A 288,358-nucleotide genomic window follows, 5' to 3' on the forward strand; every position below is an offset into this window, starting at 1 on the left:
TTTCATTATGGGGATTCTCATTGTATGGATCAGAATATTTGTTGTTCAGTTGTGTCTGATTCTTTATGAGCCTGTGGAATGGGTTTTTCTTTGCAGTGGTTTGCCATTTCCTTGTTCAGATCATTTGGCAGATGAGGAAACAGAGGCAAACTGGGGGAAGTGACTTGCCCAGGGTCAATCTATGTCTCTGGATCTCACAACCAGCACAATATTTATGCAAGTTGGTTATACCAGCGTCTTTTAGCTAGAGAAGCTAATGAATATCCATGAATGTAACCCATCATTCCAAAGGAATTCTACCAATCCCATGTCTGGCCTCATCTGACTTATTCATGACAAAGGATCAAAAATACCTGAAGTTGGTCATCTAAGAATGGTGCATTAGTAAAAGTTTTCAGCTGCCTGCATCTATATAAAAACCACACAAGCTCTAATAGCTATAGGCTATTCAGCATTTAGTCTATTGCTTGGATGGAGCCAAATGCCTCATCTAAAATTATAGCATCATTTATCAGGAACCTAGAACAAGCAATGAGGAACCTAGAACAAACCTAGAATGTATATCTGGTACCCATCTTCTATTCATGATATAGCAACTAAATTGATTTATAAATTATCAGGAAACTTCATAGCTAGATCTTAGGAGGAGTAGGAGACCTTATCTACCTTCCTTGAAATCCTGGACCTGACTTGTACAATTGTGATAGCTTGAAGCTGCTCTGTGGAACCTCTTAAAAGTATTCAGTAGGTTCAGGAGTTTAGTTGGTCACAGACAATTTTTGGCCAATAGAGCGAGATTTTCTTTTCTGTTATGAGTTTCACGATGTTATACAGTAAGATAAGAGAGGCTCCAGGATTTGGGTTCTTTTTTTTTTCCACCAAGGAGATACTTTAAACTTGAATCAGATACAGACTAGCTTTTGATATATAGCAAATAAAAAACACTGCAACCAATAAACATTGTCCTTCTGTCATCTTCTTTTCATAGAATCACTTACCTTCAAGTCACTGGCAGATAAGAACTTAACATAAATAACTTCTGAATTTATATTTTCAGACTGCGAAAGATATTGTCACTTAGAAGACAATACAGAATTTCTTAGTTCACTATTTTAAATTCATTCTTCCTTTGAACTCAAATTAAATTGAAGCAGTGCTATATTTTTAGAGTTCCAAGAAGTCACATCAAAGATTATCTAGAGAATCCAGTGATGATCCAGGTCATATCAAAAAGCAGACCTGACTTCAAATATCCCTCAGATTTACTAGCAAAGGAACCTGGGCAAACCACAACCTCTGCCTGTCTCAATTCTTCATCTATGAAACAGGGGATAATAATATCACCTATCTTCTACAGTTGTGAGGATAAAATGAGCTAATATTTGTAAAGTACTTCACAGACCTTAAAGCACACATAAAACAAATTGTCTTTATTTGTTCTTATTATTGTTGTTAGTCACTGTGCTACATTCTCAGGATACAAAGAAAGGAAAAAAAAAAAAAAGACAAATCAGTGCCTTATCTAAAACTGCTTACAATATAATGGGGGAAAGGAATTTAGAAATGTCATTTGCCTCTTTTTCAACCATCTCTAAACCCAGAAGTATTACAGGAAAATGGAAAAGTCATTTAATTAACATTCTTTTCCTTTCAGATTTTGTCTACCATTTACTATGTGACTTGGGTAAATAAATTCATCTTTCTGGAATTATGAAAGTGTTATGAAGAGTTTCCTCATCTCAACTATAAAGAGAAGAGATTGGATTATATTTTCTCTCAGAATCTTTTTAACCCTAATATTTTGTAATTCTACAACAATATGTAATGATTTTTTTGTCAAAAAAAAAAAAAGAGGGTAGCTACAAGCACTTGAGGAGTTCAGAGGAGAGGGAAAAAGAAGTGGTCTTGAGTAGTTGTTAAACAAATGAGAATTAAGCTCAGATTTGAAGGCTGGCATTTGGAAAAGGCAGGGAAATGCATTTCAAATTGGGGGAAATTATAGCATCAACAAAGGGGCCAGAAGGAATTTGAAATTGAGTGGATGCCCACCAATTGGGGAATGACTGAATAAGTTATGATAATTAATGTAATGGAATATTATTGCTCTACAAGCAAGAGATGAACAGGCTGATTTCAGGAAAGCCTAGAAAGATGCTAAAGGAAGCAAACAAAACTGGGAGAACACTGCACAGTAAAAGCAAGATTGTGATGATCAACTATGATAGGCTTAGCTCTTCTCATTAATGCAGTGAGCCAAGACAATTCTAATAAACTTGGAATGGAAAATGCTATCTGCATCCAGAGAGAAAATTATGAAAACTGAATGCAGATGGAAGCATACTATTTTCACTTTTTTTGGTTTGTTTTTTTCTTTCTCATGTTTTTTTTTTTCCTTTTTGCTCTGTTTTCTTAACTTCTTTTACAACATAGCTAATATAAAATATGTTTTAAATGAATGCATATGTATAAGCTACATCAGATTGTTACTGATAAAAAAATTGTAATTCAAAATCTTACAAAAATGAAACTCTTTACATGTAGTTGGAAAAATAAAATAATATCGAGAAAAAACCCACCTCAGAACCCTGAAAAACCACAAAAAATAAAAAGGTCAAATTGGGATACTCATATTGTGGTTAAAAGACAGGATATATGAAGTCAAGGTTTTGTGCTAAAGTGTACTGGGAAATAAAGGTGGAAAGACAGATTGGGAACAGATTGTAGTCAATGATAAGGCACAAGGGCCAGGAAATCCAGAAACCTTACCTTAATAGATGGAAAAACTCCCAATAAAGGAGGAAGAGAACAATACCTGGATTGTTTGATCCAGTTTTAACAACTCATATTTCTAAGACACGTTAAAGAACATAAAGTGCTTTCTGAACAGCTCTGCAAAGTAGAGTTGTATTATTGTCCTATTATTATCGACATCCAATAGAATATAGAAGGTTTTTTTCTTCTTTTAATTTAATATTAATTTAATTTTTTTCTTCTTTTAATTTCCTTTTCATAGACTAGTGGAGTCAGAAAAACTTGCGTTTATAAATCTTGTCTGACACTGGGGAAATTATTTACCCTTTAGGCAACTTTCTAGGTTTCATACATTTAGTCACAGATAGACTTCAGTTTGTGGGGGAGGGGGAGTCACCATGATCAAAATCACAGTTAACTTGCCTTTGTTGTATGAAAGTAGGAATGGGTTCTTTCTTTGCCCCGTGTCCCCGATGCTAGCACAGTGGGCGCTCACTAAATGTTTGTTGATTGACGAATTAAGGTTTGTTGAACTGGAACCCTCATTTTATGGATTTGGGATTGAACTCCAGGTCTGGTGCTCAGTCCAGGGTAACCATGACAAGATGTCACTGCCATTGAAGTCCTTCTTCCCAGCAGACAGCACACTTTTCTTTCTCCTTGACCTTGTTCTAGTAACGTTAGCCAGGACAGTCCCACCTGGGCACTCCAACGCGTTCCTTTTGGCCCCGCCCATCTGTTTGTACCTACCGATTTCTCCTCAAGGTCCCGCCCACTATGGCCCCGCCTATAGAGGGCTTCTGTGTCCCCTTCTCTTTTTGCTCATCCCCTTGCTCCGCCTCCTACTCTGTCCCTCTTCTCCTAGGCTGCGCCCTCATCCTGCTTCTGGTCCTTCACTCCGGGCTGATGAAATCGATTTGCAATCTGGGCTGTCCACAATACTGCCTGTTCTATGGTGTTTCAGGATCTTGTCTCCTTTCCCCTTTGGCCTTCTCCCCTTCAGATTCTTTGCCCCAGATATCAAGGTCTGTTAATACCATAAGCCACCGCTCTCAGGATACTTGTAGAACCAAAACAGAGCGGGAAGAACGAGAACGAATCAGGAGCTACTTCGGACGACCTCATCCCAAGAGGCAGGGTCCTTGCTCTCAGGACCGCGGAACCGGGCCGGCGAGGTCGAGCGCGCAGGCGCTGTGTACCCGGAGGAGCCATGCCGACAGTCAGTGTTAACCGGGATTTGCTCTTCCGAGCCTTGGGCCGAACTTACAGTGAGTGCGGCCGTGACATGGCAACAACTGGGGAGTCCACTCCAGGGGGGTAGTTTCTAAGCCCCCGCCCCCTCCTTGGGTTGGGGAGAGGAGTAATCTCTGAATGGACCCAGGGAGGGGGAGGAGCGGACGGGGGTCACGTGTATAATTTATGCCCTATAGTTTCCTAAAAATTCCCTTTGGAAGATGTAATGAATGCCCCGGAAAGATCTCTTCCTCATGTTCTTTCTGGGGAATGGGATGGCAACAAGGTACCATTTGACCTGTCCATTTCCCGTTATTCCTTCCTTCTGGGTCATTCATGCCTCTGATAACGTGTAATTGAATATTACCGGAGGACCTCCTGCTGCTTGCTGTCTGATGCCCCTGCCCCTCCTCATTCCTGTTTGGCTTCCGTGTGAATTTGATTCTGTTATGATAGTTCCATAATTCACAACCATATAGCGCCATTAGGAGAACATACTCATTATTCCAACGCATCTTCACGGAGAGAATATTGATATTAATGGTGGGCAATTTAGAATCCTTGAAAACCCTTACAAATATGCTCCAGTCTGATCTATTAAGTTTAAGACCCAGGCCATTATCCAACTTTAGGTCTTGATGTATCCATTTTGTGTTACTCATTTTCCCGAGTGAAATTTATAGATTTTTTTTAAAAAAAATTGTTTTAAAGCTTAATGCTATGAGAACGTTATCTGTAAATTGGAGTTTAACCTGGAAATCCTTTTTTTTTTTTTTTTTTTTTTTTGGTTTGGAGTTGATTTGCTAGACACCTTCCTTAACAAGTGATGGATATCCCATAAAAGAAAAAAAAAAAGTCATGAATGTTTTTGGTGGATATGTTTCTCCCACTTACCTGAAACATCTTTGACTAAAGCACTAAATGAATTGTTGAACAATAGGATTGTGATTAAGATTTTAGTAATAATTATAATAATTGTTATAATATCAGCACTTTGATGTTCTCAGAGTGCTTTGCAAACATCTGATTTTTATTCTCAGAACAGCCCTGTGAAGACAAGTGCTTATGACTATTCTTATTTTCCAAATGAGGAAACTGACCCATTGTACTAGCCTGAGGCCAATTCGAACTTAATAGTCTTCCTGACTCCCTGACCAGTGCCCTATCATTACCTGCTATTTGTGATAGGTATCTTGTCTGATTAATCTTACATTTTTCTCTACTGGCACAAACTTTCTTGAAGTCACTGAGCACAGTTTTGTTTTATATTTTATGATTTTGTCAGATGTGTTATAGATGTGATCCCCCCTCCCCTCCCCCCCCCCCCCGGAAAAAAAAATCTATTCCCTTTTGTGCTTCATGGAGGAGGTCCCCTCCATGATCGTTCTGGAAGATGTGTCCCCCCCACTACTTTCATGGTGATTTATAGAAATGAGAAATACAGCATTTGGATTAGTTGTTGCTGCTGTCTTCACAGGCATCTTTTCTTTTTCTTTTTCTTTTCTAAATCACTATCTGTGATATTTTCAATTTTGAGGTTAATTTTTTAAGAATCAACCCTGGATACTTTCAAAATTGGAGGGACTGAAGCACACATTTCACTAGATCCTACCACTTTTCCTGGCTTTCCACACTTGGTTTCCTCTATACGGCTCCTTGTGATGACTTGGTCTAGCTGCTCTCAGACCATAATCTCTCCCCAAGCTCTGTGAGGGCAAGGGGGGTCTGTGGGAAAGAACCCAGAACCCTGATTCAAATCCTGCCTTTTAATGCTTAAGACCTGTGTGACCCAGCCAAGTTATGGGGACTCTTTGAGCTTGTTTCTATGTCTGTAATGAAATGTTTTAGATGTTTCTTCAAGGTCCCTTCTAGTTCTAAGTCTTTGATCTCATGAGTCTTTTCTTCTGAGTTGCTTGGCAATTTCTGAGACATTTTAATTAAATATCTCGAGGACATAATAATAATCAATGTGTTCTTTTTCTCCATTTCCCATTTTGGGAAGAACGTTTTTATAGAACTGGTCGAAGCTGCCATAATCCTAAATTTGAATGCCCTCCTAGCTTTATCCTTTTGATTTGTGTTTTACCTTTTGGCTTTTGCTCTTAGCTGATGTTGTGACTACATTATAGACTGCTAGTTGGAAGTGATCATTTCATCTCTACCTGTTAAAAATGAAGTTTGTTGTTTGCTATGATCTTTTTTGTTGAGGCAGTAAAGGTTAAGTGACTTGCCCAGAGTCACTCAGCTAGTAAGTGTTATATTTCTGAGGTCACATTTGACCTCAAGTCTCCTGACTCCAGGACCAGCGCTCTGTCCACTAGGATACCTAGTTGTTGTTGAAATAGCACCTTAAAATGAACATTTATTTAAAATGATAAATAAAAAGTTTCATGAAAGGTTTCAATTTTTATTCAAAAAAGCACTTATTACAGCTAGTATAGTTTTCACCATATGGATTTATAAGCCTTTGGCTTTCTTCATTTATTGTCCAATATAATTTTTGCCATCCTTCCCTGAACCCACTTTCTCCCTAACACTAACGAATATCAAAAGCATTTATCAATTTAATTTGAAGGATTTTCTTATATAACTTGTATTTTTTTTTCACCCTCAAGACATGATGTAAGTTTTCTGCTGAACTTCCTGCTTATGCACCTTGGGATGTTATGATTAGATGACAACAAATCCCATGACATGCCTTTTATTGATGCTGGGAACATGCATGATACATCAACTCCTTTATTTTTCTGAGGAGAACCTATAAGTTCCCACTTGATTTGGCTGGTAATTTTGAAGAGTAAATGCATTGTTAAAAAAAATTTTTATTTTATTTGCATCACTCATTTCAAAAGGTGTGCATACATGCATTAAGTATGTATGTGTATATTGATATATACATAATGGTTTCATTGATTCAAGGCAATGAAAACATTTATTAATATTTTAATTTGTTTTAAACTGATCAAAATTGATCAATTCTCTTTCTTTTTAGCTGACGAAGAATTTGATGAACTATGCTTCGAATTTGGTCTGGAGCTTGATGAAATCGTATGTATTAGCAATTTAAAAAAATTTCCTATTTTGTGTCTTTAAAAAGACACTTATTTTGAGTGATATGTTGTAGTTCCTTTTTTATCACCTTAGGTTTAGATTATAGGCTTACCACTTTGACCCACTCAGATGATATATGTGTCCTCAGTAATGTTTTTTGGTCTCTTTACTGTCGTCAACTTGGATAATAAGTCCTAATTTGTATATGCTGTGGCCTTTTTGTAAAATGTGTCAGTTATAAGAAATCATGTTCTTTTGCCACACATATGCCTGCAGTAGGGCATATCTGTGTAATACACTAATGTTAGGAACAATATATTATGCTCACATAAGAGACGGTGTGGAGTGATAGAGAGAGGGCTAGGTTGGGCGATATTGGCTCCCCTCCTGTTCGACACCATCTCTGTGACCTCGGGCATTTGACCTCCACAAGCCTGGGTTGCCTCTTCCTGTTACCCAGAGAAATTGTGTAACAGAGTTATTAGAACCAAATGAGAAAACAGAAGAGAAGTTTTCTGAAAATCTAAAGTGTTACGTTATTAAAGATAGATCGTGATGATGGGGAGATGCTTTGTTTTCCAGAGCAAGCCTTTGTGCTCCCTTCTGGAGGATCTCAGCCACAACAGGATCCCAGAATTGTTTCATGTGATTATCTCTTCATTATCTCAGGTGGACCCCAGGTGGAATGGTCCCATCATTGCTGTTAGCTCACCTGTGCAGCCATCAGTCCAGGTCTCGAGATTTAGCCATACAAAAGTCATTTCTCTCTACCTTGAAACTAAACTTTGATTCCTGACTCTGGCCTGCTTGCTTAGGCTCTGGCCTAAGCCACATGTTTTCATCCAGTTGACAGATCAGGACTGGGATTATAGCAGAAGGCAAAAACACAGTCTCTGCATTCAAGGAGTTCACATACTAATGAAGAAGCCATCACATAGACAACTGGGCAGATGGAAGGGAATAGCCTCAGCAGCTGGGGAGACAGGGAGAGACTGCCTGGAGCAATGGGCTTTGCACTCTGTCTTCAAGTCAGAAAAAGCAAGAGGGAGAGGGGAAAGCCTTTGCGCTGTGGGGTACAGCTTGTGCACTGGCACAGTAGGGGAGGTGCTGCACGAAGGCCAAGATTGCAGGAATGTAAGAGTGGTTACAGGAGGGTAAAGTGGAGAAGACCAGCAAGGGGCCGGGCTTTGAAGAGCTTTAAATGCTAAGCAGAAGGGTTTATATTATCTTGAACTTTTCATGAAGCAAAATTGCTTTCTTGACATTTTTGACACTGTCTTTGGATACAAAGCTATGAAACTTCATTCATCACTTTTTCAAATTTAAAAGTTCAAATACACATCTTTCCCAGGGTGCCTATATAATTTATTTAGATACTATAATTGCCTTTGTAGGTATCTGGCACAGTCTACTGTACTATAAGTTCATGAGGCAGAGATCATTTTTAAAAAATTTTAACTTTGTATTCATCCCCCGTACCTACCAAGATCCACGCACAACATGTTGGCTGAAGTAAATTTGTTGACCTAGATAAGGGAGTGTGTATGTGTTGATTTAGCTGGGAATAATGTTTAATATTTGAGTACTCATGAAATATTTGGTGCTGTATAGAACAGAGACTGACATAATTCCTTTTTCTGGGAGACTTGCCATAGTGCTCTGTTAAGCATCTTAGGTATTTGTTCTGTCGCATTATAATTTTTGTGTTGTGTGCTTTTAGACTTCCGAAAAGGAAATTATAAGTAAAGAACAAGGAGGTGAACGAGCAGAAGGTGCCTCTGATGTCATTCTCTACAAAATTGATGTCCCTGCCAATAGATATGATCTCCTTTGCCTGGAAGGATTGGTTCGAGGGCTTCAGGTTTTTAAAGAGAGGTAAGGTATTTTTTCACTAAATGTTCTAAAATGTTTACCATCTTTGCTGGTGAAATCATCTTGCTTTGTCATTATTAGCTCTTGGATTTATGTTTTAGGAAAAATCACATAGAGATTTCAAAACCTTTATTTTTTGTATATTCAGAAGTCTTTGGTGAGTGGAATTGAGATTAATATACATATATATTTTCTCTGTTATAAAGACTTATAGCCCTTTGAGTATCTTTTTAAAATGATTATGCTTAATGAAAATGTAGTTTGAAAACATAATTTTTCTTTAAAAATACATGTGGTATACATTATAATCCAAATGGAATATTTCTTTTTTAAGAAAAATATTTTTAGTTTGGGGATTTTTGTGCTTAAATACATGGGATAGAGCATTATTTCTTATGAAGACATATATATTCCTTGCATATTTTTTTCTACTATGTAAATACATCTTTTTCATTCATCATTCTCAGGGTCTGGCCTATGTCTTGATTTAATCTGATCATATATATTCATTTATTATCTTCATGCAAATGATGACATAGCTGTATATTTCACCCTAATCTCCTGAATTCCCATTGCCAGTTGCCTGTGGATGCTCACTAAATGGTACAGAGTTGTATTGAATTGTTGGCTATCTCCATTTCAGTGTGCCAACATCTGAGATTCACCTTATTAAAGTGGCACTCTTTCCCTTCTCTCCCAACCTTGTTCTGCCCCCAAACTGCCTCTTCTATTGCGGGGATCACTATTCCTCTAGTCTAGAATTTTTTACCTAGAATTATATTTGACCCTTCTCTCCTTTCCCTCACGTGCCATAGCTAGCCATTGGCGACTCTCATCAAGACCCTCCCTCTGTCTCCTGACTCCATCCCCTTCCTTCCCTTCTTGGCTGTTGCATGACGGTGTATTGCAGGAGCTGCCTGATTGTGGGCTCTCTCTTTCCCAGCCTGTTGTCCATGTAGAGCCAAATTAATATTGCTAAGTCCCAGACAGAGATGACCTGGTCTGACTCTATTTTTTAAAAAATCAGAAAATGTCATTGGCTCCCTACGATCTCTGGGATGAAATATGAACTCCTCGACTTGTTATTCAGCCTCCCAATCTGGTTCTCACTTACAGGATTTATTTCCTAGTACTTTCTTTTACCTACTCTACTCCAGCCAAACTGGCCTGTTCTTTCTTGGCATCAGCTTCACATTTCTTGGCCCTGTGCTAAGAGGGTCTCTCGCATCTTCAGGGGGCAGTCTTTCCTTTGTCTTTTAGAGTCTTAGTTTTCTTCAAGTCTCAGCATAGGGACTGTCTTTTAATCAAAGTCTTTCCTATTCTGTCCACTTGATAGTGTTCTCTCATGTCAAATTAGCTTATATTTATGTCTATATACAGAACCTCCAGTACACTATGGGGTGTCCAAGGGCAAGGACATTTTTTATTGTCTTCTAGCCCTAATTTATCATCACAATACTGCAGTAAGACATGTCTTTGGGCAAACATTACCAGACTCAATTAATAGGAGACTTCCTTTAGCACATAGAGAAATTAAGACACGGAGATATGAAGAAGTTTGACAAAGTCAGATCCTAGGTGAGAACAGGTTCACACTGCAGTCTAAAACTATTTGATATCCATTTCTTTGGTAGGGTATAGTCTTTTAAAAAATGAGATAGATTTTATCTATAGCCTCGCTTAGTAGTAAGTTAGGGGGATTTTTAATAGGTTATTTAGATTATGTATATGTCTATGATATAATATAACCTCGTTTAATAATAAAAAAATTAAAACTTGGCTCTTTTATAGGATACTTAGATTATGTATGTGTGTGTATAAACAATAGCTAATGTAACATACCACATAAACACACAAGTTTAAGATTAAGAGAATAAGTAAAAGTGGTAAAAATAATCAGCTAAGGAAACTTAGAAATGTTGCTGAGATTCATGTTCATATCTAAAGTCACTTCTAATTCTAAAGTACTTCCATATTTGGTGTAATATATTCTGGTACTGACATGTTTGGATCTATTGTAAATGAGTTTGCTTCTTTTTTATTTTAGGATTAAAGCTCCAAGATACAAACGGATAAAACCTAATAATGGACAGATCCAGAGGTTGATTGTCACTGAAGAGGTATCAAGGGTGGCTTCCTGTGTCTCAGTACCTCAAGTTCCTTTCTTTCCTGTTTATTATACCAGGTGGAAAGAAGAAAGGAATAAGAACCTACCTTTCTTGCTCTATCAAATGTGGATGTTTCTAATTATTCACTATAATTGCTATACTTAAAAGTTAACATTTTGCCATAACCATGAACAAAGTATAAGTAATGAGACCTTCCTCCAAAACTGTAGAAATACAGTATTTCAGAAAAAAATTTGAGGTGCAGTGCCCCAGATGTGAACCCTACATTAAACTGAGAAGAACTGAAACATGAGTTTTTTCTGTTAACATTTGTTGTTTTTTTAAAACCATTAACCACTGGCAAAATGCCTTCTCTTTCCAGATCTTGGGTGATAAAAACACTTGTATTTTTAATCTAGAAAAATTTATTTTATTTCAGTATCATTTAATGGACATTTTTAGTTTAGTTGCTTGATTTGACTGAAATGTGACTTTTTAAGGCTTAAGAATACAATGAGAAGTCTAATAAGAATTTTTACCACAAAACATTCTGTATTATTCTCTTCTAATTTCATAAATTTCAGACTGCCCAAGTCCGTCCTTATGCTGTAGCAGCAGTTCTTCGAAACATAAAATTTTCCAAAGCTCGCTATGACAGCTTCATTGAACTTCAGGAGAAATTACATCAGAACATCTGCAGGTTTGTTTTCAAAAGCAAATTTTAGAATAGATGGTAATGATTACTTGAGTGCTCTAAGGATTTATGATTTTTTTCTGTCTTAGTTCTTGCTGTACAGATACAAATTTCAATCCCTCTTTCTCTTTGTTGCTGTCCTATTGAATTGTTGAAGCCGAAAGAAACCCCCTATTTAGTGGTCAGCCTTCTGCTAATGAACCTTTCCAATTTAGATGGGACAGTCATTGGATTACATAAACACAGGTGATTGCCAGGCTTGGCTACAATGTCTTTCCAGCTTTGTCAGATCTTCTAGAGCTCATTTATGCTTTGCTGGCAGGATCTTTTAGAAGCAGACTTAACTATACACTGAGCAGGAGGATGTGGCAATAACCAGGCTTTAACTTGTGTTGTGTCCACTGGGTACAAATACTGTTATGTATGGCACAGGCATGAAGATATTAAGAAAAGTGTCTTTAAACATTAGAGATTATTATTTTTAAAATTTTATTACTAACATTACTAACATCTGATACTTAGAATTTGTATATGAACCAATTTAGGATTGAGTTGTATATAGCAAAAGAAATTTAAGTTAGTCTATCTTTTTATTTTATAAAAAGTCGCAGATTCCCTTAAATCCAGTATCCGTACTAGTATTAAATATTGTGCTCCATGAGTCCCTTTCCAAGTTTACTCCCCTGCCTACACTGTAGCCACATTGGTCTTCTGTTCTTACACACACACACACACACACACACATATCATGAAATTTTAATTAATGATTTCACTTGGATAATTTTAATTATTTGGGGGAACTACTCTCAACAGTGACCTAGTGCCCCTAGGGTTACTTTCACTGTCATTCTCCCTAATTCATTTTGTCTTCAGGAATATATTTTTTATACCACCGAAGAATAATAGAATTTTATCTTTTGTGTGGTAAACACTTTTGAGATTCCAAATAATAACTTTACACAAAAACAGAATCTTTTAATTAATTTTCCAGAATGCATGTTAGGCAAGACAGTGAGAACTTAAAGTTAATTTTAAAGCATAAAAAGGAATGTAATCTCTTACCATGTACGTAATACACTACTTTGTATAGGTTAATCTCTGACACAGTTTTATTTTCTGATCATTTAATAGTAGTAATAGCTAGCATTTACACAGTACTTTTAGATGTTTTCATAATGCATTATAATTTTTATCCTCCAAAAGCCTGAGAGATACTGTTACAATTCCTGTTTTACAGTTGAGCAAACGGAGGTAGTGAAGTATTTGCTCCAGGTCCTATGTCTGGTAAACATCTGAGGCTGGATTTGGATTTGGATCTTTCTTTTGGCAGGCCAGTGTACTGACATTATGCCATCTTGCCATCCTCATTTATTAGGCATTCTTTGTGTCAATCAAAAAGCAATTATTAAGTGCATATTTATGTTCGAGATATTTGTATAAAAATGAAACAGTTTGCACTCTTAGGGAGCTTCATATTTGCATACATACATGGTCATTCATATATTTATATATACCGATATTTACTGATACATACACCACATTTTCATATGTACATTTAATATATACACACATTTAAATAAGTTTAAGGTGATTAGGAAAGAAGGGTGCTAGAGATTCTGTGGGGGCAGCGGCGAAGAGGAAGTACATTCCACGTTTGGGGGATGAGCAGTTTGGCAGCTGAGAAAAGAAGCTGAAGAGAGGAATGGGAAGAAAGCCTTGAGAAGAAATAGTATTGCTGATCTCCTCTCTTCTAGACTTGTTACTATGGAGGTGCCACCATCTTCCCAGGCCTCCAGGCTCCAGCCGAGAGGTTGCCCTCATCTACCATACCCAGGCCATTGCCAGGCCCTGTCGCTTCTCCCTTTGTATTGTTTTTGTGTTGTCTTTCCCTCCTCTGCCATCTCCCAACCACAGGTCCTGCATCAGCTTCTCCCTGGTCTGCCGCTTCCTCCACTCAGCTATCAGGTTAATCTTCCTAAAGCACATTTCTTCCTCTCTTTCATCTCCAGGATCAAATACAAAATCTGTTGTTTAGTATTCAAACCCCGTTATAGGCTGGCTCAGCCTATCTTTTCTGTCTTGTTTCACCTTATGCAATCTCCCCAAATCCCCTCCACATGCTCCTCAGTCCAGTCAGGGGCAATTTTGTTCCATGCCCAAGACATTGAATCCCTCAGCTCTGGGCATTCTCTTGAGTCTGGAAGGACACTCCTCCACATACTCCTCCCTCCCACCCCCCCATCTCTTTCTCTGGGCTTTCCTGGTTTTCTTCAAATCTTAACTTAATCTACAGGAAGCTTTTTGCAGTCACTCTTAATTCTAGTGCCTTTCCTCCATCAATTAATTCCTGTTTATTCCATATTTTTTTATTTGTACATATATGCTTATCTCCCCAACTAGATTGTAAGAATACATGGCTTCCCTGAGGGCAAGGGCTACCTTTTGCTTTTTTGTTTCCCTAGTCCTTAGTGTAGCCCCTGGCACATAATATGTGGTTAATAAATGCTTGCTCACTGACAGACTGACTAGTAGGGGAGATAAATTATTCAAGTGTATGGAAATGGAAAAACAGAATATGTCATATGTTAATGTTGCATTTTAGAAGTTATGATAGAAAAGTACCACAATTTCACAATAAGATAGAAAATCTGTAGTAATTGCCTTTGAGAGCAGATCTGTTATGTGTACCATTTGGAAACCTTGAGGTGTTAGGATTTATATTTTATCACAGCAACCAAAAAGTACCAGGTTATTACAGGCAGTTGTTTCTAGTATTGCCCTTTTTTTTTTGTTTTTGTATCCTTTTCCTAGATTTGAAATACTCTTTTGTGAACTGTAACTTTATTAGAAATACAACTACAGAATAATTTGAGTTAGAGTGATGCCATCTCTAATTATCTTATTTAATTTGTGATTTTTAGGAAAAGAGCCTTGGTCGCTATTGGTACTCATGATCTGGATACTGTCTCAGGACCATTTACTTACACAGCTAGGCCTCCTTCAGATATTAAATTCAAGGCACTAAATCAGACAAAGGAGCACACAGCTTGTGAACTGATGGATTTATATAAGGTAAGTGTCATCTTTCTGACTATTAGAACCTTCACTAAAAACATGATGAAATCCTGACCAAAGAAAATAGGTTTCAAGGAAAATAATGAAATACAATGTTTTTCATTCCTTAAAATACAAAACTAAACTAAACTGCACTACCTAATTTTGTTTTTCACTTGACAGATTTTATAAGCAGAAGACGGTACTTTGGATAGAGTGCTGGATTTGGAATCAAGAAAACTTGAGTTCCAATCCAGTTTCAGGCACATAGTAGCTGTGTGACCCTGGCAAAGCCTCTTAACCTGTTTGCCTTAATTTCCTCGACTATAAAATGGAGATAATAATAGTCTCCTATTGCTGTTGTAAGAACCAAATGAGATAATATTTGTAAAGTACCTGGCACATAATAAGCGCTGTGTAAATTCTTGCATCTTTCCTTCCTTTGTTCCTTCTCAAAATACACTCCTGCAAAATATACTCCCTGAAGAAGAATGGAAGAATGAACAAAGTCTCCTTTGATTCTGACATGATCCTATCATGCACTATTGTATTTGACCAGAATTTTGTTAGCGCCTCACTGAATCGATTTTGCCATCATTGTGGACATCATTCTCTTGGCTTGGTTTTCTTTACTTTCAACCATTCCTTTTGGGGCTTCTCATATTCCTTGTAATTCTTCATGCTTGTTATTTCAAATGATTATCTGCCATATATCATAATTTGATAAGCCATTCCCCCATATGTTTTTCAGCTTTTTGTTTTCACAAATAGTGCTATAAACATTTCTGCGTATTTGAATCTTTTCTTGATGTCATTAACCTCTTTAGCATACCCTCAATTAACAAGCATTTTTTAATCACTATGTGCAAGGTATTATGATAAGTATAATGCTAATAGTGGAATCTCTTTTATGCTACATTTATTCCACATTGTTTTTCAGAATGATTAAACCAATTTGTGTTTCTACCATGAGTTAATGTTTTTGCAGTACAGAGCTTTACTATATTTTAATGACTTTGCTGATCTGATGGATATGAGATCAAATCTCAAAGTTGTTTTAATTTGTATATTTTTGATTCTTACTTATTTTGAACATTAAAAAAAATTAGGTTTTTTTTTTTGTATTTATTTTAAAAGCTGTTAATTTCCTTTGACATTTATCTTTTCCAAAAAAAAAAGCTTTTCCTTTCTAAATTGTTTTAAATAAAATCTGTTTTATTAGTCCTCAGTTACTCTTCAGCACAATTACTATATTAACTGCTATTTAATTTTCAGAACCAGCCCCAAATAAATTTATATTATAACATTCACATTTGGATGTGATAAAGTTGGGCAGATATAGAGGCAGCTTTAGTTTGAAAATACCATTAGGAACACCCTTTTGGCTATTTATTGGTATCACAGAGTTCAGCATTGATTATAAATGGATAAAAAGCTATTTAGGTGGATGTAAAAGTTGTGATCTTTATTCTGCCAATCATATCAAAATTTATTAAGTATTTTTTATCATGCCATATATTGTACTAAGCACTTGGGATCCACAGAATGGTTAATACTAGCCTCTAGTCTTAAAGAGCACACATTCTTATGGATAGTCATTCTTGTGCATTTTCAACTTCATCATCTGTAAAATGAAAGATGTGAATTGATCGTTCCATTTTATCTGAAAAGAGCTTTCAACTGTTCATCATCCACATTCCTTGCTTCAAGTTTTAAGTGGGTAATTACCCTCTCCTTCCCCCAAAAGATTTCTTCAGTTCAATTAAAAATTCCTTAAATTTAGCAAATTAAATTTTTCAGATCAATTTTTTTTCCTTTGAAATGATCATTTCAAAAGTCTCAAGTTCATGTAAAATAATGTTTGACATTCATTACACTAAACTCCTTCCCTCACTCTCATCCCCCCTTAATTAGACCCCTGGTTTCTACCCAGTGTCCGTGCAAATCAGTATTGTGGTACTGTGACATTAAAACATTTGTCCCAAGTCACACAGTCAGTATTTGAAACCACTTCTTTTTGTCTTTTGGACCAGCCTCTATCCACCTTTCTCACCATTTCATTCGCTATGAGAGGAAGTGTGGCAACTGAAAGTTTCACAAATTTAAAAATCCACCTATGAACCATTGAGCCACCTCTGTCCAGTAGTGGCCATAGTAGTTTGAAAAACGTTGAGTGACATAAAAAAGTTTATATGATAATTCTCTTGATGTTAATTTTGGCTGATCAGCCTAGTTAGTTAAAATACAGGCAAATTAGGCTAAGGTCTGAAGTTAAATATTTTGATTATTTAGCATCATTCTGTTTTACTGCTGGAAAATCAAGAGCTAGGAGTCTAGTCCTGGTACCATCAGGAAATAGATCTCTGACCTTTGGCATAATACTAAATCTCTCTGAGCTTGCTCCTCATCTGCAAAATGAAGGAGTTGGGAGAAGTGGTTTCTGCCTCCTTTCTACTGGCACCTGTGTGGAAAATTCATGTTTGAATTATGAAAAAGATCAGGAAAAGAATATTGTTGAATTAATGCAAATTTATTTTTCCTACTGGAAAAGCATTCTCAAAACTTCTTGATGGAGGAACTATGTATAAAAAATATAACACATTTAGTCTGAGTTAAATATAAATTAGGATTTTCTGTAATTTATGACATTTATAATTGCTTTTTCTACTTCTTCTCTTCCAGATTCCCAAATAACTAGACTAGGGAACTTTTTAAAATAATGTAAATAATGGGTAAATGACATCGTACTTTTATTTCTTCAGACTGATAACCACCTGAAGCATTTCTTGCACATTATTGAAAATAAGCCCCTGTACCCAGTTATCTATGACAGCAATGGTGTGGTCCTTTCAATGCCTCCAATCATTAATGGTAAGCTTATTCTGTTTCTTTTCCTTTTCTCTCCTAGCTTCTCATCAGTGTTAGTTGATCATTTCAGCCTTCCTTTTCTTTAGTCACTTGGTTCCTTGGTGAGCCAAAGGCAGTTTGTTAACCTTTATTTTTCTTCCAAGATATCTGGACAATATTTTTCCTCTGTGGTAACTAGATGTTTACTTCCCTTTGTTCTGATATTTGATTATGTGATTATGACCTATTATCATGAAAAGTGCTTCTTGGCAGTACTGGGTTTAACAATATTATTCAGTCTAACTGGGCCATTTCAATTTATGGTAAATAAAACCGTAATTAAGGTAGGTATCACTGCAGTAACAGAAATTGTTGTAGTGATTAGATTATCATGGAGTGTGTCATTTGCTGTTATCTCAAAGGTTGTTCATTTTGTTATTTTCCAGAAAAGCCACATTCACTCTTATTTGACAAAATAATTTAATTTGAGCCAGCTAATTCTGGAGGCTTTTACTGATACAATGAATCCTCATTTATCCTGCTAATCCCTGATCAAAGTACATAACATGTGCCTGATTCTGGGAATTAACAGGAGTACTAGTGACACTACCAGAAAGCATCTAAACTGTATTGCCAGTTAACTGAAGTCTTGAGCAACAAACTCAAGACCAGAGGGGTAAAAGTTGTGTTTTCCTCACGATGCCCATTGGTGGCAAGGAATGCTGGAGAGGACAAATTAATTTGCAAATGGAACAATCACCTAAGAAGATGGTATCTGAGAAGAGGATTTGTATTTTTGGACAGTAGCTTAAAATAGATGGATGGCAGATTCCTGGCCAGAAATGGTGGAAAGATTAGTAAGACTATATTTGCAAATCTAATCAAAAGGGCTTTAAACTGAAAAGGAAAATGAGGGAGCAGACTGCTGATGTATATCTATCTTCTAAGTGAGAGCCAGTGGAGAGGATTAGGGTGTGGGAAGAGGAGGAGCACTTAGGACACCTAGAAATTTATAAGCAACAAAATCCAAGGAAGGAAGGAAGGAAATAGTAAAAGCCTGTGACCCAGAGTAGCCCAGATTTGGGCAACAAATGAGAACTGGAAGTTCTAGTTCAAGGACACAAACTTGGCTGCTTGGGGATCTCTGAGGCTTTGTGGGAGGAAGCTAGAACTGGATTATGGCTCTAGATGGATATATCTTAGAAGATTTCATGTTAGATGAAATCAGGGGTAGAATAGCATTGGATAGAATAGCACAGGAGATCAACAGACCAGAGCAGCAAAGCAGTGCAGGTGGAGACTATTTGGGAAGAGATAATAAGGATAGAATATGCCAAAGACCATTCCTCAAAAGGTAAAGGAAACAACAAGGGGAATTTCCATTCTGAATCTGATTCTCCCCAACAGGAAATGGTTTTGGAGGTAGAATCATCATCTTCATCTAAATTTGTGTAATGCTTTCAGATTTGCAAAGTGGTTTACAAATATTTTCTCATTTTATCCTCACAACAACCTTGGGAGGTAGGTGCTATTATTATTAATTCCCATTTTTCAGTTGAGGAAACTAAGTCAGACAGTGATTTAGTGACTTGGCCAGGATCACATAGCTGGTAAGTGTCTGAGGTCAAATTATAATTCACGTTTTCCTGATTCCAGGTCCAGTACTCTATGCAATGTGGGATGGGAATCTTGGGGAGAAGTGATCAATGTCTCCTCGTGTTTCTGATGGACATAGAAGAAATCTAGCTATGATCTTATATTCATCCTAGATTATGCAAAAACAGATTTTTAAAAGTTTAGAACAGAAAAATAATATCCATGGACTAAAACGTAACAGGAAGTAAGCTTGGGATAGATGGAAAATACTGGAGGATGAAATTCTGAAGATTCAAAGAGAAACCATTTCAGGGAGGAGGAAATGTGAGTTTGTCAAAAGAGACCAAGATGAACACATCAAAATTTCAGCATTCAGACCAAAGACATGTAAAAATGGAAATAAGATTAGGTAATAGAGGATAAACACAAGAGAGGAATTGTCCTATACAATTAGGGCTAAAGCTGGGAATGAGTTGAGACTAGCCAGGGAATCTTAGGACAACAAAAATGAGGTTTTAGAAATACTTGGGTTTTTGTTTTGTTTTTGCCACCTTGGGATAAAAAGGATGACTGAGGACTGAATGGCATTGTCTCCACTTTGGGTGGATGGTGCTGAGTGATAATAGAAAGTGGAACCTCTCAGTTCCAATTGTGCTTCTGTTTTCTCTGCCAAGGAGAATGACCTGTATACTGGAAATGACAGAACAGAAATGTCCAAGAGTTGTTACATCACCCAGTATACCTAAGAAGGTAGTGAGCACCTAACTGCCTTTGATGAATTCGAGATTTTTCCCACTTCCTCGGGCTCTGAAGAAACTTGAGATTGCTTAGCCCTTGACTGAAGTATTCGAGAGATCATGTGAAATGGGAGCAGTACCACCAAAATTCAGGAGCTAGTAGGTGAGGGGAATCCTGTGGACATAGTTTTCTTAGTGTGGAGTACATGGGGATGGTGAGGAGAAGTGCCCTAGATGGTGAGAAGGTCTGTCTGGATGGATTCAGAACGTGGGGCAGGGATCATCCTCAGCTTGTATGACAGAAGTGGGGCGGTCCAAGTGTCTGGGCTTGGCCAAATACTGCTTACTGTCATGGTCATTGCTTTGGATACTGTAGCTGGCAGGCTCGGCCACCTTGCAGATGGCACAGTCAGAGGGGAACCTACACACGGGGCTGAAGTACTAAGAGGAAGTTCCAAAGGGATTAAAAGTCTTTCCTTAAGGTACGATTTGGGTTCCCCAGGGGAAGCCCATATAGAGAACAGTTGTTGCTGAATACAAAGTTCTTTCCTGACCAACAATGCAATTGCTTAAGCTATATAAATCTTACTTAGTAGTACTACAGGTCCTTACTGACTGTTCTGCTTATTTAACTGTTGCCAATTATTTCATTTTTTCATTACTTAATTTGCTACAGTTGTTTTCACTAAAACTCTCTGGTACACCATCATAACAGGGGATAGACAAGGGGCAACAGAGTAAAGACTGGTGAGGTCGTTGAGAAAGTCTGCTAATAGCTGCCCATGGGCCATCCTAGCTGAATGTCATTGGTTAGCAGGTGGTCACGTTTTCAGCCCTGAGTTCTTTTATTTATTTATTTATTTTTAAATAATTATATCTTTTTATTGACAGAACCCATGCCTGGGCATTTTTTATAGCATTATCCTTTGCATTCACTTCTGTTCCAACTTTTCCCCTCCCTCCCTTCACCCCCTCCCCTAGATGGCAAGCAGTCCTTTACATTTTAAATAGGTTACAGTATATCCTAGGTACAATATATGTGTGCAGAACTGAACAGTTCTCTTGTTGCACAGGGAGAATTGGATTCAGAAGGTATAAATAACCCGGGAAGAAAAACAAAAATGCAAACTGTTTACATTCATTTCCCAGTGTTCTTTCTTTGAGTGTAGCTGCTTTTGTCCATCCTTGATCAATTGAAACCAAGTTAGATCTGATCTTTGTTGAAGAAATCCACTTCCATCAGAATACATCCTTATGCAGTATCGCTGTTGAAGCATATAATGATCTCCTGGTTCTGCTCATTTCACTTACCATCAGTTCATGTAAGTCTCTCGAAGCCTCTCTGTATTCATCCTGCTGGTCATTCCTTACAGAGCAATAATATTCCACAACGTTCATATACCACAATTTACCCAGCCATTCTCCAATTGATGGGCATCCATTCATTTTCCAGCTTCTAGCCACTACAAACAGGGCCGCCACAAACACTTTGGCACATACAGGTCCCTTTCCCTTCTTTAGTATCTCTTTGGGGTATAAGCCCAGTAGTAGCACTGCTGGATCAAAGGGTATGCACAGTTTGATAACTTTTTGCAGCTCTGAGTTCTTACGACAAGTGAAGGAATTGTGATCTTTATTGGCAGAGGGAATGTTTACAGTGAGAAAAGAATTCTATCAATGTACCGAGCTGCCATATTTGTCAGGCATCTAGATTGGAATTAGAAAAAGTCTTGGAGATCAGCCTGGTCAATGGTAAGAAACCTTTTTCAGTAGAAGATCAGAGGTCTCTTCAGGACCCTTTTGGATCACCGTCATGGATAGTGGAGAAAATATATGCACTAAAAAAGTGAATATACTTTTCCCCTAATGCATATAGACAGAAGCAAACCAAAATTTCTTTTTGCCATTTCTTTTTTAAAAGATGTAAACTGCAAGGAAATATAGTTTAATGATATTGAAAGGGAATTCTTTTATATTTATTATATATATAAATGAATATAAAATATATTAATTTAGTAAAAAGTTTTAAGAATTTAATTACTTAATGGAGTTTTCTAAACAACGAAAGTAAGAGTTCAGGTGTGAACTATTTTTACATATAATCTGAATTACTTGGCACTTGCTTAGAAAACCTCATTAAATAGTGGAATGGGTTTGCTGAGTTTTATGTAGTTTGTCTTCCTTGACTTAGTTTCTAATTCTTAGGCCTAGGAGAACTTATCCGTTGAATTCCCAGAACATCCAGTCTCTAGGCAGGGTAGTTCTGTTCCTCCTGTAGGCTAGGGAAGGGGTTACTTAACTCTGCCCAGGTCCCTTCCCCACCTTCACCTAACTCTTCCCTACCTCTGGCTGGCTTCATTTGATCCTCTTAGACTAAGGGAGATGGAGGAGGGGGATTATAGGGAGCCAGATATACCAGTTCCAGGATGCTAGAGCAGTGATGACAATAAAATAGCAGTGGGTTACAATGCCTGCAGTGTTTTCTGCCCTTTGAATTTGGGCAGTTTAACAGGAACAAAACATGGGGTAACTCATGGGATTCCTCCTGTTACACCAAGGGCCTCTCTACTTAGTTGTCACAGCAGTTTGGCAGACTTTGTGCCATGGATCACAATGATCATGTTGCCATTTTGCTACTTAGACCATCTTTTTGAAGAACAGTAGAAGGCGGCATGCAAAGCCCTCTTGAACTGGAAAACAGGTGGAAATTTTAGGATAGTCTTTCTTAAAATAAGTTTGTTATATTTGTATGCTCTTTTTTTTTTTATCCTTTTTTGCATTTTACCTAAGAAACCTTCAGTTCTGAAGAGAGCATGTATGCCGAGTATTCTGCAGTATGAATTAGGAAAGAATGTACTGTAGAGGTGACTCATTGGGCATAAATTGTTTAAAGGTGGAATGGATATCAGAAGCCACCAAGCTCAACATATTTATTTTACTCATGGGAAAACAGGCCCAGAGAGATGAAGGGATCCAAATACCTACCAAGGGAATGGTCAGGCTGGACCTGGCACAGACATCTAAGCCCCAGTGTTGAGTTTTTGTCAACAAACAAAATTTTTTTAAGAGTTCTTAATGCAAATCTTTGAACTGTGTTCTCATTGTATTTTGGAGTTTTTCTTTAGTTATGGGATGCTAGAAATAACAAAGGAGGCAAAGAAAAGGGGATGTTAGAATAAAGGAAATAATAGTTATCTCTATTTGCACCATGGGCTTCTACAAATATTAGTCAGTCTCAGCTTTGAAAAACAAGTCGATCAACTTCCAGGCATGTCGCTGGGTCTGCAGGAGAAAACTCTACACTTGCATTTTGGGCTCCACCTTCCTTTCTTCCTCTTCCTCTATTTTCTCTCCTCTTGTCTCTCATTTTCCTCCTGCTCTACTTTCTCCTTCCCTGTCCTTCCCTCCTTTCTATCCCTTCTCTTCTCCAGTTTATCCAGCCCCTCATTCATGCCCGGTAACCAGCGCTCACCCTCTCTCTCCATTCTAACTCTAAGCCCCTCTGACTTCTCTGGGAAGCCCTCCTCCCCACTCCCACCCCCCACCCCCATAGCTATTTCTTTTCCTGTGTGGCATCTTGAGGGCAGGGACCATCTTGCATATGTTTGTGTCCCCAGCATTAGCCCAGTGCCTGGCACACAATCTATACATAAAGGATGCTTTTCCTTCGTTCATTCCACTGGCCAGGGAAGCATCGGTGCAGGACCTCCGTGGAAGGATCCAGAGAATGGATCCACAAGACTCCTCCTTCCCTTGTGTCTTTTATGTTCCTGTCAGGATTATATAGTGCACTAGAACTGGGAGAAGTGTAAAAGCTCAGGGCTGAAAAATGGGCCTGACCACGTGTTCATGGTTGAAAATATTCTGGGGTGGAAAGGGAACTAACTTGGGCATGGAGGGCAGGCTTGAAAGCTATTGACAAATGTCCTCATTTCAGACTTAGCCCATTCTCGGAACGTGTGGCTTGGATCCGCAGGCCCCGCAGAGCTGGGCTTCTAAATAATGAAATGGTTGCTCTTTAAATGTGGAGAAAGAACTGTGTGAGGGAACGGCTTCCAAAATGACTTAAATTACTCATTCTTTTACTGTATTCTGGTATTATCTTCCCTTTTTGGTTGTTGGTTGTTTTTGTTTAAATCTTTCACAAATGTTATAAATTTATTTGATATTTTTGTTACTAAAGGTACTTGTAATCTTTTATTCTTTACTAAAGTTTTTCAGTTTAACAAGATTTGTCGGGTCAGTGGATGGGTGCTACGTGTCAGGTGTGGGCAAGACTGGGAAACCCAGTAATTAGGGTCAGGGGCCAGGGACAGTTCTAGCTCTGATGGAGGAGAAGCTGCCCTTTGGACATCTTATAAATGGGAATGGCTAGCTTGTGAGGCCTCTCACTGACTCAGTGAATTGTTAGGATATGGCTGTTAAGAATAGGGAGTCTTTAAAGCACATAGATGACCAGCTCTCCTCCAAGTGACGGTACCTGGGAGAGGGATCTGTTAGGATTACAATTTATCTGTAAGCATCCTCACTCACCATGAAAAGTAGTTTCTAGTAATACTAAAATGTGTGCTGTTAGACACACACTCACTCCCCCTGCCCCATAATGCATTAGGGCCTGGAGCTGCCATGTCTCTGATGTATAGGGAGCTCCTGGGTGAGGAAAGAGCCCCTACCCACTTGGTCCAGCACCTTTTCTGCAGAGACTTTGTGCCAGAGGTGGGACCTGAATCCGGGTCTTCCTGGCTTGGAGACAGCTCTCGTTGCTGCTAGGTGGCTAGGAGGAGAGGGGGAGAAGAGGGAGGGTAGTGCCAGGCTTGGAGTCAGGAGGTTCAATAGCTTCGGCATCCTAGGGCTGTAACCCTGAGCAAATTTAATCTCTCTTTACCCCAATTTCCTCACCATAAGGGATAATAAGAGTGCTTACCTCCCAGGGTTGCTGTGAGGACCAAATGACATAATAATTGCAAAGCAAGCTGCATGGTCAGCACCTGTCACATAGCAGGTGTTATCTATATCTTAGATGATGTTGTTCCTGCAATTATTGTTACTGAACTGCTTTGTTTTCTCCATTTCTAAAAATGTTTTATTGAAGTTTTTACATTGTTTTTACATCATTTTCAGATAGTATTTCCCATCATATATAATAAGCCCTTTTTTCTGTAGCAAAGCAAAACAGAATTTAAGTCAAACCAACTAACACAATGCATTTGACCATCTGGAAGTGTAGGCGCTGTTCCGTACCCGCAGTGCCCCACTTCTCCGGCTAAGAGAGGGAGATGCGTTTCTTCAATAGTAAAAAATTAACAGTTGCATTGCATAGTCATGAAATTTGAGCTTAGTTTGACTCACTAACACCGAGTGATCAGGCTCTGGCTCAGAGGAGATCGTAGTGTAATGTGAAATGACTGTGAGCTTGGCCGGGATTCTTCTTTTTCCTTCTTTCTAATTTTAAACAGCTGAACTGAATTTCACTAAGCATTCTATGTATTTTAATTTTCTTTCCTGATGTTCAGCACCTGTTCTAAATTTGAGGGTGATGTCAGTTGTTATCTCCTATTCTTCTGGTGATGTTCTCATTTCGGATTGTTCTTTCGGTAAATATTTGGTTCCTTTGCAGTTTGAATAGAATTCAAAAGTCTAAAAGGAAATTTCTTCTCCTTGACAAACTGAACCAGATTCTAAGTAGGATTAAACTTCACACAGTTCTTGAAGCAAACTCCCAACTCTCCCTTCCGAATGGATCCAGGAAAGATTTTTATCGTCTTGAATGTTATAGTATGATGTGTCTCACAATTGTGATTTATTCAGATCGAAGGCTGCTTTTTGCCTTGTTTTATGTATATTCCATCTTTTAATTTCAAATAGGAGGATTTGCACAGACTTAAAGAGAATGGTTAGAAAATTGCAGCAAAGCAGGTTTTGGGACAGAGGAAATGGAGATGCATCCTGCATGTCAGTTGCAAAAAAGGAGGTGCCAGACACCCCTGCCCTTGCTGGCTCTGGGTGGAAAGGGCATCATACCCCCTGGGCAGTGGGCAGCGTGAGGAGCAGCCCGAGTGAGTCTGGCTGGGGTCACTGTTCGTCTCCTCCATGCTCCCTCCCTGTGCCCTCTCTGTGTTCTCCAGAACGTACTCGGTGGTAGTGATTGGCCATCTCAGTCTGTTACATCTGGCTTCATGTCAAATGACTGATGCCTGCCTGTGGCAATAAATGTCCTTGATCCACATCCTTGGTATGGAATGTGAGCAATCAGGACAGCCATCATGCAAAGTCTCTTATGGCTCTGACATTCAGTGATGTTATAGCTGATGGCTTAATTCAGATTTTTCTTGTAGAGAGATAGCTTACCTACTTCTAGTGAGCCTTTCTCATATTTTAAATTAAATTAAATTTTAAATGAATCCACCTTTATAAGATTTGTTTAGAAAGCAATTCAGCCTAACTGTTATTTGCTGGTTCCCTTAAAAACTTTTTGTCTTGATTTATCCTATACTTTCTCTGTCCCATTTTCTCCCATTTTTAAATTCTTCTTCCTAGCTTAAGGCTTTTGAGGACCCAAATACCACAGTGGGTGAGGAAATTGAAATTTCTGAGTACCATCCCTTCCAATGAGCATATCCTAAGTACATCTTGTATTCCTTTTAAGGAGAAACTTTTTTCTTCATTGGCATAGCCTTGGGGAAGCCAGGGAGAGGTGGAGTCAGAGACCATGGCACCTGGTGGCTCTGGATCAAAAGAACAGGAGGTCCTATCACTGTGTTCTGAGAGCATTATGGCTCCCAGGGAATGAACTTCAGCACCAGCGGGCAGGTTAGGCAGAAAGCACCTACTGTGTGCATAGTGAGAAGCCTGAGAGGGTGGGTCTGGGTAGGGCTCCCCTACCTCCTCCTCCCCCCAAAAAATATCATCCTTTGGCAACTAAAAAGCACTGAGTGAGTGAGCCCTTCTCATTGTCTAGCATAAGGAGAAGCAGCCCCTGATGCTGGTGATTACTCTAAAGTGTCAGCTCTTAAATGCAAAAGGGAATAATCCTTAGCGCAAACTATATGACAGAAAGGAAAAACTGGAAGGAGAGGTCAGTAATAGGAGTGGCTATAGGGCTTGGAAGGCACTAATGGGTAAAGATCTATGAAGTCTTGGGAGGGATGGGAAAAATAATTTTGGTTAATTCCGCCCTTCCCGCTGACACAAATATGTCTACATGTTAAAAGACCTTAGATTTCTCCCCTAAAGAATGAAATAACTTCAAACTTCATGATCTGCAACATGCTTTTCACAACACTCCCTTTGGATATCAGGAGCTTTTTAGGGCCCCCCTTAATAGGGCACCTCAGCCACAGGATAGCTTTTTATTGCTAGGCTATTACAGAGTTACTGAAGGAAAAAAATTAGTGCCTGGAAATGTTTTCAGCATCTTCCCGTTTAACTCCATGATTTCAGCTTATGAAGTCATTCGTCTATCTGGGATATGACATTCACACAGAATAGATTTTTTTTTTTTAAACCTGTATATCAGGGATAGCTAGGTGGCTCAGTGGGTAGAGCACTAGCCCTGAAGTTAGGAGGACTGGCATTCAAATTCGGCTCAGACACTTAACCCTTCCTAGCTGGGTGATACTGAGCAAGTCACTTAATCCCAATTGTCTCACCAAAAAAAAAAAAAAAAAAGAAAAAAACCTCTATATCTCACAGGCCCCATCAGGCCTTTCAAGCTCATGAAAAACTAAAGGTACAATGTATGCTCCTCCTTATGTCTAGACTTCTGTTCATTGCTAGGTTAAAGAGAATGTGAAGACTACTATTGCCTGGTTACTAATAGATTGTAAATGTCTTGTATATAAATACGGATCCCTGTGCTGCCAGTTTGGTGCTTTTCCCACAGGCCCTTGCTGCGTCTCCTCTCACCCAGATGGAAGCACAAGCCTCTGAGGGTAGCATCCATCGGTTTGGTACCTTCAGCAACCATTGCACTTAGCACATGTAGCCACAGAAATGTCTTTTGAAGTGAATAAAATAAAGGCTTAGCAAATTCAGTTTTAGAAAGCAGGAAAGTGTATATGATATATTTTAGTAGGATTTTTCATTAAGAATGTTACAATTTTAATGACTATCACTTAAAGGATCACATCTCAACTAACTGGAAAACTGTTCAGGCATTCCAGTTAGCTGAAGTTTATTGTTTTTCAAAATATAAATCAGATAGGTTCTTTTTTTCTTTCCTCTGAAGCAATTGGGGTTAAGTGACTTGCTCAGGGTCACACAGCTAGGAAGTGTTCAGTGTCTGAGACCAGAGTTGAACTGAGGTCTCCTCTTAACTTCAGGCTGGTGCTCTTATCTACTGTGCCAACTAGCCGCCCCAGATAGCTTCTTTTATTAGGGATTAGTTGTTTCTGAAAGAAGTTGATCTCTCCCCTTAAAGACCTCTTTATTTTGCCACTAGCAAAGACCTTAGAATTTAATTGCAGGCTTTGTCTCTGAGCCAAAAGATTGATTGTAGGCTCAAATGAATTTTGATTTCTCTTTTGTTTGGCTATTCAGGCAATAAGAAGGCACTAGTGTTGTAATATGGTGAAAACCCTTTGTCTTTCTAAAATCAATCTTGTGGAATTTTGTTTTGTTTTTATTGTAGGTAATCATTCAAAAATCACATTAAAAACCAGGAATGTGTTTATTGAGTGCACAGGAACTGATCTTACTAAGGTAATGGAGCTTTAACTGTGTTTTATGTGCTATGAGACCTTTATGTTTTTACTTATATTCTTGGACCAAATATCTAAATTTTAATTAGCATTCAGGATAGGCACCATTTAGAATAGGGAAGGAAGTCTGTACTTAGGTTGTGATGTTTCTTTCATATGACCCATATCAAGTGCTTACTCAAAAAGAGGTGCCTTCTTAAGTATTATATAGTCTTATGTGCTTTTAATTATCATTATAGATGCAAAGATGATTTCTGTAGAAAAATCTGTACTGATATGTGATAGCCTCATTCTTGCCCGTGATCCCTATTTTATTTGCTTTCCATCTTTACAGTTCTTTAATTGGATTACTGTAGAGTCTTAATTACTGAATGGACTTTCCACCTTAGTTTTTGGGTTGTGTTTTTTTTTTTTTTTTAATTGTATTGAGTAAGGCATAAGAAGGAAGCTGTCAACTATAAACAAGTTGATCATGAACAGAGAGATAATTGGCATTTATAGAAAGTTCATTGTCCTAGAAGATACCCCCATTAAAATTCACATTTTTCATATTTACCTTTAGAAATATTATCAAAACAATGCAGCTTTTATTACATAAAATATTCTTAAGATTTGTTGTCTACATAGTAAAACCTTTATTGTCCCTTAAAGTTATATTGTCAGAAACACTGTTTATATAGCATATATTTTCTGAAGCTTTGTATGATTTGCTCTATGTCTGTTACTTGATTTTTAAAATCCTTTTTTAGCTCTTTCAGGAATTCTTTTTGGGCTTGAGACCAATTCATATTTTTCTTTGAGGCTTTGACTTTGTTGTTTTCTGAGTTTGATGATGAGGAATATCAAAATACAGAGTAACTTTCTGTGGTCTGGATTTTTTGTTGTGAGCTTATTAGCCTATTTCTTGACTTTTAACTTTATATTAAAGTATATTAAAGTTGGGCTCTATTCTTGGAGTGGAGGGGGCACTATGTTAAGCCTCCAGATTTTGGTGAAGCTAGTTTTGGGAGTTTATTAACTTTCAGTTCTCTTAAGGTGCTAGGATCTAAGGAGAGATATGTTTACTGCTCTCCTGACCTATGCTCTGGTCTGTGACTGATCATAAGCACTATGTGTCCAAGGTCCCCACTTGCCTGGGACTACAAGCTCTGGTATGCTTGTGCTTTTCCTCCCCTGGAACCATAGGCCCAGCTTGTGATTCTGATCCCAGTGTGGACAATGACCCCGGAGCCAGCAAAAGGGTCCTGTAATTTCTGTGGGCTGAGAAGTAACCTCTGTGACTATTGGTTTAATGGCTCCCAAGGCCTCCTGCTAGTGTCCTGAGCTAAGCCAGCACTCCACCCTCACCCTGGGGTGAGAGACCTTTCTTGGGAAAATTTCATCCCATTCTTTTGTGGGTTCTGTTGCTCTGTTTTTTTTTTTTTTTTTTTTTTTTTTTGAGGTGTTTTTTTTAAAGTTATTCAGAAGGAAATTGGGAGAGCTCAGGCGAGTGCCTGCCTTTTCTCCCCCAGCCTGGATCCTCACCCAGCTTTATAGGATTTGTAGCTTACCCAAGCAGTTTGGATTTTAAAAAAAAAGTCCTTGTGTTGTAATGATAAGGATAGCTGCAATTTTCTTAATGTTTTCAGTTGTCTTTGAAGGAAGACTCCAAATAGAGTATGGATTTGCATCTGCCACAGATGTAAAACCAATACTTTGCTGCCTACAGAATTAGAGAGCCCGAAAACTCTCCAAACTCTGAAGCAGGGACACTCTGGCCCCTGCTCTCATGTCTCATCTCCTTCCTTAGAAAGTTCATTGAGAATTCCCACTCTGTGAAGCTAAAGACACAGCTGCTGAATGCTGCTGAATCACTGTTCATTTTCCCTCTTAACTGTGCAGTATCGATGGTCACCATGGTGTTTTTCTTTCTCCAGGCAAAAATAGTCCTTGATATCATTGTCACAATGTTCAGTGAATATTGTGAGAAGCAGTTTACGTAAGTAGGACAAATTACTGTCAAATATGACCAGGCTTTTCTGTTATGAGTGACCAAGCTAAGAAGTTCATTTTTTTTTCTTTCAGGGCTGAAGCTGCTGAAGTAATTTATCCTGATGGAAAATCTTACATATATCCAGTAAGTATTAGCAATAATTATAATGATAGCTAACATTTTTATAGTGTTTTAAGGTTTGCCAAGGGCAGCATCTTTTATTTGATCCTCACAGTTATCCTGGGAGTTGGTGCTATTATGCTGTCCATTTTACATAAACTGAGTGAGAGATGAAGTGACTTACCTAGGATTTGTCTGAAGCCAGTTTGGAATTCAGGCCCTCCCACCTCCTGGGATTAGGAGCCCCAGTGTATTGGGCCTCTTGGACCCAGCTTTCTAACTGGGTAATTTGCAGTTACCTCTGGCCAGGGCACATACTTCACACTGTGGACTTAGTCTTGTTTGGGCTTCTGAAATCAGAAGTTGCTGAGGGCCTTCACTGTAACTAATGCATCACTTCATATTAATGTCAGGCCTAATCCACTGGTCGGTGCGGCTGTTGTAAGGGGCTAGAAATGCAATAAAAAATTAAAGCCTCTCAGCCCCTGGATCACTTAGAGGGACTAGAATAGCAGGTGACAGCATTGAGCCTGAGCAGGGACGTGGCCCTGTCATAGTGTGTTGGGTTTGCTTCCCGTGCCCTTAGGGGTCTTGAGTGAGGGGGGCCCTCTGAGCAGAAGCCTAGGGTCCTGCCTCCTGAGGGAAGTGAGCTTGGCTCTCAGCAGGGGGGCTACTCATAGCAGTCAGCAACTGCTCCGCCACAGTTTAGGAATTCTGGGGTGACTGGCCACCACCGAGTTAGCTTGCTTCAAGAGATGGAAGCTGCAAAGAAGTAAACGTTAGCTTTGTTTAAGTAAATTTTATATGGACTTAAAATAAGGAGCATCATCCCTTAGTCCTGCCATCACCGGAGGCCTCCCTTTGTGAGGAGGGTTGTAGAAAGGATTTTGTGAAGGTCGGGGTTGGGCTAGATGAGCTCAGAAAGCCTTTCCAGCTTTGAAATTCTTTGGAATCATATTTTGGTACAGAAGAATTGTCTTAAAATATATATTATATAACTTGATGTTTAATCTAAGAGATGGGTTTTTTTTAAAAGCTATGTAGTACTCAGATGTTAACACAAATGTAGTATTAAACATTCAGAAGGAAGTAGAAAAATACATTTTAAAATTTGGTTCATTTTTTTCTTAATATTGCTATTTATTTTGGAATAATTAACCTTTAAAAAGCCCTTAAATTTAACTTGTTACTTATATACAGGTGAAATAGCATGATTTTTCCAAATGATATATTTGCACTTTTTTTCCTCTGAGGCAATTGGGGTTAAGTGACTTGCCTAAGTCATACAGTCAGGAAGTCTTAAGTGTCTGAGGTCACATTTGAACTCAGGTCCTCCTGACTTCAGGACTGGTGCTCTATTCACGACGCCAGTGGTTCTCAAAGTCTGGTCCAGAGCATCCTGGGAATCTCTGAAATCCTTTCAGAGAATCTACAAATTCATAATTAGTTTTTATTTTTAATGTGATCAATATCTATAACTATAAACCTCATAAACAAAAATTCTTTGGACAGATCCTCAGTCATTTTTAATAGGATAAAGATATGAGTTGGATGCTCAGCCTGATCATAAAATTGAGTACACTGATAGTCCGGGTAGAGAAAGAACAAAGATGAGTCCTAGGTTAAGGTCTAGGAGTATATTGGATATGGGTAAAGGTGTTCAAATTGTGAGGGCGATGGAAAGGGCTAGAATATTGAGAAAAAAATTTGAGGACCACTGCACTATGCCACCTAGCTGCCCTTGCTTTTTTTTTTAAACAATTATTTTTAAATATATATTTGTGATGATAAGTATATATAGAGAGAAACCTTTTCTGTAGAAGAAGTAGAATCTTAGAAAGTCATTCAGTCCATTCTTCTACATTGAACCAAAATTTTGAAATGTAGTGTCCTAGCTTATGTTCATGTAGAGCTTTTATGTTTATGTTCAAATTAGAAATTTGAAAGGGATTCAGAAACTGCTCAAGGGTTTGCTCTCTTGCCTAAGGGAGAAGGGGAAACATAAGCTTTTAAATCTCCCCTTTTCCTTCCTTTCTTAGCAGAATGTGCCACTGAGTGTCTTGTCAGGTGTCTTCTTGACAGCTGTCCACTGGCAGCACCCATTGAGGGTAGACTGAATCATGGCCTCAGTGTGATGGGTTGCCCAGCCTCTCAGACAGCACCTGAGGAGTGTTTTGTGGTCTGGCAGACAGCTCTGATGGAGTGCCTGGTATTGAAGGAAAAGCATCCCTTTAGGACAGGAGTTCTTAATGTCTTTTGGGTAATGAAATGGTTTGGAATTCTGGGGAAAGGAAGGCTATCTATGGATCCCTTCTCATAAGAATGTTTCTAAATGCAAAAAATAAAATGCAGAATTACAGAGGTAGTCAGTTGTATTGAAGTAATTATCAGGCTGTTTTTGGTTTTTTAATTTTTTTCCCCCCAAAACATCACAGACCCCTGATCTGATTAGTAAGCCTTTCTTTAGGCAAAACAGAAGTGCTAGGAACAAGAACCTTTTAGCCCTTCAGTGCAGGACACCAGACTGGTCTTTTCCCATGGTACCACAGGAAGAGGCAGATGGAGGAGTGAGGGGAAAATATACTTAAATTTATACCTAGTCACCCAGAGAATATTTTGAAGGCACAAATAGTAATGATGGAGAAATAGGCCCATTCCACAACTGAAAACTTAAAACTAACATTTTTTAAAATTGTTTTAGGCAATGAGCTTACTAAGTAGTTGTTGTTATAAATAAGTAAGTGGTGACTGTGGTGACTTTAGACTATTAATGGACTTTTTAAAATTGGGTAGCAGTATAGCACGGGGAAGAAGAAGACAATAGACATTTATGAAATATCTACTATATGCCAGGCACTTTACCATGTTATCTCTTGTGATCCTCACAACAACTCAGCCAGGTGATTTGTATTCCATTTTATAGCAGAGAAGACTGAGACAGACAGAAATTAAGTGACTTATATAAGTTTCAATGGCAATTAAGTGCCTGAAGCCTGCTTTAAATTCTGCTCTTCCTGACTCCAGGCCCAGTGCTCTACCCACTGTTCTACTTACCCGCCTCATAAGTGAGAGCCCAACATATGGTCAGAGTGCTTGGTTTGAAATCTCCCTCAGAGAATTACCATCTGTGTGACCCTAGCAAGACATTTAGCTTCTCAGAGCTTCAATTTCTCCTCTTTGTAAAATGAAACAACATATAATATTTGTACAGTATTTCTCAAAGGATTATCAACAGAAAAGAACTTTGCAATCCTTAAAGAATTCTGTAAATGTGTGAATTTTTAATAACTAGTGCTTAGCACACTTTTGATATTCTGTCACTACATTTCATTCTTTGGTTTTTGAATTTCTTACATCTATGGTCATTGAGTAGTAGGCCACCTGAACTTGAGAAGAATTCTGGGAATAAAATAAAAATAATGTTATCTTTAGTGTGGTTTTCTTTTCACAGTAATTTGACTTGTCAGACGAGGCTTGCCAAAAATCTCAAATCTTAAAGACTCTCTCTCTCCCACTTTTCCTCCCCTCTTAGTGCCTTCTTTTTATTAGCATATTTCTTCTCACTCTAGCTAACTCTGATTAATCTGCTAAACTCCTCCATGGATTTAGGCTGCCAGTCAATAGCATACTTAGGCCTCATCACTTATTCCTTTAATGAATTCTTCCAAACTTTTCCTTGCTAACCTTATTGTACTCCCATGCCTTTCATATTTACCAATTCCTGGTGCCTATTTTACCTGTAAATTCTGTAACCTCTTTTCCTAAATAAACCTACCTTTTGGTTTAAAAAAAAACAAAAACACCCCAAATAGGAAAGACTAGTTAAGTCTTCAGAAAACATTGCTCATTGTTTTATTCTGTATTCAGAAGTTTGCTTAAGGGAATCTTTGTAATATTGCATGTGATTTTATTAGTAAATAATATATTCATAGATCTGTCAAGGAATCTTTTTAAATTATTTTTTTATATGAAGTATAATGTTCTGAAATTCTGATCTAATCCTAATTCATTTGCTTTAAAAAAAAATCCATCTAAGATGGTGATGAAATTTTTAAAAAAGGATTAGGAAGTTTTGAAATCTTCATTTTAATGTAGAATGATTTAATTTTCTTGTATGTTTTATAAAATCTTTCCTTTCTCCATAGGAATTAGCTTACCGAAAGGAGATGGTGAAAGCTGATTTAATTAACAAGCAAGTTGGAATCAGGTATGCTATGGAAAACTCATTCATATTCATTTAAAGGACATCCAAGAATGAAGAGCAAATTATATTTTACCTTATCTCAGGGAATCTTTAGGGAAAGGCCTTCCAATCCATCTGGAATATAATACAAATATTGTCTCTTATTTTAGAATAAATTCTTAAGGAAACTTGTCATGTCACCTTTTTTTCCCCCAAAATGTAATAAGGCTTTAAAAAAATATAATGAAATTTTCATTTTCTTATTTCAGTGAAACTCCAGCAAGTCTTGCAAAGCTTCTGACTAGGATGTATTTAAAGTCAGAAGTCATAGGGGATGGGAACCAGATAGAGATTGAAATCCCTCCAACCAGAGCTGACATTATCCATGCCTGTGATATTGTAGAAGATGCAGCTATTGCTTATGGTTATAACAACATTCAGATGACTATGCCGAAAACGTACACCATAGCTAATCAAGTAAGATTGCACCCTTAAATAAACACCCCTTATTGTTAGTAACTGACTATTGAATGCCAGGAGGGCTTTGGGAAAAACAGAGCATAAGAATTAAACTGTATTTTGACATGCTTTGCTATGAGAAGCATTTGCAGTGGATAGGATACAAAACAGATGCCCAACTGATTAGAGCAAGTTGGAGACCTATGATGGCGAGTTCTTTGAAAAAAGACAGGTTTCAGGCTTGGATCTCTTGCTGACTCCCTCACGGGGAAACTCATTTTCTCAAGTTGGGTCCAAAGACAGACACTGTGTGTTTGTATGTGAGTGGTCGTGTGCTGATCAGCAGAGGAAAAAGCTTTATTCCAATATGATATGCCCTTTCTGATATGTGCAAAAAAAAATTAAGAAAAATGGAAACTTTTTTGAGGTTAAATAGTAAGAATATGAATTTATCTTGTAGTTACCTTTGAATAAGCTTACTGAACTCCTGAGGTATGACTTGGCAGCGGCGGGATTCACTGAAGCTCTTACCTTTGCTCTGGTATGTCTCACTGGTTAGTGTTTTCTGATGGCTACCTTTTTGAAATTTTGAGCATTAAATATGTATTTCGATATTTTATCAGTGTCAAATGAATATAAGTTATGTACAACACTCTTGGCAAGTCAGCATCTGTGAATGTCACTGGAATAACTTACCTCTCTGTAGGAAATGGTGGAATGTAAATGGGATTTCTTGCTGATTCTCTGCTGTAAGCAGAAAAGGCTAAACTAGAACTACATCTCATATGTTAAGTTCTCGCACTCTCTAGTTCCACGAAAAGATCATGGGCTCATTATGGATTTCACAACTAAATTACCTTAGCATTTTCTAGTCTGGATTTCATCATGGCAATGCCCACTAGATGCCGCCCTAGTTAAGGACTTGACAACTGTTCTGCATTATTACCTACTTTTGGGGATTTGGATGCATCTTCAGACATTTGCTTTGAGTTCAGAAGTTAACATGAAAGACTTGAATGAGGAAGTAGATTATTTACAGAATTAGATGGAACAAAACAGGTTGACCATTTAAAAATATATCTGACTTCCCTCACTTTTCTGTAAAGCTTTCTGTGTTGCCTCCTTCTAGGCCATGGGTTTTCAGATAAATTACACCCTAACAGAAATTGTGGGGGAAGAGAGACCCACTCAGCTTCTCATATCTGAATCTCTAGCTTGTTTTTTTTAAATGATATATCATCAAATGAATCATTTACCTTATGGAATATGCTAAGGAAGCTTCATTTTTTCAGTCCTTAGATTTCATCAGCTTATCCTGATGTGGGAGAGGGTAGGCAGGTCCTACAGAGGTATTTCAGTCATACATTACAAATTTGGATCAACCCTCTTCCTAATGTATACAACTGTGACTTTTGAATAATCTGTGCATAGCAATAGGTTGTGAAGGAGCTTGGTTCCCAAGACTCTTCTCTGGTTCCATGGGTACAATTGCCTTTTATTTCACATTTGACTAAGGATGCAATGGCCAGAACAAATGGCAGATGGTTATTTAATCTCAATAAATAGATTTAATGAGAATATTTAAATTTCCCTATTAAATAAAATATAAACAGCATCCCACTCGGGGAACTTTGACAGTGCAGTGAGCAATATCTCCTACCTCTGTTTATTAGAGATGAATATATAAGAAGAATGCTACAGTCATTTCAAAATTAGGGCTAGATTCCTTCTGCTAGGAGGTTAGCATTTATATTTGCAGTAAATATTGCTTACTCCTACTGGTAAATAATTTGATGTCACTTTCAGTCTCAAATTGAAACCCTTTTTTGAATGGCATTGTACCTATCTCAACACTCTTCATTAAGATATCATATGGGATATATATACATACATATATATATATAGTACTTATCTCAATGCTCTTTACTGAGATATCATATGGATATATATATATATAATAGATATCTCAACACTCTTTCCTAAGAGATCATATGGAGATTTTATATATATATATTTATTTAGATTTATATGGAGATATATAAATACACTCAGAGGATTATGTATTTAGTGCTGGAAGGGATTGTAGACACCATCTTGTCCAAGCGCCCTAATTTTAAAGATGAAGAAACTGACATCCATAGAGTTTAAATGACTTTATCCAAAGTCACATAAGTCAGAAGTGGCAGATCCTGGATTGAAACTCAGATACTCTGAACCAAATCTAGCATAGTTTACACTGTGTCATGCTGCCTCTCTATGAGGGAGTCTGAGGCGTGACCTTAATAGTGCTCTGAGCACATTGCTATAGGAGGGAAGAAATGAGAATGGAAAAGTAGGGTAAAAGCTAGAGTATAGCACCTGGCAGCATCTCCATAACGTAAAGTGCTTGGTTTTGTATGTTGGCAAGAAAGTACAAGAACCATAACAAATAGCATCTGCCTCAAACTATTTTTATGGATACTGAGAGGCCATTTTTAGCACATTGACTTGAACATAGCATAAAAATGCCTTACTTAGAAGAGGATTGTAAGGTGACTTACAGAGATTATACCATCTTTATTTTAAGTTTAGCCATTTCTATGATAATCAGTTCCAAACGTGTTGTTTCTTAGTGCTCACAAGAGGATATTGCTGATAAACTTGGCATGGATATTTCTGCAACAAAAGCAGTTCACATAGCCAACCCCAAGACAGCAGAATTTCAGGTAAGAATTTTGATGGCTAAGCACTTTCCTGAATTCCATGAGGCTAGTGGTTCATGTGTACACTCATAAAAAGGGAGAGTGTAACCTGCCCTGTAGGATTTTCTGTATCTTGAAATGAAGTAGGATGCCATCCCAGTGCTTTTCTTAAAAGACCAAAACCTTCTTGTTGACTTCTTAGTTACCAAAGCTTAGTTTGTGTCTGCATATAAATCATCTGGTAAATACCATATACAGATAAAATAATACAGACAAACTCTTCCTAATGTATATAGGTGTGACTTTTGAATAATCTGTGCATAGCAATAGGTCGTGAAGGAGCTTGGTACCCAAGACTCTGTCTCTGCTTCCATGGGTATAATTGCCTTTTATTTCACATTTGACTAAGGATACAATGGCCAGAACAAATGCCTTCATTTTGAGCAGATGTTTAAGGTTATAAAGGATGCATTTTCTTAATGCAGATATGGACATATAGAGAGTTAACAAGTTAGTGAAGCCCAAATATACTCTTACAGATTTCACAATTCCTATTCTTGCTGATGAAGCCAGATGTGTTTGCTCTATTCTATTCAGAATGTGTTTTCCCAGTGAACCTATTATAAATAGTGGTTTATGTAATTAAAGTGCTAACTTTTATACTAATACTTACTTTTAAAAACAGTTGGCTAACATAGTAGTTGCAACTGATAGTATAGTTAGCTTTTAGTTCTAATATAATTTTCAATTCCTTAACAAAAAGGAAAGGATATTTTAATATCACTCCTTTGGAAATCTGACTGGCTACTGTATTTAATTTAAGTTCCTTTGTCTCCTTATAGGTTATTGTTTTAACTCTGCTTTCTTCGCTTTAAATTCATACAGATCTTCCCATGTTTCTCTGAATTTTTCATGTTTGTCTTATTCTTAGTGATATAGTAACATTCCAGGATATTCTCATACCACAATTTGTGTAGTCATTCCCCAGTTGATGGCCATCTATTTTGTTTCTAGTTCTTTGCTCTCACAAAAAGTGCTGCTGTGAATGTTTGTGTATGCATAGGACCTTTCTTTCTGTTCTTAGGACATTTATTAAGCTGTGGAATCAGATTGGTTTTTAATGTGCTTTTTTTTTTCCTCCTGAGGCAATTGGGGTTAAGTGACTTGCCCAGGGTCACACAGCTAGAAAGTGTTAAGTGTCTGAGGGCAGATTTGAACTCGAGTCAGGAGAACCTGACTTCAGGGCTGGTGTTCTATCCACTATGCCACCTCTGCCTTTTTTTTTTTTTTTTTTTTTTAACTTCTAGTAACAGTTGTTTTAAAACTATAGTGTTGCTAGAGAGACTTTATTGCACACTAAGAATTTGAACAGTAATAAATTAAAATGAAAAATAAAATTTAGCCAATCCAAAAATAGTGAGGGGAAGTGGTATTTTTTGAAGTCAATTTAAGTTTCACAGACACAAGTTTATACTTGACATTGCAGGTAGCTCGTACAACGCTTCTTCCGGGGCTCCTGAAGACAATTGCTGCTAATAGGAAGATGCCCTTACCTTTGAGACTGTTTGAAATTTCTGACATTGTATTAAAAGATCCCAGTAGAGGTAAGAACTTTTTTCAATACTGATTCTTTTTATTTAAAAGAACTTGCAAGGAAAAATAAGTAATGATACTAGAAAAATTGGCTTATTAAAATCTTACTCTAACAGTGTAATCTCTAGGGGGCAAGAATCCTTAATCTAGGGTCTGTGAATTTGCTTACTTAGTATTTTGAAAGCTCTATGTCAATATAATTGGGTTTCATTTGAATCCCACATATTTTATTTTATGCATCTAAAACCATTATTCTGAGAACGGATCCACAGGATTTATTAGACTGCCAGAAGGGTTCATAAAACCAAGAATCCCTGTTCTAGGCATTGAACATTTTCTTTTATATTCTATGGTTATATTCATATTCTTTTTACTTATAATGCTTGTCATTCTCACTCAGAAATGGCAACAATAATTGCATTCACAGTTAGAGTGTGTGCTATATCAGGTTTTGCTTATTTGTGCATGGTTTGGTAATTATGAGGGCAGGGATTGTCACTTGGTACTTTGTGTGACATTTGGCTCACAGTGGGTGCTTAATAAATATATAGCGTTTTTAGTAGGTACCTGTACCAAGTTGCTAGTGAAATCTGTTCCAGACAAATGCCCCGGGCACTCTTTGGTGATTGTTTCAAGCTGTATATCCCTCAGTATGCAGCGCCTCCAAATGATTAAGCCACTGCCAACGTTTCCTAGGATCCCTGGAACTAACAATTTAAATCCCAGTATTGTTTAATCAGCCATTCATCCTTTCAGACTCTGTGTGTGTGTGTGTGTGTGTGTGTATGTGTGTTAGAAAAGCTTGCAGAAAGAGATGTTTTATTTAATATCATCCATGTTTATTTGACATTACTTGTGTTCACTTAAAGAGAGCCAAACCTGAATGCTGTGCATCTCCAGGAAAAGGTGCCCATTATTATAATAATGTTATCTGTAGGTGGAATATACATAGCAGGTTTACCATATTGGACTAGCTTACTCTTATAATCCAAAATGCAGCCCAACAAACCAACATCTTGGATTTGTATAGTGCTTTCTATATTTCTAAATGCTTTCAAGTACATTTACTTTTTTAATCCTCTCAAAAACATTAGGAGAAAAGCAAAGGAAATATTCCTATCCTCAGCTGAAATTTTGCCCGAGACTTGGAGGTAAAGCCACTTTCTAAGGGCTGTTGAGTTACTCCTGCAATACCGGTTCCCCTTCCTAGCTGAGTGGATGCAAACTCGTATTTTATATTACCCATAGCAAAAGGTGCTATGTGGAGGAAATGAGCATGATGCTTTGATAGAATTCAGGGAAAACCTTGGGAATCTTGCTTCTCATTCTTAACTAATGCTTTGTGTGGTCATGGGCGGGTCATTCAATGTCTCTAAATTGAGGATAAAATTATTTATCTTATAACACAATTGTGAGGTTCAAATGAGTTACCTTGGAATGGTATGTACATATTTGGGTGGTGATGTAATATATTCCATAGCCAAATGTAAATGATTTTGAATTGTTTGTGGCACTGTGCTTCTCCATTAGGGCAGATCAGTCATCTTGAGACTTTTTTGATTGTGCCCTCCATTGTCAAAAAATATTTTGAGCACACACTTATAATCTTGTCCATTTGTTAATTTACAAGTTACATATTTGTACTACTCTATTGATAATTATGCATAGTATAAAACTTAAAAATAGGAATGAAAAAAGATTAGGTAAAGACTTCTATTTGATCCTGCAGTCAGTCGGGAGCACCTGACTAGACTTTGCGGAGGTAGAAGAATGCTTGTCAGCGATGCTCAGAGAAATCCCTCTGGCAGCTGTGTGGAGGAAGCATCCACCGGTTTGGAAGCTACTGCAGCAGTCCTATGGAGGTGTACTAGAGAGAAGGTGACATGCTGAGGATGGGGTAAAGTTAAAAACTGCAAATTGGTGTGTCTACAGAGTGAGGGGGTGAGCCAGAGACAGCCTGGAGGTTGTAGAACTTGGGTAACCAGAAGGATAGTTTGTCATCAGAAGTAATGGGAAGTTTGGAAAAGAGAAGGTTGGGGGAAAGGTAACATTACGAGTCATCTCATCGGTAAACTTGCCTCTTCTCCATTTGCTTTCCAAAATATGTTTTGTTGAGGGTGATACCAACAGTGAATCTGCATGCATTGAGCTAGGAGTAGAATTTAGGTTCCAGGCCTGACTAACTGTGGTCCCAGGGAAAATTGTCAGCCTCTTTAAGTTCAAGCTTTATATAAGATGAAGATAAGGATCTTCGCTCTACTTAGCTCAGTGTTATTGTGAGGAAAAAAATGAATGTATATGAATGCATTTAAAAATGGAGAAGACACCCTACAAATTCAAATTACTGTTACCTGATTTTAGTTAGATTGTGTGCTGAGTCATAAGAATAAGCCCGCTTAACAGAGACCTGCCATTTATATTCTACTTACAGATAATGTTATTGATAATAATAATGAGCAACTCATTCCTGGACCTCCTTACTCATTTTATGTGACTTATCCCTTGTCTCTCAATAGGAGAGGCAGGGCTTTTTGCCGTCTCTGCCCCAGAATAGAGAACTTGCTCTTGGAGGGAACTTTCAGTAGCCACTGAAAGTGATCTGGGTGAAGGAAGTAGGGGTGCTGGAAGAGGAAGGGAAAAGATGCCTGCTGCTTTGACTGCTTGGGTATTGTTAGGTTTTAACCTCCCCAAGGAAGTTTGGGCCTTGCATGGCAGAGGGGAAAGAGAGTGGGAAAATATTGGAGGATTAGGAAAAATACAATTGTGATGGAGACAAGCCCCATGATTGGCTCTTATGAGCACAAGGAAATGATTTTATACCTGCCTTAGAACCAAGTTATTGCTGACCAGAGGCCCTAAGCTCCCATTTTGAAGGTTACTGACATAGATTATTGAAAATTCACACTATGCCCAGTGCAGATTTTCCTATTAAGATTGATTTTATTCATTACTGAATATTTACATCAAAGTATTTTATTAGGATCATTCTCTAAGCTCTAGAAGTTGAAGTTTGGTATTTTTTTTGGTCTAGAAATACAAAAATATATCATAATTAAAGTCGATTCACATAAAAATTTCAGACCTAATGTTAAACTCTTCCCCATCCCCTTTTTTCCTTCAACTTTTTATTTCAGAAGAAAAATTCAAAGCACTTAAGTGACAAGTTGTTTAAGAAAATAGGTGGGGTGCTTTCTTGAGAGATTCCCTCCTTTTTTCCAAGTGAACTCAGCATGTTTATTTTTACTAACAAAGGTGCCAATTTCTCAGGCCAATGGTCATACTTATTTTTAGTTGCCTTTCGCTCTACCAATTGATGAGATATCTGTTAAAAATAAAACCCAGCTTAACAATAGACAAATGAGAAAGCATCTTGCTAGTCGAAATGGAAGCCTCTTTAAGAGAGAAATAAAAAATATTTTTATAAGAAGTCAAATATCCAGCCTATTAGTTTGAATTTCAAGTTTAGTGTTTGACTGGGGGTTTTTAATTTGTTCCTTTTCTAGCCTTTTTAATTGCAAACCCAATTCATTGACCTTCTCTTTCTCTATTTTATACAAATAGGCCTCTAGAGATATGAAATTTCCCCTTATTACCGCTTTGGCTGCATCCCATACATTTTGGTATGATGTCTCATTATTATCGTTTTCTTGGGTGAAGTTATTAATTATGTCTATGATTTGCTGTTTTACCCAATCATTCTTTAGTATGAGATTATTTAGTTTCCAATTATTTTTTGGTCTACTTCCCCCTGGTTTTTTGTTGAATGTAATTTTCATTGCATCGTGGTCTGAAAAGGATGCATTTACTATTTCTGCCTTACTGCATTTGATTTTGAGGTTTTTATGCCCTAATATATGGTCAATTTTTGTATAGGTTCCATGAACTGCTGAAAAGAAAGTGTATTCCTTTCTGTCTCCATTACATTTTCTCCAGAGATCTATCATATCTAGCTTTTCTAGTATTCTGTTTACCTCTTTGACTTCTTTCTTATTTATTTTCTGGTTTGATTTATCTAATTCTGAGAGTGCAAGGTTAAGATCTCCCACTATTATAGTTTTACTGTCTATTTCTTCTTGCAGCTCTCTTAGTTTCTCTTTTAAGAATTTAGATGCTACCCCACTTGGTGCATATATGTTTAATATAGATAGTGCTTCATTATCCATGCTACCCTTTAGCAAGATGTAGTGTCCTTCCTTATCTCTTTTAATTAGGTCAATTTTTGCTTTAGCTTGATCTGAGATCAGGATGGCTACCCCTGCTTTTTTGACTTCACCTGAAGCATAGTAAATTTTGCTCCAACCTTTTACCTTTAACCTGCATGTATCTCCCCGCTTCAGGTGTGTTTCCTGTAAACAACATATTGTAGGATTCTGGCTTTTAATCCATTCTGCTAACCGCTTCCTCTTTATGGGGGAGTTTACCCCGTTCACATTTATGGTTAGAATGACCAATTCTGTATTACTTGCCATCTTGTTAACCCCGATTTATGCTTTCCTCCCTTCTTTCCCCTTTCCCCCCTTCCAAGTATTAAGCTTGTGAGCACCCCTTGCTTCTCACAGCCCTCCCTTTTTAGTGTCCCTCCCCCCGCCTTAGAGTTCCTCCCCCTATCTTACCCCTTTCCCTCCCAGTTCCCGTATTCCCTTCCGCTTAGTTTATTCCTTCCCTTTCCACTTTTCCCTTCTCACTTTTCAATGAGATGGAGAAGTTTCACCATAGATTGAATATGTCTTAAGATTTTTCACTTAAAGCCAATTCTGAAGGCAGTAAGATACCCACTATATTCATCCCCCTCCATTCTTTCTCTCAGATATAATAGGTTTCCTATGCCTCTTCATGAGATGTACTACCCCCACTTTACCCTTTTTCTGGTACAATGTCCTTTCCACATCAATTTCTAGAACAAGGTATACATGTATTCTTTATACATCTATATAGTCAAAATATAGTTCCCAAGATTAATCTTTACCTTTTTAGATTTCTCTTGAGTTCTATATTTGTAGATCAAACTTTTTGTTAAGTTCTGGTTTTTTCATCAGAAATAGATGAAATTCGCTTACTTCGTTGAATGTCCATCTTCTTCCCTGGAAAAAGATGCTCATTCTCGCTGGGTAAGTTATTTTTGGTTGCATACCAAGTTCCTTAGCCTTTCGGAATATCATATTCCAGGCCCTTCGATCTTTTAATGTGGATGCTGCCAGATCCTGGGTGATCCTTATTGTGGCTCCTTGATACTTGAATTGGGTTTTTCTAGCCGCTTGCAATATTTTTTCTTTCATCTGAGGGTTCTGGCATTTGGCCACTATATTCCTTGGTGTTTTGATTTTAGGATCCCTTTCAGTGGGTGATCGATGAATCCTTTCAATGTTTATTTTTTCCTCTGTTCCTATGACTTCTGGGCAGTTCTCTTTGATAATTTCCTGGAAGACAATGTCCAGGCTCTTTTTTTCATCATGTTTTTCTGGGAGTCCAATGATTCTCAGATTGTCTCTCCTGGATCTGTTTTCCAGGTCTGTTGTCTTCCCCAGAAGGTATTTCACATTTTTCTCCATTGTTTGATTTTTTTGGATTTGCTTGACTGATTCTTCTTGTCTCCTCGAGTCATTCAATTCCACCTGTTCAATTCTGATTTTCAGTGAAGTATTCTCTTCACTCACTTTTTTAAAATCTTTCTCTAATTGTCCAATAGAGTTCTTTTGTTCTGTGGAATTTTTTTCCATTTCGCCAATTTTGTTTTTTAGAGAGCTGTTTTCTGTTTCCAGTTCACTAATCCTATTTTTCAAGGATTTTACTTCTTTATCCACTCTCTCTTTAACTGACTTCTCCAGGCTCTTTTCCCACTTTTCTTCTAGCTCCCTTGTGAGAGCCTTTTTAATCACTTCTATGAGGTTCATCTGTGCTGAGGAACAGACGCTCTCCTCCTTTGGGGAATCACCTGGGGACTGTCTGTTTTTAGTCTCCTCAGGATTTAGAGTCTGCTCTCTATCTGTATAGAAGCTGTCAAGGGTTAAAGTCCTCTTCAGCTTCTTGCTCATTCTGTCTATTAATCAGAGACAAACTAGCAAAGAAAAACAGAAAAAACTGGAGTCTTTCTTTGGGGGAGGGGCTGGGTGTGTTATCGAGCTTCCTCTACAGACTGCAGGGGGCAGCAGTGAGGCACTAGCAGGACTGTGCTGCGCCTGCGCTCTGAGATCCCAAAGCGTGCTGAGTCACTGGGGGGGGGGGGGGGGGGGGGGCGGCCAGGTCCTGAGAGACTCCAGCTGTTTGCGGTTGTGTTCTTCAGCCCCGGTGTTTTTAGCTTCTCTGCTGGGCTGTTGACTTGCTGCAGGTTCCAAACCTGTAGCGAAGCTCTCCCCGCAGAGACGGCTACGATCACTCCCCACCCCCTCTCCAGTCTGCTCCCGTGCTCTCACTGCCGCTGCCCGCCGCCTGCGCCCGATCTAAAACCGCCCCAGCCCTCCAGTAAAGACAGACCTTTCTTGGCGGATCTCAAGGATGGCTTCTCTTGGTAACTATTTGTGGGTTTTTTTCAGTCAAGCATTGATTCAGAGGCTTGTAATGAAGTGGATAGTGAGAGAAAGCGCGGAGCTTATGCAACTGTGAGCCTCCTCTCCGCCATCTTAACCAGAAGTCCCAGCCTATTAGTTTGATGTTTAAAGCAAGGGTTGTGGGTGTGGGGAGTGTCGGGAAGATTGAGGGATCATTTATTGATAAATTGGAGACTTTTTTATGGGAAGCAGAAAAATTTAGGTTTCTATTATAAATGCAACTTTCTAAAGAAAGTATATCTGAATTCCACAATTAATTTGGCAAGTATTAAAATTTGTTATGAGTGCATATGCTACTGCTTGTTTTCATGTAGCTAATGAAGTTCCTTGAGAGACTTTTTCAGAAGCTTAAGTAAATCTTTGTGCTTTCCTGTTTGACATGCCAGTTCAGTGATAAATAATTGAGTATGATCTAAGAGTAAACCACACACTTTATATCCCCTCACCTTACATTTGCTTCACCTTCATTCTATATTAGGGAGCTGCTTGAAGTCTGACACTTCATTTATAAAGAAAACTGACTAATTCCGTGTATGATTAGGCTCTAATTGATTTTAGTCCTTTACCATATGTAAAATTGTGCAAAAGAATAATAATAACTAATTTTTTTGTTATTAAATAAAATTCTACTTATTAACATTTTGAAAGTAATTTTTAGGTCATGGGGAGGAGAAGATCTTGAAGCATTGGAATCAATTCAGACCTTATTGATACTTCTCTTTGAGTCTTTAAGCCCTTTCTAATCTGATCCCTTCCTACCTTTTCAGTTTTCTTCTACTTTGCTCCCTTCCATATGTTCTATGGACCAGTGATGCTGGCCTTTTTTTCTTTCTAAAACATGTTACTCAATTTCCCAACTCTTGGGGTGTTTTCACTGGCCATCCCCTCACATGTAGAGTCTCTTCCTCCTCATCTCTCTATTTCCTTTAAGTCTTAGCTAAAATCCATCTTCTGCAAGAAACCTTTCCTGTCTCCCTTAATGCTGGTGTTTTGTTTGTACATAAATGTTTGCATGTAGTTTCCCCTGTTAGAGTGTACATTCCTTGGAAAGAGAGAATGTTTTTGCCTTTGTTTTTATCTCTAATGCTTAGCACAATGTCTGCCACATAGTAAATACTTAAATTCTTGTTGATGACTTGGGGAAAATGACTGAGAGAGCATTTACCATTACAGACCTATGTAACTACTTTCTCTACATAAAAATGTTAATGAATATCATCTCCTTAAGCATCAAGGGCATAAGATATATCCATAGTGGACCACATCTTTTGTCATAATAAAATTGACTGGGAAACACAGAGAATGCAAGATTACCAATATACTCATTTCTAAAATAACCACTCCTTTAAAGTTTTTTTCAACAAAGTGTTTTGTACTTATATATGAAAAATTTTCAAGATACTTTAAAGGACACAACAGAGAGAATCTTTAAAATCATTCTGTGATCATTAACATCAGGAGAGGAATAAATGAATGAGATGTCTGCTCTTCAGAGGTGTTTGCCACTCTCATGGAGAGCTCCAGCAAGAAGGATGCTCCTGTTTGGGGGAGGGTTTGCGTAGGGGGAATTTCAGGTTGCATCACGTTCCAGAACATTGCTGGGTCTTCTGGAAGAAAAAAGAAGTCAAGTTTCTCTTAACCATTCATATTAGGAAAACTAAGGGGAATATCTGTTGTTGAATTATGACACGGTTACCTGGCTCACCCTAAGAGCTTGTCCATTAGTGTATACATCTTGTGAAGACCGTGTGTAAACATCCAGTTGGACCCAGAATTAAAAAGGAGGAAATGAATCCAAACTTCTCCCAGAAAGACAATCCCATCTTTTTAATATTACTTATATTCCGCCAGTGTTACTGTTTTGCCAGAGATTTAAAAATGACTGGCACTGAGAGGACAGTGAAGAAGGTATAAGCAAGCTGCAGCATGTAACGGATAAGGAGCCTTGAAGGAAAACCAGATTTAACTATGTATACACGAAATGCATAGTCAGAAAAAATCCAGACTGTTCACATGACAAGAGTGAGGGATAATTAGTGAACAGCCCCTAGGAGCCACTGGTGTTCTCATGATGTCAGGGAGAAAGATTTCTGGCTTACTGAGGGGGACCGGACAACGGGAGGATACAGACATGGGTTGCCCAGGCATGAAGGGGCTGTTGTTGGAGAAAACGTGCATTGTTGAGAGCAAAAATCTATTTAACTGTGGAGCTTTAGCCTTATTTGAACAGGGTAAAAATGAACACAGCTAGTTTCTTATCATTGGTTTTGCTCTTAAACAGTGCTAGTAATTAAGCTAGCTTTTTAAAATTAAAAAGCAATATGCTTTTATTCACAGATATAGTTCTGAGTCATACTTGGGGATTAGTGTTAGGTTGATTCTCTAGCCATCTTATGATAAGCATCAGCAAATAAATTCCTTAAAATTTCCCTCATTCAACCCATTTGTTTTCCTGATTATTCGCTGACACTTCCAAGTGATTTTGTACCTTCACCTAGCCAGGGACCCCTCTGATGTCCTGTCGGGGTTAGTTTCTAGAGTGTGTTCCCCAAGGGGCCACCACTTTCATTTTGGATCTTGGAATGTGCAGTTATCAAGAATAATGCCCACATTGCTTTTGCTGAGGCTGTTGCCATAGCTTGGTTTTGACTCAGGGGCTAAGCTGTTTTTTTCCCCTCCTAATGGGCACTGTAAGATATATGGAAATTTTGTTCTTGGATCCAGAAGTTGAATGCAGGCTTTCACTCCAAGGCAAATTTGTCTCCCTTTATGAAATGGGAAAGCCAACATAGCTTTTACTCTAGTTGACCAAATAGGACTAAACTGTGAATTACTCATTGGTTTCACTCCTTAAATACATCTGTTTAACTTGTTGGGTATCTAAAATATTTAAAGCATAAACAAAGTGATAAGCAAGTTACTTAGAGGTTGGGATTTGTGAATTGCTAGATAATATACCCAGAAAACCAAGCCATTTTTGAAGTCAATCATGACAGCTCTTCATTAGATTAACGCAGACTGAGCTTGATGATCTCAGTTCTTTCCTTGATGGGCAGTAAGACTGCCAACATATCCAAAATCTGACATAAATGGTGAGAGAAAACACTTGACTGAGGTGAGGCTATTTAAGCTGAGAGGAAGGAAAACATTTTCTGGCTTTGTAACATATTGGTTACAGACATTAATTAGATTTCAAATCTAAATTGTTCAATGATTGTCCGGTTGTTGGGTTGGTTTCTCCCCTAACCCTCAAACCTTAATAATAGGAAACTTATAAGTCTCAGGAAATATACCATATACACCTCAGTTTATTATTTTTTTTATTGTAGCTTTTTATTTACAAGTTATATGCATGGGTAATTTTTCAGCATTGACAATTGCAAAACCTTTTCCAACTTTTCCCCTCCTTCTCCCCACTCCCTCCCCCAGATGGCAGGTTGACCAATACATGCTAAATATATTAAAGTCTAAATTAAATACAATATATGTATATATGTCCAAACAATTATTTTGCTGCACAAAAAGAATCAGACTTTGAAGTAGTATATAATTAGCCTGTGAAGGAAATAAAAAATGCAAGCGGACAAAAATAGAGGGATTGGGAATTCTATGTAGTGGTTCATAATCTTCTCCTAGAATTCTTTTGCTGGTACACCTCAGTCTTGAAATTTGGGTTTTAAATTATTTTTATTATGCTAAATACTCAGCAGAGCCCTAAATTGATTCCTTTTAAAATTTTTTGGTTATCCTTATTGTTCCTCTTAGACACAGCCACTCCGTACTCCTTTTCTCTACCCATACCATTCCTATGAGGCTTCTGGAAAGTAGTACCATGTTCATAGAACTTGATCCTTTTCCTCAGCCCTCAAACCCTCTTTTCATTTTTAGTTTTTGAGTCCTGTTCTCTTAAAACTTTTCATAAATGATGACAGGAATCATAGAATTTAGAGTAAATCTTCAGAGACCTTGCAACTGGAAGGATTGTTAGTGAAAACTCTTTGATGTAACATAGACTTCTTGTCTTTGGAAAGACAGTGAGAAAACTAGTTAAAAAACAGTCATCATGAAGACAAAATACTTGTCTTGAGCAGGACAGCACAAAGATTGGAATACCAAACAATGGGAAAAGATAATTTTTACTGAAGAAACTCACTTTTTCTTCCAAGGCTAGACCAAAACTGTTGTCTGAAGTCCAGGTGATCTTCTAAGATTTAGGCATTTTTATCAGATTATACACTTCCTGCCCAAAGAAGTTTAAAGGCTACTTCCTCCCTCCCTCCCTCCCTCCCTTCCTTCTTACTTAGCTATTTACCTGTCTCTGGCCTAGAATTCATGCTTTCATTGAAGTAATGTTGGATTCTAATAAATATATCCATATTCAGAGAAATAGAATTCTTCTACAATTTTAGAAATTCTCAAATAGAGATATAATTCCATCATGCCATATGTCACAAAAGGTTAAGAGAGTTACCTAAAAGGTGAAGATAAAAGTGCTTCAGCTCTTTTAAACATAATTGAAAAACCTCATAATGGCATAATGAAGGCTAGACTTGGAAAAGACTTTTCATCAAGATGCACTTAATATCGAGAGTGATAAAAATATAGTTGAATGTAGAAGAATCAAAAGAATATCTATAACATTTTAAGAACTTGGTGCCAAATCGTATATGCTAATTGATGACAGAAAAGAGAGGACTGACTGCAAAATAAGACTTTTTAAAGTTGTAAAAATGTATAAGGCTTATTGTTTAAGTCAGTAAATTTAGTTATTTTATTTTGCCCTGATTAATTTGCACACCAGTGTAAGTTTTTTTGGCTACCCCATTATTTTGCTAACTCATGTTGTCCATTTCATGGATGTGGAACTCCAGACCACTTTTCTGCTCTTTGCTCTAATTGTGTATTTATTAGTAACCCTGCCTTTATTATACCTTGTCAGAAATGCTCACCTGTGATATTCATAGAATATAAATAAATTAAATAGTCCTTTGCTTATGTGTTTTTAATGTGTGTAATCCATCTATTTGTGTGACTTCTTTAAGATTATAAATTCCTAGAGAGCAAGTACCAGATATATGGGTTGTTGTTTTTTAAATATAGTTTTTGAACAACAAGGGTATCAAATGCTCTCTGATGATACTAGTGATTTACTTTGGCTTTCTACTTCTAAGAATTATGCATCAATTCTTTAGACAATAAGCAACAAATGAAAGATTGTTCAGAGTTCACATGTGGAATGCAATTTTCTAAAGATGCCTTATATTGTCAGCCTGGCTTGATTTAATTTCACTATTTCTTTTTTTTTTTTTTTTTTTTTTTTTTTTTGGCATGCAGAATTTCCAATTAATAATATAAAAAAGATGGGTGTAAAGAACATTAACATTAACAGTATGTGGAGTAGCATCCTGCATTCGTTTGTCTGTGTGATGGCATCTTAACTGTATAGATACATCATTTTTATAAAGACAGTTATTTTTACTGTATTTGGTTCCACATTGTTAAGCTCTACTAACGTGACCAAAACATCCTCTGTCATGCATTGAATATTGTAATTTAAAAAACAGATTAAATTCATGCCAGGTTTACTTTAGCTAAATAAAAATGAACCCGTGAGAATATAATTTTCTCATTCATGTATTTAAAAGGTCATAGATTTTTTTTTTCATATCTGTTATTCCCCAACTTTTCATCTTTGTTCAATTATATTGCCTATAATTTTGAGGGTTATAGAGAGTTAAAAGCATCTTTAATTCCATTCTTAGTACAGATTTCCTTTGGTTTTATTAAAGTTTAAATTAATTGCAATTTCTTTTTAAGACTATTGGGCTATATTTTCCTTTTTAAAAAATTATTTTTATTTTTCTTCAGTTATATGTAAAAATATATTTTTTTGTTAATGTACATTCGTTTTTTACATGTTTCCATTATATATCATGTGAGGAAAAAAAAGTCAAAACAAAAGGAAAAAACCATGAGAAGAAAAAGATGAAAATAGTATGTGTTGATCTACATTTAGTCTCCATAGTTCTCTTTCTGGATGCAGATGGCATTTTCTATCCAAAGTTTATTGGGATTGCCTTGGATTACTGAACCACTGAGAAGAACTAAATCTTTCATAGTGATCATTGCACGATCCTGCTGTTGCTTGTGTACAGTGTTTTCCTGGTTCTGCTGGCTTCATTCAGCATCAGCTCTTATAAATCCCTCCAGGCCTTTCTAAAACCATCATTTTTTTGTAGAGGAATAATATCCCATTATTTTCATATAACCCTAACTTATTCAGCCATTCCCCAAATGATGGGCATCCACTCAGTTTCCAGTTCCTTGCCACCACATAATTTTGCACATGTGAGTCCTTTTCCCTCCTTTAAGATCTCTTTGGGATACAGATCCATTATGACACTACTGGATCAAAAATATATATACACAGTTTGATAGTTGGGCTATATTTTTAGAAAGTAGTTGCTACACAAGGCTCCTACAGTACTAATCAGTTTATCCCTTGATCGAACTCTGCCGAAGAATGATGAATATTGAAATACCATGTGTAACCCTTTTGATCAAGATATGTATCTTTGCTTCCCCAAATCAAATAAAATATATGATGAAATAGTTTCCAGAGTTTAAGTGATAAGTTGTGGATATTTCCTAAGCAGGAATAAGCTATTAAACTCCATTCTGTCCTCCTGGTATTCAAGGCTGAGACTAGCATACTAGCGTTTTGATTTCCTTTGAAGCATATAAAAGTCGAATGCAGGTAAAAAAAATTCCTTTGATCTCTGCTTTTCTAGCCTATGACGCCATGGCTTTTTTCTATTAGTGGATCTTTCCGGGGGGAGGTGGAAAAAGGGGGAAGCAGGGTAGATCTGGGATTCTATCAGCTAGAGAGTTCTTGTTCTGGATACTCTCTCCACTGACGCACATCACACCTTCAGCTCATTCGTAATTTACAGTCTTAAAAATTGTCCAAGGACACTGAGAGGTTCGTTGGGGGGGATCAGAAATAGGGCGTAAGCTGGAACACTTCGAATTTCGAGGACAGCCTGGGAGTCCCCGTGACAAGTTGCTTGCTCATCTAGTTGTCAGTTTGGGGTGAGATAGGATCTGCCTGAGCAGGTGCCCGTTTTCAATCTTGGAATTAGTCTACTTTCGGGGCAAAGCTTTCCCTGACTCCGTTACTTTATTTGGGCGGACTCTTTGCCAGCTGTCTGTCTTTGGGGTGTTCAGAGCTGCCTCCTCTCCAGGCAGTGCTTTGAAGTCTGTGAAATGCATGTGTAATTTAGGCTGCCATATTTGGCAGTCCTGTTTTAAAAGCAGAATTGTTTGATGGCGTGACACGAGGAAGAAGGGGCCTGCTAACTGAGCTAGAAAGAATGGAGACATTTCCATCTGATCCAAAAAGTCCAAACAGTTCTGAAGAGTTTCCTGTGATGTAATATGTTCTCAGTATCAAACACTAGAAAATAGGGGTTTTACCTCGCTGATTCTCAAGGGGGGAAGGATTTGTAGGAGATCTAAGGCCTCGGGGTCTTTTGGTTGGTTTGTTTTTAATTTCACTGACAATAAAAGAAACATGTAAAACTGGAATACAAATAAGTAATCTAGATGGAGATTCTTGCAGCACTGGAAGTCACTAAAACTGGGTGATTCGAGCCCCTTTTTACCCAAAGTTGGGATGATACCTCTTTGACAAGTGTCAATGTATTTTTACAATTAAATAGGTGGGAAATGTAGTTGATGAGAATGAAATGGTTCTTATTATGTATGGTTCCTTGAGATAGATGGCCTCCAAACTCAGTAAAAAACATTTCCAAATTCAGCCCATTTCTTTGATAATCTTTATGACTGTGTTGTACCTTATTCCAAGTTAAATGTTGTTTACTTTAACTGCAAAAAAAAAAAAAAATAGTCTTGAATTCAAAGTGTCATTGATTGTGTGTGAGGTATCATTTAGGTAATTTGGAGATCTTAGAGAGATTAGAAAAGCAAAGGTTACCAAAATAATGCTTCCTGTTTGTAATGCTAAGTCCTTTTAGTACTTGTTGTGATGCCCTCTCCTAGCAAAAATGGAACTACAAAGTGTTTTCAGTACATGTCTGTGTTAAAGTAGAAGCATGTGACCCCCCAAAATGGGTAACACATGGTGAAGATACCCAGAAGCAAGTCAGAAATATGAAAGAGAAAACTGAGTTCTGTTTTATTCTATTCTTTTAGTTTTAGCAATTAGACTCTTCATTTTGTAATACACATGTAGTTGCTTTCATGAACTTTTGTGCTCATAAACGTTTTAATATAAAACTCTAGTGAAAATCATAGACTTCATACTAGACTTGTTTCCATGGTAATAACAGCACCCTATTTACTTGTCCACATGGGGCATCTCTTGTGCTCATTAATAACATAAAAGAAGGGGGTAAATTCTTATACTGGTTCATTCTTTGTAATATCTATATGTGTTAAATTTGATGCTGATTTCAAAAAGAACTTAATCTCTTGACTTACAAAACAGGTTAGACAGTCATAGTTATTGACTTGAGTTTAAACTATGATCTAAGATTTAGGTTTAAAAAGAGTATATTGCCCTGGTCTTTTTTTTACCAGACACATCTTTTTACTTTTAAAATGCATTTACTTATGCATTTTGTCCTGAATCAGTTGTTTCTGGGAGGAAAAAAAAAAAAAAAACTTTCCCCCTAAATCAAACACTACCTTGTAACAAAGAGAAACTATTAAGTACTGTCATCTGCTCCATTGTATCTGATAGCATATATAGTTTCTCCCCTACCTTCTTGTCAGGAGAGTGGTTCAGATCATTTAAATGCAAATCTTGGTTGGGTATTAAGAATATAGCCTTTAAATAAACTAAGCATATCCACATTTATGCACATGTATTTATATGTCAATATTGGTCATATATATGTCAATGTGGTAATACTAGTTGCTTAATGCTTATGCTCAATTAAATGCTTAATATTCCTAAATAGATATTTACTGGTAGCTATCCAAGTTCTATAGTTTTTGCATTTTCTTTTATGGTATAGTATAGTATTTGCAAGGGAAGCTAGATAGCACAGTGGATAGAATGCTGTGCTGGAGTCAGGAAGACTCATCTTCACAAGTTCAAATCTGGAACTCTGGCTTCAAACATGTACTAGCTGGGTGACCCCAAGCAAGTCACTTAACCCTCTTTGTCTCAGTTTCCTCATCTGTAAAATGAGCTGGAGAAGGAAATGGCAGATCACTCCAGTATCTTTGCCCCCCAAACTGGGGGACATAAATTGAATGGGGAGACACAATTGAAATGACAGCATCATAGTAATTACAAAATCTTCAACTGTATCTAATACCTATTATTTATACTTGATGAATATAGGAGGTGAGTATATAGTAATAGAAAGTAGACTAAGAAAAAAAAGTATGAGTAAAGTTCAAAATAATTTCTAAAGTAAAGGTGCAGGTAACCTCTTGATAAAGAAGAAATGAAACAAACTTTCTTATTTCTTCTCCAGATGTAGGTGCAAGAAACCACCGGCATCTCTGTGCTGTTTATTACAACAAGAACCCTGGGTTTGAGATTATCCATGGCCTGCTGGATAGAATTATGCAGCTATTGAATGTGCCGTTTGGTGAAGACAAGGGCTATGTGATCAAAGCAGCTGAAGGTAAGCTACCACCTGATGCCATGATTCTTATAATAAAACAATGGAGAAATTAATTCATCTTGTGGGGAAGAGTTTTGCTTTCTTTCAGTTGCTAGAGTTTTTCAAAAGTAAGCTTTTCAAATATTTTAACAGAACTGTTTCCAGATTTCTCATGAGCATTGTGTGGTATTTATATCCTGGTTGAGATGACATAGGAGCATCCCTAATTTACATGTGCCCTGAACACACCAGCATCATCCAAGCTGGGAGCCTAGAAAAAGTTATGTACTCTAGAGTTGCCTGTCTGAATCTTTGGAAACAAGAGAAAAAGCCTCACCCGTTCAGAAAGACTTTTTATATGTTAATTTAGAGTTATCAGATAATCTAGATCTGGACGGGAAACCTATGATATGAAGCCAAAGTACAGCAAAATCTTAGTTATGGGGGCACAAGCTTAACCAAGGTAGCTGAGAACTATATGCTCAATCTGTTTGCCACTTTTTCTTTAAAAAGTTCTGAAATCTCTAGATTTTTAACCTTAGACTATGTTTAATCTACTTTTCTTCTGTCAACTGTGAGATCCGGAGGAAACCTAAAATAAATATTTTTGCCACTAGTTACTTTAATTAATGTTTTTCAAATAATTTCCAGTGACTTTTCTATTTTGGAATCATTTGTGCCTCCTTACATTTTTAATCAAATTTTATTATTGAAATATTTGCTGCTTTTCCCAGTATAAAATTTTTGGGAAAGATTCTGTTTCTCCTCAGGCTTACTGCTTTGTCCTTGAGGACAGCCATAATTTCCTTTGTTTATGAATCCTTATTTCAAGTGTGCCAAGAGTGAAGTTATGGGTCTGTATATTAGTGAAGATTTGTTTGACAAAGTACTGTATCTATAAAAATGGAAACTTAGAGAGCGATCCAGGCAGGTTAACTGAAGAAATTAGTTAACTAAAAACATGATATTCTTCAGGCGTGCCATTTAACTGAGATATAATTGTACATTTATTCTTATTTGAGATGGTAACTTCTATAATGACAGTATCTCTGTTATCTAAAAATGAGCTTCTTCATATTCAGACTGCTCTTTCAAAAGAAGCATCATTTAGATTGTTAAACATAGAAGAGCCATGTTTCTATAGAAGGGGCATTATAGATCTGATCCTTCTTGTGCTATAGATGAGGAAAAAAAATAAATTTAAAAACTAATAAGTAGTAAAATTTAAAAAATAGTAAATATTTAAATTTAAAATTATACCTTTGTCAGTATAAATATACCAGAAAAATGGGAGAGGAGGGGGCGGAGTTTCTTGTAATTTTGTAGCCACCAAATCTGAAATATAACTTGAGTCAGAACCTTCTGGGTAGTACAAATTAGCATTTTTATTTTAAAATTCAGGAAGCACCTGACACACTATCCCCTGCACCACCTAGCTGCTCACAATAAACATTATCTTGGATTGAATTTTTAATTTGTAAAGTTAATAGCAGAAATTTATATAAACTTGAATGTCCTTTTCATCCACCCTCATTTTTTATTAGAGCTATTTGAGGCCATGATAGAAAAATTAATCGATGTAAGGTTATGCTGAGGAGAAGATTGTGACTTGGGCCCAGGTACTCTGGCACCACATCCACTGTTCTTTCCATCATACTTCTTTGCTGCTCAAAGTTCTGTGGTATTTTTCATTTCATGAACCACTTTAGCAATCCTGTGGCATTTGATTTGTCCATTGACTCAAGACTGAAAAATGGATGCAAACTCAAACCTTTTAAATCCATCGTCTTTTCTCCTTACAATCACAAGTTGGAAAACACATAGAAGAACAAGTTGCTTGTGACAATTGTTGAATAACTTGTGTCACTAGATACATATACAAACACACACATATAATTTACCATGAATATTACTACACTGATTCTTTAGTTTTCTTTGACATGTTCTTTGGATCTCATTTTAAGAATAGTTTTATAATTTATATTTAATTTTCTCTCATATCTTACCAGATATTCTATCCAAATAGAAACTCTTAATATAATTACTTGGTCTGGGTCATCCGATGTTATGATTTACAAAAGGTTGCCAATTGAAAAAGGACTAGGTATTTTATTTCCTTCAGCAGGATTAGCATATTTAGGTGTATCCTTTTCCCTGAAAAACTAGACTTGTGTCTTATCCTGAGTGCTTTTTGTTAGGATGTGTTTGGAAAGAGGCCTCCAGTCAGAGTTAATGGCATTGAGTATTATACAACTTATTTCTCATCTGCTGGTGGGGAAGGGCACAAGGGCCCGGGGACGTAAGGCCTTCATTACGTCACATGTATTACCATTTATGATTTGTGAAGTTTAAGAATCCCACTTGGGGAGGCCATGTGTCCTTGGGCCGTCCTTTGGTCCAAATCTTCACCGAAAAGTGTTCGCCAGCCCCCCAGATCTATGGTGCTACATCTTGATTTGGAGAGTTGCTTCCTGATGTCACCTTGCCGCTGTTATTTGTTGTTCAGCTGTTTGCAGAGACCCCTTTCTTCTAAGAAGAGGTCTGCGCTATCTCAAAGTAGATTAGGAGCAAGTTTCCTGACATCCTGGATTATTAAGTTGTCTTCTCTTGCCCTGGCACTTGGCCTGCTTCTTAATAATTCAAGATCTCTGGTGGTTTTGCCGATCATAATAGAGTCAGAGCTGCTCGCCAGGGTGAGTCCCTGCTAACGGCAGCTCTAGGGCCGACTCATGGCAGGTATTTTTCTTCCCTGCCGTCTGTCAGATGAGCCTTGCCAGGTTGTGTGCATGGGGCTTTGTTGGGGCTCCCATTAAGTTCTCTGGGATTTGGGGTGTGGAAAGATTCTTTCCTTCCCATCTTAAGTGAAATCCAGAAATTCATTTTATCAATCACTTCATTGCTTCCAAACAGTGCCATTGACCTTGGAGTTTAACCTTGCTTCTGCCGCAGCCGACAGCACTCCCTACCATGCAGTCACTGCAGAAAGCTACTCACAAAGCCCTTGGCTACAGTAAAAGTTGGAAGTCATCACAGCTTATGCTTATTGTTTTATTTGCTGAGTCCTCTGCCAATTAAGAACATAAATGAGATAGGATGTCAAGCTGATGATAGACTAAGGTCAATTGATGGGTGAAAGAAATAGATCCTCTCCCATCTTAACAGACTGCAGAACATTTAAGGGTTTGAAGAGAGGTTCAGTTCTCTCAGTGTTGTAGTTGGTTTTGATCAGATTATTATAGCTCGTGTATTTGCTTTTCCTCCTTCATTTTTGTGGGTTTTTGAAAACTAAATTATGTATGTTGAAATGCACTTATCCTTTTCAAAAACCATTTCTGGGTAGGAAAAAATTCTTAACATTTTTGTGTTTAAAAGTTAGGTATGGTTGGCTAAATCAGTGAAAGGAAGTCAATTCTAGTATAATGGAATGGATTTTGTATGTAATCCCTTACACTGAATTAGATGTATTTTTTCTTTAGAAAAATTCTTATATAGTTAATTTTGAGCATAACATGTTTCATCTGAAAGTGCCAAGTTAAAGTTGAGATGATTTAAGCCAAGAAGGCCAGATTCAGGGTCTCTTTAGGTCTGATTACATCCCTTTCCATGCTTCTTTGAATCAGAATTCATCCTATGAAATAGAAACTGTGCTTAAATATTTTAGTCTGTTCACACATTGAACCCTTGCCATATGTACAAACCATGGTATTTAAGCACCTTCTGTTACTCTAACACCTAAATGGCCATTGACTTGACCTCCAGGTCATGGCCTTTTCCCCTCTCTAAGGACACCTGTGAAAGATTTCAAGATCCTAGAAAATATGGGTGAAATCGTGATGTTCCCCTGGCCTTCACACTGGTTTTTAGTGTAATCTGAGCTTGCAAGTGTATGGGAAAACATGCTTTGGGTGGCTTACAGCAGTGAAGGTGATGAGCTGATCAACAGCCTTGATGATTTCTTTTAAATAGAGGATAAAGACTAGAGGGGCAGGCTGTTCATGTTTTCTTTAGTGAGTACCATTGTTCCCATGTGTAGATAAAGGACACTGTGACCTACAACTATATTAAAGGGGGGAGACCTACAGCGGCATATTTAGTCATTTCAGAGAGGCCATTGACCCAGTTTGTTGGTTCCTGCTAACTAACTAATAACTAAGTTGTGCTCAGACTATTGTCTCTCAGTTTACTTTCATTTTCAAATGTAACAGCTGGAGAAAATAAGAGGGAGTTAGGTGGTCAATTCCCATTCAGGCAACTGTCTGGTTGCAAATTGATTAATTTTTTTCACATTTTATTTAGAAATATGTGAGATAGAAAATATCAAAATTGCTTATACCCTACAAATAGAACTTGTAAACATGGACACTATAGAAAAAAATAGTCAGCTAAAACTTTTCACTTAGTATTCAACTCTCAACAAATACTGTGTTAGCTGTTGAACTTAATTAAGAGGCAACTATGATTTTTTACAGGTGTGCCTCGTTAAAAAAAAAAAAAAAAACTTAAGTATACAAATCAATGACATATGGGATGATTGGATAAAGAGAATTTTCTCCTGGGTTCTGCTCTCCCTCCTCTATCATATTTAAAATAGTATTGACTTGTAGACAGTCTATCAGGAATATATATATTTTTTGCTGTGCCAGGGAATCAAATTCTGAAAAGAATTTTGCAGTTTGTACATCCCCCTTTTGCTTGCTTCTTTATAAACTAACATCTCTCTGACATTCTGGGGCAAGCTGAGGATTTTGCATTAGTGGTGACAACTCAAGTAGAAATGGGGGTCACTGTTGACTTATTTTCAAAATGTAATATGTATGTTTTACTATATTTTTATTTTGTTAAATATTTCCCAGTTACCTTTAGATTTGAATTGGCCTGTACCCAAAAATGTACATTTGACATGGCATATTTGACTCCTCTTAATTCTCAGAGGTCATTAGAGGTCATCCATTAAATCACCAATTTGTTTGTTTGTTTGTGGCTTTTTGTGAGGCAATTGGGGTTAACTGACTTGCCTAGAGTCACATAGTTAGGAAGTGTTATGTTTCTAAGGCCAGTTTTGAACTCAGGTCCTCTTGACTTCAGGACTGGTGCTCTCTCCATTGCTTCATTTAGTTGCCCCACTCACCAGTTTTTTCCCCATTTTTTTTTTAATAGAATTCTCTTTTATAAAAATTCACTGTTTGTACATGCTCTTATTTACTTCCTTGCTTTCTTTAACTAAATAAATTATATTGAACATATTTTGGGATGCATAAGGTCGTTATTATAATTAACTTTTGTACAGTGCTATAGATGATTTGTGACCTGAAGCTCTGGAACTTTCATTCTTAAATTAATCCGTTATGTGATCTTGGTAGCTTGTCATGGAGCTTTCCCCATAAAAGTGGAACAGAGAAGCTGCATCCTTTATCATCCCTCAGCCTCATGTGCAGTGTAATGTAGCTGCTCTTCCCTGCGATTAATTACTGTATCTGAGGCAGGAGCAACTATGTCCCCTTAGCTCGTTTATTTCCCCCAGTGAAATTAATATCTTCATTGACTTTATTACTGTCTTTGACTTGTTAACAAACTTTAAAACATTCTCTTATTTCAAGATGCCCCAGTAAACCTCAGCTCGTTATCCATTAACTTACTATTATTTTAAGATCTAATTTTCACAAGTATGAATGAGAGAAAAGTAATGGGTGCAACTTCTTGCTATAAGTTTACCAATGATCTTTGAACTGCTAGAGCCTGGCAGTTTTCTTAGACTGTATTGCTTCTAGGAAAAAATATCAACAACAGTGTATTTTTGATATTTAGTACTCTTTGGCTTCAATTGACTTTTTCCAGTTCATTTTACATTACTCCCCTTCTTTTACAAGAAATACCATTGAAACTAGACTACTTACTGTTATCCAAATCCATCATTCCATCTCCTGGTTCAGTGCCTCTCTGCAGGTAATATCCCCCATGCGGGGAATATATCCTTGCTTCCTCCATGCCTTTTAGAGTCCCTAGCTTCTTTCAGAGTTTCAAGTATGACCCATTCCAAGCCTACCTGATCTCCTCACTGCATATCCACACTACAAAACTCTATCCCTCCTGAATTATCTTGTATTTATTTTATTTTTTTTTGGTCAGATATATTTTTATGCAGAAAAAACTTCCTTATGTTTAGAAAAATACAACAGTGGAATAGTATTCTCAGAACATAATGGTTTCCCATTCAGCTAAAGTTCCCCCTAGCTTGAGATTTTCAAGTCAAGATTGATTGAGAACTTGTAATTGAATATTGGACAGGTAGGTCTTGTCAATCTTGAATCTTGGTCGGTTTTAGGTTTATGCCTCTGAAATCTCTTGCAGCCCTGAGATTCTGTAATTCTGTGTTATATCCCTCAGGAGAATGTAGTTTCATGAAGTCTTAGGCTGTTTACATTTCTGACTTTGTATGTACAGCATCTTGCACCTAATTAAGTGATGAATGTTCATTTTATTGAATTTTCATCTGAAGAACAATGTAGTTAAATTTTGGAGAGACTTATCATCTGAAAATTACCTCCCAGAAAATGAAATTCTTTCAGTCATTCATGAAAACTCTTATCTTTGGGTGTGGAAGGTTGTTCTTTGTTATCACTGGATACAGCTAGTGCAAGAGCAAAGGATTTGAATAATTCTATTCTTGCATATTTTAAAATTATTTTTATTGACAAGTATATTTTCAGTATATTTGTGTATTATTCCCATAAAAAAATCTGTTTTTGAATAGACCTATGTTAGTACAAGTCCACACCTGCTTTCTAATTTGAGTCTTTGTTCTTCTAGGACATTGATAGTATAAGTGACTTGCTCAGAATTACACAGCCAATATGTGTCAGAAGCAGAAATTGAACCCCACTCTGATTTTGAGAATGACTTAGGCATAATTAATACTCTCTTTAAATAATAAGGTCTGATTTTTTTTTTTTTTTTTACTGAGCACTTGGTAATATAGGAAACATTATATACACACAAACATAAAAATGATCATGATCAAATTAGATTTATATGAAGAATACATGAGTTGTTCAATACTAGAAAACAGCATAATAAATCATACTTGAAAGACAAACAGTAGAAAGCAAGGATTCTCAGTCTTGAAGGAGAACATTTTCACTATCTTCAGAGCCAGATTTGAATACCACAATGCATTTTTTGTGCAAGGCAAAGCACTGCAAGGGGAAGGTAGCTGAGGTCTGAGTATCCTGGGTTCTTAGGTAAAACATTTCAAAAGACTTATGGTTAAAAAAATCAATAACTCTTCCTTTAAACAAAAGGCATATTTGCAGGCAGTTCAGTTGAATAATTTCTAGAAGTAATAACATCATCAGAATTTTGTGTTAGTTTTAGAAGCTCTGAAAAGTTAGTGATTTTGTTTTCACGTGGACTATAACAAATCTGGCTCTCATTCTTTCAAAGTATGCAGTAATTTGATTGCTTTGCTTTCCTGATTCACTAACAAGAGTTTACTGGGGGAGAAAAAAAGCCAGTGTATTAAAAAATTGCATCTCTCATTAATCAGCTTGGCACAATTATGTGATTCTATTGCCTGTTAAAAGTTTAAGTGCCTTCTTCCTTCCCGTCTATTCCACTCCCTATTAAGTGAAAAGTGTGGCTTAAGATGTAAAAAAAAATTAATGCTATACCATCATTCAGCTAATAGTTTATCACCTATAAAGTGTCCATAAAATTAGTTATTTTCTTATGTCACTTTCTGTCATTTAATATTCCAAGAAGTTAGAGCTTAGGACATTTTAATATCAAAATATTAAGGAAATTATTTCTCTCCACAAAAGAACATTACTAGTTTTAAATCACAGTTTGCTTAGTTCAAATCATTTTTTTCTGCTCTCATTAGTTGTTATACTTTGAACGTTTTAAATAGGTAGCACTAGAATCGGTCTTAAAGTCAAGACAACTCACTTCAGATCCTGACTTTTGACACTCAGTAGCTCTGGCTATAGGCAGGTCACTTAATTAATTTGAGAATCATCTTTCTTATATGTAAAATTATAACACTAGCCCTACCTCCCTTACAGGATAGTGAGGAAACTTTAAATTGCTATATGGAGATGAGTTGTTATTGTGCCAGGAGTCTGGAAAGTTAAGATTTGTTTTTTTAATTCAGACCATTTTATAAGAGAGCAGAGCTTCAAATCTGGGATTTTGTGGATATGGAAGATTTTAGGGGATCTCTGAACTTGGATAAGCAGAAAATTAGGTATTTATTTAAACATAATTGGTTTCCTTTGTGATTATTTATTTTATTTTATTCATTTTAAAACATCATTCTGAACAGTCTGTAGTTTTTGCTTGATTGCCAAAGACACATACAAAAAGATTAAGAACCTCTGTACCCAAGGATAGTCTAAGATGATTAGCTTCGTTGAGGTCAGTACATGGTTTTGATTTGGTTCTGCATGTTGGAGAAAATTCCTCCTTGAAGTTCTGTTCTCTCTTGGCTTCCATAATATACTACTACTTTTTTATTCATAATTTGAGTGATCTGCACGGTTCTTTCCTTTAACCTTTTTTTTTGGACTCTCTTCAATCTTTTTTTGGGAAAACTCATCCATTTCCACAGAGTCCATTTTCATTCCTATAGAGTTGACCCTTTCATTTTTATCTTCAACCAGCCAGTGCTTCCAGCTCCTATTCTAGTACTTGTCTCCTTTGAATGTAGCAGTAGTTCCTTCAAACTCAACATGGCAGAAACCTGATTTTATTATTTCCCCCTCAAATTAACTTGCTTTTTTTTCCTATATAAATATCTCAAATGAGATTATATACATAAAAGGCTTTGCAAACCTGAAAGCATCACATAAATGTCAGTCCTTAATATTTCTGTCAAGATTCTTCTGAGTTCCTCACTTCATGCATTCAAAGTATTGTGGGTTTTTTTGCTATAAATTCTTCTCACATGTATCCGTTTCTTTCTGTTCCCTTTACCACCCCTCTACTACAGACCTTTATTACCACCCTTCTAGACTATTGCAACAGCCTACTTATGGACTCTGGTCTTTAATATCTCTGCTTCCTTCACAAAACTGCCAACTTTATCACATGCACAGAACTCCATTTTTTAAAATGAGTGGTTTTCATACATTTAAAGGCACATGAAATATTATTTAGTGGGACTCTTAGCCATCACACACTATACTGCATATGATGAAAATAAGCAAAAAGACCACTATAATGGTTATTGCAGTTTGTGTGCCAACTTCCGTAGCAAAGAATGAGAAGATAGACAAAGCCTGTTGAAGATCCGATTAAACCAGAGTAAGTTAACATTTGGTTTAGTACTTGGCTGTGTCAATTGAAAATTGGACACAGGGGAGGACAGTGAAAAATATCTTGGAAGATGACTCCAGTTTAGGAGATAGGAGCCAAAAGCTTAGGGATGATTGCAGAATCATGAATACTTTCTTCAAGAAGAGAATAAGGAGGCAATCATTGAATAGCAAGTTCTGAATAATATCCCCCACACTCAAAATGATGCTGACTTGACAAAGATTAAATGTAATAGAAAATAATCAAATACTTAGTTAACATTGTTGGACTCATTTCCAAATCGTCAGTTTTCTTAGTTCAGAAATCAAAGTCATCACTAACTTAGAATAAAGAATTTTTAAATGAATGTATATGCTAAGCATTTAAAACAATTTAAGCTTAAGTTATTTAAAGAAATCACTGATGCTAAAAATTAGAAATGGATAAAATAACAGATATCCACGTGACTGTCATCATTTCCAATGGAAGCTGAACCAATGTAGCACGAAATGGAAACAAGTTGAGTCTGTTGATTGGAGAACGGCTGATTGAATTTTGGTATGAACTAAATGGAACATATTCCTTAGAATGATGATTATGAAATATTTGGAGAAATTTGGGAATACTTGCCATATATTGATACATAGCCAACGAAGCAGAACGAAAAGAATAATGTTTATATTGGTCATGGTAATTTAAAGGAAAACAACACTAAATAGTAGCAGAATTCAGATCACTTCAGTGACCACCGTTGACTCCAAAAGTCTGATGATGAGCTCCCTCTTGGCAAAAAGTACCATCAGTACTGTGTGCTGACAGATATGATCAATATGTTGATACCAATTCTTTTTACAAGAAAGGATTCTTTGGGAATTTGTATTTGGAAGTGATAGCAATATAAAAAACAGTGTCACTGAAGCTTTTTTTTTTTCCTTTTTCTTTTTTCTTTCTTTCTTTCTTTTTTTTTTTTTTTAAATAACCAATGTAAAGCAATTGCCACTCAGAAGTCAAAGAACCTAGAAGCCTTCTCAGCCAGAAAATAATGTATGTCCTTACTAAGTGGAAAGATATAGCAAACAGAAGTAACATTATTTTAGAAAATGAACTTATTTGTTCATTCTTACTGAATAGGATGGGGAAAGATTATTATCAGTAAAGGAGTAAATGGGCTTATAGAAAACTTAATAAGAATATTAAACTTGATCATCTGGGAGTATTTAAAATTGAAATTCGAAGGATGATAACAAACTATAATAAACTTTTTTTCCTGTGGCACATTACACTTGAACTGTATCATCCCTTTCTCAGGGTACAGTATAAAACAATATATTTGACACAAAAGAAAGCAAAAGTTGGAAGATTACCTGGACCAGACTTAGTATACACAAAGGAGGTCTATATCTGGAGGGTTTTGAGTCTCAGCGAATAAAGAAAAGGGAGAAGATATCAAAAGATTGGGGAGGGGGGAAGATTACATTTGTTGTTATTAAGTCGTGTCTGACTCTTTGTGATCACGTGGTTACTTAGAATATGAGAGTTTGAAGATTACCTTGGTGGCCATCCTGTCCAACTCATACACCAAAGGAATCCCCATTATAACATTACCCAACAAGTGGTTATCCAGCCTGTGCTTGAAGTTCTCCAGAGAGGGGAACCCATCCCTTGAAGCAGCCAGTTCTGCTTTGGGGTAATTCTGATTGTTAGGACGTTTTTCTTCCTATCTGACTTAAATTTGCCTCTTTAAAATTCCCACATTGCTCTTGGTTCTTCCTTTTGGAACCAAACAGAACAAATTTAATGTATTCTCTATAAATAGCTTTTAAAGTACTTGAAGATAGCTATCATGTCCTTCTAGGGAATTTTTTTTTCCCTCTAGGCTATACATACCCAGTTCTTTCAAACAATTCTCATATGTCATGAACTGTTCACAGTTGTACTTGTCCTGCTATGGATGCTTTCTAGATTTTCAATATGTTTCTTAGACTAGGGTACCCAGAACTGAGCACAATACTCCACATGAGATCTGACAATGGCAGAGTACAGTGATATTATCACCTTCCAACTCTGGAAGCCATGACCCTCTTAATGGTAACATTACTATTTTTGGCTACCATATTTTACTATGGCTCATTGAGTTTGCAATACTCTAGAACTCTCGGATGCTTTGACCAATTGCCTTCTATCTGTGTTTCTCCTTCTAATATTTGTGGAGTTGATTTTTTTTTTGGGGGGGGTTCCCAAATACAAGACTTTCCTTTATTAATTTTTGAGTTTTATTATATTAGATACAGCCCAGTACTCTAGGTCCTTTTGGATTCTGACTCTGTCAGCTATTGGATTAGCATTCCTTCCCATCTTTGTGTCAACTGCAAGTTTTATGAGTTTACCATCTTTTGTCTTTATCCAAGTCACTAATAAAAATATTAAAACAATACAGGACCAAGTCAAAAGTCCTTTGTTATTTCACCGGAGATCTGTCATACCTGTTGACTCTGAATTATCAACAATTACTCTGAGTCTGACCATCCAATCAATTTGGACCCCTGCTGGTCTTTTAATCTCTTTCACCACTTTCTCTATAAGACTACTTGGTCAGAAGCTTTGCTAAAATTTAATTAAACTCTATCCCATAGAATTCTCTTCATCTGGTAGTTTCCTGGTACTGTCAAGAAATGTACTATCATGATCTCTCCTAATGAAACCTTCTTGACTCTTGATAATCATAGCTTCCTCTTCTAGATGTTCACCAAACTGTCTCTTTAATCATTAGTTCTAACATTTTCCCAAGAATCAAGTCTAGCTCACTGACCTGTATTGGACAGACTTTAATCTCCTGGGAAAACTGGGATAATTGTCTTTTTCTCATTTGTAGCTCATTTCCTAATTTCCATGAATGCTTTAGTATCACTGTGAGTGGTTTAGCATCACATTCAGTATTTCTTTTAGGACCCAAGGATGGGCTTCACCTGGGCCAGGTGACTTGAATTCATCATGGGCTCGCCTACTATCACACTTTTACTGAGAATTGATTTCCTATTAAAAATTTTTGTTCTTTCATTTCTCATAAATATCAAAATGAAATTCAGGCTATTTCTGAAAAAGAGCCAGCATTTTCCATTATATGTATCGTGCATCCTCATGTAGTTCTATGCTTTATTTAACATAAATTCATGTGTTTTGTTATCTTTATACTCTGTCACCAAAGTATAAGGCTCCTCTCTAGGAAAGAATTCCTTTTATAACCCCCCAAGAACCTGATATAGTTTGGGATTTTTTTTTTCCATGAGCAAAAGTTTCTTTGCAGATCTTACTAAAAATCTGAGGCATATATCCTCATGAATTGGGATTTATTTAAAAATGTATTTGCTGTTGATTGGGATTGAATTTCTAGCCATGTCTTCAAAGATATGATCAGCAAATCTTTAGGTGTTGTCACTAAAATTATTGCTAAAAAACTACTTCTTACTAACATTTTAAAATTTCATTTTCAAGAGAACAGAAATTGGTGCTATGTTCAGCCATTAAAGAAGTAGGAATATAATGGAAATCTTAATAATAATAATAGCTGTTATTTAGGCTATGAACAAACTCAAAAGATTCAAACCTCTAACAACCCATGTGAAAGAACGTTTTATATCATAACTAATAAGAGAAACATAAATCAAAACATTTCTGAGGCTAAGGATATTGGTGACAAAGTATGTAGAGCATCACTATATTAGGCCCATCAATTGGGGAATGGCCAAACAAATTGTGCTTCATGGTTAGAAATGTTACTATGCTATAAGGAAAAAATAAACAGGATAAATACATGTGAACTGATTAAAATGGAAGTAAACAGAATCAAGAAACTATCACAATGAAACATATACAACATCATACCTGATTTATGCAAAATTACGATAACCAACCATGGTCTTAGAGAAGAGGTATGAAAAAATACCTATACCTGCCTTACTGAAGAAATGGGGATCCATGGATATGGAAGATAATATTGGAATTTTTAATATGTTTATGAGTTCTGTGGAACTTTTTTATTTTTAAAAATGTATTTTAAGGGTATGTAAAATGTATTATAAGGGGTATGTGTATATATAAATATTGTATAGCTCTTTGGGAGAAAGTAACGGGAAAAATACAGTGATAAATGTAGATGATAAAAAGGTTTCAAAAATTTATTTAAAAGAAGAATAGCTGATATTTTTGTAGCACTTTAAAGGCAAGAAGCAGGGCGGTGTGGTATATAGAAAGCTTGGCCTGGAATTTGAAGACATGGGTTCACTGACTCCATGTCTGCTAATTTATTCAATTAGTAGACAATTGAATGAAACATTTTATTCTTTTGTTTTTAGTCTATAAGTTGTTCTTGAGAAAGGCCTGCATTGTATGAAAATACCAGTAGGATGATATTGCCCGCCCATTTGCCTTGTGCCTCAATCTCAAGTAATATATAGATTTAGCTGATATTGCAATTGTTGGGTTAGTGCTCTATTTTTTTAACATGTGGATTTTTAAAGTTAATTTATTTTTCATATCAGAAATGTTCCTGTCAACATTAGTGACACCTGAGAGCCTTATTCATCATTTTGCAGACCTTACAGTGGCTATCCCTATTTATAGACCAGCATTATAGGTTCAGCATCTGTTATCACCACTAGTTTTCATCAGTGGCCTTGGGTAAGAAGTCACCTAGGAAATCCATTTCGAATATATCCCCTTCACAATGGCCTGGTGAGGTTTATTGAATATTAATGCTGTCTTTTTATGATGATACCTTTTTTTCCTTCATACACTAATTTTCTTTTCTTTCTTTTTTTTAATTATAACTTTTTATTGACAAAATATATGCATGGGTAACTTTTCAACATTGACCCTCGCAATCACTTCTGTTCCAACTTTTCCCTTTCCTCCCTCCATCCCCTCCCCTAGATGGCAGGCAGTCTCATACATGTTAAACATGTTAAAGTGTATCTTAAATACAATATATGTGTACATATTTATATAATTCTCTTGTTGCACAAGAAAAATCGGATTTAGAAAGAAGGTAAAAATAACCTAGGAAGAAAAACAAAAATGCAAGCAGTCCACAGTCATTTCCTAGTGTTCTTTTTCTGGGCATATACTAATTTTCATATAGATCCTGTTCTCCAATTAAAAACATTTTATAAACTACTTGTTTGTAAAATTAAAATTCTGATGTAATAAGCAAAAAAAAATGCAATCTGTTATACTCATATTCTGAGTTTCTATCCTTTACCCAGTGTGCTGACTTGTTTATTTTATTTTTACTCATTACCATCACTTTAGAGGTCGAAATAGTAAATTGTTTTTGTTAATATAATTTCCAAAACTCAAATTCTGGGTGAAAGTAGGAAATATATCTATTGTCCTAGGAAAGGAGACTAGTCCTGTGACTTTTATTTTGAAATTTAAAAAACTTGACTTAGAAAGGAAGTATAATGAGGAGCAAGAGCTCTGGGCTGAGGTGCTGAAACTGCCTTGCCATGATCTCCCTTTTCTGTAGAGGGGTTGCATTGGTCACCTTTTTAGTCCTAACTTTATTTGCTTCCTTAGGAAGCAGGAAGCAAAGTCTGGTCGAGGTTAAAAGAAAGCAGATTTACAATGGCACATTCATGTATAATGGTTAAGTCCTTCTAGCAAACTTTGTTTTCCTTTTGAAGTTTGGAATATTGGGGGTAGAGTGAAGGCAACTCTGTGGTTGTGGGGTGTTGTCCTTCATAACCTATTGGCTCACTTTGAAAATCCAATTTTATATTTAATAATCTTGACAGTGACAGCTTGGGATGTCTGACTCTTGTATTTTTGTTTTTATTGTTTAGTATTTGCACTGTTAATTAACTAATTTTCTCTTTTAAGTAATGTGAAAAGTGACAGCCATGAAAGTCAATTACAGATTTCTTCACACATTTCAGGAAAAGAAATGCTGGAATGATTTTCCCCTGGCTGCAATGAGATGATTTGTTTCACAGCATGGAGTGTTGGGTATTTCAGTGTGCTTATATAAAGGTGGAAGTGTACTGAGTCAGAGCTCTTTATTTTGAGAGGAAGGTTTGCCAGATTACTGTATTTAATGGGAATTTTGCTGCAAACTGCCACATTATTAAATGTGACCACTAGCACAGTACTCCTATCCTAATTCAATGCCATGGGGTTTTCTCTGTTTCATTTGCCTTCGCTGTAAGAGTTAATGACATCTGCAGGTGTGTTCGGATTAGCACTGTAAAGTTTTGTAAAGGCTTTTTCTTTCTTTTGATGTTCAGAAAGGGATGAAAGATAGCCATTGAGCTCAAGGGATTAGGTCTACTATACTTTAAAGACTTCAGGGACCATAAATATTTCACTTCAGATGTAAGTCTGGGGAAAAAAAAATAGTGCTTTATATTGTTGGAATTCAGTCTCCACTTACAAATTTAAATAATCTGTACAGAAGCACTTTTCTCTCAGACAAAGTCGTTCTGAAATCTGAGCAAATTTAGTACACCCTATTTTGAGGATATATCTTTAATAGCCAGTTCTGCTTTTCCCTTACCATATTCCCAGGGTTTTACTCCCATATAAATATCTACTTTCCCTCTACTCCTGTTTCTCGTATTTTTTTTTTCTTCTTTTCCTTTTTTTTTTCTTTTTTTGCAATCTCAATTATTCCCAAATGACTCCATAAAACTCCTACTCTGAGAAAAATTGCTCCTAATAGATGCATATCATGTTCAGACTTAGGGTGAATAGGGTGATGGTCTGTTTGGTTTGATGAATTTTGTTATCTTTTTTCTGTTCCTCAGAGACATTATAGAAAAAGGATGTCCATTTTGGTGTGTTATTAGCATATGTGGATTCTGTTTCGAATTACTCTAGTTTTTTGTAAATATTAATACCTAGAAAAAAATGAGGGAAAAACAATAGAGAAGACCTCCCTATCTTGATATGTACATAGAAGAACTCAGCTTCTTCTTTGGGGTTGGTCAATAAGGATTTTTTCTTCTACGAGTCTTTCCCTTATACTGTGACAAGTTAAAAGGTAATTTAAGGCAAAGATTTGAAATACAGTCAATCTTCTTGCTTCTAAGATATGATGTTTATGCTACCATGAAACCCCACTTATGAATGTAGTTTATATTTTCTCTTTTTAAATACTGGTTTAGTTCATTTTCTTTTTCTTAAGATACTGAGTATCTTAATGAGAAGAAATGACTAAGTTAAACTGTATAACTGAGTAGTCCATTTGCTGAGATAAACTCAAAATTACCAAGGGAATTAATTTAATAGCCAATAGCATGGGATTTAAGATTCAGGAATTCATAACCTCATGCTTGATAATACTGCTCTGATGCTTTGAGAATTAGGGGCCTACTCAGTTACTTCCTAAAGCTTCAACTTCCGATGCTTCATGGAATTATAGGAATGAGCATGTGTAAAGCTTTATCCTAACTCAGGGCCTATAATATTACTTTAAAAGAAAGAAGAGTGCAAAAAGAAACTGTGAAAGGTGTTTGGCAACCAGCAGGATAGGGAGCTCACCAAGCTCTTTGAAGGTCAATTAGCCAGAAAATGTGCTAAAGACTAGGTACTGTGTTGGATTACTGGCCAAAGAATTACCCCCAAGGTCATCAAAGTGGTCCTACTGTCTGAGCAAAGAAAGACAATTATAGATGTTGAGGAGATGCTACAAAAGCTTTAATTAAGGGACTTATTTACACCCCACTAAGTCTTAGAAATTAAATTCTTATTTGGGCTAAGCTACATGCTTTGGTCTGGGATCCCATGTAGTATTTCAACAGAATACAGTCTTTCTGAAATCTGTTTTATGTGGTAAGCCATTTTACTTGTAATGGATACCAGGAAAGCTGACGATTAAATACAGCTCTGGAAACTGGAAGGAAAAGAAGGCTGTGAGCTAGCTCCTTTTTTTTTTTTTTCTTTTTTTTGGGGGGGTGGGTAGAGAGAAGGATTTTAGAGTTGTAGGGAAGATCTTTTTTTTTTTTTTTTTTAATATCTTCATTGTCCAGAAATTCTCAGGCTGCCATCTGATGGGTAACAAACAAAGCCTGAATACAAAGAAAATCAAAACTACTTTTATTCTGCTATTTGAAATTTTGAAGTCTTATCTACCAAATAATATCATTTCCCTTAGATCTTTAATTGACAATTTTATTATACCAACATGTTTTTGTTCTCCCTTGGGTTTTACAAGACATGTTTCTTGTGTTATGGTAGGAAAGCTTTCCCTAAACCTTCAGTTACCTCCCATCTACATTTCAAAAGCCTAATCCCATATTTAAAGTATTTCTAATAGTGATAGCATTCTTTTTTCCTCCTTTCTGTGTAAAGTTTTTAAGATAGGTGTCTAATTATATCGTTATTATAGTATCCATCAGGCTGTGAGTTGGCTCATGGCACCATGCTACCTGACTTCTTTCTGTTGACATTAATGAGTCGTGACTCTCACATCCCAGTTCTTCTTCTGGAAATGACTGCTACATATGCTCGCTTTTTGCTGATGAAGCAAGTCTCTTGCCTCTCCTTCTGTGAAGGAAATTTCCAGAAAGCTAAGCTTAGGTTTTATTTGTATTATTATAGTTTTTTTTTTTTTTTTTAACCAATAATGTGACTGTGGAGGTTGTTTTGACTTTGCTTCAGCTTCTAGCATTAACATTCTAATTTGAATGCTCTAAGCAAAAGATGCCCTGTTTATTAAGGCTTTTTTTCTTTCTGAGAATGGAGGCCAACTTCAAAAATAATACTTGTCTGCATTTCAATGTGTGTGTATGTGAGAGAGAGAGACAGACAGACAGACACAGACAGAGAGAGAGACGGAGAGAAGAGGGGAGGGAGAGAGCAGAGCATCAACTCAGTTATTTAATTACACACTAAAGTCAATCAGAAATCTGTGAGAAGTGTTCAGTCCTCAGGCCTGTCTGAAGGAACCAGGGAGATAGAAACTTGCAAGAGCCCTCCCAGCTCTGTAACACTATGATTGCACTGCCTAATGTGACTATACACAGACTTCATTTCCCAATTTAGTATGGGCATTTTTTGCTTTGTTGGAAGTTGTCTGTTTTTTAATTTGGCCTTTCATCGAAAGGAGTAACACACCATAATGCTTCATTCATTCATTTAAACAATTAAGTAACATTTGCGTTTTACAACAACCAGCAAGTTTCCCCATAATGAATTCCACGTTCCTAGTTATTTATTTCCTGGTAGAATAGCATTTGCTTTTTATTTCATTTTTCAGTGTGGATTAGTATGCATATATAAATAGGACCCTCTAAAGTGGAGTTTTTTAACAAATTTAATTTAAGATGAAGTTCATTGAAAGTACAAAAAAAGACCTGTTTAATAAACAGCAAAATTGTCTTATTCACTTTTAAAAAGTAAAAAAAAAAAATCCTTATTGCATTTCAGATTTCATTAGGAGTGTTTCAGAAATATATTCTACTGCTAAACATGAAATACCATTTACCTTTTGGTATAGTTTATATACCAAGTTTGGTTATACTTGGTTATAGTTTTCCTATTGGATTGTTTTGGTGAGATAAAAGGACCCAAGCTCTCATTTTTGTTCTGCCTCTGACTGGAGATCTTGGATAAAACTGTGTCCCTCTCTTAAGGTTCAGTTTGCCCATTTGTAAATGTGAATTTGACTAGATTATGTCAAAGCCCTTCTAAATGCTATTAGCAAGTTTTCTTGTAAACCTAATTTCCCAAATAGCTCTGATCTTAGGACTGTTATTTGAAAACAACCATTTTTATTTTGTAAATGAAGAAAACAGATATGTATTTAAGTGCCTACTGTATACCAGGCACTGCTAAACACTTTACAGATGTTATTGAATCATATTATCTCATTTGTATTTTATAAAGCACTCATTGAAGATATTATATTGACTATATGACAAATGGCTCTATATAGAGTAATGTCACAGAGCATATTAAATATTAAAATTTCATGCCAATAAAGGTTTCTGGTTAGTCATGAACTGTTGGCTCCTTTTTTTTCCTAAGGTAGGAGATGAGACAGCTGGAGGAAAATTTCTCCATTTCAATAGATAGCTAAAGAAAAGAATCAGTGATGATAAATCTCCCAAATCTGATTAATTATCTAGTGATTGTAGACTGTTCTGGTAAGTTAAAAAAAGAAACTACTATTAAAATGCCTAAGAACTATTAGTTTATTTAGCTGCAACTGTGAAAATCCAAAGGAAGAGACAACTTTCTTCTTTTTAATAACTTTTTAACAACTTTCCTCTTTAAATAAGAGAGGGAACTCAGACGACTCTCTGGGGCTGCTTTTCTGCAGTGGTCTCACAGTAGATGTCCCCTTTCTACTCCCCAAACTGCTCTGAAAGCTCTTTTCCAGACAAGGAATGTGGGTCACGTTCCCAGTAACATGGCATGTAATCAGACATGACAGTTCCCTTCAGTCCCAATGACAGTGTGATTTATCTCTGTAAATGTCTTAAGGTAGAAAACAGTTAAGTTTTAGATAGTAAAGACAATATAGAGAAACCTATTTCAAAATCTGACATTTTCAGAATAGGAATTCTTCAATTTCCTTTCCCCTTCTTTCCCCTGATATAGTTAGAACTAACCAAGAGAGAAAGCAGAATATTTGTACATAATTACACAACTGATTTCTTCCCTTTTTTGAGTAAGAAACAGCCACTATCTTCCTGTCAAACCTCACTGCTTTTAGATAAATCTGGGCATAGGTCTTTGAGGATATCTTTTAACTACAGTCCTCTGTCTATCCCCTCTTCTTCTTTCCAGGGTTCCATTGAATTGAAACATGGACTTTTGGTTTTCTTATTCCATTTTCTTTCTCACCATTCCTTATAGGGGCTGCTGGGTGAAATCAAAACTACTGAAAACTTTTTTTTTTTTAATACTAGAAAGTATCAAAGAAATGCCCTCTTCTTAAGGTCAATAGCTTGAAGAAAAATTGCTTTTTAAAAAAGCAAACTCATATTCTCAATATTAAATACATTCTCAGTGTTAAATGGCTAATGACATTTTTGCCTGGAGAAACATTGATTTTTCTTTCACTCTTTGTTTTTCAGGCTCTGCTTTCTTCCCTGGACGATGCGCCGAGGTCTTTGCAAAGGGTCAAAGTGTCGGGAAGCTTGGAGTCCTTCATCCTGATGTTATTACCAAATTTGAGCTGACCATGCCGTGCTCTGCTCTAGAAATCAATGTTGAACCCTTTTTGTGAAAATAGGTCTATGTGGCGTGAGCCTCCCCGAAAGGCTCCCCTTTCTCTTCCCCTGATGTCCTTTAGTCCTCCATAGGGAGCATCCATTTGTGCTTTAATGTTTAATAAAGTAGAACAATAGTGTCTGGCTCCATGAGTAAATATCTTCCTTCTACTGCAATTAGGGCAGCTTGTGCAATATAAGAATGTGGTATCCGGGGATAGCTCGGCCATCAATGTGTAAAGTTTCATTGTTGGGTAAAAGCCCAGCATGTTACTAGAGAAATGTAATAGCGGAGCGCATGATCAGTTCTGAAAATCAGAAATGTTCCGCAGACATCAGAGCCTCACACTGTAACTGATTACTTCTGCATAACAGGAATCTCGTTCTTTTCTTATTGCATGAAACAAGATAATTGATTAGAGCAAATGTTGAACGAATGTGAGCATAACTAAGAAGCTTAGTTTTCATTTTGTCCATTTGTCATGTGCTCATCATTGGAAAAAAAAAAATAAAGCACCCTCATTTCTTGAAGACTGACTATCAGATATTTAAGATTTGTATCTGGATTCTCTCCTCATTTGCCGTGGTAACTACTGCTTTTGAAGTAATTCTGAAGTGAAAGAAAAAAAAACTGAGAAATATTTGTTTTTGCATACAGTGACTTTCCTGAAATCATCAGGTTGGGTGATGCTCCCCTGCAGCACCACAGCCTGGTTTTGCTGGAAGGGTTCAACGTGGAGAAGTTAAATGAGTGGTCACAACTTATTTGGACATAAAACATTTGAAAATTGTTTTCTTGTCCTTCAAGGTAGACTTGGGGTTATAACCAGTTAAGATAGGAAGAAACACATTTACATGAAGTCAGATGGATTTTTCCTTCTTTCCAGGGCAGAAATTAATATTTTGCTCCTCTAACTAGGAAATAAGCATGCACTTTCCCCCCCATCCCTCTCTCCTTTCCTTATTCTTGAATGTGTTTTACTCTTGAAGTTCATATTGTGAACTCTACAATTTCTGAATTAAGAGAGTGACTCTTCTAGAGAATCACGCCTCACTTGGCTGACATAAAACTCATGGAAAACACAGAAGTCATAATTGACACCTGCAAACAGAGCATCCTGGAATGGTAGAGTCTATGTTGTGTTACTAAAGACTCCTCTGCACCTAGAGCTAAGAACAGAACCAGAGTTCGAGCCAAACTTAGCAAGAACCACTCGAAACTCTTAAGAATGCAGTGCTAAAACTCAACTCCTAGCCAGCCTACCAGATATTGATGGATTCGTTGAGCTATCCCACCTTGAAAAGAAAGTACCTAGGTTTTTGTAGCATAAAGTTGAGCAGACTGAGCCCTGTCTCCCCACTCCAATTCAATAAGCAATTTTTTACTTTAATACTATGTTTTCAGTATTAACTCAGTAATTAATTAAAGGATGGGCCAGCTAGTCACACAGTGGTTAGAGTTCAAATCCAGCCTCAGACACTCATTAGTTGTGTGAACCTGGGCAAGTCACTTTAACTCTGTTTACCTCAGTTTCCTCCTTTGTAAAATGAGGGAGAGGATCCCTTCTACCTCTGAATCTCATGATCTGTAAATATAAATATAAAAATGGCTGTGTGCTGTCTTGAAGTGGCTTACATGCTCACAGTAAGATACCATAAAGTTCTCTGGTATTCAGATTATTGTATTAGTTGCTGGTCATCATGTTTAGAAATCATGTATAAAATGAAGATCTTGCTAATTACAATGTCCATTATAGACATTTTTTTAGTCCTTCACGAAAGAAGTGGTTAGAGGAAAAACAGCAGCAATCAATACATCCCAATAAGAAACAAAGGGAATCTTGAGCTCTTGGGGCTCTATAGGGTGATCATCTTACCCCTATAGTTTTGGTGTGAAATTTCTGAATGGGAAGCAAGGCACTGCATCTTTATTATTGAAAGGCACTTTTTACAGAATAGGAAAGCAAAGAAACAAATCACATGCCCTTTGAGTGAATGGAAGTGCCCTCGAGGGAAATTAAAACCTCACATTTGAATCAGCCTGGTCCACTGGAAACAGCACCTGGGTGCAGATCCTAAACTTCTCAGTTACTGTGATAATAGTGACTTTGGGAAAGGCACTTGCCTTCTGAGACTTCATTTTTCTCATCTGTAATACAAAACTGGACAAGATGATTTCCATGTCACTTTCAACACTAAGACACTATGAACAGAACACTAAAACAATTACAAAAAATATTTTTTGTACAAGCTCTTGGTATACCTCAAATTATTAGTTGTTTAGCTCTTTAATGAGAATTGGAAAATAAGATAATTAGCAATTTTCTAACAACAAAGAGAGGAGAATTAGCATTTACTAAGCATTTATTATGTGTGCAAAATATTTAACAAATATTTCATTTGATCCTCAATAACTCTGGGAAGTAAGTACTAGTATGATCCCCATTTTGCACTTGAGGAAACTGAGGCAGACTGGCTAAATGACTGGCCCAATAACACACAGTGAAATGCTTTCTTTGATCTGGTGACAGCAAGAATTAAAGAAAGAGCTGCTTCCCTGGGCTATTTACCCAATGGGTCTTCTCAGAGCTCTGCAGGTACTTGTGTCTGGTCACCCATGTAAGTGGCACTAATCCCACTGCCTCTCTGTTTCCATCCAACCTGTTAGGACCTTGGTGCCCTCAGATGCAGTTGACCCATGCACATTAACTGAGCAAAAAGGCCCCAGATTACTAAAGCATTGGACAAATATGAAATCCTCAGTTTTACAATCACATACTAATCTATAAAGATCTCAAATCACTTCTTATGGATGAAAGTTCTCATGAGGAAGTAGGGTATCAGTCATTCCTTAATTGCTAAATGGTCAAAAGAGATGAACAGATAATATTCAAAGGAAGAAATTCAGGCTATCAACAGTCAAAAATACTCCAATAATTAGCAAGATTATTAGATATAATAATAATAAATATATTTAATATGATAATAAATAATTGGAATTTATATAGTGCTTTAAGATTTGCAGAGCACTTTAAAGATTTTTTTTCTTACAAGTTTGGTAGGTAGGGACTATTCTTCTCATTTTACAGTAGAGGAATCTAAGATATTCAGATTAAGTGACTTGCCCAGGGTCACACAACAACTATGTGTGAGACTGAATCTTAACTCATGTCTTCAGACTCCATGTACAGTGTTCTTCCAATTGCTTCACCTAGCAGCCTAATTGGAGAAGTGCAAATCAAAGCAACCCTGGGAAGAGAGGGGGCACATGGGAGAAAGAGAAAATAATTCCTAATTAATTGAGGGGGAAAAAAATAACTTGGAAAAACTAGTGGGTTACCTATAACTTACAGTCATGATAAGCCAGCTACAAGCTATTAAACACCAAAGCCAGCTGTACTAGAAAGCAGTTCCTTAACAGAACTCACTCATCTACGTTTGCACATGAAGCTCCTAAGTGACAAGTGGGTTGAATGCCAAGGCAGTTGGCATTCATATAAAAATTGAAGGGTGCTGAGCTCACTGCCACAACTACTTATGGGAACAACGCCCTGAGGCACATGATCACAATTAGGGCTGAGAATAGCTGCCCTCAATGAGAAAAGACAGAAGGAGAAAGCCAAGTGACTCTTATTGAATCAATAACTGGGAGCTAAAGGAAGATGGCACAGTAGCCTTGGAGTTTGTCTTGATTTGAGCTGAGGGTTGTGTTGTGTTTCAGAGTCACATTTTGCTTTCTAAGAGGCAGAAGTGATCATCTGAAAAACTTGATTGATGAATAGCCACTTTTTTTTTTTTTTAAAGAACCTACTTTTAATGCAGGAACTCCACTGGACAGTGGAGGCACAAAAGGCAAAAATTAAAAAAGTCCTTGCCCAAAATACTTAACATTCTATTGCTGGAAAAGGTGTCACAGAAGGGAAGCTTAGCAACATCATGTCTGCTCATAGAATCTACTTTTTTTCATTTATTTGCCTAAGCTGACACTGTATGAAACAAAATCCATATTTTTTTTCTCTCTAGCAGATGAACATTTAACTTTATTTTGCCTCTCATTAAGAAATTCAGCAACATAAGATTTTGCCTCTTTTTAAAAAAATCTGAAAAAAGCATCCTTCTCTTCTTAATCTTTCCCCCAAATCAGGCAGAATTGTCAGAAACCTAATGGAATATACCTTTCTCCTTCAAGAACATGGGTGAAGGGGAAAGAGTAAATAACAGAGAGTTTTCTATTCATTGTCACAAATTATAGCTAGATAGGAGTTCTTGTTTAATTTTTTTCTCACAAGCATTCAATATGAGCGTTTTTCCACTCAGAAATGGCTAATATGTAAAGGAGTGGAAGTATAACATATGACATCTGAGGCATTAAGATCTTAGAACTTGCCAAACCTGGATATATAACAGAATAAACAGAAAATGCTACCCTGTTCTTTGTCTGTTTGATGCAATTACTTTAATGTTGGGAAGCTTCTCCCATGGCAAGTATCATAATTCTGTTTCTTAAAGAATAAAAACGGGACTATAAATATAACATACAAATAAGCCATGGTTTGGGGACTAAGGGAAATCAATATGTGGAATCATCCAAATATTTTGGTTCTTACAGACAGACAACTTTAAAATGATCAGAATTGGAGAGGGTCAATTGTTCAAAGTTTTCTCAACAAGGGGACTTTTGTGTGGAGAGAATAAGTTTGTGGAATGACACTAGGAGGAAGAGTATTTTGAGAAATGAATGGATAAAGATTGGACCAGTAACAATTCAAAAAATATCAATCAAACAGTTGCCTTGCGCAAAGCTCTGTGAACGGTACTGGAGATAAAAAGGCCAAACCAAAATAATCTCTGCCATCAAGGAGTTTAGATTCTAATTGAAAAGTGGGCAGATTAGACAATCATGGGTCCATATAATAATGCAGACTGAGAAAGGATAGGGAGAAAGTAAAATGTGTTCTGGGTATATTTGAAATGGGAGAGATCACTGAGCTGAGAATGGAAGGGAATCAGAAAAGGCATGAACATTGAAGGAAGATAAAGATTGTGAAAGACAATGAGGAAGAAGAAAATTCTAAACATAAAAGGTGACATACAAGTGCATGGTTAAAGATGGACTGTCATATTCAGACAGCAGGTATTAAATAGATCAGCTTGGCTGGAATGCTGTGACATAAAGCTGGAAAGGTAGATTAGAGCCAAATTGTTTGCGTCTTTTCCAGAGACACTGTGAGGAGGAAACTTCTGTGTGGGGGAAGGACATGAACATTTATATGGCTGGAGATTTATCTTATGAGAAATAATATAAATGAAGAAGTTCATTAGTGAAATGTCTTGGAGGTCTCTTGAGTTTGAGCTCAGTGTTATATGAAAAAAAGCACTAAAAATATTTGAGTAAGGGATCAACTTTATGAAAGCAGTATAAGGAACTCAGTATAAGATGAATTGGAGAAGATAGCCATTGGACAAAATGAATTAAGTATAAGGTCATTCAGGTGGCATTTGTAGAAATGAGAAAAGAGGATCAGATTCAAGAGACATTCAAGAAAATAAGAGAATTGGAGTGAGGTGAAATATCAAACATTTGGGTTAGGAAGTTAAAAATTTTTTTAAAAAATTATTCCAAAGTTTTCCCTTTGTTCCTTTTCTTGGAGAAGGAACTGGGAGAGTAGTATTTCCATTGATGTCTATGGAGAAATTCAGAAAGTTTCTACAATAAATGGTTGTATTAATGCACATTTTCTATTTGCAAAATTGTTTGTAAAAGGAAAAAAAAAGCTTCACTTTTAAGGATGCTAAATTTTAGCTAAAGAGGTTCTACAAAAAAAATCAGAAGATCCCAATGGACTCAATGACAACGATTCATAATTAGCTAGTATTGGTTTCATTATTGGTTCACTTAGGCTTAAATAGAAGTTTGTGATATTTACACATGGTCTCCTTCAAACTATATTGATGTTCTTCTGTCTTAGAAGTAGATATACAAGTTTCTGCATATTGATCATAGCATAACTACTCATATTCTCTCTCCATCACAAAGAAATTTCTTCCTAAATACTTCAAGATGGATTTCCTAAAAACACAAAATGGAAGCACAGAGCCTAGTATGAAGGTCCTTCCCTAGTGGATTATTTTCAATGCTTGCATGGACACCAAAGTCCTGAGGAGATAAGTGAAAAAAAGAATATTAAAATAAAGTGGAAACTAATGCAAACAAGTACCATTTTCTAGTTTCTTTTTCCCTCAGCAGACCTGAAGATTTGCTAAAAATATTTGCATTTGACTCACTTGTTCTATAAATGAGTTTATAGAAGTATTGTATTCAATCAAAGACAGCTAGAAATCTAGTCCTTTCCTCTTATTCACTGAATTTTATAGTAGCTTGTCTGTCTTGTCATTTGTCACAGACAAAATTCCTCTAGCCAAAGGGTCTTAATTAGCTCATAGTTGTTTACCCCACTAGTGAGTATCCTAATTCTTTCACTCAGTCACCAAGTCATTAGACTCTTGCTATGGGAGATTGGAAGCTCGATTTCCAGAAGTGAGTAAAAAGTTGACTAGAAGTAAACTCCCAAATTCATAATTTTAGTGCTTGAAAGTGACCTTTCACACCCCTCTTCCACCTATTTTACAGAAATGAAACAGAAGCCCTCTTGAGCCTGAATGTACTTGTCTAAGTATACTGCTACCATAACAGGAGAGCAAGGGGGAGCCCAATGGATCTGTGATGTGTAATTCCAAAGCCCACACTATTGATTTTCTTGGCTGTTTTTTTGGCACATCAATTATAGAGAAGGGAATCAAAAACAAATGTAACAACAGAATAATTTATCTGGACACAATTTTTTTTCATATAACTGTAATATAAGGCAATAAGCAAACCTGATGGTCAAATCCTATTTGCTTTTTTTGTATGGCTCCTGAATTAAGAGAATATATAAAAAACTGTCAGTTTGCCAATCTTTCGTCTATATAATTGCTTTTAGGTTCACAGATTTAGAATTTAGGAAATTGGTCAAACAATATAGAGTTCTGGGCTTGGAATCAGGAAAGTGAATTAAATCTAGCCTCAGACACTATGTGAGCCTGTCTCAAATACTGTTTGCCTGTAAACTGTAAAATGGGGATAATAACAGCACCTTCCTCATACTTAGCACTGTACCTGGAACATAGTAGGTACTATCTAAGTACTCTCCCCTCCCCCTATTTAGAATTTAGAGGCAATTTAATGAAACTGAGACCTAATGATAATAAGTGAACCCAGATACGATGTGAACAAACTAGGATTCAAATCTCAGGGAACCGCTCTAAATCCAGCCTTCTTTCTACTATATCATGCTGTCTCTCTGCATATCATATCAATTTGATACCCTAATTCATTTCCCTTAAGGACTCATTTTATAAAACAGATCAGTGTGCTCTACTTTAAGGAAATCCATTACACACAAATATGGAATAGCTAAGTTAGCAGGGGGTTGCTCCCATTAAAAACAGCATTATTTGCATTGTTGGTGGAGTTGTGAATGGATCCAACCATTCTGCGGAGCAATTTGGAATTATGCTCAAAAAGTAATCAAACTGTGCATACCCTTTGATCCAGAAGTGTTTCTACTGGGCTTATACCCCAAAGAGATACTAAAGAAGGGAAAGGGACCTGTATGTGCCAAAATGTTTGTAGCAGCCCTGTTTGTAATGGCCAGAAACTGGAAAATGAATGGATGCCCATCAATTGGAGAATGGCTGGGTAAATTGTGGTATATGAATGTTATGGAATATTATTGCTCTGTAAGAAATGACCAGCAGGATGAGTCTTACACGAACTGATGCTAAGTGAAGTGAGCAGGACCAGGAGATCATTATATACTCCAACAACAATAGCATATGATGATCAATTTTGATGGACATGGCCATCTCCAGCAATGAGATGAACCAAATCAGTTCCAATAGAGCAGTAATGAACTAAACCAGCTACACCCAGCAAAAGAACTCTGGGAGATAACATGAACCACTACATAGAATTGCCAATCCCTCTATTTTTGTCTGCCTGCATTTTTGCTTTCCTTCACAGGTTAATTGTACACTATTTCAAAATCTGATTCTTTTTGTACAGCAAAGTAACTGTATGGACATGCATACATATATTGTATTTAACTTATACTTTAACATATTTAACATATATTGGTCTACCTGCCATCGGGGGGGAAGGGATGGGGGGAAGGAGGAGAAAAGTTGGAACAGAAGGTTTTGCAAGGGTCAATCCTGAAAAATTAGCTTTCCATATATCTTGTAAATAAAAAGCTATAATAAAAAAATAAAAAAAAAAGAAGAAAAAAAGCTAGGATACACAAAAAAGAAAATAAAAAGCATTAATAAAATAAATATATAAAATAGTGTGTTAGCCACCACTTATATGCTTATTTACTAAGCACTATGTGCCAAGCACTATACTAAATGCTAAGGATGCAAAGAAAGGCAAAATTCCCCAACTTCAAAGGCTTACATTCTAATAATGTCACTACTTAGGAAATATTCAAGACACAGAGAATGTAGCTGGATGGTGTTCTCAAAGAGCAGCTGCGGGCTTCCTACAGAAAGTAGGATTGGAGTTGAATCTTGAAGAAGCTAGAAAAACTAGGAGGTGAAGGTGAGAAAGGCTAGCATTCTAAGTGTGAGGGTAAGCAGAGAGATTGAAGATGGGGTGTTAGTTGCCGGTGTAGCTAGACTCTAGAAAGAATGGAGAAGCATTAAAGCATTAAAAGACTGAAAAGGTTGGAAGAAATCTGGTTATGAGGGACTTTAAATACCAAATGAAGGGTTTGATCCTGAAGGGAGTAGAAAGCTATTGGGGTGAAGGATGAGAGGAAGAAATAGAATATCATATTCCGATTCAGTCCAATTGATCAGTGATGAACAGAACCAGCTACACCCAGCAAAAGAACACTGGGAAATGAGTATGTACTGCTTGCATTTTTGTTTTTCTTCCCAGATTATTTTTACCTTTCCAAATCCGATTTTTCTTGTGCAGCGAGAGAACTGTATAAATATGTACACATTTATTGTATTTAAGATATACTTTAACATGTTTAACATGTATGAGACTGCCTGCCATCTAGGGGAGGGAGTGGAGGGAAAGAGGGGAAAAGTTGGAACAGAAGTGAGTGCAAGGGTCAATATTCAAAAATTACCCATGCATATGTTCTGTCAATAAAAAGCTATAATAAAAAAAAAGAAATAGAATATCATAGGACCAAGCCTATATTTGGTTTTTTAAAATCTTCATAATAGCTTTTTCTTTTTCCAAATACATGCAAAGATAGTTTTCAACATTCACCTTTGCCAAACCTTGTGTTCTAAATTTTTCTCTCTCCCATCCCCTAGAGAGCAGGCAACCCAATACCAGCTAAACATGTATAGTTCTTCTAAACATATTTCCTTATTCATCATCAACCTATACCTTGGAAAAATCACCTTTGCAGTTATAGATAAATTTGACTTTCTGTGACCCCAGTCAGAATTTTCTTGGAAAAGATACTGGAGTGGTTTGTCGTTTCCTTCTCCAACTCATTTTATTGATGAGGAAACTGAGGTGAAGTGACTTGCTCAGAGTCACACAGCTAGTAAGAGTCTGAGGTGAGATTTGAGCTTGGGAAGATGAGCCTTCCTGATTCCCAGCATGATACTCTCTTCACTGGGTTCAAACGGAGCTATCATATTACTAGCTATGTGATCCTGAACAAATCACTTAGTCTTGTCTGCCTTAGCTGCAACTGCCTGCAACTCTAAATCTCTAATTCTAAATTATGATCTTTGAAGATGAGGGAAGGAAGGAGAGTTTGTTTTTCCTCTCTCTGTTTTCCCCTTGAATTGACTCACTTAATAGCTAAGTGATTACTGTTTTTCCTCTTTAATCTGATTTTTCTTGTGCAGCATAATAATTGTGGAAATAGGTAAAGAAGAATTGCATATGTTTAACCTATATTGGATTACTTGCTATCTAGGGGAAGGGTGAAGGAAAGGGAGGGAGAAAAATTCCCTTGCAAGGGTGAATGTTGAAAATGATCCATGCATATGTTATGAAAATAAAAAAAGCTTTAATAAAAAAAAATATAGTTAAGTGATTATACCTGGCCACTGTGCCTATCTCAAGTAAAAACTTCAGGTGTACAGCCAGGAGACCCAAGTTTGTTTTGGTCTCAGTCCTAAAGAACCCCCAGAAAAGTCAGTCTATAAAAATTAAGTAGTCAGAACACAGGCTTTCAAAAACATTTAATATGCAGTCATGGGTCAAACAAGCAAGATTCTTTTTTTTCTTGGAAAAAAAATACAATTTACATGCAGTATATAAACAACCAGATGAACGTCTTACAAAGACAGAGGCAAAGCATTCACTAAATAAGCCTGTTCTGGTTATGTTTATGGAGGCAGACTGTCATCTTCAAGTGAAATTCCCAGCCTCAGCCCTAAGTTGAGAGCTTGGAAGTTGGTTTGGAACGCAATGGGGAGCGGCTTCTTCAGGGCCTACTTGAGCAAAAGCCTTTGAAAGTCATTTGCCGGCTCTGTTTATTCCCTTTCCAGGACTCTGTCTTGGTTCAAGATGTTGAATAAACGTAACAAGAAATGACATGTTGGATGCTAGGAGGTCCCCAGAACCTGGAGATGGATTGGAAGGAGCCCTAACTCAGGGAAGGAAGAGGAAAGAGATAGCTGGGAAACTGTGCAAGGAGACAGATTTGCAGGGAACTTGGTATTCAGGTCCTGCAAAAAGTGGTTAAAATTTTAAAACCTTGGCCAAGGCTGGACTTAAAGCCAAGTAAGACTCACCAGCAGGGGACGTGCTGCCATCAGAAAGAAAATGGCAGCCTTGAAGAGAAGGAGACCTTAGATTCTCCCCACCCCCAGTAGAGAGGGTTTTGTTGTTTTAAAGAGGTAAAACCTCTCTCAGAAGAGATTAATTGGAGGGCTTAAAAGGCTCTAGCATCCCCAAAGCAGATTGGATCAGATGACCTGAGGGATCCTTTGTAACCCCTGCAGTCTCCAATTTTAGGCAACTGGGAGAAGAGATTAAATAATAGAGGGATGAAAATTGACTCTTAAATGAGAACCCAGGTCCATTATTAAATATTTATTAAAAGTGATCTTTGGGGCAAGACACTTTTTATAAGGATTACCATAACCCTTGCTGCAGCAAATAAAATATGACCCATTTACTAAGCACATGTGTATACAAAGCAAACAGTTACCTTTAGATTTTTCACATTATAGCAACTAAAAACGAAACGTTTAATGAAAATGAGAATATATATCATTTTGTTTATATACTTTGCATTTACTTATTTCTGTGTTCTCATAACCCCTAAACAGAACAGAAACTTCTGAAAGGCAGGGATTTTTTTTTTTTTCTGATTGTTAACATTTATAGAGCACTTTAAGGTTTGCATAGTATTTGCATATATTATCTCATATGATTTTTGTCTTTGTTTTCCAAATGTCCAGCCACATGCCCCTGCACATTATTTGGATGAGTAGAATTTATTGCTTTCTTCTGTCAATACATTTTAGAAAGCTGTATGTGAGGGGGAAAAACACTTTGGTAGCAAAATACATGTTTACTTTCTATTAATTAACTTTGGGCACCTTCATAAGTCAAAATAAATATTGCACAGTATTATCTTTAATTTTTTTAGCTAAAGAAAATCATCCTTACATATGTTTTATAAATAAAAAAAAAAAAGAAATTCAGCTGCAGAAGTCACACAACAATTAAATGGTAAATCTTGGGATAGAAGTACATGAGAATTAGGATTCTTGTGCTCTGTTGCTGCTGTTTTATTTTAGCATATAATTATCAAAATAGTTAAGTGGCAACTTACTTGCTCCTTCCTTTCTAATTACCAGAAATACATAAAAAACAACTCCCAGAAAAAAAGCTAAGAATTTTCCCTATGCTTTTATCTTAAGGAATCAGAGTATTCCACAAAACTCCAAAGAATGTTCCTCCAAGAGAATGAGAGTACTCACATTAGAAAAAGCTGATTGTCAGTTTTCAGATAATTTTAAGTATTTTATGGTGAATTTGAATAAGATTGTAACTTAAACACAGGCTATATCCTTAAATGTATTATTTTTAAAGAAAAAAATTTGCATGTGTTTACATAAGTACTTAAAAATAACAGCAATAAAGATTTCATTCAGGTTTTCTATAAGCCAGGTAGGGAATAAAGTCAATTCTACACTCAGCTCAATAGGATACCTGAGAATCTGTGCAAAGAGAGGATTAATTTAATTTTTTCCAATTTCATATATAAACAATTTTACCACTTTTTCTCCCAAAATTTTGATTTCCATATTCCTTCCCAACCCTGCCTTTAAGAAGGCAAGCATTTTAACATGCATTATAGATGTGTAGTTGAGACTGTCTAAATGTTTGAAAAAGAGAATGGAACTAACTTCCAGCAATAAAAGTGTGCATTACAACATGCTAGACTGAATGAAAACTTGTAGAAGAATGGGGCATGGGAAGATACACTATGGCCTCTGCAAAGCAGGTATTTTCTCATTTAAAAAAAAGCCAAAAATATAACATATACAATACATATTAAAATATATGTGTACATATGTGATCATAGATCCAAAACTGGAAGAGATCTCAGAGCATGTCTAGTCCAACTCTTATTTTAGAGGTAAGGAAACAGGCTCATGGTGGTTAAACAATGTGCCTAAGGTCATACAGGTAGCATTAGAATCAGAGGCAGGATTTAAATCCAGATATCCCAACTCCATAGCTAGTGTTTCATTTATCATAAACCCATTCATCCCTAACCCATCCATGTGTGCATGCACATTTTTTAAGTGATCAATTTTAGCTCTTTTTCAAGAGACAAGGAACTTCTAGCAGGGGAAAAGGTTTTTTTTTGTGTGTGTGTTTAGTGATTTTTCACCTACTAATAACCCTTTTTATGTTTTTATTTTGCTTTTCTGCAAAAATAATCTAAAGTCCTTCACAAGTTGTCCTGAAAGTAGTCCTGAGATAAGGAGAAAAGGTGAAGACAGAAGCAGGATATTAATCTCAGTCATTTAGTAAATGAGTGACCTTATTAGGACTAATGGTTCTGTTATCTGTTGAATGATAGCCAAATTTCTGCTCCATGCATAAATATATTAGTCCTAATTTGATAATTTAGAGACAACTAGTTAATCACACTCCTCAACCAACTGGAGTATTGTTTTCTGGAATTCATTGAAAGAAAGAACTATGTAAAGATGGATGCCCAAGTTCTATTTCAAAATGGATTTCTAAAAATTAAAAAAAATCATGATGTATGGAATCATAAAAAACAAAAAAACAGCCTGTCATATAAATGTGCTTTTACTAACTAGATATGGATCTTGCCAGTGACTGCATACTCAGACTTAATTTCTTCAAAGCTACAGACTTAATTTCTTCAAAGTCTGGTTTAATCATGGTGATTTTGTCACTGGCTTTGAAAAATGTCAAATGAGGCTATTGTAATTTCTTTGGAATGACAACCACTGCTACTTTATCCACAGAGTGCCTTTGGATGGGGTGCTACCATTTCACCCTAGCTGAAGTGGAGAATCTGGGTCAGTCTTTCTGGAAGTCATGAGGGCTAGAGGAATATCCCCTAGACTTCCCCCCATGCCAGCTAAATTTTCTAGGAACTAATCAAGTTTTGTGTAATCTTTCCTCACTTAAGAAATAGTATAAGTTCATTTTTCTGAAAAATAACAAAGGATTCTAAAAAAGAATAAAGTAAGATTAAATCTACATTTAGTTTAACTTTGGAATGAATCTAAAATGAAATTTATGAACTAGAAATTATGACTGATATTATTTTTTCTCATGCTATATCATCATTTACTTTGATTATTAGCCAAAAAAGAAAGGCACATGGCATACAGATATCTTTTTTTTTTTTTTTTTTTGGTTTTGTTTTCTTGGAAATGGTAGACATAGAGGAAGGAAGAGGCTGGCAGATTGACATTGGTGGTAATGGGTGGCAACAGTGGCAAAGATGATGACGTGATGGGTCTTCTCCATTATGTGGCCTTTCTAGGACTAAATTGTCTTTATGGGCTTTCTTTCAAGTGTACATTGCTCAAAGTAATCCCAAAAACTGGTGGAGCATCGGTACAAATACCGTAGCACAGATGCCAACTGAAGAATATGTTACAAATTTGTAGGGTACTTCAATTTCCAGTCTTCGTCTGGCTTCTTTATTCCGGGTGACCACCTTGAACCAAGAGTAAAGCACTTGCAGGGAAAGATTTTGCATCAGTTGACGGACCAAGAAAACCACCACAATTCCAACCATAAACTTGGTTAGTCCCAAGACTAGCATTTTGGTCGTGAGCGGTGGGATGCTTTGTATGGCAGACTCGGTGGGCTCAGATACCAACTTGAAAAAAGGATTGACCCAGAATCCAATGGTTCCTCCAGCTCCAGCTGCTAGAATCGTGGTCGTGTCTGCTCTGGTAGGAGTGTAGTTATCTGATACTGGGTAGTTGTAACATAAGAAGAAAGGCACTACAAGAATGCATATAGGGAAGAGCAGACTGGCAGACTCCAGGTGATCGATGAGGTTCCATGCCGGATAAGTGACGGCGATGAACAATCCACTAATCAGAATGCCACCGATCACATCCTGAAATAAAAATAAAATGAAAATGGAAGTGAATTAGCAGACGTGCAATACAGGTACAAGTCTGATGTACATGTTTTTCTGTCTTTTGGTTGCATAATTTAGAGGGAGGACAATGTCCTGGCGTCTAATTCATGCATAAATATAAACCACATAGAAAAGAAGCTGCATGATTTCATCCTCTGCTACAAAACGAAGTTCTGAAGTCATTCCAGGTTATATAAGTGGTTATACACTGAATTTTAAAGCTCAATTCTTCCCTTTTCATGTTTGCTTTGTTAGTAATAAGTTTACACACATCATGGCAGGTCTGGACACACACTTGCCAAATACTGCATCTCAAAAACTGGCACTAGCCATCTGATTTCACAGATTACTGAAAAAAGTGATTAAGGAACCATTCAGGAACAGAAAGAGAAGCCAACTCAGAGGTCCTCAATAATTCAAATGTAATGAATGAGGTTGTTTTAAGGACTTTACTAGATCAGTCCCCAAGCCAACTGCCTCTACAAATCCCTCTGTTACATGGCTTTATACCATGGACATCAGGTTATCATGATTTCTAGGCAATCAAAAATAATTCCTTATCAGAAAAAGATTACAATGTCCTGAGCTAGTTGGGTATTTGTTTGACATTATTACCAAACAAGAGAATATTTTTTGCTTTGACTATCTTTTTAACAAAGTTACCTACTTTTAATACATTATTTCTTTATACTGTTATTTAATATTGCCTTAACAAGTCCATTATTCATCTCTTATTTGTTCCCTATCATAGAACTCATAGGTAATATAGTTCCTAAATGATGTGTCTGTATTCCTCCTCCTCTCTGTTTCTACCTGTCTGATTCTGTTCTCTCTGTCATAGGTAAGAGTTTCCTAACTGATGTGTCTATATTTCTCCCCTTCCTCTTTCTGTTTCTATCTCTGTCTTTCTGTCTTTATTTTCTCTCTCCCTCCCCTCTCTGTCTCTGTCTCTCTGTTTCTGTCTGTCTCTCTGTCTCTTCCTCCTTCTCTTCTTTTTCCCCCTTCCCCGCCTCTTCCTTTACTTTCCCCTAAACCTCTCCTGGATTATCTATTCTTTACCTCAGAGCAGGGGTTATTAACCATTTTGTGTCATGGCCCTCTAAAAAGTCCACAAACTCCAGGTTAAGAATTCTTGCCTTAGAGTATCTCTGTTCTCTCCACTTTAGTTTCTTCACCCATCCTCTCCTCCTTTCTTCTTGACTCAAAGGAAGGGTATCTTCTGTTCATCTTCAAAGTTAAAGCCTTTACCTGTGGCCTTTTCCCAGTTCTTAATTCTCTTGATCTCTTCATAGCTTTTGATATTTTTGACACCTCTCCTCTTCCTGGATCATCTCTCTTTTTTTGGCTTTCATATTGTTCTCTCCTACTTCTTCTACCTGTCTGATTGCTCTTCAGTCACGTTTGCTGTATCATCCATGTATTGCTCCAACTCTAGGTAGTTTTTATGCTAAGATTTTGTGCTGACCCCTTTTCTCTCTCTAAGCCTTCTCTCTTACCAGTATCTTTGGCTTCTATGAGTTCAATGGTCAGATTTTTGCAGGTGACTCTTAAACTTATACATCCACTTTAATCTCTCCCTACCACCCAGTCCTGTATTACCAACTGCCTGCTGGATGACCCTAGGTACCTCAAACTTACCATGTCAAAAATAAAACTCATTATCTTTGTCTCATAAACCCATTCTACTCCAAACTTCCCTACTTCTGTGGAGGACGGCACTATCTTTTCACTCACTCAGTCTTGTAAACTCAAAGTCATCCTTGACTTTTTTACTCATCTCCCATATCTATTCCCTGACCAACTCATCAATTCTGCCTCCAGAATCTCTTCTATTTATTCTCTCTCTTTACTCATATGGTTCTCATCACTTTTTACTTGGACTGCTACTTGATTGGTATCCCTCCATCCAGCCTTCTCCTCTTCAACTCATCCTCTTTCTAGATCATAGAGCTCACCATAGACTTTCCTGCTAAAAACTTCTTCACAGATAATAGGTTGTTCAATGATGGATGATCCAGGATATCAGAGTCCTGGATGACTTGTGTTTGCATGAGGACTGTATTAGAAAACCTTTACTTGCAGGGAGATAAAAGAAAAGGAGCTGTATGGGAAAAAGGAATAAAAAGTAGAACTCCCAGAGCCATGGAAACAAACCGAGGATTGGTTTGGCTATGGCTGACTCAGGGAATCAAAGAGAGATGCATGAAATCATGCTGCCGTATTGTCCTACCTACATCAGCTTTCTTCCCTAGAATTACCTTCCATCAACTCCATATGTATCTTGTACAGACTAGCATGGAGACTTGCTCTTTGAGAGAGGGAATTCCTTGAGGGCAGAGACTGTTGATGTATTTCTTTTTATTCCTAGCACTTACCATCATGTCTGGCAGACAGTAAGTGCTTAATAAAGGCTCCTTGACTGATTGTCCTTGAATCCTGGAATCCTAATGAACCAAGAGCTAAGCTGAGAGACTTCTGGTAGCCAGGGGGGTACAATGCATAGAGCTCTGGACCTGGTGTCAAAAAGACTTGAGTCTAAATCTGGCCTCAGATACTGTCTAGATGTGGGATCCTGGGCAAGTCACAACTGCTATCTGCCTCAGTTTTCTCATCTCTAAAATGGAGATAACAGTATCTACTTTCTAGGGTTATTAAGATCAAATGAGATAATGTTTAAAAGTGCCTTGAAAACTTTAAAGCACTTATAAATTATAGCTATTATTAATAATTATTATTATTCATCTTCCAATCTGTCCCTAGAAACTTTTGTAGAATTTTATGAGGGAATGGGCATTGACTAAGCTTTTACTACTGGGGTATAAATTCTGAACGCAATTTCTTATACCACAATAGTATCTCTCTACATTCACAGATCAGAATTTTTTTCCTCTCCTAAATTAGATGCCACTTTAGTGGCAGTGAGATGGCACAGTGAATAGAGTGACAGACCTGAAGTCAAGAAAATCACATCTAGCCACAGACACTTAATTGTGTGATTTGGGGCAGATCAATTAACTTTGATGTGCCTGAATTTCCTCATCTATAAAATGGGGGTAATTGTAGCATGGACCTCCCACAGTTCTTATAAGGATCATGTCATGTACCTATTTGTATTCGTAGTTGTAAAGAGATTACTAAGTGCCTGATATAGCCTAACCACTTGAATTAATCCTTCCTTTTCTTTTTTGCTTTCTTCTCTCCCTCCTTCCTTATTTTCCTCCTTTCCTCCCTCACTCCTTTACCTTCCAGTTCTTTGCTACAACAAAATGTGCTGCTATAAATATCTTTGTACTCATGGGTCCTTTCCTTCAATCTCCAACTTCTTCAACCATGACCAATATATGTTGATAAAATGGAAGATCTTTGAGGTCTTGCAGAGACTGTTTCACTTTTGTCTGTATTAAGTGCCTAGTCCAGTATCCGGCATAGAGAAGACAATTAGGAAATAGCTTTTTTTTTTTTTTTTTTTTTTTTTTTTTGCTGAGGCAATTAGGGTTTAAGTGACTTGCCCAGGGTCACACAGCTAGGAAGTGTTAAGTGTCTAAGAACAGATCTGAACTCAGGGCTGGTGCTCTATCCACTGTGCCACCTAGCTGCCCCTAGGAAATAGCATTTCATTGACAGACTACATATTTCTTACAAGAAAGAATTTCTATTTGGAGGACTGGTAGTAGATTAAAGAGTAGTAATAGCTATATCCCTCCTCTTAAAATAATACCAAAAAATTTTTTTAAAAACCACCGGAAAAAAAGTACCCAAATGTAGGTACAGACATAAGGGTTAAAAGCAAATAAAACAAGTCAGTTAAATTAAATTTAATCTGTTAAAAATATTATTTCTTTAAAACTAAATATGTAATAGTGGTTTATTATATAATCACAAATAATTTATTGATTGTTAAATTTACAATGAAAAAGAAAAAAATTTAAATTACTGTATCCCCCATTTACTATGCTGAGGGGATTAGTGGGGAAATCAGACTCTAATTTCATTAGAGCCTATAAAAAGGATCCATATACTGAGTAAAAGGGCAGAGAATGATTCCACAGATTATCTCATCATTTGCATTATTTTTGTATCATAATTAAATAATTAAATGTTTTTGCTATTGGATTTGTTTTTTACAGAGAATAGAACTGTATAAATAGAAAATATTATATTGATAGTGGGATGGACTATCATAATTAAAGGTGATAACTTAAATAAATCTACGTAAATCTCCATTTTATTACTTCTATCAACAAATGAGGCTACACTGAAGTAATATACATATTTCTATATGTAAATTAAATGAAGTCATATCTAATAAATAGAGATTCAATTAAGAAAATTTCCTATAACAACATTAAGAACTTCCTAAAAGTTCTTTTTAGACTTAAAGTTTACCTTTTGAAAGCTTGAATTACTTTTTACCTAAAACTTTTAAACCACAAAACCAAAAAATTTTTAAAACATGTCTGTTATTTCAATTTTCTAAGAGGAAATGACTAGAATATTTCTTTCCATCTCTGAATTGCCCCAACATGATTATGATATGAATAATCTTGGAAATGTCGGGAGTAGAATGAAAAGTATTTGAGTGAGATGCATAAAAAAATCATAGTTACAAAGAATGTTTTATTGGCTGGGATGATAGAGAATAACAAATAATCATGGTAGAAGCATGGAGCTATTATGACTAGAATTCTTGTCTTAATGGTCAAATTTAATTTTTTTAATATATGGGGAAAGGATTTAATGAAAAAACATGAAAAATGTCATTCTAAAAAAAAAGAAAGGATAATGATGTACGAGAAGATGAGGAGGAGAAATTAGGGCAGCCAATGACAAGAATGATTGAAGAATAAGGGTGCTTCACTCGTACAATTATGAACAATTCTTTGTCCATCAGAAAGAACATAGAAATAATGCTAATACACAATTAGGATATCTGAAAAAGTTAAAAATAAAGAGCAGCCTGAGTCTTTCCCATTTTTTAGGAAAAAATACAAATAAAAAATGTAACATGAGAACCAAAACCATATTCACCATTTTACCATAACCCAGGGAATATTTTAAAAAAGGAGTGGCCATGAATTTCAGGGAATTACTACTGCAAATATGCTCTTAAAATCAGTCATCTTTGAATTCATGTTACAGTATTAAATAACATTATCTTCAAGTTTATAAAACATCATGATGAAGCTAGTATTTCTCAAAGTTAAAAAGAGTAAGGAAACAGTGAACTTTTACTTATATGTTAGCTTTAAATAAAAAGTTATTTGAAAGGAAAGGCTTATTCTGTTTCCTTCACACAGAAGAGAGCAAGGAAAGGAAAGTTACACATTGGGATTATCACATGGATGAAGAAATCCAAAGCACCATTATGAATTCTAAGTGGAAAGTTTCAGAATCTCTAAATGCATGTTGCATTTTCATGCAAGATCAGAGCCTATCCTGGAGGAGCCTTGACTCAAATTCTAGCCATGTTTGCAAGGATACTTCTTAGTGTGGTAAATTTACATTTTATCTCTAAGCATCTTCAATGGAGTATGCTACAGAGGAGCCCAACATAACACAAGGTTAGCTGGCTAGAAAGGAAAGAGAAAACCTATTCATTCAATTGTGAGTAAAGAATGCATTCAGATTGTTGAACTATTTATGCAGAAGACACAATGATCCGGGTCTTCCTCGCTTCCAGGCCCCCTGCTGAGAATGTGAACAGTCTTTTCTGCCCTTGGCTGCCTCCACCAGTCAACTGAAATTAGGAACAGAGATAAAACCAAGAGAAACGTCTTTCGTTGGTGGAGTAACTGCCTTTGTCATGCTCATTTGATAATTTTTTTTTTACTCCTAGATTATGCAGAGAAATAATTTATTAATTATGAATCATTCATGAACTGTACATGTTATTTTTCATATTGGCTTATGATTAGTTCTGTTTCTACTTAATAAACACATAAAAGTACATAAAAGCCAAATGAGGAAAAAGAAAACTACATTCATGAGTATGAACATAAATAACTTTAGTAAGAAACCTAGATGTGGTGTAATTAGCATACATAACAGGGAAACTGTTCCACAAATTCAAGAACTATTAAAAAACTACTGCTGTCCGCAAATGGCAAGAGATCAGTTACATAAAGGCAGTCAAGAAATAACTTGGTTAACTGGTGACAAGTTTAAGTCTCCTAATATGACAGAGTCTGTATAGAACAGGAATTCTTAACCTGGGGTTCACATGTGCTCAAAGGATCCATGGTTATATACTTCAGGAGGTTTGGAAACTTGGGGAAAAAAGAAATTACATCTATTTTCACTAACCTCCAATTGAAATTTAGCATTTTCTTCAATTATTTTTGAAGCTATTTAATTTTTTTTTAAATTTTCAAAATTACATTAGTTATTTGTAATATCCTTTTCTATTTAAATTTTAATTTCCAAATTCTCTCCTCACCCCCTCCCCCATTCACCGAGGAGACACGTAATATTACTATAATATATATGAAATCATGCAAAACCTAAATTTTTTTAGCCATATTTCACAAAAATCAAGAAAAATGAAAAAATGGGCAAGTTATACTTAAATTTGCACTCAGATCAGTTCTTTCTTTAGAAGTGGATAGCATTTTTTCATCGTGAGTCTTTTGGAATTGTCTTGGATCATTGTATTCATTAGAGTATCCAAGTCTTTCACACTTGATCATTATTATAACATTGCTGTTACTGTGCACAATGATCTCCCAGTTTTCTCACCTCATTTTGTATCATTAGTTCATACAGGTCGTACCATACTTTTCTGAAATCACCTCCTTCATCATTTCCCATAACATAATAGCACTCCATTACTATCATATGTTACAACTTGTTCAACCATTCCATAATTGATGATCCTCCCATTGATTTCCAATTCTTTGATATCACAAAAGGAACTTCTACAAATATTTTATATATGTAGGTTTTTTTTTCCTTTTCTTTGATCTCTGTGGGGTTCAGACCTAATTTTGGTATTGCTGGATCACAAGGTACACATAGTTTTATTGCCCTTGAGGCTAGTTCCAAATTGTTCTCCAGAATGGTTAGACTAGTTCATTACTCTACCTGATATATTTATTTTTCCTTCATCCCCTCCAAGTATAAAGTGGTATCTCAGAGTTGCTTTAATTTGCCTTTCTCTAATCAACAGTGATTTAGAGCATTTTTAGTTTTGTTTTCTTCTTCTGAAAATTCCCTGTTTATATTCTTTGACAATTTGTCAATTAGGGAATAGCTCTTAATTTTATAAATTTGATTCAGTATTTGAAATTATTATTTTCTAGCCATTTGAAGTATGTTCTCTTTGACTTGGGAGTTCTGTAATTTGATTATAATATTCCTTGGAGTTTTCATTTAGGACCTCTTTCAAGAAGTAATCAATGGGTTCTTTCAATTTCTATTTTATCCTCTGGATCTAAGATATCCAGGCAATTTTTCTTGAAAATAACTTGAAATATGATATCCAGGCTCTTTGATCATGGCTTTCAGATAGTCCAATAATTTTTAAATTCTCTCTCCTGGATTTCTTTTCTAAATCAGTTTTTTTCCAATGAAATACTTTCTATTTTCTTCTTTTTTTTCATTCTTTTGATTTTGTTTCTTTTTTCTTATTTTTTTTAGTATTTTATTTTTCTCCAATAGATTCTTTCCATTTTCTTCTATTTTTTCATTCCTTTGACTTTGATTGTTTCTTTTTGCTTATTTTTTTGCCATGTAAAAACAATTTTTAATATTTGTTTTTTAAAACTCTGAGTTTTGAATTCTCTCCTTTTCTCCCCTCTATGCCCCCTTCATTTAGAAGACAAGCAATTTGATATAGCTTATACATTGTGTAGTCATGCAAAATATATTTCCTTATTAATCATGTTGTAAAAGGAAAGGTATAGACAATAACAACAATAATCAAAAAGCTTCAAGTTAAATAAAGAACATAAAAAACTATGCTTCAATCTGTATTTGGACATCATTAGTTCTTTCTCTGGGGATAGATAGCATTTCTAATTCATAAGTATTTCAGAGTTGTCTGAGATCATTGTATTGCTGAAAGTAAGTCTTTCACAGATGATGATTTTACAATATTGCTACTGCTTTATACACAGTATATATCACTTTGAATCAGCTTCTGTAAGTCTTTCTAGAACATATATATATATATATATACACATATATATATATATATATATATATATATATATATATATATATTATATATATATATATTACTGAGGCAATTGGGGTTAAGTGACTTACATAGGGTCACACAGCTAGGAAGTATTAAATATCTGAGACTGGATTTGAACTCAGGTCCTCCTGACTTCAGAGCCAACACTCTATCCATCTAGCTGCCCCCCTTTCCAGGATTTTCTGAGAGCATTCCATTCATCATTTTTTGTAGCACAAAAATATCTCCAATCATATATCATAATTTATTCAGCTATTTCCCAATTGATAAACATCCCCTCAATTTCCAATTTTTTTGCCAACAAAAAAAAAAAAAAGCTGCTATAGATATTTTTGTACAGAATGGTCATTTTCCCTTTTTAAATTTTTTTTTTAAATATAGAGCTAGTAATAGCATTGCTAGATCCAAGAGTATGTAGGACTTTATAGCCCTTTGAGTATAGTTCCAAATTGCTCTATAGAATGGTTGAATCAAGTCACAACAGTGACTTGCACTAATGTACCAACAGTGCATTAATGTCTCATTTTTCCCACATTTCCTCCAACCTGTGTCATTTTCCTTTTCTGTTCTATTATCCAATTGAGTATATATGAGGTAGTACCTCCGAATTGTTTTAATTTGCATTTTCCCAATCAATAGTGATTTAGAGCATTCTTTTTTAAATATGGCTATAGACAGCTTTGTTAAATTTATCTGAAAACTTTTCATATATTTTGATCATTTTTCAATTGAGGAATAGCTCTTATTTTAGTGAATTTGATTCACTTCTCTATTTGTTTGAAAAATGAAGTTTTTATCAGAGAAACTTGCAAGAAAAAATTTTAGTTATGATTGCTAACTGTATTTCCCTCCAACCTACTTCTCCCTCTGTTTATTTTATTTTCTCTCTCCCTTCACCTTGTCCCCCCAATCAAAAGAATTTTGCTTCTGACTCCTTCTTCCTCAATCTGCCATTTTCTTACTCCCTTCTTCTCCTATTTTCCTGTAGGGTAAGATAGATTTCTATACCCAATTGAGTATGTATGCCACTCTCTCTTTGAGCCAATTCTGATGATAGTAAGGTTCATTCACTCCCTCTGACTTCCTTCATTTTCTCCTCCACTGTAAGTTTTTTCTTGCCTCTTATGTAAGATAATTTGCCCCATTCTGTCTTTTCTTTCCCTGAGAAATCCTAGTACATTGCTCTGTCACCCCTTAATTTTATTTTTCTAGAGATCATCCCTTCATATTCAACTCACACCTGTGCCCTCTGTCAATACATATTTCTTCTAATTGTCCCAATAATGAGAAAGTTCTTATGTGTTACAATTATCTTCCCATGTAGAAATGTAAACAGTTTAACCTGACTAATTTCTCTTTCCTGTTTGCTTTTTGTGCTTCTCGAGAGTCTTGTAATTTGAAATTCAAAATTTTTATTTAGCTCTAATCTTTTCATAAGGATGCTTGAAAGTTCTATATTTCATTGAATGCCCTCATTTCTCTCTTGAAGGATTATACTCAGTTTTGCTGGATAGGTAATTTCTGGGGTATAATCCTAGCTCCTTTGTCCTCTAGAATATTACATTCCAAGTCCTTTGATCTTTTACTATAAAAACTACTAAATCTTGTTATCCTTACTGTGACTCCACAATACTCGAATTGTTTCTTTCTAGCTGCTTGCAAGATTTTCTTCTTGATCTCTGCAATTTGACCATAATATTCCTTAGAGTTTCTATATTAGGATCTCTTTCAGGAGGTGATTAGTGGATTCTTTCAATTTCTATTCTGCTCTCTGGTTCCAGAATATCAGGACACTTTTCTTCAATAACTTCTTGAAAGATGTTTTTGAATTCTTTTTTTTTTGTTCATGGCTTTTTATGGATATTCCAATAATTTTTTGGTCCAATAATTCTTAAATTATCTCTCCTAGAAGAACTGATCTTCTAGATCAGTTGTTTTTCCAATTAGATATTTTACATTGTCTTCTATTTTTTTCATTCTTTTTGGTTTTATTTTTTCTTTATTTCTCATAAAGTCACTAGCTTCCATGAATTGCTCAATTCTAAGTTTTAAGAAATTATTTTCTTCAATGACCTTTTGTGTCTTTTTTTTCATCTGGCCAATTCTTCTTATTGGCTTTTTGTACCTCCTTTACCATTTGGTCTAATCTGTTTTTCTTTTCCTTGTTGGCTTTTTGTACCTCCTTTACCATTTGGTCTAATCTGTTTGTTTGTTTTTTTTTAAGTGTACAATTTTCTTCAGTATTTTGTATGTATATCTCCTTTATCAAGTTGTTGACTCATTTGTCATGATTTTCTTGCATCACTCTCATTTCTCTTATCAATTATCAACTACTGAACTTTTGAGAATAAGTCTAAAGGATTTTTTTAAAAGAGAAAGTGAACCTCTCAAAGGGGAGATGAATCTACATGATTTCATCAAAAACAGGTCATGTCGGACCACTTTAATTTCCCTTTTAACAAGGTTTTTACTATCTACTATAAAGTATATCAGAAATATTTGATAAATATAGCTTAACTGCCACTTGACCAAATCTCTCACATACTGTTATTTTGGAACGATATAGAAATGTGGGCTTGTTGAACAGCTAGATCAAAGAGCAGTCATTAATTACAAAGAATCAATAGAGTTTCGTTAATAAGTCATACCACACTAACCTCATTTTTTTGGATAGGATTACTAAACTAATGGGTAAATTGTGATTTTAATTTACTATATTTAACTTAAGTTTTTAATAAAGCATCTCATTCTATTCTTGTAGAAAAAACGAAAAGATGGATTAGTCAATAATATTATCAAATGCATTTGGAATATGATATTCTAGATAGTAATGGAACTAGGATTACAACCTTGGGCTGCACTAACAAGGGCATAGATTCCAAGTTATGGGTGGAGTTGTGAACTGATATAACTATCCTGGAAAGCAATTTGGAACTATGCCCAAACACCTAGAAAGGCTTATAGGAACTAATACAAAGTAAGTGAACAGAATCAGGACAATCTTGTCAATAATAAGAGCAAAACTGAATGATGACCAACTGTGAATGACTTAGCTATTTTCAGGCAACACATTTATGACATTTTGAAGGCTTTATGATGATGAAAAATGCTATCTACTTTCAGAGAAAGAACTGATGGAATCTGAATGAAGATCAAAGCATATGATTTTTAAAAAGATTTTTATTTTCCCTAATTAGTGATAAAAACACTTTTTACACTTATTTTTAAACTTTGAGGTCCAGATTCTCTCCTTTCTCCTCTCCCCCACCATTGAGAAGGCACATGTGAAATTATACAAAACATTTCCTTAAAAGTCATGTTGCAAAAGAAAACATATTCCCACTCCCCTCCCTCCCCCCCCCCAAAAAAAAAAAAAAACTCTCAAGAAAAATAAAGTTAAAAAAAAGTATGCTTCAATACCTATTCAGTTCTTTCTCTGGGAAGAGTAGCATTTTTCATCATAAATTCTTCAGAATAGAAGCTTTTGTTTTTTAAATTTTATTTTTTTAATATTTTTGTCTCACAACATAATAAGCAAATATGTCTTGCATGGTCCCACATATACAATCTGTATAAAGTTGCTTGCCTTTTCAATGTGGGGAGAAGGGAGGGAAATAATTTGGGACTCAAAATTTGTTGTATTTTGTACCAGAAAACAGAAACAGTCATGTATGGTGGAAGTTGTAAAGTGCTAACCTGCAAGTCAGTGATTAGAGCCCTCCAAACATGGGAAGGGTTATCCCCCAGTGGTCAAGAGCCCTAAATAACCTCCTTCACTTCAAGTCTTTAAGCAAAGCCAGAATGAGCACTGATCCAGTTTTTTTGTGTAGGTTTTCTTTTATCTTTTAGCTATCTTTTGAACTTGATGGCATCCAAATCCCTTAAAACTCTGTGTTTCTATGATTCTGGTGTTTTAAGTAGAAAACATTTCTTCTAAGCAGAAGTGGTTCATTCTGTATTAACCTATGAATACAGCCTAAAGTATAGAATATACAAAAGGAATAATCTTGAAGATGTCCCATGTTTTGACAACAAAAAAAAGGCATTTTAACTTTTTAACTTTTCTAATACAAGCTCTCTCTAAAATGTTCAGGTTTGCCAAATTTAAAAAATGGCATGGGACCAAATTAAGTTCTCATAAAATAAGGAAGTGAAAAATAAGAATTTTATGTATGATTTGTAAGGTAAATACCAAAAGACTTCCACTAACACCCTCTTTTGATTCCTCATTGTCACAGAATTCAGAGAACCTGCAGGGCTTCAAGCTCTGATAGATCTTTCCAAAAAGGGTTCAACAACATTCTATGTACCACCCAAAGACCAGTTTTGAGGGAGGGGATCATCACCAGGTTAGTACAGGATGATGTATTATTTTCAGCTTGGTAACTCTCCAAAGCTTATCTGGCATATAGGAGAGTGATTACAATCATGAGTGATGGGGGCATTCACCCCAACAAAATCAGAGATTCTCAAAATATACTCTAAAACATGAGCAATTTGGGAATGATTACTGGTTGGTTTGCATTAAAAAGGCCTAACAAGTCTAGGCAGCAAGTTTCCCCACCCTTAATTCTCTTTAATACTAACAGGCTATAACTTTATTGAATCTGAATGTCTGACACATCAATAGGATTATGACTTTAAATAAGTGTCTAAACAGATCATAAACAGTGAAATCATAGGGATACCAGTTTTCTTGGATTATTCTTGCCTAATGTGCCCTCTGCCTACTCAAATTTGAAAAGATCATTTAAATATTTACAGAGTCTTTGAGATTCCTTGAAGTAAACTTTTCTCTTCCCTTGTTATTTGTGGGCTGCCTAGCAGCTGTGCTGTAGAAGATAGAGTGCTGGGCTTGGAATCACAAAGATGTGAGTTCAGATCCCACCTCAGATACTTCACTGTGTGACTCAGGATAAGGCATTTAATCTCTGCTTCAATTTCCTTATCCTGAAAATGGGGATAAGAACATCTACCTATAGCGTTGTTGTAAAGGCCAAATGAGATAATAGATGGAAAGCATTTAGTGAACATTAAACTTAAGGAAAATCAATTAAAAAAAACATATTTAATGCCCAAAGGCAGTTTCCCCTATTTGGCTATCATTAAAGACAATCCCTAGAGGTTCAACCTAAAGAGCTAGTAAGCCCTTTACTCTTTGGGAAAAGCACCTGAAGACCAGCAGATGTAACAGAGGAGCAGTAGCAGAGACATCTAGGAGAGAACTCAATGAAGAATCCTATAGAAAGGAGCACGACAAGGAGAACAGAGTAATAGATGACTCAAGCCCAGTAGAAAAACAAAACAAAAATAAATAAATAAAAAGGAAGAGAAGAAAAACTCAACTTGCTTGATCCCATCATCAGAAAGCATCATCAGCTCTGAAGCATCAGAGCCATGACTTTCCTGATCATGCTCTCCAGATACACGAATTCCCTATGTATATTACCATGGAAGAACACAAATATGTTCCTTACATATATCATCTTACACATGGGTAATATGGCAACCAGGGAGAAAGCATACTTGGGGCTGTTGGTCTGCATTCTTCCTGGGGATTTCACTCAACAGAAATGTAAAACATGCTATGTGGAAGAGTGACAAGTTTCTCTTTGACCCCAACAATGGTTCTTGTAACTAGGCAAAGCAACTTTTAGCAAAACCAAAGGTGGAGTTGGTGACTTCTAGCCTCCCTAGTCTTTTCAACAGATCTTTGTTATATATTCCTGCCATCCATAAAAATCACAAGAATTTAGAAACAACGAAAATAGAGCTTTACAAATGTAAAATAGATATGTGATGATATAAAATTTTAAAGTTTTGTACAAATAGAATTAATGCAACCAAATTACAAGGAAAGCAAGAAACTGGGGGATATTTTGTAACAATTATCTCTGATAAAGGCCTCATTCCTCAAATACATGGAGAATTGAGTCAAATTTATAAAAATACAAATAATTCCCCAATTGATAAATGGTCAAAGGATATGAACAGAAAGTTTTCACACAAAGAGATCAAAGCTATCTGTAGTCATCTGAAAAAAATTTTAAATTACTACTGACTAGACAAATGAAAATTAAAACAACTCTGAGGTACTACCTTATATTAGAGAGAAAGAACAATAGTAAGGAAAGAAAAATGCATAGGAAGATCAAAAGGAGATACAAAGCCAATTGAATTTACTATACTTTTAAAAACAAGTAAGCTCTACTTAATAGAGATCTATAAATTAATGTACAGTTCTCTTCTTCTGTTCTTTTACCTATATGGAAATACTCATTTGGTTTTTAAGTATATCTATCTATCTATATTTTTTAACTTTTTAACTTTATTTATTTATGGCCAATTTGTCGGTAACTTTATCAATAGCAACATCTATTGACATGGCATACCCTAGTATGACTATATGCTATAAGAAAAAAATATTTCAGTTCTTATAATGGTTGGATTTGAATTAACACTGGTTATTGGGAGAAGTTCTCTGGACTATGTCTTCCATATGCTTCCAGGGCTTAGACTGTGTGTAAGCCATTATAGACTTTGACAATCAGGAGATTGCTCTATAAGACAAGAGATTTAAAAATATATCATAGGGGGCAGCTAGGTGGCACAGTGGATAGAGCACCAGCCCTGAAGGCAGGAGGACCTGAGTTCAAATCTGGCCTCAGACACTTAACATATCCTAGCTGTGTGACCCTGGGCAAGTCACTTAACCCCAATTGCCTCAGGGGGAATACACACACACACACACACACACACACACACACACACACACACATATATTAGAAAGGCAGAGACAGGGAACATAAGAGATGGAACTATAAACAGAATAGAGAATGAGAACCTAAGCCCATAAAGTGATATAGCCATATTATTCCCAAAATGCAGTATGTTGAAACTGGACCATGATAATTCTAGAAGAGAGATGATCACTTTCCATTGTCCTCAACTTCACCCAAAGGAATCCTGGGTTTCTAAAATATTCTAAAAAGCAGAAAGCATTGAATTCTAGATATCCATTCCTGGGAATAAATTCTGAAATGCCCTTTCATTTCTATTATACTGAAGCATCAAAGGAATTGAAGTGAAATTAAGTTTTAATTCCAGTCATTCCATCAATTAAGCACTGTGTTAGGTGCTGAAAACATAAAGAAAAGCAAAAAACAAAAAAACAAAAAAACAAAAAAAACCTCAAACCAAGTCTTATGTGAAAGATAATATGCAATTATGAACAAACAAGATACATACAGGATAAATTTAGGATAGTCTCAAATATAAGGCACTAGGAAAGGTTTTTTTGCAAAGGAAACCTACAAGGAATCCTGGGAAAGTCAGGAGACAGAGACAAGAAGGGGAATATTCCAAGAAGGGGGTACAGCCAGTGAAAATTCTTGAGTAGGGAGATGAAGTGTTTTGGATAAGGAATAGCAGGGATGCCAATTACAATGGACTGTTGAGAATCTGGAGGGAAGTTGGGTATCAGGATTTGGGGAAGGAAGGAGGGGGAAAGGTTACAAAGGTTTCTGAACGCCAAACTGAGAATTTTATATTGGACCCTAGAGGTAAAGGGGCATGACATGGTCAGATCTGGCTTCAGGAAGATCAGTCCAACAACTGAGTAGAGGATGGATTGCAGTGTGAGTTGGAGACTACAAACTCTATGGGAGTAGACTATTTAGTATTTGATTCTTGCCCTTATTTATTGTTTCTTATCTTAATTAAATGCTTATGCTTTGGGGATTTGTGTGTTCTTGGTATGATTAAGCAAAAGAATAAGAATAACAAATTGATGAATATAAATAATAATAAATGATAATCAACTCAGTCCATGAATTAATCAGTTACAAATTTATTGTTAGTTTATGAACTTATTACATTTATTTACCTTTATTTTTGTTTCTTTATTTATTAGGTACTCATTCAATATTCCCAATAAGCAGCCATGATGAACCAAGAAATAGCTAAAAGGGTGGTATTAAAAATATTTTTTTTAAAGCAAATCATTTAAAGCATAGTTGGAAGAATAAATCCAAACACTTAGTTAAAATAAAAATGTGCCAGTTATAACAAGTTTCTACAATAAAGCAACCTTTGAGCTCTCTAATCTCAGGGCTGGGTATGCCTTGGAAGCTCAGTTCCTGCTATAGTTATAGCTGGAAGAGTATGCGGGGAAAAAAGTGATCTGTGTGAGACCAACTTTGGTTAATTTCTGCTTGGACACCTGTGTGTTTCTGGTCTCCCAGTTACTTACTGAACTCGGAACTCAATTTTTTTGGTGATCTCTGGCTCCTGCATGGCTCATTTGACTTTGACCTTGTCATAGATCATGGGTCTCTGTTCTTGCCTGATGGCTCAGCTTGATTCTCTGCTTCCTTACTGATCTGTAAAATGTTTTCTCCAAGTTGTGAATGGCAGGCAGCCTGCAACCACAATTAGCTCCACTCCTGGCTCATCCTGGTACTATCTCTGCCACCTGTTCTGGACTAGACCCAGGTCTCGATCCCTAAAGTTTAGCCAAAGAAATGGGCTATTTTGTTCTATCACTTCTCACCTCGTATTGGGAAAGAATATAACAATTATGGAGTCTTATATTTTTTTTCCCTCCCAGTGACATGCTCCTTAAGAAATAGTCACTGGAATATGTGGGAAGCACAATTGCGATCCCAATAACTTTAAAGAAATAAAAGAAAAATACATTTCTCTCCAGGGTCATGGAAAAATAGTGAATATAATATTATTTATAATAATTTATGGTGAGAATCACAATTCTTTTTAAATCTTAGCAGCTCTCAGAGGAGTAGTTGTTTAAAAGTTAAATGGAAATTAAATACAGAGTGGCATGAAAACAGTCCTGTGCTCCCTTCTCTCCTGCCCAGCAGTGACTGGTAACTTAGCTGAGTGCTAAGCATATTGGGGGAAAATATACACACACATCAAAATGCTATACTCTGAGCTAGAAGACAGTTTTGTGTAAGGTAGAGGTAACAGTATTTGGAAAATTTTTCAATGTTGATTCCAACCAAGACTGAAAAATCTTATTGTTGAAGAGAGCTACATCCATCAGTATTAATCATAGTACTATTAATTTTTTTTTAATTGAGTTCTACAAGCTACACCCAGCGAAAGAACTCTGGGAAATGAGTATGAACCACTTCATAGAATTCCCAATCCTTCTATTTTTATCCTCTGCATTTTTTATTTCCTTCACAGGTAAATTGTACACTGTTTCAAAGTCTGATTCTTTTTGTACAGCAAAATAACTTTATGGCCATGTATACATATATTGTATTTAACTTATACTTTAACATATTTAACATGTACTGGTCAACCTGCCATCTGGGGGAGAGGGTGAGGGGAAGGAGGGGAAAGGTTGGAACAAAAGGTTTTGCAATTGTCAATGCTGAAAATTTACCCATGCATATTATCTTGTAAATAAAAAGCAAAAATTAAAAAAATAGAGTTCCAAATTTTTCCTTCCCTCCCACTCTTCCCCCACCCATTGAGAAGGTAAGAAATATTATATCAATTATACATGTGAAATTGTACAAAACATTTTTCCATACTAGCCATGTTGCAAAAAAAGCAAGAAAAATAAAGAAATTCAAAAATTATGCTTCAATCTCCACTCAGTTTGTCAGTTCTCTCTCTAAAGAGGAATAGCATTTTTCATCATGAGTCTTTTGAAACTGTCCTACATCAGAGTTGCTAAATCTTTCACAATTAATTGATCATTTCAATATTACTGTGTGTACAGTGTTCTGGTTCTGTTCACTTCTTTTTGCATCAGTTCACATAAGACTTCACAGTCAGCCTATTTTTAAAAGTTTGTTAGTGTAATGCTTCTAATAAGAACAACTTTCATATCTGTATATAAACATATGTAAAATATACTCCAGGTGTGTACAAGGGAACATTCACCATAGACTCTGGGGAAGGGCCAACAGGAATACTTTCCCATGGTGTCAGGGCAAATTCAGCTCGACTCTGGACATACCTATGTTTCCACTGCAACTGAAAGATGATGAAGGTCTTCCCTCTTCACAAACCTGCAGGCTACGTAGAATAAATACCCTTTCACAAATGAAGAAGTTCAGGGACACAGCCCATGTGTGTTAAAGCTGGAGCTTGAAACCCAGTCCTTCTAACTTGACAGCAGCTTAAAAGAATGGACAGATGAGTCCAGTATCATTCTATAAGGGATCAGAACCCTTGATGATATTGTGATGAACTCTATCTTAAAGTAAGAGGGAGGACGGAGAATTGTAAGAGGATTCAAAGATTTGCATGTTTATTGGAATGAAGTGAAATTATTGCCTATTATGCTTATATGGATGGAACATTGCAAAGACCGATAAACTTGGAGTTCAGAAGACCCGAATTCCAATCCTGCTTCACATACTTAACAAGGAAATTAAGTGGCAAATCACTTAACCTCTCTGTGCCTTGGTTTCCTCATCTGTAAAAGTATTGTAAGGATCAACTAATTAACATGCAACATGCTTTGCCAACCTTAAGTGCTATATAAATGCTAGCTATTATTATTATTCTGATTCCAAATCTAGGGTTCTTTCCATTGTTATACTTGTAGAGAACATACAATAGGATGTGGTGACAGTCTTACATTTGTCTAGTCAATGGTAGGTGCCAGTACAACCTTCTTTGGGGGGAAAGGAATGAGAGGACTACTACTAGAAAATTAGCACCTCGCTTTTTTTTTTTAATTCAAAGAATTACAGGTCTGTGTATGTGCCAAAATGTTTGTGGCAGCCCTGTTTGTAGTGGCTAGAAGCTGGAAAATGAATGGATGCCCATCAATTGGAGAATGGTTGAGTAAATTGTGGTATATGAACGTTATGGAATATTATTGTTCTGTAAGAATGACCAGCAGGATGAATACAGAGAGGACTGGCGAGACTTACATGAACTGATGCTAAGTGAAATGAGCAGAACCAGGAGATCATTATATATCTCAACAATGATACTGTTTGAGGATGTATTCTGATGGAAGTGGATCTCTTCGATTAAGAGAGCTAATTCAGTTTCAATTGATCAAAGATGGACAGAAGCAGCTACACCCAAAGAAAGAACACTGGGAAATGAATATAAACTGCTTGCATTTTTGTTTTTCTTCCCGCGTTATTTATACCTTCTGAATCCAATTCTCCCTGTGCAACAAGAGAACTGTTTGGTTCTGCAAACATATATTGTATCTAGGATATACTGCAACCTATTCAACATGTAAAAGACTGCTTGCCATTTGGGGGAGGGGGTGGAAGGAGGGAGGGGAAAAATCGGAACAGAAGTGAGTGCAAGGGATAATGCTGTAAAAAATTACCCTGGCATGGGTTCTATCAATAAAAAGTTATTTAAAAAAAAAAAAAAGAATTACAGGTCTGAATCTTAAATGGAACTCAGAGATACCTTCATTTAACCATCAGGAAATTGGGAAATTAATTGCCTAAGGACACACAGATAGAAAACGGCAGATCTGGCATTTCAACCCAAGACCCAAGACTTCAAATTCAGTTCTTTTTGGACAATACTACCCATAGAAATATAAAAAGCTACTATTTGACTCTATCCTGCTAACAAACCCAGACATAAATCTTTTAATCATAGTTCAAATGAATTCTCTTTTCTTTCTGTTGCTCTAAGCAGTAGTTCACTATTATCACAATGGTCTGAGTTCTGGTCCCTTATCATTGGGACCCTTACCAGCTAAGCCCAGGCCTGAAGTTACTGGGGGCAACTTTGAAAAATAATGGAGAAAAATCAGAACCATAACTTCTCTTTAAGAGTGTAAGACTCACTCTTATTTCTTCTAATACTTCAATACTGCTGGCTCTCAGAGTAGGTATACTAAAGTCTAGGGAGGTATTCAATATTTCTGCCCTCCAGAAAACCATTCCATAATGGAAAATGTTTTGTTACAGATCTACTGAAATGGTTTTTATATGTATTTTCAATTCAGGCCTGTAGCCTCTCATACATATTTGAATGCTGAATTTTAACCTGAATTCATAAGATGGTTTTTAATTTAAACCCAATGAAATTCAAAATAACCTCCCGAACCCCCCCCTCCCAAAGTACAAAAAGAAAAAAATTGCCAACAAACCCAAGAGAACTCTACTTAATTCCAAGTCTATAAACACATTTGGAAGCAACCTCTTTACCCTCCAAGCAGCAGTGTAGCAAATTGAGAATTTGCTCCCCGCCAATATTCCCCCCCTGGATTCTACCACTTCCTGTTTAGCTCAAAGTGAAATGGGATTGAGAGTGAAGAAAAGGACTCTACAGTGTCTAGAATGCTAGGAGCTGGTCAGATAATATTCCCATGACCAGAGCCACCCTTACCCCAGAAATGACTCCAGTTGTTTCAACATCCCTTATTGCTTCCCTCAAAGTTAAGTTCAGCAGCCACACAAAGAAAGAACATTAAAACCTCTTCCTTATGTTTTGAATTCACCAAGGTCCTTGACCCATCTCATCTGAGGCACCCTATGTCACTCAAGTCATTCTTCTATTCTATACCTACCACTGCTTGGTTTTTGCTTTAATAGTTTTGAACAGACTCCTTTTTCCCCAGAATCCATTAAGTACAGCAGCTTCTGCTGGTTAAAATGTCTCTTTTCCCATTTTCTCCCAGCTACATCCTGCCCCAAACAACAACTAGCACTAGTCAACAATTAAATTCAACAAATATGAATTAACTACCCACTATTCACTTGGGACATCAACAAAAAGCTAAGAAGTTTTCTTCCCCTTTTATGGTAACTGATAAAGGCAATTTTCATTTTTTCTACAATTGGGAATAAAACATTTAGCCAGTGACTAACTTTTTAAAGTAGCTTTTTTCTTAATTTTCTTTGTTATTATGAACTTAATAGTCATAGAGAAATATAAACATTTCAATATAAAAAGATGTATATAAAACTGTGAACCATTAGTTTTATTAAAAAGATATTTAAATGTAAAAGAATAGTAACAAAATTACCATGTTTATATTTCTACTGAAGTTTTGTTGTTGTTGTTTTATTGCATGGTTTTACTCATTTGTTATAAGAAGGATTGTGTGTGTGTGTGTGTGTGTGTGTGTGTGTGTGTGTGTGTAAGACAAGGGAATAATGTGGTAGGGAATAAGCTAATGATGAGTGAGTGATGGAGAAGCCCCTCAAAAAGAAAAGGGAATAAATATAATCAATTTTCAAATACCAATTATGGTGGTATAATATCCTGTTAATATTATCTAGGGAATTAGTTACCATGGATATGTATACCTTGCAAAATGACCACAGGGCTGAAGGGAAGATGAATTAAATTGGAAAAGAATTTTGTAAATATAAATAACGTAGTGAATTCATCCTGCTAATCTACTCTTCCAATATTCAGCTCCAGATATGAGAAAAATCCTTACCAGTACTGTGTGCATGCCAGTATAAAGCCGGCTAAGGGATACCATAGTAGAAAACAAGATGGCCAGCATTAGTCCCAATGCAAAGGGATACTGTGGAAAGAGAAAGAGAAGAAATGAGAGTTTGTGTGGCATTTGACATTAATATTCAACATTATATAAAACGAATACATTTCAGTGAGTTGTCCTTTTTGGTTCTCATCTAGCATTATACACATTAACAATCTTGCCATTCAGACCCAGACATAAAATCTAGGGAAGGAGAGAGAGGGGAGATACTTAAATGTGAAGTTATAACACTTCAATTCCAACAAAAAGATAAATGGTACCAAGTAGAAAACAGACTCATGTCTGAAGCTGCTAAGTTGAAGGAAATAGAATTTCCATTCTTACTTTTTCTTTAAGCTCACAGAAATTAGTCATGAGGAAAGTCAACAATGCTTCCACCTAGATGTTCTGAGTATCCATTATCACCCAATGGTCATAGGAATGGCAGTGGAATACAGTGACTAGAGAGCTGGAGTGGGCTTTAGGAAGTTTGGGGATTCTGAGTTGGAATGATACACTAGCTGGTTGAACTTGGGTGTTTCTAGGACTCATATTGCTTATCTGTAAAGTAGGGATGACTATAATAGCACTGACTAGAGCTTTTAAGGCTTTTGTAAAGACCCCAAACCAATGAATACAAACCTGAAAACATAATGGTGATGATATCTTTTGGTGGGATGATCTGGGAAATTGCATGTATATGTAAACTTGGGTGGCTAGAGTCCAAACTCAATTCAATTTTTTGGAGAAGGCAGACACAGTTAACTGACTTGCCAGAGTCACATAGCTAGTAAGTGTCTGAGGCCAGATTTGTACAACTGACTTCTCGGGTTGGTGCTTTAATTGCTGTCCCATCTACCTGCCTTAATTGCACCTAAAAGACATCACCCCCCCATCTCAAAGAGTTAATAATTGCCTGGTATTTATTATGCTCATTCCAGTGTTGACAAAGTTCCAAAAATCTATCTATATGTCTTTCTAAAATTTAACATTCATTTGGCTTTAGATGTTTAGCCACATTGATTTCAAAATTAGCTAGTTAATGCTGGCACTGGTTGAATTTTGGACATTTGTATTAATCCATATTCACACAGTCATCTGAGTATGTTTAGATCTGTTTATTAGGGGAAAAGCTAGAAGAACTAAATAGCTAATTTTATTTATCATAACAATATGTGTATATGAGAAAAAAAAAGAATCAGAACACCCTTGCTACATATAAATTAAAAGTGAATAAAAAAGATTCAATGTAATCTTAAGTTAGACCTACCTAATCTGTTTCCTAAGGACAGTCTCCTTTTTACTGTTTCAATCTTGTGACAAAAACTTATTGTGAGTAGCACGGTTGCAGGTTTTTAGGAGCAACCTGAGGAGGCTGGTACCTCACCCACAAGTGGCTCTTGGGCTTGCCTCTCTCAGATAATGTTTATGTCAGAAGTTTAAGAGCACCACCAACAATTACATACCAATTTACTTGAAGGTTGGTTTGTCTTATTTTCTAATTAAAAAACAAACAAACAAATCTCATTTAAGTAACATGCTAAATTGCTAAACAGCACTAAAACATGTACCCAGATTTGGGGGGCAAAAATAGGAAATGTCTTCTTAAAAGGGGATCCCACTCAGATTTAACTGAGGCTTAAAATTTGCAAAGAGTAAAAATTCATCTCTAGACAGTTTACATAATTTAAAGGAATGGTTGTCTAAAAGGAGAGAAATGACAACATTTATGTCATTTAATTATTTAAGAGTATCCCTGCCCTCCCAACTCCACCCAAAGAAAAGCTGAGAAAAGATGCCTCTCTCCTTCCAATGGGAAATGGGGAGGAGTGGGGAGATTACGGGAGCAGAATATTGTGTATATACAAACTCAGGTAATCTATTGGCTTGTTTTTCTGAGCTACATTTCCCCCCCTTTTTCTCTTCTTTTTATTCTTTGTAACAAGGAATAGCTTGTGGGTAAGGGATGGGATGTATTTGGAAACAATGGCTACATAAAAACAAAATATATTAATAAAAAGAAAAAATCAAAGAAAGGCAATCTTTTTAAATTATTAAAGGCAGTCTTAGCAGAATTAGCATTCAAGCTATTGCATAATCATAAAAATTAACACATTTTCCATAACAATTATTAATCTTTTAGCAAATATGTTGTAAACTTAATCCCATTTAGTTCTTTCCTAAGCAATGCTTTGAACCCATCCATTAGAATGGACTATCCCTCACCAAAAGCAGGAAGAGCCTGGGAACTTTTGGTTCAGGATGATGCTTGCTTACTGCTTTAGGCTAGAGACAACATGACCAAATAAATTTGGTGGTTTCAGTTCAATCCTTGGGGATCATTTGTTCAGAGTACAAAACTTCCTAACCCTTAGCACAACTGGTTGTTCTAAAGAAAAAACCAAAAGGGCTAGAATTTAAAACTTAGACCTAGCTATGAGACTGAGAACAGTAATAGTTAAAATTTTATTGGGTGTCACTGTGAGTGTTTAATCCGTCCTAGTCACTGTTCCATGAATCTCAAAGTCACTCAAGCTGTTTTTATATGGAAAATTCTGAAATGAAAATCTATTCTCCTAAACAGCACTCCTCCCTTCATAGCCCTCCCCAAGAAGGGTCAATCTTCTAGAGAAGAAACAGCAAATGAATGGAAGTAGCAGCTTTGTTTAAATCCCAGTTCAGTCAGTTTCTAGAGTATCACCTTGGGCAAGTTCTCTTTATTTTAGTTTCTTCTTCTATGAGACTTAGTTTGTATTCTCTAAATTCTCTTTCAGTACTAAATTGACTCTACGATTCTTTTCATTCTATCCTCAGTACCAGAAGAACCCTCAGTAGGGCTGCTTCCTACCTCGTATCTGTCCATTGTAGAGATGAGGAATGTGAAAGAGATAGAGGTTGCTGCCATGGCATGAGTCGATGGCATTCCAAATTCATCAGCTAACCTCTTTTCTAGCTTCACGACTGGAGGAGAAGAGGGCCGGGGCCACTTCAGAATATCTTTGGAGACTTGACCTATATACATAATCACCTGCAGAATAAAAGGAATAAATTAAATTTAAATTGATAGATATAATCTAGAAATTCAACAGATGGAACTGGTTTTTCAGTCATACCCTAAAGATGCAGAATGTCCAAGTGTACTATTGTACCACCCATCTGTAAAGCATAGTAGGTTATTGGGACATATTTTTAAAACACTTGCCTTCTGTAGCTCAGAACTACAAAGTAGCTTATAATAAGAAATGATGGTCCAGCATGGCAAAAAACCAAAACAATATTTCAAATCAGGCAGAATTTCCTATTCCAAAGAATGACTAGAGGTTTATTATTCTTGATGAAGGGCAGTTAAGAAGGATAATTGGAGTCCATTCGACTGTAATCAATAAGTCTAGGGGGAAAAAAAGTCACATAAGTATTTTTTTACATTTTCAGCTTTATTGATTTGTTTTCTTTTTACATTATAGAGTCAATCCTCAAATTTTGTGGGAGTAATGCTCCTTTTAAAATGGTACAAAAGTAAAAAGCATGAATATTGATACATTGAGCCTATGGGATATAGGGGGTTAGGTTCCCATAACTACCCAAAAGTATAATCTTTCACTAGAGACTGCTGAAAATACAAATAATTCTTTATAATAAGACACTGATTCTGATAATATGACTTTTCCTAACACAGTAACCATGAAATAATTCTTAAATTGCAGTACACAAAATAAAGTTGAAAACATGCAAAATACTTTTTCTCAGTAATTCTTTAGAATCCTGTGACCTTTTGCGCTTATGTCTCAAACAAAAATATTGATTTCAGACAATACTATACTGCTATAAACCCTTCTACCTTGATTGCTCTCTGAAAAGCAGGGGAGAAAGTGCTTTCATGTTAGCTTTTCATGTTAGACAAGCAAGGTCTGAACAAATTTTTGTATATAAATTTAATAAATTATATATAACCATGGGTGTATACACATATTATATAATAGATGACAGTGATGATACAACCTAACTATAACTATCTATTACCTCTCTATAATGGATATTATGTTTCAGCATCAGTCTTCTGGAATTAGGAATGGTCATACATAAACCCTATTTTTAGTGGGAGACAGAACATAAATTAGAACGAATTTGGTTAATCCTTCCCCTTGCCCCTCCCAAATGTGGCTTGGATTATGAACACAAAGAACTTACTCAATATTTTTTTTGGGGGGCGGGGGGAGACAGAATTCAAAGATATTGGGAATAAGTCAGGGCTGACTGCTCTGTTTACTTTTTATTTCCTTTTTTAAAATGTCACTTTTAATCATGAACATTAATAGCTTACCAAGAATATATCTATAGATTTTTTGTTAAGCATCTAAGATTATCTTAGCATTTTCTCATGTTTTTAATTTCTCATAATGGCCATCAAAAGAATCATTCTGATCAGCTAGACATTCTTTTAGATCTTCCTGGGTTTACATCTCTGCATTAATCCATGTAGTTCCTCATTAACATACAACATTATTTGAATTTACCAAACAGCCTCTGGAGTGTGCAGTTTATGTTTATTTGTGCATAATGGAAATTTTTTGTGGAACTATAAACCATAGCCTCTAACTGGATTCAGCTAGCAACAGCCCTGAGAGCCTAAGGCTTCAGTGAAAATCCTACAGAATCTTTTTGCTAAGATATTATGATACAAAAAGCTTGACCATGTTAATCATCTCTTTATGATCAGGAACTGTTTCTTCAGTGTATGAATGAGACTTACTTTTCCCCCAAGTCTTTGAATCTTTCCTATGAAACTACTGCATTTATTCAGAATACATTTATATATGTACTTCTTGTCTTTGCTATTAGTGTATAACAAGAATTAGGTTTGTATTCCCAAAGTCCATCACAGAGACTGCAGATTTTTGGTGCTTAATAAATGCTTGCTGATTGATTGGTTGAAGGGCTATACCCATTTCTGTCTGCTAAGTTTAAAAAATCGTACAGAGGAAGATTAAATGACCCAAACCCAAATTACCCCAAAAATAAGCTGATTTGTTCACAAAGAGGAAATTTAAAAATTATACAAAATTACACACCTACAAAACAGACTTAAAACGGAACTGCCGAACTCTTTAAAAAAGAGAAAAAAACCAACAATATAGGCAAACCAACAAACAAGAATTTGAGAACTTAATCCAATCTCAGGAAAACAAACAATCCAACAATCCATAAATCAATTGCCAAAGTGAGGGAAAACCCATTTAGGTACAAAATTAATCAACTGTTTAAAGAACAATTAGTATCTACATTACAAAAAAAAAAATTGTTCAAAAATAGAGAGGGGAAACCACTCAATGAAATTCCTTTTATAAGACAAATATGGTACCCAAATAGTGAAAAGGAGAGACAGAAAAGGAGCAGTACAGATCAATCTCACACTAATGAATATTGATATAAAATGTTTTTGAAACAAAATCCTAGCAAGGAGACTATGTAAATCCAGAAAATAATTCATTATGATTAAGTTGAATTCATGTCAAGGATCAATGTTAGGAAAACATAGTACAATTAATCATGTAAACAGAATAAGGACAAAACCCATATAATTATTTCAATAGATACAGAAAAGGCCTCTGGCAAAATCTAGCATTCATTGAATACTTGAAAAAACAAACAAACAAACAAAAAAACCTTTTAAAAGTCATAGAAATGGAAGGATCCTTCTTTAATATAATTAAATGCATATATTTAAAATGTTTTATATTGGAGAAATATTGATACTTTCCTAGTACAATCAGATGTAAATTAAGGAAGCTCTTTTTCCTCACCATTATTTGACCTAATGTTACTAAGAGTAATCAAACAAAAGAACAAAAGCAAAGATATAAACGTTGGTAAAGAAAAGATAAAAACATCCCTATTTTCAAATGTACTTGAATTATGTACTTGGAAAATCTCATAAAAGTAGCAGAGAAACTAACTGAAAAGATCAATGGTTATCAAAAAGGGTACAGTAATCAAAGTAAATCCACAAAATCTCCACATTTCTATACAAAACTAATAAACATCAAAAAGACATTTAAAGAGAAATTCCACTCAAAATAATAAGAGTATAAAATAGCTAAGATTTTAATTGGCTAATGCTCATATGAGATTTATATAAATGAAATTACAAAACACTTGACAGAAAAAAGAAATTTAATTATTAGAAAGCTATTTGCATATGAGTAGAGCCTGCCATATCACAAAATGAAAATACTACATAAATTAATGTCTAGATTTAGCCATTCTAATCAGATTACTAAGGAAATGCTTTTTAGAATTATACAAAATAATAATATTCATTTAGAAGGAAAAAATCCTAGAAAACTCAGGGGAATGAGAAAAAGTACAAATTAAAGGGACATAGTATTAGCAGATTTCAAACAATAACATAGAGCATCATTTATCTAAGTAGTTCTGAATACAGTAAAATTATTACCTCCTTCATTGTGAGCACCATATCTCTCTCAATCAAGATGACACTGGCACATCTGCCAGTCAACACTTACTATGTTCCTGACCCTGTGCTAATACTTTGGTCTTGAATAACAATAAATAATCTTAAATGCTCCATCAACAATACCCCCTCCCTCCCTTCTAACTCTGGGATTTTCTTGACCCCCAATTTCTTTCACTCCACTCCAGTCTTACTCTGATGACTCATTGTGGAACAAAGGGAAAATCAGAAAACTGGACAACCAAAGGTCATTATTGGCAGATTCTAGACCAATCTGGAAAGGAGCTGAGCAAGGATTTAGTAAGAGAGTATATGCCTCTCAAGATTTACTAAATCCAGAGTATCACATATATACTTGGCTGCAGGGGTATGAATTTTTATCCTGCTGCCAACTTTTGAAAGTCTTCTCCTAGATTACAGAGTTTTGCTCTCCATTGGTGGAGGGAACATTCCTACCAATGAAATCACAAATTGTTGAAGAATTGAAGTGTACATTTGAGTAGTTGAATGTTAGGGACCATTCTTGTTTGCTTGATTTTTCACCCACATATCTGCACTATACAAAAGTTCCAGCAGAATCTAAGCTATTTGAGGATGACTGTTTAGGTTTGGCTTATACCTGGCATAGTATGTTACACACAGCAGGCACTGGATGAATTCACTTAAGGTTACTTTTTCCAAAACTCTGTCGATGTCATGCTTGTTTCCAGGTTCTGTCAACCTCCTTCTGTACCATGTCCTCTCCCATGTCTGTAAAAGTCTCTGATTGGAAAGATCAAGGCTATCACTGTTGGGACTAAATGAACATATTTTCTAAACAAGACAACACTTCTGTCACAGAAAATTTCAGTGGGATCATGTACTGCCAAGACATTTCAAAACATTTTCAATAATCATGGAACAAATTAATCCCAGGCTGAATGGCCAGTGATTATGGACAGACAAGTCACTTGAGGACTGTTTGGGTCATAAGGTCAAGATCACAAAGGATAACTGCTTCCTTAAGAGCAGGACCTTATGTACCACTGGCAACAATTCACCTTTTTATGAATGTTTTCTTATCCCAGGGGCCCAGTCATATCAAGATAATACATTAAGCACAGAGAATTTTGTCTTGAGCTCTCAGCAAATTTAGTCCAAGAAAAGGAACATGTAATCTAACAATAGGAATTTAATGCTTCAAAACAACAGGCTTTCAAGAAAATCCATCGCTATTCTTTCTAGGTGAATGAGTTAAGAAATGCACACCAAAAACAATTAATAAAAAGAAATGGGATAGTGAGAATTCCTAATCCAGGTGCCCGAACCTGAGATTTACTTAATCCTTCACTTAATAATAGTACTTCATAATTATATGCCACTTTTAAGTGTTAAAGGTTCTTTACATACAATTTTTCATTTAATCCTCACAACAACCCTGTTAAGTAGATGCAATTATAATCCCCATTTTACAGATGAGGAAACTGAAATTCAGACTTGCTAAAATTCCCACAATTAGTAGGTGTCTGAAATGAAACTGGAATTCAGACCTTCCTGATTCCAAATTAAACACCCCATCCATGCTGGAAACCAGGGTTTTAGAAATACTTTTTGGTTGATTGAGATACTGATGAACATGATGACGGCTTACACATTTGCTAATTTTAAAATTATATTAATTAACATTTATATAGTACTTTAGGGTCTGCAAGGTGTTTTGAGTAGTCATCTTTGATCCTCACAATATGTGAGGTAGATACTATAGATATTCCCATTTTATAAATAAGAAAACTGAGGCAGTAATTTGCTTTCTCAAATCCAGGTCTTGATGCCATTAAGACTCTATCAAGGAAGGGAGGGGAGGACGAGGAAACTGGAACCTCAGACTGGAACTTTAATCTGAAAATTGGTATTCCAGGTGGGGAAAAAGTAAGGGAGATGACTGGATAAGTCTAAAGTCTTCTGGTGAATGACTGATTATTTTGAAAGAAGAAATTGTGCTTTCTCCTTTTAGCAAGGTAAAGAAGTCTTCCCTGGGAATGGGAGGCAGATGAATAGAAGGGTAAACCCCAAATGAATGAATTTAAAAATCCAGTGTGTTGGATAAGAAGAATGCTCTCTGCATCCCTCCTTTTTCTTTAGCTCTGTTGTGAAGATTCAAAGGATATCTGAAAAGTACTTTGAGAGACCGGTGAAGGACACAATAATAAAAATCTAGTACCTATGAACAGAACCTGGTTTGTAGTATTTAAAAAGTTTGCCTCAAAGTATTATTTCTCAAATTATTTTCAAATATTGCTGTTTAGAGAACAATAAAATCTTATCCCCAAATTCCCAAGAGTTGAACTGAGTCAAGAAAACTCATCTTTTTGGGTCCAAATCAGGCTTTGGACACTGGGCTACTCATTTATTAACCCTCTTTACCTCAGTTTCCTCATCTGTAAAATGAACTGGAAAAAGAAATGGCAAACTATTTCAATGTTTCTGCTAAAAAAAAAACCCAAATTGTGTCATGGAGAATCGGACTCTATTGAAACAAATGAATAACTACAACAAAATTGTGAGGAAAGTACCTTACTTTCTACCTCTTTCCATGCCTTAATCTGTGTATTTATCCTAAAGTTTCTACAAATTTATTCGTTTTCTCCTAAGGCTATCTACTTACAATCCAGTATGGACTCGGGTAATATGGTATAAAATAAAAATTTCCTCCTTTGCTGGATCAGGAGTGTGAAGAAGAAATACATGGCCACAGATCACTACTTTACCCTTGGCTTTGCTCCTGTATTTCTGTACCTGCAGAGAGTTGGGATCAAGGGAGCAAGGAAACCAGAGAGGAAAGAAGGGGAATGAATATACAGAAATAGCTTACCAATGTAGTATAGGGACAGCTAGGGAGCTGGTTAGAGAGTTGGAACGTGAGTCAGAAAGAACAGAGTTCAAATCTAACTTTGGACATTTATTAGCTGTGAAAATATAGACAAGCTACTTAAGCACTCGGCTGCCTCAGTTTCTTCATCTGTAAAATTGGAATAATAATAGGACTTACCAGTCAATGAAATAATGAAACAATATTTATAAAATGTTTCAAACAGTGCCCCAGATTGTAGGTATTATAAAAACATTAGCTATCATTATCATTATTCTGCATTCTAACCTTATATCATTACTAAAGGCTCTATCTATGTAACTTCTTTTATACAGATATGAATAAATGAAAAATTTACCTGAGTAAGCCAAAATCTGAGCTCAAAAAAGAATGACAAAGAGAACAATCCATATTTAGGGTTTCAATTACAAAATTAGGTAAGGGAATATATTTTCTTGCGGCATTAGCTTGTATCTTTATTTATTTATTCAGTTTCTTTCCTTTTTTTTTTTTTGGATGCTCCATATTTTTGGAACATATTCAATTCTCAGGTGATATATTTGGTAGACAAGGATTTTCACCATGTTCTTAAATTCAGTTACATTTGTAAGAGTGCTAAAGTAGGGGTATCCAACTCCCTTAGAAAGAGGGTGGGCACTAATCAATACACATTTCTGTTGGCAGCATATCAACTTAGCTTTAAAGTGTCATGGCATCTATGTTTTATTGTATTTTTATTGATCTTGTCAAATATTTTCCAACTCCCATTTTACTCTGGCTTGGACTGCATTCCCCTTGAATCATTGGCTCAAATTTGGCACCTTTGTGGGAATACCACACATCTCCTATCTAGTGTGAAAAGCTATTTCATTCTCTCAGGTAATTTTTATATTAATTAAACTTCAGGATCCTTTGGAGAAGGGTCCGGGAAGATTATCATCATTGTTTATACAGAAAGAATTTCAAAGTTTGCAAAGCATGTTACATATGTTAAAATTCTAAATGCTTCATAAACATTTGATTTATAAATGCTTATGCATAATATGAATATATAATCTAATAAATATTCATGTTGACAAGGAAAAATTTGTTCAATGTAAATAAGCTTGCAATCCAAGATGATTTTTTCAAAAGATGGTCTGCCTAAGATCCTCACCATTAAATTCATTCTTGAGCTCTTTGGGTCCAATTCTCCCCCTGGTCTATTCCTGGGTAAGAAGGTAGGGAACCATAAAAGAGAATTCCTTTAGTGATTTACTTATTGCTGTTCCAGGGCTGAAATGAAGAGGCTGCCTTCTATGTGTGAAAGCAAACTTGAATATTTTCACAGCTTGATACTAAAAGCCTTTCACTGTATATCCAAATGTGTTAATGTAAGTCAAATGTAATATTAATAAATCCCCGTGTAGTTGCAACATTTGGCAAATCCTCTTTTCCTGGATGGCTTAATGCCATCATACTATGTTTTTCATTCAATCACCTAAAATCTTAGAATATTAAAGGCTAGAAGAGACCTTTGATATCATCTAGTTTATTTGGTACATGAGGAAATCCTGAGGCCTGAAAACAGAATGTGACTATTTAATACCACAATCAATCAATCAATCAACCATCAAGCATTTATTAAGCATATACTGTGTGCCAGACACAAGAGCAGCTAGATGGCACCCTAATTCACAGAGCACCAGACTCATCATCTTCCTGTGTTCAGATCCAGCTTCAGATACTTATTAATGGTGTAGTCCTGGACAAGTCACTTCATCCTGTTTGCCTCAGTTTCCTTATCTGTAAAATGAGCTGGAGAAAGAAATAGCAAACCAATCCAATATCTCTGCCAAGAAAACACCAAATGAGGTCACAAAAAATCAGATGTGATTGAAATGACTGAATAAAATGTACCAGGCACAGAGCAGAGCAAGGACTAAAACCTGAGGATTGATTTAGTCTTGGATTATATTAAATGCCCGAGACTGGGTCCATCGAAAAGTTTTTCATAATTTTTCTAACATCTTCAGAAAATGACCTCACAAATTTCTTTAGGCATCAGAAGCAACAATCATGAGAGACTATTATTGAATTTCAGTCTTTTTCTCAGTCATAACATCATAAATTTTGAGTTGATGGGATTTTAGACATGAGAAAACTGAAGCTCAAATGGGCTAAATGACTAACCCAAGAACACAAAGATAAGTAGCAGACAGGATTTGAAGTCAGAATCTATGGCTCCAAATTCAGCTCTCTTTTCTGGACATTCACATGATAAAAAATGCCCCCCCCAAAAAAAAATCAAGAAAGGTAACCAAGAGCAATAATAATTCAATCTTGAAAATTACATATAAATTTATGCTCAGTTTTTAATGTTTAAGATGAATGAACTAAAACTGTTAAGACAGTTTGACGGAACAAAAACACCCCAAATATGTAGCTCATATTAGCTAGACTTCCTTTGTTAAAATTCACATGGTCCCTTTTGGATTATGTGATTCTGTGTGTTATTCTCTAAATAATTTACTCACAATCTCACATTATAAAAGTAGCAGCATAATCTAACATGACGATGATGGAATTACAGTCAGCACATCAGACTTGAATCTTAGGTTTGGCTACTTCCTGGAATCTCAAAAAATGAAAGGATTTCAGAGGTCATCAGGTTCAACCAATACCTGAAAAAAAAAGGATTGCCTTTTATAGCATCCCTAACAAGAAGCCATTCAGCCCTTGCTCAAAGGGCATCTCCAGGGGGCAAACTATTTCAATTTTGGAGAACTCATATTGTTTAAAATTTTTTTTCCTTATGTTACTCTTTGTTACTTCTACCCTTAAGAATAGTTCTGCCCTCCGGGGCCAAGCAGAACAAATCTAATCTTTCTTCCACAATACATCCAATTCAACATTTTATTAAGTGACTACTATGGACAAGATACTGAGCTTTCAAAAACCAATTTTAAAAAAAGGCTCCAAAGAACTTACATATTAAAATGACATAATGACATGAGTCCCTCAAATAGGTGAAGACAACTATTCCCTTCTTCTTGTACCCCCCAAGTCATCTCTTTTCAAAGCTAAATAAAGTCTCCAAGTTAATAATGTCAATAGCTAACATTTATATAGCACCTACTATGTGTTAGGTACTGTATTAAGACTTTACAATTATTATCTTATTCAATGTTCACAATAACCCTGGGGGGGTAAATGTTACTATTTATCCCATTTTATAGATGATGAAATTTAAACAGATTAAGGTTATACAGCTACTTAGTACCTGGGATGAATTTGAACTCAGGTTTTTCTGACTCCAGGCTTAGTCTTCTATCCACTAAATTACCCAGCTGTCATTCAAACCATATTCACATGGTATCAACTTTCTTTTTTAAGCCTTGGTTTCCTTAATTTTTAAGGATGCAGACTTCTTTAAATTATGTTGTTATTCACAAATCAAACTGCTTCGCACATTTCTCTCTAATTGGGTGATATCATCCCAGTTTTACTTCAATTTCCAATTAGAACTACAAGTATGAAGATATCTATACAGGGCCTCCCAAAAGTCTTAATGTAGTTTCAAACTATTAAAACTTAAAATTACAATCATGCCTACTTTATCTAAAGGCAACCTCCTCTTTTCAAGCTATTAAAGATGAAAACTACACTAAGACTTTTGGAGCGCATTGTCTTACCTCTCCAAAAATCTATAAACCTCTGAAGAACGTCAGATCCAGCTATGGTCCTGAGCCAGTTTTCTGGGCTCTTTAAACCTGGTCCAGGGATTTTATTCCCCCAATGGTTTTTAACCTTCACTCCATTCTAAGCTTTCCTGATCTCTGAAGCTCACCTTAAGATGCTGAGTGACTTGTCCAGGTTCTTAAACTGGTTTGGTTTGGGATTGATGATTCATGTCTATACCTCTGCCATTAATACAAGGCACCAGTTCTGTAAATCTGCTTTCATTTCTGTCATACACCCTATCTTTTTATGCCCTGAGGTTACAATTTGCTAAGCAGGTATGGATCTGCACTGGTTGAAGGAGTTTCTTTCCTCTTGTCAATTAAATCATAGGTTTTTGTAAACAAAATCAAAAAGTCTCTATGTACTCCAGGCCCTAAGAATGAATTTCCTGGGGCTTGTTAACAAAGGAAAGAGAACACAGAAATATCAGAAGATTACAACCGTGTAAGATAATTAGATGTCTGAATAAAATAAATCATCCTAATATCACTATGCTGAAGGCATTTAAGCTTTCTAAATTAATCCTTTGCATTAAAGGCCTTCAGACCCAGACTTGGGCTTGGATACTCTAGTCTGGAAATCTATTAGGCACCATGTCTCAAACGATAAATACATCTTCTTTTCAGAACATAAGACAAGACAGTTTTGGAATTTGCCCATCTGGGCTCCTGGGATGCAGTTCACTGATTCATTCTCCTGAATCCATGTTTATTTTCAGTTCATTGAAAAACCTTCCATTGTTACTGCTGCTGCCTGACATTTATATGACATCTGTGGAATAATCAATAGAGTACTAGATATTTTTAAAATTCAGTTTTGTTTTATTTATTTTCAGTCCTGAATCCCCTCCATTGAGAAAAACTGAAAAAAAAAAAAAAAACAAATCCCATTACAGAGATGTATAATTAAGCAAAATAAATTCTTGTATTGGCCATTTTTTTAAGTGCTGGATTTGGAGTTAAAATCTGCATTCGGATTCTGGCTCTTTCCCTTTCTACCTGCATGATTTCAGTTCTTGGGACTCCGTTCCTCAGATGTAAAGTTAGTGGTCTCTTCCAGTGGTAAATATATTATTCTATGAAGCTTTGCAAAGATGTTTTTGTTTAAGGCTAACTCTGAATTGAGAGAAGATAAAATTCCAGGAAACATAGGGAAAATGGTAAAAGATGGATGGCTCGCTTATTCCCAGAAAATCCCCCTCACATTAACTCCTCCACTTTTAAACATGGTTAGTATTTTATACAACTTCTCTTAAAGCTTTTGTTTCTCCTGCAGCCTGGTACCTGTGATCTCATAACCAAGGGAATATCTTCTTTTCCCCTTCTGTTTGCACCCCATAAGATCTGAAGGCATAGAATTGTACCATCAGGTTTAAGACAGCAGAAGACTTAAGGTCTTTACAACTCACTCAGCCTCTGACCCTATAAGCATATATTAAGCTACTACTATATATCTATCCAGACCCATAGTAAGAACTGGGGCTATAAAGGCAAAAGCAATCCCTGCTCCTCAAAGAGTTCAGCAGTGATTTAAGCACAATCAAGGGGAAAAAAAAGTGTTTCCAATGAAAGTGTTTGCTAATGATTTGGTTTAGAAACTACATGATGAGGAAGCAGAATAGGAAGAAACTTAAGAAGTCACTTAATACAATTCCCACCTGATGCATGTATTTCTTTTTACAGCTCCTGTTGTAGTGAAGTCTTTCCTGATTAAGCCAAAATTTCACTATGGACTCAGTCATTCTGGCTTGTGTTTTAGTTTCTCTGACCATTTTTCATTTGAGTTTTCAAATAATCTTATAAAAAACATTGACTATGCAGGGACTGCTGCATTCAAAGCCTCTCTCTGCTGCTTCCTGGCTGTGAAACTGTGGACACTCCATTTACGTCTAAGTCTCTAGACCTCAGAATCTCCTGCAGTGAATTGAGCGACACAATGAAGGTCCCTTCCAGTTCTGTGATCTTATATGCTGAAAATAGAGAATTTTACTAAGATTATATTCATGATCTTGTGTTAAGTCCTGGGATTTACTAATGCCTTCTAAAAGTCAAACCTTGTTCAACTGGTAATGTGGAAGAAAGGGAATCTAAAAGCTGGAAGCCAGGCTTCTTCTTAAGGCTATGAATAGGTCACTTACAAATAACTGAAGATCATGAATAGGGTAATCCAACAAGAAGGAATCATGGCTTGGTAGAGAGAGACCTGTGTAGTTCTGGAGAAATCAGTTAATCTCTCACTTCCCCTTCCCCCTCCTTCATTTCTCTAAAACTATGAATTAAATTTGTTTGTCCATTTGCATTAGGAGATATCAATGCAATCCTAGGTCTGGAACTTAATATGTTCTTGAAAAAAATAGTTTTAAATATTTAAAGTGTAGGTAAGCACATGGGTTTCTTGCATTTTCTAGGAAACGCAGCTAGTGGATAGAATGCTAGTCCTGGAGTCAGGAGGACATGAGTTCAAATTCAGCTTCAGACATTTATTAGCTTTGTGACTCTGGGCAAATCATTTGGCTACTCTGTGCCTCAGTTTCCTCATATGTAAAATGGAAATAATAACAGTACTAAGCTTATCGGGTATTATGATGACTGAACAAAATAATACACATAGTGATCTGCGAATCTTAAAGTATTATATAAATTGCTAGCTATTGCCAATTTTTTTGGAGCCAATTGGGGCTAAGTGACTATTTACTGTGCCACCTAACTTCCCCTGGCTATTGCTATTTTAATTATGTTTTCAAACTAAATGCTAATTATAGCTAGATCCATTTTTAGAGCTTTTAAAGTTTTACAAATTTCTGTTCAAAATAACACTGCAAGGCAAACTATTGAGATATTATTCCAAATTTCCTAATGAGAAAACTGAGGCTTAGAAAAGTTAAATCCCATAAGCAGTAGGTCTCAGGAGGCAGGATTTGTTCCCAGGTCTCCTGACTCCACAACTGGTTCCATTGAGCCAGGTGACTGCCTATTCACCTATGAAGCCTTAAACCGGAAGCTTATTTCTGCCAGGCATTTCAAAATATGCAGGTCATTTCTAATTTTAACAGCACCTAAAATCTCCACAGTTATAGTTTTCCCAGAATTCATGGCTTTAGCAACAGCCAGCTAGAGAATCTCAGCCTAGTGCATTAATAATGAGCTCTGGCTGCATTTATGTAGCTGCCTCACTTATTTAGATACACTTTGTGTTCAGAGTGCCCCCTCAAGCATTAAAAATAAATATTGAGAATAACCATTATATTCACAGTGTATATTATTAAACAGATAGTGTTGTCTTCCCTGGCAGCGGTTCAGGATGGCCAAGTTTATACCGGCAAACAAAGCAATTCAGGGACTTGTAAACTTTTTCAACAGCTACATCATCTTTTCCAATAGCTTATTTTTATTTTTTACACCAAGCACATTTTGTAGCACACTTGGAGTCCTTTTACATAAATGTTTTATACATGTTATCCTGCCTCAGACACTGGTGTTCCATGAGAAGCCTTAAAAAGTGAGAAAGCTTGTGGAAATGGCATGAGCAGCAGACCACCAATGGAAATATCTTCTAAGGTTCTTAGCCATCTAAATCACCTCCTCTCCAATAAAGGTTGATTTCTTCATAAAAACAGGGACCAATATCTTTATTTTCAAATAAGATTCTGGAATTAGAAAAAAGCTTAGATCAGAGGTCTTTAACCTGTCTTAATCAAAAGGGGTTCATAAACCGATTTTTAAAATGGAAAGTCTGTGTACTCGAAGGAAAAAAATCACATCTTTTTTTTGAAGACATGTCAAAATGCATTTATTAAGTACTTACTATGTGCCAGGTACTGTGCTAAGCAGTAGAGATACAAACGCCAAAAAACCTTAAGTTCCAGTTATGAAGGAACTCACCTATAATTTGGTTTCCTTTGTAACACTATGGATTTTATTTTTTTGTGGTTATTATTATAAGAAGGTTCTGCAGGCTTCACTAGCCTTCCAAATGGGTCTACAACACATTAAAAACTTAAGAATCTGTACTTTATAGGATTATCTAGTTCCATTCCTGAATTGTGCATAATTTTGAGTACTCGATATTATTATAACAGTGAATAATGAATACTGAGGTCCATGAAAGTAAAAAGAGTAGACTAAGAACACATATAGAATAAGAGGTTAAAACTAGAATATAAACCTATGACCTCAGACTCAAAATCCAGTGATCTTTCCAAAATGCTGAAAAACAGAAACAAATCCAAACCAATGAAAATCTCCAAACTGTTTGGGCTTTTATAACACACCCAGAAGCTTGTCAAAAGAAAAATTTATATGAAAAAATGATTTTACTTGTAGGGGTCTCTGTGGCCCCCCTTTGCAGATTATGTTTAGATTCACAGTAGAGTAAATCTAGGCTCTGGCAAAAAAAAAAAAAAAAAAAAAAAAACATTCTATCCGAAGATAATTTTAAAAGCAGGCTGATGTAGGTAGACTAGCCTTGGAGCCAGGAGGACTTGAATTCAAAACCTAGCAAAGCTAGTCACTTCCACTTGTAATTTACAGTTAAAATCACTAAGGAAATCAACTATACAGGGGCTCTCTGAGATCAGGCACTATCTCTGCCTTAGCTTTCTCATCCAAAAAATTACCTTCCTCATAGGTTTTCTATGAGCATCAAGAGAGATAATTGCTTTGCTTATCTTAAAACAGTATATAAATGCTATGATTATTAATTTTTTTTCTTTCTTAAGTGTCTGAAATATACAACAAGCTAAAAGTTTTCTTTTGTGAAAAAAATGGGAATAATAAGAGCTGCAGTATCAATCTCATGGTATTCTTGTGATGAGCAAATCTGATAGCTTTGCAAAATGCTACAAAACTGTAAATAATTTTTACTACAAAGAAAAGAAACAGATGGCCTGCATGCTATAGTTTTCTATCTACCTCGTGGCTGTATCTGTCTAGTTTGTATTACAAGTGGTTTGGTAAGGATTATGATTTCCTGGAAAGCCACAAATTTAGTTTTAGACTTAATATTGCTAATAATACAAGTTTTTTTTTTTTTCCAGGCAATTGAAGATTCTACTTACACATTGGATCAGTGTTGGATTTCCTCAAAGTTAGCTTTCAATGAGAGATAGGTTTTGAGGTTAGAGAACAATTCAATGCATTGAATTGCTGGTGTTGCTGACTACAAGAGTCTGTTGAGAAAGGAGCTGAGGTCAGCTCCATTTTCAAATAAGATGCAGAAAAATGTCAAAGTCTGGCTAATGATATATTTCTACTCAAGAATACAGTGCCATGAACTAGATGAATGTGTGGGGAGTGATTGGATTCAAATCAGTTGAATTAAAATGACTGGCTATCCATTTGACAAATCAGATTTGATCCATGGGGGGAAGGGGAGGGGAACATGGACTACTGAATTGAAATTATGGCACAATTATATTTTGTTCCTGGTTTAAACCCAATAAGACTAACTTAATTATTAGGAAACATTGTTCTCATTTGCTGTATATATCTGAAGATATGTCTGATGTAATACAGAATCTTGCAGCATTTATAGCTTTATTAAGATCCACTATGTGGAAAGAGTAATGAACTTGGAATTATGAAACGAGTTCAAATCCTAGTTCTGACACTATCTAGCTAGGTCATTTACTCTTTCTGGGGCTCATTCTTCATCTGAAAAATGGAAGAATCAGACTAAATGACTTCTAGGATATGTGATCCTATGATCTAGCACAATCTCATTTTATAGATAAGGAAACTGAGATCCAGAGAAAATATTGTGGGTTTAGATAGCTAAAAAATAACAAGGCCAGGATTTAGAAGCTAAATCTAGTCCTGCAGTCTGATTTTTTTTTTGTTGTTGTTGTTCATTTATTTTAGTCCTGTCTGACTCTTTTTGATCCCATGTCACAAAAAAACTGGAGTGGTTACCATTTCCTTTTCCAGCTTATTTTACACATGAGGAAACTGAGGCAAATAGGGTTTAGTGACTTGCCCAGCTAGTAAATGTCTGACACTGGATTTGAACTAATTAAGACCAGACTTCCTGATTCCAGACCCAGCATTCTATCCATTGTACCACCTAGCTGCCCCCAATCTACCACTTCTTGGGCAAATCACAAAGTTCAAAGGTCCTGGAACTTTGGACTTGTCTCCAGCAGCAAAAACCAGAATGATAATATGCTGGGGCATTCCATCACCCCATACAGCACCATTAGTGGTGTTACTTGGCTCTCCAGAAGTGTATCAGCTCCAAATCCCCAGGTCCAGTTGTACAATGCCACCAGCATGGATTAACTACTCTTCCTGAATGTCTTACAAAATCAGCTGCACACAAAATAATGACTAGGTGCTCTGGCTTACTGCTCCTTGAGCAAACCCAATTTTCTCTTCAGATGGCTTAGAAGGAAATGGAAGGCAAAGGAAATGGACAATGACTAAAACTCAATCTGCACACTAATGTAATTAAAGGAGCTATAATTAAAGAAGGTAAGGAGGAAGATTTGCTTAGGACAACAGTGCACTGCACCAACAGAGCCCTGTTTCTCTCTGCTCAGACAGAAATAAATATTGAATCATGCCTGTGTAACTGGCCACTTTATGGGAGGCAAGGTAGTATGGGGGAGTACACATAAAATTAGCTATTTTTCCATTTTTTCATGTAACACTTGCATACTAAACTAATGCAGCTCAGAATCTTGGAGTAAAATATTACCAAAATGGATATCTGGTTCAATTCCTCAGTGAAACACAAATCCCTTCTATAAAAGCCCTGAAATGAATCATTTGGTCTTTGCTTTAACAGCTATTTAAAGTTGGAGTTCATGGAATGAAAGACCCATTTTTCAGGTAAGAAAACTGAGGCAGAGGTTAAGTAACTTGTCGAAAAGCTAGTAGGTATCTAAGGTCAAATCTGAATTCAACAAGTTAAGTCTTCTGTGTCCAAAGCTAGCATTCTGTGTACTATGTGTCACTTAGCTATCCTGCTATAGCAATAAGTCATCAGTAAGACAGTTTCCTAAAGGAGAATATCATCTAAGAGGGAAGATACAATCTAGACCTATTCTCTCATTTTTGATGCTTATTAGCATGGAACCATAAATAAAAGCAAAAGCTCTGGGCAAGTCATTTCACCTGCTCACCTCAGTTTCTTCTTCTGTAAAATGAGCTGGAGAAGGAAATGGCAAACTACTCCAGTATTTCTGTCACGAAAACCCCAAACGAGGTTACAGAGAATTGGACACAATTGAAAAAGAACTAAATGACAAAAACCTCTATAACAAACTGTGCCTATAAGTAGTAGCAGCAATAGTCATAGTAGCTGCAGGAGTAGTAAAAATCACAGTAGCTGCAGGAGTAGTAGTAATAGTAGTAATACTAGCTATAGGAGTAGTAGTAGTAGTAATACTAGCTGTAGGAGAAGTAGTAGTAGTAATACTTGCTGTAGGAGTAGGAATAGTAGTAATACTAGCTGTAGGAGAAGTAGTAGTAGTAATACTAGCTATAGGAGTAGTAGTAGTAGTAATACTAGCTGTAGGAGAAGTAGTAGTAGTAATACTTGCTGTAGGAGTAGGAATAGTAGTAATACTTGCTGTAGGAGTAGTAGTAGTAGTAATACTAGCTGTAGGAGAAGTAGTAGTAATAATACTTGCTGTAGGAGTAGTAGTAGTTGTAATACTAGCTGTAGGAGAAGTAGTAGTAGTAATACTAGCTGTAGTAGTAGTAGTAACACTAGCTGTAGGAGAAGTAGGAGGAGGAATAGTATTAATACTAGCAGCAGCAGCAGCGGTATTAGTAGTAGTAGATACCTTACCTAGCTAGCTGTATAAAACACTACACTTACATGTGCAAGGCATCGGGCTAAGTCCTAAAGATACAATTACAATGCAGGACAAGAGCCCTGCTCTAAAGGAGTTTACTTTCTAATGGCTGGAAGAAAAGGCATAAAGCAGAGCTGAAAAGGGGAAGGAGCTATGGATAAAATGGAAATGTTTTACATGACTTTGTATGTATAATATATCCTATTTCTTGCCTCCTCAATGGATAGGAGAGAAAGTAGAGGTGGGAAATAATTTGGAATTGAAAAAAAATCTTTTTTTAAGGGGAGAAAAAGGGGATCTATCCAGTATGCTGTGAATGTATTTCAAACCTCATCTTTTCTATCTATGAGACCTTCCACAAGTCCTTTGGGTCTATTTCTTGAGGTTCTTTATCTGTACAGTGAGGGCACTGGACCAGAGAATCCCTGATGACCTCTTCTATTTTAGACCTATGATCCAGTTAGTGTAAAAGTGTGAAAAAATAATTACATAGAGTATTAAGAGATATTTTTCTTCTCTCTCTTACAAGTAATCCATTAATTTGATGCAACAACTACTGAGAGGCTACTGACTATGATCTATGGTAATAATCTATATTCTGGGGAATCCCTAAGTCTTATGTCAGTGCTGTATTTTTTAAATGCATTTTATTGATAACTTTTGTGTTTATGACAGTCAGTTTTAAACCTTCCCCCACCACTCTTCCAGAATGAAACTTTGCTCTTAATAAGGAAGAACAAGTAAAAGACATCAGATACAGTGACCACCAAATCTGATGGTTTAATGCAACTTTCTGTTCAAGTAGACCCCCAGCTCTCTCTTGAGAAGAGAAAGGTGTGATATATATTAACTATTCTGTGAGACTGACACTGTTTCCACCTCTCCCCTGCCAGTTACAGAGTTTGATTTTCTTTTCATTTTTTGATTAACATGTCATCAGCCTCACTTAAAAAAAAAAAATCTAAGTATTGGAGTCAGTATGAAGGTTCTCTTTATTGAGGAGATTGACTCTGATGGTGACTAATGTAGAAACTAAATCTGCCTGATTGATAAGTGCCATGTACCCTGGGGTTTGATCTCCCTCCTTCTCTTCCCCCCTCTAATAATGGCACTGGCTCTTTATCAGATTGGGGCTCACAAAAATCCCTCGCCATACACATAGCCTAGCCAGGCCAAAGGTCAGGATGGACAGAAAATGCAAGCTGTGAACTAGAGATTATTGCTTTAGACTTTGTGTCATCAGGGATTTCACTGTCCAGTTAGGAAAGGATGAAAGCCTCTATTTTCACATCAATGAAAAAAATGATTAACTACAATTTGTCACCTACTTTAATAAGAATGTTTTAAAGATTAATTGAAATGTGTTGAATTTCTTAGAACAATAATACATAAATAATGATGGATAAACACTCTTCATCCCCATCATCTAGAACCTTCCTCCCTGATTCTCATAGTCCTTTCCCAGTATGTCCATTTTAAAAAATTAAAATTAAAAGGATATCTTTCTTCAGAAAGCTTTAAGATACTAGATTTTTCACTTTTCCCTTCCCCCAACTTATTTTCTTCCCAGTCATCTTCTGGGAAAGTGTGGTCTAATTACAAGGCATTTCAAAAGCTGTTTCACCTCCCCTAAAGCTAAATGACACTCTCTCTTCAGGAAAAGGGAGAGCTCTAGCAGGAACTAGGGAAAGCCCTAAGGGGATGGTTTTTTTTTTGAAAAAGCGCCTCTCTTTCTCCTTCCTGATACATTTATTGGGGGCTGCAAAGGAAGGGTGTTTGGCTATCACTATGGAAAAGGGAGGTGGGGGTGGAGGGTGATGGAAAAGGAAAACCCAATTGATTTTCTCAGTTGTACTAGTGAGTTATTAACTCTAACCATATTAGAGGAGGACTGTTTATTACACATAATAGTTATCGGCTAAGCTGGATAGTGACCTTCTGATGACCCTTTGTAACTGGGAAGATTTTAAGGTGGCTGCTCTAAGGCCTTTGGGGCCAATCCGAATATCTATACTATTTGCTGTATTTTGTTTTCCCCCTGAAATTTCCTCATTCGATCTTAAAGTTTGGGTCCATGTAATAAGACAGATTCCAAATCAATGCATTCATTTTCCAGAAGGCCTTAGTCCCACACTGAGATTAATATAGATTTGTGTCGTGTATCTATTAATTGCTTTGTAAAGCTAGAGATACTTGATCATATAGCATAAGCCAAATGAATTCTTTTATTTATAAAATACATATTTCCTCTGATAATGATGATAGCTAACAATTACATAGTATTTTGCATAAATTATCTCATTTGACTCTCACAACAACAATGAAGTAGAAGCTATTATTATTATCATTATTATAATATGTTATATATGCATATCTATGTATATGTATGTATAATATATATGTATTATCATTACAAATGAGGAAACTAGGTCTGTTAGTGGTTAAGTGGTTTACTCAGTTATATAGCTGTTAAGTATTTGAATTCAAGTCTTCCTGATTCCCAGTTCAGGATTCTACCTAAGACGCCACCTAACTGCATCCTTAGCAGTGTAAAAAGGATACTCTGACCTCAATTAATCAGAGAAGACCCAGACATTTCAACTGAATCAACCAGAAGCAAAAGTTAGATGTGAATCAATCCTTATTTAATTTGAAAAGATCAGAGGGACTTTGAGCCATTGGATGGTAGCATGCAGGATAAACCTTGTTTTGATTGAAGAAGATCAAGTTAATACCTCTCAGGAATACCTGAAAATAGCTAGCTAATTCAGAGCCAGTCAGTAGAATAGGCAAGAACTCTAAATTCTAGGGCTGATGATTCTAGATCTCTGAGAAAGAATGGCTTTTGGGGAATTAAAGTGCCTTCTACTCTTTTTGTCCCTTTCCTATTTGCCCCAATCCCAACTGGCAATTTTGCCAGAGGGATTGGACTAGTTGGTAAAGAGAAAATTTCCTCATGGCAAATGAGTATCAAGAGTCAGAATTCACTAGGTTTGTTTTGTAAATTTGAGAGACATGGAGGTGCTAGCATCAGTAATAATATTCACCAGAGCTGCAGTGACTGATGGTAGAATTTGCACCAGAAGGTAGGAAATATATTTCAAGGATAAATAGACTTTTCAGAGAAGGATAGCTTCAAGACTCAATAAGAGCACTGGCCCTCAGAGCCTACCAGAGAGCTACATCTAAAGGGAACTTAGTGAGGGCTCCACAAAGGAAGAAAATGTTTTTCTATTCTAACAGCTATGTGTGTGCTCCACCCTTGTACCTCTCTATAATTTTTCTCTAAGTCTGAATCCATTCATGACCCCAGAGACATTGTGAGTTTAAATAGTGTATCTCCATTTGGGGGGATTGTTTCTATAAAAAATTTCTTACTATAACTGTTTCAAAAATACTCCTTTCTAAAGGCTAATCAGGTCTAGCCAATAATCAATGGGAATCACACCAAAGGGTCTCGTAGTGATATTATGAAATCAAGACATCCTCAAAGTTATCCCTAGACTGCCCTGTGGGGACCGAACCCACCAATGTGACAGTGAATAAAAGGCAGTAACCTTGAAGGGATGCTGCATTGCTACAAAAAGAAAGATAAGACAGAGGACATAAAGTTTTGTCTTAAAAGTAAATGCAATAATGTTTTGTTTTGTTTTTTTCCCAGGAAAGCAAAAACTACCCAAGGGAGTCCTTGTCATCAAATTCAAATGACATTTCTAAGACACTGAGCTAGTTCCTCCCCTATTCCTCGGGCCCACAGAAATCACTGAGAGAAATGAATATTATATTTATAAAGCCCTTGACTACTTGGCAAACCCTTTATGTAGGTCGATCCCTGCAAGAGATGAGAGCCGCCTAGTAAACCATTTACTACCTATGGCTGCCACTGATTCTGTTCTTGGTGTTTGAAGAGAAGACACAACACAATGACTTTAAAACTAGGTTGTTAAAAAGAAAAAAACCAAACCTAAACCCAAAGGTTCTCTTTTATTCACATGTTGTTAAATGCTGAGAGGGAAAAAGGAAAGGGCTCCATCTCTTTCAGAAGTCTCTAGCAGAAAGCCAGGCTTAAAAAAACATCACTCACAAAGCTGTTGGGGACCAGACAGACTCTCATTTTCTCAGAGGCTCCCAAATGCATTTCAAAAAATTCAGTATCAATAAAAAAGGAAGCATCTAACAAGTTTGAAAAAGAAATCAGTTTTACTTTTCTTTTTTCAAAGCAAAGGTATATATAGCATGTGCTTTTCTCTCTCTGCTAAGAACTAAAATAATGAACCAGTGTGGGATTTGGAAAGAGGTGACCTCAGCATTGCTCTCATTATACCACAGCCAAAAGCTATGAACACTTTTCAAATGAAGAATGGCATACCATAGAGATTATTTGAAAACATGCCCCAAAATACCAAATGGAAGAGAAATGCAAATTTTAAAAATTTTGAGGTTTTATCTCAGACCCTAAAAATTGGCAAAGATGGAAAAAATTCAGTGACTATCAAAGACTAGAAGGCTTGAGGAAGATAGACCGTTAACCACAATAAATCCATATTGGTTCAGAATTTGTCCTTTTCCAAAAAGGGGCACTAATTCCAGGGTGATCAAGATCAGGGCGAGCCTAGATTTTAAACAAGGAGCCAGGCTCTTTTTAGCATTCTCTTGCTCTTTATATCCTCCAGTCTAGAGCCACAAAGAAAAACCCTTAAACAAAATTTATTTTAGGCTGTCTAGGTTCACCTCAAGAAAAACAAAGAGATTAGAGGATTATTCAAAGAATAAAGTAGATCAGGTACAAGACAGCTATTTATTTCCTCCACACAAAAGAAATTCTTAAGATAGGAAAGATTTCTAAGTAGCCAGTGATAAAAATTTTAAAACTTGACACAATAATCCATAACTCTGATTATATTCTCCTGAGAGTTTAATGCTTAAAATACCAAAATAAGAAACATTCTAGGGGGCCACTGAATAGCCAGTTCCCTTTCTTTTCAGCTCTGCAATTTCTAAGCAAGTGCAAAGGACACAGACTCATGCTTCCAGTCTTCCTATTTCCAGTCAACTCTTCCTACTTCCAGTCAACACTGACAGTGAACTCTCAACTTTTGAATTCCAAAAATATCTGTCCCTGAAAATTTTATCTCTCATAATCCACTATTTTGTCATATTTATGCTCAGGGTAATAAGTAAAAAATAGAAGTCACACTCTTAAGAGTCCGGATTGTTTAGGTTCCCACCTGGGTTCTCAGTGTCATGAGCAGCTGCCATATCTGGCACGAGAGGAGAATAAAGGAGGCCTCATGGGAAGAGCAAGAAAGAACCTCACAAAGTTCCCATGTACTCAGCAAGTAGAAAGAGAGTAAATACCAGAGATTTGAGTCATCAGCTTTAAGGACTATAGAGTGACTTGTGAACTGGACAGATATAATTTCAAAACTTTGCCCCCAAAGAACTAAACTGTCCCCATCTCTTGACTTTGATTACTTTGTTAACAAAGATCAAAATGATATTTTTGTGGTAGCAAAGAACAAAAACCAAAGTTTTACCAATTGAGAAATCAATGAAAAAACTATAATATATGAATGTAATAGACTATTACTATAAGTAAGAAATAATAGTAATGAAGAATTCAGGGAAACAAAGGAAGACTTAGAAAATCTGATGCAAAGTAAAATTAGCAGAATTAAGAAGACAAAATATATAGTGGCCATAGCAATATAAACAAGAATACTAAAAGAAGTCACAATCTAATAAGTGAAAAGCCAATGAATAAATAATGAAATACTTTTTCCTCATGGCAGAGAGACTGAGGCAGAATGTTTTATACATTATCAAATTGGATTCATTGTATTGAATATTTTGCTGAAGTTTTTGTTTGTTTGTTTGTTTGTTTTGTTTTTACAAGGAAGAATTAAATCTGGGAGAATGAGAGAAGTAAGGATTTTTTTTTACCTCCCAGCAATCAATAGAATGTCAAGACAAAAGTCATTTTCAGCATGATACATTTTAAAATACAATGTTGCCAAAATTAGCTTACATTTACCAATGATCATGCTACTATTGTTCTTATGTCATTTTAAATCACTATTCTGGCTATCCAAAGAAATGGGAGTAAGGCAGGTAGGTGGCTCATTGGATGGAATTAAGAAGACATGCATTCAAATCCAGTAACATACTTTTCTAGCTGTGTGACCCTGGGCAACTCACTTAACCTCTGTTGGCCACAGTTTCCTTATTTGTAAAATAGTGATAATAACACTAACCTCCCAGAGTTGTCAGGATCAAAAAAAAAAAAATACAATACCTGACACAAGGTAAGTACTATTTCTGCTATATTAATATAATGTCAGTTATTATTATTTAGATTTAAAAAACTTGGTTTTCTGAAATTCACATGTCCCTCAAAGGCTCACAGACTCACTAAAACACATCTTAATCATCTTCTTTCATTCTTTTGTTCTTTCTTTCTTTTTTGTTCTGAGGCAATCAGGGTTAAGTGACTTGCCCAGAGTCACACAGCTAATAAGTATCAAGTATCTGAGGCCAGATTTGAACTCAGGTTTAATGGTCTCTCCTAAAGGCAAATGGAATTAAAACTTTGTATACCAACAGAACTGCTCTTAAAAAGTATAAACTTTAGCCTGGAATAATCATCTAGAGGAAAACAGTTCTCAATAATCTGGGTTTATTTGCATGAATCCTGCTCTGAAATAGAAATTTGTATATCCAGTAGGGCTAAGCAAGTGTTTTTGTTTTGTGAAAATTGGCCTTCATGGTTGATTTATAACTTCTGGATTGTTTTTCCTTAAAATTTGCAAATCATTAGTCCATGTTACAAGAAGCAAATATATAGATTCTTCCTTCCTTCATTTTTTTAGCCTTCATTTTTTTTAAATCAACTAATCCTTTTCTTCCCTTTTCTGTGCACAAATCCTTTAAATTTCTTAACTTTTATATTTTATAATGAATCTGAAGTTTCTATTTTCTCTGGTGCCTTAGCATTCCTTAAAGAGTTAAAAAGGACAACTTTCTATTCCTTTTAGTCACATTTATTTTGTTGCTTTCTGGGCACTAAAAGAAAAGAAAGAAAACTCAGTTAACTTTTCTTTGCCATTTTGCCAAGCAAAGAGCTGATTCCTCATCAGTATTGTAGCTTTCTTAAAAAAACCTTCACAATTCAGAACCCTTGATTCTTCCCCCCCCTTACCTCCCCCCCCAATCTGTAAAAGCTTTTCAAGTTGAAGGAAATAAGTTTTTTTCTTTTAATTTAAATCCATGTGTATGTCAAAAGAAATTTAATTTTAAAAACAACAAAAACAAAACATATTTTTCTGGTTAAATTGGAGCCTATGCTATGCAAACAATGTTTTCTCCCCCTCCTTCAAAAAATAAACTATGAAAGACACATTAGTATGCTTCTTGTTTGTTATTCCTTAAGTTCAGGAGGATGGGATTTAAGCCTTAACCAATTTTTCAGATTTTTAAGTTAAATAAAGAGTACTGGATTTACTAGATTTGTAAGGCCAAACCATGGCTAGGCAATCCCATTTAACAGGGTCAGGCTAAGACTGGTACTGTGTACCCTTAGGAATCCATTCCCAACAATAGTACACAACGCACTCTCAACATCTTACACTGATATCAATTCAGTTCAATTCCACAATCATTTACCAAGCAGCTACTCTATGAGAGGCACTAAGCCAAGCCTTGAGGATCCCAGGAAGACTTGTAAGAAATGTTTCAATTATGTTAGGTTAATCAAGTCAGAATCCAAAGAGAAATCAGTTGCCAGGAACAAATTCGTCATTGAACACATGATTGAAGAAAATATATATACTCAGGACTATTCCATTAGCTATATTTTCAGATTTACAGAATCAGAGAACCTAAGAGTATTAAATAAATATGAAATATTAATTTACAAGAACTGAAATAATAAGGAAAGTTGAATAGCATTATTAATTTTTTAATGAAGAAAGACTATATTGATTTACAGAAATAATTTTAACTAATTGAATGCTGCTCTTAAATAATTTCAGCAGTTTGGAACTAAGCTAAGCTAACCAATTAATTAATTATTATATCAAAACAATCAAACTTATTTCAGTAAAATGGATACCTACAAAAGATTATAAAATTCAGAGAACTGCCTTATTATTTGCTTAGCAAGGTTCTCCTGACCATGCAAATTCAAAAGTATACATTAGCAGTTTTACTATATTTATTAAGTCTTGTTTGTATAATGCTGCTCTTGGGTACATTTTAAAACTGACATTTGGTACAACATGAAGAACATAAAATAAGCAGACAGCTATATTTTGAAGTTTGCCTTATATGTTTATAAACATTAGAATAGTGATACATTCATGATACAATGCAAAAAAAGTACCAGATCTGGAGTCAAACCTGTGTTCAAATTATAATTCAGACTACCTATGTGACCTGTGGCAAATGAATGCAAATCATAGGGCTTAAAGTTCCTTATCAGTTAAATTGGACAGTGGGGTTACTTCACCTCCAAAATCCCTCAGATCTAAATTATAGCCCTGGGATTTCCCACCCAGAAGGCACAGATTAGACAAAAATGCCTTTTCTGTTGTCCCTTCCAATAATAATCATCTTTATCATATTATTACCAGGAATGAGAAAGTGAACTCACATTTTTTCTTAAATTTACAAAAATTAGATATGGGGGTATATTTTGTTGGCTACATAGTAGATGACCACTACGGGAAAATGTTCTGGAATCATACTACTGCAAATTCAATGGCTTCTTTTGAAAACATTTTGCCTATGATATATGGGTCAGAGAAGTCTTTGTCTACTAAGTACTTAATAGCTATGTAACGCTGGGCTTTCCCCACTCTGGATTTCAATTTTGGCATGTGTAAAATGAAGGAACTCTTGAACCTTATGCCATATTTCAAAATCAGCTTAAAATGGATATCCAGTTGAATTAAAAGTCACATCATAAAAAAAAAAATCAGAAGAGAATCAGATCAGATACCTTTGATAACTATGACTAAAAGGAGATTAACTCCTTAACCAAACAAGGGATAAAGGATTGCAAAACATAGAAGAGATAAATTCAATTATTTGAAATTGAAAAGCTTTTGCATAAAATCAATTGTAAAAAGCATAGGAAGGAAAGTAGTTGATTGAGAAGATGTCTTTGCATCAAATTTCTCTGATAAAAGTCCTGCATTCAAATTATATAGTAGGAAACTAACAATATTATAAAGACAAAAGCCATTTCCTGGATGGACAATTGGATGAAGGATTCAGTTTTCAATAGAACTGTAAACTATAAATGTCCACTTGAGAAATAATATAAAATAATAAGAGAAATTCAAATTTCAAAACAACTTATTCACATTTACCAAAAATTGGCATGATTCCACACCTCTACAAAGACAAGGAAGCAAATCCTTATCTCTCTCTTTTGCAACCCAGCTTATTATAATTTCACAGGATATAATAATAGATGTGGAAAGGTTGCTACAACTTCGAACTTGATTGATATTGTAATTAGTTTTGCTGAACTGTTTTAATCCTATTTAAAAAAAATTCTTTGTTATAAAGAATGCTCTCAGAAAATGGGTAAGTCAAGGCAAGGAATCATTGGATCATGGATTTAGAGCTCTAAGAGGTCAATGAGGAAACTAGAGGTCAGAGAGGTTAAGTGATCTGCCTCAATTTACTAAGTGACTGAGGCAGGATCGAATTCAGGTCTTTTTGACATCCAGTCTAACATTCCATCCACTACTCCAATACCTTTTGAGATTATTGAGAATTGAAGGTAATATCAAAACCACTTTTCTACTTTCATTTCAATTGATTAAACCCCTGCCATATACTTATAGGCATATGTGTGCTGTGTGCATACAAAGTAGTATTTTATAAATATAAAACAATTAAATATATACATATATTTATTCACATATAATTATGTGAGAATTAACAGTTAGGAGAGCTGATCTGATACCAGGAATATACTGGTTTAAGTAGCCCCTCTGACACATCCTGACTATCTGACCTTAGGTAAGATTATTTAACTATTCAGTACTCCAGGACTAGGTAACTCTCAGAGACTATAAATTTCAGATAAAGTGTTAACTTGTGGTGGGGAGAAAGTTTTCACACTCAGAATAAGCATAATAACGAAATCACAAGTCCAGTCTCTATTCTTGGCTGATGTAAGGACTAAGGCTTAGTTTGTGAGCTCCTAAGAGATCATGGGATTTAAAGCCAGAAAGGACTTCAGTCTACTGTTTCATTTCACGATGAGAAAACTGATGCCCAATTTGGAAAATTGGCTTAAAGTCTCTCCCACAAATCTAACTCTAAGTGAACTCAAAAAGGAACTTTGATTTCAATTCAATGAATCGTAGACCTTTTGCTTATTTGCTGATGTGACTGGGTCTCTGTGTGTCTCCTTATATATAAAATGAGGGAATTGATACTACAAATTAAATGACATTTAGAGTCCATTCCAAATCAAAAATCTATGACAGCCTGCAAGATAGTGATTTCCTTCTGGATTGGAATTATGCATATCATCCATTCTCCCTTCTGATAAGACAAAAGTCTAAAAATTCCCTGTTTCAGGTTAGATATAATTGGAAAATTGGACTATTTGCCATATACAGAAGGGGTAGGAGGAGGGGAGAAAACTGCAACACAAAGTTTTGCAAGGGCTAATGTTGCAGAACTATCTATGCATATGTTTTGAAAAACAAAAAGCTTTAATAAAAATATATATAATTGGATAAATGTTTCCTGATTTTTTTTAATAAAACATATAAAATTAGGGCCCAAGGAAAGATCAACTCCAAAATGATATGACAAAAAAAAGTATTTGATTCTTAATCTTGCTGGCAATGGAAAATAACTCACTCTGGTTCTTTGAGTATTTTCCCACAAGGATATAAATATTTCTGAATGAAACAAGTTTAAAAAAATATCCTTCCTGAGTTCAAATCTAGCCTTAAATACCTAACACTTCCTAGTTGTGTGACCCTGGGCAAGTCCCTTGACCCCAATTGTTCAGCAAAAAAAAATCATATGTGTGTGTGTGTGCACGCGCGCGCGTGTGTGTGTATCCTTCACCCGGAGAAATTAAGGCACAAGGAACCAGGGTGTTCTTGTTTCTCCCTGGATGATTATAGATTATGCCTAATTAAAAGATTATGCAGAAGGTAGAATTTATAGGAGTACAAATAAAGGAAGGGGAGACTATGTCTGTTACATAATCATTAAAGAAAAGCAATCATTTTTCAGTTAACCTAATTTTTTAGATCCCAACTCTCTTCCTAGACAACTGGGTAGTTCAGTAGATAGAGATTTTGGCCTAGAGTCAGGAGATCTGAATTTAAATTCATCCTCAGACACTTATAGCTGAATAACTCTGGACAAATCACTTAACATTTGTTTACCTCAGTTTTCTGAACTGTAAAATGGGAGTGATAATAGCACTTACCTGATAGTTTTTGAAAGGAGCAAATGAGATAATATTTATAAAACACATTAGCACATAGTAGGTACTGTATGAATACTTAAATCTCTTCCCTTCAAATTATAACCCCATTGAAAAAAATTAAAATCACATTTTTAACAAAACCCTTTTCTTACTATTAAAAAAAAGGTTAACAACTACAAGAAAACAAATCTCACAGAAATCCACTCTTAATGTTTAACCAGATTCAAATTACAGATTCTACTTGTTTCCAGGGAGAGTGGCCCATACTTAATTGTATTCCATTCAATTCCAGTTAGTGAGGGCTATAATTTGCCCATTGTTGGATACTTTTAAAGTACTCATTAATCTCTAGCAAGAACTAACTTAACAAGCAGAGCAATCTTTTGAAGTGAAAGGTGCCACTAGTTTAAACAGAAGATTAAGCCACAATCACTCTGAAGGTCATCTTTTGGCACTAAGATTGACCCCAACCTGGTATTTCATGAATTATAGAACTTGGGACAGTCCTTACCAAGTGATTATTTCTTCCAGCACTAGCCTAATAGAAATTTGTATTTATGTAGTATCAGATTCTTAATTTGTGATGGACTTTAAAGGTCATTTCATTCAATTCCCTCATTTTGAATATAAGGAAACTGAGACTCACAGAGACCCAATCACTTGTAATTATCCACAAATAAGCAACAGGGCTATGATTTGAACTCAAAACTTTGTACACCAAATCAAGAATTCTTTCCACTATAACAGGGTTTTAGTCTGAGATCTGTGAACTTTAAGTATAATTATATTTGTGTGTATGTATGTATACATATATATATTTATACATATATAAGTATATGTGTATGCATATAGTTTTCATAACTGCATTTCAATATTATTGGTTTTCATTACAACTTTATTTTATTTTATGCAACTAACTATTATGAGAAGGGATCCATAGATTTCATCAGCCTGCCAAGAGATCTGGGGTACAAAAATGACTAAGAACTCTGGTAAATGTATACCATTATTTAAAGAGATGTTATTATTTAATCTTTATATCTTATTCAACTAAAATTTACTTCTTAATATTGTAATAAAAAAAATCAACTTCCAATTTGTTTGTACTCTGCATCTGAAAGACACTGCCTGGAGGAAGGAAGAAAAATAAGGATTTTATACAGACCCTACTATGGGTCAGGCAATGATTTGATTCTCACAATAACTCTATAAGGTAGGTACTATTATTTATACCCATTTTGTAGTTGGGAAAACTGAGTCAAAAAAAGTTAAGTTACTTGCCTAGGGTTACACAACTAGTATTTACATTCGAACCCAGGAATGTTTGATTCTAGACAATACTTCATCTATTGTGCCACCAAAATGCCTAATTAGAAACAGATTCATCTGTAGTTTAATTTCAAGTTTCTATGTCAATTCAAAGACTTAAGTTAGTTTTGCATTGAAGAGCGCCAATAGAGTTTATCGAGGCACTAATGATATATGTATAGAGCTCCTGGTCAGGAAGATCAGAGTTCGAATCCTGTTATAAATACTATATATGTGTAATCCTGAGCAAGACAATTTTTGTCTGCCATACTTTCTTCTTCTGTAAGAACAGGGATAATAATAATATCTACCTCCCAGGATTTTTGTGAGTATCAAATGAGATAATATTTGTAAAGGTTTTTTTTTTTCTCTAAAGCTTAAAGAATTATCTAAATGTCAAAGTTAATAAGTAAATTAATAAAGTTAATACATAAATTAATATAATATTATTATTCCTAGTAATAATAATAAAATATATCTTATGATTATAAGTAATCTTATTGTTATCAAAGATGACTCTTTCCTTGTCTGCTTCCATTACTGCAATGAGATTTCTTGATCTCATGATTTCTCGTGAGAAAATGGTATCCTGTCTTCATTATAAACAAACATCATCTATGAGGATCACAAGACTTAGAGATGAAAAGGATTTTTGAGGGCATTCTAGTCCAAACCTTTCATTTTATAGATGAGAAAGGTGAGGTCCAAAGAGATTTACTTACTCAGTGTTAAAAACATGGTAAGGAGCAGAGCTGGCATTTCCTCAAAAATTTCCACATGAAATTGTCCAATTACAAAATACTGGGTATTGCAAAAATTAAAAGGAAAGCAATGAGCCAGTGTAGGTGAGGGTGGGGGAGGTGAGGGGGAAGGGGAAGAGGGAGGTTCCCAGGAGATTTCCAGAGAAACAGGAAGGGGAATGAGGCAAGATAAAATGGTTGGAGTCTGGAAGCTAGGGAGATAAAGGTGTCATCTGTACCACATTGATGACATTTTCAGCTCCTCAAAGTAACAAAACATTATGGTTGTGAAATGAATTTATCTGAATTGACATTCTGGAAATCTAAGAACACAGAAGACAAATTAATCATCTCCAATTCCTTGTGGCACCTCTCCACCTGGATGCTCCATCAGCATCTCAAAGTCAAGTCCAAAACTGAGCTTCCCTCCAAAATGTGCTTATTCTGACTTCATCTTTGCTCTCAGTCTTCCATGTTCAAAACATGAGTGTTGTCATCAATTCTTTCTGTTCCTTTATCTCTCATAACCAGTCATTAAGTACTATAGAGTCCAAGAATCTCTGTCTATAATATCTTTCTCTTATTCATTTGCTTCTGAATATTCCTGCTGCAACTCTCATAGGACAAGCTTTCATTACTCTTCCTTCATACAACTTCAATTGCCTCTTAACAAGTCTTCCTGATTCCATTTTCTCCTTTCTCCAATTAACAGTCCTGTTGGATTAATCTTCCTTATGTAGAGATAGGGCCATGCTTCTTCTCTGATCAAAAACCTTTAGTGATATTCTACTGTCTCCCAGGCTCCCTTCTACTTATATTTCCCATCTTCACTCATAATCCACATTCCAATCAAATTGGACTATTCTCTTCCTCTTCTACCACACCATGGCCCCTCTTTGTGTCCCTTGCTTAGAAGATTTCTTCTCTCCATTCTTGCTTGTTGAAATATAATTTATCCTTTAAAACTAAATTTAAAGGGCATTTTCTTCATGAAGCCTATTCTGATCTCCCACCACTAGTTCCAAGTCTAAACTCAAAACCAGACATCCTTATTCTCTGCCCAATGCTCTTTCTACTTTTGCACATTCCTCAAGAATACTTTCTATTCTAGTTTCTTCTAAGTTGTGAATGTGTATCCTGGAATAAAAGCTTTTTTTTGTTTGTTTTTGAGAGGTGATACTGCCAACAAAAACAAAGGAGTTGAAAAATAAAATAACTCCTTAAATGGTGAGAATTTAAAACTTCACTAGTGCTCTGGAGTTGATCATCAATTAGGACATAATTAAGAAGCCTATTACTTGCCACAATAGAAACAAAAATTTTTTAATATGATTAAGTGATAATGCATAGATTTAGAGTTGATAAGGAATAGGATATTCACTTTCAATTGTGCATGATGTATCTTGCCATCACTTTCTATGCTAAGGCTTAGAGATTCCACCTGTAGGAAGCTTAATCACCAAGGACAAGAACTGATCCTGAAATTGGTTACATTGTATCACTAAACTATCTATATGTTAAGTGACATTTTTTTAAAAATGGATGAACCATTGATTGTGAAGACTCTTCTTTTGTTTAAAAAATTTTTTCAAACAAAATTCTTAAAATAATTCAACATAACTTTAATGAACAGTATATTAAATTGGGATACATTTAAAGCAAAGTTTGAACAAATTCAAAAGTACAATTTGGTAAGTTTCTTACAAATCCCTAATTTGTTCATTGATAATAATAAATCCAATCACCTCAATACAAGCCTAGTTTGACATCCCATCCCCTACTCCAGCTCTAATTAGAAATCTCCTTTATTTACTGCTATAGCTTTATCTTAGGGGGAAAAAAAACCTTCCCATAATTGGTAGCAATTTAAAGCGAGTTTACTATTAGAAAATTAAATTTCTTCTCAGATGACAGATTTATTAAAAGTCCTTTGACTGTTATAGATATTACTGCCCAGCCAGAAGTTTTTCAGAATTTTTGCTATTTCTTCACTATCTCTTTCTTCTTGGTTAATATGAGGAAGAACTTGATATCTTATGTTGCTTCTTGCAAGAAAGCTTCATCTATGACTACTTTTGTTAGTCATTAGGGAGATTTTAGTTTGTCCTTTTTGTAGGCTTTTTAATTTTAATTTTTCATTTTATTTATTTATTTTTTTATTGTTGAACCACCAATGGTAATATTTATTTTTTTTCTTCCTCTTTTTTTAATATTTTATTTTATTTAATAATAACTTTATATTGACAGAATCCCTGCCAGGGTAATTTTTTTTTACAACATTATCCCTTGCACTCGTTTCTGTTCCGGTTTTTCCCCTCCCTCCCTCCATCCCCTCCCCTAGGTGGCAAGCTGTCTTTTACATGTTAAATAGGTTACAGTATATCCTAGATACAATATATGTGTGCAGAACCGAACAGTTCTCTTGTTGCTTCAGTATTCAGAAGGTAAAAATAACCTGGGAAGAAAAACAAAAATGCAGATAGTTCACATTCGTTTCCCAGTGTTCTTTCTTTGGGTGTAGCTGCTTCTGTCCATCATTTATCAGTTGAAACTGAGTTAGGTCTCTTTGTCAAAGAAATCCATTTCCATCAGAATACATCCTCATACAGTATCACTGTCGAAGTGTATAATGATCTCCTGGTTCTGCTCATTTCGCTTAGCATCAGTTCATGTAAGTCTTGCCATAGGCTTTTTTATTTTAAAAAAATTCTAAACTTACACATCTCAAATAAAATGAGCATTTCCATATACAGTTTGGAACAGGAAATGGTTGTAAGTGAATCTACAAATCTCTCTTGTGTAAAACTTACTTTTCCATTGAAATATATAATAAATTCAACATGTAATTTTCAAAGCCGTCCTGTGTGTAATTTCATTTGTTCTTCTTTCTTTTTACTTACTTTTAATATATAAATATGTATATGCATTTGCCTATATGTACTTGCACTATGCAAAAATGTATATGTATATGTACTTATATATGTGTGTATGGTTGTGAATATATATATAAAATGTATGAATATGTGTATATTTATTTGGAAATTGTCTATTTTATCTTATCCTCCGTATCCCTTGCTTGGTCATGAACTTTTCTTCCAACTATATATCCAGTAAGAAATGTCTTCCTTTCTCCTCAAATCTGCTTATGATATGATCTTTTGTATCACATATCTATATGGAATTTATCTTGGCACATGGTGTGAGACTTTGATGTAAATCTAATTTCTGCCAGACTCTTTTCCAGTTTTCTGAAGAGAAAACTTTTAACTTTTAATTCTGATTAAATATTAGCCTACTAGTCATTGTTCTGTATGGTGTATACCTAATCTGTTTGATTCATTTATTTATTTTTACAAATACAAAATAGGCTACCTAATTGCCATTTTAGATTATTGCTTGAGATCCTTATACTTTTAAAGACTATTTTTGCTCCACCATTTTAATATGTCCCTTTACTTTTAGCTCTTTTGTTCCTCCAGATTAATTTTGTGAATTTCTCTAGGTCTATAAAGTAATCCTTTAGTAGTGTGAGTTATATAGCACTAAATAAGTAAATTAATTTAGGTATCAATTATTATTAGCTCAGTCTACCCCATGAGTTTGCCTTTACAAATCTACCAGTCAGTACTCATTCTTTGTTGTTGTTCAGTCATGAACCATTTTGGGTTTTCTTGATAAAGATACTGGAATGGTTTTTCCATTTCCTTCTTCAATTAATTTTCCAGATGAGGAACAGAGTGAAACAGGCTTATGTAACTTTCCCATGGTCACACAACTAATACGTATCTAAGACTGGATTTGAACTCATGTCAAATGACATGACTCCAGGGCTGGTGCACTATTGCACTATTCTACCCATTCATTTTTTAAGCAGAGGATTTATTCTTAACTAGCACTATTTGACAATTTTATATTGACAGTATTATAGAATTAATTTTCTTGACCATGCTGGTATGTAAGATATGATTAGCGTGCATAATATTTAAACTTAATGTAGAAAAAGAACTAATGTAGAAATATAACCAGATTTCCCCAAGAGTCTCCTCTTGTCATTTTTCTAGCTATAAAGATCAACTACCATCCATATGGTTAATATAGCTAGTGAATATCAGAGACAGGATTTGAACCTGTTTTCATCACTTCAATCACTACCTTTAGCCACTACATAATGTTTACTCTCATAACACACAACAATATACAATAAATGTATGACTGAGTTACACACGAAAGTGATGAGTAAGATATGAGGAGAAAGACCATCATTGATCATGGAAGTTCCCATAGAAGAGTCAGGCTTTAAAGAGTGGGTAGTAATTCAGAGGGCAAAAAATAGGAAAAGAGCCCATTCTGGTCCTAAGGAATTCCATAAATAAAGGCAGAAGATAAGGGAGTAGAAGAGGTAAAATATTAAATAAGCTTGAGAAGGTTATCTGGTTGCAGCTTATGGAGGGTGCTAAATGTTAAAGTAAAAGATTCTGAGCTTTATTCATGAGGTTATAGGGAACCACTGAAGTTTTGTTTTGCTTTTTTTTAAACAAAATTAAAGCAACATTCTCCTGGCATCAAAGGGGAAAGGAGAAATAGCATTTCTAGCTTACTAACAGTGACCTCAGGAAAATCACTTAATCTGTTTGCTTTAGTCGCAAATTGGGGATAATGATAGCACTGTTTCCCAGGGCTCTTGTCAGGATCAAGGGAGATGATATTTGGAAAGCATTTAGCACAGTGGTTGGTACATAATAGATACTATGCAAATGTTATTATTATTGTTAATGACAAAGAAAGGAATAAAGTTGATTAGTTGGTCATCCTCTTCAAAGTTAGACTCTAGTTCTTCATCCAGATTTTTAAATATTTAACCAATTTTTAATTCAGGGTGCTTTGGTCCAATAGAAAGGACCTTAGAAGAAGCAAGGACAATAAAACATGATTTCAGGTTACTTGATTCCTGTGAAGCTCAGCTGGTTCTACCAGATTTTTTTAAAAAAGGCAATCGGGTTTAGGTGATGGCCCAGGGTCTCATAGCTAGTAAGTGTCTAAGTAACATTTGAATTCAGGTCCAGGGTCAATGCAACCACCTAGCTGCACATTGGTTTTACCAGCTCTAGGGAGAAATTACTTACCCTATGAGGAAGATATTAACAAGGACACAGGCAGAAAGTCCAAGTGTTGGGGAGATTCTATGAGACAAAACTAGAGAACACTAGCTCTTACTTTCTTCTTCTCCTCAAGAGACAACCCAAGAGATCATTTGAAAACAAAATTAATATATAGCTATATTAATATTAATTTATAATTATATTATTATAAATGTTTACATTTATAATTTATTAATAAATAAATGTATAAAACTAAACCTTAATAAAATATAAAATAATAACATTTTATTAGTAACAAAATCATTTTTTAAATGACAAAACTAATTAAATTTATTTTGTAATTCATTACACTTTTACAATATCTTTAATTTATCGCTATCTTGGAATAATTGTTTCATAAATATACTTCTCATTTTCCCAAAAAACTGTAAGCTTTAGGAGGGCAGGGACTCACTCAATCTTATGTTTCTTTTGCATCCTCAGAATACATAACACAGAACTTTGTATATATCAAAACCTAATGCCTATTGGTGGTTGATAGTGATGATTGAAGCCAGAAACTGTAGTTAAATATATTTTTACCAAAAATACAACTGAAAAACTTAAGTTTTGGAAAGATCGCCATTATTCTTCCAAAAATTATCTGGGAAACTTTCCCAAGACCACTTTGGGATTTTGCAAACAGCTTTCTGGACCACTGAATCTCGTGCTGATATGAAACAGGCATTCCTATTAGTCTTATTCAGCATGGACATGCTCCCTATTAAGATCAGTTAACAAATCTGACATATTCCATTTGATACCTAGTATAGAGTCAGGAATTAATTGATTACTAGAAGAATTTGTCATTTTAAATCAAGTCAATATCTCTAATAGGCAGTAGGAAGAGAGATATATTTGGAAATGAAAGATCTGGTTTCAAATTTGGGTTCTGCCTTTTATTGTTTGTGTGACTTTAGGTAACTCACTTGAACTTTCTGGACTTCAGGAGTCCCAATTATGAAAAAGAGAGATGATGACTTCCATGGTTCTTTAACTCTAAATCGATAATCCTTTTAGTTTTCGTTACAGTGCTTTTCCAATTCAATCATCCTTGACAATTAAGAGATAGTACTTTCTGCTGATTTGATTGGCTAGGGATGTGGGGGACTGAACAAGAGATCAAATAATTTTCCTTCCAACACTTGGTTTTCATCCAGGTAGGGGTGGTCATGAATAGAAGGGATGGGTCACTTTTCATTCATTGAAGGAGAAGTAGCTCCTTAATTAAAAATTGACTCTTTCTTTACAGAAAGAACAAACAGCACTTTCAATAATCTTCCAAGTTGGTAGACTTTCTTGTTTCCTTCTTGGTCATTTCTTGGGGAAGAGATGAAAGGTTCTAGCAGGAAGGAACATATTCGTACACTAAATGATTTTCATTACATCTCTTTTCAGGCTCTAGCAAAAGTTTGTTTTTATTTGTGAAGTTCGGTTTTGTTGACCACTGACTAGAAGATTCTGAAAAATAATGGTCTCTAGTAGAACAGAAGATAGACCACAGATTTAGAAATGGAAGGAAACTTAAAGGTCATTGAGTCCCAAACCCTCATCTTTTAAATAAGGAAACTGAGGTCCTCACTTGCTCAGGGCCATATGGATAGAAGAATTTGAATTCATGTTCTTTTGATTCTAAGCCTAGCACTTTGCACTTTAACAACTACTCCCTCAATCTGTCAAGTCAATCATTTATCACTTTTTTTAAAAGTTAAACTAACACATATGCTGGACTGATTTCCTTTCACATTTAATAAGTTGCAAAATAAGATCCAGTAATTTTCTGTGGTAGGTTGAGAAAGATTCTGCATTGTAACTAGAGACAATTACAGAGACAGTAAGAAGCAAAAGGCTATTTAGTGCCAACCAGAAGCTCTCCCCCTAAGGCAAACACTGTCAGCATGTAGAACCTTATGCAACTAAGAAGGGGTAACTTGGAGCCAATAAAAATGAAAGTTTGAAGAGAAACTAGATTAGTATGTCCCTGTCACTATAAGGGGAAAGGTACACATGATCTTTTTCAAGAAGCCCCCCAAATTTAACGATTTTCCTTGTGTGGAATCCATATTCTCACCAAACAACTCTGGGACTGTAATTTGTTTTCCCAAATAGCCTACCTTTCTGGGAAGGAAATGCATGGCTAGCCAACAGAAAAATCATTTGGCAATTATAGTACGGATTGTAAATGATTAAACTGACTTTCTGGTACAAATCAGTCTTATGTGAGGTTGGGCAGCATGAGCCAATTTTTTTCCAAGGCCTGATTACCCCTGGATGAGATGAACAATCAAAATTCCAGACCTGCAGAGTTGGGAGGAGAGGGGTGGGGGCAACCTCTGGCATTTCCCATCAATGTATTTTTTATTACTGCAATTGACTTTTTTATAATTCCATAAAAACAAGCTCTTTTTTTCCTTCTGTCCTTGTGGTACAGTTACTGCTTTTTGGTAATGGTGCATGAAGGGTTATTTTAAACTCTTCTTTCCATGCGTCACAGTGTACCTAAATAGCTGGATGAATGAATTTATGTGGTATGTCATCCTGATGCAGACCTAATGAGAAGAATGGGATGGATGAGCTCCGAGATTGTTGCCAGCTCTAACAGCCTATGGTTCAGTGAATCTCTCTAGATACTTAGCACTTTATTTCCCCTGGCAGAGCATTAGATACTTAATGCATCCAAAGCACAGGATCCAAAGCACAGGACAATCCTAGTAAATCCAGGGATTTGTCATCAGTTCTGTGACATCACTGAGAATGAAACCCCAATACTCAAAATTTTAGTCTTCAAAAACCTCCTAATGAAGCTTTCACACCAAATATGAAAAATTAATGGAAATTTTTGGTTGAAAAAAGGCAAAATCGGTGCTAAAATTCTCTTATGTATGTTGTTACCATAAAGGTTGTAAAATTCCTTATTTTTAATTGTGGATTCAATTTCAAATTCAAAGAATATTTATATTCAAGTTTTATTATCTTCTAGTGATCCCCAGAGGGGTAGATACATATCTCTTTCTCTTTCTCTCTCTCTCTCTCTCTCTCTCTCTCTCTCTCTCTCTCTCTCTCTCTCTCTATATATATATATATATATGTATGTATGTATGTATATATATGTATGTATGTATATATACATATGTATGTATGTATGTATATGATATTCTTCCATTTATTTAAGAATGTTCAATCTAAAATGCTAGATTTTTATTTACTGTTGTTTTTTAAAAGCTAATCCCTTCAGGTGTAGGATAATTGCTAAAAATCAATTAAGCATGCAAAAAAACATAGGTAATTTGTTATTAAACTGAAATTTACTTTTAACCCACTAGATTCAACACAAATGGTTACTAAGGTTCTGAAAAAATCAAAACAATACAGGAAAACAAACTTCCAAGATTCATTTTTGGAAGTCCATTACTTGGAATCTGCAGGCTTTGGATTTGCATTGCTAACTTGAGAAACAAGAATGACTATATCTAGTAGGAAAAAAAAAAAGGGAATGTAGGCCTTTTGCTTCATAAAGTTGGCCACTCTCCAATTTTTATTAAAATCTTCCCGGACTCTAGGAAAAAAAATACAACCAAAGCTATTTTAAAGTTAATTCTTCTTATAGTGCAGACAGTTTGCCAAAATGGAAGTGGAGAGATTAGATAATCTCTCATTTGGACAGTGTTTCTTCTTTTCAATCATAGCCTAAAATATCTATGTGTATTCTGGAATTCTATTAGAAGAGACCATTCACTGGCCTCTTTGCCAAAGTCTAGGCATATATATTGCTAGTTAAGATTCAAAAGCTTAATACCTGGACATCACGTAGAAGAACTAAATTTTTGGGGTTTTTTCTAACTTGTTTAGCCTAGGCTTAAATATAGGTCCAATTAAAATCTCTGCCCTTTTTTGCAAAAAACAAAACAAAACAAAACAAAAAAAACACCTTAATTTAAATGTACTAATATGTTTTCAAATATACTAAGTTCAATACTTATACTCAAATATACTTCAAATATACTAAGTTCAATAAAAAAGCAAACTTGTCTCAAACTAAAAAGAAAAATATGCATAGAATTTCTCTTGAAGTAGAAAAAAAGCAGCATTAAAAAAATCAACATTCTTTAACCATGGATTGGTGACAGGTGAGTGTGATTTAGAGAAAGTATCAAAAGACATGAGGTAGATCCTGGGCATAAATCAGCGTGTTCACCAGCACTGCCTAGACAGTGAATTGTTTAATGACTGATAATTCACCTATAACCAAAAATTATGCCTTTCCTACTTCTAGTATCGAAACAACTCCAGAGAAGATTTCTTTCTTCTTTCCACTCTAGTCTCCCATCCCTGTCCCATCTTAGTCTTCTCTCCCTGTTCTTCCACTAAAACAATATCTATCTTGAGTGTGCTAAAATGAGGGACAGAAAGTATTATCACTACATTAGACAATGACAAAAGCTCCAATAAAGACTTTATTAAAAAAAAAAAAGTCCCAGTCTCATTGCACTCACAATATGGTCATGGGGAAGTCACTTACCTTTACTGAGTCTGACTTTTCAGGGGATCAAATACTATCCTTCTCATCTACATCTCAGTCTATTCTTTTTGTGAGGGTCAATAAGTACTTATTTAATAAATATTATTATGTGTCAGCCATTGTGATTGGGGCTAGAGATGTAAAGACAGAATCAAAAAACATTTCTTGCTCTCATGCAGCCAAAATTCTAGTAGGGAAAATAATGTATATGAAAGCAGAATTAAATCCTCTGACTCCAAATGCTACATTCTTTCCAATGGAAAAGGATGCATCTCTGGCTTATTTGTTGACTTTTTGATGAAAAAAAATAGTAATACAGCCATTAGACACTTAATATATTTCATTTAAGACTTACTGAACTGAACTGATGCTGAGTGAAGTGAGTGAATGTGATGGACTTGGCTCTTTTCATGCAATGAGGTGATTCAAAGCAATTCCAATAATCTTTTAATGGAAAGTGTCATCAGCATCCAAAGAGAGAACTATGGGGGGGACCCACAACACTGAAATAACATCTTTAAAAAATGGAACTGGCTAAATGGTAAAAGAGGCACAAGAATCTCCTGAAAATAACTCCTTAAAAAGCAGAATTCATCAAATGGGAATAGAGGTTAAAAAAAAAATCTTGTGATGGAAAGTGCCATTGCATCCAGAGAGAACCATGGAGAATGAATGTGGATCAAAGAATTCTTTTTACTTTTTTTGGTGGTGGTTGTTTGGTTTTTTTCTTTTTCATGTTTTTCCCCCATTTGATCTGATTTTTCTTATGTAGCATGATGAATATGGAAATATGTTTAGAAGAACTGCACATAAACTGTTTGCATTTTTGTTTTTCTTCCCGAGTTATTTTTACCTTCTAATTCCAATTCTTCTTGTGCAACAAGAGAACTGTTTGGTTCTGCACACATATATTGTATCTAGGATATACCGTGACATATTTAACATGTATAGGACTGCTTGCCATCTGGGGGAGGGAGTGGAGGGAGGGAGGGGAAAAATCGGAACAGAAGTGAGTGCAAGAGATAATGTAAAAAATTACCCTGGCATGGGTTCTGTCAAGAAAAAGTTATAATTACTTAAAAAAATTAAATTTAAAAAAAGAAGAAGAATTGTATATTTAACCGATATCAGATTGCTTGCTTTCTTTGTGGGGAGGGAAGGAGAGGGAGAAACATTTGGAACAAAAGGCTGTGCAAAGGTGAATGTTTTAAAGGAGGGTAAAGGATCCACATGTGCAAAAATGTTTGTAGCAACTCTTTGTCGTGGCAAAGAATTGAAAAATAAGTAGATGCCCATTAATTGAGGAATGGCTGAAAAAGTTATAGAATATGAAAGTAATAGAATATTATTGTTCTATAAAAAATGGTGAAGAAACTGATTTTAGAAAGGGCTAGAAATTTACATGGACTGATACTAAGCGAAACAAGCAGAACCAGGAATACATTATATACAGTAACAGCAAGATTGTGCAGTTATCAACTATAAAAGACTTGGTTCCTCTCAGTGGTTCAGTGATCCAAGGCTATCCCAATAAACTTTAAATGGTAAAGGCCATCTGCATCTATAGAGAGAATTATGGAGACTGAATGTAAATCAACACATGCTATGTTCACTTTTTTTTTCTTCTCTTTTTTTCTCTCATGGTTTTCCTTTTGCTTTGATTTTTTTTTTCTCCCAACATTATTCACAAGGAAATGTGTTAAAAAAAAAAAAAAGTATAACTAGGGGAAAAAAGAAATTGTTACCTTGACCAATGGAGACTACATTTCCAAATGGAAAATTTGGTTCATCTATTTTGAAAACTGAGGGCAGATTTGGAATCAGGGTGATAATGTAAAATGAAGATGCTAGTAAAAGTTATTCTCATCCCTTTTGTAAATAAATGAATAAAGCTACAAAATTAAATTTTCAAAAAGGTGAATATGAAAACTCTCTTTGCCTGTATTTGGAAAAAAAAAGATAGTTTTTAAAAAATAAAAAAGAATGCATAAAAAAAACTATTTCAGTTGATGCAATAGAATTAAACAAAACAAAATAAGTCTCTTTAGTCTTTGCATAGTAACAGTCATATCACATTCATGGCAGAATTGGTAAAACTGTGAACCTCTTTGTGAAAGGAAATAACTCTGTGTGTATGTATATACCTGTGCATTTGAGTGTGTATATATATGTACATGTACATGTGTACAATATAAACAAACTTAAGTCAGATGATTTCTACAGCTAACTTTACTAATTATACAATTAGTTTTTTTTTGTTTTTGTTTTTTTTTTTTTTTTACCGCATGTGGGAAATCTCTAAATTATGAATGTCCCATGTATATGTATGTATGTGTATATATATAGTAAAATAAGTAGCTGAACTATTTGACCTCTGAAAGTGTTAGACACTAACTCTCTGAGCTTTGTATCCTAGGCCCCACCTAAAATAGGCCAGTCTTGGAAGCATTTAAATTCAACAAGTATTCAAAAATCCAATTAAAACCAGTTTCCTAAGGTTACATGAAAAGAATATGCTTTTCAAAAGATAAAAATTGCTCTCTTCCACCTTCATTCACTAGATTTATTCATCTAAGAATGCAATTCCCCAGACAATAAAAGTCCCATATCAATCCTACAGCAACCAATAAAGTGACTCATTTGGAGAACAGTGAAATTCAGCAATAGTCTCAGCCATTCCTTTCTCCTCCAGGCTAAGCCTTTTAGACTTCAAGCTTCTAACAACACTGTCAAAACAAACAACTCTGAAAGACTTAAGAACTTTGATCAATACAATGACCAACCACAATGCCAGAGGATAGAGGAATGCCATCTAACTCTGGACAGAGAGATGATGGACACAACATGCAGAATGAGAAATATTTTTGGATATTTCCTGTGTAGGAATTTCTTTTATTTGCTGATGGATATGTGTTAGATAGATTTTTCTTTTCTTATTTTTTTTTCCAATGAGAACAATATTGCTAACTGGAAAAAAAATTTTTTTAAGCTGTGGTGGGGGTGAAATAGTAAATGATGAGCCAAGGAGTAAGTGAGTAGAGGAAAGGATTTTGGCTTTTGATGCAACGACTGCACATATTGCAGCTTGTAACTGTTCAAAGAGCCAATCAATGCTGGCCAAATTCCCATCATTCAGTTTTCTCATTTGTAAACTAGATAATATATTGCTAATATATTATCACTAATCTTCAAAGGATAATATGAAGAAAATGCTTTATAAATTTTAAAGAACTATATAAATGTAACATATTATTATCTATACATGTATAGTTAGGGGGTGCCGTAGTGCACAGAGTGATAGACCTGGAGTTAGGAAGCCTCATCAACCTGAGTCCCAATCCAGACTCACTTACTGGCTATGTGACCCTAAGCAAGTCACTTAACTTTGCCTCAGTTTCCTCATTTGTAAAATGAGCTGGAAAAGGAAATGGCAAACCACTCTAGTATCTCTTCAAGAAAAGCCCAAATAGGGCATGAAAAAGACATGACTGAAATGATTAAACAACAACAAAATAAATAAATTGCTGAATTCTAACCAGGAGATCCAAGTTCAAATCTATCCTTGGTTACTTACTAGCTGTGTCAACCTCCTCAACTACAAAATAATAGCACTTACCTCCCTGGGTTACTGAGGACTAAATGTGATAATATTTATAAAGCATTAATGCTTAATTAATTAATAGTGCTTAATGGTTATTATTGCAGACTAGTTAGCTAGCTAGCTAGTAGTAGCATACAATATTATTTTAACCTTATTATTACCAGCAACAGTAGAGATATAAGAGGCAATATGGTTTCATAAACAGGACACCAGGAGTTAGACATATCCTAATTACAAGCATCCCTGGGGCCCTTTCATGATCTCTTAACTCTTCTCAAAAGACACCAAATCCCCAAATAGTCAGAATCTTTTAAAGAAGGCTTAACAGACAACCTGAAGAGTTGTTTCCCTTTCTTAGAGGGATTTAAACAATGGGTTTTGCCTATTATGTTATGCCTGGAAGTTAGATTTTCCTTCCAATGAGATAAATCCAACTTAGTTTCTCAGAGACTTATGGTAACAGTAGCTACCATGCCTTGGGCTATGGTATAGTCAGGTGTCACAAATCCAAAACTATGAGTTGGGCCTCAAGAGGAATTATGTGGGCTGCTAGAACATGCAAGCATTCAGAGAAATAGTGAGTGAGTTGGGGTATCTTTCCGTCCCTCTGGGGTCCTCTTCATTGTACCATTTGAGCACCAAATGACAAGCTAATGAAGCCAAAGGATATAAAGAAGTTAGCAGCAAGTAACAGCTTGTCATCTGGCTAGGGGCCCATGCAATTTCCCAGAATAGATGTGTTACTTAACTTACTTACTCAATGACATGTTCTATACACGGCCAACCTGAAGCCCCCCATGTACTCTCCCAAACAAGTCTATCCTGTCTACCCAAATCAAGCTCTGTTATTTTCCATGGTTATTGAGCCACTAGGTGGAGTTAGCAAAGGCAATTGATCCCCACTTTTTTCTTCCTTCATTGCTAATAGTGTAAGAATCACAGATTCTCTTACAGCACAACCCAGACAGCATCTACTCATGGTAACAGAATACTTTACGAAACCTACTTTCATTCATTCATTCATTTATGGATTCATTCACTCAGTGAATGAATGAATTTATTATGAAAGTATTTATTAGGTTCTTACTATATGCAAAGTAGTGTGTATATAGTGCTGGGATACAAATAGAAAACCAAAACCATCCCTTTTCTCTAGCTGCTCATATTCTAATAGGCAGAGAAAATAGAGGAGATTTCAATTGTAATCTGGAGAGATCCTAAGGTCTTTAGAGTACACTGGTATTATAGACATGACTCTAAAAGCATTTTAGTTCAAGTTTAGTATTTGGATGAAATGAGGTACTTTTTGAGCCCTTGAACAAAGAAGGTTTCTTTGCCCTAATACAGCCAGGGTAGAATGGCACTTAGCTGCCATTTAAAAACATGGCTGGTCAGTATTCATTGAAGGCCTGACTGAGGCAGAGTTGGTGGTCTGTGGAGGGTTGCCATTACTTGGTAGTTTTGGTGTCTCAACTGTATTCTGATGGGCTGCAGTAATCAAAGGCAGGGGTCCAAAACTACGGCCGCGGGCCAGATGCAGCAGCTAAGGACGATTATCCCCCTCACCCAGGGCTATGGAGTTTCTTTATTTAAAAGCCTACAAAACAGAGTTTTTGTTTTTACTATAGTCTGGCCCTCCAACAGTCTGAGGGATAGTGAACTGGCCCCTTATTTTAAAAGTTTGAGGACCTCTGGTCAAAGGGGTAGCAATGGCTTGATTGCTGGCCCACACATACCACCTCCTGACTGTCCCTCAGAGTGCCTCGCTGCTTCAGAATCTGGGAAACCAGGAAATAGTTTATTCTGGTACATACATCAAACTGTAGGGATACAAAGAATAGAACTCAGTTGGCATTCACAGTAGTTACAGTGTTCTGCAGTGCTGATGAAGCCAAGGTCAGTGGTTCAAGTCAATCAGATTTTGGCAAAGAACAACTTCATTCTATAGCTATAGGATATAACCCCTGATGTGAACCAGCTGACAGACAGGTGTATTAATCAAAATCAATCATTATTTCTGGAGGAAAAAAACAATAACAATCAAATCATAGGTTTTTATGGTAGGTCCAAAAATCTATCATTTTTTTTTCTTTCATGGGCTAAAGAATCCTTTCTGCCAAGTGGCCCTCAAAAAAACCAAACAAAAAAAAAAAAAAACACACTCTCTGTGTGTCTCTATCTCCTTTTCCTCCCTCTCTTTCTTCTTCCTTCTCCTCCCTCTCTCTTCTTTCTCTCTCTCCCCTTCTCCTTCTCTCTCTCCTCTTCTCTCTTTTCTCCCTCTCCTTCCTTCTCTCCCTTTCTTCTTCCTTTCTTTCCCCCTTCCCCTCCCTTCTCTCTGTCTCCCTCTTTCCTCTCTCTGTCTGTCTGTCTCTATCCCCCTCTCTTTCTCCTTCCTTCCTCTCTCCCCTTTCTCTCTCTCTCTCTCTCTCTCTCTCTCTCTCTCTTTCTCTCTCTCTCTCTCTCTCTCTCTCTCTCTCTGTGTGTGTGTTTGTGAATATGAACACACATAATTTCCAGATGTATGTCCACAGCATATACATACTCTGGGCACCATATACAAATGCTGAAGTAGTCCTGGCCTTTTGAGAGGCTGACACCTTAAGGCTTCCAATTTTCTTCCTGTTTACCCTAGATGGGGAAAACTGTTGTTCTAGTGACTCATATTTAGCTTCTGCTGATTTGTCAGGGTCACCATGATGGGCATAACCTGTTATTTCCTAATGATTTGGTTATGGTTGGGAAAACATGGAGTCAAGTTCTTAGAATTACCAGTAAATGGTTATATATCACTATCATTTTTAAAGGCACAGAAAAATTTAAAGGAGGCGAAAGAGTGCAGGAGATACTTGCTGGCAATTTTACTTTTTCATATGAAAGCAATGTTTGGCATTTGCCCATATGATTTACAAAAAAATGAGAAGGAAGAAGAACTTAAAGGAGATACTATCTGGAACATTTGACTATTGCAACATTTGGTGCTATTGCAGAATAGCTGCTATGTTTTTGTTCCAAGATTGCCTTCACAATATCTTATGGGAACAAAGAAAATGGAAAGGATCCTTTTAATTTTATAAATCTTTATTTTTGCTTTTGATTCTAACGTATCATAAACAGAGACTATTAAAGCTCCATTCCCCATATCCCACCAAAAAAAATTCTAGGTCATATTGATAAAAATCTTCTACCCATGTAAGGGAGAAAGGGATAAGAGAACCTCTCATAAATCCTAAGCTGGTCAAGCCTCTAAAGCAAGGAGCTCCAGATTAAATCCATACTATATTTCCAAGTCACACAAGGAACCAGATTATCAATTTGGAACATTCAATAAAATCAGTGAAAACTCTGGGGATCATTTTTCAAAGTCTAAATATCAATGGGAAAGAAATCTGGGGATCCCCAGTCCCCTTCCTCCCTGTATCCTCCCAGTTTTATTTTATTTTATTTTTAATAACTTTTTATTGACAGAACCCATGCCAGGGTAAGTTTTTACATTATCCCTTGCACTCACTTCTGTTCCGATTTTTCCCCTCCCTCCCTCCACCCCCTCCCCCAGATGGCAAGCAGTCCTTTACATGTTAAGTAGGTTACAGTATATCCTAGATACAATATATGTGTGCAGAACCGAACAGTTCTCTTGTTGCACAGGGAGAATTGGATTCCGAAGGTAGAAATAACCCATATCCTCCCAGTTTTAAACAAAAGGTAGATTTGTTCCTTGGGAGTCATTGATCCAGCAGGGGTCGCTGTTCCACAGTCATATCAAGGCTGCTTTAAAAAGGGTATTATGAAGTTTAAGTCATATAGATGGAGAAAGGACTCAGTTTACATTTTCTGAGGATTTTTTCATTGTCCTTTGAGCAGAGAGTAGCAATCCTGGCAGACAGAGATGGGAAAGAAGTCAATCTTTGGTGCAATGGCAGAAACAGAGAGTAATGGCAGTTGAAAATTTATATTTCTATAGGGTCTAGAATTGTAGAATTTTAAAATTGAAAGGAGCTTTAGAGATCATTTAGATGAGAGACAACTTGTGTGGGTGATAGTGAGGGAATCACAGCTTCTCTCCTGGTACAATTCCCACCCCCCCTCCAGCCACCCCCTGGAAGTTAAAGTCATTCCTTCCTTCCCCCTGAAGTCTTTAGATAAGCTAATGGACATTTATGTCCATCAGTTTAAAAAGTATTAAATAAGTAGTTACATGAAGATACAATCATAGGGTTTTTAAAAATCTTGAGAAAGGATCATAAATATGCTGTTTTCTATTTACAAATCTTTTTAAAGATGTAAATGTCAGAGAGTTAGACAGTTCAGTGAATAGAAGAAGTCAGAAGGATCTGAGTTCAAATTAACGCATGCTAGCTGCAAGACCTTAAGCAAGTCACTTAATCCCAATTGCATCACCAAAAAAAAATTTTTTTAAAGTCCAAATAAGAATCAAGGAGACAGGGAAATTGAACCTGTAATTTTAATTGTATAGAGAACTAATGTGAGGAAACTGTTTCTGTTGTTTATAAGGATTAGCACCACCTCTGCTTTGTTGCTGCAATATTCCCAGATTAAAATGTAATCATTAAAATTACATCATTACGCCAGATTGGGTTTTTTTTTTTTATGTTGTTGAGTCATCTCAGTCTTGTCCAACTCTTCATGACCTCCTTAGGCGTTTCTAGTATCAGAGATACTAGAGTGTTTGCCAGTTCCTTCTCAAGTTATTTGTATAGATAAGGAAACTGATGGAAATAGGGTGAAGTGACTCCTTCTGGGTCGAACAGCTAGTAACTGTCTGAGGTCACATTTGAACCCAGGAAAATGAGTCTTCCTGACCCAGACAGGCCTGGCACTATATCCACTGTTCCATCTAACTGCCCCAGTTTAGTTTTACTGAGTCCATTTGAGTGAGTACAATATAGCCCTTTAGAGATAAAAAAAAGCATATTGGACAGATCTCAAAGGTCTAGACCATCCTAACACATGCAATTCCAACACATAGTCATCATAACTGAACTTCTAAGATCAGATTTTGTTGTTGTGGGAGTCTCTTAAAGTGACGTTATTTAAAATGAAAGCTCTTCCATTCTGTATCCATGATAAAGTCATAGAATTGCAGTATTTTCAGCTGAAAAGAGATCTTAGAGATCATCCAGTCCAAATTTCTCACTTTGACACATTTCTCTTCAGCCACTTTCACTCATGTGTCTTAAGACTTGCTTCACCATGCTGCAACAGTCTTTGCACTCTGGAAGCTCATTTTCTCCCTATGGTTTCTTCATCCTAGAAATTTATCTCATTCCTATGGCCCTCTCCTTTAATTGGTTGGTTCTTACCAGGATAATCATTTTAAAGACAGTACTAGTCAATTCTTCATTCCTTTCTGAGCTTTCTAGACTTTCTCCACTTTACCACTTTCCCTGCCTTTGTTCCTTCTTCCTTCCCTCCAACCAGCTTCCTTTTATGTGTTTTTTCCTCACTAGAATACAAGCTTCTTAAGGGCAGAGGTTATCTTTTTGCTTGTATTTATGGGACTTTACATAGTAATTGGCACTCAATCACTTCATTAATGTTTGTTGAATTAACTTGACACATTGTGCTGGTTTTGTTTTTGGACATGCAAGAGAATCAGTCTTGTTCTTTTGAGGGGCTGACACTCTAAATGTCCTTCTGTTTATTCTAGATGGGGGAGAGAAACTGGCTCTAATTGTTCTAATTTACTTTTTGCTGTTTGGTCAGGGTCATCAAGATAAGCAGAATCTGCAGCTTCCCACTGAATTGATTAAAGGTCAGGGATGAGAGGAAAGTTCATAGTGGTCTGAATTTAGAGCAGGAAGAGATTCATGAAGACAATCCCTTCATTTTATAGATAAGGAAACTAAAATTAAGAGAAGACAAAGGCCTCATCCAAGGTCTCCCAAATAGTAAAATCGCAGAACAGGATCTAAACTAGAACATTGGACTCCCAAACCACACTGTCCATGGTACCAGATTGCCTCCCATACTGAATATAAGCATGGTGAGTCTACAGGTTTACATACTTTACATAATAAATTTTCCTTAAAATTTGCATGCCAATTGAATTTTGATGAAAGAATTAGGAGAACTCACCAGCTAAAAGAATACTGTCTTTTGTAAAATGAAGAATAGTCATCATAACTGAACTAAGGTCAGATTTTGGTGTTGTGGGGGTCTTTTAAAGTGATGTTATTTTAAATGAAAGCTTTTTCATTCTATCTCCATGATAAAGTCATAGAAGTGCAATATTTTCAGCTGGAAAGAGATCTTAGAGATCATTCAGTCCAAATGTCTCATTTTGACAAATAAAGCAACTTTCCCCAAGAAAGTACAGTTGGGTATTGGCAAAGCCTGAATCTCTTGCCCTCCAGTCCAGTGCTCTCAATCTTGTGCTTTTCAGCTAATTCCTTACTTGTCAAGGATTTTGAATCCTTTCTGTTATCAGTCAAGTCTTCTTGGTCCTGAAAACCCTCCCTCTTCACTTTTCAACTGTAGAGCTGTTCAGTGTCCTGTACCCTTTTCTGGCATGGATTAGTCTTATGTCCAATTCTATCCTTATGAAAAAGCTAAAGCCTAGGAAAAACTCACGTAATATCAAGTCACATATGTGCCCAAAGTGAAACTGATCTAAAAAGGTCCTTAACCAAATCCCACACTGTAATTAAACTTTTCTCTCTCTTCCAGTCTGAAAGCTTCTCTAAGAAAGGAGAAACACCCCACTGTTCTTCTAAGTATTCCCCATGGGTCTTAGCGCATGGTAGATATTTGATATTTGTTGGATGAATTAAAGATACTAACAAGATAAAACTAATTTAAAAAACTAATTGGAACCAATGGAGTGAAAAAAATCTTATCACTCATTAGTGCAGACAGAAAATAGTCAATTTGTCTTTTCTAAGCACACCTCCACTCTTTTGTTCTAATATGTTCACAAATTAGTAAGCACAAGATATTCAACAACAATAAAAATTAATGATAGAAACATGTTAAATTGTATTTTTAAGACTCTCATTTCTTTTTCCAGAGAAAACTAGAGAAGAACCATTAGCTTAGTGATCCAGGGAATATATTGTCCCAGGGAACAACTGGGATGATAAAAACAACAATAGACTATAAAGATAATACTTACAACCCATATTATTATCAATCTTCTCGTCACATAAGGGTCAATATTCCAGTGAGTGAATGGAAGGAAAGTGATGTAAAAAATTTCTTCACCCAAAGCAGCTGAAAACCTGAATAGATAGTAGTAGAAATAATTCTTCACAATGTACTTCTGGGTGTACTTCTGGGCATAAGGCTGGAAAACAATGTTTGAAAAGTTCATGTGAGTTCATTGGGGAAATTATTTAATAACATGTTTTTCAATGATACTGTCTAAAATAAAAAAATCCTAAATTACCATGACACTGTCTTCTCAGAAGATACTTAAGAGGCCTTGGTAAGGTTTTGTTATTATAGTATCATCATTATTGATCACCACCATCATTATTTATCAAATACCATTCATCTACATAGAGGATGTTTTTGTTTATGAGATTAAATAAGCAGATAAAAAAGGAAATACTATAATGACTCAAAAATTGAAGAAAATTTAAGATACTAGTACCATCTGAGAAAGGAAATGTATGGATTTAAGATCTCATTTTTATGTTATGGTATGTTATGTTGTGAGATATTACATTGTAAACTAGGAATTATATTGCTTTATGATACCTGAAGAGTCACTTCCCTTCCTATGTCAATACATCCAACCTTAAAATGAGTAAAGTCCCTCAGACTTCGTATAAGAAAGGCTGATTACAAGTACATGTATGAAATGCTAAAAAGTACTCCTCAGATATATAAGAAATAAGAAACAAAAGGCAAATGGTTTAAATTCCCTCTGTTGGATAATAAAACTCCCAAAACAGACTTCTATTGCTATCAAACAATAAGATAAACAAAAAAAATAAAAGTAAGACAAAGTTAACATCAAAAAATATAAAAAACTAAGTAAAACGTACTCATATTTGTAAGTCTTAATGGTTTTGCATACTTGCTAATACCTTACTAATATCATTGGTAATATGCTATTTATTTTATTTTTTCCCCAATAGTATTTTATTTTTTGAAATATATGCAAAAATAGTTTTCAACATTTACCTTTGCAAAATCTTGTGTTCCAAAGTTTTCTTCCTTCCCTCTCTCCTCCCCCCTTCCCAAGTCAGCTAGCAATTTTATATAGGTTAAATATGTGCAATTCTTCTACATATATCTCCATATTTATTATGCTGAACAAGAAAAATTAGATCAAAAATGAAAAAACCATGAGAAAGAAAAAAATAAGCAAACAATAACAGCAATAAGGTGAAAATACTATCGTGTTATTTATTTTTAGAAGTGTGTGTCTGCTTATGTATGATAGCAGATATGATAAGGTGCCCAAAATTAGAAAAGGAGTAAGATTATCCATTTTTGTAAATATAAATTTGGAATTATTGACCTAAAACTTTTACTTCTATACCAGAAAACTCATCACCAATCAATCAACATGTATTTATTTACTAAGTTCTTTCTATGTGCCAGGCAATGTGCTAGACACAAGAGACACAAAAACAAAGCATTTCATGTCCTAAAAAGTTTTTATTTTGAGAATGGGGAAGAGATAACATGCACATACATAGTTATAAAGTAGATAAAAGATGATGGAGGAGGGGAGGTACTAGCAGGAGTAAAGGGAGTAGGATCAGGAAAGTTCCTTTGCAGAAGGTTGCACTTGAGTTAAGCTTCGAAGAAACTTAGCAGATTCTGAGAAGCAGAGGTGAGGAATCATGGGGAAGAAAATGGAGTGCCATATTGTTGTTTATTCTTCCTTTTTGAAGATAACCAATAACAATACAAGAATGGTCTCACTGAACTGTGGGGAGTAATGTGAAATACTGCTAGAAAGATGAATTGAGACCAAGTTGGGAAAGACTTTAAATGCAAACAGAGACATTACATATTACCCTAAAAGTAACTGAGAACCACTGGAGTTTATGGATAAGAGAAATGACATAGTCAGATTTATACTTTAGGAATATTGCTTTGGCAGATTTATGAAGAATGGACTGGAGAAAAGAGATATTTGAAACAGAAAGATTATCTAAGAGACTATTGCAATAATCTAGGCAAGAGGCGATGAGAATCTAATACAAGGTGGTGGCTATATAACTGGAGAAAAGAAGAGGAATGTGAAAAACGTCACGGAGACAGAAATGACAAGATATGGGTAACTATTTAACTACTCGGACTAATTGGGAAGGAAGAATTGATAATGATACAAAAGGCTGACTAGAGGTATGGTAGAATCCTCAGTAAAATTACAGCAGTTCAGAAGCAAACTGGGTTTTGGTGGAAAGATAATAATCTTCATTTTTAGATGTCTGTAGGACAACCAGTTTAAGATATACAATAAGTAATTGATTATATGTGATTAAAACTAGAACATGTAGTTTTGGGAATTATATGTATAGGGATTATAATTAAATCCATGGGAATAGATAATGTCACCAAATGAGAAAAATGTAAATAGATAAAAGCAGGACCCAAGACATCTTTGGGGCATACCTACCATTATCATAAATTATCTAGGAGAATATCTAAGAGAAACTAGGTAACTAGATCTTGGTTGATATTAACAAGGTATAATAAAGTTATGTTGTCACCTTAATCTAATCTTTATGACAGAGTAATATGGCAGTTTGATACAGAGAAAATAACGCATTCTTGTAATATTAACCAGATTTCAAGAGGGTTTTACTTCTGTCCTCTAAGGCCTGGTTGCAAATATTGGAAAAATACTCTCTCAATAAGTATTCCCTAGTTTAAACTACATTGAGGATCAACAAAATTAGAAAACTATTATAACTTCCTAAAATTATATTGGTAAATAAGATGTATAATTGCTATTTTTTTCAGTAAACAGTTTGACTTATTTTAATTTTCCTTTCATTTCTCTTGTCACCAAGCCAAAAATTTTGACTTCTCATTAGAATAATATTTAAAGATATACAAATGTTATAAAATGTATAATGATAAAAAAAATGTAAATATTCAGTATAATTAACAGTCCTCTCATTCATTTCCTATACTTGGAATTAAAGATGTCAATAAGAGATTTTTTAAAAGATCAGACATCTCACTTTACTTTTAATAACATCAAAAAGATTTATGCATGATTTTTCAACTGATAAATAATACCTCGCTGGCATTTGATTTTTGAAAGATCTGTTTAGAAAAGAGTTTGGTTTATTGTCTGATTCTGAGTGTTTTATCTTTAAACACTAAGGAGCTTCTCTGGCTTCACTGTTTCATCGGACAAATTATTTAAAATTATGATAACTCATCAAGATCTTGACAAACACTTCACAATAAATTGGCCTTATGCCTAGGGATAAAAACATAAAACAACTCTGTTCTTTTCAGACAAAAAGTGGATCCTGCTTTATTTTTATTATCTAGTGTTGGCAAAGTTGAAGTACTTAATTCATGCAGATTTTGCTAATTAAGCCAAGCAAAATCAAGTGTTTCCTAATATATATGGAATAATTAATTATTAATTAATAATATAATAATAATAATAAATGAAGAGTTAGGCCCAGAATGAAACAGAAGAAGGATAACAGACTGGATTGCCTTTAGAAAACTGTGAACTTATTTCAATGACCACAAATGTCTTCTCAAATGAAAGGTCTATTTTAAATTAATCTATTAGTATTGTTGTATGGTTGTAAGTCATCCAAAGAGTTATAAAGTCTTCACAGAATTAAAAAGGAATTACTCAGAGGACCATGGAAAGGCATATGGTAGGGCTGAGCAGGCCACAACTCATTACAAAAGAGGACCAGAATTAAGGACGAGCTCAAATAAATATATGGAGGGAAAAAAAAGAGAGATAGAAACATGAGGGGCTACTCATGTAGCCAGAGGGAAGAATAAAGAATGGCTGTCCCTTAGTACTACACTGGCATCTTTTTAATGTTAAGACAAAGTAATGAAGCCCTCCCTGTCCTCCAACTCTAGAACACTGTGAGGGCATGGACAAGAATTACCTAAATTGGGCAGGCTCAAATAAGTATTCTGGGAGAGATTATGATTACTGATGGGATCACAGGTCTATATGACTAATTCAAAACACTGACACATATTTTTTCCTCATCAATTTTAAAGTTTATTTTTCATTAGAATACGTTGATCAAAATCACCTAAATGAATACTTAAATACAAGAATGTTTAAAATGAAGTGACTATGAGATACTCCTTAAAAACAAATACCTATAATCCTTCCATTGTTACCTGATTAGCAAGAAATGTAAAATACCCCTATCCCAGTACATAATCAGTCATCTTCAACTCAGGAAGTGAAAGCTTGTCCAATATCTTTCTCCCCCGCTCCTGCCCCCATATCTTTTTTTTTTTTTTTTTTTTTGACTAAGGCAATTGAGGTTAAGTGACTTGCCCATGTTCACAAAGTCAGGAAGTGTTAAATGTCTGAGACAGATTTGACCTCAGGTTCTCCTGACTTCAGGGCTGGTTCTCTATTCACTGTGTCACCTAGCTGCCCCATCCCCACTCCCAATATCTTTTAAAAGCTAGATGGCCCAGTAGATAGAGCACTAGATGGTGTCAAGAAGACCCAAGTTAAATCTAACCTCAGACACTTAACAATTTTGTGACTTTAGGCAAATCACTTAACTTCTGTCTGCCTCAGTTTCCTTATTTTTATAATGGAGATAATAATAGTACCTGTCTCATTGGGTCATTTTGAGGACCAAATGAGATAATACTTGAAATTATTTTGCAAATCTTAAGTGCTAGTTATAAAAACCAATTTATAGACTTGATGAAACAAAAATTTTTGAAAGCAAAAATTTTCAAGATCAATAAAAATTTGCAATGTAATGCATCTAGTAACCATAATTAACCAATCCTTAGTGCCATGGATGGAAAAGGTCCAATATTTTCCTCCCTGCTCCCCTTTCCTTCCTTCTTTCCCAGATTTTATTCATTAACTGTATGATCTTCAGAGATTAATGCTTGTAACCTACTTTCCAATACCTTGTAAAGAGATGGGCCTACATTAGCCAAATTCTGATCTCTGGATTTTAGATACGGAAAAGTTTCAAGTCTCATGTCTGTTTTCTTTGTTGTTCAACACATTTATGAAACTCCAAGAAAAGGCCAAGTTTCCAAGAGATGAATGTCTTTTGTGCTCATCTCTTAATGACTAAGATCCAATTTAGTATTCAAATTCACTTAAAGGTTAAGTTAAGCCCAGATAACAGGACCTGTGTGTGTGTGTGTGTGTGTGTGTGTGTGTGTGTGTTATAGTGTTATATATAATATAGTAATACAAACATATATGTATGTATGTGAGTATTTTGAATTGTTTTTCAATCAGAACTATGGAGGAATGTTTATATGTTTTTGTGATTTAGATATGCAAAAACTACTCTCAGTTTCTATTCTCTTGGATTTTGCTTTACTAGTATACTTAATAAGAAATGATTACTTAAATTGCAAAAGATAAAATATAAAATTAAAGTATATATATTTATATGTTGGCCAAAATGTCATGGCTATATTTGAAAGAGACAGGATTAGAGACAGTGATTAAAAAATACAGAATTCTTTGTCTCCCTAAAACAGAGAATCTGTAAAAACACTGAAGAATCTAAAAAAAGAAAATCTTTAATTGTATTTAATTCCTAAACGCAAAATGCAAGAGTAGATTTAGGGGCTGAGAAGAGAGAGAAAGTAAATACATATTAAGTACACCCAAACTTGAGTAAAATATATTATTCCCTTATCAATGCCTTTAATATCAGGGTTAGTTAGCCTTGTCCAGCAGGTACTAGGAAAGAAATCTACTGAAGTGGCCAATTGCCTTTAAGTCTACAAAAAAAAAAAAAAAAAGCTGTTTTAATGTCCTAAGTTCTAAGATTCCTTCCAGCTATAAACTTAACTAGCAAAATTTTCCCACTAAGAAAAGCAGCAAGGATTTGGGGAAAAAGAAAAGGCATTGTGATAATTTTGTGTACAACCTAGAAAGGCAGTAGTATATCTAGGGGATACCCTCTGGAAAGTCCAATCACTTCTGGGATTTGTGCTAGACAAAGAAGAAAAAGAATGAGGAGACCAGGATAGTAAGTGGGGCAGGGATATTTAAATGTATAAGATAAAGTCAATAAGATTGTAAAGGAAACCAGTTATGTTGAAGCACAGCATTAAAATTTAAACAAAACAAAACAATTTCAGAACACCAGGTTAAGGATCTAGCCAGAAGCAGCATGGTGTAGAGGATAAAGTATTTTAGACTTAAAGTCAGAAAGACCAAGATTCAGTTCCCATTTCTGGCACTCATTGCCTATTTCTAAAAGTGGTATTGGTAGAGAACAGTGCCAGTGGGGCCCTCTTTCCACTGGTGCAATCACAGATCAATCTGTACGTATTTGGATAAAAAGTGGTTCCCACCTAGGGCATGTGAACTGCTAGGAGATGCCAGAAGTCTGTCAAGAGTCATGAGAATATTACAAAAGTAGGAGTGTTGGTGAAAACAGTTGTGTATTGGATCAGAAACAAAATTTTTGACACTAAAAAATGTTTCCAGAGGCTGAAAAAATACTATAAACATTGAAATGCAGTTTGATATAGGGGGAAGAACACTGACCCAGGAATTCCAGTCCTTTCTTTGCTAATAAAATTCCTTTGGAACAAATCATTTCATCCCTCCAGCCCTTGGTTTCCTTCCTTATAAAACCAAGAGGGTTGGACTAAATGGGCTCAAAGGTCCTTTTTACTTTTTACTGGTTATCACTTGACTCATATGAAGGTAATTCTCTTGCCTCAAAAATTTCAAAGCACTTGATAAGGGGTTATGATACCATTAACAGCCAATATCATTATTCTCATTTTTATAGATTTATAATAGGAGCAGTAACTGACAAAGGTCAAGTAGGTAATACAACTATAGAATATGGCTGTTGAAAACATTCCTCATCACTACCTGACCAACACATAGTATATAAAAATATTAAACATATAAAAAATGAACTTTTTCTTTATTACTGAACCCTGAAGACATCTATTATAAATAAACTATGTGAAGCTGGAAGTGATAGATAACATTCTCAGTGACAGAACTGGGATGCCAAAAAGGTCTCAGGTTAGAATGATTAGTCAAATACCATAGGATATCATTTAATAAATGTAAAGGTATACACTTGGATTCAAGAAATCAATTGCACAACACCAAATGAAGAAGACCTATAGTAAGTACTTAACAAATATTTATTGACTAATTGACATGGATTGACAATAGCTCATATAAAAAATTTCTAGCAACTTTGGACATTCAAGATATCAACTGTGACAGAGCATTCAAAAAGCTAATGTGAACATCAGCAGCATTAAGAGAAAGTCAAAGGTCTGCTCAAGGGAGATGATGATAGTTATATTACACCCTTTGCTGGACACATCACATATACAAAATACTATTGTCTAATTTAGATTTCTAGACTGAAGATTTTGCTGGTGGAGGAAGTTCTTTCTATCAATGAAGATTTTAGAGCGTTGCAAGTTGAACTGAACCCTTCTAAGGTTTAAACTCTCTAAGAAAGGTGAAGGGCAAGTATGCATCAGAAGGAAAACATGAATTCAGATTATTCTGACTTGGAGATTCACTCTTGTTCTACTTTTCCAGGATAAGCTGCTGCTCATGCTAAGGTCTGAAAAGCAATTTATAAACAGTATCCTTTATGATCCTCCTAAAAATAATGGAGGTAGGTACTATTATCATCAACATTTTAGAGATGAGGAAACTGAGGCTCAATTCAAATTTATAAGCATTTATGAAGCAACTACTATGTACCAGAGAATTATTTCAAGCACTCAGGATGAAAACAAAATTGAAAGTATGTTCTGATGTGCAGAGAGTAAACTTGTTCGTCCCAGGACACATAGTTAGTGTCTCAAGAAAGATTTGAATTGGGGTCTGACTCCAAAAGTTCAGCATTCTATATTATACCACAGTACAAAAGCACATTAATAGCATTTTTTAAAATGTGAAAAGGCCTAAAGAGTGCAAAGATGTATGAAGACCACAATAAAGCTAGCTCTGACAAGAGAGAAATGCTTTAGGCCTTAAAATGGGTATGAACACCTTTGTTATGGCCAAATTTCAACAAAACATAGTGAGGGTATGACATTAATTAGCAGTTCAAGACTCGAGGGGAGGCATATTAAAATTGTTTTCTGATGGTGCAATAGACACGTACCTCCCCAAACTCCTATGCCTATCTGCCAGGTTATTTTTAATTACCAGTCAAAGAAAGAATCCAGAGAATAAAGACTTTCCAACCTATGAGGAAAAAGAAATTATGATTACTTAGGAAGTTTAAGAAAGATTGACAGTGTCCCTTGAAGGGGGAAAGAGAAGCCCTGAGAACACGAAAGGGTTTCCTCTTTCATCTGAAAATCCAGATAGAATTACAATTTGGGTGACCTAACTGATGTCTGCACAGTACTTTGGTGATTAAAATTTCAGGATGGCTAGACTGAAGGTCAATAACATGGAAGGACAACTCCTTTGAATAATGGAACCTGAAAGGAAACTGCCTGCCAATCACTTTCATCTGCTTAGTTAGCATTTGCCCAGATTCTTCATTCAGTGTCCAAACAAGAAGAGGCAGTCTCTAGGGAAATTTAACAGGTCTCTCCTATGGTATTTACTATCAGCAGTTAGTTGTAGTCTTTTTACATTGATAGGATTTCTGTCCTCATCAAAAGACATTAGTTCCTCCACTCCTCAAGTTGCCTGATTTTGGGACCATCACTTTCTCACTGTCAGGACAAACAAGTACTATTATTAATTATGCCATTTTCCTCATCCCCTGAATATTTTGAGATGGTTTCAATGGTGGCACAAATTCCAATCCACAACTAGGTCCAGCACTCTGAAAAAGACATTTTTTTCCTTTTATAAATGAATTCTTTTAAGCCACAGTCAGACTGAAATATGTAATGAAGAACTGCTTAGGAAGCAATTATTAACTAAATGGATTGGGGGGAAGGTTTAGAAGGGAGACCTTCTTTCTTGATAAGGTGGTAAGTTACTAGTTCCCCTTCAAGAACTCAGAAAAAAAAGAATCTCTCCCCAGTGAGAGTCTCTTCTAGAAGTACCAAGGGGAATAGGAAGATAGAACAAAGAAGAGAAATGACTCCCAGTTTGGGGAATGGATGGGAGAAGCCAGTTGCCCTTCAAGTTCAAGAAACATCTTAAGAACTTAACTATTTTTCAAAACATTTTGGATTCGCTAAAACCAAAAACACATTGAGTCAGACATTCTTCTACTTAACTGTTAAACCCTTGTGTATTCTGGCAGATTTGGGGTGCAGATGTTTCTGATTCATTTATATTAACTTATCAAAATGACATTTTGGAAGAGCAGCATGATGTTCAAGACAGAACCATGTAAGCCTAAATATTTTAAGCCAGGAAGAGTTTTTCTTTTGTTTGGTTTTTCAATTCTGTTTTGTTTTGTGCCAGCTACACTTGGGAAACTAAGTTCAATTTTCTTCTAAGAGTGGCAGGATGGACCCACCAATTCATTTTTCTTTAAGAAAATAATATTTAGAGATACAAAAGATGTGGAGTGAAAATAATTTGCACAGAGAGGGTTTTCTTCCTCTTGATTATTGTTTTGTTCTAAGATTTAAAAACAAAACTCAAAACACACAAAAGCAAAACTGAGGTTGAAGTAATTTGCCACTGAAATTAGGAAAACATTGCCTAAATGTTTTCCTAACTTCTATCACTTCTTGAACCTTTTACATTACTTGAGAATGGTTTTTTTTTAATTCATTTGATACAGGCACAGATATCTTTGATTTAAGAGTTTTCATTATAATCAAGTTTTACATTTGAAGTGTGTTTGGGGAAGAAAAGATAAAAGACAGGTCCTCCCTCTCTTTCTTAGTCTTTATTCCAGTCAATCACTTTTTAAAAGATCATCATAATTACAACAATAATAAGTATGTATTATGCAACATTTTGAGGTGTGAAAAAACCCTTATGCATGGTAATAGTACCATGAGGTAGGTATTATAATTATCCCCATGTTACAGGTGAGAAAACTGAGACTGAGAGAGATTATATGATTAGCCTAGGATTATACAGTTACCAAATGTCTGAAGTAAGATTTGAACTCACATTTTCCTGACTTCAGATCTTTCACTTTACCTACTGGGCCACCTAAGTCTAATCTTTTCTTTTCTCAGGGTTACTGTCACAGTATTAGTGAACAGTAAAAATCAAGAATTGGGGCAGATTCCATAGTTTCAAAGTATTTTCTTCTTGTTCATACTGGGAAAAAAAACAAACCAAAAAAAACAAACCAAAAAACAAAAGCAAAAGTCAGTGGTGCTCCAAAATTCCAAGGTTAAAGGCACTGAAGTGACAGCCTTATGTTGCATTGTGTTAAAAGAATATTTACCAAAAACTCCTGGCCTTCACCACCCAGAGTTTGATGGGTCAATCTAATTTGCCCGTAATTCCTATTTCATATTTGAAATAAAAGCATGAAGTCTTATGAGTTTTCAATGGGAATGAATTAAACAGTCTTGGAGCTTGACTTTGCCATGTGGGATCAGATGATACACTCATTTAGCAGAAAACCACATGAACAAAAACAATTTGATGAAACCCAGAGAATGCAAGCACTTACATGATTTATATGGTGCTATGGGATGAACAACAAGTTCATTGAAAAAAATAGAGGGGCTAGAAATTGAGAGGGAGCTTTGGATACAAAACTGCTCAGGTATGACATATGGTAAGCCACTATAATCCTGTATGCTTCAGATTCCTCATCAATAAAATGGGACTAAATCAAGTCACAAATATTTATTAAGCATCTGTTACATATTGGCCACCATGCTAAGTGCCAGAGATACAAAGAAAGTTAAAAGACAATTCCTGCTCTGGAAGAACTCGCCATCTAATGTGGGCTAATTGTAAATTTACTCAATGCTTTTTAAATATATATATATATATATATATTTGTCACACTCTCAAAGAAAGGAGAGGGGGAAAAGAAAGAAAGAAAAGAAAAAATGGAAAGGGCAGACAGTGGTTTGGAAATTTCTTTAGTAATTTATTTTAAATAGGAGGAGAAAAAAACTCCTAATTGTTAATTATGACCAAAGATATGCACCATGCCATGATCCAAATGGATTTTATGGATAGTGAGATTCTCCAATGTCTTGTTTGGGGATAACCAATGTGCCCCAATTTTGTCCTTACACTGGCTATCACTTATATCTTGCCTTTAGTTCTTTGGCTTCATTTAAGGTTTAGCTCAAATTCCACGTTCTTTAGGAGGTCTTTTCCTCTCTCTCTTTTCCTCCTCCATAATGACTTCTGATATTAATTTCCAATTATCACATGTACATCTTGTTTGTACATATTCATATCTCTGCTTCTAGATTATAAATTCTTCATTGAGAGTTAAGGACAATATTTTAAATTTTCTTTTTATCCCCAACATTATGATGCTTGGTACATAATAGGCTTTTAATAAATGTTTAGTGATTGACCCTAGAATACTATAGAGATACTTCAGTGAGTTTACTGGCCATTCAACAGAGATGAAGCTAGTAATACATCTAGTAAAAACCAAGTTGATGAAGAGCCAATATTGGCCCAGTTGGCCCAGTTATGATATGCAACTGTATGAGCAGCCCACTGATTTAGTCCATTAGGATATATATCTTGAATAGTAAAACAATGAGCTGGGCTGAAAATTTAATAGGAAAAGGCGAGTGGAAAGATAGACTATAAGACTTTTGAGGGAAGGAGCTACTTTGGTTTTGTCTTGTATCTCCTGATCCTTGTACCACTTAATAAGTGCTTGTTGCTTGGCTGGATTACATTTGGAAAACTACAGAAGTTTCAAGGATCCTAAGCTTTTCTATATAGCAAGAGTCCATCTGTTTTAAAATTCTAAAGTTCACTCTGGTGAGGCTATGTTGTCTATAAATCAAAGCAGAGCATAATCTCAAGAAGTCAGAATTGTAAGTGATAACAAAGAGCAATGGAAACAAAAGTGGTAGCTGGAGATGGGGTAGATTCTAAGAGTTGAAAGCGCTCTCGAGGCTCACTGATCATACCTAATGATAAACAGGAATATGCTTTTATAACTTCCTTATCCATCTTCCATTCATACTACCTTTTAGAAACAGCCCCTACTAAATTGTGGAGATAGAACCTGCTGCCACAACATTCACCAAGTTTCTGCTCTTTCTTGTCACTCAAATCATACTGATGGAGAATTAACCATTTTTTCCCACCTGGTAGCTGCTAAAAGGAAACTGTGGTCATGCGTGAAAGTCAGACATTTTGGAAGCAGGTCAAGTAGCCTCATTTTCATGCTCAGTTTTAAGGTATGCCTGTTGATGGATTTTGCAAAAAAGAAAACTGAGGTTGGAAGAGTTTTAATGACTTGTCCAGGATCATCCAGCTAGTGTATATGTGAGGCAGATTCACAGATTTACTTGACTCCAAATCCAGCACTCTTCACAGTGCCACTTAACTATGAATATCAGAAAATACTGGTTAAAATGAATATGTACTGATGGGAATAAAATACTTTGAAAAGACAAAAGCATGAAAGAAATAAAATATTCATTACCTTTTAAGGCATGATTTCAAAATAGATGTGCCAATGTTGTAAAGATGTTTAAGAGTTCCACAAAGCTGAAAAGACTTGCAGCCTTGATGAGGAATGGAAAGAAACCAAATTAAACAATCTGACTAAGGTCATTTAGCTTTCTCAGGAGTAAGAGGCGCAAGAATCAGGAAGGGCAAAGTAGACTCAGGGCCATTTGGGAAAGGATTCAGAGGCCAGAAGAGAAAGAAAATTGGTTGGAGGATTCATATTACAAATTTGAGAATGGGAGATGCTATCTACACATGTAAAACTAATCTGGCTCGGACCATGGTTGCAATTCTTGAGGACTAAAGGAACTGTGTTACAAAGGCAAGCTTTCAGTGGCCTGTAAATTAAAATCATTGTTTCAATGTAACCTATCTGTTCTATTGGAGACAAAATATCGGAAAGGGTTAACATTTTCTTTTTACTGTTCTAGCTAAACTGAAAAAAAAAACAGTATAAAATAAAAAATAATTATAAGATACACATAAAATGATAGAGTCTCTCTCAGAAATTCCAAATTAAGAAAGGAATTTGAGAACCAGATTTTAAAAATCCAAAGAAAAACTATCATATGTTTTGATCTGGTGAAGTTATAAGCAGCATGACTCGGGGGAGAGGAGTTGAAGCAGCAGCTATATAGTTTCTTTTATTTATAGAGAATCAGACATGATCCCTGGCCCAAAGATACAATACTTTTTAACTTTCCTCTAAAAATTTCCAAGCAATCAGTGCTTATTTTTGGCCTAAATGTTGTATTTTATAAGCAAATATCAATTATTCATTTATTAAGGTCATCTTATCTTTTCATAGCTTCATACATAATAGATACCAAGGATTCATCTTTGCAAAAAAAAAAAAAAATACAGCATACAGGAGACTGGTATAAAAGCAACAATTTAGCTTCATATATGAGATTTCTCGTATGCCACTTGGTTTCCTTTAAGTAGTACAATAATAAATCACCTGGATTACTACTGCAACCTTCTAAAGATGAAAAACAGATAAACTAAGATAAATGCTAATGGTAATTGGGAGGTACAAAGGGACAGGGGGAATTGAAATGCATTGAACTATAAAAACTTTTTTTTAAGTTTTTTTTTTCCCTACAAGTCCTTGGGTTCCTTAAAACTAACAGTTTGCTGACAGGCCCAGAAGGGATAATTTTGCTATTGTCGTCACACATAACCCACATTTTGGCCAGAAAGTCAATATTAGTTCTGTGTCCTTTCGGGAAGCTCTGCTTCAGTTTGGAATCACTTTCATTCTTCTTGAGCTGCAAGGCTGAAAGATCCAAAATGTAAAATCATTTTTTCTGAACCATGAACAAGTAGCTGTCACTCTTATGCTCCAGTGTCACAATAGTCATTGCCAGTCACCAGGAGTCTTGCCCTTCATGTGTCTTCCCTTTTCATCTGGTCTCATCGTGGGGATTCTATAGCCTATTACTCTATGTGGAGAGAACTACAATGGAAGCCAAGAATTTATTTAGCATATGCTGCAGAAACGGGGAAGGGGGGGTGGGGTGGAGTGGTGGAAAGCAGAAAGATGGAAGGAAAAAGAGGGGATGACAGGGAGAAGGAGAATGGGGGTAAATTCCTAAGCTTCCTAATTCCCTCAGAAAATTCTGAAGTTTTCTTGATAGACTGAGTCAAACTCTTTATTCTCAATATGTTTGTATTATTTTTACTATTACATCCTCACCAGTACCAACTCTCAGCAATATGGGACCTATTGGCCAAGACATTTACAATAATCTGTTTTAATCAGTTTCTTCAAGAACTACCAAAATTGAGGCCAAATCTGAGAATCTCAGGCTATCAGTGACTGTGGAAATTATCTAGCCTGAGATTTTTAACCCAAGATCCATAAACTCCATAAATTTCAGAGGGTCTGTGAATTTATTTTTTAAAATTGACAATTTTATTTTTAACAGGAAGTTAGGTAGCACAGTGGGTCTAGTGCTAGATCTGGAGTTAGGAAGGCTTGAGTTCAAATTTAGGCTCAGACACTTACCAATTGGGTAACCTTAGGAGAATCATTTTTAATCTCTATATCTCATCTGTAAAATGGGGATAAATAATAGCACTTACCCTTTAGAGTTATTGTAAGGATTAAATGAGATCATTTAAAAGTGTTTAGTATAGTATCTAACACCTAATAATTTGTTGTTACTAGCACTTTGTTTTTATATTCAATTTTATTCTATTTTCAGTTCCAAAGTCTCTGTCTTCCTCCTCCTCTACCCATTAAGAAAACAAGAAAAATGAAAATCATTACAAATATGTAAGCTGTGCAAAACAAATTTCTGGCATTAGCTATGTACTGGAGAAAGAAAAAAGTGTATTTTAATAGAATTGGTCTCTTTTGTATGCTATATATTTTATTTTACACACTTAAAAACATCATTTGGAAAGGGGGTCCATAGGTTTCAGCAGGCTGCCAAAGAAATCCATGAAACTAAAAAGGTTAAGGACCTCTAATCTAGCCATATATTTTTACAGATGAGGAATGCCAGTTCAGAAACACAACATGGGGGGAGCAGAAAAAGTATTAGATTTGAAATCAGGAGACAAGTGGGTCCATGCTCCATGACCATAGCCAAGTACCTCAGTTTCCTCATCTGTAAAATAGAATAATAATATCCACAGTAATTACCTCAAAAGTAAGAATCAAGTAAAATAAGATAAATAAAGCTCTTTGCAATTTTGAGCTTGTTTATAAATCATATCATTATGAATAATGCCAAGGTCACATGCCTGGTAAATGGCAACACACAAGAGAAACTGTTCAGTCGAAGGTACATCTATGCCAGCTCTTTCTGCTTCAACAGCCTTTGGTTTCTCTGGGGATTTTGGTTTCTCTGCCAGGGCCACATACTTCTTTAATTTCTGTCTGTAGTCAGGAGTCTCAGGAAGGATTTCCTTTCCTTGTGTTTGAAGGGCCTTTTCATAGCCATGTTGCTTCAGACAGCCTCCAAAAAAAGGCAGTGGGGATTGGACTGAACTTCCTGCATTTCAGCCAGGATCAGCTTTCTCTGAAGTCCAGCCTCCGATGAACAGATATTGAATGGTGGCCAGCCAGTCAGCTACAGTAGTGTCTAAAGGAATGGCTCAGCTTTCCTCCAATTCTCATAGGGGTACCAACTATTTCTCTATTTTTAGTCTGCTGTAAAGATAAATGTGAAGATATTTGGTAAGGTTCCTGATTTATTTTAACAGAGATACTATCAGAAGAATTTGCTACCAAGAGAAAGGCTGGTAATTTAAAAAAAAATTATAAGCATATTTTTAGTAGATGAGTAAATCATGTTCAGTCTACTGTTATTTTACTGAAATAGCCAAACAAGGATATATATTTTTCAACTTATTTGATCTCTTTCCTTTCCTTTCCTTCCCTCCTCTTCCTCAAGGAATTAGAGGAATTTCACATTTATTTTCCCTCATCATTAAGAAAAGGGATCTCTCTAAAAGCTTCTTAACTTGGAGTACATGACTTGTTTTTTTTTTAAATCTTTAAAACTATAGTTCAATATAATCAGTTTATAACCCTGCACTAAATCTTATTTTATGCATATAAAAATATCTTGAGAGAGAGATCCCAGAGTACCAAAAGGGTATTCTAGGCTTGTTGATGAAAATACACACACACACACACACACACACACACACACACACACACACACACATATTCAGTGAAGTTATTCTCCAATTCAATATCATTTTCACTAAACCAAGGGGTAAGGAGTGATGATGTCAGATAATCCTGTCATGTCTATTGCTTACCAGATAACCGAAGGATTGAGCCCAAAGGTCACAAAGGCTCCCACACCAAAACCATATGGTTTTAGCTCTCTCAGCACATCAAAATGATTTTTGCTCATTTATTAGATCAGAGAGAGGAAAGTGAGCAGTGTCATGCACGATCAGAGGTTTTTCCTAAGTGACAAGCATGGCTTACCAAAGTATTCACCATCAATAGCATCATAAGTAAGTTATTTATACCTTTAAAAAAAAAGGTCATGAAAAAAATAAATTAATCACTGTAAAAGGTACCTCTTTCTTCCATCTCTTGATCTGTTAGGTCTTTCTTATTTTAAATAATGGAATGGCCCAATCAGGTCTAATTTGTACTTCTTTTTCACATGGAGGTGGAATAAAAGAACACTTTGAAGAATATCAGTCTCTTTCTCCTAATGAATAAATGACACAGTCAACTGAAAATTATTCTGTGAGGAGCTAGCTGAAGGTAAAGCAAGAAAATATTTAGTAAGTCCCTATGAAATTGGAAAGGCTTTGAGTAAAGACTGGAAATGGACTATGTCTGTCAAAGAACCAGCCTAAGAGATACTAAGATGCTCATCACTAAAAGGGCAACAACAACAAAAAAATTGCTACAGATATCTCTGAAAACTCCAAAAGACCTCAGTCCCTTTCACTTCTGATGGTGGATCAGTGGAAAAAGTGGCAGAAAGCATCAGTTATCATATAATGTCAGATTGTCTACAGACATTAACTCAGCTGTCACTACTCTCAAGATGCCCTCAATATGCACCCAAACGTTTGGGATATAACCAGAAGAATTGAATCCTAAGCATACTACTTTTTCACTCTATGTGAGACTAATGAAGATGCAGATAATGGGAATAATAGCTCCTATAGTTCTGTCAGAGAGGTGAATAAAGGAATAAGTATATAAAAAATACAAGCCAAGCTTATGTAAGATTCGATGACAATAATTGGGGACTGGAATTGAAACAAGGATGGAAGAAAGTTAGCTAGTGCTGAGAGCTAGGTGATACAATGGATAAAGCACTGAACCTAGTCAGAAATAAGAGAGTTCAAATTCAGCCTTAGATATCTTCTATATGACTCTCAACAAGTTAACATCTTTATATTTTAGTTTCCTCAACTGTAAAATAGGATAACCATAGCATCCAAATCACAGAGTTGTTGTGAGGTTCAAATGAGATGATATTTGTAAAGTACTTAGCACAATGCCTGGCACATAAAAGGCATTTAATAAATGTTTATGTCCTTCCCTCTTTTTAATGAATTTTAGTGACTCAAAACTTCTGCCTGAAACAAAGACTTATCTTGTGATTAACAATATTCTTCAAATAGTAATAAATGCCTACTATTCAGTTTCTGAGGGGTTAAAGTAAGTCCAAAGGGAACTGGAAAGATGATTTTATCAGGCATATGATCAGCCCACCTTCTGATTCTCAAAATGACAAGAACCAATCAACCCTCACAAAAATGATTTCAGTTTATATAACACCATCTTTGCATCTTTTTATAGGGAAGTCTATAAAGAATGATCAGATATACTAAATGTAGTCATCATACATCCATACCCTCAATGACTTCACTTAGGAAAGCAGACAAATGGCATGACAAAGGGGAGAGTGAAAAGGCAACAAAAACTCCACTGGAATGAGAAAAAAGTAAAAATAAATGGAAACCTCATATTTACAAGGACATGAATACTAGAAGTCAAGAAAGCACAAGAAAAAGTAACATTACACACAAAGAGGAATCAACTGGATCCAAACAGACAGACAACAACTGGTTGCAGATGTAGCAGTCATTTCAGAAGCGGCTGACTGGGTGAAGTTATATCATAGCCTGGTTAGAGCAAAGGTCAAAGTAAATACCAAATTAGAATTAAGGGGAAAATTTAAAAAGTGCCCCCATGTACTGCGATAGCATCTCCAACTTAATCAGATGACTTGGAAAAAAGAGGATTGGACCCAGGTAAAAATATTCTCACCATTTCCTAGAAAAATTTGACTCACACAAAGCAGATCCCACAACAATAAAGGTGAAATGTAATCAACAGATATTTTCTCCTTACCAATAAGGGAAACTATATCCAAATATAACACCATGTAAGAGAATATGCTTATTTATTAAAGACTATGGAAGAAAATAACCAAAGAATTCGAAGAATATCACCTCAGAGAAAGCAAAAAGAGAAGAAAACAAGAGCATAGAAGTCTTAGTGTGAAATCAAATCAAACTAGATCATCCCCAACCATCTGTAGGTGAGTCTAGGAGGAAAACAAACAGAAATGCTCAGAAACAAGTCAACTAGCATTTTTGTAATGATTTATTTCTGCCAGCAATGGTAATGATAGCTCTATATATTTTACTGACTCAGGACCCAAAGCATTATTTGAGGAACTAGCCATAGCAATTAAGAAAATAAAGCCAGGAAATGTGGCTAGATTAGCCAAATATATACAAAAGAAATTCATACTAAAAGTAACACCTTCCTCCCTACTATGTCCTTTACAATCCATGACAACCAACTCAATACTATTCCTTGAACAAGACACTTCATATCTATCCTCAGAGCATTGCTCCATGCCTAGAATCTTTATCTTTGTCTCTCCACTTCTAGCTTCTTTCAAGTTTCAACTAACATTCTTCCATTTGCTTAAAGCCTTTCTTGGTCCTCCTTTATACTAGAATCTTCCTTCTGACATTATTACCGAGTTATTCTGTATAGATCTTGTCTGTATGTACACACACACACACACACACACACACACACACACACACATTTTGTTTACATGCTGTTGATTTGTGAGCTCCTTGATGACAAGAACTATTTTTGCCTTTTTTCCATCCCCAGAACTTAAGTATTTAATAAATGCTTGCTGAATGACTTACTCTATAGTTTTAAAGGTATTAAAGGACTAATTTTCATCACTTCTCAAAAGAGAAAAATAAAAAAGGGAAATGGTTAGAGATAACACTTTTACAAAAAAAATTTACCTAAGAAGATTTTTGGGGAGCTAGATGACACCGTAGAGTACCAAGCACAGAGTCAGGAAGACTCATTTTCCTAAGTTCAAATCTGATTTTAGACACATGCAAACTGTATGACCCAGGACACCTAACCCTGTTTGCCTCAGTTCCTCATCTGTAAAATGAGCTGGAGAAGGAAATGACAAACCACTCTGGTATCTTTGCAAAGAAAGCTACAAATGCAGTTCCAAAGATTCACCTACAACTGAAGCAACTGAAAAATAACCAAAGATATCAGCAAGTATTGATTCATATGGCATCTTTTTCATGACTATAAAATCTTTATGAGGCTGGCCTATGCATATCAGTCTTTCACAGATGGTTTTCTTAGTGAGCCACATCTTTATAGCCATATAGTTGGCTGAATATTATAAAAAACTATAATGTCTTTTTACTTTGTAAAAAGTATGTGATTTGGTTGTGACAAAATAGAGTTTTAAATGTGCTCTACAAACAAGGTATGTTCAGCATACATAATAATGTTATATAATGTTTGTCATATGTTCTATGAAAAAATGTAACTGGGTCCACAATTGAATAGCAGATGGAAATTCTATGGTTCATTTGATACAGCTTCTCCCTGATACAAAGGCTTTAAAAAAACAATATTCATCTAATAATCTTATTTGATTATAAATCTGAGACTACTATCATACCCAAAGAACTCCAGTTGCAAGTTATCCAAAAGATTAAGGGGAAAAACTGAGTGAGTAGGATTAGGCCATAGCATATTACCAGTGAAGAATTAGTGTTTTAAAAAATTAGTGTAATCCCTGGCCCAGAACTGAAGCTGTGTGTCTTTCTGACCCCATGTTAATTCAAGGAAGCTTTTCACAAAAGGTCTCTTTAACTTGTACCCCTGACCAGGGTTTCCCAAAGGGACATTAGAATTTGGATTATGTCCATTGGTCCCTTTTCCAGGAATCAATAAAATTCCTCTAAACTTAAAATGCTACCCTCTTTAGAATATTCCTGAAAGTGGAAAGAACTGAATAGCAATGTAAAATCCACCTTCTTTTTTGACAGCTAAGCAGACTATACATCCCATAGTATTTGTCTGGTTTGTTCCTTTATCTCTTTAATCCTCCTCTTGGTCCAAAAGGATTAATGCTCCATTAATCCAGAAATTTTCCCATTGTTCCATCACTGACTCTCCAATATTGTCACCTATGGCTCCTGCAAATTTAGAGTTAGCCTCCATAGCTGTTGCCTTCATTCACTATCATCTCTGATGCTTCAGGTTTTCCCTCCTTCCCTGTACCAGCAGAAGGAGTACCCAGACTGATAAGTCCTTGGATCTGAAATAGAAATTAGTGCTAAGCTTGTAAACACACTCCCATTTTAGTAAAGACTTCCTTTTGCTAAGTGTTTTAGTGTTTATACTTTGAAGGTATGTCCTTCCAGAAGACTTGCTTTACTATAGATTAAGAATAAAAACATGATATTATTTCACTTGATGTAAAGAGGGAAATTAGTTCTACTGGATCCATGAATGATCAAACAACATTACAGTGAGACAGGGAAATTTGGGTATTATACACTAATATATATCCATGGACCAGGCAATGTTGTCAGAATCACAGAATCCAAGAGATAAAATGGACTTTCTTCTATTCTATTTCTTCTTGTATAAAATAGGTCCAAATATACAAAGCAATATTTATAACTAGCATATTTTTACCCAGATGAAATTTTTTCTTAGTTTTGTAAATATCCAGGAGAAATTTCACAGTCTCCTTCTGTAATCTAATTAAAAAGATAGACAATGTTTAACACCAGAAAATTGTGTCATAAAACCCAATACTTCACAGTGTAGTTTAGACCCATCTTCTTGTATTCTATTCCCATTGGGGATAGAAAATAATTGGCCACCATCTTTACAAAAGAAAAGAAAAAAAAAGGCAGGAAGCCCTTCACATATTGGATGACTTGATGTTGACTATGTATTTCTTAGAATACTGTTCAACTACAAAACATTGCAAAGAGCACAGCAGATTGCATTTCACAGATCAGAAAAAAAAAATAAAGCAATATGTAAAGAACAAGCTTGCAGAAAACTTGGCCATAAATCAAACTAAGGCAAATCATCCCCAAGTAAGAGACAAAACTGGAATAAGTTTATATGAAATGGAACAGATATGCCAGTATTAGTATCATGATCCAGTAGGCAGCTAGGTAGTATAAATATCAGTGGATACAACACTGGACTTGGAGTTGGGGAGGAAAAACCAAATCTTAGACACTTCCTGATTATGTATCCTGTGTCAAGTCAATTAACTTTTGTCTCCCTCAGTTTCTTCATCTATAAAAGGGGGATAATAATAGCACCTAATATCCAGGATTATTGTGAAACTCAATTGACATTATACTTTTAAGGCATTTGCCAACCTTAAAGTGTTCTATAAATGCTATTATTAAGAATAATATACCACTATACCACTTGAACTCTAATACTTCAATATGCAAAATAATATATGAAGAAGTAAAAGAACTAATCATGCTTGAAACTGACCACAAATATTGTCTTTCTCCTATGGATCCCCACTTCTGAAATGCTTCCTATTGCCTAGTTCCTGCTCCAAATTCAAACTCTAATCTTTTGCATTCAGCACCTGTCTACTTAATTTAATCTTAGAATCAGGCTGTCCATCCAACCCACAAAACCAGGGGATATGACAAATGTTATCACAAGAAAGACAAAGCTTGGGGCAAGGAAAATCAAAGGGAGGAGAGCAAGATCAAACTAAGCAGAGGCAGGGTCACGCATGGGCCAGAGTGCTGCATGTATCATCAGGATCCTTCAGGCCAAAGTAATATCCTGCAGGAGTCATTATGGGGAAAGTTACTCTAATAGATTCTGAAAGATTTATCCTAAAATCTCAGGATTACTGAGATGGTTCAACCCTCTCTCCTGAATACTTGAATTGTGTTACTGCTTTTATTTCAGGTTTAGTGTCCATCCCAATCCCTACTTCCACCCCCCCAAAAAGCTTTCATGATCTACTTCAAAGGAAAGAGCTACAGTTCCAGACTGTCTGGGGGTCCGTAGAGGTATCTGTGTCCTTAAAATAGTTTGTTATTGGATTCTAAAATAATGCTTTCTTTTCTTTTTAAAAAATAATAATGTGTTTTATTGATCTACAGTTTAAAGCTATTCCAAGAAGATTTGTAGCTATTTCACTTCTTACTCAAGAGGTAGACTGATGTCTAAGATGGGGGGGCTCTAGATAAATCTTCAGATAGAGAGTTACTTAAATTATTTTACTTAATCCATGAAGAAAACCAGACAATATTTTGATTTAGGTTTCAAATATATAACTAATATCCAAATACAGTTTCTTTTTTCTTTTTTTTTTTTTTAATGAGGCAATTAGGCCTAAGTGACTTACCTAGGGTTACATAGTAAGTGTCAAATGTCTGAGGTCACATTTGAATTGACTCCAGGGCTGGTGCTCAAGGTACTATGTCACCTAGCTGTCCCCTAAAGTTTCTTTATTAACTCTGGATTTGTCCTTGTTTCCACTACATTCCTCTTCGAATGTCTTACTGTGTTTTGAAGATGACTTAGATTCTTAAAGATTAGTCCAGGAAGGGAAAATCCATCTGTCCTTGTTGGAAAATATTTAAACCATGGCTTTTACTATTCATGCTGTTTGACAATATTAATGGTAATGGAATAACTAAGGATAACTAAGACTGAAACACATAGACTGATCATTCATCATATCAAAATAGATTGTTCCTGTTCTTAGTGTGTATTCATTGGATTATTCAAATTATTCAAATTCAGAACCCAAACTAGCAGAGAATGACTGAGATACTGTTCCTGGAGACATCTGTGGGTATGTACCACCCTCCCCTTCCCATAGCAACTAGGGTCTCGAATACTGTTGAATCTTTGTAGGCAGCTAAATGATCAGTAGATAGAGTACTAGGCCTGGAGTCAAGAACATCTGAGTTCAAATTTGGTCTCAGATATTTACTAGAATGTGGCCCTAAGCAAGTCACTTAACCCTGTTTGCCTCAGTTTCCTCATTTGTAAAATGAGCTGGAAAAGGAAATGGTGAACCACTTCAGTATCTTTGCTAAGAAAACCCCAAATGGGATCAAGAGTTGGAGATGCCTTAATAAGAAGAAAGCCCTTCAAAATGCCATAATAAGAATAAGCATTTATACAGTGACTTAAGGTCTAGAAAGCACTTTATATATGTATAATTATGGGGGTGGTATATAAATACCATTGGTAAAAAAGACTTATTAGGCACAATATATTGTAAAAATTGGTTTATCGGCAATATATTTTAAGAGTTATGTAAAATTATTTCTGAAAGTTCATACTGCTCAATTTCAAAGTAGTCTGAGATTCAAATAGAATATCAACACAAGGGAGATTGAAAGGGATGCTTCTCAACCAGATACCCTAGAATTCTCCTAATAAGACCTATCACCAATTTGTGTAGAGGAAGGTGAGCATACAAGGATCTTGTGTAAGATACACCAAAAGGCAAAGATTTTCAATAAAAAGAAGAAAACAGTATCAATTAAAAACATGCTAGAGCATTTGAGACTCTCTACCTATATGGCCATGAGCAAACCACTGCCTATTTCCAGTTTCTTCACATGTAAATGAAATAGTGATAGATCACTTCTAGAATTCATCCAACTCAAAATTTTTGTTCTTAAAGTCAAGAAAAACATATTTTCAGACAGTTTCTTACTGAATTAGATTTGTTTCTCAGACTCTTCAACAAATTATAGATTTGTTACTGAAAAGCCAAAATCCTAAAATCAAGGATTTTTAAATAATCATTACCATTTTTGCCTAAGATTTAGACTACCAATTAAGAAGCTGGTTACCATCATTTGCTATTTCTTGTCTGTAGTGGCTTGTAACCATAACAACTCACATTTCTAAGGTACTTTATGGGTTAAAAGGCTTACTTTATTTTAAAAATGTCATTTAATACTCATAACAAACTCATGAAAAAATTGTTATTATTATCTCCTTTTTTAAAATGAAGAAAGTGATGTTTAGAGAATTTATGTTGTTTGCCCAAGGTCAGTTAGTTATTAAGGACATGAGACAGGATATGAACTCAGGTTTCCTCACTCTTAATTCAACACTGTACTGTAGACTTATTTGGCTGCCTACAACAACCCTGTGAGATGGCTAGCACAATATAATCTCTATTTTACAGATGATACTGATATTCAGCAAGATTTAAGTATCTTACCTATATCACCTTGCTAGTTTCTACCTGTAGTTTATTTAACAACACAACAAATTGAAAATTATTCTGGTCAACAACTGAGTCTATTTGCCTAAGCCAGGGGAAGCTAACCTTCTCCATATCTCCCTCACATACTCACAAAAATCACAGGACAGTTGGTCACCCACCAAACTTACTTCTCCCAGGTCCATCAAAACATTGTTGCTCGTCCTTCATTTTTGAAGAGTACTAATATCATCAGGACCCCTGACATAACCTGAAAACAACCAGAACTTCCTTGAGAGACTCGGAAGCAGGGAACATTCTAAAGTGTTTGCTAAGAAACTAGATAGATTCCCAGGGATATAAATTCTAGTTCAATCACAAGAATAAAATAAATATGCATGAAGAGAATCTCTGCAAAGAAAAAATATATTCATATTATCTTTATCAATTACTTTATTAATTATCTTTGAATCAGTTTGGTAGTCATGACTTATTGTATATGGCAAATATATTAAGTAGATCTAAATAAAATGCCTTTTTTCTCCTTGTGAAGTCCTTACAGTGAGCATTTCTTGAAGAACAGGAATAATTCTCCTTTAAATCCATGGTCAGGTCTTTCCTGCTGGGAATTCTACTCACTAAAACTATCCCACTTCTCAGATGACTGTCTGACTGTCGTGACTGAAAGGAGAAGGCATGTCTTTGCAAAGGTCTGCTTTTTCCCCAAACCTCTCAATACTATGTTTGTCCAGTAACAGATACTTTAATGTTTCCTGTTGTCTCAAATGTAGCAAGGTCAAGGGTTAATTGGAGATAAATAAAATATTAAAGGAAGGCAGAAATCCAGATCTCTTTGAATATTAAGCATTTACCAGGGCAGCTAGATGATACAGTAGATAGAGCACCAGCCCTGGAGTCAGGAGGACAGGACTTCAAATCTGGCTTTAACACTCATTAGCTGTATGACTCTAGGCAAGTCACTTACCTCCATCCGCACCTCCCCCCCCCCAAAAAAAAAAAAGAAAAGAAAAGAAAAGAAAAAGAAAAATTCCCAAACTGGGAGCTCTAGCTATTTTTTTTATTGTTATTATTAACTCTCCATATAATATAAATACTAGAAAATAGCAGAGGAAGGAACCATATAGAACTAATGGCCAAAAAATTACCCCTTGGCTACAAACAAACAAAAAACCCAAGCTGTTAAAACAGTGTATAATTGATCACATAACCAGAGATAAGTTAAGGCAGGGAGGAAATGGTAGTAACTAATGGCTAGAGAAAAAGAGAATACCCGGAAATGAACTATTTCTTCTTTCATACCCAAGAAGATATGCAAGACTGATAGTAATTCAGCTTATCTCAATCCAGCTAGGAGAAAGCAACACAAAAAATTTAGAGTGAGTTAGTGAATTCTATATCTACAGCAACATCCAAGAGTGGTACAGTAGAACAGCTATCTCATAGCTGGCTGAGTGACAGCCAACACAAAGAGTCGATTAGTAAAGGTCTCTAGTTTTAGGTTACATAGGTCTATTCTCAATGTATAATTCTTTTAATCAATGACTTACTTGAAAGCATAAATAGCCTCTTTATCAAATTTAGGAAGAGACAAAGATAATAGGATAGCTTACATATTGGTTGACAGAATCAAGATCCCCAAATCTCAAAACATTTAGACAATGGATGAAATCTTAAGAGGTTGAAATTTAATAAGGCAAAAAAAAATAATTTTTATTAAATTCAGGAGGGCAAAATGTTACACTTATGTTTAACAAAATTAACCTCAATAACTATTGGATTAATAATGACAAGTATAAAGCTTTATGATTTGGGGATAAGAATTCATTACTTGTTAAAAATTGTTGGGAAAACTGGAAAGCAATAAGGCAGAAACTGAGCACATACCAATATCTTATGCCATTTACCAAGACGAGGTCAAAATGGATACATGACCTACATATGAAGAGAGAAATTACATGACAATTAGAACATGAAACATATTACTTATTAACTACTGCATTAATGAACTAACAAGTGCTTCTTCTGTGCTAGTCACTGTACTAGGTTCAAGGTTACAAAGACATAAATGAGTTACTCCCTGTCCTCAAAGAATTTACCTTCACTGAGTCTAGAATCCATTCATGTAAGGACATAGTTATTTTAGTCAACTAAACAAACTCTATATGAGCCAATAGTAAGATGGGTCTGCCTTAAAAAGGGATGCAATCTTTTGCTGCATTAATATCAAATAACAAGGTTCTGATCTCTGATGGGTATATTCCATCTGCGATGCTGTATCCAATTCTGGGCACCGTATTTTAGGAGGAATATTGAGAAACCAGAGCGTGTCTAGACAGGAAAAATAGGAAAGTAAAGAGTTTAGAAATCATGTTATATTTGGAATAGTTACAAGAAGTAATAATGTTTGCCCTAAAAACAAAAGCACTTTGCGTATTTTAATGATCTCAGAAAAGTAAGGCAGCCATAGCTTACTGCAAAGAACATTCAATCTGGAAGAAGAGAGCCTAAAATCCAGCTTCACTGTTTAGAATCTAACTTTGTAACTTTGGCTCAAGTATTTCATTTCTCTGGGACTCAATTTCTTCAACAGTAAAATGAGTGGGTTGGATTACATGATTTTTAAGTCCACACCATACTCAAAATGAATGATACAATGAAATATAGATTAGATTTACTGTATCTCACCGTGGAGGACAGAATTCAAATCACTGGGTATGAATATAGAGGAGAAAATTTTGAAACAATATAAGGAATATAGTTACATAGCATAATATAAGGAAGAATTTCCTTAACATTAGAGCTATATAAATTCAGAATGGAATGTCTTGTGAATTAATGATTTCCCCACCAACAGATTTCTCCAAAATTATCTCTTGATCAAATCTTATAGCACAATGGTATTCTATTTCACTCATATTCCTTGACTTGTTTAGTTATTCCCTAACTGATAAGTATCCCCTTGATTTCCAACTCTTTGCCACTGCACACACAAAAAAGCTACCATAAGTATTTTTGTGGATATGGGTCTCTCTCCTCTTTCTTTAATCTCTTAGGGGCATAGACCTGTAGAAGTATTGTGTGATCAGAAGATATGTACAGTTTAATAGTTTTATGGGGAATAGTTTCTGATTGCTTTTCAAAACAAAAGCCCCCCCCCCTTTTTAATGACATTCAAAAATACTCAAAAATCAAAGTGGGGAGGAAAAACTCAAACAACTTTGTAGAAGAATTTCTCCTATAAAAGTAAAAACATACACACACACACACACACACACACACTAATTGAACCCTAAAAGTCTAACTGATTAAAAGGGATCCTTTTTGAGCTGCAAAAATAAATAAATAGGAGGAAACTTTCTACCACCCATTAAACACAAGACTATCCCAATCACAAAGACCCTAGATTAGGTTTTTTATTGCTTTCCTGATCAATCCATACAGTTCTTGAAGCAAATGGGGAAGGGACAATTGGGAGTGAAAAATGACATAAATTGATCACACTGAAATAACAAATATCCTAATCTTAATATAATAATTACAAGAAACTCACTAAATAATTAGAATGGGAAAGATTATGGAGGACAATACAATATTTGATAGGAAACTCTAATAAAGGTACTAATAGCACCATAACTTTGCTGCTTGCATTTGATCTTGGTTTTTTTTTTCCTTCCAACAAAAAAATCAAGTTGGTTATAAGGCAAGAATGCTTATGTTCAAGAAATAACTCTTATCAGTTTCACAAATGATTTAATAATTAATGAATACTGCCACAGAAATGAAAGTGATTTTTTTAAAGCTAAACACAGAGAAATGCAATCCATTATATCTCAAATTTAATTTTCAAAGGCAGATAAAATTTTGCCAAATTTGTCTTTACTAACCATAGGTTTACTCTTTGGGGGGAGGGGGCTAACTTTATTTTTAAAAGATATGCAAATATGTAACTTCACAATGTTCAATTTTTTTAAATTACTGCATGAAAAGAAATCAATAAGATAGTGATTTATGTCAACAAAGAGCTTAGTCATTTATTTGGGAACAATACACATCACATAGGTCATTAAATAGAGATACTAATTTCCTTGCTCAAGCAAAGAATGAATCCCCTTTTAAAATCTTAATAATAAAACAAATGCCTAATGAAATAAACAGCCAAGTGAGTAAATTCTGGACAGGTTCATAACTTCCAAAAGCATACCTATTAATTTAGCAGACAACCTAATATGTAACTGTCATCATAAATAGGTCAGAAATGAAAAAAAAAACACAGTGGCTGTCTATGTCCTTTTTTGTAAGTTCACTAATGCTTTTAGTGATAACTAAACTCTCAATGTTCCATCTGAGAGAAAAAAATAAAAATATCAAATCATTAACTATAGGTTTATAGATCTAAAGGAGAAAGGGAGCTTCAGGACTATTTAATTCAATTCCTTTATTTTATTTTAATTTATTTTTATTCTGAATTTATAACCCCTCCCCAGAACATTTCCATATAAAAAGTAGAATAAAAAAAGAGGATTATATGTGAAAGTATAAATCTCTATTACATAAAGCTTATTTCACAAACATGTATGTATGTGTATTATATATATATATATATAAAGTATAATAATTTCAACATATTATTTTTGAAGCTGTCCTGTTTGTTTCCTTCTGAACTTCTTCTAAGCTTTTTAGACATGCTTTTAAAAGCATGAAAGAAACCTCATTTCTTTCCTTCATTCTCATTTTACAAATAAGGAAACTGAGCCACTGAGCAGTGAAGTGATTTATTCAGACTCCCAAAGTTAAGAGGTCTCAGAGGCAGAATATGAACCTTGATCTTCCTATATTTATTTTCTTCCCCATAAGAACATAAGGTCCTTGGGGACAAGGACTGTATTTGTATATCTAACACTTAGAGCAATGTTTGATACAGAATAAGAGCATAATAAATAATGTTTTTTTTTTTTTTCAAGTCAAGTCAGCAGCTATTTATAGTCATTTAAATATGTGCCAGACATTCATTCTTAAGTGCTGGGAATACAAAGACAAGAAAGAAAGATTTCATGATTTCATGGAGATGATAGGCTAATAGAAGAAGTACATATAAACAACCACATACAAACAATGTTCATACAAAACAAATTGAGATTATTTCAGAGATAAGGCACTAGCATGGAATGGGGATTAGGGGAGGTATCAGGAAAGTCTTCTTGCAGAAAGTGACTGGAAGAAAGTAAGAAGGCAGAGATGAGAAGAAAGAATTCCAGGCATGAGGAACAGCCAGGGAGAATGTCCAGAGTTGGCAGATAGAAGACTTGAAAGGTGCAAGGAGCAAACAAAAAGACTTTTTTTATTCCTTCCTTCAATTCTGACTCCAAGTCTGGGGCTTTATCCACTGTATCATTCTGCCTCTCAAATCAAAATCCTACTTCAGTTTCCTGAATTCAAACAAGAGCCGAATGAAGCCTGAAAGCTCACATTTACATTTTTAATCTCCAAATCCTTCTAGAAATTAGTGATTGCTTATGCTTATGTCCCACTTCACTAGTATATACTCAAGCCTTCATCCTATAACTCTAGACCACAGTTCATATGAGTTACCCATTTGAAAATATTCAGCTATTCCTGAATACACTTACTTCTAATGATGATTCTAATGAATACCCATACTTTATGGATTATGGACATAGCCCATTGTCTGGTACATACTTGGAGCCTTTGGAATTTAGTAGACTTGTACAAGTATACTCCACCACCAGCTAGGTGGCCCCATAGTGGATAGAGTACCAGCCTGGAGTTAGGGAGACTCATTTTCCTGAGTTCAAATCCTGCCTCAGCCACTTACTAGCTGGGTGATGCTGGGCAAGTTACTTAACTCTGTTTGCCTCAGTCTCCTCATCTGTAAAATGAGCTGAAGAAGGAAATAGCAAACCACTCCAGTATCTTTGTCAAGTCACAAAGAGTCAAACATGATTGAAAAATGATTGAACAACCTTAAGAGCCCAGGACAAAACTATGCTGAGAGAAGGCATCAGAAAGGGACAAAAGTCTTCTGTGAGACAGTTTATTTCAGCTTCAAAGCAAGACAAAATGACAATCCTATTTTCACTGATTGGGGAGAGATAAGGAGGTGTACACAGTTCAGAGGGAGTGAATAAAAAGGAAAAACAAAAATATATTAGTAACCCTATAGATATTTAGCCAGATATCTAGTATAGCTTTCCACCAAGAGTAATTAACATACTCTCTCTACAAGGTCATATAGAGCCTGGAAAAATATAAATATTTAATGTTTACAAGTATATTTCCTTACAATTCAGCAACTTGAGGTGCTTCTTAGATCTCTACTTGACAAGATAAAGCTTAAATATCTCAATTAATTAAAACAAAAGAGATAATTTTCCAAAAGCTGATCTGATAAAAATATATATAACTTTAATTAGCCTCATATTTAATCTTGAAACTTTGAATATAGTGAAAAAATACAATGATGATAAACTGAACATTAATTGATTGATTTTTAATCTCTTTATAATAGGAGTTTTGTGTTATGGATCCATTTGATAGGCTGGTAAAGTTTATGTTTTCCTTAAAATCATGTTTATTTATTTAGGATTACAAAGGAAACCATTTATCCTGGAAAACAGTTATCAAAATGTTATAAGTTTCAAATTTAATAGTCCCCTGCAATCTACAGTTAGAACCCTTAAGGTTAGAAAAGTACAGGAACTTACTTTTAAAAGATGTGAACCTCTGGGGAGGGGCATATCTTTCTACTCTTGGCTAATAAGCCCCAATCTAAAATAATACCTCTAAATTATTTTTTAGAAAAGGAGAAAAAAATCATGATGGTGAGAAAAGACTTGGAGAGTTCATCTTGTCCATTTCTCTTTGTGTGTATATATATAGTGTAGTGGTACAGAGGAAGCATCACTCAGGCACTGGATTGTCAGGTTTTTTTTTTTTTATTTTTTATGATGCATTAAGGCCAATGGCAATTGGCTGTCCAAAACCAGCATCAATACAGTGAGGAAGGGGAGGAGGAGGAAGAAGAGGAGGAGAAGGGAGAGGGGAGGAGGAGGGGAAAGAGGAGAAGTAGTGAACCAGATTCCTTAAGAGGGGGCAAAAGAGAAAGGGCAAAAAAGGGGGCTCCAGAAATGGAGCAGGTCAAACTTTCCAAGCATTAGGATCATTCAGTCCTAGTCTGAGCAAGATAGGCAGCACCAGTCTCCAAAAGGCAGAGGAAGGATTTAGGGGGGAAAACCCTTTTCAAAAAAAAAAGTTTCTCAGAATTGGATAAAGAAAATAACTAAAACATTCATACCTTTTGATTCAGAAATCCCACTAGTAGGTATACATAACAAGGACATCAATGAGAAAAATAATAACTTTATATATGACAAAATATTCCAAAACATCTCTCATAAAATTCTGGTGTCTTTTTTTTCTTTAAGAATTGATAGCCTGAACAGCTTGATGGATCAATGGATAGAGCATCAGCCCTGGAGTTAGGAGAACCTGGATTCAAATCCTGCCTCAGACATTTAATAGTTACTAACTGTGTGATCCAGGGCAAGTCACTTAACTTCAGTTGCCCAAAAAAAGGGAAAAAAAAGAATTGGTAGGAAGATCATAGAATTTGGGAGTTTGAAGGGATTTTAAGGCTTCCTACAGTTTCCTTATTTTACAAAAAAAAAAGGAAAATAAAACAAATTCTCCCCACTCCTTCCATTAAAGAACATGCCCAAGGTCACTTTAGTAGTAAGTAGAAACTCAAACACAGGTCATCTGACCCTAAATACTATATTCTTTCCAGTCTGCCTTTCATAGAGTTAACCTAAATTCTTCATGACTCAATTTGAGCCCATTTTCTCTAATTTAATACTCAGTAGAGATAAAGAACTCGTCACTGTTAACCAGTGCAAACCCTTTCCGCCTCCCCCCCCCCCCAATAAGGCCAATGACCAACCCTGTCTTTACAAAAAATCTTAAGAAAGTTGATGAACTTTGTCTTGCTGATCCAATATAAAAATCAATGCAGGTTGGATGACTAGAAACATCCCTTCCAATCATCAATCACTATCTCTGTATATGTTTAGCACATAGCTTAAAGGCATCTGAATCTCACCTGTTACTGGTTAGCTGCATTAAACTGCTTATGCACCCTGAGGCTCAGTTTTCCCATTAATAACATGAGAATAATACTTGTAGCAGGTATTACACCTTGAGGCAGCTGATTGCTCAGTGGATAGAGGGCTGGGCTTGGAGTCCAGAAGTACTGAGTTTAAATTCAGAACAAGCCATTTAACATCTGTTTGCTTTAATTTACTAGAAAAGGAAATGGCAAGTCACTCCAGTAATCTTGCCAAGAAAACTCCATGAACAATATGGTCCATTGGATCATGACAAGCTGGACATAACTGAACAACAATAATAGTATCTACTTTACAGGTAGAAAATGAGATTATATGGCATTGACCTTTAAAAGCTATATCAACATCAGTTATTATTATGGCTCGGTGGTAAATTTTTTTAAATAATAGATTTTTATTTTCAAAATACATGCAAAGATAGTTTTTAACTCGCAAAACTTTGTATTCCAATTTTTTCTCTCTCCTTTCTCCCTGCCCCCTTCCCCTAGTCAGCAAGTAATCCAACATAGGTTAAAAATATGTGCAATTCTCTAACCATATTTCTACGTTTATCATGTTGCACAATAAAAATCAGATCAAAAAGGGAAAAAAGTGAGAAAAAAAAGCAAACAACAAAGGTGAAAATACTATTTTGTGATCTACATTCATTCCCTCTCTCCAAAAGTGAATAGCTCTCTCCATCCCAATTCTATTGGAATTGGCATGAATCACCTCATTGCTGAAAAGACACAAGTCCATCATAGTTGATCCTCTAGATGATAAATTTTTTACTGAGCAAGGGGCAAAGAAAATTACAAAAAAAAATAGATAATTCTGATTACATGATATTGAAAAGGTTTTATATAAGCAAAATTAATGAAACTAAGATAACACAGGAAGTCAATTGGGAAAAATCTTTTGTATCAAATATATGTAACAAAAATCTGAACAGTGAAAATAATAAAATACCCCAAATTACCCCCAATACATATTCAGTCAACTGAAGGAACACAACAATCAAAGGAAGAATTGCAAGCTATTGCCAATCATATTAAAGAATTAATGAAATTACTAATATTAAGAGAAATCAAAATCAAAATAACACTCTAGTCTCACATCATATCCCAAAAAACAGCAAAGATGGCAAACAACAAAAAGTGTGGGTCGTAAAAAGATAGGCAAATTAATGTACTATTGGTGGAGCCAGAAACTGTTCCAAACAATTTGGAAAGTCCCTCAGAATTGGATAAAGAAAATAACTAAACCATTCATATCTTTTGACTCAGAAATCCCACTGGTAGGTGTACATACCAGTGATATGTATCACTACCATTTATAAAAAATCCAGTGATCAAGAAAGAAGATAGCTCACATATTTCTCACGTGATTGATCTGATTGATGAACTCACAAAGCCAAAAAAAAAAAAAAAAGAGAGAGAGAAAAGCCCTCCTGGCACATTGAAGAGATCTCTTGTGATTGATGTCTTTGAAGGGAATGCCCACAGAGATGAATTCCCCAGTCCATTGGGGTATTAGTGGATTACCTCTAGTGCCTAATATACTAGGATATCAGTGAGAAAAAGAACAACTTCATATATGACAAAATATTTACAGTAGAACTTTTTGTGGTAGTAAAATGCTAGAAAATAAATAGGTACCCAATGACTAAGGAATGGCTAAACAAATTATGGTACATGAATATAATGGATTATTATTGTACCCACACAAAATGATGAATATGATCAATACAGAAAAGTTTGGGAAGATTTATATGAACTGATTGCAACATGAAGTAAACAAAATTTTAAAAAATGAAGTATACAATTACTACAATGATGAAAATGGAAGGAAAAGCAACAACAAAACAACTGAAATTGAATTAGTCAGGTGAAATTATAATGAATAATCCTGTCCCAAAATAAGTGTAGAAGGAACATCATCTCACTTCTTTGCAGAGGTATGAAACCTGACTATACTAGGCTCTTTAAGTTAGAATGGCTGAACTTTTTGAAAGTTCCTCTTTTTTATTCTTTGTTATAAGGGATCACTCTCTGGAAAAGAAAGAGGATGAAATAAATTGGAAGATATAAAGTGATATAAAAACAATAGACATTATTAAAATAAAGCATTTTAATTAAAAAACTTTTCCTAAAGTCATACATATTAGCAGTATTCAAATTCAGTTCCTCTGATTTTAAAGAGAACACACATCCTCTAAAGCCTCTTCCACTTCCACATCTAATGAAGTCTATGAAACTTCCAATGATAGAAAACTAACTACCTCCTGAGGCTAATTTCTCTAATTTTGGATAGCTCTAGCAATTCAAAATCTGTTTATCCTGCAATCAGGAATTAGGCTTCTTCTTTAGGCTAGGCATTTAATATTAAAAAAAAAATCAAATCATTCCTTTTTCTCAAAGGGATAACTCATTCCTTTTTCTCAAAGAGATAACCGCTATAGTAGTTCCTTTCTGAACTAAATTTAAACTGATCATCTAAAGCTTTCCACCAATAGACTCCTGCCTTAGTTTATTGTCCTTACTTTTGATCACAAGAAGAAACCAGGATGGTGGAGAAAATTGTTATTACCCTCTTTAGTTCTCACAATACCCATCTAAACCTTATGTCTTTTTCTCTCTCCTTTTCCCCTAACTTCTTTCTCTTTTCTCCAATTCACTTTTCTTTCTAATTCTTCTGTTTTCTTTCTGTGCTTTTAGTGGTACTTGCCACTAAAAAAGCATCTGAGTTCCAGAATTTATTCTAGCTTATATTATTTCTTATTCATTCAGCAAACATTTGTTAAGGACCTAGTATATTAGGCACTAGAGGTAATCCACTAATACCCCAATGGACTGGGGAATTCATCTCTGTGGGCATTCCCTTCAAAGACATCAATCACAAGAGATCTCTTCAATGTGCCAGGAGGGCTTTTCTCTTTTTTTTTTTTTTTTTTGGCTTTGTGAGTTCATCAATCAGATCAATCACGTGAGAAATATGTGAGCTATCTTCTTTCTTGATCACTGGATTTTTTATAAATGGTAGGGTTAATTTTTTAAAAATAAATAAATGTGTGGTCCATATGACTTTAATGAGTAAACAACATTAAGGTTCTCTTATCATACTTTTTCATCACATGCAGAATTAGATACACTTTACTCCAAGTGCAAGTAGGTTACACAGTAGTCAAGAAGCCTCTTCATGAGTTCAAATCCAGTCTTAGACACTTACTATCTACATAACCTTGGGCAAGCTACTTAATCCTGTTTGCTCAGTTTCCTCATCTGTAAAATGAACTGGAGAAAGAAATGGCAAATTACTTCAGTATCTTTGCCAAGAAAACCCCAAATGGGTCATGAAATTGGACATGACAAATTGGAGCAACAACCCCTCTCCAAAATCATTGTACATTCTAAAAAAAAACTGCAAGGAATTCCCCCTTCTATTTTTCTCCACTTGAAACTGTAGTAGTATATGAAGACAAAGATAAAGACATGAGCATTTGCAAATTTATCAGGCTACAAGAAATTGTGGCAGCTCTACTTCTGCTGAAATCATCTACAAATCTGATTCAAGTCTTTTTTCTTATTTCTATAGGACTCAAATTTGGGGCATCCTAGATAATTTTATGCACTTGAAGAATTGTATAGAGATCTAAAAACTTCCTTCACCCCACCATGTTTCTAGAAAAAAAATCTAGTATTTTTATTTTTCTTATTGAAATATTCACCTCAAATATATCAGTTCTTATGGTCCCCACTTCCACTCTGTCACAGGCCACAAAATGGTCTTGCTATGACTTTAATACACTTCACTTTCAAGGTACTACACTCTGAAATTCCCCTTTCTGAACAGCAACCTTAAACCCTAGCTCATTCTATACTTATTCTTTTTCTTTCTTTCTTTTCTTTTGTCTTTTTTTTGCTGAGGCAATTGGAGTTAAGTGACTTGCCCAGGGTCACACAGCCAGGAAGTGTTAAGTGTCTGATACCAGATTTGAACTCAGGTCCTTCTGACTTCAGGGCTGGTGCTCTATCCACTGCAGCACCTAGTTGCCCCAATATTTATTCTTTACTTTTACCCTAAGCTCTGGTTCCTTGATTCTTCTAAGTCCTCTGAAGCAATCAACCTTCTCACTTTTATCCCTCTTCTTTTGACCCTATGGAAAGTTCCTTTCACAATATCCTCTTCTGCAACCCTGAATCTCTTATAATTATAATTTCCAACCTTACTAAGGCTCAACCTTGGCTAATCTTTACCATTGCCTCCTTCTTTCCTATTCCAAAGTTGCTGAAAAATTATACTGACTGGGCTCATTACAAATGTATGTGAATGAACTTTAACTGAATTCTCACTGCTTTGTTATAAGAAGCCTTTAGTTTATTTCATTCTTTTTTTCACACTCCTCCCAGCAGTTGTTCCAAATCTTCTCCTCCCTTTACTCCTACCTATCTAGCTGCTCTGTCCTACTTTTAAGAAAATTATTCCCATTTCATTGGATGAAAATACTCAGTATCCCTCCTTTTTTCTTGATTTTCATCTGTTCTCCTAGTATCAGAGGATTTTCTTTGTTAAAAACTAATATGTACAACTTTAACATATTTAACATGTATTAGTCTACCTGCCATTTAGGGGAGGGGTTGGGGGAAAGGAGAAGAAAAGTTGGAACAGAAGATTTTGCAAGGGTCAATGCTGAAAAATTACTCATGCATATATGTCTTGTAAATAAAAGTTATAATAAAAAATTTTTAAAGAGAAAAAAACTAATATGTATATACTTCTGGATCTCCTCCCTTCCTTCAGACTTTGTTCTAATAATTCTCCGTCATTCCAAATCCTCTTCTCCATTACCTCTTGCCTTCATTCTTTAAACATTAATGCATATTTTAGATCTCATTCTAAAAAATTTATTTGTTCTTCTCACCCTCTCAATCCAAGATCCTGTCTTTTTCTTTTTAATGTCAAGCTACAGTTTATAGTTTCATTTCCTCACTACCCATTTAACCCCTTGAAATCTAGTTTTAGTTTCTTCCACTTTACTGAAATAGCTCTCTAGAAGATCACTTTTATCTCCCTACCACCAAATCCAGTGGGTTTTGGTCATCTCCCTTGATCAATCACCCTGGGTCATTTGGCACTATAGATTATCCATACCCTCCCTTCTTTATAGACTCATGATTTTCCTTATACCATTGGTCTGACCTTTCTTCTCTGTTTCCTTTACTAGTTTCTCCTGTTTCCCTTAGGTAAGGTTTTTCTTCAGTGTTCTGTCCTTAGGTGATTTCATTTACTCCAATTGTTTCTGCTATCACCTCTATGCAAATCATTTTCAAATCTGCTTCTCCACTTCTTATCTCTCCCAGAACTCCTCTCTTCCAGTTACTCTCCATCCCTCCCTCAGCAATCTCCAATTTCTATTCCTCTATTCCTGTCATAATCTACAAATGGTAGATTCTTTCACACCACATGAGCATATGTGGTTTTCTTGGCAAAGAGTAGTTCACCATTTTCTTCTCCAGATCATTTTACAGATGAGGAAACTGAGCAAACAGAATTAAGTGGCTTGCCCAGGGTTACACAGGAAGTCCCTCCCTTCAAGGCCCAACTAAGATTTAATTTCCTTCATGAAACCTTCTACTCAACAATCATTTCATGGTCATCTTCCTCTCAAAACACTTTGTGAGTCTCTCCTTAACACCTATCATCCTCATGTATCAAGTTATATTTGTATTTATTCTTTTCCACTCCAAACAGATGGTAAGTTCTTTGAAAACACGGCTTCTATGTACTATGTATGTACATTTGACATCAAAGGAGTTACCACACAGTGCCTTGTAGATCATGGGTATTTAATAAATGCTGAACTTATATTGAAGTTAAGCATTTTTAAAAGAATAAATAGCAAAATTGGTAAGATTTTACAGAATTATGGTATGGAGTTATCTCTAAAAACAACAGCAGCAACAACCTGAAAGAGGCTTCATTTTAGGGATTATTAATATAACCTTTTTCACCGATAAAGAATCTAAGATTCAAAGACTTAGTGAATGTTTCACAACTAGTGATTGGTAGACTTGAGATTAGAATTCAGATCTCCTTGAAAAATGTCCAGTCATTTTTTCCACTCTTCAAACTGGCCTAAAAGCAAAGGGTTGCATCTTGAAAATCGGAAAACATATTTGCCTTGACATCTTAGAAAGAGTATTATTAGTCCTGAATTTTTTAAGACTGCCCCACTTCTGATCCCCCAAATTTAACTTTAGAAGTAATTAGAAACAATGTCTAAACAGATCATCAACAAAAAAGTATTTAATTCTTATTTGGAGAGACCACATCTAAGGCAATGATTAATGATGGGAAAACCCACAAATTACAAACTTTAAGCTAGTGTAGTGAGTAAGCAAAGGTGATAAAAATCAAAGATAGATAGGGAGAGCTATTGCCTTAGATCAAGCCTCCAGAAGCAAACTGCCACTCTGATGTAACACTTTTATGGGACAGATTTTCCTCTTGCCACACTTATAAAGAGTCCTATTAGAAACACTGCATAATTCAAATTCTCTCCCCCTTAAGTTTCCTTCACTAGAATATATAAAACACAACATTTAATCTTCTTGATTTAATAGCTATCCCATCTTTTTGTCTTAATTTATAAATGTTATGACCTGCATGAATTTTAAGTCCAGGCTATTTTGTAGGTCATAAAAGAAGGTGTGAAAAGATACTGGTAATGGTCAGAGAGATCACTCATGATGACAAGTTTTTAATTTACCGATTTAAATTCAGCCACCAAAACAGAATGGAATGCATGTCCAGGAATCAAACAACTTATTGGCAATATCTTTGCACAGGATAATTTTAGTTTTAATTTAGGCATACATACTATCCAAATAACTCCAGATTTGCCAATAAGGGAGACACTGAAAGGTACGCCTCTGCTAGAGAGGGATTTTGCAGAATAAGAAGGGAGTTCTGAAGAAAAGCTGAAGTTGCAATATGAAAATCTATGTTTGACTAGATAGGGAGAGCTATTGCCTTAGATCAAGCCTCCAGAAGCAAATTACCACTCTGATGTAACACTTTCATGGGACAGATTTTCCTCTTGCCACACTCTTGACAATGTCAAGAACCTAACTTTCCTTGTAGCCTTTTCGGTTTCCTCAGACAAAGGTCTTCCTCTAAGTAGAGGAAAATGGAGTAAGGGGAAGATATTAGCCCTCTTCAATACTCTTCTGGTTCCCTAACTTAAATTATATTAATATTAAAAGCTTAAAACTGTAGTTCAATCTTATTATTAAGATGTGGAAAATGAGATCCCGAAATGCTAAGTGATTTAAAATCACACATCAGAAATTAGAATCAGAAATTAAATGAAACCAATTCTCTCCTGCATGCATACTAGTATGCCCTTTGCCTTATCAATCAATTAACAACTATTTTTATTTGTTTTGAGACTAGGTCTCATTTCACTAAAGCTGAAGTTAATGGGCATGTTCATGCTGGCTCCTCTGGCTGATTAGTATAGAAGCTTTGACCTGCTGTTTCCAACTTTGGCTGGTTTATCCTTCTTTCGACAGCCAGGGGACTTTCCACTCCCAGGAATTTATAATGGAACTGGTTTGATTTTATCCCTGTTGTAGCTCAGAACTGAGCTCAAGTGATCCACCCTAAGTTTCAGACTCCATCACAATCCCAAGAACAGAGGTCAGTCACATGCATATTCCACCAGCTCCCATCAACAAGTATTTTTAAGTACCTTTAAACAATCCCTACTTCTCTTTTTTTTTCTATTTTATTCATGTAACTATTTAGAAATATAAAAGTTCCCCTAAAAGCTGCTTTGGCTGTATCCCATAAGTTTTGGTACATTGTCTCATTATTGTTATTCTCTTGGATGAAATTATTGAGTGTTTCTATGATTTGTGGCTTGCCCATTCATTCTTTAGAATTAGATTATTTATTTCCAATTGGTTTTTAGTCTATCTTTTCCTGGCAAACAATCCTAACTTGAAATAAATTAAGCCAGCTATCTCCTACCTACGTTGGTATAAATTCTACATTATGAGACCATGGGGGCTGAAGGAGAGCAGTTTGCAGGGAGGGGAGGAAAGGCATCTAATTTTTCTAAATGCCATCTTCTTCATCTATAAAAGGGGTATAATAATTCCCATAGCACTTCTCTTATGGCCCTGTTTTCCACCTGAGATAGTGCATGCATAGTACAGTATAAATCGTAAAAGTACTATTTGAAGATTTGCATGATGAAATGCAAAGAATCCTAGATTCCAATTCCACCACCTAAACTTAAGCCATGGGACTGGATGTAATCTACAAATTTTCATTTCTTCATTTGAAAAGCCATGAAAAAAAATCATGGTATCTGCCTCAAAAAGTTCTTCTCAAATCAGATAACAGGGGATGCCCCAGTATTAAAACTGCCTTTGGTCAGAATGTCTTGGAACACTGTATATGTAAAGCATGTAAAGAAATTGTTCTAGATTTCTAGGTTACACATTTGATTGTTCATTACGAGGGTGGAGCAAAGTATGGATGCACCTAAGAATATATAGAGGCATTTTAATGTGTTGTTTCTTTTCTTTTTGAAGTCAAAAACTGAAGAAGGGGGGGGGGAAATGTCAAAAAAATAAAATAAAAATCCTGTCCCAAGACTGCTGAAGCTCTAAATGCAACAGGGAGAGTAGATGGGGGGAAGGAAGGGGAACATTACAGGAAAAGCTCCTAGAAAAAAAGAGACAATGGGGTAACTAGATGACAGAGTAGACCGAGCACCTGACTGGAGTCAGGAGGACCTGATTTCAAATTCAACCTCTAGCACTTACTAGCTTTGTGATCCTGGGCAAGTCACTTAACCCCAATTTCGGGAGGGAAGGAAGGGAAGGAAGAGAAGGAAGGAAGGAAGGAAAGGGAAGAAGAAGGAAAGGAAAGAGGAAGAGAGGAAAGAAGGAAGGGGGGAGCAAATGGACCACAAGCAAGGCTGAAAAAGAGTACTAAACTTCCCTAAGAGGAGCTAAAATTCTTAATTCATTCCATATACATCAAAGCATAAGACTAGTCACCCATACTGTTTCCTGGTCTCAAAATATATATTATAAACATGAAATGTTTCTCCCAAAGCTGCATGAAGAGTAAACTCTGCAGTCTGCACAAAGCAGCAGCTTGTATTGACGTCCCTGTTCCAAATGATCCTCCCTGAGTAACCACAGTTATTGCAGGTGCCCAGGTGGCATCTGCTGTCAACCCAACCCTGGAAGGATTGTAAATCACATCCAGGCAGAAGGATTCCCATCAGTATCCCTGGCAGGCTGACAGCTAGCTGCAGGATGTGTCAGTTCTATAGGGAAGCACTGTAGTTAAGAATCGGTGTTCCTAGGAACTGCCTAGGCAAAACAGTGTTACCTAACAAAGGCCACCAAAGCATGAACGCAATAAATTGTGTAACGCACTAGAAGCCCAGTCAGCAGCAGGGAAAGGAGCATATTTTCCCTTAACAGAGGCCTTTTCAAAAGCTGGCTGATGAGAACTCAGTGAAGGAAAAAATGTCAGACTGAATTTCAGTCTGTTTTAGACAGCAAAAGCGATGAACTTAAGGCCTTGAAAAAGGTAGTTTCTTTCTCTCCTGAACAGACCTGGGGATGGTTCCCAAAAGGTTTTCATTATAAAGGGAGGACAAAATTAACAACTAAAATTTAGTGTTGGTGAAGGATGCCAGAGAGATGGGTGACCCTAACAGGTGCATCTGTATAACTATCAGCTGAGGGAAGACACCTGCCCAACGGCTCACTGGGTCTCAGGTTTATAACCTGTAAAATGAGTGGGGAAAAGGTTAGGGGAAAGGTTAGATGAGAATCTAATCTATCCAATCACGCTAATCTTGAAGATCTCTCTCAGCTCTAAACACCATGATGCTAAGAATGATTTGCTCATAATTTCTTCCCCTGCAAGTCAACCAGGCTGGTGCTAGGACGTAAAGAGAACCCGGTACGTTTTTTGCATTTAAAAACCAAACGCACCAAGGTCGCCCTCCCCGGCCCCCTACAGAGAGTAGGGTGCTATTTACACTCCCAGGCCAAGAGGCTGAGTTTGGAGCCCGTAGGAGGCTTTTCCTTTCCTCCCGATCAGGTCAGAGTGATTTCAAGCTTCTGCAGTAGCCGAGGGCACGGCTGACCAGCAGGCTCCACATGCCTGGCCCTGCAGAGGAGGAAGCCTTGAGAGCCGCTGCCTGTCCCTGCCTGGCTACCTGAGAGCCTAGCCCGCTGCCCCGGGGCCACATGGGGAGTGCCCACCGTCTCCTCCCCCAAGTCCCTCTTCCTTCTCTCTCGGCGCACCTGGATGAGACATTACCTGCGGGTAGGCGCTGTTCCGGCCGCCCTTGCCGTTGACCGCCAGGGTATGCCGGGAAGCCGGCTGCGGTGCCGGAGCCCCGGAGCCCTCCGTGGGCTCGTGGGGAGTCTCCGGGGGCGCGGGGTAGAGACCGCAGCGGCGCTGGAAGCGCGCCACCAATTGGGAATCACTCAGGCTCTGCAGCAGTTCCGCCATGGTCTGCGCAGAGTATCCACGGCACGGGGAGCTGGAAGGAGAGTGGAGCTGCGGGGCACCGGGCGGCCCTGCGTGGCGCTGCCCTGCCCTGCCCTGCCCTGCCCTGCCGGAGCAGTTCGCTCCACACGCCCAAGCACAAAGTCACTCCCCGCCCGCGGCTAGTTAGCTCATTTACACCTACTGGGGGCCCGCCCGCCCCACTAATCAGCGGCCAACAGGTGTGACCGCGCGGGTCCTAGCGCCGGACCTTTGCAGGCACCGAGGCTCTGGGACCAGGTGGCTCAGGCCTGGTCCTGCATGCAAGCCACGCCCCCGCCTTCGGCCCTGCCCAATGAAGAGCCACAAAATGGTGCTAGATCCGCCACACGGTTACAGCATCCTAGACCTTGGCTGGTGGACAGGTGTCTAAGCCAGCACTCCTTAACTACCCCCAGCCTCAGCTCGGCAGAGTTGTGGCCAAATTGGTTATGGTTATCCCCTTTGCACTCTGTAGTGGTGTGATGTCGGAGAGTCCGGTTTCCAGATCTAAATTCTATGATCCTACCCAAGGGCAAGTTTTGGTTTGCCCCTTGTATTAGCAGGAATCTAAACGGTAGGATTTCTTCTCCTCCATCCCAGATTCCTGTAGGACCAGTTCATTCAAAGGTGTATAGGATGACTCCCAAATTCTAAATACAGGGATTATGCAAACCTCCCTGTGCTGGCCTTTCTTGTCCTTGCTTAACATTTGGGAGGATCCCAAGCTGTCCTAAATCTTTGGCAAAGATTTAGGACTATCATTGGAAGTCACAGGAACATTTTTGGTGGAGGGGAAAAACTGGATAGAAGGGAATAATGGTGTTTGAGATTGTGCCATGAGCAGGGAGGGGAATGAGGGTGGGGTAAGGGTGGCACAAAGAAAGTTGCTTTCTCCTTTCTCTAGAGCTGTATTAAATTAACAGCCACTGTCTAAAGCTAGGTTCCATGATCTAAGTCTTAGTGCCCAATATCCTCTGGTTCAAGACCCACCTCTGACAGACCCTATGACCAATACATCAATAAGCATGTATATTATGTGCCAGGCCTTTTGCCTATATCTTTGGGGATATAGCCTGTGGATCTCAAAATCTGATGGAGAGACAGCATGCAGAAAACTACCCACAAGTAAAATATGTGCAGTATAAATGGGAAATGAAAAAGACTGGACAATATTACTGAGAGGAAATCGAAAAGGCTTCTGAGAGAAGATGGGCTTTTAGCTAGGACCTGAAAGAAAGCCAGAGAAGCAAGAAGGCAGAGATGAACTGGGGAAGAGTAGGGAGGGATGGGGAGGAGAACATTCCAGGCATGAGAAACAGCTGGTGAAAATGTCTAGAACTGAGAAGTGGAGTATCTTGTGTAAGTGGGTCAGGGTCCCTGGATCACAAAATAAGTGGAAGGGAATAAAGTATAAGAAGACTGGAAGGATAGAAGAGAGTCATGTGGTAAAGGGCTTTTAATGCAAAACAGGATTTTAATTGTAATCCTAGACATGATAGGGAATCATAGAAATTATTGAATAGATGAATAGATTGAATAGGGAGATCTCATACCTGAACTTTAGGATGATTAATTTGACAGCTGGATCTAAGATAAACTGGACTTGAGACAGGCAGACCAACCAAAACTCTACTGCAATAGTCCACGTTTGAGGTGATAACAAGGTGATGAGAGAATTAGGAGAAGGAATATATCAGAGATGTTACTAAAGTAAAAACAACAGGACTTGACAAGAAATTAGATGGGATGGGGGAAGGTGGTGAGAGAATGAAAAATCAAGGATTGTAAGCCAAAGTATGTGACTGAGAAGATGGTGGTACCCCCTGCAGTAATAAAACAGAAACAAAGGAGGTTTGTAGGAAAAGATAATGGGTTTGGTTTTGGACATGGTGAATTTAAGATGTCTACTGGATATTCAGTTCAAGATGTCTGAAAGGCAGCTGGAATTTAGAAGAGAAATTACATCTAGATAAGTAAAATCTAGAATCATTAACATAGAGATGATAATTGCAACTATGGGAGCTGATGAGCTCACCAAGGGATATAGTATAAATGGAAAAGAGAAGAAACCCTAGGATAGAGCTTTTTTTTTTTTTGGGAGGGGGGCAGGAAAGGGACAGTCAGTTTTAACAGGTGTGATCTGGACAAAAATTTATCAAAGGATTTAAATACGTAGCAGAAGAATCCAGAGAGAGCTGTGTCATGGAAACCTAGACAGAAGAGAATATCAAGGTGAAGAGGGTAATCAACAGAGCACATGGTTAAAAGAGAGAGAGAGACAGAGACAGAAACAGGGAGAGACAGAGAGAGTGAGTTGAAATAAAATGAGCTCATTAATAACTTTGGAAAAGGCAGTTTTGATTGAATGAAGAGGTCAGAAGGCAGACTCTAGAAAACTCAAAAACAGTGAAAGGAAAGAAAATAGAAGCATTCATTGTTTTTGACCTCCTCAAGAGTACATTCACAAAAGGGAGAATAGGGCATGAATGGATCATATGATGGAATGGGGATGGAGGAAAAAAAAAAAAAACATGAACATGTCTGTAAACTTTCTATAAACCTATTGTTTGTAAACAATAAGTAAATACCCAGTAGTCAGGAAGAGATTGAAGATAGAGAGTTTGGGTGATAGAGAGAGGCAGTCTGCTGGAGAATATATATGCAAATGGAATCACTTATGCATATCAAGGAATTTTTATTGATAAGAACAGGTTTTTCTTCATGTTAAGACCTGGTCTCAAATAGTCTGTTGTGGATTTTCCCCCCAACAAAATATGGTAGAAAATTAGTGGTGAGAGGATGAAGAAGGGGAACCCATGAAGTTTGAGGAGTGATAAAAAGGCTCATTATGGTGAACAGGGTAGTAAATTAAGGAGGTGTAGTGAGTGAGGGTCCTTTTGAAGTAATGCAATATACATCTGTAATGGTCCCATTCAGGATGTTTTCATGATTTTCTCCATCTTAATTCAGCAAACATGTGTATAGAAACAAAAGTGATTCATGGTGGGATAAATCCCAAGTTGAGATTTGGCAGGGCATAACTGGTGATGGACACTTTTTCTTAGCATCTCAAGCCCAGGGAACAACTCTCTAACTATAAGTCATAGAAGACTTAAGTGTCAAGGAGGGGGCTTTCACTTGAAGAATTCCAAACACACTGATGAAATCACTGGTCTGGAATAATTTATTTTCTTCTCCATTTTAAAATATTAAACATGGTAAAATATATGTAAATCCGATATAGGCATATGTCTTTATACAATTATATTGCTGCACAAGAAAAATCATATCAAAAAGGAAAAAAAATGAGAAAGAAAATAACATTTAAGCAAACAACAACAAAAGAAGTGAAAATGGGATGTTGTGATCCACATTCAGTTCCCACAGACCTCTTTCTGCGTGTAGATGGTTCTCATCCTCATAAGATCATTGCAACTGGCCTAAATCATCTTATTACCGAGAAGAACCATGTCCACCAGAATTGATTATTATGTAATCTTGCTCTTGCTGTGTACAATGATCTCCTGGTCCTGCTCATTTCACTCGGCATCAGGTGTTCATGTCAGTCTCTCCAGGTCTTTCTGAAATCATCCTGCTGATCATTTCTTACAGAACAATAACTGGAATAATTTTTCAAAGTAATATTACATTAAGAACGTGTCATTTTGTATCATTTGTCACTTGCAGATTATATACAACACCCTTTCTATGACTTAGGAGATTGTTTTAGAGTTGTTGTAATGGATAAACAACAACAACAAACAAACCTTCATCCATCACTTGGTGGCTAACTTGGTGGGAAACCTCTCCAAAGTCAACAAGGCTGGTCCTCGGATGACAGTTTAATAACTAAGCAATATGTGAAACTTTGCTAATTTGCTGTTTGATGTACCACAATTTAGATTCTGTTGGAATTCTCCTTGTTAAGATGCAGTATTTGGAAACAAATGCTTTCAGACTCTGGAGTCATCTCCAGCCATACTATATGTACTTGATTTCTATTAGATACTTGTGTCCAATCTTTCCCTACTTGGAAATGGATTCTGCCCTTGGAGCCCTGGGCTTTGACAGCCTTTATCTTTCTCTGTTTTAGACTTCTATCATATTTCCAGGAGATCTTCATCTATGTCAGCATCCGTAGACAACTCCCACCACCACAATTATCATCATGCTTTCCAACACTTTTCTATGTGTCATCTTTTCTCATTAAACTGTAAGCTTCTTACTACCCCTTGATCCAGCAGTGTTTCTATTGGACCTATAGCCCAATCTTAAGAGGTCTTAAAGGAAGGAAAGGGACCCACATATGTAGAATTGTTTGTGACAGCCCTTTTTGTGTGGCAAGAAACTGGAAACTGAGTCAATGCCCATCAATTGGAGAATGGCTGAATAAATTGTGGTATATGAATGTTATGGGATATTATTGTTCTGTAAGAATCAACTAACAAGATGATTTCAGAGAGGCCTGGAGAGACTTGCATAAACTGATGCTAAGAGAAACGAGCAGAATCATTATACACGGCAATAACAAGATTATATGATGATCAATTCTGATGGACATGACTCTTTCCAACAGTGAGATGATTGACGCCATTTCCAATGATCTTGTGATGAAGAGAGCCATCTACACCCAGAGAGAACTGTAGAAACTGAATGTGGATCACAACATAACATTCTCACTTTTTGTTGTTACTCACTTGTGTAATGGGATGAGACTCGAGTTGATTTATTGAGGTCCCAAGCACGTGAGGCTAAATAGTAATTGGAACAAACTCTATTAATATATATGCTTGGAGAAAGAATGGCCCCCGCCCACTCTTTGTGCATGTCCTGATGTGTTGTATAGGAAATATATAGGATTTTGGTGGGTGGAGGCAGGGGAGTGGAGAGGGAAGCAGAAAGAGAGACTGCTGGCTGGCTTGTCACAGCTGCTCACATTGCTGTCGCGACTGCCCTTCACCTCTGATCCCTCTCTGCTAGCTGGCTTCCTATTGCAGCTGCTCATATTGCTATTGCAATCCTTCTTCACCTCTCCTGAGAATAAAGATTGAAGATTTTTCCCTTAACCTGAATTCCTGACTCCGTCTGATTTTAAATACGCGGTCATCACACACTTGCATTTTGTTTTCTTACTAATTTTCTTTCCTTTTGATCCGATTTCTCATGTGCAGAAAGAGAATTGTATAAATATTGGATTTAACATATATTTTAACATGTATAACATATATTGGATTGCTTGCCATCTAGGGAAGGGGGTGCAAAGAAGAAGAGAGAAATTTGAAACACAAGATTATGCAAGGGTCAATGTTGAAAAATTATCTGGGCATATGTTTTGAAAATAAAAAGCTTTTAAAAAGAAAATAAGAAAATAAAAGCTTCTAAAAACATTTTTAAAAAAGAATGTAAGCTTCTGGAAGACAGGGACTGTTTTGCTTGCTTTTATATGCATTTCTTTAACTTGTATTAATACAACATAGAGATTGACATACAGTAAGTACTTAGTAGGTAAATCATTTATTAAATGTTCCTCATGTGCCAGGCTAAGTGTTAGGAATAAAAGTAAAAATCAATAGTCAATATTTTATGTATGTAGTCAGAAATGTCAATGTCTAGGGCAAAAAAGTGAGAAAAAAATTAGAACATAGGATAAACCTGACAACAAATATGACACAATCTTCACCGGGCCGTCTAAACTTCCTTTCCCAGGAAGAATTATGGGTGGAGTGGAGTATTTCAGAATAGAGCTGACTTCTGGAAGAGAGCCTCTGATGACAAAGCAGGATCTAAGGGGAATTTTTCTAATTGGGCAGAATGATTAAGCTACACAAAAGATTTTAAATGATGCAACAGAATTCCTATTTTCCTAATCCTAATAAGAAGAGTTTTCTTAATTCAGTTTCAGGCAGGTGGCTGTAGTCTTTTCTAGCTATATAACCAACCTCTGGTGTTGCATTGCACAAGGAATTATATGATAATGGATACCTATCCTGACCTTAACTCCAGTGGGGGGGCTGTTGTTTTAGATCAGGGCCTCTTAGTTTCCAAGTCGTCAAAGAACCCTTTTGTCTCAGTAGCACTATTGGTTTCTTCTCTTCGTGATCCTCCAGTGGTATCTCCAGAACATGAAGTGAGATAAACTGAACTAGATGGGAAATTTTGAGGTGGTAACTAAATTGTTTTCATAACTTTGGATGAAAGCACTAAGATCCAAATCATAGGAGGGGAGGACTTTATAAGGAAACTTTATAAGGAAGAATTTTCTAACAGTTTGGGCGATTGCAAAAAAGTTATACTTTTTATACAATAAATTGCCCATCATTGGAAGCATTCAGCCAGAAGTTGGATGACCAACTATAAGAAATATTTTAGTGGGGATTTCTGTAGTAGACATAGGACTGGATCTGATTGCTCATTTCCTTTGAACTAAGACTGCATTGTAAGTCATGGAAAATCAAAGGACTGCCAAATAGTCTCTTTGATATCTAAATATAGATAAAGGAGGTTTATTACCCAAAGACTGTTTTCATCTATGATGATGATTTTCCTCAAGATAATTCAGACATAAATCATTATTGGATAAACCAAACCCTGTATCATTAATGCTCAGCTGTTCAAAAGATCAAGCAGTTAGTTCCCAAGAGTGGTTATCCTATGTAGTATAGGTATTAATTACCTTTTGAGAAAACTGAAAATTGAATCTGCCAATTATCTCCCTTTTTTCTATTTAGAAAGGATATGTCAACAAACCAAGTAAAAGTGCAAGGCCACTAAATTATGTTTTCAACCTACATACTTCATCTCTTATGAAACCTAGGTCCTTAATCTAGTTTCTTCATTCATTGTGTAACCCTACATAAAGTACTTATTCTGTGCCCCAGTTTTCTCATGAGGAAAAAGCAATATTTGCTTCCTGCTTAATTAGTTGGGTAAAGCCTATAGACTTCCCAGATGATGAATAATGATGAAGAGCTCACATTTATAGAACAAAGTTCACAAAATATTTTCTTCCCAATAGTTTTAGGATAGCTAGCAATTAAGAGTTTAAAGTTTTGCCCAGAACTCTAAAAATATTATTTTATATTATGATAATTATTATCATCAATATTTTCATTATATTATTTTAATATCATAACAATCCTGAGAGGTATGTGCCATTATAATTTCACACTTTAAAGATAAGGAATCTAAACAGAGTGAGATTAAATGCCCAGGATCATACAGCTAGTTAAGTGTTTGTGGCTAGATTTGAAATCAAGTTGTCCTGATTCTAAATCCAGTTCTTTAGTCATTCTGTCACCTAATTGCCAGCTAGGTTTGAGTTACCTGTGAGGTAGGTAGTCCAAGTATAAGCCTCCCAATTCACAACTGGGGAAACTGAGGTTATTGAATTTCTAAATTGCCTAGTATCTATCTAGTTAGCAAATTTATGAGTCAAAACTAATGCAGATCCTGAATATATTAACGTATAGAAAATCTTACCAGTATAATTTAGTGATAATCCCTGATAATAATTGCCAATTCTATATCCTGTGGGTAGGGCTAAAATTTATCAGTAATTTTCCTTGATATATGAATAAGGGGGACCTATTTCCCCAGGAGTTTTCTCATTTTGGGTACCAATTCGTATTGCAACTTTTTTTGTGGTTGTTGTTAGCAAACAAGTGTAGGTGATTTGCTCACTGTCACACAGCTAATGTCTGAGGCCAGATTTGACAGATTCTCCTGAATCCAGGCCTAGTGCTCTACCCACTACACCACCTAGCTGTTCCTAAATTAAAACTTGACCGAAAGATTACATATTTTCTCAGGTCAAAATAAATTATCATTTACATGGCACTTTAAGGTTTACAGAGCTCATTATATATGTTATCTCATTTGATCCTCACAATAAGTTTGTGAGGTAGCTGCTATTATTATCTCAATTTTACAGAGAAACTGACTGAAAGGAGAGATGACCTACCTGGGATTACTAGACTAGTCAGTGTCTGGGACAAAGTTTGAACTCAGATCTTCCTGGAGTTAAAATCCAGCATTCTATTTCCAACAGACTGGCTCAAATTGTATTGGTATTTGAATATACACATACATAGTATATATATTATTGGATCATTGTCTTTGGATAACTACTACTTATTTTATATTAACAATATCTATATTTACTCATTCACGAAAATATATTGAGATTGTATATATGCCTAAAACTGTGGTAGGTGTTTGAGGGCTGTAATGAATATGGCTTAGTCTTTCCCTCAAGGCACTCAACTATATTATATGTAGTTAAGGAGGCAAAATATGTGTAAATAAAAGGCTAGAAACAAACTTAGAATTTAATTATAACTTAAAAATCACATAATATCAGAGATAGGAGGACTCTCAGAGGCCATCTAATCTAATTGGTACCTGGGCAACAATTCCTCCATAATATACTCACTCAGCAAGTAGATGTCTAGATTTTGCTTAAAACCTCCATTGAAGAAGGAACCTATTACCTCATGGCATAGTCCCTTTTACTTTTGAATAACTCTACTTGTTACAAAACACAAAGAAAGTTAAAATCTGCCTGAGACACTTAACACTTCCTAGCCATGTGACTCTGGGCAAGTCCCTAAACTCCAATTTCTTCAGCAAAAAAAAAAAAAAGAAGAAGAAGAAGAAGAAGATAGTAAACAAAGAAACAGATAAATTCAAAGCACAAACAAGCATTAATTAGTCTCTTTGTATTTTCCACCCATTGTAGTTATGATCTGTGAGATCTAGCCAACTAAAGCTTATGCCTCTTCCAGGTGGAAACCCTTAAGGTATTTAAAGAGAAACCTCCTAAGTCCTTTCTTCTCCAAGCCAAATATTCTTATGATCCTTGTAAGGCAGGAATCAGAGGCATTTTGCCAAGCTACTTGCTGTTCTGTAAAGGTACTTTTGCTTATCAGAATCCTACTGAAAATGTGATACCTGGAACTAAACACAGTAAAACTTGGAGACTGAAGGGCCTACAATTCATGCCACAGGAAGCTCTATTAAAGGATTAGCTTGAACAAAGAGAAGACTTGGGGGGAGGGGAATAAAAGCTGGGATAGCTGGAAGAATCCGTCTCAGAAGGCAGAGATATAAGATCAATGGGTGATGTTGCAAAAAGACAAACCTCAGCTTGGTGTAGAGAAGAATTTCTTTACAGAGTTAACCTAAACTAGAAAGAACTACTTCCAGGAGATAATGTGTTCCTTCTTTTTGGAGATCTTCAAGAAAAGGCTAGAAGATCTTTTAAAGTATATAATAAAGAAAAGCCTTATTCAGGTACTAATTGAACAAGATGGCTTCTTCCTAACACTGAAATTCTGTGAATCTGCTTTTCTGTGAGATGACAAGTGAAAATGTCCAATGGGTCTTTAGAGACATACTGGAACCCAGCAGAATTCCATTTTGTTTTGACTCTGATTATGAGGGGACTTACTGCTTCACTTATTTCATTATTTCTAATATTAATAAAAATAAAATTCTCAAAGTCTTACTAAGAGGAAATTTTTGACTTAACAATACAGAGGCATTCTACTCAAATATAATTTTATAATTATATTATGAATGCTTTGCATTTTACCTCTAGATCCCTCTGACTCAGAGGAGGCTTGTACTCATTGGACCAAGATGTTCTATCCAGTCAAGCATTACTTGTTAGCCTTTTGAATTGCAACATTCTCCTAATAGTGGTACCTTTTTCCCCTAGCAAGTTGTGGAAGTTGTCTTCTTTTAGCTAACAATTTACCCACTTCTCAAACTCACAAGATCATCAAGGCTAGAAATGTCTATTTCTCAGTTTGTTTATTTAGCCATCTGGAATCAAGGAAAGAAATACAAAACAAAACAGGCAACTAAGGGCTAATTCCAGGTGTAATTTCAGGCTTACTAGGAAAATTCATGTTCTCATTATCATATATTTGCAGTTACCATTGCTGTTGGCTTGGGGCAGGGAAGGGAGAGAAATCCCTTTTGAAATCTGGCATAATTTTTGTTTTTCTTCCCGAGTTATTTCTACCTTCTGTAGTTAGGATACACTATGACATATTTAACATATATAGGACTGCTTGCCATCTGGGAGAGGGAGTGGAGAGAGGGAGGGGAAAAGTCGGAACAGAAGTCAGTGCAAGGGATAATGTTGTAAAAAATTACCTTGGCATGGGTTCTGTCAATAAAAAGTTATTAAAAAATAAAAATAAAAAAAAGAAATCTGGCATAAGCTATGTCCCAATAAATAGACTGCCTCAAAACAGAATAAAAACATCTTTCATTCCTCATAACACAGAGATAAGGTGTCAATCATTTTTAACATATTAGGAGCTAGTCCCATATATCACTTTGTAAGGAATCCCAGTCTATCTCATTGGAAGTTCCAAGAGTTTATGCCTGACTCTGTGGAAGTACAAAAGTAAAGCATCTACTACATCTCCATTACAGTTTTCTGCTGAAACATCATCATGGTATGGTTATTATTCTTTCTCCTTAAAGCAATGTCAAGGTGGAAAAGTTTGTACGTTATGCAAGTATACTATACAGTATAGGTGGGGATGAACTGAAGGTCTGTTGTATGAGTACCATGCTACTTCATTGCAAAGAAATTCATGACTAGGTTGGTTGGAAGATGATGAATATTTAAGTTTCCCTTAACCATGAAGGTCATTTCTGGGGTTGTGTAAGCATTGTGATCTATGGAAATAAAAAAAGAGTTCCCAACAGGGGAAATCAGAAATCTTTTAAGTATGAAATATTTACATTACTATCTGCTTGAAATTTTAAGAAAATAAATTTTGGGAATCATGGGACCAAGACAAAGGATCATATATTTTCTCTGATTCTTGTAACCTCTCTAAAATAGAAATTGTATCCGTAAAGTTAAAGCATTTTCAAATGTCTTCATGATCTAGGATAATAATTTTAATGAAATAACAATGTAATGAAGTAACATTAGAGAAAGCTAATCCTTAGCCCCACATGCTCTCACCATCCATTTTCTCACTGGGGAGCTGCATAAGACAACCTATGAACTTAATGGAAATGAAATGTAATGGAATTTAATTCTACTTCATCCTACTAATCTCAGTGTCAAAGAAAACCAAAAAAAAAAAAAAAAAAAAAAAAGCTTGGCAGTGCTACAAGAGAACTTAGCCAGAGAATTGAGGAGCAAAGGAAACTAGGGGAGAACATGTATTTATGGCTGGGTAGAATTCCACTAATCTTGAGGAGACATGCATAGTATCTGTCTGGGGCTAGTTCTCTCTCCAGAAGTCACTTGGGGAAGAGAATGAGAACTGTGAAAGGTGAATTGCCCAATATGGGAGGAGTAAGAAGGCTTTGAAGTTCAAAGCCCAGGGAAATGACCATCACAAAGGAAGGAGTTGGAAAATGAGCAATAGGAGAATATAAGAAAGAAAAAAAAAGATTGAAGTTACTTACAATCTCAGAAAAAAAAAAATTCAGTTAATCACCTTGAATATGAGCAACTAAGCCATCAAGGAAAAGATTAATAACAGATGAGAATATGTCCTCTGGATCCACTGCAGATCCAGATTCAGTCCAGATATCCATGAATGAATATTATAAAATAAAGGAAAATGAATCAATACCATACAAAGCAGGAAATTGAGAATTCCCAAGAGGGTATGGACTCACAACAGGATGTTCCTGAATGATTTAAAAGAGAAATAAGAATACTGAAAGAAAAATTTGTGATCTGCACAACAGAAAGAATAGAAAAAGTTGGATCCATGGTGGCAAATCTCGTCCTGGAAGCGAAAGAGTAAATAATTTATTTGGAATACAAATACTCAGAAGTAAAAGATAATCTGTAAGAATAGAAGCATTATGTCATAATGTAAAAGGAAGCTAAATGGAATAGTGGATAGAGTGCCAGACCTGGAATCAGGAAGACTTGACTTAAAATCTAGTCTCAGACACACTAACTGTGTGTGATCCTGAGCAAGTCATTTAATTCCACAATACATTCGAAATGGATATGTGTTTTGTCTAAAGGTTATACTATAAATTTTTTAAAAAAGATATCATATTTTCTCTTTTTTTTTCTTTTTAAATAACTTTTTATTGATAGAACCCATGCCAGGGTAATTTTTTACAGCATTATCCCTTGCATTCACTTCTGTTCCGATTTTTCCTCTCCCTCCCTCCACCCCCTTCCTAGATGGCAAGCAGTCCTTTACATGTTGAATAGGTTACAGTATATCCTAGATACAAGATATGTATGCAGAACCGAACAGTTTTCTTGTTGCATAGGGAGAATTGAATTCAGAAACTATAAATAACCCCGGGAAGAAAAACAAAAATGCAAGCAGTTTATATTCATTTCCCAGTGTTCTTTCTTTGGGTGTAGCTGCTTCTGTCCATCTTTGATCAATTAAAACTCTCTTTATCAAAGAGATCCACGTCCATCAGAATACATCCTCAAACAATATCGTTGTTGAGGTATATAATGATCTCCTGGTTCTGCTCGTTTTACTTAGCATCAGTTCATGTAAGTCTCGCCAGTACTCTCTGTATTCATCCTGCTGGTCATTCCTTACAGAACAATAATATTCCATAACATTCATATACCACAATTTACTCAACCATTCTCCAATTGATGGGCATCCTTTCATTTTCCAGCTTCTAGCCACTACAAATAGGGCTGCCATAAACATTTTGGCACATACAGGTCCCTTTCTTTAGTATCTCTTTGGGGTATAAGCCCAATAGAAACACTGCTGGATCAAAGGGTATGCACAGTTTGATAACTTTTTGAGCATAGTTCCAAATTGCTCTCCAGAATGGCTGGATGTGTTCACAATTCCACCAACAATGTATCAGTGTCCCTGTTTTCCCACATCCCCTCCAACATTTCACATTATCTTTCCCTGTCATTCTAGCCACTCTGACAGGTGTGTAGTGGTATCTCAGAGTTGTCTTAATTTGCATTTCTCTGATTAATAATGATTTGAACCATATTTTCATATGTCTATAAATAGTTTCAATTTCTTCGTCTGAGAATTGTCTGTTCATATCCTTTGACCATTTATTAATTGGAGAATGTTTGATTTCTTATAAATTAAAGTCAATTCTCTATATATTTTGGAAATGAGACCTTTATCAGAACCTTTGATTGTAAAAATGTTTTCCCAATTTATTGTTTCCCTTCTAATCTTGTCTGCATTTGTTTTGTTTGTACAATTTGTTTTCAATTTGATATAATCAAAATTTTCTATTTTGTGGTCAATAGTGATCTCTAGTTCTTTTTTGGTCATAAATTCCTCCCTCTTCCACAGGTCTGCTAGGTAAACTATCCTATGCTCTTCCAATTCATTTATAATCTCATTCTTTATGCCTAGGTCATGAACCCATTTTGACCTTATTTTGGTGTACGGTGTTAAGTGTGGGTCAATGCCTAGTTTCTGCCATACTAATTTCCAATTTTCCCAGCAATTTTTGTCACATAATGTGTTCTTATCCCAGAAACTGGTGTCTTTGGGTTTGTCAAACACTAAATTATTAAAGTTATTGGCTGTTTTGTCCTTTGAACCTAACCTATTCCATTGATCAACTAGTCTATTTCTTAGCCAATACCAGATAGTTTTAGTAACTGCTGCTTTATAATATAATTTTAGATTTGGTACAGCTAGGCCACCTTCATTTAATTTTTTTTCATTAATTCCCTTGAAATTCTTGACCTTTTGTTCTTCCATATGAACTTTGTTGTTATTTTTTCTAGTTCATCAAAGTAGTTTTTTGGGAGTCTGATTGGTATAACGCTAAATAAATAGATTAATTTAGGTAGTATTGTCATCTTTATTATATTTGCTCACCCAATCCAAGAGTATTTAATATTTTTCCAGTTGGTTAGATCAGACTTAATTTGTGTGGAAAGTGTTTTGTAGTTTTGCTCATAAAGTTTCTGATTTTCCCTTGGCAGATAGATTCCTAAATATTTTATACAATCAGTAGCTATTTTAAATAGAATTTCTTTTTGTAACTCTAACTGTTGGGTTTTCTTAGTGATATATAAGAATGCTGATGACTTATGTGGATTTATTTTGTAACCTACAACTTTGCTGAAGGTGTGGATTGTTTCTAATAACTTTTTGGTAGAGTCTCTGGGGTTCTCTAAGTATACCATCATATCATCAGCAAAGAGTGATAATTTGGTTTCCTCATTGCCTATTCTTATTCCTTTAATCTCTTTCTCAACTCTTATTGCCAAAGCTAGCATTTCTAATACAATATTAAATAGTAACAGTGATAGTGGGCAACCTTGTTTTACTCCTGATCTTATTGGGAATGGTTGCAGTTTGTCCCTGTTACATATGATGCTTACTGCTGGTTTTAAATAGATGCTACTGATTATTTTAAGGAAAAGTCCATTTATTCCTATACTCTCAAGAGTTTTTAATAGGAATGGATGTTTGATTTTATCAAATGCTTTTTCTGCATCTATTGAGATGATCATATGGCTTTTGTTAATTTGATTATTAATATGGCCAATTATACTGATAGTTTTCCTAACATTGAACCAGCCCTGCATTCCTGGTATAAATCCTACTTGATCATGGTGTATTATCCTGGGGATGATTTTCTATAGTCTTTTTGCTAATATCTTATTTAAGATTTTAGCATCAATATTCATTAGGGAGATTGGTCTATAATTTTCTTTCTCCGTTTTCAACCTACCTGGTTTAGGTATCAGTACCATGTCTGTGTCATAAAAGGAGTTTGGTAGGACTATTTTTTCAAATAGTTTATAAAGCATTGGGGCTAATTGTTCTTTGAATGTTTGGTAGAATTCACATGTAAATCCATCTGGTTCTGGGGATTTTTTTTTTAGGGAGTTGATTAATAGCTTGTTCTATTTCTTTTTCTGAAATGGGACTATTTAAGCAATTTACTTCCTCCTCTGATAATCTGGGAAGCCTATATTTTTGGAGGTAGTCATCCATTTCGCTTAGGTTATCAAATTTATTGGCATAAAGTTGGACAAAGTAACCCCTTATTATTTCTTTAATTTCCTCTTCATCAGTGGAAAGTTCTCCTTTTTCATTTTTAAGACTGCCAATTTGATTTCCCTCTCTCCTTTTTCTAATCAGATTTACCAAAGGTTTATCAATTTTATTGGTTTTTTCATAAAACCAACTCTTAGTTTTATTTATTAGTTCAACAGTTTTTTTTTTACTTTCTATATTATTAATTTCTCCTTTTAATTTTAGAATTTCAAGTTTAGTAATTGATTGGGGGGTTTTAATTTGGTCTTTTTCTAACTTTTTAAGTTCCAGGCCTAATTCATTGATCTTCTCTTTTTCTATTTTATTCAAGTAAGCTTCTAAGGATATAAAATTTCCCCTTATTACTGCTTTGGCTGCATCCCATAAATTTTGATATGATGTCTCATCGTTGTCATTATCTTGAGTGAAATTATTAATTGTGTCTATAATTTGCTGTTTCACCCAATCATTGTTTAAGATGAGATTATTTAGTTTCCAATTACTTTTTGGTCTATTTACACCGAACTTTTTGTTGAATGTAGTTTTAACCCTAAATTCATTGAACACCTTCTGAAAAAGACCTTAAAATAAAGACTCTGAGGAATATTGTGGCCAAACTTCAGAATTTTCAGATTAAAGAAAAAATTTTACAAGCAGCCAGGAAAAAACAGTTCAAATACCGAGATGCCACAATAAGGGTCACGTAAGATCTGGCTGCCTCAACATTAAAGGATCGAAGGGCTTGGAATCAGATATTCCAAAAGGCAAAAGATATCATATTTTCTCACAGCATGTATTAACTTTTTCAGTTATAGCCTTTTATTTTCTAAATATATACATGGATAATTTTTGACATTTATTCTTAAAAAACCCCATGTTCTAATTTTTTCCCTCCCTTCTCCTTTTCCCCTAGTTGACAAGTGATCCAATCTATGTAAAACACGTGCAATTCCTTTATACATATTTCCACAAATATCATGATACACAAAAAAAATCAGATCCCAAAGGAAAAAAATTGAGAAAAAAAATGCAAGCAAACAACAAAAAATGTGAAAATACAGGTTGTGGTCCACATTCAGTTCCCATCATCATCTCTCTGGGTGCTGATGGTTTTCTTTATCACAAGACCATTGAAACTGGTCTGAATTACCTCATTGTTGACAAGAGCCATGTCCATCAGAAATAATCATTGTATATTCCTGCTGTTATCATATATAACAGTCCCCTGATTCTGTTCATTTCATTCAGCATCAGTTCATATAAATTTCTCTAGCGCTCTCTGAAATCATCCTATTGATCATTTCTTATAGAACGAGCATATTCCATAACATTCATATACTATAACTTGTTCAGTCATGCTCCCATTGAATAGGATGTATGCTTAACCAAAGAAAAGAGGCACTTATAGAAGATAAAATAAATAACTTTATAGCATGAAACTGAAAAGGTTTTATACAAGCAAAATTAATGCATTTAGAATAAGAAGGAAAAGTGATCAAATGAGAAAGAAACCTTCGTATCAAATTTTCATATCTAAGATTTACAAATTAACATGATGATGGGAACTGAATGTGGACCACAACCTGTATTTTCACATTTTTTGTTGTTGTTTGCTTGCATTTTTTTTTCTCAATTTTTTTCCTTTGGGATCTGATTTTTCTTGTGTATCATGATATTTGTGGAAATATGTATAAAGGAATTGCACGTGTTTTACATAGATTGGATCACTTGTCAACTAGGGGAAAAGGAGAAGGGAGGGAAAATTTACATATAACCAATATATTTCTTTTCTTTTATTAATAAATAATAATTAAATTATTATTGAGTAATAAGTAATGAATTTTTTATTATTACATAACAATCAGCTAGGTGATACAGTAGATAGAATGGATCAGGAAGAATGAGCTTTCTGAGCTCAACTCTGGCCTCAGATATTTACTAGCTGTGTGATCCTAGACAAGTCATTTAACTCTGTTTACCTCAATTCCTCATCTATAAAATGAATTAGAGAAAAAAAGATCAAACCATTTCAGTATCTTTGCCAAGAAAATCCCAATTGGGTCATGAAAATTTGGACAAAACTGAACATTTTTGCCTTTGTGATTTTTACTTTTCTGTATATTCTCTTTAATTTTAAACCTGTATTAAGCTGTTGAACATTACTTGTTTTTACTTTCCTAAAAAGGAAAAAGAACCTGTCTCCTTAGTCCTTCCATACAAGGAGAAAAATGCACATTTTAATTTATCAGATACATATTTGAATCAGTTGGCACCAAGGATAAGGTAGTTCAGGGCACCAAAATTTCCAAAAATGGGAAACATCTGTGAAGAAGGACTCAGCAAAAAGGACCATACTCTCAGATGGCAGTCTCAACCAATATTTTTAAAGATAGAAATGAAAAACCCTTAATAAACTGATACTGTACTATCTTTTCAGCCTTATCTCATGTGCTTTAAGTATACCTGAGTTTGAGTCCAAATTAACTACTCCCAAATGTTCTATATGCTTTGCCACCTTCATTCCTTTTTCATTAGCTTAATTAATGCTATTCTAAATGTAGAATACGTTACTGGTAGTACTGAAATACATCGTTATCAACATTTTTTACTACACACAAAAACAAAAGACAAAAGGCATTTGTAGCTGGAAGGATGTCCCACGAGTTCTTTTTGGAGGATTAATAAAGAAATATAGAAGTACATAAGATTTTATCTTATGTATAAAGGCAAAAAGCATAATTTCATGGAATACTTGGCCATCTCACCTCCAGTGCTTACAATGAGCATAGGTAAATAGAGACAATTACATAAAAACAATTACAATTTATGCACCAACTTCTATTGTAGAGTATAGGGAGGTAGAAAAATTCTATAGTAGGGTAGAAGTTATATGGCTCCTCCCAGCCCTGTTGATGAAGACATAGAATGGGTATGTAGAACAAATAAAAGGGTAAATATATTAAAATGGAGAGTCTATGACCTCTTAACCCTTATAAACTATGAAAAAGTTTTCCTGATGAAATTGGAAGAATAGCTAGCCTTTGGCTGGTTGAAAATTGACCATGCCCTAATGAGCTTCAAAATAACTGTCAGCCCACCAGGTTCAGTAGAGATAAGGAGCAGCTTTTTAGAATGTTACTGCTGTATTTCTATTAGCATCAGGGAAATTTTTTTTCTTCCTTCTCCTCCAATGAGCCATGGCATCTTTTAGTGGAATTATTCCCTGAGTAGATGATGATGCATTCAGCTCTGGAAATAGAGAGACACAGGGAATAGGAAACAGAAAGCCGCTTCAAGGAAAATGACTCCTGACCGCAGAGAAGAAATCTAACCATGAATCAAAGGGAGAATTAGCACTGGTGTTTGGAAACCAAGCTAAGGTAAGGAGAAGCCTAGGGAGCCCAGGTGAATGAGTTCACAAGAGCCATGTTGCACCCACAGAAAAAAGTTAAAATACTATTGAATTGTCTTGGCTACATGTGTTTCCTACATGTCTTATAAACCTCATTACCAGTGGACAGTAAGTTTGTATCTACTCTTCACTCATTTATTGGGTATATTTGTAAAAGAGTATATTCCAGGTGTGTTTGTTTGTTTGTTTGTTTGTTTGTTTTTTAAGGAGGAGTGATGAGGAAGAATATTTTGTAACTACTTATCTTACTCTACTTAATAAATTTTGAGCTAGTTTTTTCTATTGGCTAACAATGGTCGCTGGTAAGGTCACCAGTAAGGACTTGTGAACTATAATTTTATTCCAGATTCACAGAATAACTTTGAACCAAGGAAAATATCAGGATCCATATGAATATGAATTTATACATACATACATACATATATAGTTATACATAAATTATGGCTCAAGAACCAAAGCTGAAAAAGACTCCACAGAAGCTTCATATCTATATATCATAAATAATTTCTTCAAGAAAAGAACTGGAAGGTTCTGGACATGGGGAGTACTCTTTTTTAATAAATGAAGGTGACTATATATTAGAGATAGTGACCAGATTTGTGATTTCATTGGCATAGAATATACACAGAAAACCATCTTTCAGTATAGGTTGGCTTCTCTATAATATATAGTCTTAAAGACTCATTTAGAGGATCTGAGAGATTAAGTGATTTACCCAGTATCACACAGCCAGTAGGTATTAGGCAGGACCTGAACTCAGATCCACCTAGTTCTAGCCTATAAATTTGGATTAGTTAGGTAGGTCCCAAGATATTTTAAAATGCAACCGGCTCTCATAAAACAGAGTATTCAATTAAATTACTTTAATAAACATTAAAAGCACACAACCCTAGAATAAAAAGAATGAAAACATAGCCCCTTTTCCACAGTAACCATATGAAAAACTCCAGGAAGGAAGTAATCTGCAAGTATAGTAGTTGGAACTCAAGGAAGAAATCTTGGATAGTCTTTTCACTTTCAAGAGTTAAACCCCTTATAGATCAAGTTGTAAATCTCAGGCTGGCATTGGACAAAGAAGTAAAGGAAGAGGACTGATGAATACCTACAATAGCTTTGAGACATTCTTAGCTTCTCCAAGGTGAAGAAAAAGAGGGAGAAGTATCAACTATCCTCCATACTGAAGATAAAGCCCATAATAATACATTTTACTTGTTGGTGGCAAGAGCACTAAAATTTCCCAGGGTAATCTCTATAATTAATCTCAAAACAAACCTAAAACTGAAAGAGAATATTAAAACAATTAAGAACATACATGAAAACATTTTAAAATAATCATCTTAAAACAGTAGGGAAGAAATATCAGAAACAGTAATAAAAATCCTCTGGCATAAAACAATCATGAAGGCAAGGAGAAGAGCCAAAAATCATATGATCTCTGAATGAATGACTATACATCTGAAATTGTCAAAAGTTTCTGTCACAGGTTTGAACCATCTGATTAAAAGGACTAAAAAGTCATAGATCCCTTCCACATGACCTGTCCCAGGGCCTAAATTCCTATTGGAATTTTCACTTAGCAGCACCGCATTCATTGTTCCCAGGTCTATCAACCAAAAATTATCCCTCTATAGGAGTGCCAGCAGAGTAACGATGTCAATTTTTAGTTCTTTTGACATCCTTTGCTGAAAAAATCTACGGGAGTTAAGTAAAGATTCTCCTTCCTCTTTCCAAATATATTCCAATTCAATATGATTATATCAACATCAAAGATAATCTTGCCTCTGCCATGTCATTAAAAAAGCAATATTCCTACCTATTAATTTTTTCCTTAATTCTCCAAATTCTTTCTAGGAAGGAGTTATCCAAAACACTCCAGGAAATGGAATTTGTCAATTAAGGGGAACCTGAACCATTTCCCCAAGTTTTATGGATTCTTTTGAGGGAGCAAAAAATAAAGACACATGTGACCCCAAATGAAGAATGGAATAACAAAAGGCTAGAGAGGGTTCAAATGGGACTTAATCAAAAAGTAAGTCCAACTTGGTCAGGCAAGTAGTCCTGAAGTCTGAATCTAAAAAATTCTTCCATTTGGGATAGTACTAATTTATCAAAGAGAGCCTTTCAGAAATAGGACACCCATTCTCAACAATCTGGAATATGATGATAAATTCACTGTTTTAAAAGTCCATTATATCACTCTACAATACCAGCTCTCTGGACAAGGAAAAGTTGGAAAACCTAGAAAATATGGCAGTCATAGGCCCAACCCCAGCACTTCTTTTCAATAAAATGGGTAATCTAAAATGGTACAAGGAGGCCCCTAGAGAGGAAGACTGTGTCCTGCAAGAGTGTCAATGTGACTTTTGGACTTAATTGCTATTACAATCCTATGTTCTGAAAGTGGAGAGTCTTTAATTGTCTAATTCTGTTTTCTCCTGGTCCTAGATCATTCATACAAACCAACCCATTTCACCAGCTCAAGTATTAGTTCAATTTTATTTTCTCCTTCTCTCAATAATCTCTCATAGATTAGTCATACAGCTTGAAGATTATTGGGAGCACTTGCTAGAACCCTCAGTTACTGTGTCAATCACTATTGGAATCCAGTTGTGTATAATTTTCTCATAATGGACAATTTGAGTTAACTCCAACCAGATCCCAGAACTATTGTGAAGATGCTATTACATAAAATTTGAGTTAATTTTGTCCCAAGGTAGATTAATATGAAACTTAGCTGTGAACCTTTTAGGCAAAGGATTCTATAAGAACCATTGTAGGTAATAAGCAAGAGGTTTCTGAGGCATTAGACAACCTATATGCAGGTTGGTTTTTAGTAAAATATTGGCTTGAGGAAAAAAAGGCTTCTAGGGATCCCTTACCTGAAATTTCAAATCCCTTCTGACATAAAAGAGAACATGCTCATTTTGGAAATAATATCCTATAGTCGATTGTGTCTTTACAATCTCATTGAAAGATCCCGAGATGGAAAATCCATATATCTTTGTTAGCTATTAATTAATATTTGAAAAGCAATATAAAGGAAATCCTGAGTATAATTTAAAGTTATTAGAGTTTAAAAATCAGCATTTGAGATTTCCTTAGTTTAGAGAGGAAAAAACTCCCATCACTAATACAGATCAACCTTTGACCCAGCAAAAGCACAAGTAGGTCTGTATCTCAGAGATCAAAGAGAAAAGAAAAGTACCCATATGCACAAAAATATTTATTAGCAACTCTTTTTTCAATGGCAAAGAACTTGAAACAAAGTAGATATGATCAACTGGGAAAAGGCCAATAAGAGAAATTTAAAATTTGAACAATTGAAAAACCAGTCTGAAAGAATATATGGTGAAATATATCTCTACTGCTCCTACTCCCTACCCTACTTCCTACAGCTTCCTATTTTAACTAGTTTTTCTTTCTAATTATCTTCTAAGCCCAATTATTTCTGCACTGCTGGACTGAAGGCTATCTAAATATTTGGTGCCTTGAGACAAAGCCTTAGTAACCCTTCCTGCCTCTTGGCTTTTCACCAGATTGACTGTAGAAAAAAAAAAAAAAAAAAGAGCAATGCTAGCAATTTAGTAAGTCTAGAAAATCATCTATTGAGTTATAAAAACTTTGTCATTTACCTCAGTGGAAAGAGAGTTTATCCCTCTAAAAACATTGATCTTAAAAGAACTTAAAGTCTAGGCATTTGTTGTCATTATGATAGCTGACATTTACAATATGCTTTATGATTTACAAAATGTTTTAGCATACATTATTTTATTTGATCTTTGTAGCAATCCTGTGCTGTTCTCTATAAAAGTAATTCAAAGTTCTAATGGCCTTCAGTTGATTTTATATGCCTTTTGTAGACAATGCCTTCAAACTGGTCATTTGCCATTTGTCCTTCCTGAAGATCAAGTTCACTGTATGGTTGAAACGTTCAAAAGCAGCATTTTTTTTCCTTAGAGGCTTTAGGATACAAACCTATTTTTTTTTTTCTCCAGAACTAATGAAAAACATTTCTCTGTTTGGACATTCTTAGAAATTGTCCAATGAAATCCGTATGAGTATCCCTCCCCATTTTCACCTTCAAGATGAGAAAAGGAGGGAGAAATTTTAGTTCAGACCAATTCAATTCTCTAAAACACTTATAAGTACTTACTATGTACCATTCTCTCAAGACACGAAGACCAAAGGAAAGTATTTATAGGATGTATAAAACACCTGCCAAAGAGGAGACAAAAGTAAAAAAAAGAAAAAAAAAGACTAAGAGGCAAAATTTATTTTCTCAAATAACATCCTTCCCCAAACCCTCCCCCCATCTAACTTTCAAGGAAAGTTCCAGTTTGCATACTTTCACAACCATGGATATTAGTTAGATTTCCATTTCAGCCAAGACTTTCTCGGTCTGAATTCAAGTGAGTTAAACCAGATGAGACAAAATAGTTCTATCCAAACAGTTTTGATGGATTGTGACCACTTTTACGTGCAAAATTATTGAATTTAGCATGCTTTAACCAAAGGCCTTGGGGAGGGACATCTCTCACGCCAACCTAGTTGAAATCCTTTGAAAAGCTGGCCCTTCAATATTATTTTGAATTGTGTTAGGCTTTGAAAAAACGTCAAAGAAACCTGTATTTAATAAAAGAAAAAAAAAGAAAAAAGTGAACAATTTATGTCAACTCCATCAAGATTTCCAGTGGTATTATGGCAAACTGTATACAGGTGTGCCCTGATTTAAGAAATCCCCATATATGCAAATCTTACCTTTAAAAGAAGACCATTGTAAGGATCTTAGAGGCTATTTAACCTATTCCCTGTGTCTTACAGATGAACAAATTAAGACCTAAAAAGAATTAATATTTCATCATAAAGAGGCCATTATATATTTTTAAAAGATTTACTACTGGATTCTTTTCTACATCTATTGCTCCAGTGAAACTTAGATATTATTTAGTCTACAGAAACTCTGTTTACACACCACTTTTCAGGAATTTAGGAATCAGCCGCAAAGAGCAAGAAAGACAAAATTTCTTTTTTTTTTTTTTTTTTGAGAAAAACTCTAAGATGATTGGAATAGCAGAGTTATTGTAACTGAAGCTGTTCAAATTAAAGGGAATGCATGTCTTCAAATTCTCCTGCCCGAGTTTGAGATGAGAAATGATAATGAAAATGAGAATGAATAAGGATGTTTCTGAAGAGAAATGTTTGTAACCAATGTGGCCATCTCAAACTTCCAAAATAAAAACCTTACTTTAAAAGACTCCAAGACTGGTCAGACTTGGTTAGTGAGAGAAGCCGGTTTTTATAGATGCTGAACATAAAAGAGACTGTTGTTAGCAATTATACATGGAGATTAGAATCACAATAAGATTAACTAGGATTTCAGGATATCATGCTCATGTAGCTATTTACACCCAGTCCAAGGACTACCAATAAATAATATAAATATCTCTATACATGGAATTGTTTGTAGACTTTCAAATATCTAGTTCTGCAGGATATAAGAAAGCAACGTAATAATGTAAATAAACGTTGAATGGAGAATTGGCTCCTGAATGGAGTCTACTAGGAACCTGTTGCTTATCTTTGAAAAAGACACTTTATCTGGTCACCAATTTATTTCAGTAAAATAAAGGGGTTGGACCTTAAGATTCCTTCTTTCATCTCTAAAATCTATTGATTCTGTGACAACGAGTAGATCACTGGTCTATGACTGGCCTTAAAATATGAGATTTGAATCTCTATGGACTGAGGACACCATTACGATCATTTTAACTCAAACAAATGTTTAAAATGTGCCTGCCTGTCTGCCTGCCTGCAAAATCTAATAGCTATTATAGTTCCTCCTTTATCATAATTGTATATAGAACTTCGCTGGCAGCCATTAGTATTAATAAAGAAGAGTTGTGAATTGAGTCCCTGTATGTCGTTAGCATAGCTATATCATAGCTAAAGACAGAAGAGGGGCCAATAAGTGGAACAAGGAAGTCCAAATGAATTAATTGGAACATTATTCTTGTATCTATTTTTGATTCTAATTATACCTTAGAACTAAACCTGGGATTTGAATTTTAGGTCCTCCACTTAGGTCTTAGAAGAAATTAGATGACATTTCTCCCTGTTATATCTCAGTTTGGTCATCTATAAAATGGGGGAATTGGACTAAATAAATGTTTAGAGCCCTTCCAATTTTAAATTTATATTTCTATAAGCCTAATCATGTCCTTAGGTTTGTAGTTCCCATCAATGTATGATTCAGGGTTTGAATTTCTATTACTACATTTCAATATCTCCTAGGGAAAACACTGTAATAGTTAGGGCACAGAAGAGACCTGAGTTTGAATACTATTTTCTAGCTATGTGATAAGAATTCCAATCATTTATCCTCTGTGAGCCTCAGTTGTCCAGTCTATAAAATGAGCATAATACTATTTGTAGTCCTTGCCTCCCAGGATTGTTGAGAGGATCATATGAAATAATATATGGAAATTGTTTTACAAACCTCAAGGCATTATATCAATGTCAGATAGTATTATCAACATTATTATAATTATCTTCATATTTTACATTTGTCCAATGACTTTTAGTCATTATTTTCACATTTGGAAATTACAGATGGGGAGCAATATTAGAGAGATAGTATCATATAGTAATAATCATAATCAAAAATAATGATAGCAGTTAGAATTTATTTAGCCCTTTAAGGTTTGCAAAATGCTTTACAAATATTATCCCCTTTGGATTTCACAACAACCCTGGGAGAGAGATGCTATTATTATCCCCATTTTACAGATGAGAAAACTGAGACAGGCAGAAGTTAAGTGATTTGTCCAATATTACACAGCTACTAAGTTTCCCAGGCTGGATTTAAATACAAGTTATCTTGACTCCAGCTCTGGTGCTCCATCAGCTACGCCATCTATATTATATTTGTAGTCAGGAAAGCCTGCGTTCAAATCTAGCCTTAGAAACTTACTAGCTGTATGATCTTGAGCAAGTCACTTAATCTTTGTGCCTTAGTTTCTTCATATGTACAATGACTGGGCTAAATGAAAAAAATTTAATTTGAGGGGATTCTGCTAATAAAGCTCAGCTCAAGTCCTGCCTACTTTTTCCGACTTTTCCTATCTATTCCTGGGATGAAACAATCATAGAAAATTCCTTTTTATCTTTTATTACCATCTACTAGCACAACGCTTGGCACATAAGCTACCTGATAAATGTTTAATGATTGACTAATTTAAACAATTATCTATCCAAAGAGAATTAGTAAGCAGACCCAATTTATGAATTTGTTAATAGCTTTATCTTACTGGCATTAGTCTCTGCTCAATGTTGAGCTATAACATAGACAAAAATCAGTTTTCTCCAGTTCCTTTGGAGCCTCTCTGTTTTTCTTTTGTGCATTGTCTTAGCCAAAGCAAAGGTTAAATTGTGTCTAAATCACACTTAAATACAACAAAGCTATTTGGTAACATTGGTACAAGTACATAATCAAGGAAATCTTGCTTGGTCATAGACCAAATTGATCTTAGGCACATGAAAAAACTATGGTATAGAGATAAAGTGACTTGCTCAAGATCATACAGCTAGCCCTATATAGGCTAAGGAGGAAATAAACAAATAGTTTGACTCAGTTTCCCTCTGGCTGTATAGAATAGTAAACAGATTTCAGTCACTTTTGCAGTATGTGTGTGTGTATATATCCATACACACACATATATGCACATGTGTGTATGTATATTGTATATGCATATACATACCTATATTATTGCTAGCACTCTGCCTTATTAAAAAAAAAACAATGTATTCTTGACTAAATAAAAGTTAACTATTCATAAGATCTTATCAAGCTACAATTGAGTTGTCAGTCACGTTTATTACTTATTGCTAGTAATAATGATAACCCATGTTAAAATCGAACTTGAAGGTTTTATAAAGCATTTTCCTCAAAACAAACTCATGTGAGATGGGGGGTATAAGTATCATTATCCCATTTTTAGAGAGATGGAAATTGAAGCTCTGAGATGCTAAAAATTAAATGGGATTAAAAATCCCAGATGACACAGAGAGTTTCTTCATCAAGATTTTAACCTAGGTAAGTCTGCCCAATTTTAAGAATAGCCCTCTATCTATCACAGCTGCCTCTCTAAAATTTATTTGTTAGAATCATGAATTTGGAGCTGGAAGAGATCTTAAATGGCCATTCCAGGGTTTGATTTTACAGATGAGGGAACTAAATCAGAGAGAGATTAAGCTTTGTAAATCAGAGTTACAAGGCTAGTAAGGGTCCAAAGTGGGATTAAACTCAGCTATTTCTGACTATAAGCCCCATTACATATCATCCATTATACCTTAAAATTTCTCAAATATTGTTATCTATTTGTGATTTATCATTGTTAAGGAACTGTAGGTTTAAAAACTCCCCTACCAATATAGATCAGCTACTTCTTAGAAAACTATTACCTTAGTGAATACATTATCTAGGGCAGCTAGGTAGTGTAGTGGGTAGGATTCTGGACCCGGAGACAGAAAGACTCCTAAATTCAAATATAGCCTCAGATATTCCCTAACTATGTAATTCTGTGCAAGTCAGGTAACCTTGTTTGCCTCCGTTTCCTGTAAAATGAATTGGAGAAGGAAAAAGTGAAACACTCCAGTATCTCTGTCAAGAAAACCCCAAAAGGAGTCACAAAGAGTTAGACACACCTGAACAATAATAATAGTAGTAAATTATCCAGGGGTCAGTCATCAATAAAGCTTATTTACTTCCCCAATATTAATAATAAAATAATTTACATGCATAGGAAAATGTCTATCCGTAGTTTGTATAAAACCGACAAAATATTGGAGAGTTCTCTAACCTCCTTTGATCATCTGGCCTAGAATAAATGAAGTTTTTCTTGTTCTGGGAATTTTCTACCTTTTAACAGTAAAAAACCAATTCTGATTTTTCCAGCTCAAACTTTCAGTCTTCTCCTTCACAAGGAGTTCCTTTCATTCTGATGATGGTTATCCACAAAATTTACATAACTCAGACCATTCACATGTGACTTTTGAACAGTAAATATGACTCACGCCCTCCAGAAACCCCAGAGGTCAGAAGCACTTATAAGCAGAAAGGCTTCAGAATGAGATGTTCCACTGCCTGGGGCCAAGTGTGCAATCAGAACACTGGTGTCTCCTGCTTCCTCTTACTCCACTCCTGTTATTCTGATTTCCTAGAGTCATCTCTTTCATGCTCTGCTTAGGGAATAAAAATAACTAGGGCATTTTGTGCTTCCAGATTGCTGCCCCTAACTGGTATTTTCTTCTGAGCTTTCTCCTTGGGTCTGCTCTGCCCCTCTTCTTGATCTTCTCTTATTTCACCATATTTTCCCATTTCCTCACCTCTTCCTATCCCTTCTTATGCCTGGGGGAGAATACAAGAACTAGACTTCAGAGAAGTACAGGTTGTCATATTGCCTTAACGTGGGGAGTAGGAAAACTTTAAACAAAAAATTCTTAGGCACAGGGCCAAGAGTTCTTTTGCTTTCACCACTAAGGCTCCCCAAAATGCAAAGGTCATTTTTATCCCTCCCTTCCCTCATTTCTCTTTTCCTTATCTATAAAAACTGGAATTGCTACCAAGAAACTGGACTTACAGATTTCCAGCCATCGCACTAAGTAAGTTCAGCAGATAGCACATGCACATTTGTCCTAAATGTTAAGACTAGAAATCCTAGGGATTTCTGGCCATACTTTACTTAAAGGTCATATTTCTTGTCCCTCTTTTTCTTTATGATCTTTGTCATAGTGTCTCACTTCAACTTCCCTGTTCCATCTAAATTCTTCAACCACCCCTTTCCCTTTTCTTTCCAACCCTGGCTATTTGTTCTAACTCACCGGAAGAAGGTTTTTATTTATCCCTCATGCTCAAAGAGGAGCAAGATGACATTTGATGTTTTGGTCAATGTATTCAGTGGATCTAGCAGTGTCTGATCAGACCAGTTTGAGCCCAGATGGCTACCACAGATCAGGCACAAATAATCTATTTGACCATTTGGGAGGGAAGGAAGATAATAATTTTATGGTAAAATAAATTTACCATAATAAAATTTACCATAATTTTACTAAGCTTACTCAGAAAGATCTGGATCTTCAGTTGGAGGACTTGGGTCAAAATCCTATCCTTGAGTAAGCTACTTAAGCCTAAAGTGAAGAAGCTGGACCAGATGAAAATTTGGAGATAGAAACTGATCTTTCTCATTCTGACTCCAACCCTTGTTCTCTATCCATTCTATCCATACTGTCTCTATAAAAAGATAATCATTTATCAAAATTAATTAATTATTGGAATTTAAGTGAATCTATGGAAAGTAACAAAGCAAAAATATCTCCAAGATAAAAGTAAATGTATCTCTCTAGTAGAGTCACAAAAAGAACAGTGAAAAAAAGTCACAAAAAGAAAAAAAAATATTATATATTTAAGAGACTAATGTACTAAACAAAATAATTGTAGACAAGATTAGAAGGGATGTCAAAAATTGAGGAAAATTTTAAATCCAGGTATTCTGATAAGGACCTCATTTCTAAAATATATAATGATTGATTCAAATTTATAAGAATTCAAGCCATTCTCCAATTGATAAATAATCAAAGGATATGAACAGACAATTTTCAGATGCAGAAATTAAAATCATTACTAGTCATATGAAAAAATGCTCTAAATCACTAGTGATCAGAGAAATGCAAATTAAAACAACTCAGAATGGCTAAGATGACAAAAAAAGATAATGACAAATGTGGGAAAACTGGGACACTAGTACATTTGTTGTTTGAGTTGTGAACTGATCTAATCATTCTGGAGAGCAATGTGAAACTATGGCCAAAGGGCTTTAAAACTGTGCATACCCTTTGATCCAACAGTGTCTCTATTGGGCCTGTATCCTGAAGAGATCACAAGAAAGGGAAAAGGACCCACATGTGCAAAAATGTTTGTAGCAGCCCATTTTGTCATGGCAAGGAATTGGAAAGTGAGTGGATGCCCATAAGTTGGAGAATGACTAAATAAGTTATGGTATCTTAATGTTATGGAATATTATTGTTCTAGAAGAAATGACCAGCAGGATGATTTCAGAGAGACCTGGAGAGACTTATATAAACTGATAAGTGAAATGAGTAGAACCAGAAGATCACTGTACACAATAACAACATTATGTGATGAACACAAAGTTCTAAGACGACACTGCAAATCAATAAACATTATTATATTCTTACTATATGTAGGATATGTTGCTTGCTCTAAAATGTCCTAGGACCTTAGCAGAATTCTGTCAGCTCCTTTAGAAGTGTGATGTAAGAGAACAAATGCCAGATGGAGAGTCAAAGGACTCAGATTTGAACCCCAGCTCTGCTATTTAATGTCTTTGGGAGATTTGAACCCTAGCTCTACTACATTAAGTAGTTTTGTAACCTTGGGTGAATCACAAATTCCCAGGCCCTAAATTTCCTTATCTGTCAAATGGTGTAAGGGAGTGAGCTTTAGGATCCTTTATAGTTGCAGTCATGTCCATCTTTCTTCAGATCTGCTGGATCACACTGTACCTATACAAGCTCCTAGGATTGAGAAACACTTGAGAAACAGAAAAGCATATTGGACAGAAGGCCATTCTCAAGGCCAGGACATATAGTGCCCCAGGAAACAATATATTACTGAAAAGTTGCAGATCTGTATTGGGAAAGGGAAGTTCCCTCCTGAGAGCTCTCTACCTTGATAAAGTCCCAAGTTTGTTAAAAATAAATCCAAACTGTGTAATGTTATTATTTAATTATTCCCTCAGATTAATTGAATCTGGACAGCTTATAACAATAAATGTCATATGAACTAAACATAAATATATATGTATATATGTGTGTATGTGTGTGTGTGTGTGTGCACGAATGTACCTTTACACACATATATTACTATTAAGATGAGAATCTCCCATTTATATAACATGAATTCAGAGATATTACCATTTGAACTAAATCCTTTTTTTGAAGGAAAAGAATCCTTCTTTCAAAGTTTATATTAGTGTTAATGGAAAGCATCTTAACTTGAGTCTTTTCATCAATGAGCTAAATCAAAGCAATTCTAAAGGACTTGTAATGGAAAGTGCCAATCACATGCAGAGAGAAAATTATGTAAGGAGACTGAATGTGGATCAAAGCATAGTATTTTTACCTTTGTTGTTTCATTTGCTTGTTTTTTTTTCCTTTCTTGTGTTTTTTTTTCTCCTTTTGATCTGACTTTTCTTGCACAGCATGATAAATATGGAAATATATTTAGAAGAATCACACATGTTTAACCTATATTGGATTGCTTGAAGTCTTAGGGGGAAATGAAGGGGGAGAGAAACAAGATTTTACAAAGATAAAGATTGAAAATTATTTGTGCTGTCTTTGGAAAAATAAAATACTACTAAAAGATTTTTTAAAATAAAAAATAAAAAAATTTAAAAAGGAAATGCCTTAATCTTTTAAAAAAAAGCTTTTTATTTTCAAAATATATAGAAAGATAGTTTTCAACATTCACCCTTGCAAAATCTTGTGTTCCAAATTTTTCTACCTCCCTTTTGCTAGACAATAAGTAATCCCATATATGTTAAACATGTACAATTCTTCTATTTGTATTTCCATAATTATCATGCTGCATGAGAAAAATCAGATCAAGAAGGGAAAAAAATGACAAAGAGAAGAAAAAAGCAGGCAAACAATAACAAAAATTATGAAAATACTCAGTCCCCAAATTGCTCTCTCTGGTGTAGAGGGCTCTCTCCATCACAAGCCTATAGAAACTGGCCTGAATCACTTCATTGTTGAAAAGAGCCACATCCATCAGAAAATTGAACAGAGCAATAAACATATCTTTTTCAAGGTCATCTTGAACCATGTTTGCTGAGATATATCAGAGTTTCAATTTAGGCAGAAAAAGCAAGAGAAAGTCCCCCAATCTTTAGAAAGAGATTAAAGAAGAAGCCAGGTGATCTCTAACCTAATCTGGAAGAGAGAAAAGAGACAGGTAGACACAGAGATTGAAACTGATACTGATGGAGTCAGAGATAGAGACAGAAAAAGAGAAATAGACTAAGAGAGACAGAGAATAAGAAACCTCATCATAAAATTATCCTTCCAAAACTTACATAAACTGATACTAAGTGAAGTGAGCAGAACCAGGAGAACATTGTACACAATAACAACAAGATTATGTGATGATCAATTGTGATGGACTTGGTACTTTTCAATAATGCAGTGATTCAAGGCAATTTCAATAGATTTGGGATGGAAAATGCCATCCATTCCAAAAAGGAGAAAACAATGGAGACTGAATGTGGATTGAAGCATAGTGTAATAGTCTCCTTGGTTTGGTTTTCTTGGGGTCTCTGGGGAGCCTTCCTTTCAGTTCAGTAATCACATGAGTAGCCAGGGGTTAAAGTCCAAATCCTTTATCATCTCTTTCAAAGTCTTATTTCCTTTCCTGGGGCCTGGTTAGCTTTCTTAGAGGCCTATCTCTCTCCTTGGTTCTGAAAGCTTGAGCTCCCACCTGTCTTCTCTGGTTTCTGAATCTCTCCGAATCTAAGGGCTTGTACTTCAGCCTCCAGCCACCAAGGGGGACAATGGGATGAATCTGTCTCAGCCTCCGAGAGCTTCTTGTGTGCTTGTGTTCTCTGGCTCTGAGAGCCTCTAGCCCCACACTGAGTATAAACCAATCATTATATCACTAGGAAACCATTATTTGTTGTAAGATTAAATCCATCATACTGAACCATGCTAAATTAGATAACTATTGTCTCTATCAATTCCACTGACTTAGTACCTTGTAAGAATCCTTTGTTTCAAGTTCAGAGTTCTGTCCCATAACACATAGTATTTCACCTTTTTGTTTGTTTGTTTCTTGCCCAGGATCACAGTTAGTAAGTGTCTGAGGCTGAATTTGAACTCATGAAGATGAATTTTCCTAACTCCAGGACTACACCTAACTGTCCTAAATGTGAATGATAAATTCCTCTGAAGTGGTTCCATCACTGGAATTTGTATTGCTTATTTCCAATGGGCTGGAACCAATGACCATATTTTACAAAATATCAAATAATGTGAATTCTAACACAGGTGACAACTTTAGGGGATTCACTATCACACTAATAAGGATCTGGCTGTACTTTCTTCAAAAAGGATATCTCCTCATTATGACTCCCCACACCCTGCTTTTTTAAAATGACTCAAATATTTTGTCCTTGTGGGCCAAGAAGCCTTTAAAACATAGCTAACTATTCCCCCTTCTTAGAAGAGGAAGAAAATACAGATACACACAATGTGATATTTACTGTCACTTAGAATGTTTAAGATCACAAATTCAGCTTTTGGCCCTCATATTTGTCCTATAATTAGCATAGATCATATAAGTAGATTACTTTGTTCTCAACAGAAAGATTTCTTGATTTCTATTTAATTATGCTTTTTAAAAAATTGAAATTACAAAGTGCTTTTGCTGGTCTTAAGCTTCTTATAGAAGCAAGTCTATTTTTTTCAATACAAACATTGTATTAGTGCTGGTATATAGCAGTGAGTCTTGGAACACCATAGTGTTTCTGGAAAGCTAAAAATGAATATCACACAGAGGACAATGAAGAAATGCATTGTGCATGAGAACAGGCTGCAACCCAGAACCTTTAAGGAATCTCAAAGAAGAAGAAGGGTAAAACATGTTATCAAGAAGTTGTATGACCAGATAAAATAATAGAGTGGTCCTAAGGCTATATTTATGAATAATAAGAGGATGGCCAAAGTGTTTCACTGAAACGATTGCGGTCTAGATAAAGCAAAAAAAAAAAAAAAAAAAAAGCTTCCAGTAAAAATTGGGTGAATAGTTGAAAGGACATGGATAAGGATAGACAGGCAGGGATAGGTTATAATTTTCATTTCTTGGATCAAGAAGATCATAAATCCACTAAAGTATTAGAATATCAAAACAGTACTGACAATGTCAGTTTCTTTTGCTTCTCCCTCTGCTGCTAATTGGATTAATGTTCAGAATATTGAAATCAACTTTGGGTTACAAATTTTGCATTCCACAACTCCCCCCACCTCACAATCCCTTTTTTTTTTTCTCTCAGAATAATCTTCTCTGCTTTTTTCTCAAACATATTTTTGCTAATTCATCTGGTCCTCAGATAATATGGTAGTATTACTCATAATTAAAACTTGGGTTGTAAGATTCTAGGATGTAGGATACATAAAGGGCAATTTGTAGATGATCTATTTTCTGCTTAATCCTGTGAATCTGCCTGGATTTCTATCAGTCCTGGACTGACCCTTAATTAGCAATCACTCTTCAGCCTAAAGACAAAGGGAATTAGGTGTGTTTTCCTTATCAGTCAAATGTTGAGTACCTGCTTTATCTCTAGTATATTGAGAAATATACCAAAAGACATAATCCCTTTACTCTAGAAGTTTACAATTTAATTGAGAAGACAAGACCAGCACCATTAATTTTCTTATGACTAATTATGTTCATGTTTTTCTTATGTTGAACCATCCTTGTGTCCCTGGTATTGATCCAACCTGGTAAGGATTAATTAATTCTTGAATGAATTGATGTACTCTGACAAGATTTTCTTTCAAAACAAAACAAAACAAAACAAAACCTTAATATTCATTAATGATATTGATCTATAGCGCTTTTTTTTTCCTTTATCTTCCATTGGTATGTGTATGTGTCTTTGTCTATGTGTAGATGTGTTTCATAAAAGGAATTTGGGAGGACTCTTGCTTTCTCAATATTTGAGATTGATTTGTATAGTATAATCTATAATATAAAATATAAATAGTATAATCTATAATATTATAATAATATATAATATAAAAGATAATGCTAATTATTTTTTTAAATTTAGTAGATTTCTCCTATGAATTCATGAGCTGTTTTTTTCTTTTAAAAATAGTTCTCCATCCTTTTCTGATCAGATATTGGTTTTTTTTTTTTACATTTTATGTTCATTTACATTTTTATTGTATTTTTCAAGTAACAAACATTTATTTTATCTTTTTCCTAATTCCCCCCTCCCCCTCTCCAGCCATTCTCTCAACCCAATTAAAAAAAATTTCTTTTAGCAAGCATGCACAAAGCCAAGCAAAACAAATTCTCACATTGGCCTTGTCCAAAAATTTATGGCTCACTCTATATGTGGAATCATAACTTCTCTGCCAGGAGTTGGGTAGCTCATTTATTTATCCGTTCTCTGGAATCTTGTGTCTATAATAGTTGTTACTGTTAAAAGCATTTTTCTGGTTCTATTCACTTCCCTGTCCATCAGTTTAAATAAGTCTTCCTAAATTTCTCTGAAATTGTTCCATTTATGATTTCTCATAATTGTTGTTTGTGCTTCATTTTTGAAGAGGATCAATAACATCTTGGGTGATGTCTTGAGTCAAGCATGGATTGGATTAAAGTGAGACAGAATTGCATAAAGTCTTCAATTTCACTGTCTCGGAATTATTAAAGTCCAGTGGCAGAACAAAAGTCAGTATGATTGGGATACTATGAATGATCTTGGCATCTTTGATGTCTGATTAAACTCTAAGCATTCCACAATGTCAGGTATTATTAAAGATCTCCATTAAGTTTTCTGTTAATTTGGTATTTTATATTTCTCAAGGTATTCTATATCATTTGTGTTATTCAACTGATCAGCATATAATAATAAATATAAGGTTCCAACAATTCTATTTCTTTTGGTTTTGCTATGATTTTACCTACTTCATTTTCTATTTGTTTATTTGATTTTCTGAATAAGATTGTTGCAAGATTCATTAATTTTGTAATTTTTTTCAAAGAAGCCACTTGTAATTTTATCATTTCTTTAGTTGTTTAGATTTCTTGTTATCATTTTCTCCTCTGATTTTTAATATCTCCTCTCTTGTACTTATTTTAGTTTTGTTTATTTATCATCTAACTTTTAAAATTTTATCTATGTTTTATAAGGATGTAATTTTCCCCTCATGAGTGCTTCACTGCTCTCTCTTCATTCTAGAAAATTTTGTATGTTATTTCACTATTGTAATTTTCTTTTTTCTCTTCTTCTTTTCTTCTTCTTCTTTTCTTCTTCTTCTTCCTCTTCTTCTTCTTCTTCTTCCTCTTCTTCTTCTTCTTCGCTAAAGCAATTGGGTTTAAGTGACTTATCCAGGATCATATAGCTAGGAAGAATTAAGTGTCTGAGGCTGGATTTGAACTCAAATCCTCCTAACTTCGGCACCAGAATTTTATCCATTGTGCTAGCTAGCTGCCCCTATAATTTTCTTTCACATAATTATTGTTTTTGATTTGTTCTTTGGTCTGTGTTTTTTGTTTGTGTTCTGTGAACTGAATAACTAATTTTATTGCATTGTTGATTATAAAAGAGATGTTAACTTTTTCTGACTTTCAAAATTTGTTAGCACATGATCAACTTTGTAAAAATTCCATTTGGTGCTGAGAAAAATGTATATTCTTTAACAGTCTCCCATTTAGGAAATGACATAAGTCTTGTACTTCTAGTTTTTCTAATAATTTGCTCAATTCTTTACTTTTCCTTTTGTTTAGTTTTCTGTTTGACTTATGTCAAAATGAAAGGACATTGACATCTCCTGCCACTATTGTATTATTTTTGTAGCCCAGTTCATTTTTCCTTTATGAATTTTTATATTAAGGTGTTAATAGCATGTAAGCTTAAAATTGATATTGGTTTGTTGTCTAGGATTCCTTTTTAGCATAAAGTAGTTTCCTTGTTTAATCTCCTTTTATCTTTTGAATGTTTATTTTTACGTTGTCTGATAGCATGATTGCAATGATTACTTTTTTTGATTCACCTGATGGATAATAGGTTTTTTCCCCCTAGCCCTTTATTTCTATTCTGTGTATGTATTTATTTTTTAGGTGTGTTTCTTAAGGACAACAGATCAAAGAGTTTTGCTTTCTTATATCCCTCCTTTTCATTTTATTGGATTTTTTAAACCTTTTTGTTGATGTTGTTTTTCAGTCATTTCAGTTGTGCACAACTCTTCATAACTCCATTTGGGGGGGTTTACTTGGCAAAGATATAGGAATGATTTGCCATTTCTTTCTCTTTCTGATTTTACAGATACAGAAATAGAGGCAAACAGGGTTAAGTGATTTGCCCAGAATCACATAGCTAGTAAATAACTTAGGCCAGATTTGAACTTAATTTCTGCTGACTTTGGGGCCAGTGCTCTATGTACTATATCTGAGTCTACATTTGAACTCAGGAATATAAGTCTTCCTGACTCCAGTCCCCAAACTCATTTCTTTATCAGTCCCCTGGAATCTTGTGTCTATAATAATTATTGTTACTGTTAAAAGCCTACCTACTGATTTAAAATATCATAAATTAACACAATCTATGGTGGATTGTATTTTTTTTCTTTATGTTAAGCATTTTCCAAAAACATCTCATTCTAGTGACCCTCTGGTGTCATGAAACAAGAACTGGACTCACAATCACCAAGACCTCTGAGGCATACTAACTGTATGACTGTAGGCAAATCAATTAAGCTCTAAGTGTTTCTGATAATGAAGAGAACACTTACTTCACCAGAGTGAATTTTAAAAATAATTAATATTCACATTTTGGTAATGTCTATTTGGACAATTTGATGGCCTAATACAGGCTGAATTCAGGTTAGAATGTCATCTCCATCCTATTTTAGGAAGGAGATGGTATCTTACCTTAAGGTAAATATTTGGTAGATAATTCTGTTTTGGGTTTTTTTTCCTATTTTGTATTTAATCTATTTACACTTAACATTATGAGAATTAGGTTTATATTTTCCTCCATTTGTTTCTTCTTTTTTCTTTCTTTCTTCTTTTTTTGCTGAGGCAATTGAGGTTAAGTGACTTGCCCAGGGTCACACAGCTAGAAAGTGTTAAGTGTCTGAGACCAGATTTGACTCAGGTCCTTCTGACTTCAGGGCTGGTGCTTCCTCCATTTGTTTCTAATGCTATTTTAGATTAGGATGTTTTTCCTTCTTCCTTTGTAAACATAACACTTTGGTTCTTTGGTTATTTTAGCTGAATTTACTTTCAGTCAATCCTGGTCTACTGGTTCCCCTCACCCTAAAACCTTGCAATTTTCTTATCTGTTACCCTTTCTATAGTTTAGAGTTTCACTCCCCTAAATGATAGTGTTTTATTTTTTCCAATTACATGTAAAGATAGTTTTCAGCATTCATTTTTATAAAACTTTGACTTCCATAAACTGGGAAAACATTTTTACAGACAAAGGTTCTGATAAAGGTCTCATTTCCAAAATATATAGAGCATTGACTCTAATTTATAAGAAAGTCATTCTCCAATTGATAAATGGTCAAAGGATGTGAATAGACAATTTTCAGATGAAGAAATTGAAACTATTTCTAGCCATATGAAAAGATGCTCCAAGTCATTATTTATCAGAGAAATGCAAATTGAGACAACTCTGAGATACCTGACACACCTGTCAGATTGGCTAGAATGACAGGGAAAGATAATGGTGAATGTTGGAGGGAATGTGGGAAAACTGGGACACTAATATATTGTTGGTGGAATTGTAAATACATCCAGCCATTCTGGAGAGCAATTTGGGACTATGCTCAAAAAGTTATCAAACTGTGCATACCCTCCGATCCAGCAGTGTTTCTACTGGGCTTATACCCCAAAGAGATACTAAAGAAGGGAAAGGGACCTGTATGTGCCAAAATGTTTGTAGCAGCCCTTTTTGTAGTGGCTAGAAACTGGAAACTGAGTGCATGCCCATCAGTTGGAGAATGGCTGAATAAACTGTGGTATATGAATGTTATGGAATATTATTGTTCTGTAAGAAATGACCAGCAAGATGATTTCAGAAAAACCTGGAGAGACTTACATGAACTGATGCTGAGTGAAATGAGCAGGACCAAGAGATCATTATACACTTCAACTACATTATATGAGGATCTATTCTGATGAATGTGACTCTCTTCAACAATGAGATGAACCAAATCAGTTCTAATTGTTCAGTAATGAATAGAACCAGCTACACTCATCAAAAGAACTCTGGGGGATGACTATGAACTACTTCACAGAATTCCCAATCACTCTATTTTTATCCATCTGCATTTTTGATTTCCTTCACAGGTTAATTATACATTATTTCAAAGTCTGATTTTTCTTGTGCAGAAAAATAACTGTATGGATATCTATACATATATTGTATTTAACATATACTTTAAGGTTTTGCAATTGTCAATGCTGAAAAATTACCCATGCATATATCTTGTAAATAAAAAGCTATAATAAAAAAAAGAAAATTTTGACTTCCAATTTTTTTCTCCCTTTCTTCTTCTTCTTCCTCTTCCCCAATATAAGCAATCCGATATAGATTATATGTGTGCAATCATATTAAACATATTTCCCACATTAAATATGTTGTGAAAGAAGATTTAGAACAAAAAGCAAAAACTGCAAGAAAGAAAAAACAGTGAAAATCATATGTTCTGATCTGCATTCAGACTCCATAGTTCTTTCTCTGGAAGTAAGTAACATTTTCCATCATGAATCTTTTATAAAATTCTTAGATTATTGTATTGATGAAGAGAGCTGTCTATCAAAGTTGATTATTACACAGTGTTGCTATTATTATGTGTAATGTTTTCTTAGTTCTGCTCACTTTACTCAGCATCAATTCATGTAAATCTTTCCATAGTTTTAGAATTTTGTTAGCCTTATTAGTTCCTTTTCCTTCCTAGTTATTTATTTTTCCCCTCTTTTTTTTTCCTTTTCTGTTAAGAATGCATATAAAATTTCCTGTTTTCTCCTCCCTTTCAAATATTTTTGGTAAGGTTTGTAAATTTCATCATTTATGCAATTTTTTTTTCAAATCTGGTTGTTTTAGGAGGGTTTTTTTTTTTTTTTGGTAGGAATGTTTTGGACAACATTTTTATTTTCATTCAATGTCCATCTTTCAAAAATTTTCATTAATGGCTAGGATCATATTTATAGAAAATAACATTTTGGAGTGAATTTTGAGCTCCTTTACTCTTCAGAAAAGATAATTTTATTTTACTTACTGTGTTTTTCAGATTTCCCTTCCTTTATATATGAAAGTCTTTCTTCTTGTCACTTGGAGGACTTATCATTGGAATTGCCAACTTTATCTATTATGTGTCTTGAAACTTGTAGCCTAGGGCATTTTTTTCCTGGTGGCAATCTATGGATTCTCTCAATCAATACTTTGTTTCAGTGTTCAAAAGTGCTGAGCAGTTTTTTGGTACGATTTCTAACATTATGGTGTCCAGGTTTTCTTGTTTTTGTTTCATTTTTTTTTTATCTGTCACATTCTTCTTGGAAACCTATATTCCTAAATCTGTCTCTATTTATCCTGTCTCTGAGATTAGTGTTTTGTTTATATAGTTGCCTAGACTCATTTAGCTGATCTGGAGACCATATTCCCTTCTATTATTCAAACATTCAAAATAACAAAAGAAAAAGAATAAACAAGGAAACCACATTCTTCAGAATGGAGTAATAAACAACAAACCAATATCAATATTATGTCCTATAATTTGGAACTATGTCTAAAGGATTATAAAAATGTGCATATACTTTGACCTAGTAATACTACTAGATCTGTATCCTACAGAGATAAAAGAAAAGAGAAAAGTATCCATCTGAACAAAAATATTTATAGCAGCTCTTTTTGTGGTGGTAAAGAATTGGAAATATATAATGTCCATCATTAGGGAAAGGATGAACAACTTATGATATATGATTTTATGGAATTAATTGTGCTACAAGAAATGACAAATTGGATGGTTTCAGAAAAATATGGGAAGACATATGAAGTGATACAAAGTGAAGTGAGCAGAATCAGAACATTGTACACAGTAGCACCAATGTTATACAATGATCAACTGCAAAAGACTTGGCTACTCTGATCAAGACAATGATTCAAGACATGTCCAAAGGATTCATGGGTGAAAAAATGCTATCCACCTTCAGAGAGAGATATGATGAACTCTGAGTGTTGATTAAAGCATTTTTTTACTTTGTGATTTTTGCTTTTTATTGTTTTTTGTAACATACCTAAGATAGAAACTATTTTGCATAATTTTGCATTAATAATTGATATATTATTTGTCCTCTTAATGGATGGGAGAGAGGCAGAAGAGAGAGAAAGAATTTGAAACTCAAATTTAAAAAATAAATGTTAAAAATAAGTAATATTTTAAATGTTATAAATGCTTTAAAGATCTAAATTTCTAATGTAAAAATTAACTGAGCCACAGAGAAGACATGAAGAAGGCATGTATTGCCTGTTTGTTTATCTACTTATGCTCAAGATCTTTCGTTTAGGATTCTTCCTCCTGAGAGCTTGGGTAATTTCAGTCGTATTTGTTTATGTTTTCTTCTTGTTCACTTCCTGACTTCTCTTCTGATGATGGTTTCCCTGGGGCCTGGATCTCAAAGATATCTCAGCCTCCTCTCACTCACTAAGCAATTCATATTTCACAGTTTATCAATATCTTTTCTAAGTGACTTCTGGGGAAGAATTGACTACAGCTTTATGTTGGGCTCTCTACCTCTAGCCTGAGGATTGCCTCATAGACATATACTTGTATTCTGCCCCAGTTCTTCTTTCCTCAGTTCTTGGCTGAGTTTTGTGCACAGATCTGTCTTACTCTTCCAGCTGGAGCAAGCTTCTGCCTTGTGGATTTCCACGGCACTGGAGGAAGAAGAAGGAGGACTGAATTCTGTTATATGTCCATATGTTATAAGTCCTGGAGAGGGGTTATGAGGATTTTAGGAGTTAGAGAATGGTAGCTTTTTCTGCTGTTCATTAAAATGTTACCTCATTAAAGTTCTTATGACTTAAATCATCAAGAAAGTTAAAATTACTTTTTATTATAATTTAATTATAATATTTTTATTATTTTATTATAATTCCTATTTTGGAGAGGTTTGAGAAGTCATGAGGATTTAAGAAAATAACTAACATGTCATCTTGTTGGTAACATGACCCAGAACTCTTAAATTAATTTTTAATTTTAATCAATAATTGCTTAATTCAGAATTTTCTTAGAAATATAGATTTAAGTAAAATTTTGCTCTTGTTGAATTTCTTGCCTTGGAACCAAAAATCCTTACTTGAAACATGGTTCTATTGTTTTAACCTCTTTATCAGATGTCAGTAGCCCTTAATGAAGTTTTTTTTAATCCCTCTAGAAAGATACCTAATGATCTTTAGACTTACTCAAAAAACAAGTGTTTGGGTAGTAAAGTTGTGTGAGTTATTTTTTAAACTATTTTTTTTCAGAAATATTTGAATTTTTCTAATGATGCTTTTGATCTCTTAGCTGCTTTTCTCTCCATGCATGAACAGAAAAAAAAAAAGGAAAGAAAAGAAATAGTTATTTCACAGATGGGTCATGCAGGTTTCACCTTACAATTGGGGATGGCATGGGATCAAGGGCAATCAGAAGACAGTGATTTTTCCTGCCTTAGAGGAGAGAACTCTTCCCTTCTCCAGCCTTAGTTCTCTGCCCTTTAAAGAGCTTATGCTATTCCTATTTTTAAAACAATGGTCTCCTTGGCAACCATGTTTAACTCACAGGATTTGTTCTGCCGCAGCTAGCCAGAGCAACTTAAAAGAAACAAACACATTGGAACAGAGCAAGGTTTTAGGGGAACAGAGAGAAAGGGACTTTGCCACACCCATGGTTATTCCTGTTGGGCTCTGTGAGGATAGGGTGGAGGATTCCTGTACACTGAACGTACCAGAGGTCTCAGAAGTGGGTACTGGACCCTGCAACATGAGGGAAAAATGCCAAGGGGGATTCAAAATCTGGACCGCATTTCTCCAGGGAAGTGGAAGGAATAGATTTTTGTCCATAAACCTGCAGAAAGAAAATTCTCAGTTATGGATTCTATTCCACCACACTTCACTCTTGGTTCTGGGATTGTCATTCTTGGGGCAAAAAATGTATTTATTTATTTATTATTTTATTAAATTGTCTCTCCCTCCCCCCCCCCATCCTGGGTACTTCTTCCTTCATCTTTTTTTCATCTCTCCTCTTCCTGTCTTCCCAATCTTGAAAAAATAACAAAAAACCAAACCAATAACTTGACTTAATTTAGCTGCCCCTTTAGCTATCTTCTGAATGCTCTGCTTCCTCTCACTGACCAACTTCTTAAATATGCACTGCCTCTCTTCTTTGTCAGTGACCTCACCAATAAGCCTCTGCCTCCAATTTCCTCTCCCCACCATTTTGTTTTCTTAAAAATTACCAATAAGCACTTCCTTGCTCAGACCTCATTTTTCTGACTTCTTTACATTGTTATAATATATCCTTTTCTTATGTACATATATGAAGGAAAAGGGAGGCTATATATATACTTTCCTTCTTGAAACTCTTCCATAAGTCTGGTTTTCTTCTATCTCTATTTCAATATTTTCAGCTCATGCACTAAGTATTACACAAAGTTGAATCCTTGGACATCTGCCCTTCCTTCCTAAGAAAAATTTTCCATTTCCCCAATTTCATTTATTAGCACTATGCAGATAATCCCCCAGCTTGTATCCCAGTCGGTTCAACAAATATTTAGTAAAGGCTTTGGGGAAGAAGATTTAACACAAACTCAAGGAAGTATGATTTAAGCTGAGGAGTGAAAGGAGAAAAGAAGTAACTAGAAAATTCAATGTAAAGATTTGTGGAATGAGAGAGAAAACACTTTTACTACTTTGACCAGGCAATCAGAAGAATTCACCACTGGCCTGAGTCTTGAAGAAACATAAAGATTCCGAAAGGCAGAAAGGAGATTACCATTTTCCATCCTATCAAATCCCATCCACTTTTAAAGGTACTTCTCAAATCACTGAATAATCAAGCATGTATTAAACTCTACCCTGTACTGGGAATCATGTTAAACACTGAAGATATGAAGACTATCTTGCCTCTTCTAGGAAGTCCTACCTATTATTGTCTATTATTCCCTAAATTTCCTCTTCTCTAAAATCCCAAAGTACGATCAGTTAGCACCAGACAACTTTATATTTAATTATAGTTCAGTGGATGTATAATTATAGCTCATTAAGCTTCTTGTTAATTAGGTATTGTCACATGTTGCTTAATATTGCCTTATTTATGGAAGCATAATTCTTCCCCCACAGCAGATAGATGATTACAGGATAGAATGTTGTATATATACTTCAAAGTAAAGATAAGAAGTATTACAAAATATAATCTAAATTACATTATTTGATTTATGTTGTTCTTGCATTCCCAAGTAGCCTTTAAGCCCTTGGATATCAGAGACCGTCTTATAACTTTATATCTCTTCCCCATTTTAGTATCTAGTTCAGAGCTGAACACATAGTGGACACTCAAAACTACTTTTTGATTGATTTTCTCAACTGAATCATCCTTTAATATATAATATATATCCCTATATACACATATATATACACATACATATATGTGCATATATATATATATTCCTCTTCAATTCAATAAACATTGTGTGGATATTATATTCAAGGAACCGTATGAAGCACAGCTGTGAATCATGGGAATCCTATGATATCAGAAGAGTAAAACAAAACAAAACAAATAGTAAAATATAATCATAAGAGGTATGTAATTATTGAAGAGGTCAGGAAAATAGGTAGGCTAGTCACACAGTGAGAATAAGAGATAAAAGATGGACAGCCTAAGTAGTACAGGGATAACCATGGGCTATTAAAAAGGTCAAAAGGGACGCCTCTATTATATTGGGTACATCTGTACTGAGGATTTAAAGAAAAACATAAACAGGAATCATGAGCAGACATTGATACAATCTGTATCAGTGGATCAAATACACCAACTGAGAGGATCAGAAACAATATCATAATATAACCGGAAATCTCTCTGTCTCTGTCTCTTTGTCTTCCTCCCCTTTCTCCTTCTCTCTCTTTTTCTGCTGATATCTATCTCCCTTCTTGTCTCTCCCTCCCTCTTCTTACCTCTTCTCCCCCCTCTCCTATTTTTTCTCTCTTTTCCTCTTTCTCTCCCTCCCTCCCTTCTTCCCTCCCTCTCTCCTTCCTTTTACCTTCCTCCCTCCCTCTCTCTATCTTCTCTCTTCTTCTCTTTCCCTCCCTCCTTTCCCCCATCTCTCTTCCTCTCTCTGTGTGTGTATCTCTCTGTCTCTGTCTCTTCCCTAACCCAACGCTCTCTCTTCTTTTTCCTCTTTTGCAGATATGATTTCCCTAGTCCCTATATCTGGTTAAAGTCTTTGAATCCAATAATATCCTAATGGTGAGTCAACCTTGCTAGATGAGGCTCTAGTGGATGTTTCACAGTGTAAAGGATTCCAGCAGGTTTATCAGAACTGTCTGCCACTAGAGAGGAATTCTTCAGGGGATTTGCTATTTATATCTTCAGGTTCCTGAGGAATGCTTCAGAAGCTAACATTGAATGACCTTCCCTAGTTTGCCATTCTTCCCTCCTACCTATCTATCTTTGACTATGTTTTATGATTAAAAGTGAGTTCTCATATCCTGGACTTGACTCCAGGGGAAATGTTAATATATGCCCTTGAGCAATAATGCAATGCTGTGGCCACTTAATAAATCTTTGTTGACTGATCCAATGGGGAAGAATTCTGCTGGGATGGGACTTAGAAAAGCACATTACCTATGGTGACAGTTGTTCTCAGGGGAAGTCAGCTAGCCTGCCTGGGACAGTGATGCTGCTTAGCCCTAGAGTAATTAACAGAGCTTTCTGTTTTGTCACACAGATATTCAGTTTGGGCATATCATTCTTAGTTGTAAGGATTAGTCGTTGATTTGTTATGCTAATTCTTTTTTTTAAAAAAAAATATTATACTTTTTTCTCAATTAGATGTAAAAACAACTTTTAACATTCAGTTTTTAAAATTTTGACTTCCAAATTTTCTCCCTCTCTCCTTCATGTTGTGAAAGAAAATAGACACACACACACAAAAAAAAAAATCACCAAAAAAAGATGAAAAATGGTATGCTTCAATCCAAATTCAGACTCACTTCTTTCTCTGAAATTGAATAGCATTTTTCATCTTCAGAGTCCTTTGGAATTGTCTTGGATCATTGTATCGCTTAGAATAGCTAAGTTATTCACAGTTAATCATCATACAATGTTGCTGTTACTGTGTACAATGTTCTCCTAGTTCTGTTCACTTTATATCTGTTAGTGTAAATCTTTCCAGGTTTTTCTAAAATCACCCTGCTTATTTCTTATAGCACAATAGTATCTATTACAATTATATAATACAACTTGTTCAGCCATTCCCCCATTAATGGGCATTTTCTCAATTTCTAACTCATTGCCCCTACAAAAAGAGCTTCTATGAATATTTTTGTACAAATAAATCCTTCTTCCCCAACTTTTTTATTTCATCTCTTTGGGATACAGACTTAGTAGGGATATTGCTAGGTCAAAGGGTATACATAGTTTTATAGCTCTTTGAGCAGAATTCCAATTTGTTCTACAAAATGGTTGGACTACTCCACAACTCCACCAATAGTACATTAATGTTCCACTTTTCCCACATGTTCTACAACATTTATCATTATCCTTTTCTGTCATCTGCAAATGTGATAAGTATGAGGTGGTACTTCAGAGTTATTTTAATTTGCAATTCTCTAATCAATATTGATTTAGATGTTCATTCTTTTTTGCAATACAGGCATACCAATTCCAATATTTTAAGATGACCTTTAATTTAGATCACTTCTCTTTGGCCATTAAAAAAAAATAACACCTGAATAGTATGTGATCACCAGGAGAAATCGATACTTCCCTCAACCCTATTAAATCATTCTATTAAGCAAATTGACAACAGTTGCACCCCAGTTATCATGAGAAGGCTAACAGGATAAGAAAAGGAAAGTTTTCAAAGTATTTTTATTCCTTCTAAAACAATCATTTAAAAAATGTTCTTTACAAAGTGACCTTAAATGCAAAAATCCTTAAGAGAAAAATTAAATTATAAAAAGATTATTCTTTGACAGCTGGATCTTATATCATTTGACTCTGATTTAATTATGATTTTGGAACTCTAATCCAACCTAGAAGGAAAAAAAAAAATCAGTGTGGAGTAGCCTGAGGCCTTTAATGCAAATGAAGTTTATTTAGACTTCGATTCTGAACACTTTCAGTAACATCTCTATTTTGACTAGTGCTTATAATTTTAAAAACACACTCTCTGGAGCTTTGTCCACCCCCCCAAATTTTGTATTTAATTTTTTTTAAATCTCTAAGTGAGATGATAGAATTTGAAAAAAAAGAATTAGATTTTTTAAATATAATGATTCACTCTTAATATTAAAAGTCAAAAAAGAGAGGCCCAGGTTTCCTGATGTATGAAAACAAGTTAATAGGAGAGAGAATAGTAATGAAAATAAAATCAAGGAAATAAATTTAAATATCTTTTCCAGGAATTGAAATACAACCTTTCCAAGATATGGAAAGGATTTCTCCATCTAATGGAAAAGCAGTGATCCATAGCATTACCTACTTTGTGAACTTAAGGAAATAGCTCTAATTTATTTTAATGTACCATGTAATCTGGCACATTTCCCATATTGTTCATTGATCTTAACTACACAATTCAAAGAAAAACTTGGACTGATATTGAGAATGTCATCTGGATACAACCTTTCGGTATTTTCAAGCTCACCTCAATTATCTATTTTTCTTTTTCCTTTTTCCTATTGTTTCTATAAAAACAGAGCCAATAATAATAAAATCAAAATTAAAAACTAATGAGAATATAAGAAACTAGACTAGTTTCATAGCATATAAAGACTAGTCTCCCTTGAATTTAAAGGAAGGTCCTCTTATAGTTAAAAGAAAATTTTGTGATAAGAGGAGAGTCTAGTACTCTTAGATTGGGTTTGTGTGTGGGGCGGGGGGGTTGGGCTGAGGGTAGGATGTATTATTTTTTTCTCAATAAATAGCTCCCTTTCTAGTCTTCTTTTAAAATATTCTGTCTTGCCCTTTCCATTCATATGCTTTAAAAAATCCCTATTCTTTTTTTCCTACATTTGGTTACCTCCTTCTCTTTCTGCTGCCCTCTGTTAGTGAATTCTTTAGCTTCATTTCCTTTCTCTGGTGCCAAGGATATAGTTGATTTGATTCTATCTTTATCAGAAGGTCACTTTAAATAGATTAATTCTGGGGTTTGCTTATATATCGCTTTACCTAGAACTAATCAAACCTGTCAAGGTTCACATAACCTAATTCAGTCCCATGGATAGTGTAAATATTGCGAAAGTGCATCATGGAAAAGCAATTTAAGTAGTATTCTATAGAATGGCATGGTACCAGGAATTTTAGCTTGAGAGTCAGAGAATCTGGCTTCAAATACTACTTTTGCCCTTTGCTACCTGTGTGACCTTAGACATGTCATTTGTAAAGCAAAGAGTGGGGGAGATATTGTAAGGAAACAAGTGAATCACTTTTCAAAATTTAAAGTGTTTCATAAATGCAAGCTATTAATATCATGTCTGAGATTCTTTTGACTTTAAATCTACGATCCAACAAAGTTGAAAGCTTATGATATGTCAGAAAGGGACACTATATTAGGACATGGCAAATCTGGATTGATGAACATTTGTTTCTAGATACCTGGGGAATCATCTTCTGATGAACTTCACTAAAGTGAACCAGGTACTCAGCTGATCTTCGTGAGATGCTTCAATTTTCTTAGCACATAAATAACAATGACCATATTTACACATCCAGCTTAAAAGGACATACCCACAACTAGATAAGCCCAAAAGAGATGATCTGTTTCTAACATTGTTCACTTCCCATTCTACTTGCATGCTAATTCCGGTTTCCTGATGGGCACCTATCCTAGGTCTAGTTAGTCTCATGCCCTTGCAAAATAAATCTTGGGCAAACTTTTAGAGGTTCATAATCTGTTCTTCTATTCTTATTCCAAATCAGAATATCTCTGCTTTCTTATTATCATAATTCCAGATTTATTAGTGTCAAGATTGGCTGTGAAAAGATTGGGTTTGCATAGGATTGACTCCTTGAGTTATTTGATATTTGTCATATACATCATCTTTATACACATATATACAGACATCTCACAGAACCTCTTTATCATACATATACATACAGTTCAACAGGAGGAGTCTTACATATCAAGCTGTAATGCTACAGTACACTTTATTCTGTAAGGTTCCAATAGATTTATTTCTGGAGAGTCTCCCAAATTTGAGTTCATTTTGAGGTTACATATATATATGCTTATAAAAAGAGAGGGGCATTATAATGTACAAATTAAACTGCAATTGGGAAATATTTAACAAAATAAATAAAAATACAAAAAATAGATAGTCGTACATTTTAAGACTAAGGAAGCACCAATGACGTTGGTAATGATATTGGTACCATGGGGGAAACAAATGGGGATACAAAAACAAAAGTAGTATATGGGGATTTGAGGTCTGATGTAAGAAGTGACCTTTGAGTTGTACTTTGAAAAAGATTAGGGAATTCTAAGGAATGGAGGTGAAGAGAAAGTACATACCAAGGAGAATGGACAGCTTATACAAAAGTATGGAGGTAGGAAATAGTATGTGATATGTAAGATACAAAAAGGACAGTTTGGCTGGAGAAATGTAGAATAAGCCAGAAAAGATTATTTGGTACCTGGTTATAAAGGGTTTAAATGTCAAACAGAAAAGTTTTATTTAATTTTATTCTAGAGGTAATTGCCACTGGAGTTTATTGAGCAGAATGAAACCAATACTTTAGGTATATTACTGGCATTTAGATATTTGGCAAGGAGAAAGGCCTGAGGCAAGCAGAGCAATGATTGATTCAGAGAAATAATTTTTGAAAAGCCAATATGAAAGTCTTCCCACAGAATAAAAGAGTATGATTAAAATCACATGCTTGTGGTTATAAGCAAGTCTGTATAGTAGTCTTTCAATCAATCAATCATCAATAAAAAATATATCTTTCACATGAGTTCTTAATATGATTTTTTCGGCATCAGAAATTTGTAAAATGTCTTGTCCAAATGTATTGCAATATTAACTGACAAATGTTTTCTCTTTATGATAGATTCATAGGTTTGGCTGGCGTACAACCTCACTGCCAGAAGTTTAATAAAGAATCCTTTCAGTTGAAATGAATTGTAAAAAGTATTTATCATTTTAGAAAATAATTAATACCTCTCTAAGAGAATAAGTGACTTGACAATGGAGTATCAATGTGTTTTTACAATGAAACATTTGATAAAGCTTTATTCATTATTTCATATGACTCATTATTGGTAGTACCTACTCCAAGTGTAGCTTATTGTATGTCTACCAGTGGGAATGTCATGTTCTTTTCTGTACCATCCAAATACATCTTTTCTTTCCTCCACTCTCTCCCCTCTCCCCCCTCAGTCAGTATATCACTATTTTTGTTCTACACATGTAATAAATAACCATTAGCATATACATCATTGAGAATGGAAATTCCCTTTGCTTCAAAGTCCTATTTATGGAAGCCAAATTTTAAGTCTCTTTTTAACACTTGAGTGGTAATGTAATCTATACTCTAATCCACTTCATCTTACATCAAACCCAGTTCCTCATTCTGTGACCTTAACATCCAACTTTCTATTTTCAAAAGTGGGATTTCCCCCCATCATTGAATATTATCTATTTATATGAAATTTAAAATCTGACTTTTATAAATAGGCAGTTCTTAATCAACTATGTTTTTAATTAGACATATTTCCTATTGAAACTTTCTCTTGGGTGAAGAAAAAAAGTCCATTATCACCATTATTGTTCAATATTGTATGAGAAATTATAACTATAACAATAAGATAAAAATAAATTGAAGGAATAACAACAAGGAATCAAAACTATTATTTTTTTCAAATGATATGATGGAATTAGTGAAATCAAAAGAATCAACTAAAAAACTAGTTGAAACAATTAACAACTTTACCAAAGTCATTGGATATAAAAATAAATCCATATAGTTAATCAACATTTCTATATATTATTAACACAACTCAGCAGGAAGAAATATAAAGAGAAATTCCATTTAAAATAACTGAAGACATTATAAAATATTTGGGAATCTACTTCTAAGACACATAAGCATAAACACAATTATAAAATACTTTTTGCACAAATATACAGATCTAAGCAATTGAAAGAAAAATATGGCTCATGGGTACACCTAGGGTCAATCTAATAGAAATTATAATACTATTTAAATTAATTTACTTCTTTAGTACCATACTAATCATACTACCAAAGAACTATTTTATAGAGCTAGAAAAATAGCATTCAACTGAAAGAACAAAAAATACCAGGAATATTAAAAGAATCGAAGAAAATAAAAGTGAAAGAAGATAGCTTAGCAATTGCTGTTCAGTCATATTGTTTGGTCATATTTTCATGACCCCATTTGGAGTTTTCTTGATAGAGATATTGGAGAAATTTGCCATTTCCTTCTCCAGCTCATTTTACAAATGGGGAACTAAGGCAAACAGGATTAAGTGAGTTGCCCAGGGTCCCACCTAATAACTAGATGAAGTCATATAAAGTATAAAGACCCAGTTCTTTATACACAGTACCACTTAGCTGCCCCAATATTGCTTAGTGGTATCAAATCTCAAACAAAGTTGTAATCATCAAAATAATCTGATACTGGCTAAGAAATAGAATGGTTGATCAATGGAGTAGATGAGGTATATAATATATAGAAATAAATGACCATAATAACTTAGTATTTCATAAACTCAAATATTCAGGCTACTGAGACAAGAACTTACTATTCAAAATTTTTTCTGGAAAAATTGTAAAGCAGTCCAGCAGAAACTAAACATAAACTAGCATCTCACACTAACAAGATAATGATTTAGATATAAAGGATAATCATAAGCAAGTTAAGGGTACATGAAAAAAATTAACCATCAGATCTATGGATAAGGGAAAATTTCATAATGAAACAAGAGATAGGATCCCAGAAGATAAAGTGGATCATTTTGATTATATCAGATTAAAAACGGTTTGCAGAAACATAATCAGTGCATCAAAATTAGAAAAAAAAAAAGGAAACCTGAAGAAATTTTTTATTTTCTCTTTCTCTGTTAAAGGTCTCATTTTCAAATATATTGAGAACTAGGCCAAATTTATAATAGCAATCCCCCAAATGAGAAATGGTCAAATGATCATTGAACAAAACATTTTCAGAAGAAGAAATCAGTTAGCTATAGTCATATGAAAAAATTCTCTCATTCAAAAATTACAGAAATGAAAAAGTAAAACAACTTTTAAATTACCATCTACCTATCAGATTGACTACTTTAACAGAAAAGAAAAATGACAAATGGTGGAGGAATGTGAAAAATTAGTTAAACTAATATCCCATTGGTGGAATTGTATATTGGCCCAAACATTCTAGAGAACAATATGTCCAAAAAGCTGCAAAATTGACTCAGCAATACTATCGGTATTTTTGCATCCCAAAGAGATCAAAGAAAAGGGAAAAAACCCATATGTACAAAAACATAGCCGCTCTTTTTGTGGTGGCTAAGAATTGGATATTGAGGGGATGTCCAACAATTGGGGAATGACTGAAGAAATTGTGATATGTGATTGTGATGGGATGATCTTATTCTATAAGAAATGATGAGCAGAATGAATTTAGAAAAAAACCAGGAAGATTATATGAGCTAATAAAAATGAAGTGAGTCGAAGTACAACACTAAACACAGTAACAGCAATATTATAATTATGATCAACTATGAAAGACTAAGCTACTCTGGTCAGTACAATTATGCAAGACAATTAATTCCAAAGATCTTTTGATGAGAAATGGAACTCTGAATGCAGATTGAACCATATTTTTTCACATAATTTTTTTTGCAACACAGTTAATGTGGAAATGTTTTATATAACTTTATATGTTTAATGTGTATCATATGTCTTGTCTTCTCAATTCAAGGGAAGGGGGAAGGGTGTCAGGGAGAGAATTTGCAGCTGAAAATTTTTTTAAAAAGAAAGAAAAACTCCCTTTTCTACCTATCAACTTTTATCTCCCAACCCCATTGCTAATTCAGGACTTTTCCACCATACACCTAAATGGGTACCTCTTCCCTCCACCTTTTTAGCCTCCTCTTAATTATTGTCTTACACCATTATAAGGTAAGCTCCTTGAGGACAGAGACTGATTTTGCTTGTATTTCTATTCCTAAGGTTTAGCATAATACCTGTATATAGTAAATTCCTATTTCTTGTTGACATGATTTGACCAACTATTGAAACTAAATATTATAAGCCCAAGAAATTTTCTGCTAATTCTAATTTCTCTGCAATTTCTGTTCTGCTGTTCATCATGATTCTGAAATAATTTTGAGCTCTAATCGAGTACAATCTCTGCCAAGTCCTAATAATACAAGAAGCTTTAAGTGCAAGTCAGGTGTTAGGCTGCCTTTTTCAAAGTGGTAACTCATCCCCAAAAAGACATTACCATAATTCATAGTCTATTAACTGACCAAGAAGACTCATAAATAGGTAGTCAACAAATCAATTCAAAACATTTATTGAGTATTTATTACATGTAATAATTGCCAGGGATACAAAGAAAGGCAAATACTGTCCTTGTCATCAAGGGCTTTGCCTTCTAATGGCGACTTGATTTGCTGTCACATGGCCCATACAAAAGTTCTAGGAAATGACTACAATAATCAATTAATCAATAAGTATTTTTAAGTGCCTCTTCTGGGTCAAACATTGTTCTTGAGGCTGAGGATATAAAACACAAATGAAACATCCTTATTCTCAAAGACCATGTCTTACAGATGGTTTAATATCTAATCTGATCCCAAAACTCTGATGAACATTTGGTATCCCTAAACTACTAGCATGATTTTCTAGGCTTCTCCAACAAAAATAGAGCCAAATGATGAGTCTCATAATTCTAGAGACAGGATTAGTGTGATAACTGTATATTCCTAGCCACCTTTGTGCTCTTCTATACTCATTTTTCACCTTCCACAAGGTCCTTTTTCTCCAGATCAACTCCTCTTAGCTCTTTGGTGGATCTTTTGCCATATATAACGACTTGAGGGCAGACTCACTCATTACTTAATAGAAATTGTACTTTTTCCTCACCTCCCTCCTGGCAATTTCTAATCTACATGCTGGTATACAGTTGAAAAATATGGTATACAGTACGAAAAATGTTACTAGAAAAAAGTTTTTTCTAGTAATTGTCCTAAAAAAGTATATCAAAGACAGTAAACCAGAAAAAGATACTTCATCTATTTCATTTATTTTTCTGGTTAAATAGTACTTTAGTTAGAAGACAGAATCAAGCTTGCTTTATTAATTCTATTACAATTTTGCTGCTCATTGGTCCATCTTTAAATAACATTAAATAATTGTTGCTTTAGATGTGTGCTTGACTCTTTGGGATCCCATTTGGGATTTTCTTGGCAGAGATACTGAAACAGTTTGCCATTTCCTTCTCCAGCTCATTTTATGGATGAGGAAACTGAGGCAAACAGGGGAAAGTGACTTGCCAAGGGATCCCACAACTAGTATCTGAGCCTAGATTTGAATTTAAGAAGAGGAGTTTTCCTGACTGCAGGCCTGGGGCACTATTCACTGCACCACCTGCCAGATTTTTCTTTGCTTTAAAGGACAACCATTTGAGGACTGGATCTTTTGATGAGGCATAAAGATGTTTTAAGGGTTTTTGGAGCATAAAAGTGATTTTTTTAAAAAACAAAAGATAATTTTTTTAAAGAGGAAAAGATCAATTTAGATACTTACTTCATACTATGCTAATAAACAACTGTAACAGTTATTATTATTATTAACTCACACAAGGATTATTTCCATGTTTAACATTATTCAAAATCCCTTAAATGAAAACATTGAAGTTGTAATTATGAAGTTTTAAACATGAATAGTGGATGAGGCATAAGTCTATGAGACAAAGGATTCATTTTCCATAGCTCCTAAAATCTCATCAGATAGGTAGCTGAAATGAACTCTGCTGTTATCCAGCTCAATTTTTTTTTCAGATGAGGTATCTGAGGCCCCAGGTGATTAAATAATTTGGTCACACAGGTCCTCTGATTTTCAATCTAGCATTCTTTGCTCTGGACCATGCTATCTTTCTTCCTCACAGGTAATCATTTTTTCTCCTCCAAAGCTACAACAAAATTGGAACACAGATATTTTGAGTTTGATAATTTCTATGGCAACAGGCTATAATACTGCAGGCAGCAGTTAAAGACTTCACTGAATAATTTAAAAATAGAAAGACTAAGATGTAGACATTAACAATTAAATATATAATGCAAGAGAAAAGAAAACAAAAGATAATGATCAAAATTATTTTATAAGAGTTTGATTTCTCAAGTCTCTCCCAAAATAATGTTTTTAGAGACTTTGAAAAAGCCAAGTATTTCTGGATTGATATGCCTACTAAATCTCATAGCAAGAAAGTATTAAACAGTAGCCAAGGTAATGTTTGAAATGTAATTATTATGCTATCATGTAATTGTTTTTATGCTTTCCTCCCAGAAGAGTTCAAAGTAGAATTTTTGAAAAGAACATGTTTCAACTAAAAAAAAATCATAATCCATTAAGAAAAATTCATATTTCCTCTACTTACTCGAGTTTGTGGCACTTTTCATTTCTGTCTATTAACCTAAAACAGTCTTGAATGAAAACATCTATTGGGTAATAATGGATAATATTAACACAACTGCATTAGCAGTTGAAAAGGAGGCACAAACCATGACACCATGATATACTGATGTCCAATAGAGAATATTTGAACCTAAAGGAAATAAAGAGCTGCTGTCTTCCAGACTCAGCCCATTTTATTTTTTGACATCTCTAATTGTTAGGACATTTTTCTTTACATGAAACCTCATTTTGCCTCTTAGCAATTTCTACTCATGGCTCCTGGCAGAGCCAGTCTAATTAAACTTCAAATACTCAGAGGTTATCACAGACTTTCTACGACTTTTCTTATTGTTGAGTCATTTTATTCATGTTTGACTCTTCATTGACCTCATTTGGAGTTTTCTTGGCACAGATACTGGTGTGGTTTTGCCATTTCCTTCTCCAGCTCATTTTACAGATGAGCAAACACGATTAGGGACTTTTCCAGGGTCACATAGCTGGTAAATGTCTGAGGCCAGATTTGAACTCAGAAATATAAATCTTCCTTGTTTCAAGTCCAATGCTCTATCCACTGCACTATCTAGCTATCTAGTCTTTTTTTTTTTTTTTTTTTGGCTCATACTTAACATCTGAGTTCTTCAAAGTGATCCTCATAGGGTATGGACTTTGGATTGATCTCCTGGAGATATTCTGAAGCAGATTAGCAATGTTCTTTCTAAAATCTCGTGTCCATATATGATCTGAATAGTACACAACACAATGGTACTGTCACATTTTAGGAGCTATTTCCTTTTCAATGAAACCCAAGATTACTTTAGGGCTTTTTGGCTGCCAATAATATGTATCGAACTTGTAGTCAACTAAAACCCTCATATTTTTATTTATTTTTAATAGTACTTTTTTCCAAATAATGCAAATATAGTTTTCAAACTTTTGCAAAACCTTGTGTTCTAAATTTTTCTCCCTCTCTACTTCCCCTTTCTCCTCCCCAAGACTGAAAGCAATCTGATATAGGTTAAGCATGTGCAATTCTTCTAAACATATTTTCACATTCATCATGCTGTGCAAGAAACATCAAATCAAAAAGGAAAAAACAGGAGAAAGGAAAAAAAAAACAAGCAAACAAACAACAAAAAGGTGAAAATACTATGTTTTGATCCACATTCAGTACCCATAATTCTCTCTCTGAATGGCATCTATTCGGAGTCTATTGGAATTGCCTTGAATCATCTCATTGTTGAAGAGTCAAATCCATCTCAGTTGATCATCCCATAATTTTATTACTATATACAATGTTCTCTTAGTGCAGATCTTTCTTAGACAAATTTCAGCTCCCTCCCATCAGACAAATAAAGCTTCTTCTATCTTATGAACTCAATTTTTGAACCCATTTATCCCCAATCACTTTTACTTTGTTCTTTCCAGCCAATGTTTCTAACCTGGCAAGATCTTTTGGGATCCTGAATCTCTCCTCTCATGAATTAGAAATTGCTCCCAGCTTTATATCATTTGCAAATCAAATAAGGACCCAACCACACCTTTAACAGAATGTTTATAAAAATGAACCCAGGACTCTTTAAATATTGCCTAAGATAACATTTCCTGTTATGTGTGTGTGTGTATGTGTGTGTATGTAGGTATATGTATGTGTGTGTTTGAGTGTGCATATATACACACACATATATGTAATTGTATACATGCATACATATTTCTCTGCTACTGTTTACTCCTATTGGTTTTATAGGTATCTAATGACACAGTGAATAGAGAGCTGGGCTTAAAGTCAGAAAGATCTGAGTTCAAATCCAACCTCAGACACTTACTACTTATTTGACTTTAATCTCTATTTGCTTCAGTTTCTTCATCTGTAAAATGGGGATAATCATGGCATCTCTTTCCCAAGGTTGTTGTGAGGATCAAATGGGATATTTGCAAAGCCCTTAGCAAAATGCCTAGTACTTAATAGGTGCTTTATGAATGCTTGCTTATTCCTTTGTAATCTAATAAAAACCCCAGTTCTTTTTCAGATGAATTATTGTCTAACCACACCTCTCCCTCCTTATATCCAAATAATCCCTCCCTCTCACTTGATCATTATTGTTGCCACCATCGCCATTCTTTACCTGGGAGCAACTTGGAAATGTGTTTGGGGAATGGTTAGGAAGAGTATAAGAAAAGGAAAGCTTGCTAATGATACCAATGAATCATTATCTTTCCCATCCTTCATATGTCCCAAAGGATTATCTTATGATTTCCTCCAAGAAGAAAGGGATGAAGGAAGGAAACCTTTATTAAGTACCTTCTATGTGCCAGATACTGTATTAAGCACCTTAGAAATAGTATCTCTTTTGATCCCTTCAAAGTAAATAGTATCATTATTCATTTTACAGTTGAAGTGTGGGAACAGAGTGACCATAGTGATTTCATCTTGTGACTGGTTATGCTGACCAGAAACCCAGTCAGATCCAAAGATTGCTGAAAGGAATTTTCTCACAAATGTACATCTTAAGCGTTTTAAGATATGTTTTATCTGAAAACTGGTCCCATATTGGTCAATTAGTTACTGTTTCCAAGTTCCCCTTGGAGTGGGATACCTGTTCTTCTGATTTCAGGAAATTGTAACTGCTTGCTCTTCTTTGTTCAACTTTGAAAGTCCCTAATCTTTCCTTCAATTAGGAGTCTAATTGTCCTATTGCCTAATTTTGTATCCTGGTTGATTATTTTTTTTAATTAATCTGTCTTTTTGACCAATTGTTTTTAGTATATAAAAATCTGTCTCGGTCTGCTTGCAGAGTCTTCGGACTGACTGGGACGTCCACTGACCCATTTATTATGTCTGTTTGGCTAATAAATCATCTAACTTGAATTGTCTCCTCAGTTATAATCCATCACAGAGAAAACTGAGCACATAACTAAGGTTAAGTGATTTGTCTAAAATAGTAAGTTTCTGTGATCAAATTTGAACTCAGTTCTTCCTGACTCCAGAGCTGGTGCTCTATCTGAGACACTAAGACACCCAGTCCAACATTGATATTAGTTTCATAGCTGGGTTATTTCTAGTTATTTTTAAGCCACATTCAATTTAAGCATATTGAAAAGACCATTGGATTTAACTTGGAGTTAGTACAGCTAATTCTATTTCCCTTTCTTGCAATAATTAAAAGTGAACTTTGGACAAATCACTTTACTTTCCTGGGATGTAGTTTCTCTATCTGCAAAGGGAGGGATTTTGATTGGATAATCTTTAAGAACCTTCCCAGTCCTAGCAGCCTGTATATTTCAGAAATGTAAATTGTTGGCAAAGATTTGGTTCAAGGTAAGGCTATTCTAAACTAGATTAAAATCTAGCCCACATTTATATTCCATTTGTTGACATGCTACTACATCATAAAAACTAAGTCTGTATCTTTCCTTTTCTGTACAAATATAATAATCAGCACATCCAACTCTTCTCATACCAAGATGGTGCTACTGATTTTTTTCATTGGGGCATTACACTTGCATTTTTTTCCTCTTGTGGTACTAGATTTGCACTGTATCCCTTGGATTCTTTTAACATGATATAATGAATACATAGCTGAACTTGGACCCAAAGAAACCCTAGTTCAAATTCTGCCTTAGACACATACTAAGCATACTAACCATGTAAGGACAAATCAGTCATCCTTTCTAGGTCTCACTTGTTAAAATAAGGGGCTGGATTCAATGATCTCTTCCTTCCTTGAAACCCTAAATCTATGATTCTATGAATATTTGAGGAAAGGCTGCCTAGAGCCAAGAGGTTGATCACATTGGCTCATAATATGATATTATAATCTCATGTATGGTGTGTGTGTGTGTGTGTGTGTGTGTGTGTGTGTCCTTAAGATTTTCATAGAATTTCCCTTAAGATAATTCTTTTAGGTAAGTATGGAAAATATTATTATTCCCCATGTAATAAAACTGGAGATCACATAGAGATGAAATGATTTGCTCAAGATAGCATAGTAAATTCAAATAGAATTAAATTGAGGCTGCCTTGGAGGCAGGTAGGTAGTGTAGTGGATACACATTGGCCCTAGAGTCAGGAGTTTTGAATTCAAATCTAACCAGATACTTATTGGTAAGTCACTTAATTCCAATTGCCTCCAAGAAAGAACAAAGGTCTTTTGACTCTTCTTCATGGTAAAACCCCAAATCTCTATCTCAAAATCTGGTAACTACATTTTTTTCCCATAAGACATTCATCTTTGATGTTATAGATAACTGAATGTCAGTTCACTTTCTAAATACTATCTCCTCCCTTGATTCCATGAGCACTTGACACTGATTCTTTTTTCTTTTCAAATTCCTGATCCCTCATCTTGAAATCCAAATATAAAATGACCTTTGTTTGATTATATGTGATTCTATTAGCTAACCAATTTCATAAAAATATTCTATACTTTTTTGCTTTCATTGGCATAAATGGTCAAGAAATGTCTTAGAGCATTTAATTGCCAATGGTATTTTTTTGGTAAGATTTGGGAAAAACAAAAACTACTGAAAACTGACATTTTATTTCTTTGAATAATAATGCCAAAATATTTCCAATAAACGTATGTCATAACATAATGAACCCCCTCTTAAAAAAATGTCCATTTCAAGTTGCTTGTTGAAATTAAAGCCTTTAACTCTCAAGTGCAGGGCATAAAATTTATACAATATTGTGCCAAAATTGTGGCAAGGGTCAATGGAACACTCATTAGTCATTTGCTCAAAAGCATTACAGAATTTGAAAATGAAGAGAAGACATTTGTCATCTTTAAAATTGCTGTTAATTATTTAAGACCATTAAAAAAACCCTTTTAATTGGTCCACAGTCTACATTTTATGAATCCAAGCAAGTCAATCTTAATGGACAATAGAAGACAAGGAAAAGGATGACTCTGTTGACAATGTTTCTATCAGTACAGAAGAGAAGCCATTAACTTTCCTACTTGCAGTCAGTGTAAGTAACCAAAGAGCATAATATAATTGTTTCTGACTTGCAGTGCTTAAAATAGCATTTGTAATTTGTCACACTAATTGGTATATCATTTAAGCTCTACCAAATGATTGAGTTTTACAAAAAAGGAAAAAGTGTCAATTTTATATAATTCTAACGTTTAAATATCTTACGAACTTTCTTAAGAGGTAGAATTTTCTTTGAATGGTGAACTCTTATTTTCATGTATTTGAATACTGTACTAGTAGATATTTATCATGAATAGTTTATTACTGAAACTGTAAGCAAATATTGTCTAAATTTGCTGTAAAAAATCAAATCCCATGCAATATTACTTAAGATCACAGAATTTGTTCCAGGGGATCATCCCTTTGCCTCCATTAGGATTTAACTTTAACCTACCCCAGGTAATTATCTATATTAGTCTTAGAAATCTCCAAAAAGCAGAACAAATGTTTATCTACATTACCTAGATAATTACCATAATTTTATGTCTCCCTTTGGCTATGGGAATCTGGGCCTCAAGTGTATTTGAATTAACGCAAAATTGCATTTCACATTTTTGGCCAAAAGATGAGCTAACTTAAACACTGAGACTTTTGCTATTTTTTCTAATAGCTATAAAATCCTTTTCCCCCCACTTCTATTCTTTCAAGATTTTAACTTTGAATTTCACAGGATCAGAAATATGGAAAAGGAAGGAATTTTAGGTCATCTATTCCACTTTTATTTTATAGACAAGGAGACTGAGAGACAAAGAGATTAAATAATCTGTGTACTTCTTTCCTCTCCCCCCCATACTCAATAAATTCCACTGCCTCCCTAATACCTCTAGGATCAAATATAAAATTCTGTATTTGGTATTAAAGCCTTTCATAGTCTGTCCTACACCTCAGCTTTTCAGTCTGTTTTTATCTTAACCCATCCTACCATTCCCATTCCCTCCCTTCCACCCCCCATACATACTCAGTAATCCAGTGATATGAGTCTTTTTGGAAAAAGATGCTCATTATCAGATCCAGTTATTATTACTAGCCCCCATACCTGGAACATTCTCTCTCTTCATCTCTGTTTAGCTTCCCAGCTAAAAATCCCTTTAGGAAATATTTCTCAATCTCCCTTAATTCTAGTGCCTTACCTCTGTTGGATTTCCAGTTTACCCTGTGTATAGTTTATTTGTACCTAGTTATTTGCATGTTCCCCATATTTGACTCTAATCTCTTCAAGAACAGGGACTAACTTTTACCTTTCTCTGTGTCCCCCGTACTTAGTGTTGTGCTTGGCACATAGTATACAGATAACAAAGATTTGCCTACTATTCGCTCATTGAGTGACTGACTTGTCCGAAGTCATACAAGCTTTAAATGACAAAATTCAAAATCAAATCCAGGTCTTTTTGCTCTGAAATGATAGGATGGGTAGAAAAGCTCATTTTCTTCTCTCTCTTTTTTAAATTTAATTTTTAACGTATGTAACAAAAGCATTTCTATAACACAGTACATTATAAAAGATGATTGTACATGAAATTGCAAATCTACTGTGCACAACTTGCTATTCCTTTTAAATATACAACAGAATCATCATGTAAATTTCTTTTTTTTCTTCCTTCTAGCCCTCTTGCCTTAGAGACACAAAGAAGTATATACATATATGTATGTATATGTATATACACATATATGTACATTTATACTTACATGTACATCTCTACACGCATAGTATTTATATATATAAATAAATACACTCTGAGGGTCTTCCCCTGCCAGATTTAGTTATTTATCCAGATTTTTTTGACTAGGTAAAAAATGTCTTTCTTTGCCTCAATTGCTATCTACCCTTAATTATTAAATGGGTATCTGAAGTCAAACTGAGTCCTGTTGAAAACTTTACCTTACACTCTCTCACTTAAATTCAATTTACTTTCGTGTCTTGATATCACCTCCCCATTGTCAAGGTCCTCTTAAAAAAAACAAAGGACAAACAACAACAGTTTAAAAAGATCAAGGTTTCCCACTGAATCTAGGTCCATCTCCAAGTATATTGATCTATATCTTGCCACTGGACCTAGATGGCTCTGGAGGGGAAAGTGAAGCAGGTGATCTTGCCCTCCCTCCTTCACTTAAATTTAACACACTTGCATGTCATGGAGTCACCTCCCTAATGTCCTGGTCCTCTTTAAGAAGTAAGGACAAACAACAACAATATATGCATGTTTTTATTTATAGATACACATATACCTAATAGGTATTATAAATATGCACATATAATCTACACATACACATCTATACATATTTTTATTTATCAGTTCTTTTTCTGGATACAGATAGTATCTTTCCTCATATGTCCTTTCTAGTTAATTTTGGTATTTATAATTGTTAAATATATAAATAAATATACAATATATGAAAATATCTATACTATGTATAATATATATAAATAAATATAATCATTAAAATTACGTATTTGCTCAGTCATCTCAAAACATTATTGCTGTTAACTTTATAGGGTGTTCTCTTGATTCTACTCATTTCATTCTTCATTATTTCATGCAAGTCTTTCCCTGTTTTTCTAAAATCATTGGGTCCATCAATTCTTATAACACAGCAGTACTCCTTCACAATTATATACCACAATTTGTTCAACTACTTCCCAATTGATTGGCATCTCTGCAACTTCTAATTCTTTGCCACCACAAAAGAAGATGTTATAAACATTTTAGAACATAAAAATTCTTTTCCTTTTTCCCTCATTATCTTTGGGAATAGACCAAATTGTGATTTTGCAGGATAAAATGGTACAGGTAGTTTAAGAATTTTTCAGTCATAATTCCAGATTGCTCTTCAAAATGGTTGGATTATTTTACAATTCCATCAACAATGAGTGCTTCTCTCTTACATATAAATTTGTCATTGACCATTATTTCCCGATAAGTAACAGGAAATGTTTTTAATAGTTCTGAAATTTGTTAACTAGCTTTGTTTTAGTTTTGAAGGAAAAATGAAATGGTAATGAGAATATAGTTAGAAGATATTGCGTAACATGCGATAATGATAACATATTGTATTAAAATGGTTAGAGAGGTTACCCAAGAATTTTCTTCCCCTAAAATTTCTATATAAAATCCTAAGTAACACATGGATGTTTATTGGTGTCTTTTCCTTCCCTAAAGTAATGGAAATGTTGTCCTTTTGAAATCTGATTAGTGTGATGATCTTTGAAATGTAAAAATAAAAATAAAATTTTATCAAAGTTTATTGGTTTACTTCAAATGATCCTTAAAGGAAATAGTTGTGCATTTCTAGGTAATCAAATTATCCAGTGGCAGTCATCCTGGGAATACTATGAAGCAGTGCACCTGATCCATAAGACTGATCTTCTGCTTCCCCTTTTCTCTTGCTTCTTCTGTGATTTCAGTGGTCTAATTCTTGCTTCAATTTCTATGGCTAGTTTGAGATTTCCAGGGAAAACAATTTAGCTCATTGAAATGAGGGAGTTATGAATTATGATGTAATTAATAAGATAAAATGATGATCTTCATCCTCTTCTTTCCCTGATAATTGTGCCAAGACTCTGAAGATGTATAAACATATTTTTCTCCCCCAATAGATTAATTATCTTATAATCTAAAAAGCAGCTATGAACATTAAGAAACTCAATATTATTCCTTATTTTAATTCCTCTCTTTCTTCTAGAAAATAAGACATCTGTTCTGAGTAACTCCCATCTGGAATATAGTACTCCTCATTTCCCTTTTGCATACGTGATATTAATGTAATTGAAGCTGGTTTAAAAACAGAAAAATAATAAAAATAATATTTGCTTCATTTGGTCTACAGAAAATTTCATTCTCTTTTGATTCCCCCTCCCCACTCCCCGAAAGGAGATAGTTATAGTCTCATACACAAGAGAAATGTCATTTTAAAAAATTACATGGCTAATATTATTTAGCAATGGGATATTAGTAGACTTTAGACTTGAAAGCAATAAATTATTATGTTATCTGTCCAGTAACTTATTCCTTTTTATAAACAATGAAATAATACATTCTCATGAATAGAATACATGTTCAATAGCAAATATTTAGAGTTGAAGATCAGGTTTTTTGTTTAGTTTTGTTTTGTTTTGTTTTTATTTCAACTTGAAAGAGATTACAACAAACTTCCTGAGAAAAAAAACTGTTGATCCAAGACAGGAAGTCTTTCAGTATTTGCAAAACTAGGGGGTTGATGAAGGGAGAAGAACATTATTCCATTAGATAATATGAATCATTTTGACTTATTTCTCAAAGGAAAAAAATATCATAAAAATCCTTTCTACTAAAAAAAAGTTACTATTTTCTCGTTGCAGATGCTATAGACCTGGCCATTAATTGGCCAAATACCTAAATAATTTTTTAGATTTTTTTTTTTGCTTTATGCCATTTCCTTAATTCTAGTGTTTTCCCCCTGATTTTCATTTCCAATTTATCCTACATGTAACTTGTTTATATTTAATTGTTTGTATGGTGTCTCCTCCATTAGACTAAGCTCTCTGAGAGCAGGAATTGTCTGTTGCTGTTCTTTGTATCTCTAGTGCTTAGCATGATAGCTTCATAAATGTTTATTGATTGATTGATTGTTGAGTAGAGCTATCCATTGCTGGAATGTAAATGTCAGCTTTTCTTTATTCATTTTGGCACTTAAAATTGGCAGCTTGAGCTTTGCCTTTTACAGTGTGAAAATTTATCTTACCAATTTATGAAGGGGCAAGCAAGATATAAATAAAATACATGATAATTTACTTCTAAAGTGTTTGAGAAATGTTGAGGAATAATTAAGAGAAATCATAGAAATGGAACTCTTGTCCAGAGTTGGCTAAAGAGTGTTGGAAAGCTTTCAAACCTGAAATGTTGGGGATACAGTCTCTAATAATCTCAGTCTAAGGAAAAAAAAACAGAAGTGACTTCTACAAAGACTTTATTCTCTGGTGACTTCAGGTATTGAAGGACATGTACCAAAGATAGAAGGAGGGATATATCACCAAGGAATAATACAAAAGAATGGCAAGACAATAAAACAGTGTCAGAAAAGGAGTTTATAAAATATGAAGGAGAATGACAAGGATATTCATAGTGTAGGCTAAGAAAAATAAGTATACTGTAGGTTTCTAGTTTGGAGTAGAAAGCATATTTTTAACAAATGGAAAAAAGAGATTAGAGTTATTCAACTCTGTTTTTATTTGCTCTCAAGTTGAATGATAGAGAATGAAACCAAACAATATGGAAGAAGACATAAGTTGATAAGACAGAATGAGAGCAAAAGGCATCCTTGAATGAGAGCAGGCTTCCTCCCAGTTGAGGTATATGTTATAGAACAGAAAAGCATATCTATTTTTTTGAGCCACTTTTGGTGATCTTTAAAGAATTGTGGAAAAGTGGGAAATATTACTAGAAGGCAGAAGATAAATAGCAGTTAACCTAATGTTCAAAAAGGTAGATATGATGAATTCCCCAAACGACAGACCTATAAGCTTGAACATTAATCCCTGGCAAAGTACAAGGAAAACAGTGATTATAGGATTCATAGATATCTCCTGTTTCCAGTTAGCAGGTGCAATTGCAGACTTGGATACTTATGTAAACTGTTTCATGTTTTTAAAAAAAAAAGTGAAAGGGAAGAGCTTTTATAGTAGAAGGGAAGATCGGGTGGTGAGTCGGAGCACTTGAACCTTATTCTCATGGGAATTAGCTCAAAGAGGGAATGACATATAGAAATCTACAGATTATATATATATATATACATACATATATATTTATATATATATATATACACATATATGTGTGTGTGTGTGTGTGTGTGTACATATATATGTGTATATATATTTATAAATAGAGAGAGAGAAGGAGGGAGAGAAAGGAGGAGAGAGACAGAGACTGAGACAAAAACAGAGACAGAGACAGAAGGAGAGGGAAGGAGGGGGAGAGAGTGAGAGAGAGAGAGAGAGAGAGAGAGAGAGAGAGAGAAGGAGGCAAGGAAGGAGGAAGGGAGGGAGGAAGGAAAAGAGGGAGGGAGGAAAGGAGGAATGGAGGGAGGAAGAATAGTATAGAAATCTTCAAGAAACAAAGAGGGGGAGGGGGAAAGAAAATTGGATGGTGCTGATATAACAGAGGGCAGAATGGGTGAGAGTCAGAAGCAAAATAATTCTGAAGATGAACATAGTGAAAGAGAGAGAGTAGGATAAAAGGGGGGTAGGAGTACAATGGAAGGAGATACAGGGAGTAATCCTAAATGTGAAAAAAAATTATAGCAAATTTCTCTGATAAAATTTCTCAAATATAGAGAGAACTGAGACAAATTTATAAAAATAAGAACTGTTCCCTAACTGAAAAATGGTTAAAGGATATGAACAGGCAGTGTTCAAAGTAAATAAAGCTATCTATACAATTATATGAAAAAGTGCTCTAAATCAGGACTTCTTAAACTTTTTCCACTCAGGATCCATTTTTGCCTATGAAATTTTTACATGATCCCAAGTATATTGCTATATAAAATAGGTATAAAATAAAACATATACTGATTATAAATCATAATTTTATGAACATTACATTCAGTTATGAAACCTCACCACAATTTAAGAAGCTGGGCTCTAAATCACTTTTGCTTAGAGAAATGCAAATTAAAAAGCAAAAACAAAACCAACTCTGAGATACCACTCCATGCCTATCCTATTGGTTAATGCGACAGAAAAAAAGAAAATCATGAATGTTGGAGTAAACAGAGAAAATTGAGACATTAATACATTGTTGGTAGAATTGTAAATTGATTCAACCATTTTGTAAAGTAGTTCGTAATTATCACCAAAAAGTTATAAAACCATGTATCCCAAAGAGGAAAAAAAATAGAAAAGAACCTGTATGTACAGAAGCATTTATAGCAGCTTTTGTAGTAATGGCAAAGAATTAGAAATTGAAGGATGCCCATCAATTGGAAAATGGTCCATCAAGTTGTGGCATATGATTATAATGGAATATTATTGTGCTATCAGAAATGATGAGCAGAATGCCCTTTGAATAACCTGGAAAGATACAAACTGATGCAAAAGGAAGTGAGAAGAACCAGGAGAATTATTGTTCTCAGTAACAGCAATATTGTACAATGATCAGGGTGAAAAACTTAACTATTCTCAGCAATGCAATAATCCAAGACAATTCAAATGATTAAATTCTTATCATCTATGAAAAGATGATCAAAATCACCATTGATCAGAAAAATGCAAATTAAGACAACTCTGAGATGCCACTATACACCTCTTAGATTGGCTAAAATGACAGGAAAAGATAATGATGAATGTTGGAGGGGATGTAGAAAAACTGGGACACTGATACATTATTGATGGAATTGTGAACGGCTCCAACCATTCTGGAGAGCAATTCTGAACTATGATCAAAAAGTTATCAAACTATGCATAACCTTTGATCCAGCAGTGTTTCTACTGGGCTTATATCGCAAAGAGATCTTAAAGAAGGGAAAGGGATCCACATGTACAAGAATGTTTGTGGCAACCCTGTTTGTAGTGTAAAGAAACTGGAAATTGAATGGATACCCATCAATTGGAGAATGGCTGAATAAATTATGGCATATGATTGTTATGGAATATTATTGTTCAGTAAGAAATGACCAGCAGAGAATCCTGGAGAGACATACATGAACAGATGCTGAGTGAAATGAGCAGAACCAGGAGATCATTATACACAAGTATACAATGATCAATTCTGATGGACGTGGCTCTCTTCAACAATGAGATGATTCAAACCAGTTCCAATTGTTCAGTAATGAAGAGAGCCATCTACACCCAGAGAGAGGGTGGGAACTGAGTGTGGATCAAAACATAGCATTTTCACTTTTTCTGTTGTTGTTTATTTGCATTTTTGTTTTCCTTCTCAGGTTTTTTTTTTTTTTTCTTTCTAGATCCGATTTTTTTTTTGTGCAGCAAGATAACTGTATAAATATGTATACATATATTGCATTTAAAATATATTTTAACATATTTAACATATGACTACCTGCCATCTAGAGGAGGGGGTAGGGGGAAGGAGGGGAAAATTTGGGACAGAAGGTTTTGAAAGGGTCAATGTTGAAAAAATTACCCATGCATATGTTTTGTAAATAAAAAGCAATAATAATAAAACAGGAAAAAAAAATTCTTTTGATCTTAAGACAGTTCTTATAATGAAAAATATTATATAACTCTGGAGAAAGAACTGATGAAATCTGAATAAATTGAGTTGAAATTTTTAAAACTTTATTTTTCTTTTTTTATCTGTTTTTTTCATAACATGAGTAATATGAAAATATATTTTGCATGACTATATATATAACTTATGTCAAATTGCTTGACTTTTCAATGAGGGGAGAGAATAGGAAGAGAATTTAAAACTCAAGAAGTTAAAAATGTTAAAAATTGTTTTTATATGTAATTGAGGGGAAAATATTAAATAGATAATATTTTTAGAAGACTTGGACCCTTGGGGAATAATGAATTGGTTCTATTCTGAGGGTTTGAAGAAGTTAAAGGAAAGGAAGGTAAAAGAAATTTCATTCATGTAGAAAAAAAAGGAAATAGGTGGAACTTAATATTTCTTGTGATTGAAATAAGTATGTGAGAATAGTATGTAAAAACAGAAGAAGGGGTTTAGCATAGGTATTAGAAAGCCTCATTGTTGTCTGAAATGGACAAAGGAAGATTGAACACACATACATATACTGCATATAGTATATACAATATATTTGTATGTATATGTGTATTTACACAAATACACATGTTTATGTAAAATTCAACATTTGAACAGGTAGAGGCAGGTTAATATCATAAAGGGGATAGACATAAACAAAATAAACTTCATGATCCTAAAGAAAGAGCCAAAAGATAGAAGGGAAAAGTTAAAAATGAGTATCTAAGGAGAAGAGGTGCCTTATATTTCCTTTTAGCCAACTGAGAAAAAGTCAAACAAACTGTCATATATAAATGTAATTGAATATTATTGCACTGTAAGAAATTATGAAAAAATATTTCAGACTTCTGGGGAATATGAATTTACACAGAGTGAAGTGAGCAGAAACAGACAATTTATAAAAGACAGATTGTAAAGAAAAGATTGTACAAAAAAAATTGTAAAGAAAAACAACTTTAAAAGATTTAAGAACTCTGACCAATACATCTTCAGATGAAGTACCTACGTCCTAACAGAAAAATAATGGACATAAGATACAAATTGAACATAAGGTACAAAAAGAGAGATATTTTGGTATATAACCATTATATAGTATTTCTTTATGGGAAGTTAGCAATAGTGATATCAAAAAAGTGGTCATTACAAGATTTTTTTTTAAATCCATAGAACAAAATGAAGTTCAGAAGAAAGTACAGATAAGTAGAACAGTTTTGAAAGTAATGTGTGGGATTTTTATTATATACATACATATATATGTGTGTGTAATAATGGATTGAGATCCATGGTTTCATATAGAATCCTCTTTTATGTAATGATGAATATGTGAAAATGCTCTTTTGGAAGTTTTAAGTTCATAATAAAAATGTTTTTAAATGCTTCAAAATATTAATCATTAGAAAAATTCAAATTCAAATTCAAACAACCTTTAAGTTCCATCATATCCATTAGACTGGCAAAGATGACAAAAGAGAAAAATAGCAATTGTTGGAACATTTATGAATGAATAAGCATACTAATACAGTGTTGATGGAGTTGTAAATTAGTTCATCCATTCTGTAAAGCAATTTGGAACTGTACCAAAATGTCATATTCCCTTCTACACAACAACACTATTAGCTGTGCATCCTAAGGAGACCAAGAACAGAAGAGAAAGGAAATTAATTTTTTATTGAGGGAAGACACAAGCCTACTATGTGTCATGTGCTTTGCTAAGTGCTTTACAAATAATATTTCATTTAAGTTTTACAACTATGCAAGGTAAGGGTTATTATTATTCCCATTTTACATTTAAGCAAACTGAGGCAGGTAGAAGTGAAGTGATTTGCCAAGATTACACAGTTAGTAAGTGTCTGGGGCTGATTTGAAATGGAATCTTCTTGACTTCAGATCCAGCACTTCACGCACAAATAGAAAAAGATCCATATGTGTAAGAAGATTGATAGCAGCCTTTTTTGTACTAGTAAAGAATTGAAAATAAAATAGATGCTCATTAATTGTGAGATAATGGAGCAAATTGTGGTATGTAAAGATAATGGCTTATTGATGTGCCATAAGAAATGACAGATTAAGAAAAAAATAAGACAACTTGTATGAATTAATGCACAGTGAAATGAGAAAAATGAGAACAATTTATATGAAGATGATAATAAAACGTAATAAATAAAAAGAAGGTTGAAATCTCTCTGAGCTCAGATGCAAGAACTGAACAACAATGATTTTCTCCTAGCTCTTGAGAAAGAAATAGTAGAATAGAAGGGAGAATGACATATGAACACTCAGATATAGCCAATGTGTTGATTTGTTGGACTATACATAATTGCTATAAAGGAAAGTTTTGGAATGGAGAAGGGGTAGATTAATGAGTAGAGAAATATGCACAATAATTCCAACAGACTTGTGATGGAAAGAGTCATCCGCACCCAGAGAGAGGACTATGGAGATGGAATTGGATCATAGTTGAGTATTTTCACCATTTTTGTTTTTCATTTACTTGTTTTTTCTTTCTTATTTCCCCCCCCCCCTTTTTGATCTGATTTTTCTTGCACAGCATGACAAAAATCGAAATATGTTTAGAAAAAGTGCACATGTTTGCCCCATATTGGATTACTTGCTGTCTAGGGGAGAGAGGGAAAGGAAGGGGAAAAAAATTAGAACACAAGATTTTGCAAGGGTGAATGTTGAAAACTATTTTACATATATTTTGAAAAATAAAAAGTTATTATTATAAAAAGAGAAATACGTACACCAAAAAAAAAAAACCAAAAAAAAAAAAAAACAAACAAAAAAACCCCCAAGATTATGTGATGATCAACTCGGATGAATGTGGCTCTTTTCAAAAATGAGGTGATTCTGGCCAGTTCCAATAGATTTGTGATAGAGCCATCTGCATCCAGAGAGAGAACTATGGGGATTGAATATGGATCACAACATAGTATTTATACTTTTTTGCTGTTGTATACTTGCATTTTGTTTTCTTTCACATTTTTTCCCTTTTGATCTGATTTTTCTTGTGCAGTATGATAATTGTGGAAATACGTATGGAAGAATTGTACATGTTTAATATATTTTGGATTGCTTTCCTTCTAGTGGAGAGGGTGGGGGAAGGGAGGGAAAAATTTGGAACACAAGATTTTACAAGGGTGATTGTTAAAAAATTATCTATACATATGTTTTGGAAATAAAAAGCTTTAATTTAAAAAAAAAGAAAGTAGCTGCAGTGAATCTTGATTTACTTTCTGGTCTCCTTGACTCCAAGTATAATGCTCTATCTATTGTGCTACCACAGGCAAATTCCATGTTAAAGTTCTGTTTTGGGGGGCAGCTAGATGGTGCAGTGAATAGAGCACCAGCTCTGAAGCAGGAGGACCTAAGTTCAAATCTGCTCTCAGACACTTAACACTTCCTAGCTGTGTGACCCTGGGCAAGTCACTTAATCCCAATTGCCTTAGGGAAAAAAATTTCTCTTGTTGGGATCTGGAAGCAAAGTACACATAGCACATTGCCTTGCCTTGAGGTGACCTTTTGGCAGTTTAGCATTTCTGGCTGTAAAATCTAGTCTGGACCATTTGCAGAAATACTTTGAACCCTTTGGACAATGCTGTCCATAGTAAAGACTGTTGTGGCTCTGTGAATAGGGAAGACAATCAAATGACAGCCAAAGACAACCAGTTGAAGGCTTGATGTTCATCTAAACAAGGCACAGACATAAAACAAAGGTATCTGGTAGATTGTGGAACATGTTATCTGTACAAAACCACATTCCCACATTGGGAATTCTAGCTCATTTATTCTCTGGCTCCCATTTACCTCACATCCAGATACAGTTATCATCAGGGCTAGCTTACAGCCAAACATCTTTGTAGCTTCTCCTTGATTTAAATAAATTTAAATTACCTAATTTCCCCTTCCTCCCACCTCCATTTTCTACAATGATTATCCCCCATCATGAAGGTTCAATTAATTTCACTTTTCTTCCCTGACATTCCCTTGTGACAATCACAAGCCTCTTCCCTGAGGCTTATTCATTCATAAATGTTCCAACAATTGCTATTTTCCTCTTTTGTCATCTTTGTCAGTCTAATGGATATGATGGAACTTAAAGGTTGTTTGAATTTGAATTATTCAGCTAATAATTGGGATGTGGACGAAAGGGCACTAGACTCCAAAATGGAAGACTTGGCCCTAACCATGGCTCTGTCATTTAGTTCCTGAATCTCAGGTTAATAATAACAACAATAGTAGTAATAATAATTGACATTGAAAAGTACATGGAGTTTTGCAAAGCTGTTTTTATGCATTATCTCAGATGATTCATAAAATACGTTGTCTATATTACAAGACTAGTGTAAGAAACTAATGAAATAATGCATACAAAATATTTTGCAATTGCAAAACATTCTATTATGAGGTATTATAACTTCATTCCTTTCCAGTTATCCTGGAATCCAAGGACCCAACTCATATGTTGTGTTTAATGTACATTTTAATAGATCTAAACTGGAGTTCAGGCCTCATATGTACCCTTAAGAGGAAGGTAACATTAATTCCATCATAGAAAAATGTGAATTTCAAGTGACTGACACTCCTGATATTCAGTTTATGAAAGTGAAGGAACATAATGGATCTTTGAAAACAATTCCATCCATGAAGTCTAGTGCTGCTGGTTATTATGTTAGTAAATATTTGTTTACTTGATGGATCCTGATGTCTCCAATGAATTTCATGTGTCAGTTGGATAACTAATACATAATTAATTGAAAGGCATTGGGACTCTTGCATTCCAAGAGTACTTTAAAAGAATGCAACTTCTTAGCATATTTCTTAAGGAGGCAAAAGACAATAAAATTCTAGAGATATTAAAATGTTCCTTGTAGCAGTTTTTGTAACCAAAAAAAAAAAAAAACTGACTGTGACTTAATGACTATAGAAATAGTCTTTAAGGGCAGAAACGCCTGGGTTCAGGTGTCTGTTCTTAAACATACTGGTTGAGAGAATGTAAGCAAATCACTTAACTTCTTACCGTGTTTCCCCAATAATAAGTCCTCCTCCGAAAATAAGCCCTATTGAGATTGCTACTGTAGTGAAGGTGATCCCCTGCTCTACACGCTACATTACGGTACCCTCTGTATGCACCGTCCCCCCTCCCAACCTCCCGGTGAAACGCACGCTGAGCTCTGAGCTGCATCCAATCAGAGCTGCCGCAGTGAGCGCGTCATCCTGTTCTTCCCCAGTGATTTGCTTGCTGGCGCCACTGAGAGCAGTGCCGCGGAGGAGAGCTGAGGCAGGACAACATAAAAACCTGGTATGTAAGCGGGAGTGAGGGGGCATGATGGAGGATAAAAGGGGCATGATGGAGGATAAAAGAAGAACTCAGGGAGCATGATGGAGGATAAAAGAAGAACTCAGGGGGCATGATGGAGGATAAAAGAAGAACTCAGGGGGCATGATGGAGGATAAAAGAACTCAGCCAGCCCTCACCGCACTAAAGAAATGAAGAACATCCTTGCAGAGAGAAGAATAGATCAAGTAATGATTCCTGCAGGAATGACTGCCTATTTCCAGACCCTTGATATTGCAATAAACAAGCCATTCAAGGACCATTTGCGCATGGAAGTCAATGACTACATTGAAAATAGAATGGAAAGAAATCAGCGTGGAAATTTTGTGAAGCCCTGTCTGCAAGAAGTTGTGACTTGGGTGAAGAAGTCATGGGATAAAATTACTGACAGCTGTGTCGCCAAGGCACTACGAGCAGGTTACCTGGACAAGACATGTTCATTTAAAGAGAGCTATATTGCTGGACATGACAGATCAGGTCCACTTCTTCTGAAGGAAATAGAGGCACAAGACATCCAGGATGGAATTCAGGGTATGGACACTTATGACGATGTTGTTGAAGAAGATGACATGATCATTATTGAATAAAGGTACTTTTTTTTGTTCACATTTACCTGTTTATTAAAATTGCTGTCAATGTTCATTAAAATAAACCCTCCCCTGAAAATAAGCCCTCTGGTGGTTTTTCTGTCCAAAAAAAAAATAATAATAATAAGACAGTGTCTTATTATTGGGGAAACACGGTAGTACTCTAAAATAGGTCTTAAACTCTTTTCATCCATTACCCCTTTTCGTCTGAATTTTTTTTTACTTGACTCTAAATATATAGGTATATAAAACAGATATACAAATTAAACATTTACTGATAATAAATCATAATTTTGCAGCCTCCACATTCAGTTATGAGACCCCATATAAGAAGCTGGTCTCTAGGGGAACTCTGTAAATTTCAAACAAGTCACTGATTTGGAAGTAGGTTTAATCTATTCCTAGTCTAATAAACTAGAGACAACTCAAAAAGCATTTATTAAGTATGCTTAGTAAATAAGATATAAGGAAGAGCAATAAACAGTCCCTGCCCTCAAGGAATTCACATTCTTCTAAGAGATACATTAAACAAATGTGAGCAAACAAATAGGATAAATTGTGTATTGTCTTAGAGACGAAGGCACTAATATTAATGGAGATCTAAATGGGGGTTTCTGGGAGAAAGTGGGATTTTATCTGGGATCTGAAGAAAACCAAAGAAGCCAAGAGATATAGATAAGGAGGGGAAAAATTCCAGACATGAAGAGGAGTAAAGTGTTAGCAGACTAGAAAAAGAAAAAGGAGCCAAGTTATAGTGAACTTTAAAAGCCAAATAGAGAATTTTGTATTTGATTTTGAAAAAAGATCCCAGGATATTTGGACCTCTTGAATTCAAAAGTTACCTCCAACCCTAAACACCTCTTTCTCTGGATATATCTTCATCCACTAAATATCAGGACAGAAAAACTACAAAAGAGACAATCCAAAATACAAGCTCAAGCTTACTTGAGAAGATCACCTGTTTTATCTGCCATGTGCATAGTAATGTGGAAAAACACACTTCCTTTTAAATAACCACAGTTACATCAGCTCTTCCAATAAGAAGCTTCTCTATTATGTAAAAGGATGTGAACTCCACTCTGTCAGGCACATATTGGTTGTTAGAATAATAGTCAGCTTTATACATAGCTTTATGTATATCTTTTCCAGTTTCTGTTACATAGGAATGCTGACAGTATTCTATCAACATTGGGATTGGATTTTAAAAGTCCAAGGAGCCAATGTTATCTTCATCTTTCATCCTTACTCCTCTGTGTCCTGATTCTTATCAGGTCCAATCAATAACAGCTTTATACAAGTCTCCCACGATTCTCTGAACTTCTCATTTTCATAATTTATTATGATACTATAACATTGCATAATATTCACATAACAAGCTTGTTCAGCCATTCTCTGCCTCATTTCACATCACTCAGATGTCTTCCCCCAACTATCTAAACTAAAGAGGTAACCCTTGTCTTTGGCAGGTTAACTAACTTCTCTACAAATACGAATGATTCCATTCTATTCCATCTTCTCAAGCAGATTTTGCCCTCTATAATCCCCGCTCTATGATTTATTTTCAATCTCCCTCCTTCTAATGGCTGTTTCCCTACTGTTTAAGCCTTTCCCATTTCATTGTACACATCCAATCCCATTAAAATTGTTCTTTCTCCTTTCTTTTCTGGCTAAATATATTGAGAAACTGTTCACAACTGATACCTCCCCTTCCTTTCTTCTTATTTCTTAATGCTGTGGTCTGGCTTTAGGTCTGAGAAAACTGACAGATTCTATCAAAGTTCATTGATAACCTTGTCACAAGAAGTTGTACAGATTATTTTTCTCTCACTCATAGTTGGGAAAATTAGATCTTAAAATAAGGATCCTTAACCATAAGAAGTTAATGTGAAGGAGAATGGATTGAAGTTTACTGGGAATCTTGAAATAAGAAAATGTTTTAAATCCCTTTAACAAGTCAGAAGTACTAACAAAGTCAATGAAGATATTAGTTGTACCAAAGGAAATAAAAAAGCTAAGGGAGCGTGGCTGTTCCCGCCTCAGATACAATATTAATTTTGGGAAAGAGCAGTTATGGAAGGCTAAGGCATGGTAAAGGATGCAGTCTCACCATTCTGCTTTTATAGGGAAAGCTCCATGACAAACTATCAAATTCACATAAAGCATTAATTCAAAAATTAAAGTTTCAAAGTACTTCCCAGGATTATCACTTGTTCAGCTTAAGGCCATGAATCATCTATAGCACAGTACAAAAATAAATTTTAATAATGACCTTGATGCATCCCAAATTTGTTCAATATAATTTATTTAGTTAAAGAAAACAAGGAATTAAATAAGAATACATAAAAACAGTGAGTTTCTTTAGAAAAGAGTTTCCTGCAAAAAAGATGACCTTGAGAATCTAAAACAGAGGGTTAAATATAGCATCTGTGGACTAGACGCCATTCATGACACTTCTGAGTGCAGGCTGAATCAGATTAAAATATATCTGGGAAATATTTAATAACATAAAAATTCAATAAAACACATATATATTAAAAAGTAAAAGAAATGTAACCCATAGGAATCTTCTGTATGGATCATTGACCTCTTCTATTTGAGTTTGTGTGGCTTCCATTAGAATATATGAGACATACAGGAAGATCTAGCAGGGATTGCCAAAACCTTTTCATTGCTGCTCAGCCACCTTTGCTGTCTACCTTTCACTCAACTCTCACTTGTGGCTCCAAGAAGCTGTAGCTTTAGCAATGGCTATTTAGCAATTCCAATAAAAATGTCTCAGCAGACTGGGCTAAACCAGGTTGAGGGAAACTGACATGCCTCAAAATCATCAGAAAATTAGGGGTTATCTCAACCAAGCCTGGGAAGACTTTCCTGAATACAATAGGCAGATGAGGACAATTTGTTCCAATAGTCATGAAGATTGCTAAAGCAGGTGCTATGGAGCTCTTAGAACTTGATAAGAATTCCAATAGACTTGAGATGGAAAATGCCTAGAAAGAGAGAACTATGGAGACCAATTGTGGATCAAAACATAGTATTTTCAATGTTTTTTTATTTATTTGCTTGCTTGCTTTTTCTTTCTTGTGGTTTTTCCTCCTTTAATATGATTTTTCTTTCATAACATGATAAATGTTTTAAAATACTGTACAGGTTTAACCTGTATCAGATCGCTTGCTGTCTTGGGAAGGGGGAAGGCAGGGAAGGAAGGGAGAAAAAAACTGGAACATAAAATCTTACAAAAATGAATGTTGAAAACTATCTTTACATGTATTTTTAAAAACTAAAATATTCTTGAGGGAAAAAAAAAAGAAGTCGGTCAGACATCAAAGGTGTCAAAATCATCCACTG

The 288,358-nt window shown here is 35.3% G+C and overlaps 2 protein-coding genes across 2 annotated transcripts; one reads left to right on the forward strand and one right to left on the reverse strand.

Moving 5' to 3' along the window:
- Window positions 1–3,905: 3,905 nt before the first annotated feature.
- On the forward strand, window positions 3,906–76,878 carry FARSB (phenylalanyl-tRNA synthetase subunit beta). Its single transcript, XM_051983464.1, has 17 exons — window positions 3,906–4,019; window positions 6,977–7,032; window positions 8,756–8,910; window positions 10,955–11,027; window positions 11,600–11,715; window positions 14,631–14,781; window positions 17,526–17,634; window positions 28,573–28,643; window positions 30,559–30,620; window positions 30,707–30,758; window positions 34,880–34,941; window positions 35,187–35,394; window positions 35,837–35,917; window positions 37,989–38,081; window positions 39,544–39,661; window positions 55,705–55,857; window positions 76,206–76,878. Exons 1-17 carry the CDS (start codon window positions 3,962–3,964, stop codon window positions 76,355–76,357), a joined length of 1,770 nt encoding a protein of 589 aa, XP_051839424.1. The 5' UTR covers window positions 3,906–3,961; the 3' UTR covers window positions 76,358–76,878.
- Window positions 76,879–86,586: 9,708 nt separating this feature from the next.
- Window positions 86,587–211,182, reverse strand: SGPP2 (sphingosine-1-phosphate phosphatase 2). Its single transcript, XM_051983465.1, has 5 exons — window positions 210,565–211,182; window positions 167,430–167,600; window positions 115,529–115,708; window positions 112,636–112,725; window positions 86,587–91,000 (listed from the first exon to the last, which is right to left on the reverse strand). The coding sequence occupies exons 1-5, from the start codon at window positions 210,757–210,759 to the stop codon at window positions 90,455–90,457; spliced, it is 1,182 nt and encodes a 393-aa protein (XP_051839425.1). The 5' UTR covers window positions 210,760–211,182; the 3' UTR covers window positions 86,587–90,454.
- Window positions 211,183–288,358: the final 77,176 nt, after the last annotated feature.

This window comes from Antechinus flavipes, chromosome 3 (genome assembly GCF_016432865.1).
Source record: "Antechinus flavipes isolate AdamAnt ecotype Samford, QLD, Australia chromosome 3, AdamAnt_v2, whole genome shotgun sequence".
NCBI lineage: Eukaryota > Metazoa > Chordata > Mammalia > Dasyuromorphia > Dasyuridae > Antechinus > Antechinus flavipes.

Bases quoted from the DNA above. Each gene is read 5' to 3' on its own strand.
- FARSB (XM_051983464.1), top strand. From the start codon at position 3,962: ATGCCGACAGTCAGTGTTAACCGGGATTTGCTCTTCCGAGCCTTGGGC. The intron at 8,911-10,954 runs GTAAGGTATTTT...TTTTTATTTTAG, and splicing joins CTTCAGGTTTTTAAAGAGAG to GATTAAAGCTCCAAGATACA. The intron at 30,621-30,706 runs GTAAGTAGGACA...TTTTTCTTTCAG, and splicing joins TATTGTGAGAAGCAGTTTAC to GGCTGAAGCTGCTGAAGTAA.
- SGPP2 (XM_051983465.1), bottom strand. From the start codon at position 210,759: ATGGCGGAACTGCTGCAGAGCCTGAGTGATTCCCAATTGGTGGCGCGC. The intron at 167,601-210,564 runs GTAATGTCTCAT...ATTGTTTTCCAG, and splicing joins GGAACAGCGCCTACCCGCAG to CCTTATGCCCAGAAGTACAC. The intron at 112,726-115,528 runs GTAGGAAGCAGC...CTCTTTCCACAG, and splicing joins CTACAATGGACAGATACGAG to TATCCCTTTGCATTGGGACT.